The sequence below is a fragment of the Spermophilus citellus genome, assembly GCF_964194105.1.
Source record: "Spermophilus citellus genome assembly, chromosome: 7".
Taxonomy (NCBI): domain Eukaryota; kingdom Metazoa; phylum Chordata; class Mammalia; order Rodentia; family Sciuridae; genus Spermophilus; species Spermophilus citellus.
In genome coordinates, this window is record NC_138188.1 from 49,233,132 (window position 1) to 49,521,489 (window position 288,358).

Below are 288,358 nucleotides of genomic sequence, written 5' to 3' on the forward strand. Positions count from 1 at the left end.
ATGCCAAGCCATCATAGCCTTGGAACACAAAGTGAGGGGCCAGCCCAGGTAAGGGGGGCTCAGGTCTCTTCTCTTCATGCCTTTTTGGTAGTGAAGAAAAATCCCTGCAGTGAAACCCTGCTTTCAGCTTGGGTCGGCTTAGGGAGTACCATGGTCTACATTTACACACACTTAGGTAGGTAGGACAGCTGAGGCTAAATTATCTCCCCAGGAGTGCCACGACTAAAGCTAGAGATGGTGAAGAAAACTGCTGAGATGATATCCTCACCATGTTTCCAGGCAAACTCAAAACATGCATGAGAAGATGTGCATGCTAAACCCCACAGTATTAAACAAGGTTATATTATATCTTTTTTGGGGGTACTGGGGATTGAACTCAGGAGCACTCAATTACTGAGCCACATCCCCACACCCTCATGATCCTCCTGCTTGTCCCCTGAGCCACTGGGATTACAGGCATGTGCCACTGGGCCCAGCTTATATTATACCTTTAATGACCGAGTTTTAATAGTGTATAAACATACTGTTCTCCCCATTAGAAGTTTAGCAGCTTTCATACTAATGAGGTCAGAAGCAGAATAAATAATAAAATAAAACAAGCAATTCATAAAGATTTTGTAGTTGGCTGGTTGAGGTGGCTCATGCCTATCATCCCAGCAGCTTGGGAGGCTGAAGCAGGAGGATCTTGAGTTCAAAGCCAGCCTCAGCAATTTAGGAAGGCTCTAAGCAACTCAGTGAGACCCTGTCTCTAATAAAATACAAAATAGGGCTGGGGATGTGGCTCAGTGGTTGAGTGCCCCTGATTTCAATCCCCAGTTCCAATAAATAAAATAAAATAGAATAAAATAAAGATTTTGTGGTTGAAATGCAATCAGGTTCCTGTACTCAGCCAAAATGGATGCCCTCAGACCCAGCTGACACCCTATCTTGTGCCTGAGTCCCCAGGAGGGATGGGCATGGCTGTACCATGAGTAGAGTGTGCCTATGAAGCTGCCATTAGAAACATCTAAAACATCAGTAACAGTAGCAGCAATACTCTCTGCCCACATGCTACCAAGAGGCACCAAGTCCAGTTTAAAGCAGCAAGTTGTAGGTGTTTCCATGGACATTTCCAAGGCTCTCAATATATGAGCAGAACAAGCTCTGACAGCCGTGGGGCTGTATCTGAACCATTAGTCATAACATTAAAATATGGAAAACTTTTTTCCCAGCAAATAAGGCCATCTGTCCTACCAATGTACTATGTCCGGGGCTAAAATGGTAAAAACAAGCATAAGCTCTTTTCTCTCAAGTCAATGAGTTGTGTAAATTTGGGGATTTTTTCCCCCAGTACTGGGAATTGAATGCAATCTCGCTGCATTACCGAGGTTAGCCTGGAGCTTGCGATCTTCCTCCCTTAGCCTCTGAGCAGCAACCATTATAGAAATATCAATAACTTGATGAATAATTTTTGACTCAGAATAACTATGTTAGCTACACAAAATTTACAGCTCCCTGAACCCAACTCAGTCTTCATGGCTCTGCACTACTTTTACTGCTGCCTGGGGCTGGAAATTGGAAACTTTCATCTTAGTGATTCTTGATCTGCCTTAGACTCCATAAGGTGGATGGGCTTGGTCAGATGGGGAAAATTACAACTGTAGAACTCACTGACTTACGAAGACAGGAGACAGAGGGCATCTCTTTAGATTTATGTGTCAGAACACGTCGAGCCCGCTTGGGAGAAAGAGTGGTTTATCTGGCCATGGTGCAAACCCAAAGCCAGGTGTTCATTATCATCCAGCAAACAAATGCCTTTCCAGTGTTAAGTCCTTTCACACAAACGTCTTATGAAAGTATCTATTTAAAGATACTTTCATATTTAAAATGCTTTAATTTCTAATTACATATTAATTATTGATTTGAATGAACTCTAAGAATAACTAATAGTAATAAATAATCATACAAGCTATATATAGTACTAAGAATGTTAATAAAGGGTATTCACTAAATTTTTAATGGTGAATGGAATGAAGCTCTTTCATTATTTTCTTGATTCAAGATATGTAAAGAAGGTGGCATCATGAGATGATCTGGATGATGCTTACGAGCAGATTAGCACAAGGCCTTGTTTACACGCAGATTTGAAGTGGAGAATTGGAACTGAATTCCCAAACAGCCACTGTTTGTTCTGCCTTTAAAATAAATTGCTCTAGATGTAATTCTGCAAGTTGTAGTATTACATTCAAGTGTTTTAGAACTACTTTCAGGAGAATAATGGTACTATGCTATTTTCTTCATAATTCTAATGTTATCTAAGCACTCTGTTTCACAAGTCTTAAAACACAGATATCCAAACATATGCTGTTGTTGATACCGGTGATGAGAATCAGAGTAGAGTCCCATTTCTCTGATGTGAAGATTGAACACCCGAGAAACACGGAGGCAAGTGTAGAAAGCAAGTTTTATTTAAAGGATACAATAGAGATAGACTTCTCTAAAGAGCTGAGTGTCTGAGGAAGTGGGGGTGTCCTGCCCCTTTTATACCTTTTAGATTTCTTTTGTTCTCATGTTTTTCCTCCCTCATCCCGACTATGTGACTAGTGACCATAGGGTGGGCCAAAAGGTAGAATGATCCAAGGGCAGGAACAAAACCACCCAGGGGTATCTGGTATTGGCAGGAAGGAAGTGGACCAGAGAACATTAATTAATAACCCCTTGCAGGGATGAACAATTCCCTGGAGGCAGGCTACCTTGGCAACAGGTGGAAGAGGGTTAAGGCCTCTGGAGGTATTAGCATTTTACTCCCTTTCCTTTTGAACCTGCCCCTGTCTTCCCCATGACCCTACCATTCATTGCCTACACTGACTGTCCTTTTGTCCCCCTCTTGGCCTCAACATAACATTGAAGTTTAAGATTATTCAGTGAGTTGCCAGTGATAGAAACAAAAGCGTTTATACTGGTTTAAACAACTAACATCAAATCTCTAGCTCTGTTCAGGGCCAGAGTCTTGGGTGCTGATGGAAGATATTCTAGGTTCTTCTGAATGGAAATGGACTTCCTTTTGCCACCAGATTTCTGGGAGATTTACCGATTCACAATGACAGGGTAGAAAGGCAGAATGTGAGTACCCACATGTTAGATGTCAAGCAAGGTTAAAGTAAATTAAAATACTGTTTTGTTGAGCCATGGAATCACTTCGCTGATACAGAAGTGGAACATAACAACCTTATTGCAGATCATGATTCTGTTCTCAGAGTGCTCGGTTACAGAATCACTCACTGTAAAGCAAGAGCCTGACAACAAACTGCGGCAGGCTTTGCATCGCTAGTCTGCACCTCGCTGTAGAAAAGCTACGTGTAAGTCTACTAATCCAAATATGGCCACCATTGAGGGAAGAAACCCATTGTAGCCCCACAGTTCCTGAAAGGGGTGCTGTAGCTGCGAGACTGAAGCCTCAAGACCCCTGGTCACAAAGCCACCACCCCAGGCATTCCTCAGTGCTGTCACCAGCTTCTGCCTCTGCCTTATGTCACTAGCACTTGTGATTGAAATAAGCAAACGACAGGTCGGAGACAAGGAGGTATGGAGCATGGTCCTGGCATTTCACAAGGTGGTATCAGAGATGCACCAACATCTCTTAAGAAATACAAAATTTATTTTAAAGTTCCTTAGAAAAAAAAAATCTAACTAGCAAATCAAACCCAAACTCGTTACTGTGGTTATTCTTCCTTATTAAATTTCCTTCTGATGCAAATTTAAGTTTAAAAAAGTAAGCACCCTTAAAGAAAAACACTATACATGCACAGGTGCTACTAATAACTCACAGTGAAAGCTTGGAAAGCTCTTGTGAGGTGGAGAGACTGAGCTCAGTGACAGGCGGTTCTGTCACCAAGTGGCTGCACTCCCTTAGGCAGTGCCAAGCTCTTTGGGCATCCACCCCTTATGTTAAAGAGATGGTGAGGGTGACCTGTTGGTCCATCCAGGGCCCCCATCCTGTGAGCCGTGCTCACTTGTCAAATGCCATTACCAAGAGCAACAATCTCAAGTTAGTATCAAACTCTAACAGGAACGCTGTCCTTGAACAAGTGGGGATATTAGTGGATCTCATGTGGATTTTTTTTTGAGGGGGGGGGAGTTTAAAATACTCTATTGGTAGGTCAGACTAATTCTTTGAAAGACTGAAGATAAACATGATTTTGCTTGGTGACTCTACCCTTTATACACATGGGAGAGATCCCAAATACCTTTGTATTCTCTCATCAATGGAGTAGCCAACTAGGAGACATTTTATACTATATTTCATATTACTATTATTCTAATATGTGAGAAGGAGGTTTGGATGTCCATGGAGGACTGTAGTCAGAGGAAAATAAGTTAATTTAAAAAAAAATATGGGAAAAAAGATAGATGAATATTAGTCGAAGGTAAAGAATTATGTTTTAAGACCAGGAGGAGCCTGAAGCCTTAAAATAACTTAAAACAGCTCATCTGGTTTCTGGTTTTACTTTTTCACTCTGAAAACAGAAAGTGTGTTACCAGTTCCCATTTTCATGGGTAATAGAATTTGAATCCCAAGTGCGCTCTGTTTCCTTTACTAAGCCACCTCCACAATGTTCTCCACGGCTGGAGGATAAGCATTTGATCAAAACCTGACTCTGCGTGCCAACAGCATTACATGCAGAAAATTTCTACCCAGGATTATTTTCATGGCCCAGGCTTCTTAAAGTAAAGAAAACTCCCTGTCCTGGAGTTGAGATGCCATCGCTGGCCCTGGATGGTCCCACCACTTAGGGAAGACTCTCCTGGAATTTTTCCATCATTACTTCTGACCCAGCTGGAACAGAACCCACTAACTAGTGGGCTGCAGGGTAAAGGACAGGTTCTGCAGCTGAACTAAATATTTTGGAAATCATCTAATTAAGGACTAAAATACTGTCTTTCTCTATTCTGAGTACTTCTATATATATTTAACCTATTTAGCTCAACAAACACACACTAATAAAACCAATGTCATCTATTTTTGGGGAAAATGTCTACTTGTAATAGTGTTAAAAAAAAAGGAAGAAAGAAAAGATGCTGTGGGTGACAATGTGTTCCCTGTGACCTCCGAAGTAGAGCACATTTAAACATAAATACACGGGCTTCTCTGTTGGCCTTCTGCAGTATCAACAATTTCATTATTGGTTGTGATTTCAAAGACCTCTTGGGAAATGTGACTTCACAGCGTTCTGTCCTCCGACAGCCTACTGTTAGCTGTTCCTGTAGACATGCTTGATCTTGGCCTCCGTGGGTGCAGAGCCTGGCCCCCTGGAGGGGTGCCTGTGCCCTGTGCAGAGCTCCTGTTTTGGGACCAGTCACTGCCGACTCAGCCTCCTCCAAAGAGTGGCAGCCAGCCTCTGTGAGGACGCTCGGGCCCTGGGCAGCTGCTGCTGGGTGAGCGCAGGCACACTGGAGCTGATGGCCCTGCTGGGCTTACCTGCGGGTGGGGAGATGGAGTGTCTGGACGCTCCGGGCGCACTGGGGGTTCTGAGTCCCCGTCCAGCGCGCAGTACTGCACGGCTGCTGTCCCTTTGGTCGCCAGAGGCTGGGGCAGGGAGGTTCGGGCTGCCTCTGCTGAGGGAGCACAGTGGCCGTGGCAGGCTTCCGCTGAGTTTCCTCAGCGCCAGGAGCTGTTCCCGGGCTTGGCTCAGGGCCTGTGTCAGCTCAGAGCGCTCTTCACACTCTCTGCGCACGGTTTCCTGAAGAAAGGTATTCTGAAAAGAGAAGGGAGAGCAGCCCTGGCTTCAGACCATGCACAGACTTGTGATGCTCACAGTCAGAGGTCTGTGCTCACATCGGGCACAGCCACAAAGTGCCCTAGGAGAGCACCTGGTCCAACCCTTGCCATCTGCAGAGGAGCAACCAAGAGTCAGGGACCAAGAGTCTGAGTGGCCCTTGGATGGCAGTGGTGGGTCTGGGGACAGAGCCTAGGCCTTCTAACACCCACGGTAGTGGATTTTCAACTTCTGTGTCTTTGATTTCAGAGAGTATGTTCTGCAGTGTGATGTCTAAGAGTTAAATCCATATGATCATTAGAGACATTCAGTGAAGGTATGCTGCAGCACGTAAGACAAATAGATAAAATTGCTTGGATTTTAAGTCAAAAGAATAAAATCTATCAGCTATAGTATTTAAACAATAAAATTAGTTATTTATATGATACTTTCTTAATGAATTTTAAATTTAGATCATTTGCCATTCTATAAGATAGTATCCCAAAATAAAGAACACTATCTTCTGTTTTTAACTCCAGTCAGCAATCATTTATCAAGCTACTAGAAGTTGTAATGGGTACAGTCTATATCAGTCAGTTTCATGTTACTGTAACAAAACACTCAAGATAATTAACTTATAAAGAGAAAAGGGTTATTTTGGCTCATGGTTCTGATGGTTTCAATCCAAGATCAGCCTATTGCTTTGGATCTCTAGCAAGGGTGGTACATCACTGTAGCAGTACATAGAGGAGTAAACAGCTGAAGTCATTAGCCAGGAAATAGAAAGGGAGGACCAGTTGAGTCCCACACACCTTCTGAGAGCATCGTCCAATGACCTAAAGACCTTCCACAATGTCCTATCTCCCAAAGGTCCTACCTCCTCCCAATAGTACCAACCCTGGGGAACCAAGCCTTTAATACATAGGCCCTAGGAGATATCACCACCCAAACTATAGTACGGTCCTTGCCCTCAAGAAGTTTGCTGCCCGATAAGTTTTTTTGTCCCTTTTTATGTCCCTAAGAGAGTTGGGACACAAGGGTATAAGTTTGGAGCTTAAATAAGGAGACATTTTAATAGAAAGTTAGAGCTGTCTGGATGACATCTGGAAAGTTGATTTCACTTGGCCAGGATGCACCCAGCCACATTCAAGCTTGAAATGTGTAGCTGCACTAGACAACAGCAAGTCTCCCTCAAATCCTGAGATTCTACATGTCGAGTTGAGTAGTTACTCATCTTTCACCTCTGGAGTTCATCAAAATTCCTTCAAAGCCCTGGTAAAGATAGGTCTTGTGTCTCCCCAGTATCCCTACATTCACATCTGCAGGATGTTAAAACAGAGGTGGGAAAATAAGCAATTCAACGTAGTCCTAATAAATGCACAATTAAAATGACTGCACTATAGAATTTATTGACTCAGATGAATTTCCAGGAGGTGAGCTTGTTTGTGAATGCAGTCCAGGCATTTCCAAGTCAGACTCTGGGTGAAAAAGATCCTCCCTAGGGGTTGGCTAACTCCCCTGCTGTTAGGGGGACTCACACAAGAGCAGCAGGGAGAGCAGCAGCTTCCTGGATCAGAGTTTCTGTGATTATGGACAGAAGTCTACTCAACTCCAAATTTGGTAATCAGAATAGAAGAACATGGAGCAATTCCAGATGAGCACAGCAGTTTTCTATAAAATTAGTGGCATGTCTCTGCACTTGCATATAGAATTTACAAATAAATGTGATTCATGTCTTCATGTACTTTTTCAAAATCATGGGCTTAAAAAAATCATGGGCTAATCATTTGTTTCCAGTTATTGCTCTTTTGTATTTTTGGAAGAACCAGAGACCACTGCATGTGGCTTTACTGCCTGGCTTTCACTCACTGTACCTGAAATACTGTTGAAAGGCAGGGAAGGGGTGGACAAGATGAATATGCTGCTGTCAGCTGTCATTTTATTTATTGCTCCCAACACTTACATTTGCCAAAGAAAGGCAATGCAGCTCAGACTGGCTTTGCAACCCCCTGAGAGCACCCCAGATATGAAGTGGTGGAGCCCTGCCTGGCCCCAGAGCGCTGCTTCACACTGCCTGCAGGGGCCCAAATTAGTTGTCTGATTCATTTTGTATCAAGCAGGCAGGGTCCACTTTGTTCCCTTGAAGGAATAAATGTAAGACATTTCTTTTTCTTTTGTCCAAGTGTTTGAAACTATGTTGATCTAATTTTTTTTAAAGTTAAGAGAAACACTCCAGGTGCCTCATGCTTCTTATCTTCTACTGGAACAAGCTGGTAAAACGTGTCCAAGTGTTTACACCATTGGTAGGACTGAAAATTAGTACAGCTTCTATAGAAACCAGTGTGGAAGTTCCCTGAAAGACTAGAATTGGAACTACCATATGGCCAGCTATGCCGCTCCTTGGTATCCATCCTGAATGACTAAAGTCAGCATTCTGCAGGGATACCTACATTCCCAGGTTTACAGCAGCACAAATCACAACAGCCAAACTGGTCAATGGATGAATAGATAAGGAAAATGTGGTATATATACACCAAGGAGTTTTATTCAGCCACATTGAAAAATGAAATTATGTTATTTGCAGGAAAATGGATGGAACTTGAGAACACTATGTTAAGCAAAATAAGCCAAACTCAGAAACTCAAGGGTCATATGTTTTCTCTGAAATAGAAAAAGGAAAGAAAGGTGAGGCAGGAATCTCAGGTAAAATGGAGGGAGATCGAAGAGTGGAGGAAAAGGACAGGGGAGGGAGGAGGGACAGAGGGATGTTGGGGAGGGATATTGGCCCAATTATATTGTTACATAGCGTGCATGTATGAGTATGTAACAGCAAATGCCACTGTTATGTGCAACTATAATGCACTGACAAAAAGAAAATGGAAAAAATGTGTTGAAGTGATCAGAGTTATGGCTTTTAGTGAGTTAGGATAAAGAAAACCACAAGAAAGAATATATTTTATTAGAATAATTAAAAGAATACTATGGGTAGCAGCAAACGACGAGGTCAGAGAATCGTTGACATGAATGACAGGTGCAATTACATAAGAGAACCGAGGTGGAGGAAGTGATGACAAGAGCTTTACTTCAAGAAGAGCGAAATTCAGCCAATTTGCTAAAATTAAAGTCTGAAAGGGGAAGGGAACATCCGACTGTGAGGCCCATAAAGCTGTCCTAGGCAAGTGACAAGGAGAAAACAGAGAGGTGGAGTGGATGGGCATGTCCCCAGGGGCTGGCACCGCAGGCTGCATGCAGGCCCAGCCAGACCACCCTGTAGCTCCTGCCAGCCCCGGGGGGCCGTCCAGAGGAGCACAGGGTGTGGCTGGGGCAGGGGAGGGCTACCCAGCTCCATGTGGAGCCTCTGCCCTGGAACTCATCCTTCTTCGAGGCTACTATTCTTGAGAACGAAGGATTAATTCTCTTTCCTCTAGTATTTTCCAAACCAGGAAGACCTTGGAACTGAAAACACCATGAAATCTTACGTGGATCTCATAATACCTTCATATCCTATGCTGCTGCCAACACCTCCTCTAAAATTGAGATCACAACTCAGTAGTGTCCAAGAGGCAGTTCAGAGGTTATAATTTGTTCAATCACAGGGCAAATAAAATGGAAATAGAGCACTTGCAAGTTTAGGAGATTGCTGTTTCAGGAGTGGAGTGATAGGGTGGGACAACAGGACATGTGGATATGGCCAGAGTCAGTGACACATCAGTGGAAAATTCCATCATCCAGGAAAAGAATCATCACCGTGGTTAGATTTTTTTTTTTTCTGCAATTTAGGCAGGAGGAAGGCTGGTGCAGCATTTTAATTCGTGTTTTCACCAACAACGTCGGAAACCATGTTCGATAGAATATGTTCCATAAAACTGAAAGCTGGCTGGATGCAGTAGCGCCCACCTGTAATCCCAGCAGCTCAAGAGGCCGAGGCAGGAGGATCATGAGATGAGTTCAAAGCCAGCCTCAGAACTCAGCAAGACCCTATCTCTAAATAAAATATAAAAAAGGCTGAGGGTTAAGTGTCCCGGGTTCAATCTCAGTACCAAAAACAAAACAAAAGAACCTTGAGAGCTGCAGGCCCCGTGAGAACCACAGGGCGGCTGCCACACTCTGTGTGTTCTCAAGAAAGCTGTCTGGTCATGTTTTACCACAGCAAGGCCAAAGCATATGGCTGGAGTGCAGCTGAATCCCGAAGCGGAAGTGAGAGGGGGGGCTTAGGCCAGGTACAGGCCAGCGGTCCCCAGGCAGAGTGGGTAGCAGGTGCCAATGCTGGGTGAGAGGCACACATTGCGGTGAAGCATGGCTCAGTGTGACTTGGGCAAGCACACAGCAAGGCCAGGCCAGGCCAGAGGCAGGGAGCAGCCAGCAGGCCAGGTCCTGAAGGGACTCGGCAAACAACCCTAGAGCCGTGACTTTGTCCCGAGGGTCACGTGCAGTCAGGGAGAGGCTGACATCAAGCAGGGTGGATGCTTGGAAGGAAGACCCCTTCCAGCTCTGTGGGAATCGGCCTGAGAGGCGCAGGGTGGGAGGCAGGGACGCAGGAGCTGCAGGTTCTCGTGCAGAGGTTCCTTCCTAAGAGACCCTGGATTAGGGTGGTCTAGGGGAGAGCGAAATTCCTGGGTCCTTAGACTCTGCTGATCGGTGGCCAGCATAATTGATAGATACCGTGGTAACATTTCCAGATAAAGGCTATGATGAGCTTAAAAAATGGCTTAATTGCACTCCCACTGAGTAGGTAAATGTCAAGATGAAAATATAAATTAGCTCACCATCTGTTTTAAATTTCTAATATTAAAAAATGGCCAATCTCCTCCACTCTTGGCAGTGAAAGAGTAGTTTATTTTTATGTTTGTTTTCATTTTTATCCTTAGAGACAGCTGGGTTTCTTTCTATTCCAAACACAGTGGAAGAGGCACGAGAAGGCTTAGTGGGGTAACTCGATCATCCTGAAGGTGAGACTCCTATTTGTGGTGTTCCAGAATCAGCTGTGCTGGGCAAGATCTGGGGGGAGCGGGCCAGGAAAGCAAGTCCTGGGAGAAGAATAAGCACAGGCGCTGGCAACGTTCACGCTTTACCCAGCGAAGTTCAGGTCCGTCATGGAACCAACCATCAGGGCATGCAGTGTCCACCCACTCTAACTAGACAGGCCTCAGGGCAGTGGGTGGCTGGCCCACTGGGCAGGGGCTGAGGTGAAGGAAAATGTGTGGAAAGGCGTGGAAACCAGAAAGACAAGTGGGAGTTGGCAAAGCCGTGCCCTAATCCCATTCAGAGGCTTCTGTTCAACCACTGTGGTCAGCCCAAGAAGAAGAAAGGCTGCGGAAGTGGCCTTCTGGTGAGGCAGGAATAAGAATCTGAAGAAACTCCCAGGAAAGAAGCAAGATGAATGTCAAGCAGGTGGTTGTTGGAATTATATTTCCATGCTGCGAACAACAAAACCAACCATAGCCAACACACACGCTTCAACACTGTAGAAACTGGGGACAAGAATCCCTCAGCTGATGCATCTCAGCAGAGCTTCAGGACTGGGAGGAAAAGCCCATGAAGATAAGAGTATTCAGGATTTACTTTTCTAAGTCAACAATACAACTTTAATCAGGATTTAATTAGTATTGTTGGGCACAGTTCTACACACCTGTAATCCCAGGGATATGGGAGGTTAAGGAAGGAGGATCACAAGTTCCTGGCCAACCTCAACAAATTAGTGAGGCTCTCAGCAACTTAGTGAGACCCTATTTAAAAATTAAAAATAGGGCTGGGGATGTGGCTCAAGCGGTAGCGCGCTCGCCTGGCATGCGTGCGGCCCGGGTTTGATCCTCAGCACCACATACCAACAAAGATGTTGTGTCCACCGAGAACGAAAAAAAAAATATTAAAAATTCTCTCTCTCTCTCTAAAAAAAAATAAAAATAAAAATAAAAAAATAAAAAAGGAAGGGGATGTAGCTCAGTGGTAAAGTGCCTCTGGTTCAATCTCCTATGTGTGTGTGTAAATAGATTGATTTAATTAGTATTAATTAAGCAAGACAAACACAACTCATCCACATTTCTTCTCATCTGTCAGTGTCCAGACATATCCCTCTTCACAGGTGGTGACTCTGTCTGGGCCCCTTGTGCCTGTGCCCCAAGGCTAAGGCTTCCAGATTCCCAGCTCACTATCCTCCCTTCTGCCTGCCAGGCTGATCCTGTTCCTGCTCCTACGGGGCCAGAGGCTAGAGAATGTCCTTATTCTCTCACACTTTGAGGGAGCACTGGTGACTGGCTATTTTTATTATGTCCAGAAGTTGAGAACATTTGATTGGTGATTTACTAACTGGTATAGTCTCTGTCTCATAGACAGAACCACCAGAGAAACATGCACCATTTTCTCCATTCTGGTTAAACATGCAAGTACAGTAAATGCATGCCCTAAAAACCAAGAAGGCCTCTCTTGAAAATTAAGCCTTTTGTGTTTTGCAAATGCCACAAATTCTTAAGTGTTAATCTTTTATGGTTTATAGGAATCTATCCTTGCCAGGTTTATTCATAAACTTTTCTAAACAAAAGAGGTTTCTTAAAAAGAAAAAAACAAAACGGATTTTCCATTTAGAAAATAAGTAAAAACACCAAAAAGTTTAAAATCATCCACGATTCCAACATTTTAAAAAACGTCTATAAGAAGTGAAAGCCCTACCCATTCCGCCCTATCCCCCAGAGGGAACTGCTGTGACAGTGTGCAGACAGAGCCTTCCTGTCTTCTCTCTCTGTGTCTGTAACACCACAGAGATAACTTACACTCCACTTATTTGTTTTGTAAACAAAAAGCCAGATCCAGAATGCCAAGAGTTGGTCAGGCAAACAGCATAAAGAACAAATAAAAACCGCAGCCGTGATGAGCACAAATGCAGGGCTACACTCCTTGAGCCACAGTTCTGACATCCAGAAACTCTGCAAAGAAAAATTTTGTAACTCATTATTCTCATTGGTACAATCTGAGTGGATGAACAGGAAGCTAGCTAGTTCTTCTTGATGACATTAAGTGTGAACCCTCGGATGTCTCACTGTGGAAATGCTGATATCACTGCAGGGGAGGGCTGCTCCAGATCTCTGGGGGCGTCTGCACTCTGCTAACTTTTTGAGACTCAGAATCCTTTTAATTCCTTACCTGTCTGAACCTTAGACTTTCAGATAAGAGTGGGACTGGCATAAGCTGGGGGCTCCCTTCTTTAGATACTTTCTTTCCTAGGAGGTCCTTAGCGTCTTTCCCTGGTTGTCCACCTGCCTCTGTCGCCATTGCTGACTCTCCTCTTAATAGCCTTTAAAAGGTGGAACGTCTGTTCCCAACCCTCTCTCCATTACCTCATTCCCTGGGTGATCTCACTCATTCCCAAGCATCAGCTACTGAATCGGTATCTTCTGTGGATGTGGAGCCTCTGGGACGCCTCCATGGCTGATGCAGCAGGAACTCGAACGCCAGCATGTCCCCATGCTGGATGACATCATGAGACAGCTATCTCATGGCTGCTCGGCTGTGAACGTGATCTGAAGATGAGGGTTTGGCTTCTCATTCCAATCCTAGCCTCACACAACCTCCTCTCCATCCTCACATCGTATTTCCACCACAGCCGCTGCCTTCCATGTTGGTTCATGTGGTCCTGGTGTCTGATATCATGCACACCTGAGCCAGAGGGGGTGCATCTGCCTGCACCCCCTTTCCAGCACTCTCCTCCCAGGGCTACTGTCTCACTGTTTATCTACATGTTTTCTAGGTGTTTAGTACTATTTTTTTTTTTTTTTTTTACCAAACTCACATAGATACAAACATCCTCCCCAAATATTCAAGTATTCCATACCAGCTTTGCTCTGCTCTTGGAGATATTTCTAAGACTCTCCCCCTACCCTCGCCCCCCCACTCCTGCTCTGCATAGCCGGGTTGTGCTAGAAATCCACTGTGCAGCTGTACCCTCCTCCTAGGATCCCTTCTACCTCCCAGCTTGACCCTGATATCCTGATCCCTACATTTCTCCTTTCTTAGTGACTACCTCACTGTAGTGTCACTTTTCCTCTAGCAGCTTCCTGAAAAGGCTGCAAGGGAAGATCATTCATGAAGACCCCACTGTCTGGAAATACCCTTCTTTGACACTTAGGCTTGCTTGATAGTTTGGCAGGATAAGGAATTCTAGGCTGCAAGTTCTTTCCTTCAGAATTTGGAAGGCATTTTCTTTTATTTTCTACTGTGGTTGTTAAGGATTCTTATGCCATTTTGACCCTTGATCCCTTTAAAGTGACCTGCTCCCCATCTCTGAAGATTCTAAGTACTTGTGTTTCTTAACATAGCTTAGGGTACTGACATTTCATAACAAATGTCCTTGGGAGGCTGTGGTATGCACTCTCTGTTCTTGGATATGTTCTTGAACTTAACTCCTGGGTAGTTTCCTTCTCTCCACTTCCTCTGTGCTCTCTTTCTGAATTCCTACGAGTGGGCGATTAGATGTTCTGGCTCAGTTTCCTAATTTTATTTTCTTCTATCTCTGCTTTTTCTTCCTGCTACTTTCTGGGAGACTTTTTAAAAAATCTTCATTATTTAGCCCAAATATTGATTTTATTTCTTTTTTCTTTTTTTTTACTTTGACTTTTGTATTTTAATAATCATTCTTGTTCTTTTTTCATAGCTTCTTGTTCATGTTTAATGATACAACAGTATCCCTTTTCTGAGGACATTTGCTATGGTTTGTATGTGGTTTGAGTGTGTCCCCCAAGGCTTCATGCATTGAAATTTAATTTCCATTGTAAGATATAAAGGGGTGAAATTTAATTCAACTCTGGTATTTAGAGGCAGGGCCTTTGGGAGTAATAATGTTTGATATGGAAAATGACAAACTCCAAAATAGTGTGGCTCAGGTAGAGGGAGTGAGGAAGAAGGCAGCACACTGACAACACTGATCCTGTCCTAAGACATTTTTTCCCAGTGACAAGACAAGCCCTGGGGAGGGCATATCCACTAAGGCCTAGACTGGCAGTCTCTGGGAAGAAGCCCAAGTGTTGATTCTTCCCAAAATAACTCCTTTCCCAGTGACAGTGCAATGAGACCCTGGAGGGAAAGAGATAAATATTGAACATTGAACCTAGACCCTCCATCTGGTCCACTGACTGCTGACCCCAGATCTTCCATTAGACACGCTCTGTCAATGATTAAGTTACCTCTCAGTATAACCTACATAAGCACAAACTGCCCTTTGGCCAGAGGCTCATTTTCCACAAGGAAAGTGGGTCCATCAGAGGTGTGACTCCATTCCTGAATAAAAGCTGTGCTGATCCATGAAGTTTGTGTGTGGCCCATCCTTTAGTGCTAACATTTGGTTCCCTGTCTGGAAAATGAAAGAAAGGTAATATTTTATCCTTCCCTGTAAACCCACTCCCTCTCCACAGTCAGTTAATGACTGATGAGGCCTGGAAAGTGACTGTGGAGCATCCGACACTTCTGCTCCTATGAGCTATAGCTAAGTCCCCTTCTGATGGTGCCCCTTTACCTTGTAGAACATAGGCCCTTCAAGCCCTCTGCAGTCTACCTTAGCTGAGCAACTGCCAGCTTTTTGTGTGGAAGAAATTTGGTGCAAAGGACAGAGGAGGACTTAAGGCAACCAAAGGCAACTGGCTAGGGCCACTCCCTGGTGTTGCACGGAGGCCTCTTATCTCAAATCTGGCCCCGACTGCCTTTAGGGGTACCAAATATCAACCTCCTGCTAGATTCTTACGGTTTGATGCCATGTGGACAATGCAGGATCCATTCCAAGTCCTTTACTGGCATTGAAGGTGTCCCGTTTCCACTTCCTTCCCACCCCACCCCCCAATCTTCCCTTCCCTTATACACCCAGAAAACCTCACGGATCAGAGACTCCTTTGCCATTTTGTTCCTGTAGCCAACACCGGCTTCTAATTCTCCAGAGTGGTAAGACCCTGTCTGGTCTCCAGCAGATAGGTACCCTGCCCGAGACCCAACCTTTTGGCCTGCTGAGACCCTGGGCGTCCCCCCACCATTGAAACTGGGGTGAAGACATTCCCCCATTTTCTGGTAGGACCGTCCAGCTTGGTGTCAGAAAGAATACAGGAGATGCTTTGGTTTCAATCTGACATCCTGGTCATGCCTCCCCAACTTGGGAATCAGTCAGCCATTTCCATGGAACTCCCCTTTGGGTTATCTCATTAGTAATTTCAAGATCCTTTACTCTCAAATTGACCTCAAAATCAAATGCTTCATTAAGCTCAGCACTCAAATTTGGCCATAATATAAATTAGATAATCTGCACCAATGGCCCAAGTATGGGACCTTGGATCAAGAAATTCTCCAAAATTCAAAAATAACCTGTTTTATTGGGGCTGAGGTTGTGGCTCAGTGGTTGAGTGAGGTCCTGGGTTCGATCCTCAGCACTACATATCAGCAAATAAATAAATAAAGGTCCATCAATAACTAATAAAATTTTTTTAAAAAATTATCTATTATATATAGATTGGCAAAATTTACGGAATGTCAAAGTTGTTTGAGGCTCCCTACCTTCAAGCTTTCTTTTTTTCTTCACTCAATTACCAAATACACCTCCTAGACTCTCAAATTCCTGCTGATACTCTCTTTCTACCTGTCAATTTATCAGCAGGTCTGCACTGATGCCCATAAGAAGCTTAAGCAGTTAGAGAAGGGTGCCAGAGCTTCCCAGCAGCAACGTCTAGATACTGCCTTCCAAACCTTTAACAACAGGGAAGACGAGGCCAAACAAGAGAAAGAAAAGAATCTTAAAACTAAACATCAGCTCCTAGCCTCAGCCATCCACAGTCCTAGAAAGGCCACTGCTGCTCATGGCCCCACCAGACCCTCTAATACATCTCCTGGGCCCTGTTTCCAATGTGGGTGAACTGGACATTGGGCAAAAGTCTGCCCAAACCCAAGGCCCCCCCACCAAGCCCTGACCTAACTGTAGGCAATGGGGACACTGGAAGGTGGACTGTCCCCAAGGAAAAATACCCCTCCCCTCAGTGGAGCTAGCTTCCTAAGTCTCATACACTGAGTTGTTGGAACAAGAAGACCCAAATTCCACTGCCTGTCACCTCAGAAAATACATTAGAGGAGCCCCAAGTTATAGGGATGGTGAACGGCTAAGCAGCAGGCAAATATTCCCCTTCTGAAGAGATTTTAAGAGCATAACTAGCTGGTAAGTGTCCTCCCTTAATTTAAAATAATTATCAAAAGGTTCATTAGTATCCCACCCAAAGTCATGTAAGTGGAGCCTTATTTCAAGCCCCTACCCTCAACTTACCTACGGAGCAAATATTTAACCTGTTTGCCACTGAGGAAAAATACACAGCAGCCTCATCCTCAAAAGTAATGGGAGATAATGTTTCATAATTTTCTACATCCAACCTGCCTGATTACCAACTGGAGAAAAAAGGGGTTAAGCCAGCCTCAGCAATTTAGCGAGGCACTAGGCAACTCAGTGAAACCCTGTCTCTAATAAAATACAAAATAGGGCTAGGGAGTGTCCCTGGGTTTAATCCCTGGTACACGCCCCCCCCCCCAAAAAAAAAACACCAAAATTAAAAAGCCCTAGGCAGCAATTTCCCTGGCAAGACTGTGCCGAAGCTTGTATGGGAATGTAAACAGCAAACTAAGTAGAGATTGATTCGGGACTGAAGAACAAAAAGTATCCCTTTAACCTCTCTGGCTGCACAGAAAAAAACGATTTTAGGGCTCCCCTCTCTCTCTTCCTCTCTCCTCTCTCTTTCTCACTCTCTCATGCTACTTTACTAAAATAATTAATGGTGATATCAATCCTCCCCAACAAGAACTTTTTTTAAAATTCTATATTTTTTTGACCTCATGATTTTGATCCTACATGTGAGGTTATGTGTGTTTTTTTTTTAATCAAATATTTTATCCAACTTATAAGGTTTTTTTTTACACTCTGCTTTGTTCAGAGCCAATTTGCAAAGGTTAGCTTTCAATCTAATAGGTTTTACAAAGCTATAAGGGCCTTTACTTGTTTGTTCCATGTTTGTCCCGTCTGTGTGTGTGTATTTGCGTATCGAAACTGTCATATAGATGAATGAGCTCACAAGTTAAAATTTAACAAATGGATACAAATACCTTTGGTTCTTGTGGTTTAAAAGGTTCAGTTGATATTAGGTATACAAATGAGTATGTAAATGTGTAAATCCATTATTTTTAGGATTTTTCTTCAACAAGGAAGAGGTGAATGTTGTTCAACACACCTGTTTGATATCTTGATTTTATAATCAATAAGTAAATTAGATTTGACATATATGGGATTAATCTTCATAAATGTGTGTTAGAAGCATCTAACTAATTTGCAAAGTTAAAATGTTAACTGTTAAATATAACATCAAATATTCTTAACTTCTTTAATTCCATGGGGTGATAAATGTGAACATTGTGTTTTCATGATTTGTAAGCAAAGAGATGTGATTCTATGTACAAGAGGTCTAAAAGTTTCAACTGTGTTTCAATTAGAGTGCTGTAAATGACATATAGTATTTCTTCTGAATAATATAAATTCAGAAATTTCATAAGGGTTGTTTCATATTGTAAGCAAAAAGAAGGGTCAACAGATATGAAAGATAAATTAGAAGGTTCTAGATATGGAAATATATTTAGTAGAAGGAAAAAGAAAATGTTTCTGGGTAAGAAAGTCTTTGTGTGATGAAATAAACAACATGAAGGTCTAAGTAAGTGATAAGAAGGTTTGTGTAAGTAAAGGGCAAATTTCATCAAGCTTATGTATAACTAAGTTGGAGGTATGGGTTGGCCATGGTTAATGCAAAAACACCCACTTTTAATAATGAAGAGATTTGGGGCAGTTTAGCTTAAGGAGTTTCTTCCCTTAACCCTGTTAAGTACTTTTACACACACATACCTGGGTTCCTAGCTATAACAATACTGTTAATAAAACAATCAGTTAAAGCTATTTAAGGTTTTTCCCTAAGGTCAAATACTAATGTACTGATATAAAACCAAGGTTTTAATCTATATGTTAAACTGACAAGAATTTCTCAAAACATTAATTTACTCTTAATATGTATTAAGTTTTATTCTTTGAAGCAAGTGGTCTTAAAGGAATTAAGATCTATGCAACACAGGTTACACAGCAACAACCATTATTTTCAAGTATTACACTACATTACAGAATCTAAATTTTCCTCTAAAAGCTAAACTTAGTTAATATAAAAATGTCATTATAGCATATTAAATATGTTCATGTCTTCCAGATATACTAGTCTTTAAAACAAAAGGTTTCAAAGAACATTTTTATCAAGTTGGTGTTCTCCAAACTAAAGTTGTCTGTAGTGGTAATTTTAGATTAATAAGAATAGTAAATCTTATTGGGGATTTATTTATATCATTTAATATTCTGTAACTGGACCTGAACCTTATGTTACTTTTTGCACTGGGGTAAAACTGTAAATGTATTTCTAAAAGATAACCAGAGCCTGAACTATTTAAAGGTTAATTTTGTGAAACATGAAAGCATTTTGCCACTTTCCCACATAAAAGGAAAGTTAAAAGCTCTTTAGCTTTCTTTGATACATGTTTTAAATGTAATGTTATATTGTGTTAACTAACATTCGTATAGTCTCAGGAAACAATATATGCAAACTTTGTAAAATGGCACTTAAGAAAAAGGCAAAGATTAGCTTCAGAACTAGAACACTTTACCTAAGGTTTGCCAAGAGCACCTCCTTACCTGAGATAAGGCTCGATCTCCCACCTTACTGTATGTTACAATGCCTCCAAAATAGGCTGGACTTCAGCTCCATTTCAAGTTGTGTTCAAAAGACTGATGTTTGTTGTAAAGATTACTGTGACCTCAAACAGGGATACAATGTATAATTCAGATAAAATTCAAGATAGCTATTACGCAAACTAAATATGTTTTTACTCTTGTTAATTTCATTTTATGTTTTCCTTGTGAAGTTTGTAACTGTTGTCTGTTAATGTTTTGCAGAGGTGCTGCTTCAAGAGCACACAATCTGGGTTAATTTGAGGTAATAAGCCATTACCTTTTACAGAATAGACAAGATATAAGGCTAACTTCTAGTACTAATACAGACTCCAATTAATAGAAGAGGTAAATGACTGTAAGGTTATAGACATTGAAGTTAAAGCCCAGTACTCTTACTTTAAGATTGGTGAGACTGGCTTGCTGGATGTTTAGGACCATGGCTGAAAGACCAAGGCTAAAACAAAAGGGCCAAGAAAACTAATATTTGGTTCCTGCCCTCTGAGTCAGCCTGAACCCAGGGAACGAGAGAACTTCTCTAAGGAATTTTGCAACTCTGGGCCACATGATCTCCCCATCAGGAGAACAGAAAGCCAATCAGTGGAGAACAGAAAAGCCAATCAGTGCACTGGAGAACAGAAAGCCAATCAGTGCACCTGCTGCAAAGAGGAGGGTCCCTGGAGAAGGGAGACATCCCTGATGCTTCCAAGGGAAGCCACTTCATCAAGAACACCCTACCTAGCAGATGGCACTAAAAGAGCTAAGAAGCTGCTCTCAAGTTCCCCAAGAGTGACCCCTGGGGAAACTCAGCTGATTCTTAACAGCAGATAGGAACAAGGTCAATTTGACCAGCTTGATCTTGAACACCTAGCAAAAAGTTATAACCAAAATGCAGCCATAGACAAGAGTTCTTTTGATGGAACTTAAGACCTACACCTATGTCAGTTCCACAATCCTGATGCTTCCCAAGTTCTGAGTTTTTTCCGTTTGTGGGGCTCATATTTATCCCTGCCTACCAAAATTAGACTGGCCTCTCTACCTTAATCTTCTTACTCCTCAAACTGACATTTTATCTCACAACCAAATCCTAACCATTCCAATAACAGCACACACCAGACACAGGAAAGCTCCCAAATTATTCCCCTATTCATAGGGCTAAAAATGTCCACTGGGATTAATACAAGAGCAGCAGGATTAGGAACCTCCATTCACTATAAAAATAGTCAGCATAGGTTACTGCAGATATCCAACAGGTCATCAATTTGGTAAAGACTTTACAAACTCAATTGGACTCCCTGGCATCTGTTGTCCCATAAAACCGGTCAGGGAAGACTAGTAAGAGACAAGGTTAAATGTATCCAGGACCACCTGGAATACGGTGGAGGTTTTCGAATCTGAAATGCTTATTTTCAATATAGTAAGTTTAACAATGTTACCCATCTTAATATTTCCTTTCATAAGGAGTTCTATCTCACAGCATGTGTATTAAATCCCTATGTTTACTGTTTGGACCTATTCAAGTACAATATAATGCCTCACAAAACATATATTATGCTAAATGTGAGAAGTGTGTGCTAAAACAATGTGTCAATCAGAGTATATGGCAGAGTCCAGGACAAACTGCTATGATTCCCAAAAAGGTCAGTAGTCACATGGCTCCCTGTAAAAGTGCTAAATGTTTTTATCTGATGGCTAATAGCTGGTATTGTTATCTTGGCTGAGATAATTGCCTCTGCATCTACTGCAGCAGTGGTACTGTACCAGCAGACACAGAAAACTCATTTTATTCAACAATTTCAAAGAACTTTACTGAGACTTGGTGATATGTGCTTAATAGAAGAAAAAAGAAAATATTCAGGCACATATTAATCAGGGACTTGATCCTTTTCATAATGCATCTTTGGATGTGTTAAAATTACGATACCAAGTTTTGGCCATGGTTAATGCAAAAACACCCACTTTTAATGATGAAGAGATTTGGGGCAGTTTAGCTGAAGGAATTTCTTCCCTTAACTATTTTAAGTACTTTTACACACACATATCTGGGTTCCTAGCTATAACAATACTGTTAATTGTGTCCCTGTTCTTGTTTTATATAATTTGTCAAGCAGGGTGGAAACGATTAAACCATGAGGAGAATATGGTTCCAAGGTTAATCATGCTTGCAATGCTCCAAAGGAATTGGACCCCTGAAATCATGGGAAGAACACCCTAAATATGAGTGGGCCTTAATTAAGAATAACAGAATCCTCAGGTATGTCACATGCCAAAATCACTTTACTAGCACTAACAAATTAGTCTTCACCTTTCACATTACATAATTCTCCTATCACTAGGTAAGCTAATTAGTCTTCATTTTATATATTACAATTGTTTCCCTAACCTAGCAAACCAGTTAATCTTCACGTATTGTATATTTGTTCTCCCTAGTTTTAGTTTTACAGTTTCTTAATAAATTCATCAGCTCAGCCACAACTGCCAGGAGACGTCTCTCCTCCCGCTACCCACTGTCTGATGTTCTGGAGCTTCATAAAGAGAATTGACATGGTTTGTGATGACCTCAGAACTTCCCCCACACCTCCCCCTCTGCATGTCCCCCATGTTCACTTAAAGGACTGTGAAAGGAAGGCCCCTGTATGTTATCCCTTCTCAGCAAGAAGTAGCTAGAGACCTTGCCATTCTGGTTCATGTATCTCTGTCAGAGTTTGGAATGTTGGATATGGAAAATGACAAACTCCAAAACAGTGTGGCTCAGGCAGAGGGAGTGAGGAAGAAGGCAGCACACTGACAACACTGATCCTGTCCCAAGACATTCTTCTGCCAGTGACAAGACAAACTGTGGGGAGGGCATATCCACTAAAGCCTAGACTGGCAGTCTCTGGGAAGAAGCCCAAGCGTTGATTTTTCCCAAAATAAGTCCTTTCCCAGTGACAGTGCAATGAGACCCTGGAGGGAAAAAGAGAAATACTGAACACTGATCCTAGACCCTCCATCTGGTCCACTGATTGCTGACCTCAGATCTTCCATTAGACACGCTCTGTCAATGATTAAGTTACCTCTCAGTATAACCTATATAAGCACAAACTGCCTTTTGGCCAGTGGCTCATTTTCCACAAGGAAAGTGGGTCCTTCAGAGGTGTGACTCCATTCCTGAATAAAAGCTGTGCTGATCCATGAAGTTTGTGTGTGGCCCATCCTTTAGTTCTAACAAATAAGATTAGATAAGGTCATTAGGGTAAAGCCCTTGTGATTGAATCCTGGTGGCTTTATATGAAGAGGAAGAGCGAGCAGAACACATATACATACATACATACACACACACGTGTGCAATCCCACACATGTTCTCTGTTTCTTCCCATGTGAAGTCCTGTGCTATCTCAGGACTCTGCCAGAAAAAATGCCATCAATAGATATGACATTTTGGCCTTAAGCAACCAGATCATGAGCCAAAATAGACTTTTTTAAAAATGATTTACCCAGTTTGTGGTGTTGTTATAACACCACATTATATCTTTTTCCCGAAGCACTCTTCTGACCCATGTGTGGTTTTGTATTTGTTACTTCTAAGTTCTTCTTCATTTTTCCCCCTTATTTGTTCATTTCTGGTTTCTGTCCTTCATAGTAGATATATTTCTCAAACACTTGGAGATCTTTAGCTGTTCATGCTGAAAATTGGGTTCCCAGATGTTACTTGGAGCTCCATGTGTATGGATAGGGCTTACTGGCTGGTACACCCGAGAGTAGGTAGATTGCACATGGACCTGGACATTTCATGGGCCCCCTCATGGTCAGAATACACAGATATCTTCTTTTGAGGCAGCTCATTTCCCTGGAGAGGGCTCTTCCAACTTCTTGCCTACTGATGAATAAACCTGCTGGCCAGTGTTCTGGGAGTTGAGTGTATGGTGGGAATGGGAGCTCTCCCATTTAACAAGCAGATTCTCTCTGGCTCCTGTTTCACCCCACACTCTGCTGTCTTGTATGCTCAGATCCAGTGCTTCTCCCATCCAATTTTACTAGAGAATGAACCTCTAGTATCCTGCAGGCTGCATGGAGACTGGGGAAGCCACCTCAAGATCTACTTGCTCCCTTTACAGTCTTGCAAGCTTTCCTGCTTTCAGCTTCTCTCCTGTCCCTCTTTCAGAGGTATCTGGTGTCTCCAATTCCTGAGCCTCCAGTGTTATCACTTACTTAGGTCTGCTCCATTGGATCCCCTGGTCTTATCACCATAGACATTAGGGTCTCTATAGTCTATAGACTCCTAAGTCAATGGTCTGTAGCCACCTCTTAGCCATTTGCTTTCCATTTTCCAAAATTTTGTCAACATCTTTTTTTTTCCTTTTTTTTTTTTTTTTTTTTTTTTTACCTCTGATTGAATCCAGAGAACTTTACCACTGAGCTGCATCCCTAGCCCTTTTTGCTTTTTATTTTGAGACAGGGTCTCATTAAGTTGGTGAGGCTGGCCTCGGATTCTCAATCTCCCTGCTGCAGCTTCCAGAGTTGCTGTGACCACAGGTGTGTGCCCCCAGGTCCAGCGGCATCTTTTCCACCTGGCATCTACTCCTCTTTTTCTCTTCGCCCTTGTGGATTAATCACTTTTTATTATTTCCACCCATTTCTGTGGCAGCAAAATGGAAGTAGAGATTCAATTCTCCATGTTTAACCAAGAGGATTATTTTCTGAATATCTTTCATCATGGATGGGCTATAGGAATTGCAGAATTTAAAATTCCTGCTCCTTTCTGCGCCTTATCTACAGTCTTAAAACAACAAAAATGTTGAGCCCTCTGCACTGGTTTTCCTTTGGTTCTCTTATGTGAGCTTTTTTAGATTTTTTTTTTCTTAATTTGCCATGTTCTTTCCCTGGCTCACAATAAGGCCATAACCACGAGACCATATTCTCTTGATAAAATTTACATGGAACTAGCATGAAGGCAGACTGACCCCTGGAAGCTTGTGCCCATGTTTAACTTGGCTTTGATGACAACTTGCTATTCTTTAACATATTGACTTTCTCTTCTCAACTTCCTTTTATTTTTTGTTTTTGAAGTTCCAAAGTTTTAATGTATGTGTCTATTCCCCAGCAAGAATTTTGAGGGGCTCTTGTTCACAGTTACATTTCCAGTACAGTTTTACTTTCCATTTTCTCTCTGCTTATGGCCTGTACCCTTTCTCTTGCTATACCCTATGCTGCTATTTTGGCTTCAATAATCCCTGCTCTACTTAGGGAGGCTTGTCTTGCCCTTCAGAGGCTAGCCTGGAGAACTTGTCTTCATACAATTAAAAGCAAAGTCTGCCCCTTCTTTGTCCACTTGGAAGAGAATAGCGCTTTCTTCCTTTTATTCGAGCCTCCTATTAGACCATTAATTCTTCATTCTAATGGGAATTTATTCTTCACTTAAATGCAGCTTCATTTCTCTAGAATCCAAGAAATTTAAGTGTCTGGAATGTATGATCAAAAAAGAAAATAGTACTTTTCACTTTAATGCTTCTATTCACAGCTTCTATGCTTTCTGGCTCATAAATCCTGTTACTTTTATTGGCCCATTCCCTATTTTCATAAGCATATTCTGGATTTTGGTATGCTTAGCTACAGAATAGCCTTATTTATTTACACTTCAGTTTTAATTATTTACTTTAGGGGTGACACTTTGGTAGCTTCCAATGGAAGATCTAGTGTATCCTCTCCTCCCATAGCTGCTCCATGCTCATCTTTAATTAGCTTTCTTTATTCTAGGGATGATCCTTTTCTCCTCTCTAGTGATGATCAATGACCATTTATATACCAATCCACTATGTTCTTTTAACAGTCAGTATGTATTTTAAATGAAACCTCATATTTCTAAGTGGCTTTCTTTTGTAACTAAAGAACAAGACAGGTCCAGATGTAGCTTCTTTTGTGTGAGAGCAAAATCTCTTTGTTTTCAATCTGATTTCTTTTGCTAAAATCACTTCCAGAGGGCCTTTGGTTGGAAGCCATTAAAATGGCCCCAGTGGTTTCTGCAGTCTTGATGGTCAAATTTGTGCGCTTGCTTCACCTTGAGTGTGGGCTGGGCTCATTGCCTCATAGTGGGGGCAGTGGGATAGCACTTTGGAGACTTCGTCATACAAGGACTGTGGCTCTTGTCTTGGCACCCTTCTCTCCTCTGCCTCCTCACCCCAAGGGAGCCAGTACTGGTCTAAGGAGCCACCTGTGGCAAGGGCTTACGGGGGCTTCTGGCCAACAGCTAGAGGTTCTCAGGTCAATAGCCTGTGAGGAAGAAAATCCTGTGCATAATCATCCACGTGGGCTGGAGGCCATGGCTCTGCCCACCCACTACCACCCTAGCTGGAGGCCAGGCCTCCCCCAGCTAGGTCTTCAGGTAAAACTGCTCACCTCTGGGTTCATTGATACCATGTGGTCTGGTGAGACCCTCAGAAATGATAATTTTATAGTTTGAAACTTCTGAATTGGAGATAATTTGTCACATAGCAATACATAATAAATACAGGCTCTTAAGGCAAATTACCTAGCTTTTTGCCTGTTTTTCATAGCTAAATTTGTTTAGATCGTTCTCTCCTCTAGAGAGAATTTAATTACTCATGAAAGTTTTTCTTTTTTTTTTTAGTTCATCTTTTTTTTTAATTGTTGGTCGTTCAAAACATTACATAGTTCTTAATATATCATATTACACAGTTTAGTTCAAGTGGGTTATGAACTCCCATTTTTACCCCGTATACAGATTGCTGTATCACATCAGTTACACTTCCATTGATTTACATATTGCCATTCTAGTGTCTGATGTATTCTGCTATCTATCCTATTCTCTACTATCCCCCCTCCCCTCCCCTCCCCTCCCCTCCCCATTTCTCTCTCTACCCCCTCTACTGTAAATCATTTCCTCCACTTGTATTATTCTTCTCTTACCCCTCATTTCCTCTTATATGTAATTTTGTAAAACCCTGAGGTTCACCTTCCATTTCCATGCGATTTCCCTTCTCACTCCCTTTCCCTCCCACCTCTCATCCCTGTTTAATGTTAATCTTCTTCTCAAGCTCTTCATCCCTACCCTGTCCTTGGTTACTCCCCTTATATCAAAGCAGTCATTTGGCATTTGTTTTTTAAGGATTGGCTAGCTTCACTTAGCATAATCTGCTCTAATGCCATCCATTTCCCTCCAAATTCTATGATTTTGTCATTTTTTAATGCAGAGTAATACTCCATTGTGTATAAATGCCACATTTTTTTTATCCATTCATCTATTGAAGGGCATCTAGGTTGGTTCCACAATCTTGCTATCGTGAATTGTGCTGCTATGAACATCGATGTAGCAAAGTCCCTGTAGCATGCTCTTATTAGGTCTTTAGGGAATAGACCGAGAAGGGGAATAGCTGGGTCAAATGGTGGTTCCATTCCCAGCTTTCCAAGAAATCTCCATACTGCTTTCAAAATTGGCTGCACCATTTTGCAGTCCCACCAACAATGAACAAGTGTACCCTTTTCCCCGCATCCTCTCCAGCACTTGTTGTTGTTGGACTTCATAATGGCTGCCAATCTTACTGGAGTGAGATGGTATCTTAGGGTAGTTTTGATTTGCATTTCTCTGACTGCTAGAGATGGTGAGCATTTTTTCATGTACTTATTAATTGATTGTATGTCCTCCTCTGAGAAGTGTCTGTTGAGGTCCTTGGCCCATTTGTTGATTGGGTTATTTGTTATTTTATTGTCTAATTTTTTGAGTTCTTTGTATACTCTGGATATTAGGGCTCTATCTGAAGTGTGTGGAGTAAAGATTTGTTCCCAGGATGTAGGCTCCCTGTTTACCTCTCTTATTGTTTCTTTTGCTGAGAAAAAACTTTTTAGTTTGAGTAAGTCCCATTTGTTGATTCTAGTTGTTAACTCTTGTGCTATGGGTGTCCTATTGAGGAATTTGGAGCCCGACCCCACAGTATGTAGATCATAGCCAACTTTTTCTTCTATCAGACGCCGTGTCTCTGATTTAATATCAAGCTCCTTGATCCATTTTGAGTTAACTTTTGTGCATGGCGAGAGAAAGGGATTCAGTTTCATTTTGATGCAAATGGATTTCCAGTTTTCCCAGCACCATTTGTTGAAGATGCTATCCTTCCTCCATTGCATGCTATTAGCCCCTTTATCAAATATAAGATAGTTGTAGTTTTGTGGATTGGTTACTGTGTCCTCTATTCTGTACCATTGGTCCACCCGCCTGTTTTGGTACCAGTACCATGCTGTTTTTGTTACTACTGCTCTGTAGTATAGTTTGAAGTCTGGTATCGCTATACCGCCTGATTCACACTTCCTGCTTAGCATTGTTTTTGCTATTCTGGGTCTTTTATTATTCCATATGAATTTCATGATTGTTTTATCTATTTCTACAAGAAATGCTGTTGGGATTTTGATTGGCATTGCATTGAACTTATAGAGAACTTTTGGTAATATCGCCATTTTGATGATGTTAGTTCTGCCTATCCATGAATAGGGTATATTTTTCCATTTTCTAAGGTCTTCTTCTATATCTCTCTTTAGGGTTCTGTAGTTTTCATTGTATAAGTCTTTCACCTCTTTTGTTAGGTTGATTCCCAAGTATTTTATTTTTTGGGGGGATATTGTGAATGGAGTAGTTGTCCTCATTTCCGTTTCAGAGGATTTGTCGCTGATATACAGGAATGCATTTGATTTATGCGTGTTGATTTTATATCCTGCCACTTTGCTGAATTCATTTATTAGCTTTAATAATTTCTTTGTAGACCCTTTTGGGTCTGCTAGGTATAGAATCATGTCATCTGCAAATAGTGATAATTTAAGTTCTTCTTTTCCTATTTTTATGCCTTTAATTTCTTTCGTCTGTCTAATTGCTCTGGCCAGTGTTTTGAGGACTATGTTGAACAGAAGTGGTGAGAGAGGGCATCCCTGTCTTGTACCAGGTCTTAGAGGGAATGCCTTCAATTTTTCTCCATTCAGAATGAGGCTGGCCTGTGGCTTATCATAGATTGCTTTTACAATGTTGAGGTATGATCCTGTTATCCCTAATTTTTCTAGAGTTTTGAACATAAAGGGATGCTGTACTTTGTCGAATGCTTTTTCTGCATCTATCGAGATGATCATATGGTTCTTATTTTTAAGTCTATTGATGTGGTGAATAACATTTATTGATTTCCATATATTGAACCATCCTTGCATCCCAGGGATGAATCCTACTTGATCATGATGCACAATTTTTTTGATATGTTTTTGAATCCAATTCGCCAGAATTTTATTGAGGATTTTTGCATCTAGGTTCATTAGAGATATTGGTCTGTAGTTTTCTTTCTTTGAAGTGTCTTTGTCTGGTTTAGGAATCAGGGTGATGTTGGCCTCGTAGAATGTATTTGGAAGTTCTCCCTCTTTTTCAATTTCCTGAAATAGCTTGAAAAGTATTGGTGTTAGTTCTTCTTTAAAGGTTTTGTAAAACTCTGCTGTATACCCATCCGGTCCTGGGCTTTTCTTAGTTGGTAGTCTTTTGATGGTTTCTTCTATTTCCTCTATTGTTATTGGTCTGTTTAGGCTGTCTATATCCTCCTGACTCAATCTGGGCAGATCATATGACTTAAGAAATTTATCGATGCCTTCACTATCTTCTATTTTATTGGAGTATAAGGATTCAAAATAATTTCTGATTATCTTCTGTATTTCTGAAGTGTCTGTTGTGATATTGCCTTTTTCATCCCGTATGCTAGTAATTTGAGTTCTCTCTCTTCTTCTCTTCATTAGTATGGCTAAGGGTCTGTCGATTTTATTTATTTTTTCAAAGAACCAACTTTTAGTTTTGTCAATTTTTTCAATTGTTTCTTTTGTTTCAATTTCATTAATTTCAGCTCTGATTTTAATTATTTCTTGCCTTCTACTTCTTTTGCTGTTGTTTTGCTCTTCTTTTTCTAGGATTTTGAGATGAAGTATGAGATCATTTATTTGTTGGTTTTTTCTTTTTTTAAGGAATGAACTCCAAGCAATGAATTTTCCTCTTAGAACTGCTTTCAATGTGTCCCATAGATTCCGATATGTTGTGTCTGTGTTTTCATTTAACTCTAAGAAGTTTTTAATTTCCTCCTTGATGTCTTCTAAAACCCATTGATCATTCAGTAACCTATTGTTCATTCTCCAAGTGATGCATGATTTTTCCTTCCTTCTTTTATCGTTGATTTTCAGTTTCATTCCATTATGATCAGATAGGATGCATGGTATTATCTCTACTCCTTTATATTGTCTAAGAGTTGCCCTGTGACATAATATATGATCTATTTTTGAGAAGGATCCATGTGCTGCTGAGAAAAAAGTGTAACTGCTTGATGTTGGGTGGTATATTCTATATATGTCAATTAAGTCTAGGTTGTTAATTGTGTTATTGAGTTCTACAGTTTCCTTATTTAACTTTTGTTTGGAAGATCTGTCCAGTGGTGAGAGAGGTGTGTTGAAGTCTCCCATGATTATTGTATGGTGGTCTATTAGACTCTTGAACTTGAGAAGAGTTTGCTTGACAAACATAGCTGCACCATTGTTTGGGGCATATATATTTATGATTGTTATGTCTTGTTGGTGTATGGTTCCCCTGAGCAGTATGCAGTGTCCCTCTTTATCCCTTTTGATTAACTTTGGCTTGAAATCTATTTTATTAGATATGAGTATGGACACTCCTGCTTGTTTCCGCAGTCCATATGAGTGGTATGATTTTTCCCAACCTTTCACCTTCAGTCTATGTATATCTTTTCCTATCAAATGCGTCTCCTGTAGGCAGCATATTGTTGGGTCTTGTTTTGTGATCCATTCAACTAGCCTGTGTCTCTTAATTGGTGAGTTTAAGCCATTAACATTTAGGGTTATTATTGAGATATGGTTTGTTCTTCCAGCCATATTTGTTTATTAATGTTACTAAACCTGATTAGTTTTCCTCTTTGATTACTTTCCCCCCTTTACTGTCCTACCTCCCACTGTTGGTTTTCATTGTTATTTTCCATTTCCTCTTCCTGTAATGTTTTGCCAAGGATTTTTTGAAGAGATGGTTTTCTAGCTGCGAATTCTTTTAACTTTTGTTTATCGTGCAAGGTTTTAATTTCATCTTCCATCCTGAAGCTTAATTTTGCCGGATACACGATTCTTGGTTGGAACCCATTTTCTTTCAGTGTTTGAAATATGTTATTCCAGGATCTTCTAGCTTTCAGAGTCTGTGTTGAGAGATCAGCTGTTATCCTGATTGGTTTACCCCTAATTGTAATCTGCTTCCTTTCTCTTGTAGCTTTTAAAATTCTCTCCTTATTCTGTATGTTGGGCATCTTCATTATAATGTGTCTAGGTGTGGATCTCTTATGATTTTGCACATTCGGCGTCCTGTAGGCTTCTAGGATTTGGGATTCTGTCTCATTCTTCAAGTCTGGGAAGTTTTCTCGTATTATTTCATTGAATAGATTGTTTATTCCTTTGGTTTGGAGCTCTGTGCCTTCCTGTATCCCAATGACTCTTAAGTTTGGTCTTTTAATGTTATCCCATATGTCTTGGATGTTCTGCTCATGGTTTCTTAGCAGTCTTGCTGAGCTGTCTATGTTCTTTTCAAGTTGAAATACTTTGTCTTCATTGTCTGATGTTCTATCTTCTAAGTGATCTACTCTGCTGGTAGTATTCTCAATTGAGTTTTTAAGTTGGTTTATTGCTTCCTGCATTTCTAGGATTTCTATTTGTTTGTTTTTTATTACCTCTATCTCCCTGTGTAATTGATCTTTTACTTCCTGGATTTGTTTATGTAGTTCCTTGTCAAAGTGATCTTTCATTGTCTGATTTTGCTGTCTCATGTCTTCCTTGAGACTCCAGATCATCTGAAGCATGTATATCCTGAACTCTTTATCTGACATTCCATCTGTTGCAGCTATTACCTCTTCTAAAGTTGAGTTGACCTGCATTGCTTGTGGTCCTTTCTTTCCTTGTCTTTTCATACTGCTCGCATTTCTTTCTGCTTGGTGAAACTATTGTGTTTTTGAAATTTTCCCCCTATTTATTTATATTGCTCTTGTATAGTTGGAAAATCTCCCTTGCAGGGCGGGTAGTGGCTGTGCTCCTCCTCTAATTAGGGTGATCTGTCTACCACACTGGTCGGTCGCAGGTCTGCCCACCCTGCGGGTGCGGGTGGTGGATCTGCTCTGCCCGCACTCCAATTGTGGTGACGTAACTACCACGCCCTCGGGTCGTTGGTCCTGATCCGGATGTGGGCGGCGGCTCTGCTCGGCCCCTACTCCAATTGGTGTGACGTGTCTACCACGCTGGTAGGCCTTTAGGCCTGTTCCGCCGGTGGGTCGCAGGTCTGCCTACCTTGCGGGCTCGGGCGGCAGTTCTGCTCAGCCCCCACTTCCAATGGGGGCACCTGACTGCCTCTCCAACGGGTCGCTGGGCGCTGGTCCTTTTCCGGACACGGGCGGCGGCCCTGCTCCACCCCTGCTCCAACCAGTGTGATGTGACTGCCTCGGTGCTACGTGTCCACCACGCTGGCAGGCTACCGGGCCTGTCCTGCCAGTGAGACGCAGGTCTGCCTACCTTGCAGGCTCAGACGGCAGCTCTGCACAGCCCCTACTCCAAACGGGGTGACTTGGCTACCACGCCATCGGGTTGCTGGTCCTGTTCTAGGCGTGGGCGGCTACTCTCTTCGGCCCCAGCTGCAGTTGGGGTGTCGTGATACCACGCCGGCGGGTCACTTGGCTTGCTCTGGGTGCAGGCGGCAGCTCCACTCTGCCCCCCTGGCCCCCACAGCACCCAGCAGGACCCGGACCAAGAAGCAGTCACCGCAGGTTCCCCTGCCCCAGGCCAAAGCAACTCCGGGAGCCAGAGCCCGGCCGCTCCAAGCTCTCCGAGCTCGGTGCACGCTCCGCTGGGAGCAGGCTCAAAGACGCAGTCCCCGCAGGCTCCCCAGCCCCGGGCCAAAACTGTTCTGGGAGTCAGAACCCAGCCGCCCTGAGCTCAGCGCACGCTCCACTTGGAGCTGGCCTCAACACGCAGTCTCCGCAGGTTCCCCAGCCCTGGGCCTAAGCAGTCCCGAGAACCAGATTCCGGCCGCTCAGAGCCCAGCGCACGCCTTGCCAGGAGCGAGCCCCTAGGAGTATTCTCCACTGGTTCTCCAGCCCTGAGCCTGAGCGATCTGTCTGCGAGAAGCAGGCATATACCAGCCTGAAATCTCCAAGCCAGAACTCAGCACTAAGCACGGCCATTGCACCACTGGCAGGAGCCCCCAGAATCCGCATCGCTGTACCTTCGCTCCAGCACCTCGCCGCTTCCCAGTACGCGTCGCAGACTCCAGCTGTGGGGTGCGACCCTCCGTGCGGAGAATCGCCCTCGTCCGAGCCCCCACAGCCGAACCTTGCATGATGGAAATCCGTCCACTAGATTCTGGAGCACCTCAATTTCACTGGAAATTCCCAACAAGATAGCCTTCAGCTGTTTCACCTCTTCTTTCTCCCGCACAGTGACGCGGTGCACTGGGGTGATGCACTCCCTTCGCCGCCATCTTCCCTCTAAAGTAGTTCATCGTAGTGCCGGGCGTACTTCACGAACGCCGGCCTCCCTGCCACAGGCCCATCTCCCAACAAACCGAGGAGAACTAGCCTTCGCTATCCCAACGGAAACCAGCCCAGCTCATCCCCTTTTCCCGATTTGAAAGCTTTTCTTTAAATTCTTAGAAGGCCGGAAATGCAGACATCAGTTTTATTCCGAATTATGTCACCAGTGCTCACTTAGCATGATGCCTTGCACCCAGAGGAAGATTCATATTTTCTGAATTTGACACTTTCATCTCTTTCTACCTGTCCTGATTAAGTTACTCCTCCTTCCTGTATCACAGTTTCTCTTGGGACTCAGACCCCTAACTCATTGCCTCCACTTCTTGCCCCTCTGACTTGCTGCCTGGCCTCTGGAACTACCACACTGCTGTCTGGCATGTCAGTTCCCTGGTGGCACTCAGTCCACTCTGCTGTCCTCCTCTTCTCCCTGGCTTGGGAGAGGCTCCCTTGCTAGGGAGGTGAGACAATCCCCTGATCCCCTCACCATCCAGAGGAGTAAGAGCATGCAAATTGGTTTTGGTTTGTTTTTCCATTTAAAAGTAGTAAGTAGGTAGATAGTTGAGGCCAGGAGATAGCATGTGGCCACCTTGAAATTTAGAAGCAGATTGACTAGAACTTAGGTTTCCCGAAAGAAGAAACATCATACCAAGAGATTCAACTTTGAATCTGGGCTCCACAAAATTTAATGACCTTGAGGGAATTATTCAAGCTTTTCAATCAGTTCCCCATCCAGAACAGGTAAGTAATTTCTATTTTATAAAGTCGTCTTGGGCATTATTCTTGAACCTGTATTTTGTCCATTCCATATTTTAGCTTATATTTCTTTGGGATAGGTTTACTTTGTAGTTACAATGATGTCATAAACTTTCTATTTTAGTTGATAACTTAAATATAGCAAGACTATGGCATATTTGTTGTTAATAATTGATATTACTATTCCTTTATTACTTTTATTCCTTAATTAAGGAAAAACCAGCAAAAATATTATTTCTCACTGACATTCAGAATTTACCTCCACTTGTCTTTATTTGCTCTACTATCGTAAGTGGGATCAAATATTATAATGTAACAGATGTTGGTGATTAGAGAACAAATTAGTTGTTCCCCTATTTCTAAACTGCTTATCAGTTTAGAAATAAGACTTTGGTAGAAAAAAGTTTTCCAAGCTGTTCAAATAAAAACATGGCTGAAATGATTAAGCATATGTAAGGAAGAAGACTAAAGCATGTAAATTACCTTATGAGTTTAGGTTGACAGAAATGTAAAACACTAAATTAAATTTATATTTATATTATTCAATATCTTTTTAACTTAAGCAATGAGTCAATGTTAAAACAAATAAGACGTAAATACATAAAAATTCCTAGGCTTAGAGATTTTAGTCATTTGCAACACTGAACTGGGCACTAAGGGAACTTCAGAGATTATATAGTTCCGTGTATTCATCTTACACCAAAGGAAGCCAGGCCCAGAGGTTAAGTGACTGCTCTGTTAAGGACAGAGCCAGACACTTGCCATGACTACCCTTTGTGTTCATGTATTACGCTAATTGCAAAGGTACCAGGATCTGCATCCTACCTCTTCCTGGGACCGGCTAAGTTGTTGTATCAGTTGTGTTTGTGCCAGCAATACTCTTTCCAGTTCATCTGACTTGTGTTTCATTTCCTTCCTCAAGTCTTCTGAAACGGAGTGATTACTGTCAATTTCCTTCTTCAAACGAGATTCAAATTCTGCAACCAAATTTTTTAGGTTTTCAATTTCTTTTTTCTTTGACTCAGATTCTTCTGTGTATTGGATGTGGGATTTGTGGAGTTTTTCTTTAAGAGTGGTCACTTCCAGCCTTAGGTCTCTAGTAGCGCCTGCGATTAAGTCAGAAATCTGTAAGATAAACATCATATTAGTTTGTAGGCAATAGTTTCTAGATAACTACAGAGATCCAGGTTTTTAAGAGGGTTACTCTAGTATGTTCTTCTAACTAGAGGAAAACAAACCCCATGACATCCACAGGCCTTCAATATTTTCTTTTAAAAGTTCTTCAGTTGATGAATGGATAAAAAATGTGGCATTTATACACAATGGAATATTACTCAGCAATAAAAGAGAATAAAAATCATAGCATTTGCAGGTAAATGGATGGAGTTAGAGAAGATAATGAATGCTAAATGAAGTTAGCCAATCCCAAAAAACCAAATGCCAAATGTTTTCTCTGATATAAGGAGTCCGATTCCTAGTGGGGAAGGGAAGGGGAGCATGGGTGGAACAGATGAACTCTATATAGGGCAGAGGGGTAGGAGGGGAAGGAGGGAGTCATGGGGTTAGAAATGATGGTGGAATGTGATGGTCATCATTATCCAAAGTACATGTATGAAGACATGAATTGGTGTGAATATACTTTGTATATAACCAGAGATATGAAAATCTGTGCTCTATGTATGTCATATGAATTGTAATGCATTCTGCTGTCATATATAAATTAAAAAAATAATAAAAAAGTTAGTGTGATTCATTTTTCCACCTAAAATGGTATCACATTGATCAGTTGGGTAGCCTTGGAAATACATAATATTTGTGACTACATTGAGCTGCCAAGGATAGCTCAGGTCCTGACAAAGTAGATTAAGGGCCTGGCTGGACCTAGCTAGGTTGGCTTCAGGACCTCAAAATGCCTGATATTTGGAGATGCAGGAAGGGGGGCACCACAGTTATACTCTACTAATATCATACAATTAAGTTTCCCTTGACATAATTTTTCTTTTCTTCCTTTCTGTCTGTCTTCACCTTTTAGAGCAACACTGCCCAACAAAATTTCTGATGGAAATATTCTGCATTATCCAATATGGAGGCCACTAGCCACTTATTTATTTATTTATTTTGGTACAGGGGATTGAACCCAGGGGAACTCAACCACTGAGCCACATCCCCCTAGTCCTTTTTATATTATTTTGAGGCGGGGTCTGGCTGAGTTGCTTAGGGCCTTGCTAAATTGCTAAAGCTGGCTTTGGACTTACAATCCTCCAGCTTCAGCCTCCTGAGCTGCTGGGATTATAGGCATACACCACTTGCCTGGCTACATATGGTTTTTGAAGAAGTGTGCTGGTAAATGTTTAAAATTGACTCCCCACACACAAAAAAAGTCAAATATGAATCTAATTGAATACTCTCAACATAGCTACCACTGTAATGCCATTGATAGGACTGAGCTGGAAGGGGATGACCAGGATAGGCTCTTGAAAGCCAGTATAGGCTACTGAGCCCTTTCAATGTGACTGATGTAACTGAGAACTGAATATTAAATTTTATTTAATTTTAACTAATTTAATTGAATTATTAGTAGCCACATATGACCACCATAATGGACAGTGAAATTCTAGAGAATATCCAGATACTGTGAAAAAGTACTGCTTCTTGAGGCTTCTAGATGAATATGAGACAATAACCTGGGGAAGCTTTTCCTTGTAGCATGAAATCTTTAGAAGGGAAAAGACTGTTTTCTTTCTCCTTTAAAAAAAAAAACTAAACAAAGAACAGAAAAACAAGGAAGAACAGAGATACTTCTGATGAAACATATCCTTATTACTTCTGCTACAGATATTGTCGTATTATAAATATTAACAAAACAAGAAACTAGCCCACAAAGAGTCTGGAAGGCATTTATAGACCAAAGTTCCAAGGGCTTTGTGAACTATTACTTAAAAGAGTTATATATCCAAATTTGTTTCAAATGTTAAATTTACATAAGGAGTAATTCTTGAGAGAAATCTATTCACCACAATTGGTCATTTTATAAATTAATATTCTATTTTCTGCAGTTAGTCCAGAAGGAAAGAGGGTCACTGTAGGTCTGAACAGTGGATTTCTTCACCCAGAGGAGAGGTGACCTTGAGACTGAGCAGGATAGGAGGTTCACCTGGCCATATGTTTTGATATTTTTTTAAAAGGCAGTTAACATTTAAAAATCAGGAGACTTCACTTACAAAAATTTGGACTTATGACTTCTTGTGAGAAACCAAACCATCTGGCAAGTTTAGGCCTGCTTTCCAGTGTTCCTCTGCCAATGGGATCCTAAACAGCCCAGTCCTGCAACTGAAGTTGCAAGGTGAGGGGAGGATGGGCAGGGGAACTCAGCGTGGCCCTTGGCACAAGGGGTGGGAGACCAGAATTGAGGTGAGCCGAGGCTCCAAGCTGGTGGCACATGCTCCACTATCTCCATAGGATTTTACTTATGAAATCTCAAAGATAAGGCATCAAGAATTTCAAGGTAGCATATGCAGAACATTAAATCCATAGCACAAAGCATTTCTGAGTGTGGGGTCCTGTGCTACACAGTCACACACTCATGCAGCCTGACCAACCTGTGGTTCAGAGTGGACCACTGAACAACAGCTCCTTGGTTGCTCCTTCACACCCATGCAGAGTTGTCAGGCTCATTTGATGCTTCATCAGTGTGGACTCTAATGAGTTAATCAAAATATTTTTTCCCCACTGGGCCTTGATTAACACACACATACACACACACACACACACACACACACACACACACACACCCTATACTTAGGTCCTATAAAAATGGAAATCTTAACAAAACCTTAAGTTTAGGGCACACTGTTTAAGAAATTAGAAAGGTGTGTTATGTTTTGAAAACATTTTCTTTCAACAATGTTTGGAACTGGAAATTTCTACATTTAAAAAGGATGTATTTTAGTTGGGAAATTTTTAATTACATAAAACACTTCAATTTTGATGATGGATACTGAGCTGTTTGGAATATCCAGCCAGGCTAATTATTAGTCATAAAGTGTATGCTGTTTTAAAGGTAAGTTTATCTTAGTAGGAAATCCCACGCATCTGGATTATATGCTTACACAACTTATCTAGTTATCCACCTGGAGAAGAGCCAGACTATTTTACCTGTGTGGCTACAACCAAGCACAGTAGCCACAGGACAGCCATGGGAGTTAAGAATACTGCAGTGTCCCTAGGTGGAAGTACTGGCCCCTTAAATAGTGATGAAGTAACAATCGCTGACCTTCATTTGTAGTTCTTTCTGTTCCTTCTTATACTTTTGGATTATTTCTTGGTGTTTTTCTTTTTCAATATCAAGTTCCAATTTTGCTTCTTCTTTAAAGAGAAGAGCCTTCTCCTCGAATTCAGCTAAGTGTCGGGCTCTTTCCTTGGCAAGTTCAGTCTCAATCTAGAAAACAGTGTTAACCCATATATAAAACCACTTTATCTAGAAATAGGTACATTAAGCTTATTTTCAGACTTGATTTTTTAAAAAAATTCTAGCATCAAGTTTTAATTAAACTATTTAAAAATTTCAGGTACTTAAAATTCAAACTTAGAATCTGGGCCAGAAAAAATGATCTTGGGTCAAGTATTATAAGACCTGGGGAGACCTAAAATCTAAAATATTACTAGAGAAGTTAGCATTAGAGTCTTTAAAAATACTAAAAACTGAGTCATTTATATGTCATGACTAAAAGCTTCGTCATTTACACTGAAAATTCAGTCTTTGCCAGCAACCCATAAGTAGAAAAAAAATTTTTTTCTTGTGGTCCTTAGACTGAGGTCAGCTGAAATTCAGAGGAGCTACAGGGGCAGGTGTTGATTTTGCAAATGGCCTTTTCTTGATGGAGGTCACAGATTGTCATCCTGAGGTTATGAAGGCTAGAAGGATGACTAAAGGAAAACACTACAAGCTGACTTAGAATCACAGTGCCAGTGGGGATTCAGAAATCCCTTGGTTCAGTCTCTGAAGCTGCTGTGAACTGTAGGGAGAATAAACAAGGAATTGGTTTTACAATGGAATTGAGTTTGATCTTGGTTCTAAATCCTGGCCCTGCCACTGGCTAGCTTGTGATCTGAAGCTGGAGCCAGAACCTCTCCTGGAGGGTCACAACTAGCTCCCTCGCGGGCGTTGGAGGATTAAATGAGGCAAAGCCTGTGTGTAAGCTCAGCCTGAGCAGGGACTCAGCCGTCAGGGGAGATGACTTCCACTGCTGACTCTCTGGTCCCTGCTGTGGCATCTATTCCAGAGACTGGTCTGCTGAGTGCCTTTCATATCCAGAAGTGGCAACTCTCTCCAGCAGCAGGAGTTCCTACTTCGCACAGCATCAGGCACTAGGTAGTTTCCTAGTTCAGCCCACATCCTCCATGAGGTTTTGTTTGTTTGTTTGTTTTCTAAAAACAAGGAGATATTTTTTTGTAGAAATATAGTACAATTATAAAAAGCAGTAAAGTGAACATTGATATAATACTATTCAAATTGCATCAGTTGTCCCCCCATCAGTCTGGGATCTAATCCAAGAATTGCATTGCTGGGGGTGGGTCCCCGTGTGAGCAACCATTCATACCCTGTGGAGGAGACCATGTCTGCTGTACTTGGTTCTACTCTACTTTTAAATTTTATTTATTTATTTATTCTAATTTGTTATATAGGGCAGCAGAATGCATTTCAACTCATAATATACATATACAGCACAATTTTTCATGTCTGGTTGTACACAAAGTAGAGTTCCACCATTCGTGTTTTCATACATGTACTTAGGATAACGACGTCCATCTCTTTCCACTGTCTTCCTACCACTGGTTTCAGCTCTGCCTACTAGAGCAAGAGAGAGGTCAAATCTGAGGGTTGGAGTCATCCATGCCTTGGAGTTCATCTGAGATGATCAGAGAAATCCTGCTAATAGGCTGGCTTGAGGCCTGCATGGTACTGTGCTGTGATTATGAACTCTAATTGGAGGTAAATGCCTGGTAAGTTAGGATAACTGTGTGGTTCTGGCCTGATATCTCAAGGGAGGTTTGCCAAGAAACAAGGTTTGCTAAGAAAGTCCACAGGAAGCCCTTTAAATTAAATGAAATAAAACAGAAGACCATCCCCAGTTGGAAGGTCAGTTGGGGCTAGAACTGGGCATGTGCCCCAAATGCACAGGAATTGGTCTGACAGTGATGTGAGGAGCTATTCTGGCTTTCTCAATAACCTTCTGGATTGTTTGGGTAAAAGTCTACTGATGATCTGTTATAGGATTGTCCACATGGGCTGTTCTCAGAATGCTAAAGAAGAGGAAGGCCTAGGGGGCATTCAGAATGGATTCTAGTGTGAAGATCAGGGACTCACGTCCACTTGCCTCCTGTAGCCATTTAGACAGCTCACAGTGTCTCCAATAAGCAGCATGGCCTTAGACAGAACACCTTCCCCCAAACCTGTTCCTCCCCAGGCCCTCCCAGTGTCAGGACACAGCACCACCATCCATTGGTTATTTAAATCGGTAACCATAGCACAATCTCTCATATTCTCTCCCTCTCTGCCACACCTAACAAAAATGCCTTGACTCCCTTTCTTCTCACCTCTCCCTCCACTACCCTAATTTTGGCCACCATCAGTTCCTGACCAGCTTCCTTATTGCCATCCTGGCCTCTCTCCAATCGTGCTCTACATAGCAGTCCTTTTTACAAAATACAAATTAGATTTTTTTAATTCCCTTTTAGTGGTTTCTCAGTGCATTAGTATAAAATCAAAACTCCTTATATGACCTTTTATGGGGCCACCACAAGCCCACCTGACACCTTTGTGTGAATTGACAAAGCACCACTTTCCTTAGATGGAAAAAGTCTCATGCCAGGTGCAGGACTTAGAGAGCAGAGCATGGGCTGGATTCCAGCTCCTGCTGCCCCTTTGGCCAGAGCTCTCGGACAGGGTACAGCTGTGTGGCAGCCCTGGGCAACTCCGGCTGGATTTATACTCCTTCCCCCATTTGATCACTGTGCTTCAGCCACACTGGGATAGATAAATCAAGATAGGAACGGAGGAAAATTCAGAAGGCATAACTTCCCGAGTTAGAGATCACAAGATGTTTTGACACTATTTTTTTTTAAAGCAACATTGTTTGAGATGCTCAAGAAAAATGTATGTCAAGGTACTAAAATATGAAGTATTTTAAAAATAATCTCTTATGTGGTTAATTGGTAGAGCCCAATAGTTTTTTTTAGGACAAAATCTATCTTTCCACATATGATGGATTGCTCAAAATAAGTGAGTGGGAATGTACATAAAGTAGGTGGAACAGGACGCGGTATAAATTAGATGACAGAAAAAAATTTGGAAGAACCTTTTAAAAAAGAAGTTCTTCAATTTTATTTAAGGAGAAGAGGTCCTTTGATGTGGAGGAAACAAAGGAAGCACTCAGGAAGAAGTGGGAAGGGCAAAGGTTTGAGTGGCAGAATGTTCTGTTATTGATCTGTGTACACCTTGCTCCTGAACGACTCCTTGAACTTTTGTGGGTTGAGAGAAAAGAACGGCGCATACGGATTGTGGGAAAGAAAAGGCACCATGGGCAGAAGGGGAAAGAGTGATTGACTATTACTGGCTTGGTTTTTAATTTGCCCAACCTGAGAAGGAAAAGCAAAGCAATGAGCTTCCGATGGAATTTCCAGAACTACATAGGATGACAAGAGTCACCTGAATGTGACAATCCCATGGCATGAGCCTGCTGGTCCCTTCATGACCTATCGAGTTTGAACAGTGAAGAGCTCACACAGTGGTTTGCTTGCAGAATACACTATGTATCATTAGGAGGTTGAATGAATGCCCAGCTGCGTGTTTGTATTTTATATAAACTGCTGGACTTATGATTTATGCAAACACACGATGTTGATGCTACACATATAATGCATAAGCTACTGCATACAGTAACTAACAGTAATTTTGATAATTGTGGAAAAATATTGACTTTTTAAAAAAACATAAATAATATGTGAGCTTAGGAGTCACACAAAGTAAAAATCAATGATCTGTGTACACATTCCAGTATTTAGGCTTTTTATTTTTGTTTTTTATTATCTATAACCTCCACTAGTTCAAACTCCATCTCCTCAGTGAAGATCTCCCAATGAGTCCACAGCATTCTGAACACAGCTCATTCCTTTTGTATTTGTTATTAAAATGCATAATTAGTATTTAAAACATCTCTATCTAGTATTGATATGCAAAATACTGTCTTTTCACTGATTATTTTCCAACAGAGAACTTTGTGGCTGATTTTGTTATTTTCTAACTGTCCATGGAGCCTTCACCACATTAGAACATAATCACCTGTCACTCCCTTCGAAGCCCAAGGGAACTTCAGATACCAAAATGGGGATCAGATCGACTGTTCACATTTGATATGCACATATCGTTTTTGAAAATATATCTCCTAAAATAAATTATTGTACTATTTTCCAAAAGTTAAAAACAAATACCAGTTGGAAGCTTTTATTCCCAGTGTCTAGATTAAGAAATAGGCTCAGAGAGGTAAAGTAACTTTATCAAGATCAAGAGTTCCCTGAGGCGGGGAGGTTGGCATCCTCAGATGTTTCTGGTGGATTCTGTGGGGTACCGTGCTTGGTTTCCCCCCATAACCTGCCTTCTTCCTCCTTTTACAGCAGAGTGGCTAATGAGGTGGGTGTGGTATTCATGTAGTTTCAAAATATTGGGGGATTTTGCCAGATACCATTTGGTTAATGATTTCTAATTTAATTCCACTGTAGTAAGAGAAAAAAACTTTGTATGATTTAAAGTCTTCTGAATTGATTGAGAATTCTATATAACACAAGATAGTTTATTTTGGTAAATGCTTTACACTACATAGGAAGAATGTGTATTCTACTGTGGAGGATATCTATAAATGTCAATTGGGTCAGTTTGTTAATGATATTATTCAATATTTCTTAAAAATACATTATTATATCATTTTCCACAGTACAGATTCCTTCTGGTTTTCTGGCTATTTTTCTGCTAGTCATTCAAAGAAAGATTACATTTCAGACTCTGGTTGTACATTTGTCTCTTTCTCCTTGCAGTTTCATCAATTTTTGCTATTAGGTGAATAAATGTTTAGGATTGTCATGCCCTACTTTATCATATGGAATTACCTTCTTTTTCCCTGTCAATATTCTAAATTTTCTCACATCTTTGCTCTGAAATCTGCTGGGTCTAACAATAATAAAGCTATTCCAGGGAGATTCCAACATGGCGGCGGGCGGGCATAGGGAGTCGTAAACAATCTAAATTCTGTTCGCTCAGGATCACTAGGCAATGCTGAACTGACGTGGATCTGGGGCGAACAGTCTGGGCCTCTCAGAACACACAATGAGCCCGGATCGGCTGAATTCAAGCTCCCGTTCGCCTGCTTCCCGCAGACAAACAGCTGTGACTCAGCACTAATCCATCCAGCAGAAACAACTGGTTGGCCCTTCTGTTCCTACGGAGGTAAATGCCAACGGAGCCTTCATAGGTAGTGGCCACAGGTTTGAAACGGGGCTTGGGAGAGACAGTAAGGACCCACCCGCTGCATTGGTCACCCGGCAAAGGGAAACGAACTGTCGCCATTTGCAAGAGATACCACCATGGCAGAGAACTGACGTCACCAGACTGCGGCGGAGGAGATAACTTCATTGAAACTTGCGGCTACAGGTGTGTAATTCCCTAGCCTTCCCTCTCTACACATCGGGGAAACCTTAAGGGCACCTCCCAGCTCTCCCGTAAGGGCTCCTCCCAGCTCTCCCGTGAGCACAATAGCCAGACCGAGGGAATCAGAGGTGGCGCGGGACCCGTGGCGCGGAACTACCGCTCCCACCAGTGCTGACAGCTGAGGTCTCTTGCACCAGCTACCGGGGGTGTGGCTACCAGAGGGCAAGTAAAATTCGCTGAGGATTCTCAGGCCCAAGCTCTACAAACTTAGAGTCTGAGGGAATGGCAAACTGGAAGAGTGTGCCCAGTCGTTCATGAAAACAGGGCTCCCGGGAGCAGCAGACCTGGCGTGTAGCCAGTATTGTGGTGAGCAGCACCCGAGAGAGGGGCCTGGCTAGAGGAAAAGTGGGGAAGTGACTAGACACAAGAGGAGGCCCTAGACACTCCGGATTGGAGACTCGCCCAGTCTGGGAGGAGGATCTGCTGCACAGTCATTAGTTCCCGCGTATTGACAGGAGAAACTTGGCCTGGTGGGCACAGTGCCACCTACTGGAAGAGAAGTTAATCAAACTCTAAGACTGCATTTATTAGTTTTTTTTTCGATTTGGGTTTTTTCTTTCATTTTCATTTTTCTTTCTTGTTGTTTTTTAATTTTTTTTTACAAAATATTTTTAAAATTTTTTTTCTACTAATTTTAATTTTAATTTTTTAATTATTATTATTATTTTTTTTAATTTCTTTTCTTTTTTTAGTTCCTATTTTTTTCTTCTTTTGTCTTTTCATTTCTTTTCAATTTTCTTATTCCGCCTTCCTTGAATTCTACCTGCTTACTCTCATTCTCTTTAGTGACTTCTTCCCTTCCCTTCTAATACCTTTCCTCCCAAGCACCTAATAAATTTATAGGAGTAAACAGTAATTCATCAGTCAAACAGAACAAGAAGTAACATGAGCAACTTGAAAAAGCAAGGAAGAAAAGGAGTACAAACAATGCAGGACAGCCTAAATATTCAGGAGGACCTAGAGTCATCAGAAAAATGGTCATATAAAGAACTCAAGGAACACTTTAGACAGATGGAATTGAACCTTAAAGAGGATATGAGACAGCAAATTCAAGCAGCGAAAGAACACATTGAGAATGAATTACATAAACAGATAAAAGAAGAAGTTAAGCATCTTTATCAGGAGATAGAGATTATAAAAAATAATCAAACAATAATTCTAGAAATGAAGGAAACGATAAACCAAATTAAAAACTCAATTGAGAGTATCACTAACAGAGTGGAGCAAGTAGAAGCCAGAACGTCAGATAATGAAGACAAAATATATCACCTTGAAAAGAGTCTAGCCAACTCAGAAAGGCTGGTAAAAAATCACGAGAAAAACATCCAAGAGTTATGGGATAACATAAAAAAACCAAACTTACGAGTCATCGGGATAGAAGAAGGTACAGAGATTCAAACCAAGGGAATGAGTAACCTGCTGAATGAAATAATTACAGAAAACTTTCCAGAAATAAAAAAGGAAACAGATATACAAATTGAAGATGCATACAGGACACCGAGCACACAAATTGTTATGAAGATATCCAATATACAGAACAAAGAGAAAATATTAAAAGCTACAAGAGAAAGGAGACAGATTACATTCAGGGGTAAACCAATAAGGTTAACAATGGATTTTTCATCAAAGAGGCTGAAAGCAAGAAGGTCATGGAACAATGTATTTCAAACACTGAAAGACAATGGATGCCAACCAAGAATTCTGTATCCAGCAAAATTAAGCTTCAGGTATGACAACAAAATAAAAATCTTTCATGATAAACAAAAGTTAAAAGAATTTGCAGACAGAAAACCAGCATTGCAAAGCATTTTGAGCAAAACATTACACGAGGAAGAAATGAAAAACAATAACCAAAACCATCAGTGGGAAGTGCCTCGGTAAAGACAGAGGGTGAGGGGAAAGATAATCATGGAGAAACAAACTAAATTTTTTTTAAAAAGGATAAATAATCAAACATGGATGGAAGTACAAACCATATATCAATAGTAACTCTGAATGTTAATGGCTTAAACTCTCCAATAAAGCGACATAGGCTGGTATCATGGATTAAAAAAACAAATCCAACAATATGCTGCCTCCAGGAGACACATCTGATTGGAAAAGACATACACAGACTGAAGGTGAAAGGATGGGAAAAAATATACCACGCACACGGTCCTCGTATGCAAGCAGGGGTGGCCATCCTCATATCGAATAAAATCGACTTCAAGACTAAGTTAATCAAAAGGGATAAGGAAGGACATTATATACTGTTAAAAGGAACCATTCACCAACAAGACATAACAATTATCAATATTTATGCACCAAATAATGGTGCTGCGACATTCATAAAACAAATTCTCCTCAAGTTCAAGAATCAAATAGACCACAACACAATAATTATAGGTGACTTCAACACACCTCTCTCACCATTGGACAGATCCTCCAAACAAAAGTTGAATAAAGAAACTATAGAACTCAATATCACAATCAATAACCTAGACTTAACTGACATATATAGAATATATCAACCATCATCAAATGGATATACTTTTTTCTCAGCAGCACATGGATCCTTCTCAAAAATAGACCATATATTATGCCATAGGGCAACCCTCAGTAAATATAAAGGGGTGGAGATAATACCAGGCATTTTATCTGATCATAATGGAATGAAACTGGAAATCAATGATATAAGAAGGAAGGAAAAATCCTACATCGCATGGAAAATGAACAATATGTTACTGAATGATCAATGGGTTACAGAAGACATAAAGGAGGAAATCAAAAAATTCTTAGAGATAAATGAAAATACAGACACAACATATCAGAATCTATGAGACACAATGAAAGCAGTTTTAAGAGGGAAATTCATCGCCTGGTGGTCATTCCTCAAAAAAAGAAAAAACCAACAAATAAATGAGCTCACACTTCATCTCAAAGCCCTAGAAAAGGAAGAGCAAAACAACAGCAAATGTAGCAGAAGGCAAGAAATAATTAAAATCAGAGCGGAAATCAATGAAATTGAAACAAAAGAAACTATTGAAAAAATTAACAAAACTAAAAGTTGGTTCTTCGAAAAAATAAATAAGATCGACAGACCTTTAGCCATGCTAACGAAGAGAAGAAGAGAGAGAACTCAAATTACTAACATACGGGATGAAAAAGGCAACAGATGCTACAGAAATACAGAAGACAATTAGAAATTATTTTGAAAACCTATATTCCAATAAAATAGAAGATAGTGAAGACATCGATAAATTTCTTAAGTCATATGATTTGCTCAGACTGAGTCAGGAGGATACACACAATTTCAACAGACCAATATCAATGGATGAAATTGAAGAAACCATCAAAAGACTACCAACCAAGAAAAGCCCAGGACCGGATGGGTATACAGCGGAGTTTTACAAAACCTTTAAAGAAGAATTAATACCAATACTTTTCAAGTTATTTCAGAAATAGAAAAAGAGGGAGCTCTTCCAAATTCATTCTATGAGGCCAACATCACCCTGATTCCGAAACCAGACAAAGACACCTCAAAGAAAGAAAACTACAGACCAATATCTCTAATGAACCTAGATGCAAAAATCCTCAATAAAATTCTGGCGAATCGAATACAAAAACACATCAAAAAAATTGTGCACCATGATCAAGTAGGATTCATCCCTGGGATGCAAGGATGGTTCAATATATGGAAATCAATAAATGTTATTCACCACATCAATAGACTTAAAGATAAGAACCATATGATCATCTCGATAGACGCAGAGAAAGCATTTGACAAAGTACAGCATCCCTTTATGTTCAAAACATTAGAAAAACTAGGGATAACAGGAACTTACCTTGACATTGTAAAAGCTATCTATGCTAAGCCTCAGGCTAGCATCATTCTGAATGGACAAAAGTTGAAGGCATTCCCTCTAAAATCTGGAACAAGACAGGGATGCCCTCTCTCACCACTTCTATTTAATTTATTCCTTGAAATACTAGCCAGAGCAATTAGACAGACAAAAGAAATTAAAGGCATAAAAATAGGAAAAGAAGAACTTAAATTATCACTATTTGTGGACGACATGATTCTATACCTAGAAGACCCAAAAGGATCTACAAAGAAACTACTAGAACTAATAAATGAATTCAGCAAAGTGGCAGGATATAAAATCAACATGCATAAATCAAAGGTATTTCTGTATATCAGTGACAAAACTTCTGAAATGGAAATGAGGAAAAACACTCCATTCACAATATCCTCAAAAAAAAAATAAGATACTTGGGAATCAACCTAACAAAAGAGGTGAAAGATTTATACAATGCAAACTACAGAACCCTAAAGAGAGAAGTAGAAGAAGATCTTAGAAGATGGAAAAATATACCCTGTTCATGGATAGGCAGAACTAACATTATCAAAATGGCGATATTACCAAAAGTTCTCTATAGGTTTAATGCAATGCCAATCAAAATCCCAATGGCATTTCTTGTAGAAATAGATAAAGCAATCATGAAATTCATATGGAAAAATAAAAGACCCAGAATAGCAAAAGCAATTCTAAGCAGGAAGTGTGAATCAGGCAGTACAGCGATACCAGATTTCAAACTATATTACAGAGCAATAGTGACAAAAACAGCATGGTACTGGTACCAAAACAGGCGGGTGGACCAATGGTATAGAATAGAGGACACAGAGACTAATCCACAAAGTTACAACTATCTTATATTTGATAAAGGGGCTAAAAGCATGCAATGGAGGAAGGATAGCATCTTCAACAAATGGTGTTGGGAAAACTGGAAATCCATATGCAACAAAATGAAACTGAATCCCTTTCTCTCGCCATGCACAAAAGTTAACTCAAAATGGATCAAGGAGCTTGATATCAAATCAGAGACTCTGTGTCTGATAGAAGAAAAAGTTGGCTCCGATCTACATATTGTGGGGTCGGGCCCCAAATTCCTTAATAGGACACCCATAGCATAAGAGTTAATAACAAGAATCAACAAATGGGACTTACTTAAACTAAAAAGTTTTTTCTCAGCAAGAGAAACAATAAGAGAGGTAAACAGGGAGCCTACATCCTGGGAACAAATTTTTACTCCTCACACTTCAGATAGAGCCCTAATATCCAGAGTATACAAAGAACTCAAAATCTTAGACAATAAGATAACAAATATCCCAATCAACAAATGGGCCAAGGACCTGAACAGACACTTCTCAGAGGAGGATATACAATCAATCAACAAGTACATGAAAAAATGCTCACCATCTCTAGCAGTCAGAGAAATGCAAATCAAAACCACCCTAAGATACCATCTCACTCCAGTAAGATTGGCAGCCACTATGAAGTCAAACAACAACAAGTGCTGGCGAGGATGTGGAGAAAAGGGTACACTTGTACATTGCTGTGGGACTGGAAATTGGTGCGGCCAATTTGGAAAGCAGTTTGGAGATTCCTGGGAAAGCTGGGAATGGAACCACCATTTGACCCTGCTATTGCCCTTCTCAGACTATTCCCTGAAGACCTTAAAAGAGCATGCTACAGGGATACTGCCACATCGATGTTCATAGCAGCACAATTCACAATAGCTAGACTGTGGAACTAACCCAGATGCCCTTCAATAGATGAATGGATAAAAAAAATGTGGCATTTATACACCATGGAATATTACGCAGCACTAAAAAATGACAAAATCATGGAATTTGCAGGGAAATGGATGGCACTAGAGCAGATTATGCTTAGTGAAGCTAGCCAATCCCTAAAAAACAAATACCAAATGTCTTCTTTGATATAATGAGAGCAACTATGAACAGAGTAGGGAGGAAGAGCAGGAAGAAACGATTAACTTTAAACAGAGACATGAGATGGGAGGGAAAGAGAGAGAAAAGGGAAATTGCATGGAAATGAAGGGAGACCCTCATTGCTATACAAAATTATATATAAGAGGTTGTGAGGGGAATGGGAAAACAAACAAGGAGAGAAATGAATTACAATAGATGTGGTAGAGAGAGAAGATGTGAGGGAAGGGGACGGGGGATAGTAGGGGATAGGAAAGGTAGCAGAATACAACAATTACTATTAGGGCATTATGTGAAATTGTGGATGTGTAACCGACGTGATTCTGCAATCTGCATTTGGGGTAAAATTGGGAGTTCATAACCCACTTCAATCTAATGTATGAAATATGATATGTCAAGAGCTTTGTAATGTTGTGAACAACCAATAAAAAAAATAAAAACATAAAAAAAATAAAAAAATAAAGCTATTCCAACTTCCTCTAGCTTTGTGTTAGAATAGTATATCTTTTTCATCTTTTCCTTTTAACCTGCTTGTGTCTTCATATTAAAGTGCATTTCTTCTGGTCAACAGATGGTAGGGTCTTGCATTTTTACCCAAAATGAAAAACTGTGTTCTTTAAATGGAGATATTTAGACCAAGATCAGTAAACTCTGGCCAGTCATTACCCATTCATTCTGGCTGCTTACACTATGAGCAATGGCAAAGTTGACTGGTGTTGTGTCCATAAAACCAAGACTTGCCAGAACTTTACAAAAAGTTTTCTGATGCCTGATTTAGACCATTTATATTTATTGTAATTGTTGGTAAGAACACCTTTAATAAATCCACTGTCCTATGTTGTGTTTTCTATTTGGCCCACCTTATCTTTTCTCTCTTTTTCTATCTTCTTTTTGGATTGAATATGTTTTAAATTTAACTTATCTCCTTTACTGGCTTGTCAGCTGTCAGTCTTTTTCTTTAAGGCTTCTAGAACACATCTGTAATGCAGTCTACCTTCTAGTGACACACCATCCACGTACAAGAAAAACAGCATACAGGTGGCCTCAACCTAGGATCTTTCACCTGGACAGTGATGTTGAAAGTGATGTATTCAGCAGAAACTATACTTTGAACTTTGATTTGAGATGTTCGATACTTTATTATAAAATAGGCTTTCTGCTAGACAGTTTTGCCAAATTATAGGCTAATACCTGTAGCTCTGAGCACATATGAAGTAGGATGGGCTAAGCTATGCTAGACATGTTAAATGTATCTTGATGATGGCAGTTCCAACTTGTGGTAGGTTTACTGGGACATAACCCACTGTTATGAAGCATGATTCCCATTTCTTCCCTCAAGATATTGTGCTACTGTCATAGATTTTGCTTCTATGTGTTAACAATTTCATATTATGAATTCAATTATTAAAGTTACATAGCATAATTTAATAATACTGTGCCTTCCGATTCTTTTTAGCCATATATTTATTAGGTATAAATGTTAACAAATATTATATAAATAATTTCATCTCTATCAAAGTTTGTATTATACCTGCTATTCTTTTTTATTTCATTAATAGTCCATTACAACACATTGGGAATTATTAGACATTTGGCTCTTCCATTTGAAAAAAATTCAGACTTTTTTCTCTCTTCAAGAAAAATTTAATATTTCTTAAAGTAAACTTTTCTCCTTTGCATTTTCACTATCAATTCAGAGACTTCAGCCAGAAGTAAGACTTTGTTTTCAAAAGTTTTATGTAGTTCTTAAAAAGGGGTCAATAGTGCAGTTCTAAAATGTTTCTAAATGTAATGTCTTGATGATGATCTAAGGAAGGAATATTTGGGATTTGCTTGTTGTATTAACAAGTCAATAAGTGACGTGAACTGGTTATGTAAGCAATTTGGTTATGGGAGATTTTTTTAATTACTAAGTGTTCACTGAATAATAACAACAGTGTGCATTTGAGACCAGGTTTAAAGATTCAGCATGCACATTAATTTGCTTTCTTTGGATCAAAGCAATACTTCAAATAAACAAAAAGCCATTACAATTAGTAAATACTGTTTTTTAAAAATGTGCCATCCTTGTTGCATAGCAACTATTGCTCCTATTATGAGCTTTTTACATACTCTGAAATAATTAAGCACAGGCAAAATTGCAGTCTACTGTTTTTGAACGTTAAAGGCATTTAAACTATGAAGTTTACTCTAATACATGTATTATATATTTATAAAGGGAACATTTCATTCCTACGCAAAGGCACAGTGACCCAAGAAAGAGATGACAATGTCATATTAGTGATTCTTCTTTATCATAAGAAGACTTTTAGGGAAGTTTTATTCGTAATCTCAATAGCTAACACAGCCAAGACCTAATTATCATTCCCTGGCTTTGCTGGCCTGGAGCTTGATTTACTGCAAGTTAAATGATGTTTATTAACAAGAAGTCAAACTATAGAAAAGTACACATGCCTAAAGACGTCTGAGACAGATATCATGGTCTTAATAAGAACTTTGAGACTATTACCTACAAGTATTTTCCCCATCACATTAACTTAGCATAAAGCAAGAGCTTAAAGTTCTACAGGGTCAGCTGCTGAATCTACTCAGTGTTAGTGCCTCACAACCAGAGCACAGCAAGCAGGAGACTAGGGTGGGTCAGAAGCAGAGATGCCCTCTCCAGTGAAATGGATCTGAAAATCCTACGTGGGGGTGACTGTGCAGGTGGGGCACATATACTCCAGCAGGTTCCCCCAAATAGTCTAAGATAGGGAGCTCAGAAGTCTGAGGAAAGGGAAGGATTGCTGATCTCCATCCATGTTAATTCCATCAGATAAATTTCCAAGTCAGAGAAGGGACATTTACAGTATCTCTTGATATATACGAACGAACAAGTCTTAAGAAGGTTGCTTTAATTTCCAGTGTCTTAGAGAAAGTGTGAGACACCATTTCGCTAGCTCTTCAGTGTGGTGCCAAAGCAAGTCTATCAGTTGAATGAATTAAAAACTATCTGTCATTTTACTTTGCATATTTTGGATTGTTAAGTTGATCATCTTCTTTTTGAATTTTAAAACATGGATTTGGTAAAGATGGGAGAAATGAATAAAAGCAGAGTAGATAATCAAGTACAATGAGGCTTGTAAACATTAAGAAGAATTGAAGTGTGGGCCTTGGAAGAAAGGAAAGGAAGGGCTGTGCTACGAGGGACACTTCCAGCAACTTTAGTCCATACTCTCGAATTTTGCTTTCACCAATATGGAACTGTAGTCATAGCAATCATTACTGCCTGACTCTGTAGGCTAAGGAACAGGGGAGCAGGTGAGGATTTAGGGAGGGCTCTTATCAGCTCATACATTTGAAGACTGGAAACAGAAAAGACTAGAGTTGGCCTGAGCCAGCCACAGCACCTAAAGGGTTTTAATTTGCTGATGGCAGAGTGGGGATTCATGGTGGAGATGTTAGTTTGAAAGTGGTCACCGCTTATTGATAGAGGTTACAAGTTAGTTATAGGATCTAGTCCCTGAGGAGAAGAGTCCAATAACAACTAGACAAATTGTTAGGACTTCAGTCAAACAATCTTGAGTTTCAGGGGCCACCTCCCATTCAAGGGAAAAATTTAAGAGTTTACAAAAAAACCCAGACTGGGAGTGTAGCTCCATGGTGGAGACTTCGGGGTGCAGGGTAGAGCCCAGTGATCAATCAAGGAGTACTGAAAATCTATGTTAGGAGATGATGTTGTCATCTCAGTGACTAGAGCTATTCATGAAGAAGGTGGGAATTATCAATTTTAAAAACATTACTCATGCTATGTAAAATTACAAAAGTAATACATTTTCACTGCTACAACTTTGGAAAATAAACAAAAGTCTAAAAATTAGAATCAGTGCATTTTTTTTCATACTCTAAAAGCAAACATTTGTTTATAATGGCAGGCTAAATGGTAACTCATTTTATTTTGCCAGGGCAAATATTTTGAAAGTTCGTAACTGACTTTAAGTCATTTTCCATTCTTTTATATTATCTTCTTATAAGAGAAGAAGAGAAGTTATAAGAACATTTTCCTTTTTTAAAGAACGTGTTCAGCTAGGTGCAGTGGTGTACTCCTGATAATCCTGATAGCTCGGGAGGCTGAGGCAGGAGGATTTGAGTTTAAACCCAGCCTCAGCAATTTATCGAGCAACTCAGTGAGACTCTGTCTCTAAATAAAATACAAAAAAGGACTGGGGATGTGGCTTAAGTGCCCTTGAGTTCAATCCCAGGTACCAAAAAACCAAAACAAACCAAACCAAAACAAACAAACAAAAATCCAACTGATCAAATGTAGATTCTAACACTTATGTGAAAAAAGTAAACATTCAGAAAAAATCATGCTTCTGCATGAGAAACAAGGGCTATCTTAATCTTACAAGATTTCAAAATCTGCTCTTACTTTTTAAATTTCCTATTATGTAGGGTAATATTTTAGAAAATACACACATCATAAACACACTTAGTGTTGGAAATACCAGAAGGGATCAAAAGTGTACCTAGAAGCAAAAAAAAAAAATCTATCTGGAACAGTATTCTAGCAAATGGGCATAATTTTAAAAAGCAAATATGACACAGGCTGGTGAAAGCCACACTATTACCTTCTCCTTCCAGCTATCGTCGCTAAGCATCTTCTGTCTAATGGTCTCCTGCAGCTGCTCGATGCTTTTCTGATGCGACATCAGCATTAATTCCCTGAAAACCATAAACCCAGAGATGAGTCAAAATGTACCTCACACTCTTCGTAGGTGACAGTTCCTGGCTTACAGACTATCCTCTCACAGCTTAGTGTTTATCCTCTTTACAATACAAGCGCATACACACATACACACACACCCACACACACCCACCCACACACACACCCCGTGTACCATTTTAATTGTTAACAGAAGTTCATAAGCACTGCATATAAGGCTAAGTATCTTCTCAGGCATTATTTTTTTCTTAATTCATAATAAGTTGTTATTTTTTGCATGAAATAGTAACAACTTATATGGAGTCACAAATATAATAAAATCTTGTAAGTTATGGTTTAAAAAGTTTGAACTAAATTCTAGAACCAAAGAAAAACACCTTGGAATATGCCTTAAAGTCAATAAATGTTTTGTCAATATTATTGACAAGTCTCAAGAAATTTTAAGAAATTGAAATTGTATTGCGTATCTTTTCCAACTGTAATGCAATAAATGTAGCAAACAATTACAAGAAAAAACTCAAAACATTTACATGGATTAAACAACTTACTCTTCAACAACCAGTGGGTCAAAGAAGAAATTAAGAAAGAAATTTAAGAATTTATTGAAATAAATGAATATGGAGACACAATATATAGAATAGTCTATGGCGTACAGCAAATATCACATTAAGAAAGAAATTCATAGCAATTAATGTTTACATCACAAAAACAGAAAGATCTCAAATAAACAACCTATTGCTGTAACTCAAGACACCAGAAAATCAGGAAGATACCAAACCCCAAATAAATAAAACAAAAGGAATAATGAAGATCTGAGCAGAAATAAATGAAATAGATATAAAAATACAAAAGATCAGTAAAAAGATCTAATTCTTCAAAAAAGTAAACAAACTGACAAAACCTTAGCTAAGATGAACTGAGAAAAAAAGAGAGAAGACTTAAATGAGAGATGAAAAGGGAGACATCATAACTGACACCACAGAAATAACAGTGATCCTAATGGGTTAGTATGAACAACACAACACCAATACATCTGATAAGCTAGGAGAAATGGATAAATTCCAGGACACATAGCCCTTACCAAGACTGAACCATGAAAAAACAGAAAACTTGAACAGAAAAACAAGTAACAAGTTTGGACCAGTAATAAAAAGCTTCTTATCAAATAAAAGTCCTGGATCAGATAGCTTCACTGCTGAGTTCTATCAAACCTTTAAAGGAGAACCAATACCAATTATTAAATTATTCCAAAAAATTAAAGAGGAGGGATTTCTTCCAATCACATTCTACAAGGCCAACATTATCCTGATAACCAATTCAGACAAAGACACAACAAAAAAGGAAACGCCAGCGGCCAATATCCTTTAAGTAGGTATGCAAAAAACAAACAAACAAACAAAAAACCCTCAAAAAAATACAAGCAAGCTGAGTTCAACATTAAAAAGATTATTCACCATGATCAAGTGGGATGCAGGATGGTTCAAACATGAATCAATATATATGATATGCTACATCATCAGAATGAAGGACAAAAACTATATCAACAGATGCAGAAAAAGCATTTGATAAAATTCAACATCTCTTCATGATAAAAACATGGAACAATTAAATACAGAAAGAACACAGCTCAACATAATTAAGATCATATGTCATAAGTTAAAAGCTAACATTATACTGAATGAGGAAAATGTGAAATCTTTCTAAGATCTGAAAAAAGACAAGAAAGCCCACTTTTAACATTTTATTCAACAAAGTTCTGGAACTCCTAGCCACAGCAATCAGGCAAGAGAAAGAAATAAAGGGCATTCAAACTGGAAAAGAGGAAGTAATATTGTCACTGTTTGCAGATGAAATGATCCTGTATATAAGAAACCCCAAAGATGCCACTAAAAAGTATCAGAACTAATGAACAAATTTATCAAAGTTGCTGGATATATCTGAAATATAAATGTAGAAAGCAATCTGATTTATACTGTCTATAAAAAATAGGAGTTTATTTAACCAACAAGGGGAAAGATCTCTACAATGAAAACTATAAAACAATGAAGAAAGAAGTTAAAGAGGATAAGAAAAATGGAAAGACATCCTGTGTTCCTGAATTGGAAGAATGAAATTGTTAAAATGCCCATAATGCCCCAAGTCAGAGTCAGAGTCAAGGCAATCTCTATCAAAATATTAATGACATTCTTCAGAGAACTGGAAAAAACAAAACTATAATTTGCATGGTGAATAAAAAAACACAAATTATGAATATACAAAATAATCCTGAACAAAAAGAACAAAGCAGAAAGCAGAAGGCTGACCTCAAAATATACGACAAAGCTGTAGTGATCGTATGGCATTGGCTTCACAACAGACACAGACTGTACATCAGGACAGACAGCCCAGGAGTAAGCCTGAGCACACACAGTAGCCAACTGGCTTTCAGCTAAGATACCAGGAACACACAGTGCAGAGAGGACAGTCTCTCAATAATGGTGCCGGGAAAATTGGTGTCCACGTGCTGAAGGATCAAACTAGGCCTGGCTCTCTTGCCAGTTACAAAATCGACTCAAAACAAATTAAAGATGTAAATGTAAGACCTAAAACAATGAAAACTGCTAGAAAAGACCCCAAACCACAGGAAATAAAAGCAAAAACAAACAGTGAAATTATGTCAAGCCAGAAAGCTCTGCACAGAAAAGGAAACAATCCTAGGGAAGAAGCAGTCCACAGAGTAGGGGAAACTATACATCTGATAAGGGATTCATATTCAATGTTTTTTAATGGGGGAATTATTGTTTTCTTTGCTGTGTTTTTTAGCTTGGTATCCTACTTGCCTATTTTTCTTTCATTTCCTGTGCTTTTGGGATCTTGTCCAAAAAAATCCTTGCCCATTCCACTTCCTGAAGTGCTTTCCCCATGTTTTCCTCTAGTAGTTTCACTGTTTCAGGTCTTATATTCATGTCTTTAATTTGTGTTGAATTTCAAAAAAAACTTGGGGAGGCCCTGAATTCAATTCCAAGCACTGCAAAAAATAAACTAAACTAAAACCCCAAGATAAAAATCTGATTTAAAAATTGGCATTAGAACCAAATAGACATTTCTTGAAAGAAGACATACAAATGCTCCTAAGGTATATAAGAAAATGTTCAACATCAACATCACTAATTATCAGGGAAATGCAAATCAAAATCACAATGAGATGTAATCTCACTCCAATAAAATTGTGATTGTCAAAAAGATAAAAGATGACAAATGCCAGTGATATGGAGAAAAAGGAACTCTTGCACACTGCTGGTGGGAATGTAAATTAGTAAAGCTGTACGGAAGTGCCTCAAAAAACTAAAAATTGAACTGCCATCTGATTCAGAAATCCCACTACAGAGTATATATATCCCAAAGAAATGAAGTTGGGATGTTGAAGAGACACCTGCATTCCCAAGTTCATTGCAAAAAAGTCAAGAAATGGAAACAGCCTAAGCCTCTATCATCTGAGGACTTGATAAAGAAAATGTGGCACATATACAGAATGGAATACTATTCAGACACAAAAATGAAATCCTGTCATTTGCAACAACATGGATGAAACTGGAGATCATGATGGTAAGTGAAATAACCCAGGCACAGAAATACAAGTACCCTGTGATTTCATTCATATATGGACATAAAAAGAGATAACTTCATGGAAGTTACTGAAGGCTGGTGAGAATGGGGGACGCTGGGAAAAGGCTGGTCAGTGGGCACTAAATTGCTGTGAGGAGCAAGTTCTGGGTGCTGTTGCTAAGTACCTACTGAACTTTTCAAGAAGCTAGGAGAAAGATCTTGAATGTTTTTACCATAAAGAAATGATAAGTGTTTTAGGAAGTATATGTGTTTAACCTGACTCAAACACTACACAATGTTTGTATATCTATAAATTTTTTTAAAATGCAGATTATATAGCAAGTTCTATAGGTTCTGCTTCATTATGTTCCTCTAACCATTTCGTCCTTTCCTTTCCAACTGCCCCAAAGCCTCCTTAAGTTCCTGGACTCTTATCTCCTATCAAGAGTGCCTGATCTCTTCATCTCTAGCCTACTCTCATGTTATTCAACATCTTTACCATTGTAAAAATAGTGCCTATATTTCTAGGTTAGGAAATTTTAATGACACAAACACAAGACACATTTGATTTGGTAATTCAGATAAGAACATCATTTGAGGGAAACTGATTTTAAAAACCTCAAACTCCAAGACCTCATTTCCAGAATCAAGTCAGACTAGGTACCTTAATAACTCTCCAACTGAAAATAAATTCTAGTTAAAATGCCGGAAATTTTTCAGTGAATTGGTCAAAAAGTGAGAAAGATGCAGAGAGCAAAACTCAAATGAAAGGCCAGAGAAAAGTTCTCAGTGGAAAAATGGTAAAATCTGAATCAAGTCTGTAGTTAAGTTAATATATCAATGATGATTTCTTAGTTTTGACAGATATACTATTGTTGTAAGAGATGGGCCAAAGGAAACAAACTCTCTGTACTGTCTTTGTAACTTTTCTATATCTCTAAAATATTCCAAGCCAAGAGATTAAAAAGGTGAAGTGAAAGGAAGAACCCCATGAGGAGGGCACAGCAGCCTATCCTTCCTAGAAGGCACCTTTGAAACCTGAGGACCAGTCCACAACCAGGATGGGCAAAGGTCTGCAAGGAACTGTGCTCACGCAGCATGTGTGAAATGCATACTCTGAGTATTTATAGTGTAGTCATCCTTCAGGACAAAACGGAAATTACCTGCTTTGAAGTTGTGGTAGGTGGAGAATTTCTAAATACAAACCAGCCTTGGTGCAGGTTTGTATCTTGAATTCCTACTACCTGAATGGTCCAAAAACCTTCATGCTGAGAATGCATTTTAATGTGGTGCTGGGTTAATCTTGCCTCACAGGAAAAACATTAAGATATTTGGAAGAAATCTATCTATAATACAGGACTCCTAAAGATAAGGCTTTAAGAACTCTTAATTTATAATACAAAAGAAAATGTTAAGAAATGGCAGTGAGAGGAAGAATGAGCAGATACAAATGGCAGCATAATCCAACCTATGATTCCAAGATACTAAATTTTCAGACAGAGATATAAAATAAGGATAATTGGCATGTTAGAAGAAATAGAAGAGTGACTTAAATGACTAAGAACAAACTGAACTTGGGGCTGAAATGAGAACCCAGCAGAGGGTTCTGCAGCACATTAATCACAGCTGGAAAAAAGAAGTAAGAAGGGCTGGGCTGGGGCTCAGTGGCAGAGCACTTGCCTCACATGTGTGAGGCACTGGGTTCAAGTCTCAGCACCACATACAAATAAGTGAATAAAATAAAGGTCCATCAATAGCCAAAAAAAAAAAAAAAAAATTCAAAACAAAAAAAACCCCCCACAACAACAAAAAAATAAAACATGACTCAAAAAATTATCCAGTGCAGTGTTGGGAGTAAAATGTATGGAGAATATAAAAGAGGTGCTGAGAGGTGGAGGACACGTCTATTCAGCCCTTCAGAAGCAAAGGAGGGGGGCTGGGGTTGGGGATCAGTGGTGCAGTGCTTACCTGGTTCGATCCTCAGCACCACATAAAAATAAATAAAAATAAAACAAAGGTTTTGTGTACATCAACTAAAAAAATAAAATAAATAAATAAATCAATATATAAGAAGCAAAGGAGGGAAAGTAGGAGGGAGCAACGTTTGAGGGAAGAGTCCAGTCTGTTGAAACCCACATGCAAGTCCAGGGAGCTCACTGGAGTCCAAGCACGACAAACAAAAATAAACCTCACACCTGACACCTCAGAGTGAAAATGAAGAACAGCAAAGTTCAAGATCTTAGAACTTGGAGAGGAAATACGGAAAGGAACATAAATATCTGAGAGCTAGCTCTTGACAGCAACAGAGGATGACAGAAAACAGCACAGGCATGTGCTCTGAGACCTGTTAGAAAATGAACACCGACCTGAAGTTGGGACCCCAAGGCCATCTTGCAGAAAGAGGCTGAGATATGGATGTCCATAAAACCTGAGCACTTACCGCCACGCCAGTTCAAGGAACTTCCAAAGAATGTGCTCTGCAGGAAGGAAGGTGGTCTCAGAAGGAAGGTCAGAAAGCAAGAAAGGGTCTGCAAAGAAACTGGCCCCCACGCAGGCAGAGGCTCCTCATCTGTGTCAGGGGCAGCTGCGCCAGGCTTCAGGGTTCATGTGGTGCAGCTAGCACCCTGGAGCCCTACTGTTTTTATCTTTGGATTTGTGTTTGTAAGTGGAGTCTGACAGATGAATCAAGCAGGCACTAAGGTCTCAGTGTTCCAGCTCTGACCCAATTACGCCTCTTGCCACTGTCCTGCCTCCCCCAGACAGTTCTCAGTCACTGTTCCCCTGGCTTCTCCCAGGGACTGACACTTCTGCCCCAGATGGGAGCAGGGCCAGGGCCTGGGGAGGTTGGTTCCTGTAGAAGTCTGAACTTAAAGGACATTAAATAGCAAACAAAAGACCACGTGGCAGCATGAGAGACAAAGGGGGAAGGAGGGAGAGGGAGGGGGAGAGGGAGGGGGAGAAGGAGGGGGAGAGGGAGAGACACTGTCAAAGAAAGAAAAATGCTGCTTTCCCACTGTTTTAACAAGGAACCTTATATTTCCGTTTTGCAACAGGCTCTGAAAATTATGTAGTTAGCTCTGCATGTAGGTAAGTGTAAACTAATACAGTCTGATTAAAATATTAATTCTGATTATGTGCAGTTAGAGGAGCTAACACAAAGAACTAGAAAACTGGACCACGAGGTAGAATGTATGTTAGAGGGCAGCTATTGGAGCTCCAGTGTTCTCCATCCTGTTCATTATTCAAGAGGAGTTTAGATACAAATTTTGGAGGTAAAATTTCAAAAATAACTACTAAAATAATAGAAATAAAAATATACTATTAGTGGAAAAATGCACTAATACACAAAACCAAAAAATCCTTCTAACGATAGGCCTAAAATGAGAAAATAGTACAGAAAGGAAAAAAAAGGGGGGCAGGGGAGAAAGAAAAGGCTTAACACAATGATCACAATAGAGGTAAAAGAGAAGAAACAGACTTGATACAAAGCTTAGTTCTATGCTCTGTATAGGAGACATTCCTAAATATAAGACATTCCTAAAATATAAGACTGAAAGGAAGAAACTGGAAAAGATCTAACAGGGATATATTACAGGGAGGAAAGAATATAACTATATTATTATCAGGGAAATAGACTTTAAGACAAGTCATTATTGGGGGCTGAAAATGATAATAGGTTTGACTTACTATGAATATTCCTAAACTTATACACATCAAATAAAGTAGTCTCAAGATAGATGGTGCAAAACTTGCTAAAACTGTAAAGAGAAACAGGCAAACCCTCACCATGTGGTAGAATTCGGCATAGCTCCCTTGGTTACAACTAAGCCGACCCAGGATCACACAGATGGCCCTGGAAGCACAACTGCACACTCTGGCCATGCAAGGTTGCAACCAAGGGCCAAGCAGAGAAAAATTCAGTAAAGATACAGGAGATGTATGGAAAGCACTAAGATCAATTTTATATACAGAGCCACATGTTGCAGAAAAATACATAATTATTTTCCAGCTCATATGAAATTGACCACATTCGAGGCCAGAAAGTTTCAGCAAATTTCAAATAATTTTAGGCTATACACCTGCTTTGCCAAACTTGATAGCCACTACCCTCAAATAGTTATAGAGCTCTTAAAATATGACTATTCCAAATTGAGATGTGCTCTAAGTGTAAATAAAATACCAGGTCTGAAAATTTAATATAAATTTTCAGACCTGGTATTTTATTTACACTTTATTTACACTTTGGAGCTACATCTCCAAAATTCAGCTTTGGAGATGTAGCTCAATGGTAAAGCACTTGCTTTGCACACATGAGGACCTGGGTTCTATCCTCAGCAAAGTGCACACATGTACACATTCACAATCTAAACTACCCCTAATAACTTTTAAAGATGATCCTGTATTTAAATAACATTTTGCTATGTTGGGTTAAGTAAAATATATTTTTAAATTTGATTTTTATTTATTTTTAATTTTTTAATGTAGCAAGAATTTGTTAAGAATTTTTAAATTACATATGCACTTTATATCTTACTTCTTATGATCTATAATCAATATTCTCTGAAATTAAAGAAATGTCAGTAACAAAAATAAAATATCTCAATGCATCTTAAAAATTTAAAAAATGTATTTTGAATAACTCATGGGTCAAATAAAAATCACAGGTGGTACTTAAATATACTTAGAATAATAATGAAATTGCTACATATCAAAACTTATGAAATAAAGCTAAGGCAGACAGGATGGATAAACATGGGATACCAGAGAACACAAATTCAGATGAAGAATGAATGATCCTCAGCTACACACACACCAGGAATAAATTCCAGGAACATACTGTCGAGTGCCAATCACACATACAACATGATTTTATTTCTGTGTATATTAAATACACACAAATCTTACATTACACTTTTCAGGAAGAGAAACATACTTGGTAAAATTAGAGCGATGCAAGCGCACAAGGGACCCTAGCTGTGGCTTTTGTAGATGTGCTTGATCAGCTGGAGGAAGTTCCCTTCCATCTACCTGCTGTGTTACCTCTGAGGAAGGAGAATCTGGGACCAGGGAGGAACATTAAGGGACTTCAGAGCTAATGGTGGGGTTCTTTGTCCTAATGGAGTACACAGATCTTGTATTTCTTTATACTTTATACCTATATCAACCTTCTCCATGTGTACTCGGTGTTTCTAAAACAATTATTGATAAAGCCTGAGCACAGAGAATGGGGAGGTGGAGGAGAGAATTCAAGGCAAAGATGAAGGTGAAGGAATGGGAAAGGGAGTGGTAAGTGGGACTATCTTCTGAGTATGGGATTCACTGACAGCCGGCGCTGAACACACAGGGTCCCTATTCAAATGGTGCTCAAAATCCAGCAAATTTGAAAGTGTGCTCCAATCCACACTGTAAAGGTCTGTCCTTTATAAGATGAGCCATACCCAGCAGGTTCTGATAACCTGCCCCATGCCTGGAGAAAAGGCAGTGAAGCAAAAGGAACGAGGGATGAGGACAGCAAATGGGGTCTCACTAAAACTTCACTTCGGCTCTCCCAAATGTCTCTAGACATTTCTGTCTCCTTCACATCTCATCTTCCTCTAACGCAAGCCAGTTGCCAACAGCTCCCAAATTCCCTGTAGTCATATCTGTTTTGACGTCTGACACTGGTGCATCCAACTTCCCAACTGGCTGCTCTCCTTTATTTTAGAAACATCTGAAAGACAGTGTTAACATTCACTTTGGCTCATGTCACATGTCGTCTGCTTCTCATGTGGGTTGTTCTAGGATGTAGCCCAAAGGGCAGGTTTACCCTGGAATGTTGTCTTTGTAGCAGACAGTAAAGAAAAAACATCAAAACACAGGATCTCTTAAAACTTCTGTTTAGAATGGAGCACGTCCCTTTTCTTGCATTTCAGAGGTAAGAACAGTGAAATGGCCAAGTCTGGTAACCGGTGTGGCTGGTGCTGTCCTCAGCTGTACTGAGGGGCGGGTGCACTGTATCACCTGGCACCCAGAGTCTGTGGCATCTCTGGAGACCCAGAACCCTGCTGTGTAAGTAGGGGACATTTCTTGCTATGGTCCTTTCTCCTGGTGATAATTTCTCAGCCCAGTTTTCTCCATAGTTCCTGGCTTTTCCTTCCTAAGATGTACTACTTTTTCATTATCCAGTTTGGCCACATCAGAAGAGGGCATTAGGGGTTTTGCTCATTGGGAAAAAAATTAGCTCTCTCAACTTTCTTTGGGTTCAAAGATGTTAGGGATAGGGTGTGCTCCTTCATAATCCCCAAGTCCTGCCCCTCTTATCTCCAGTCAACCCATGGTTTGCTTTCTGTCACTAGGTCAGTTTGTATTTTCAGAACACATATACATATCTATACATGAAATCCTATAGTAGATTCTTTCTGATTTGGCATCTTTTACTTGGCATAACTATTTTGAATTTCATCCATACTGAATTATGTATTAATAGTTCATTTGTTTTTATGCCAAGTGGTATCTGGCTGTACAAATACAGCACAAATCATCCATGCACCTGTTGTTGATTGTTAGGGGGTTGTAAAGATATGGCTACTACAGATATAGCTACTATCAATATCTGTGCATATGTTTTTGTGTGGGCATATGCTTCTTTCGTATCTCTTGGGTAAATATATAGGAGTACAATGTCTTTCAAACAAAATAGGCACCTATTTAACTCATAAAGAAACTTCCAAACCATCACTCAATAAAGCTCTACCGTTTTACATTCCCACAAGCAGGGTATGAGAGTTTCAGTTCCTCTACATCCTCTCCAACACTTGAAGGGCTTTTAAATCTTAGATATTCTAAAAGTATGTAGTAGTATCTCATTGTGGTTTTAATTTGCATTTTATGAATGACTAATGACAATGAGCATTTTTATATACTGATTAGTCGTCTATATATATTCTTTGGTGAAGTGTCTACACAAATCTTTTGCTCATTTTTTATTAGGTTGTGTACATTCAAATAATAAATGAGTTTCTAAAGTTCTTTATGTATTCTGGAAACAGTTTTTTTTTTAATATATTCTGGAGACAGGTATTTATGGCTTTTCATTTTCTTACCAGTGTCTTTTAAAGAACAGTTGTTTTTCTTTTTTTGTGGTGCAGAGAATTGAACCCAGGAGGTAAGCATTGTACCACTGAGCTACATCCCAAGTCCTTTCAGAAACTTTTAATTATTAAAATAGGGTCTCAATAAGTTACTCAGGCTGACTTCAAACTTGGGATCCTTGTGCCTCAGTCACCTGAGAAGCTGTGATTGCTGCTGTATGCCACCACACCTGAATTAAAGAACAACTTTTTAATTGTGCTCCTGACCTCCAGGACTATAAGATAATACCTTTATGTTGCCTTAAGCCACTAAGTTTATGATCAATTGTTTTAACAGCAAGAGGAAACTCGGACAATGGTTTACCTTCAAGGGATATTACACAACTAGGTATATTATTAGAATCTTATAATAGTATACTTGATCAAGAAAAAGAGCAGCACTCAATGTGGTGCAGAGAATTGAACCCAGGAGGTAAGCATTGTACCACTGAGCTACATCCCAAGTCCTTTCAGAAACTTTTAATTATTAAAATAGGGTCTCAATAAGATTAGAAAATTCCAATGAGTATTTCCAGATGGTGCCTGCAAATATCTTCAAAGTTACCTTTACTACAAAATAGATGGTATTGAATATATGAGATGCTTGACTCTTTAGTCTCCCTGAAGATAGTTACAGTTTTTATATCATGAAATGCAGAATCCATTCCATATGCATTCCTTTGATGGACTCATAATAAAGCATAATTGCTGTATCTATCCCTTTAGAACAAAACCTATACAAGTATTGCAGATCATTGCAGCTAAAATATAATAGGTCATTCCATGTTCTTGGATAGGTTGAATTAATATTATCAAAATGGCCACACTGCCAAAAGCACTACACAGATGTGGTGCAATCCCCATCAAAATACCCATGACATTTTTCACAGAACTAGGAAAAACTGTTCTAAAACTCATTTGGAAGAATAAGAGGCCCAGAACAGCAAAAGCAATAATGAACAAGAAGAGCAATGATGGACCTCAAATTATACCACAGAGCATGGTATTGGCATCAAAACAGACATGAAGGCAATGGAACAGAAGACACCCAGACCAACCCTCACAGATACAGTTGTATGATTCTCAACAAAGGTGCTAAGTACATACATAGGTTGGAGAAAAGATAGCCTTTTAAGCAAATGGTGCTGGGAAAACTGGATATCCATATATAGAAGAATGAAACTAGATCCCCATCTCTCACTCTACATAAAAGTCAACTGAAAGTGGAACAAGGACCTAGGAATGAGATCAGAAACTCTGCAACTTCTAGAAAAAAATATAGACTCAACACTCAACATATGGTACAGGCACTGACTCCCTTAACAAGACTTCTAAAGTGCAAGAAATAAAATGAAAAATTGGTAAGTGGGATGGCATCAAATTAAAAAGATTCTGCCCAGCAAAGAAACAAGTGAGAAGAGAGAGCCCACCGAGTGGGAGAAGATCTTTGCTAGCTGCTGCTCAGAAAGAGAATCAATATCTAGAATATATAAAGAAATCAGAAAACTTAACACCAAAAAAGAAAAACAAATAACCCAATTCATAAATGAGAAAAGAATCAAATAGACATTTCTCAAAAGAAGAAATACAAATAGCCAATAAATAAATGAAAAATGTTCAACATCTTTAGCAATCAGGGAAATGCAAACCTAACTCCTTTGATATTTTATCTCACTCCAATTGGAAGGGCAATATCAAGAAAATAATAATAAGTGTTGGCAAGGATGAGGGGGAAAAGGTTCACTCACATGGTTGCTGGAACTGAAAACTAGTATAACTGCTCTGGAAAGCAGTTGGAGATGCCTCATAAAATGAGGAATAGAACCACCATATGACCCCACTGTCCCACTCCTTGGAATATATCTGAAAGATCTAAAATCAGCATACTGTAGGGATACAGTCACATTTTTATTGCAGAGAAATTCACCATAGCCAAGCTTTTAAACCAACCCAGGTGCCTGTCAACAGACAAATGGTGAAATGTGATATATATATATAATATAATATAATATACAGTTTTACTCAGCCATTTAAAAAAACACAATGAAATGACAGCATTGATGGTACGTGGATGGAACTGGAGAACATCAACGTGAAGTGAAATAAGCCAGAACTAGAGTCAGGGGTTGAATGTCTTCTCTAGATCAAAACAAGAGGTGGGGGTGGGGGGAGGAAAGAAAAAGGCAGGGACTGGACTCCCATGGAAATAGAAGAGAAATCAGTACAATAGAGGAAGGGGACTGAAGGGGAGGGAGGTGAGACAGGCAAAGAGGGAACAGTAGAATGAACCTGACCAAACTTTCCTATGTACATATATGAATTTCACCATTATATACATCTATAATGCAGTAATTAAAAAAACAACAAATAAATAAAAGAAAAATTAGTAGAGTAAAAGAAAGAGAATAAGGAAAGAGAAGAGGGGAGGGAAAGGGCAAGTACTAGGGACTACAACTGAGTAAATTATATTCCATGTTTATGTAATTATGTCAAAATGAACTAATAAAACTAATAAAAAATATAGTAGGTCAGGGTTCAAATGCTAGAAATTAAGTGATCATTATTCACAGAATTTTCAGAATTATGAAGTCTGTTTTGACACTTCCACAAAGTATAAGGTGTTTTAAGTGAATTGCTATAAAAATGTGAGCTTCCATCTGTGGTGGTAACTTGCTTGACCTTATGGTTACAGAAATGACACACTGTTACACCCCTTTCATTTCCTGCTGAGCCTGTTTCTGACTCTAAGGGCTCACAGTGAGTGTTGAATGGAACAAGCAGGGAGAATAAATATGTCATTTATAAGCACTGGTAGTCCTGGACTAGAATGGCACAGGCAACAAGCAGTATACAGCAGTGACTTGTGTGTGAAAAAGATAACATGGACTCCAAAGAGAAAACCCACACACTAAAAACCCATCTTAAGACTTTGATAAGAGATAGTGATCTTATATAGAAAAAAATTAGATGGACCAACTTGGTTGTCAGGAGGAGTTTCTGTTAGGAATCTAGAGGAATTATGAGAACTAGAACATTAATTTTAGAGGCCTGGTCATATTTTTCATGTTATAAAAATTGCAGCTGTTAAGGCAGCAGAGTTTCTCTTCAGAGCCAGTTCTAGCAATGTGGATGCTCTAGAATTATAGAAGACAACACAGATTTAAAATAAGGATGATTGTCACTAGAATCCACAGTCTGCACTTCACTCTTGGCTCAGATGCTGCAAATCAGAAGATCTCTGGGCCTGGAGAGAAGCTGGGGGCCTCCCAGCTTTACAATGGTACCAGCTGTTTGATTAGAATTAAATCCATTTTCACCCATATACACAGCAAATATTTATTGAGTGTTTGCTGGGTGTCAGGCACTGTTTCTGTCTCTGGGGACACAGCGGTTCTTTCTTGTTGCTCCTTAGGACTATGTTTATACATTCTCACAGTTTTAGAAGAAATGAAGCCTGAGTAGTAAATGAGTCACAGGGGCAGACCAGCCCAGGGTGCTCGGCAGCTGGCTGCCGATGTTCTGCATAGATTGCGGAGGAAGTGTGGCTATTCCTCACCTTCTAACCTGCAATGTCATCAGATTGGTTTTTGTTGAGGCAGGGGGTTTGGTACTTGGGATTGAACCTGGGGTGCTTTACCACTGAGCTACATCCCCAGTGCAATAGTTGTTTGTTTGTTTGTTTTTAAATAGAATTGTTGAAGTTGACACAATAGGAAAATTGGGGAAATACTTGTAGTTAAGAGTATTTTTTTAAAAAAATAGTTTTCAATTCTGAGACGAACGAGAATTTCATTTCTTACAGACATTTAGGAATCTAGATTCCCTTAATTATAGAAAAAATGTAACTGCAAACAAATGTCAAAGCATACTGCCAAAACAACAGCTTTACATTCTATTTCACAAGTGAAGACATCTTCACACTGTCAATCAAAGAGATCATCTTGATTTTGTCACAATTCCTATCTCCACTAAAGGCTGAGATGAGAAGTTTGGCAAACCAGTTGTTTTGAAGCTACTGATGAATAGGGTATCAGAGAAAGAGCTGCATCTTGGAGGAAAAAACCTGCTAAGATTTATTATTTTAGAATATCACTTAGAATGCTTCATTTCATAATGCTTTAAACTAATGGGATAACATCCAAATTGAATTACTCTGAGGATTAATTTTTACAACAGTATGAGCAAAGCAGATAATACTGAATTCAACAGATATTTACTGAATATCTGCATGGATAGTGCAGGGTATAAATTAACACAATATGATGCTTGAAGGGAATTACAACTTCAAGAAAGATGAAAAAGAGGAAATTGATACCTACTGAGCACCTATAATCTGATGGCCACGATTCTGGATGCTTTAATATTCACAAAAGATAGCTGCTGTTAATATGACCATTTTTCATGTAAAGAAAAGAAGCCTCACAGGGGTTAAGCTGCCTGCTCTCATGCTGGTCAAACTGGGATTTAAATCAGTGCTTGCCTGCATTCGACAACCATACTTCTTACATGAAGCCACACTGCCACAACGTCCTAGAACCCTCGTATCACCGAAGCCATTCTGATATCTAATACTAGGTATAGTATCCACTGCTCATTGTGTCCACCTCACTGAAGTAGCTCAACGTCAAGTGCTCTCATCTCTTCTGATTCGTCAAGGTGCTGGAGGACACCCTCTCACACTCACTTAGTGGATGGGGTGTACGTGAAGTAGAATCGGAAGGGACACAGAGGGGAACATGAGGTTTTCTGCCTTCTGCAGGTCAGTGAGTCCCCTGGAGACTTAGTGTTACAACCTGGCTGAGAACCAGCAGTCACATGGAGAGTAACTGAGAAAACAGCTCTTCAAGAAAAGTTGTGCAAACCAGAGAGAAGAGAACTTGAGTTATAAGGTCACACACAACAGAGCTTGTTCCTGTCTTTGCCAAATATGGGACCCTGAGTCAGAGCGTAGCCTCAGTTGACCTTAGTGTCCTCATCTATAACATGTACACAATGACTCCTGTGTCAGAGGTCAGGGTCACAGCTCTGCTAGCCAGTGCCTTTGTGCAAATATGAAAGTGGCTTCTCTTCTGGGTTGGTGAATTAGAAAAAGTGCTCCCTCTGTCTGGGGGTACACCTGTGGACACAGGGGTTGGCAAGGAAAGATGGCATGCTTTTCCAAGGAAATAAGTCCCTTCCTCTGTGGCAAGCTGCCGGAAGCGCAGAGTCCAGGCTGATGTTCAGGCCCCTTAGCCCTGCTGCTGGCCCCACACAACGGTGTAGGGCAACTCACCTGGGCAGTGTGTGGACAAGATAAGATAATGTCCCGAAGGCTGCTGAATGTGTTGACTATATGTGAGACAGCTGGGGAGGAATGAAGGTGAGGGAGAAAGAAAGAAAACAGGAGGGATGGAAGAAAGGAGTGGGGCAGGGAAGGAGGGAAAAGAAGGAGGAAGCAGGTATGTTCAGTCATAGGGTCATGCCACATGAAGGGAAAGAGCATCCTGAAAAAATCTGCTGGATTTTATATGTATTTTTCTGGGGAGAGGGTTTATAGTTTTCTATTAAAAAAATGACAGAAGACAAAAACACATATCCTTATGACACGTCCTTATATATGTAAGTCTGTTATAGAGAACTGAGAACACACTTGAGCCTCAAAGACCTTTGTCCCCCACACAAGAGCTGCCACACTTCTACAGCACTACGCTGAACCTTTCTGACATCCTCCCCATCTAAAACGAGGTTCTCAGCAGCCCCGAGGTGTCCATGACCATCACTACCTGTAGACTTGCATGTCCCTCAGAGACCCAATCCTTTGTGCGTAGGAGAAAGCCGCGCATAGTTCAACAGGCCTGTATGAATGGATTAACTGCTTCCTGGTCCGTTTCCCTTCCTCTTTCAAGTCAGAACTTTTATTAGTTTTTTTTTTACCCCCCCTAGGTTTAGTTCTGGCTTTTTATGTTTGTTTCTCTCTTCTTCTGAAGCTACCTAGCTTCTAAATTGCACATTTTGTGACCTCAGTAAGGGCTCCCTTGTCCTGAGGAGTGGCACCTATCTGAGACCATCTGGATTTATAAAAACACACGCTGTTGCTGGGAGCAAGCTGGGCTCGGGCCTTCGGTGAGCAAGTATGCCCCACAGCCTGGGGGGATGTGGTGCTTCTAGAGTAGCACAGCAGGTTCTCAGACAGCCCTGGACCTAGTCCATCTTCTTAGATGTCGCCAAGTCTCAGTGTGTCCAAAGTGTTTCCTGAGTCCAGCTTCTTCTCTTGGAGGGACCATCTCTCCTTTAACTTCTTAAGGACAGCTCTATTTAGAGGTCCTACTGGTGCTTCAAATCAAAGCTTAACTGACTCAGCTGAGAAACAGGGTGGATTTACTGAAGGAAGGAAAAGTGAAGAGAAGAAAGTCAGGTTCGTTCGAGAACCTTGAGGAATGTCTGTGATTGTTCCTCTTATTCAGTCAAAGGGCAGTAGATGCAAAGTCATCTCTAGAAGAACCAAAGCCAAGTCAGTTTGGCCTGTGAACTACAAAGGCCTCATGCTACTCTGCCTATGGCTGCACTGGTGAGAAGAGTTCTGAGACAAGAAACCTGATTACCTGGGGCTGGGGTTGGGGCTCAGTGGCAGAGTACTTGCCTAGCATGTGTGAGGCCCTAGGTTTGATCCTCAGCACTTCGTAAAAATAAATAAATAAAATATAGGTATTGTGTCCATTTACAACTGAAAAGAAAAGAAATGAAACCTGATTACCTAATTATAAGCTGCCTGCTACCCACTTCCCTAGCCCTATCCCCAGATGCTTCCTCAGAAAATATCTGCCATTTTAAAGAAGAATTAAATAACTATAAGTCTTCTAAATTATACCCATAAATAGAATAAAATGAAGATAAAAGATAAAAATGATAGGAACAATGAAAAACAAATGGCTTATCATGTACTTTCTGCTACAGAGAATAATACAAAACAAAAATTCCTGCCCTTATAGAATTTGGGTTCTTCTGGAATATAATAATTATTAATAAATGTGAATGGGATAAACTCTTAACATTAAAGATTCCCAGATTAAAAAAAAAAGATTCCCAGATTTTAAAACCACCACAACTAACAGCAACAAAAAGCCTTTGCAGATATGCATTTAAACCAAAAAGATTCAGAAAGAATGAATGAAGACACACAAGGTAAAACAAGGAAGGAAGAAAGCAGAGTTTTAATAATCTAAAGCAAATTAACTGGACAAAAATATCTTGAAAGGCTGGACCAATATGCTTCTTGGTATCCTCAGTATCACTAAGGAGGTACATTTGCTTGTGGTATGCTCTCGGAAAAAAAAAATGGTGACAGATAAGGAGGGAAGAAGGGTGGGCAGAGAAGTGACATGAAGCTCTTGCCCAGAATGCTGAGGCCCTGGGTCCAGTATCAGCACTTCAGAAACCAAGACAAATAATGTGATTAAAAAGATATATTTTTTTCTGTTGAAAATGATAGAATTTAGCAATCATTGGCCCAGGTGAAATTTAGTGGAATGTGATTTTTTTTTCTTTTAATCTGACACCAAATGAGACTTGAATTCCATCCCTACTTTTACTAAACTATGAGGCCTTTAACCACGTCATTAACTGACTTGGGATTCAGTGTAATCACTTGTAAAATGAGATAGTGAAATGCAGTGACCTTGCAGAAAAATGTGTCTTTAGTCCTGTGACTTCACTGTTACAAGTATGTAGGATAATGGTGTTTCAAATATATATGGACACTGATTTAAAGATAAAAGAGCTTTGTAAGAAACTGCACCTTTCATTTTTCAGCATTGTGACCTCTTGTCTTGTCTGATTCAGAAGAACTTTGGTTATCTCTAGCTCACTTTCTGAGAGGTTAATTATTCTCTTTGTGTCTTCTTCTTGCCTTTCTTTTGCAGTAAGCTCTTCCTGTAAAGCTTTATATATTTGTTGACAAGTCATTAAAGAGTCTTCTTTTTCTTTAAGCAGCCTAGTGTGCCTAAAAAGGAACCGAAAAAATTTTAAAAATCTCACCAGCATGTATTAGATAGTGTTTTGTTTTCCTTATCATAACATTTTTCTTTTCTTTATTTTTATGTGGTGCTGAGGGTCAAACCCCATGCCTCTTACTTGCTAGGCAAGCACTCTACTACTGAGCCATAACCCCAGCTCCATAGATAGTATGTTTTTATATTTATCAAAGGTATATGTAAAGCTCATGTGAAATTAGAGACTGTAACTGTAACCTTAAAAAGTAAAGATATTTAGAACATGATAGCTTTGTGATCTTGAGCTTTCCCCTCTATGTAGAGGCAAAGTCAAGGAACAATCATAGGACATGATAACACTGGGTTAGGTATGACACATGTAAACAACTAAGAAGAAAAGATAAGTCCATTTTAAATAATGTTTTCAAATTTAATTATAAAAATATCAATTAAAAGTTTGCAGTGTGTACCGTGATTCAGAAATAATGGATTCAAACTTCAGTTTCCTTAGCTCTCTTTGACATTCATCAGCTTCATTAGATTTATTCCTAAAGTAATAAAATATTTAAAAATAGTTAAAATGTAGTATGTTACAAATAAAGTGTAAGCATTTTTCGCTATCATTATTTTTACTCATCCACAAAAAGAATTTCTTAAGATCTTCATATTATTATGTCTTTAAAGAAATAAGCATTTAATCCACTTTTCTAATGGCTAAATTAGCTTCTATCAGACAAGTCTATATTTCAATAAAAATAATGAACTCTGGACAAAACTAATCAAAACAGAATCTGAATAAAGAACCCCTAGGTAAAGGGACTGGAAAGGACTGGTTCTATTAAGAACAGACTCTGGAGGAGTGCTGGCACTGGGATGAGGGGACAGTATAGGCTCAGGCTGTGTCCCAGGGCAGGGCCTAGGATGCACCAGGTGGAATTAAAACCCTGGTAGAAAATGCCAGTCTTTCTGACCTCAAGAACCAGAGCACAGTGTTTGAAGTAACCACAGCTGCTGGAAAATGAAGGGGGCTCCAGAGAGGGAGAATTTACTATATGTAAATTCTGCTGAGCTCTGCACAGAGCAGATTCCAAGCAGCCCAGTTAAAACAGCTGACATGAGATGGGGCTGCTGCCCAGAGACAGAGCTGTAGTTTGAAACCAAGGGAACAGGCTACTGAAAGCACCACCCGACCACTAACCATTTTTTGAGGGAGGAATATAACAGAATCCAGAATCACTATAATATTCACAATGTCCAGACTATAGTAAAAAATTACTTAACATATAAAGAAACAGAAAAGTGTGACTCATTCTAAAGAGAAAAATAGTTAATAGACTGACTCTGTGATGACTCAGATATTGAAATTAACAGACAAAGACTTTAAAGGAGCAATTATAACTCTGCTCAAAGACATAAAGGAAAATCTGTAACTAATGAAAAGATGAGAAATTTCAGCAGAGAAATAAAAACTATTAAAAAGAACAAAATGGAAATTTTAAATCTTAAATAAACACTTGTTTTTAACTTATATGATTGGGTTTTATAGCAACAATCAAAACATTAAGAAAGACTAGCATTTCGGTTTAAATTTATTTAGACTGCTCATTAACTATGCCGAATCATTTTCTGAATTTTCAAAATAGCTAATAAACTGTGTCATAAAATCTATTAGATTATAAATGGGTCTACCCTACTTGAAATATGATTTTAATTTCTAGAAAATTATATAAAAATCATCATGAACATATATAGCATTCATTTGTTTTTAAACGTTTTATTATAAAATACATTAAGCTGTAAGAAAATTGCATAAAACAAATATATAATATGGTGAATTATTATAAGGAGACACTCTGGTATCTGTTATCCATGCCAAAAAATAAAACCTTACCTACTACTCTAGCACCGCTTCATGATAATGGGCCCAATCATAGGCAGCCACCTCTTCCCTAAAAGTAACCATTCTCATGAACTTTGTGGTAATTACTCTGATTGTTTTTGATGTTATATGCCCCCCAAACTATATTTTAATTTTTATTTTATTTTAATGCCTTAAAATATTCTATTTCCTCCACTGTACCCTTTTTGTAAGATGGTTCTATTAAGGTGCTACTTTTACATAAAACAAACTGCATATCTTTAAAACATACAATTTGATAGAAATGATGTGTGTATACACTCAGGACACCATCACCATAGCCAGGTAGCACAGGAACACACTCAAGAGCCAGGACTACTCAGTAAAATGGAAAATTGTAGGGGTGGGACAGGGAAGGTACATTCAAACATCTTGTTATCGCGCGACTGGGCGGCTAGAGATCGCCCGCCTGCCAGCGACCGATTGCCCGCCGGCTGCCCGCGTGACTGGGCGGCTGGAGTCCACCCCGCCACCGGCGACCGGGAGCTGAAACCAACCAGAGACAGTCCAGTCCCATCCCCCCATTCGGACACCCCGGCAAGGAGCCTGGGGCCCGCCATAGCAGAGAGGTGACATCACTGGAGCTCCGCCGTCGGAATTCCTTCCCAGTGGAATCCACTTTAGCAGGCATAGTCTACCAACACAAAGGAGAGACAACAGAGATATACAAAACCAAAACAAATCTATAGAAGAGAGCAGAAACACAGCAATCCAATAGAGCTGGAAAGTAACGTGAACATCATGAAAAAACAAGGGAAAAAGGGAGTACAAACAATGCAGGACAACTTAAATCTACAGGAGGACCTAGAAGCATCAGAAACATGGATAGGGAAAGAACTCAAGGCATACCTAACTCAGATGGAAAGGAATATTAGAGAAGACATGAGACAGCAAGTCCAAGCAATAAAAGTATATTTTGAAAATGAATTAAACAAACAAATTCAAATGGCAAAGAATGAGCTTTACCAGGAGATAGAGATCTTAAAAAACAATCAAACAGTAATCCTAGAAATGCAGGAAACTATAAACCAAATTAAAAACTCAAACGAGAATATTACAAATAGACTAGATCAAGTAGAAGCCAGAACATCAGATAATGAAGACAAAGTTTATCAACTTGAAAAGAATATAGTCAACACAGAAAAGATGCTTAAATCCCACGAGCAATCTATTCAAGAGATATGGGATGTCATAAAAAAACCAAATTTGAGAGTCATCAGGATAGAAGAAGGCATAGAGAATCAAACCAAAGGAATGGACAACCTATTAAATGAAATAATTCCAGAAAACTTTCCAGAGATGAAAGATGGAATGGATTGCCAAATCCTGAAAGCCTACAGGACCCCAAACATTCAAAACCGTAATAGACCAACTCCAAGACATATAATTATGAAGATAGCCAACATACAGAACAAGGAGAGAATATTAAAAGCTACGAGAGAAAGGAGGCAGATTACATTCAGGGGTAAACCAATTAGGTTAACGACTGATTTTTTATCACAGACTTTGCAAGCGAGAAGATCCTGGAACAATGTATTTCAAACACTGAAAAATAATGGATTCCAACCAAGAATACTGTATCCAGCAAAATTAAGCTTCAGATTTGACAATGAAATTAAAATCTTCCACGATAAACAAAAGCTAAAAGAATTCGAAGCCAGAAAACCAGCACTGCAAAGCATTTTGAGCAAAATACTATAAGAAGAGGAATTGAAAAATAGTGCCCAAAACTAATAACGGGAGGTATCTCAGTAAAGGGGGAGGAAAATAACCAAAAAGTAAAAACTAGCCAAACTAAAATAAATAAATAAATAAACATGACTGGAAGTACAAATCATATTTCAATTGTAACCTTAAATGTTAATGGCCTAAACTCACCAATCAAGAGACATAGGCTAGTAAACTGGATCAAAAAACAAATCCAACAATATGCTGCCTTCAGGAGACTCATATGATAGGAAAAGACTTACACAGGCTAAAGGTAAAAGGTTGGGAAAAATCATACCACTCACATGGCCCTCGGAAGCAAGCAGGAGTGGCCATACTCATATCGAATAAAATCAACTTCAAACCTAAGTTAATCAAAAGGGATAAAGAAGGACACTATATACTGTTAAAAGGAACCATCCACCAACAAGACATAACAATTATCAATTTGTATGCACCAAACAATGGAGCTGCAACGTTCATAAAACAAACTCTCCTCAAGTTCAAGAGTCAAATAGACTACAACACAATAATTATGGGTGACTTCAACACACCGCTCTTGCAATTAGACAGATCCTCTAGACAAAAGCTGAATAAAGAAACTATAGAACTCAATAGCACAATCAATAACCTAGACTTAACCGACATATATAGAATATATCAACCATCATCAAGTGGATACACGTTCTTCTCAGCAGCACATGGATCCTACTCAAAGATAGACCATATATTATGCCATAGGGCAACTCTTAGTAAATATAAAGGCATGGAGATAATACCATGCACCATATCTGATCATACTGGAATGAAACTGGAAATCAATGATAAAAGAAGGAAGGAAAAATCCTACATTACATGGAAAATGAACAATATGTTACTGAATGATCAATGGGTTACAGAAGACATAAAGGAGGAGATAAAATTCTTAGAGACAAATGACAATACAGACACAACATACTAGAATCTATGGGACACAATGAAAGCAGTTTTAAGAGGGAAATTCATTTCTTGGAGTTCTTTCCTCAAAAAAAGAAAAAACCAACAAATAAATGAACTTACACTATACCTCAAAAAGGAAGAGCAAAACAACAGCAAATGTAGTAGAAGACAAGAAATAATTAAAATTAGAGCAGAAATCAACGAAATTGAAACCAAAAAAACCATTGAAAAAATTGAAAAAATTGAAAAAGCTAAAAGTTGGCTCTTTGAAAAAATAAATAAGGTCGAGAGGCCCTTAGCCATGCTAACGAAGAGAAGAAGAGAGAGAACTCAAATTACTAACATACAGGATGAAAAAGGCAATATCACAACAGAAACTACAGAAATACAGAAGATAATTAGAAAGTATTTTGAAACCCTATATTGCAATAAAATAGAAGATAATGAAGATATCAATAAATATTCTTAAGTCATACGATCTGCCCAGATTGAGTCAGGAAGACACACACAATTTAAACAGACAAATAACAAAGGAAGAAATAGAAGAAGCCATCAAAAGACTACCAACCAAGAAAAGCCCTGGACCAGATGGGTATACAGCGGAGTTCTACAAAACCTTCAAAGAAGAATTAATACCAATACTTTTCAAGCTATTTCAGGGAATAGAAAAAGAAGGAGTTCTTCCAAATTCATTCTATGAGGCCAACATCACCCTGATCCCAAAACCAGACAAAGACACTTCAAAGAAAGAAAACTACAGACCAATATCTCTAATGAACTTGGATGCAAAAATGCTCAATAAAATCCTGGCGAATCGAATATAAAAGCATATCAAAAAAATTGTGCATCATGATCAAGTAGGATTCATCCCTGGGATGCAAGGCTGGTTCAATATACGGAAATCAATAAATGTAATCCACCACATCAATAGACTTAAAGACAAGAACCATATGATCATCTCGATAGACGCAGAAAAAGCATTCGACAAACTACAGCATCCCTTTATGTTCAAAACACTAGAAAAACTAGGGATAACAGGAACTTACCTCAACATGGTAAAAGCTATATATGCTAAACCTCAGGCTAGCGTCATCCTAAATGGAGAAAAACTGAAGGCATTCCCTCTAAAATCTGGAACAAGACAGGGATGCCCTCTATCACCACTTCTATTCAATTTAGTTCTTGAAATACTAGCCAGAGCAATTAGACAGACAAAAGAAATTAAAGGCATAAAAATAGGAAAAGAAGAACTTAAATTATCGCTATTTGTGGATGACATGATAATATATTTAGCAGACCCAAAAGGGTCTACAAAGAAACTGCTAGAGTTAATAAATGAATTCAGCAAAGTGGCAGGATATAAAATCAACACGCATAAATCAATGGCATTCCTGTATATCAGCGACAAAACTTCTGAAACGGAAATGAGGAAAACCACTCCATTCACAATATCCTCAAAGAAAATAAGATACTTGGGAATCAACCTAACAAAAGAGGTGAAAGATTTATACAATGAAAACTACAGAACCCTAAAGAGAGAGATAGAAGAAGATCTTAGAAGATGGAAAAATGTACCCTGTTCATGGATAGGCAGAACTAACATCATCAAAATGGCGATATTACCAAAAGTTCTTTATAAGTTCAATGCTATCCCAATCAAAATCCCAACAGCATTTCTTGTAGAAATAGATAAAGCAATCATGAAATTCATATGGAAAAATAAAAGACCCAGAATAGCAAAAGCAATTCTAAGCAGGAAGTGTGAATCTGGAGGTATAGCGATACCAGATTTCAAACTGTACTACAAAGCAATAGTAACAAAAACAGCATGGTACTGGTACCAAAACAGGCAGGTGGACCAATGGTACAGAATAGAGGACACAGAAACCAATCCACAAAAGTACAACTTTCTTATATTTGATAAAGGGGCTAAAAGCATGCAATGGAGGAAGGATAGCATCTTCAACAAATGGTGCTGGGAAAATTGGAAATCCATATGCAACAAAATGAAACTGAATCCCTTTCTCTGGACATGCACAAAAGTTAACTCAAAATGGATCAAGGAGCTTGAAATCAAATCAGAGACACTGCATCTGATAGAAGAAAAAGTTGGCTACAATCTACATACTGTGGGGTCGGGCTCCAAATTCCTTAATAGGACGCCCATAGCACAAGAGTTAATAACAAGAATCAATAAATGGGACTTACTCAAACTAAAAAGTTTTTTCTCAGTAAGAGAAACAATAAGAGAGGTAAATAGAGAGCCTACATCCTGGGAACAAATTTTTACCCCTCACACTTCAGATAGAGCCCTAATATCCAGAATATACAAAGAACTCAAAAAATTAAACAATAAGATAACAAATAACCCAATCAACAAATGGGCCAAGGACCTGAACAGACACTTCACAGAGGATGACATACAATCAATCAACAAGTACATGAAAAAATGCTCACCATCTCTAGCAGTCAGAGAAATGCAAATCAAAACCACCCTAAGATACCATCTCACTCCAGTAAGACTGGCAGCCATTATGAAGTCAAACAACAATAAGTGCTGGCGAGGATGTGGGGAAAAGGGTACACTTGTACACTGCTGGTGGGACTGCAAATTGGTGAGGCCAATTTGGAAAGCAGTATGGAGATTCCTGGGAAAGCTGGGAATGGATCCACCATTTGACCCAGCTATCGCCCTTCTCGGACTATTCCCTGAGGATCTTAAAAGAGCGTACTATAGGGATACTGCCACATCAATGATCATAGCGGCACAATTCACAATAGCTAGACTGTGGAACCAACCTAGATGCCCTTCAATAGATGAATGGATAAAAAAAATGTGGCATCTATACACAATGGAGTATTACGCAGCACTAAAAAATGACAAAATCATAGAATTTGCAGGGAAATGGATGGCATTAGAACAGATTATGCTAAGCGAAGCTAGCCAATCCTTAAAAAACAAATGCCAAATGTCTTCTTTGATATAAAGAGAGCAACTAAGAACAGAACAGGGAGGAAGAGCATGAGGAAAAGATTAACACTAAACAGAGACGAGTGGGGGGAGAGAAAAGGAGAGAGAAGGGAAAGCATATGGAAATGGTAGGAGACCCTCAATGTTACACAAAATTACATATAAGAGGTTGTGAGGGGAAAGGGGGGGAAACAAGGCAGAGAATTGAACAACAGCAGATGAGGTAGAGAGGGAAGATGGGAGGGGAGGGGAGGGGGGATAGTAGGGGATAGGAAAGGTAGCAGAATACAACAGTCACTAATATGCCATTATGTAAAAACGTGAATGTGTAACCGATGTGATACTACAATTTGTATTTGGGGTAAAAATGGGAGTTCATAACCCAATTGAGTCAAATGTATGAAAGATGATATATCATGAGCTTTGTAATGTTTTGAACAACCAATAAAAAAAAAATCTTGTTATGCCAGAAAGTAAAAAAATACTTTAAAAAGATATGGGACCATGTTCCAATACCAGAGAAGCTAGCTTGAAGAAATTCCCACTAGCTATTCCTAGGATAATCTCAGTACTAAAGCCACATAGCAAGGAACTGAATTATCAACCCTTAAAAACAGGATTGCTAGAGATGATGAACGTTTTTTCATATATTGTTGATTGATTATATATCCTCTTCTGAGAAGTGTCTGTTCAGGTCCTTGGTCCATTTGTTGACTAGGTTAACATACTTTATATACAACCAGAGATATGAAAAGTTGTGTTGGAAACATATAATAAGAATTGTAATGCATTCCGCTTTTTTTTTAAATTTTTTTTTAGAGAGAGAGAGAGAGAATTTATATATATATATATATATATATATATATATATATATATATATATATATTTATATTTATATTTTAGTTTTTGGCGGACACAACATCTTTGTTTGTATGTGGTGCTGAGGATCGAACCCGGGCCGCACGCATGCCAGGCGAGCACGCTACCGCTTGAGCCACATCACCAGCCCTCGTTTTTTTTTTTTAATAAAAAAACAGGATTTAATAAGTCTACAAAACAAGTGGACACATGAATGGAAGAAGGAGGCACCTGCTTGGAGCAAAATACTGAGAGCTAACACGAGGCATATGGTTAGAAACTGGAAAATCACCATTCAGCAATCACTGGCTATAGTAAGGACTGATCAGGCAAAAAGCATTAATAGATCTTATATCTAGAAATAAATTTTGATGAATAGAGTGTTTTCATGCATTTAAAATGTTTCTTCTAGAATTGTTATTCACTGAAGGGGAAGAACTATCTTCTCCCACATCATTAATTACATACTAGAAAAGCTGAGCGATACTTGGACCAAAGATCTAAATTACCAGTGGGGAAGATGATTATTAGGCCTTCAGATGTGATGCACTGAGAAAGACACATTACCACTGTTGGGGCTCAGAAAATAATACCACCAAAAAATGGCACCCCTGTATGCTGGTTATTTTAAATTCAATACCCTTGGAGAGCAGCAGGTGCTGGAAGAGGCTTTATTCTGAGGTGGCCTTTTCCACTTAAAGACTGGACCTGCCAAAGAAGAAAAGAATCACCTCTGATCCTTTCCTTGAGTTTTCATTAACTAAACGTGCATCTTCAGGAAGGAAACCATACCTGGACAGATTCTGTCACAAGCTATTTCCCATTTCCCAGACCCATTCAATTTCCCCCAAATCATGTTCTATACTGTCTGAGCACTGGACCCATTCATTCACCTAAAATCACTGATGACCCCTCAAACTTCCTCACCCCAAGTCCTCTCCCCTGTAGGAAGGGCATATATGCACCTGACTGCACTGGGTTGGGGGTAATCACACTCCTGTCCCCATGCATGTTAGTGACTCCTCTGTCCAGTGAAGAACCAGATGGCTAAGGAGCCAAAACCACCTATTTGGTTTTCTAGTTGAGAAACACGGATCCAATCACGGGAAACAGACCAATAAAAAAATGAGGAAAACTTTTATTTTAAAAAAGCATGAGGAGTTCTGCATTCTTCAAAAATGTCAAGGTCATAAAAAGACAAACACAGTCTGTGGGAAGACAGTTTGATAAAGAAGGTTGAAGAGAGATACAAGAGATCCTACACTGGATCACGCACTGAAAGAGAAAATGCTACAGAGGACATCATTGGTTCAACTGATGAAACTGAAATATTTTTGGCAGATTAAAGAACTACATGTTGATTTATGACACTGAAGACTCCATGGTGGTTATGTAAAATTCCACTTTCCTGAGGAAAGGCATGCTGAAATGTGCAGAGGTAAGGGCCATGTTGTGTGGGATGTACCTTCAAATAGCTCGGGAAGAAAATATGCATATATTATAAAATACAAGACAAGAAGGCAAAGGCCATGTTCAGTGAGTCACAAAGGAAAGAAGCCATAAATGTGAGGGTACAATTTCTTATCAAAAAGTTTTAAAGTTATAAATTCAATATTGGTTAGAGAGTGGAAAAATGGGTCTTTACAAACATTGCTGATATAAATAAATCAGTATAATCTTATTGGGGGGCAATAATCAAATATTCCTGTTTGATTTTAGCAAAAATTGTCCCAAGGAAATAACAGTGAATAAAAAGTTTTGTCTATATGAATTTTCTAAGTACTAACTTATGAAAGAGAAGTACTTGCACATTCTAAGATAAGGAATTAGTGAATAAATTATTATTCATCCAGGTTAAGAATACTATGTATTTAATGATCATCCACAAATATATAATGACATAGAAAAACATCCAGGATATATCACTGAGTAGAAAAGTTTGCAAAACAGGACATAAAGTATGAGACCAATTACCTTAAAAGTATTAAACACTTAGAAAAATGGACTAGAAGGATATGTCAAAATATAAGCGATCATCTGCATTTCTTGGCTCCTAGTCTCTTCCTGAGTCTTCAGATCACATGATTGCAATCTCTCCTTCCGCCCTCACAACTACTTTCATGACTCTGAGCCCCTGCCCTGCTTCCCATTTGCAAGGACTCCTGTGATTACTCGGGATGTGCCTGCATAATCCAAGTTAATCTTCCCTTCTCAAAAATCCTAAATTTAATCACATTAGCAAAGTTCCTTCTGCCATGTAAGGAACACAAAGATTCTAGGGATTAGGACATTAAAATCTTCAGGAGCCACTGTTCTATCATAATTGGGCTTCTTCATGTTCCTTGAGCTCATAAAAGTCCTGGATCTCCTGATCTCAGATGCTGGCATGTTAGAATGGCTAGCTCCATTTTGTTCTCCAAAGCTTAACTCAAAAGGCCTTCTGCTCAGGGCTTCTGTCTTGGTCCTTCCAGCATCACCCCTTCCCTTAACTCGCATTCTGACTATTTTATTTATATTTTCTGCAGCACTTAGCATTACCTGAAATTACCTAAGTGGCTCTCTGGGATCCTGCCAATCCAGTGTATAGTACTGCACACAACCATTCTGGCACATAGTCAGCCATCAATAACATTCTGTATTGAATGAATGAATGAATGAAGTGAAATGAGCCTGTTAAAGTTAGGGCAGGTGGAAAGTAGATCTATACACTGCCACTGGAATGTCACCAGGCCACTTTAGGCTTACCAGACAAAAATTGCTCACAAGTGAGCAGAGATAAGAAGAAAATCAGAACTTGATACTTAATCTCAAAAACAAAGAATGGTCCAAGAACAGATTGGCCAAGTCAGATGTCGCTGAGAGGTCAAGTAAGAGCTTTACAAATTAATAATGTTTGTGTTTGTAAGCTTGTTATTGCTCAAATTATTAGTTAAGCAAGAATTAACTAGTTCATTAATTAATTAGTGGCTGTTAATGAAAGTCAAGTGTAAGTAGGTTATGAAGGTTCCTGAGTTAGAAAATCATCCAGTACACCACTTTAGACACTCTTTCTTTGTGGTTTTGCTTTCTGCAATTTCCATTACCCAACACAGTCTGAAAATATTAAAATGAATACTACTGAAATGAACATTCATGACTTTTAAGTCGTGTACAGTTCTGAGTAGTATGATGAGATGTCATTATCATCTCATCCTGCCCTAGGGCAAACCACCTGCTTCTCTGCACATCCACGCTGTGTGTGCTGCCCACTTCCAGCCCCAGGTTGACTGTCCTGGCACCTCAGTGCCAGTGACTAAGTGACCCTTCTGTATTGGTCTACAGCTCCATGTCCCCACACCTACATGTCCCCATGCCTATACCTCATTTGCGGTACTCCATCTTAGCATGCAGCACCAAGGCATCTCGCCAGAAGGGAGCATATGATAAGATGCTCCAAGATCAAGAGACCACATTCCCATACGTCCCGTTATAGTATGTCACTATGATTGTTGTTCTATTTTATAATTTGTTATTTTTGTTAATTTCTCACTGTGTCTATTTTATAAATTAAACTTCATCACAGTATGTGTATATAGGAAACATGTACATACACATATATTATACGAGAAGTCAGGTACTACCCATGGTTTGAGGCATCCACAGGTTTTGGAATATATCCCCTTAAAGATCAGGGGTGGGGACCACCATATTCATTAGTACTTGACAAAATCCAAAACCTTAAGTGAATTTGTTCTTTTGATGACATACATGAGAACAAACATATCTATACTATAAACTACACAATGTGTAGGTGTACAGGGTGAAGTAAGAATCTGCACACACACCCCATGCTCACTCCTGCTCACTCCCGGAGGTGCTGCTACAGTCCTTCCAAACGTCCACTCTGGGGACTTAAGCCCTCATGTGTGTTATCATTCATATACACTTTTAACAAAAGGGGATCGTCATTTTTATGATCTTTTTTAATGTCTCAAATTCCTAATAGCTTCTTTTTCCTAATAGTTTTTCTTTTAGGCTACAATTCTGGACATACTCTGGAGGATATCAGTTATCCCTGTGTTGCTATTTACCAATTTCCTAAGGTATTAAAATTTCCCTGTGCAACCCCTAACCAATTTGGGGGTGTGTGGGGAGTATGTTTTTCCTTACACACCAACTTTTCATCGTGTGTTCACCCCAGCTTTAAGAGCCTCTGTCTGCTTTCCTGTTCATTTCACCCTCGGCTGTTCTGGAGGTTGTACAAAGGAGCAGGTTATGCTATCTGAGGTGGGCACTGAGTTTCATCTTGAGCTGCGGGGACCCCAGCTCCCTGGCTCCAGCTTCTGCACTCACTGCTTTAGCCTGAGGTTATAGATGCCTCTGTGAATGCTGCTCATACTAGCTGGCTGGAGGGGTTTGCTGTAGACCACTGGCCTACATGTTCAGAGGAGCTGTCAGTGGACCTCCTACATCAGAACACATGGGAATTCACCAAAGTGTGATTGCTTGGAGATGCTCTAGGCCCAAATGTGAAATCGGAGCATCTCTGGAAATGAAATCTGACTCTGGGCTTGAGTGGACGAGGTCACACTGTAGTACAGGGTTTTAACAAGCTCCCCAGGATTTGTCCACAGATGGGAGTCAGACAACCACTGCCCATGATTCACCAGGTTCCACTTTCTGGTCTTAAACTGATTCCGAGAAAGGTCCTGCCTGTCACATGTCCACTGACACCAGCTCACAAGTGGCTTTCCTCTCCATTACTCCTCCACAGAGTCAACCCTTCCTATGCATCATCTCCCAGGAACTCCTGAAAATCTCTTACCATCTAGGACAGTCCTTCTTCAATATCTACATGAAAATAATAAAGACACACTTCATATATACCTATACTTAAAAGCTATAAAAATGAATTTCAGTCTTTACATTTTTCATTATTTCAGGGAGGTCTCCCCTTAATTGATTAAATATTATGATTCCTAGAAATAAAACTTGTAGAAAGCCTCGCCATCAACGTGGCAGAGCCCTGTTCATGCTCTGCCTCAGAGCTGACACGCGGCGGCTTGGCCCTCACTGCGGCTTTCTCCCTGGCCCTCAGGATCAATCCTGTTTTTTCTCTCAGGACAAGCCTGCCAGACGTGAGCTCACTTTGGTTGTCCTGCTCCCCTTACCAGTGACTCGTTTAGGAGAGGGTGCGTAAAGGGTTTTAGCCAAGGGGGTGTAGGGAGAGGTCTAATTGGTGGCTTCTGGGTAATTTTTCTCCTTGCTTCTAAGGACATACCAGAAAAGAAGGCCCGTCCTGCCTCTGGTGGCCTTGTATGTACATGGCACCTGGAATTGCAGTCACCTGCAGATCACAAGGGAGCTAGCTTTGGGTAGAAGCCAATGCTGAAGGCAGCAGGATGGAGACAAGAGAGAAAATCAAGATCCTTGGAGACACTGCTGAGCCTCTGGATCAACTAACTACTTGGAGCCCAAAGCATCCTAATTGATAAGAATCTCTGATTCCAAATACACAACAATGTTTTTATAACCTATAGAAAATATTTTCTTAAAAATATCAAAGGGAAAAATAAAAACCAATTTCATCCATGTGTAAACTGCTTCTTTGTCTTATATCAAAATCTATAAAATGTATATCCAAATATTTAAACAAGAGAATTATCTAAGTTGAATAGGTAAAAATCATTCCTACTTCCAGTCCTCTATAAAAGATGAGGATAAAAATTAAAGGAAACAGATGCCACAGCATTTTCTAATTTCTAGAAGTCCAAAGAGGTATGAGTATGCACAGTAACTTTCCAACTTATTAGCAAGCTCTACCAATTTTGAGTGAATTATTTTTTACTTAAAATCAATCATTTAAAAAATGGTCAAGCCACAAATTTGCCTCCAACCTGTAAATAAAAGAGCACTAGTTGACTATGGGGAACCCCCTGGCTTCTGAACACCCCGAGACTTGAGCAGTCCCAGGCACTGCTCCCAATTGCCCACCCTCCCCAACTGAATCCTCGTAGTGAAAGTGAATAGTGTAGATGGATGAGCTGGAGGCAGGTGGCACTGAAAAGGTCTCTAGGACAGGAGGCATTTTAAGTTGCCGTTCATAGTTCACATTTTCTGAACATGGGGGCTCTGTCTAATTTCCCATTGCAAGAAGGCCTGTTTTGAGTAGGAATCACTGGTTTTATAACCAACACAGTTCAGCAGTTTTGCAACTGTACGGGATCGGGATCATCTGCAGGTAATTAGCCTGCTGGGCTTGGTGAGGGTGTGTACTTCTCCCACAACTTCAGTCTACCTTGACCCCCATCATTTCTCAGTACTCATGTCACAAATTATGCTTACAATATAATTAACAAAACTACCACAGAAATGTGTTAATTGTAAATGGGATGGCTCCTTGTATATAAAAAGAAATCTGTGCAAACTTCCTCTCCATGCAACAACCGTAAGCTGTAACCCTTCTCATTGGCAGGCTTCTCTCTGTTTAGCTTCTCTCCTAACTTCCAAGACTCTACCAGCTGAGTCTTGGGGTGCCCACGGATTCCCTTTTAGCTTAGGCCAGTGCTAGTACCACCTCCCTGCTTCTGAACTGGGCTCTTTTCACATCTTGAGCTCCAGAAAGCAAATGTCACACGGTAGCTGTGGCCTGATGAAGCTGCTTTCCCAGAGCCACGGCTTGGCCAAAGCCCTCCCTTCTGCTTTCAGAGGGAGGGAAACAAGGATTTTTCTTTTCTTTTTTCTTTTACAACCACCATCTAGTTTGTCATGTTTCTTATCTCCCAGAAGCTGACTACCTGGGCCCAGGGTAGGGTGTCCCCAAAGACTCCTGTCCATCACGGCTTCACCCCAGCCACCCTACACAGACAGCCAGCTGAACTGCTGGGCTTACTGGACTATTAACCTCCATGTTATACAGCATGAATATTTATTTTTCTTGGCTTTCAAAAACCACACTATTTTTGTTGAGAGCCACAGTTTAGTCAGAATGACGCCTGGCATTTTTGCCAGAGGGAATGGTTAAAGGTGACCCTGGAATAGGGCGGCTCCTGCTGGGATTAAGGCGGATTCCTGCTGCCTCGAGTGCCCACTACTTTGGAGTTCCCTTTGAGTTCTCATGGGGTTCTGAGAGAATTGCCACAGAGCCCAGTGGAGGCAGTGTGTTCCCGGGAAGTGTGTGTAGAGGGCTGGTGAGAGTTCGGGAATAAAGGTTGCTGTTTGAACCTACAAGGCTTTGTGGCAGCTCGGTTATTTGTGCCCAGCCAGACTGCGGCATATTTTGCTACAAATAATCCAGGTATGCATTAATTTGATGGAGCATTTTGGGGATTTGTTCCTCCTTACAGTGTCCAGTACTTTGTTAAACACATTGTTCTTAGGAGTAGCCCATGGTCAACACAAACATTTGGTTGCTAAGCATTCTAAATATTTGTATTTCTTATGAGGTTCATCCCTCTAAATTATAGGAACTGAAAACCAGAGCTAGCAGATTATATATAACAAAGTAAAAGAATTTACTTACATTTCAAAGATTACTTACATTCTATTTTAGTTTTATAATTATAGATATGCTATGTTTAGACAACAAAGTAACTTTCAAAATTTCTTAAAAGAATTAATTGTTAAAAGCAGTAGTGCTCTGGATATCTTACAAGGTCATTTTTATCATTTGTTGTCTAATATTTTATTTTGCATTTATATAAATACATCAGCATTTCCAAGCTGCTCGGCTTTCTTTTTGAAGCTACCATGTTACAAAACAACTCCAGTACTACTTCTTATAGATAGACAGTATAAAAATAAAGAAAAAAGTTCAGCGACTATTTCACATTGTTTGCCTCTGAACAACCAGGGAAAACATTAATATATTGCTAGGTAAATTTCAATACTTGATCTTAGCCAAAAGGTCACGAAACAGCTGATAACTTTCTTAGTGAAGGAAAGAAACCCTTTCTGTTTTAAAAAATACTTACAGGTCCTTCAATACGTACAATCTAGACCAGAAGGACAGCAAAGGAAAGCAGCAACGTACTATTACCCACACAGCTGAGGGGCTGCCCAGGGAGCAGAGCATACCCGGGGTCTTTCTAAATTCTTCATTTTGTGGCACATGTACAGAGCACTGGAGTCTTGCACTCTGTTTAATAGTTAACAGCTTACGTGAGCATTTCTTTACAGTTGTCCAGCTCCGTCACTGTCCTCTGAAGTCTTAACCCAAGGGCCTCTACTTGACACTGTAAATCTGAAATGATACAATGTATTTCTCTCATTAGCACATAGAAAGTGTCCAAAAAATTTTTAAACTATTTTTAGACATTGATGGACCTTTATTTTACTCATTTATTTATACATGGTGCTAAGAATCGAACTCAGTGCCTCACACATGCCAGGCAAGTGCTCTACCACTGAGCCACAGCCCTAGTCCATGCTCAGATATTTTTGTAGAGTAAATCATATTCCTTAAAAGTTGACTCTCAGTTCCAAAAGGATAACACAGTGTTTAGTTCACTTAGCCTGTGTGACCGCTGACAGTCTGGCTGTCCCCACTAATACCCACAGAAATAACAGATCTTGGTGGAAGCTGATTTGTTGGCCTATTCTGCCCCCATCGGCAAGCTGATCTGAAAACAGCCAATGGGGTGAACTTTGCTAATGTCCCTAAAGGTCACATATGTAGCTGACACATGGATTTCTGCCTGTGGCTTGTTTCTGATACACTTGATGGCTTTAGCGCTCTTGTGATTCAGAACCAAGAGGCACTGCTGAGTTCTCCTGGCAGGGCTCAAGCAGACAAGTTGTGCACCAGACTCACGGTCAAGAATTTGTTAGGTCAGGGTAACATCTAACAGGCATTTTTTGTGACTTTCAAAGCTGAGAGAATACAGCAGGAAATTGGCTTCCTGAGTCGTAGAATGGGGAATTTAAGCAGTATTTGAAGATTATTGAAGAATCTTGTGTCTAATGCATGTAGATGCAGAACTAAAACCAAAGCAGAAAGAACTGGCTTGACATGTCTAAGTCCTGTCATCAGATCATGTGTGACAACTGTGATCTGAACCCAGCCTGTGACAGTCCTTTTTGGGAATAAAGTAGAAAACAAACATACATAGCTGGACCAACTGGTTTCTACAGAAAAAAAGTAATTCAAAACACTGGAATTATAAATTTATGTTTCATTTGCTCAACTAATATATTGTTTAATAACTTTTTTTTGTACTTGTGATTGAACTCAGGGAGTTCTACCACTGAGCTATTCCCAGTCCTTTTTATTTTTTGAGATAGGGTCTTGTTAAGTTGCTAAGGTTGGTCTTGAACTTAAGATCCTCCTTCCTTGGCCTCCTAAGTCATTGGGATTACAGGTGTGCATCACTGCACCCTTAATATTTTACATATATATATATATATATATATATATATATATATACACACACATACACATACACACACACACACACACAATTAAATATTTTTTAACATTTTTTTTAGTCATTGATAGACATTTTATTTATTTATTTTTATGTGGTGCTGAGAATTGAACCCAGTGCCTCACACTACTTAGTTACAACCCTAGCCCTTAATATTTTTAATGGTAAACTTTAAAATCTTTGTGTAGTCATAAAAATATATAAAACTTCTATCTATATAAATCTTCAACCTGCCTTTTAATCTTTGTTTTAAGGAAGAAAGAGCCAGTTCCTTAAATCAGAAAACAAATTCATCCTAAACAACAAATGTCTTACTTGGAATTTCCCAGACATTTGTATAAATCTTAAGTTTCATCCGGTACTTTCACATTTTTATTTTTAACTAATTACTTAGTTGAAAAATAAAAATAATTTGCATTTATCATGTAGAAAATGATGTTTTGAAATATGTACACATTGTGATTAAACTGAATCAATTAATGTATGCATTACCCCAATACTTATCATTTCTCTTGTGGTGAGAACACTTCTTAAGATTTCCAAGAATTCAACATATTGTTATTCACCATTGGTACCACAATAGAGCTCTTGAATTTATTCCACCTAACTGAAATTCTGTATCCTTTGGTCAACATTTTCTCATAAACATTATTGTATCCCTTATACTGCCCTGTAGGTGCTAATATCCCCATCCTGAGTCCCATGCCTCAGGGACTCAGGATTCATGTGGATGAATGAGCAGCATCAACGGACTGAAGATGTTCAGCTCTGCTGCAGGATCCTGGCAGGACAGCCCCTCAAAATGAGACGCAATTATGGGCTTGAGTGAGATCTATCTGTAGGGCACACATATCATCATTTACCAAGTGATATCTTTATATGGGAGAAAAAAGTAACATACAGAAAACTTATTTTTGAGTTAAACCTTTCAAAAACGGCATTTCGTGAATGTGCTATTAGGTGCTGACTTGCTCTTCAGCTCATGCAGGGCTTGGAGAGATTCAGATTTCGACCAACCATACTCTTGAGGAAAGCGGGGAGAAGTGGGTGTTTACCCCCATGTGCTGGTCCCCTTACTGAGCATGGTGCTCTCCCCTGAATGATTTTCATGCATGGTCACAACTACCGTGAAGAACAAGTGCACATTTTGGTTTTACAGATGAGGATTCTAAGGATCAAATTAATCAGCTTATTAAAGTCCACGTGGCTTGTCAGAATGTCAGCCTGTGATTCACACTTCGGTCTACTGGATCCCAAGTCCGTATCTCTGTAATGATTCAACCACTCCTGGCTATAAAACCTGCAGGGGGCTAGCATATAATTGTCCATGAAAGTGAGATTAGCGTGGCTACAGATCTGTTATCAAATTCCCAGAATATTTAAAATGGTATCCATAAGACAAATGAGAAGTATTATCTCACATAAAATATGTAGTAAACTGGTAGAATTTCCCACTTCAAGGGTTAGTTTTGAAAGTTTAGAAATTAATGTTGTCTGAATAATAAAACTATTAAAACAAAGGCGGTGTCACCGTGATTTACGGCACTGACATCAGAGAACACAACTATGCCATCTTATAAATGTCAGGACACATCCTAAACCAGATGAAGCAGGGCTCAGAGCCCATATGATATTATTTCTAAAGGTAGCTATAGTTAAAAGAAAAAAAAGAAACCACAAGGAAATGGTGTTTGGCATGTGAATTTTCTGCAACTAATTCTCAACTACCTGAAAATTGTTGGACGGTAAGAATGGTAGCTAGATGGTAAGAATGGCAGCTAACTGAAGCTCATTTTTACAGCACTGAGAAGTATCCTGAGGCTCACATTTGAAAAGGACTGTGCATCACCATTACAGAACTGACTACACCACCCTGGCTCAAGAGGAAGAGAACAGCTACTGCACTTCCAGTATAATTCTGCCTGCCTACCTGCCCAAGCTCCCTTTCTCCCCTCCAGTTCTACACAAACACAGATGCTTAGTCTTTAATTTATAGAACCCAATGAGTAGAGAGCCAATTCCTTCAAGATTATTTGGCATATATTTTACAGCAACTTTGAGTAAAAATTGGAAAAGTAAAATACATGTTTTATTTTTTAAAAACAAGAACCTCTGAAGGCTGTCAAGTGAAGTCGACAAAAACAGAAAACAGAAGTAATATCAACAAAGAAAACATTTTATATAAGCAGAGACCATGACAAACATTCATACAAATAGTACATAATATAAATAGGTACCCAGTGTATAATTAGGAGTTAATATATTTTCATGGCTCTTTTTTAAACTTTTACATATATTTTTTGTAATCAAGAAATGCTAAGAGTTATTTTTTAAAAAGATAGGACATATCTTTCCTGTTCTGAATGGAACACAAGAATCCTGTGGGTTTACCATAGGTTCTGGCAGACTTGCAGGGTCCTCTCGTTTTCAGAAGCAGAGTGCCCCACTCCTGTCCTTAATAATGAAGGAATACAGTTAGGATACACAGCAAAAGAATGGAAGCATCAGCTCAGAACAACTCTGTTCCTGAGGAAGAGGCTGCAGTCCTCTGTGGTGAGACAGTTCACCTGCAGTTTTCTGTTATTCAGCATGACTTGGATTGCAAAGGCCCTAATGCCCACAGAAAGGAAGGAAGCACTGGCTTCCAACACCCTGCAGCCATAAGGCGGAGCCCAGAGAGACAACCCAAAATTCACAGCAGTGTGTCTGCCAGGATGCGACTGGGTTCTTCACAGATAGTAAAGAAGCAGCAAATGGCTTTAAATGAACAAAGCAAAAAAAGAGCTCTTGGGCTCTATTCACACAAAGCCAGCTGCCTGCCGGATGGCATTCCACAAGCATCTGATTTGAGGTAATTAATCATTTAAGAGAACCCTGGTATTCCAAAAGGTTTCTAGAACCTACAAATATAAAAGGTACTCATAGTTAACTATTTTATAGGATGATATAAAACCTTGTCATGTGGAGGGCATATTAAGTTGATATAATGTTTGAGAAGACAATAAATAAAACCTTTATAGCAGAAAGCTATTCAAGCTTAAAACTTCCTTATAAACACTGAAAATTCAAAACTGGTGCAAAGTGCTGTTTGGAGGAAAATGATTCAAGACTCAAGCAGCAAAATGGAAAAGCAACCAGCACCCAGAGGTCCAGGGGAAACTCTTTTAAGTAAGAAACTGAAGCTGCTTTTCTTTTAAGTACACTATAGCACACCGGAACAGGACAATTCAGAGGGCTGTGCACAGGCTCTAAAGCCAGATTGCCTCATGTCCAATCCTGGCTCCTCTTCCTGCCACTTGTGTGATTTCAGCATTTCAGTTCCCCTGCCTGGAAGGCAGTTACTGGTGCCCAGGACTCTCCAGTGGACTAAGTGGCCTCACATACAAGAGGAGGGCAGCAGCCACAGCATGCTGGGAGCTCAAGGTGCCTGCAGCTACCTTGGCTGGTATAAAGCCTCTTTCCCTTCCCTGGGGCACATCACTTCTCACCTTGTGGACCCTGTTCTTGCACACAGCCGTGGGGTCAACAGCTGTCATCTTTGTTTGGGGAAGAGTAAAAATGGGCATTTTACCTATATTTTCCTGTAACAATCTATAAAGTCACTGTGTTAGTTATCTTTTCATCCCTGCCACCAAAATACCTGACAAGAACAACTTAGAGGAGAAGTTTATTTTGGCTCATGGTTTCAGAGGTCTCAGTCCAGATCAGGCACATTCTGGAAGTGACATGGCTAAGGAAAGCTGCTCAGCTCATAGTAGCCAGGATGCAGAGAGAAGAGGCCAGAGAAAGTCAGATTCCCAAGGGCATGCCCCCAGTGACCTGCTCCCTCCAGCCATGCCCCACTGCCTACAGTTTTCACCCAGTAATTCACTCAAGTGATGAGGTCACAGCTCTCATGATCTAATCATTTAACCTCTGAACAGTCCTGCATTGGAGATCATGTTTCCAACACCTGAGCTTTTCAGGGGATACTTGATACCCAAAGCATAACAGTAACTATGGCAAAATGTTGAAAGCTGTCAATATGGGTGATGAGTTCACATACTTTTTTAAAAATTTTATTTTCTGTATTTTTATGTGTTTGAACATTTTGTAGACATGCACTGGCAAAAGAGGAGCTTTGCTGTAAGGGTCAAAAGTGACAGCATGTTCTGCACTAAGGGCCTCATCAACTCTGTTCTGTGTGTCCTTGGTACAAAAGAAAACAAACCAAAAGGGGCAAGAAAATGAGCTGAGGGACGGGCAAGATGAGACTGAAACACAATTAAGGGACCCACGTGAGCCTCTGAATAGGGAGCAGACATGTTTCAGCTGGGGGTGGTATCTCAACAGGGAGGTTGCTGGTTTTGCTGTTTTGAAGAGATGCTGCTGAGATGCTCACTGGCCTTGGGAATGCCGTGTTCCCGAGGGTATCCATGCCTGGGAATTTAACATACACCTTCTAATTTGCAAACTAAGTGCAAAAGGGCTGCACTTTTTGCAGGTGTTTGAAAAATTACACAAATTGTCCTAAGCTACAGATCTCATTCATATTCTTACTTTTTTTCACTCTTCTTAATTTTTTCACTCAAAAATTCTTACTTTTTTGAGACATATGCATGAGCTACATAGATATGACTCATTCCTCTTTGCTATATTTCATGCACGCACCACAATTAACTTATCCAGGCCTATATTAATGGAACCTAGGTTACCTGACACTTTGTCACCACAAATAACCTGCATTCCAGGATTTCCCCATCCTCTTGCATACCCTCAAGAGGTTTTCAGTCTGTCCCTGGAGATATGTTAGGGCCACAGGAGTTTTAACATTTTTAAGCACTGCCTAACAGTTCCCAGAATGGCACTAACACACTTCCAGCTCTCTGGATGAAGGTCCCTGCTTTCCTAATTCTCATTGGAAAGAGTTATTTTAAACATTTTTGCAAATCCAAAGCTTATAAAGTGGTGTCTCACTGCTGGCCTAACTGCAGCTCTCTGCTTACTGTGGATGCTGAGCATCCCTCTCACACTTGGCCACTTTACCATTTGCTTTCCCCAAGTCTCTTTGATAGCTACTCCAATCAAGCTTTCTTCTTCACTCCTCCACAGAAACAGTGCTTGTCAGGGTCATGAATGACCTTTTGTGTTAATGACTATAAAAGTCAACCTCCTTCTTTGAACGCAAATGTTAAGCAGCACTTGTGCACTTGTTCTCTCTCTCTTGGCAACTTAGCCACTTAGCAGGCTGCTGCTGCTTGTTCTCTATGGATGGTTCTCGTTCTCAAGCCACTCTACCTGTGAGAAGCACCCAGCACTCAGGTCTGAGCCTCCTCACTACTGCATCATCTGCCAAAGGGCTCTCACCGGGGTCATGGCTGTGGATGGTGTCTGAGTGAGGGAATCTCCCTCACTACCACCATAGCTACTGACACAGAGCACTCACCACACGTCAGGCCCCAGGGCCCAGGGTTTTATATACTGCGTCCTCCTCTCATAGTGCAAACTTATTAAAATGTGCATTTATGAAAGCAGGAACCTCATCTGTTATAGTCATAGGACTTGGGACATGGAAGTTGTTTACAAAATAACCTTTGAATCAAGCAAATGAAATACCATTAAATATATTTACATTTAGCAGGAATACCATTAAATATATTTAAATTTAGCACCCACGATTACAATACATGGAACATAAATAGTTGCAGTTTTCATTGATATTATATGACATATATTTTGATGTTGAAATACAACTTTCCTATAAATATGTTACTTTACTTTAATAGACATTTATTGAGTATCATCTCTCATTTGTAGGTAGGTTCTATGGTAGTTAGACTCAGTGTACAAATAACAATAAGATATATTTCTTACCCTGAGATAAATCACAATCAAGTGTTTTATTTGGTGTTGAAGAATTCATGTTTCAAATAACATCAATAACTCCTTTAAACTAAAGTGTGCTCTATTTTTCACCATTTTACATTATTTTATTAGTTAAATGTCAGTAATATGGTTGAAATTGTGAGATTTCTGATCAGATATAACTAATCTGAATAAATAAAATCAAGTTTGCTATGTTAGATAAATACGTATATGTTATATGACAAACTTTTATATGACAAGCTTTTAGCCCTTTTCAAAAGCAATATCTCATTTAAAATTGTATAATATATATTCACAGAAGAAACTTTTGCACATGTAAAAATATATACCAATAGAAGAGAGTTATTTAATGAGTATTCAACTATGTCAATTCCAAATTAACATATTTTAACTTTAGCAAACACTTTACAAAGCTCAGATGGTGGTATAGCCACTTAGAATATTCATTTCATTTGCCGTTTATATTTCAGAGGTTTGATTCATATCTATTTTGAACAAGTATTCTTGAGATATATTTAACATTTTCTACATTATGTCAGAAGGAAATGAAATAGCATTTAGAGATTATTATGAATCACATACTAGAACAGGTGTGAATATAGGGATAAAAAGTGGCAATTCAGTACAATGTGGTTATATTAAAACTGGAAAATTATTTGTGTGTATACACGCAATGTGTGGTGGTGGTGGAAGATGGGGTGTATTAAATTGAGCTAAGGAGAAAATCAGAATATTTATAAAATTTATAAGTGAATTATAATAGATTAAGAATGAAAACTTTCTCTTCAGTATTGTTTATGTAAAAATGCATCTAATTTTTCACTGCATTTTTATTCTGAACGTTAAAGTGACCCAATATAACAAGAAGATAATTATCATCTATAGGGGCTTATAAAATAGGACAAATGTAGGTATGAGTAAGAGAGAAATCTTAAATTGTAGTTGTGGTTGTACCATGGTTGAATTCATTGGCAACATGAATAGAGCTGTCTGTCTATCTCACAAGGAACAAGTCCTGATAGATTTAGAAACTTTGTATTATGCTTAGAACAGTCTTTTGCTTTCTGGTGAATCTATACAAAGAAATAATTTAAGCAATCACATGGATACGTATGTCATGGTGATAATTTTCAAGGCTGAGAAATCCTAGTAAAGGAAATGTGCAGCCCTCAGTGGACGAGAAAGGTACGGGCCTGCAGCGAAACACCAGATCACTAGCTGAGAACATTTATGACTTAAAAAAAAAAAGACTTAGGTTAATAATAAATTCATGTAATCAATGGAGGACAGAAGTTGAGACCTATGATTTATGGCATTTTCCAAGAGGGTCACATAATCATATGGACATGAGCTCCCCTGAGTGAACCGTGTGCAGGTCCCTGTGAGCAGGACTAATTCCGTGTAAGACTGAGGAGGAAGGGGACACATCCTTGGCCATGGAGTGCTGGCTCTTGTCCTGCTCCTCTCTGCCAGTGCACTCATGGCAGTAAAGCAGGCCAAGGATAAGACACAGGACCTTCCTCAAGAGTGGTTGCATGTCACCCAACTACTTTGAGCTAACTGCATCCTAAAATAAACTCAGCTTTTTTACATTATGTAATCATGTACCAAAGATATGTTTCATAATTTTAAGAGTGAAGAAAGATCCTTAGGAAATACTGATGGATACAGTAAAATATAGAAGGCAGATGCTTAATGTAATATCACTCTGACAGAAAACAATAAGAACAACTGTCTAATTAATTAATAAGGATAGATTATAAGTAGATTATGATTCTCCAAACAACATAATGCTATGAATATTTTTACAAGAAAAGATTCCACAACAATGAAAAGGGAGTAGAGATTATACAACTTTGTTATTTTATTAAAAATATATAATATTCAGGGCTGGGGTTGTGGCTTAAAGGTAGAGCACTTGCCTAGGAGGGATGAGGCACTGTGTTCAATCTCCAGCACCACATAAAAAAACTAAACAATCAAAATAAACGTATTATGTCCATCTACTACTAAAACTATTTTAAAAGTATATATGTATATATACAATATTCAAAAAATAAATTCTAGAAGGACACATTTCAAAACTTCATAACTATTTGAATGTTGGAATGTCCCAATCAATAAGTGAACATACCAGGAAACAAAAAGCTCGTATTAAAGTAGGGTAACAAGGAACCCTAGAACATCTCATGTTGCCACTGTGGATGCTTCTTATGACACTGTTGGGTGTCATGTGCCTGCCCTAGGTAGACAATTCACATTACCAGCAGCCCTGCTCAAGTGGCTGGTCCAACAGCACTCTGAGGGGCTCACAGGCCATGAGACACAGATCAAGAGCCCTGGATCAGGTTCCAGCTCCGCCTGTCAGTAGCTGCAGGGTCATGGGCAAATGACTTCATTCCTCTGGGCTCCAGAAATTTCACTTGTAAACTATAGATAATAATAGTGCTTAACGCAGGAGGGTGACAGGAAGGGGCATGGTGGCTGAGCTGTGCCTGACAAGGGCAACTGCTCTGTGACTGCTAGCGCTATTCACACAGTAGAACTAAAGCTAAACTCACAGGGATACTTGTTAATGATGTAAGGACAGCATTGTTATCAGAAGTGGGGGGGGGTGGAATGCTGGAGATGCTGGCAAGGGGTGGGTGCTGTTGAGCAAGGGTCACTGATTTCCCACTCAGACAATGTCACTATCACTCACGCTAGTAGCACAAATGTGGACATCTGCAAATGTCTATGAGCTCAGGTACCTTCTGTAAAATCATGTGTGAAAAGTGTCTGTGTGTGCTGGCAGGGGGATCCTGTGGGTGTCAGACAAAAGCTCCTCCAGCTCCCCTCCCTGCTCCCTTGGAGTAGCCCTGAGGAAATAGAAGCTGTGTGTGACAGAGAAGACCGGCAGCCATCAGTGGTTCCTGATACAGCCTGGTATCCCTCATACAATACACATCTGGTTAGGACTGCTGAACCACCAGATGAATGGGGGACTGGCATCCAAATGAGCAGAAGAAAAGGACTTACCTGGTAACAATCACATTAGGTCACAGCATAAATGGGGGGGAGAATCTGTCTGAGAGAGGTGGGTGTAGGAAGCAAAGCAAAGGACAGAGTCCATAGAATTTAAAAGAACAATATCTAAAATTTGCCCCCAAGGGGTCCTGAGAGGTAGGATGTGGTTAAAGAAAAGGCAGAGAAAGTGGTAGGCCAGGTGTTGCCTTGGAAAGGGATGATGACGTTGGAGGTAAAGGAGGAGGAGAGAAGCCTGCAGGTGGAAAATACCAGAGAGTAAGCCAGAATCATATCGATCTCAGAGGAGAGAAAGGAGTCCAACAGAAAGACATCTGAAGAAGTCGGGTGACCATGACAGAATTTCCTCTAAGAGCTGAAAATTCATCAAATGGAGAGAATATATTAAACAGAGACACTGTTTCCCTGTATGGGAAGCTTAGTGTGGGGAGCAAACGACTAAGCAAAGCAACAAAGAGAACCTTAGAAGACGCGGGTGGTCAAAGACCACATGGCTTCTGAAGGAAGTTCCTTAAGAATTCACATTTCAATGGTGTCCTGGTTCTAACAAAGGATTTTCAGGTTCTAGTTAGTACTATCTGCCTTGCAACTTATCTAGAGACCTGGGGAATCTAGTTTTTGAGATTCCCTTCTTTTGAGCATAGAAGCAGTCTACAGTGTCCCAATTTCAAGATAGTCTCTTTTAAGGGCTGTTGGATCTAGCATAAATAAGGGTCACTGCCAATCTCCCTGGCTTTCTGTGAGATTTGCACTTTTCCTCTTTTATGAGAAATCAAGGTTACATTGTTCCAGATGGAGACTGAGGATTCCAAAGGAATGAGAGACTGGTAGAGTTAGCACCATGCGCTCTCTGAAAGTTACACTAGCAGGTAAGGTCAAGGTGGAGTTCTGTAGGTAGCTTCCTTCCCTGCCATGCAACAGGTGACCCCTGAATCAAGTGAGCCAAGGCTGACTAGAAGACACCCTGGTGGAGCCAAAGGACCTTTTAAGAGGAGAAATCAAAATTTATAAAACCCCTCTGTGACTAGAGTAGCACTTAAGGGAATTCTAATACTTTTATCCTACATACAATCATCTGGTTTGCTGTCACACCGGGAAAACCACTTTAAAATGCCGTTTAATTTTCTGGATCTGCACGGCTGTTCTTCAGGCATCGCTACATCCCCTCTTGTCTGTACTCCTGTAGCTCTAAGGTAGGTGAGGAAAGCCACCAAACTCCCATTTTATAAATACAACAACTGAGTCAAAGAAATCAGTAACTTGTCCAAAGGGCCTGTAAGAAGCAAATACGGGTCCAGAAAACAGAAGCGTTTGGCCCCTGGGTCAGTCTCCCTTTCAAATGCACACCATTAATTTTAACTTTTCTCTACTTCATTAGTGAAGCTACTAATTAAGGGACATGCTACCTACACGTGTTACAGCACAGAGGAGACCTGCACACACCAGGCAGCATGCACAGGACCACGTACTGCATGTTCCACGGGTGTGAAACCCCAGGGCAGCCACCTACAGAGGCTGAGAGGAGAGGAGCAACTGTGACCCCCAGAGAGACTCTTCACAGATGTGAGGCTTCTCCCAAGGGTGAAAGAAATGCTCAAAAATTTGATTGTGGCAATGGTCACACACCTTGTCAATCTCCTAAACACCATTAAACTATACAGTTAAAAGGGGTAAATTTTATGTAAATTATATCTTGATAATTCTGTGTTTGAAAAATTAGGATGTTGAAATATTACATGCAGAATAATTTCATTATACTTAATAGCTTATTGAAAGAAAAAGTTTTTTCACTTGGGATAAATTTGAAAGTTGGTGAAATAGATTTAGGGAAAGATATTAGTGCTGGAATGATTTATCTGAACTCTGTCTTCCAATATTTGTGACTGCTGACAAAAAGCAAAGGACACATCATTCCACCAGGTGGAAGGAAAATCACTTAAGTGCACTGATTTGTAGGTCACAGTGACCTCTGAGAGGAATATTATCAATTGAGATAAATTGTGCATTCTGGAAGTAATATTAGCATGAGCCAAACATCAAATTACAAAACTTAGGCAAATCTTTAAAAAGGGAGCTAATAATTTAGTCTTCCAATTTTTATTTTACATGTTTACTTTTCTATAAAAAAATTAAATTTTGTCATTAAGGACTGGGCTGCTATTGACAGTGCATAATTTACTTTTTTTCAACCACTGAGCCACATTCCCAGACCTATTTTGTATTTTATTTAGAGACAGGGTCTCACTGAGTTGCTTAGTGCTTCACCATTGCTGAGGCTGGCTTTGAACTTGTGATCCTCCTGCCTTAGCCTCCCGAGCCACTGGGAGGATTAAAGGTGTATGCCACTGTAGCCAGCGCATTAATTTACTCTTATACCACTATTAATATGAGCCAGAATTAACACATGCATTTTAATTTTGAGCCTCAATTGTTTTTAATGAAAAGAAAAGTAATGACCATAAAGGTTATATATTGAATTGAAATTGAGATTGGCCGGGCATGGTGGCACACGCCTATAATCTCAGAGGCTTGGGAGGCTGAGGCAGGAGGATCACAAGTTCAAAGCCAGCCTCAGCATTTTATCGAGTAAAGACCCTGTCTCTAAGTAACTCGGCAAGACCTTGTCTCTAAGTAAAATATAAAAAAGGGCTAGGGATGTGGTTCAATGGTTAAGTACTCCTGAGTTCAATCCCCAGTACCCAACAAACAAATGAATAAATAAAAATAAAGTTGAAATTTTTTGATGGTGTTTTCAAAAACAGTAACAAAACGTGAAACTGTGAATATATATTCAACTTTGGAAACAAACAAATGGCATCAGAATTAGAAGTTGGTCATAGCAGATGGGAGCTGAAAGGGTCTGCAGGTCTGAGCCCAGCCCACTGCTGCCTGGGTGTGGATACAGTCCCTGGGGACAGACAGTGTGTCAGTCACCTGGCTAATGTGTGGCGGGTCAGTGTCTTCTGTCAGCCTAGAATGCTTTCAACTAATATCACATTTGTAGGGGATTAGGGGGGTGGCTGTAAGATACAGTAGAGAGAACACTCATAGCTCAAGATGGAGAAAGATTATTCTCAAATAAGAGATATAGAAATATAAAATGAAGAACAACTTTTAAAATATTTGTAAGGAAACACAATAATGATATAATACTCAGTACAAGTTTAAAAGTTTAGAGTGCAATGAAATATAGTTCATGTTAGTCAAAAGAATGTGACATTTCATATTAGTCAAAAAGAGTATAACATGATGAGTCACTTCTTGAGAGAATAAGGAACAAGCAGGAGTGTGAAGAACAGGCTGTAAAGGAAATTCAAGTGAACTAGTCCAGAAAGGAAGTTGACTATGATACCTAACAGGCAAAATTGGTTCTAAACCTGTGGAACTGGTAAATGGTTTATAGAAAGAAGCATAAACATGCAAACATTTAGTTTCCTTTTCTTTCTTTCTTTCTTTCTTTTTTGTACCATGGATTGAACCCATGGGCACTTAACCACTGAACCACATCCCCAGCCCATTTTTGTTGTTGTTGTTTTTTATTTTGAGAAAGTGTCTCCCTTATTGCTTAGGGCCATGCTAAATTGCTGAGGCTGGCTTTGAACTTGCAATCCTCCTGCCTCAGCCACCAGAGATGCAGGGATTACAGGCATGCAACACTGTGCCCAGCTAGAATTGTTTTTAAGATTTTTAATTATAATAACCATATATAGAATCCATGTTAAAAGTGAATTTTAAGTACTTTGTATTGTATTTTTTAAACAAATTTTATTTCTTCAAAACAAAAAAAGGGGAGAGAATTGAACAACAGCAGAGGAGACAGAGAGGGAAGATGGGAGGGGAGGGGAGGGGGGATAGTAGGGGATAGGAAAGGTAGCAGAATACAACAGTCACTAATATGCCATTATGTAATAATGTGAGTATGTAACAGTTGTGATTCTGCAATCTGTATTTGGGGTAAAAATGGGAGTTCAAAACCCAATTGAGTCTAATGTATGAAAGATGATATATCATGAGCTCTATAATGTTTTGAACAATCAATTAAAAAAAAGTAAGTAAAAAAAAAAAAACAAGACACAAAAAGAGACGACTGTGTAACAGTCTACTCTTATTTTGATTTGCCCAAAGAACCTAAAATGTCATGCCCATTATATTACTCTAGTGATATATCTGGGGAGAAGATATTCACTGTAACACATTGGATTTTCCTTTTCTCAAAGGGTAACATGATTTCTGAAAAAGACATAAATAAATTAGAAAAGGCATAAATGACAATATCATAATAATAAAAATCTTAAATACCATACTCATCTAGTAACAGAAAAATTTGGCATGCTTTAAAAAGAAAGCAGATTAAGAAGTAAGACATTTAAGTTCATGAAAATTGTGAAGCAAATGCCATCATATGGTAGAGAAAGTATAACTGGACAAAATAATTTGAATGGCAATGTCCTTGGAGCTGGAGAAATTCACTGAGTATTCTCAGTACAGAGGACGTAAGCCCCTGTTGAGAACTGATAAGGTTAACAGCATCTGCATATAGACCTAGTGTAACACCAGAAGGCTGGGAGCCCCATGAGGACCCTATAAGAGCCACGACTCTGCACACCTGCGGGCCAAGGGAAGACAAGGCCTGTGGCTGGCATGCAGAAGACGCCCAGAAAACAGTTGCTGAAAAAGTGAAAGGAATTGCAGGCCAGCGTCAGCCAGGGAGGACAGTGGGAAGAGGCGAGCTGCGGTGAGAGGCGGTGTACAGGTTCACGGATGGTGGGCAAATGCTATGTCAGATCACAACCAGCAGAAAACAGGGGTGGAGAGGAGGGGAGCAAAGGGGCAGGCAGGGAACCTGGGAGAGTCTCCAAGGGATCCTAAGAGGGAAGCTCACCTAATTTGATAGACAACACTTGACAGACAAAAACTGAGATGGTAACTCTGCTGTCCTTCCTGAACCTGTGGTTCCACAGCCTTCTGTGTTAGCTCTTCATATAACCTAGGATAATGAACTTAAATGAAGGAATGATTTATTGTGGTTTATGGTTTCAGAGGATTCAGTCCAAGGTCACCTGGTCCTCTTGCTCAGGGCCTATGACAGCACAGTATATCATGGCAGGAGCATGAGGCAGGGGAAGCCAAGAGACAGAGGGGCAAGGGCCTCAAAGGCATGTCCCTATACCCCAACTTTCACCTACTAGGCTCCACCCCTTAAAAGTCTACCACCTCCCAACAGCACCATGGGCAGGAGACCAAGCCTTCAACACAGGGGCCTCTGGGGGACATTTGAAATTGAAGCTATAGTACCTTCCTAAACCACTGTCACCACTTCTGAAAAATGAATTGGAAAGAAATAATATGTTGGTACAATCCAGTCAGTTCACCAGAAAGGTATTTGTGGATAAAGCAAGAGATTTGTTTATGAACTTTTTAAAAAATATTTTGGCAACTTTCACACTGAGACCCTGACATGGGAATGAGTAAGATTCTATGGATTCAAACAACCTGGTGCCCTTGGGAAAGAAACATCGGGAGTACTATTGGTCGTTCCTGAGAGTAGCTCTAGTAGGCCTGTCCACTCTGACTTACCAATTCAAAAATGGCTTCCACGAAGAGAAATGTAAAGGACTTTTAAATTTTTCCTTTGTTTCTGTAGTGTGTTACCTGTGGAGAGAACCTATTCAATAACAGCAACACAAACGAACCTCTAACTCAGTATTGAAGTAATATGACTCTTTACTCTGGAATTATACTGCCCTTGAGAACAGACCCTTACATCTCTCAGCCGCCCAGCCTCGCAAGAAGACCGAAGAGATCAGAGCCTCCACCTGCACTTCGAACCCGAACATGCACTGTACTTAATGAAAGTGAGGCCTTGATGAGTATCAAAGTGTGGCTAATTAGTGCTGCTATGTTTTTGTTTTTACTATAGGAAGTAGAACATGAGCTAGATCTTGAAAGATGTATAGTTTGGGTAATTCTTTTAAAGAAAGTTTATTTGTTGGCAGCAGATGACTGTGACTCTGGCCAGCCCACCGGCGGAACCCACGTGGTAGGAGCAGAGCAACTCCGCACACACAAGTGAAAAAGAAGCTGCGCCCCATCTACCAGCGTGGGGTGGCTTTCCCCACAGGCTTCCATCTAGGACCTAAAAGACCATCATCCAGGTTCCTGCAGGCAAGGTATTGGTAACCTGCAGGGACACTACAAGAGTATAAGGTAGAAACTGTAATACCTGAAATCCACTCTGCTAGAGAGAGAGACACACAGACACAATGAAGAAACAAGGGAAGAAAATGCCCAAAACAAACCAAGCTGATACAATAATAGATTCCACTGACAGCACAGTAGATGAAATGTCAGAGACGGAGTTCGGAATGTATATGAACATGATATGCAGGGGCTGGAGCTGGGGCTCAGTGGTATTGCACTTGCCTGGCACGTGTGAGGCACTGGGTTTGATTCTCTGCACCACATATAAGCAAATAAAAAATAAATAAATAAAGGCCTATTAACAACTTAAAATTTTTTTAAAAAAATAAAGTGATATGCAAAGCAAATAATGAATTAAGAGAGCAAATACAGGCCACAATTGAATGCTCCAATAAAGAGATAAGAGAGGAAATACAGGTAGCAAAAGATTACTTCAAGAAAGACTCAAAAAAAAAAAAAACAGAAATCCTTGAAATGAAGAAAACAATAAACCAAGTAAAAAATTCAATAGAAAGTATCAACAACAGACTAGATCACTTGGAAAATAGAACCTCAGGCAATGAAGACAAAATATATAATCTTGAAAATAAAGTTGACCACCCAGTGAAGATGACCACACAGTGAAGATGGTGAGAAAATATAAAAAGAACCTCCAAGAATTATGGGAAACATGAAAAGACCAAATATAAGAATTATCAGGATAGCAGAAGGCACAGAGATACAAACCAAAAGAATGAACAATCTCTTTGATGAAATAATATCAGAAAATTTCCCAAAAATGAAGAATAAATTGGAAAATCAAATATAGGAGGCTTACACGATACCAAATGTACAAAATTACAACAGATCCACACCAAGGCACATTATAATGAAAATGCCTAGCATACAGAATAAGGATAGAATTTTAAAAGCCACAAGAGAAAGGAATCAGATTACATATGGGGGAAACCAATTAGGATCTCAGCAGATTTCTCAACCCATACCATCAAAGCTAGGAGATACTAGAACAATGTATACCAAGCTTTGAAAGAAACTACAGAACTCAATAATACAATCAGTTATTTTTTTAATATTTATTTTTTAGTTGTAGTTGGACACAATACCTTTATTTCACTTATTTTTTTAATGTGGTGCTGAAGATCAAACCCATGGTCTTGCTTGTACGAGGTGAATGCTCTACCACTGAGCCAAAACCCCAGCCCAATACAATTAATGATTTAGACTTAACAAATAGAGTTTTTATCCACCATGGAGTGAATATACCTTCTTCTCAGCAGCACATGAATCTTTCTCTAAGACAGACCTTATACTATGCCACAATGCAACTCTCGGGAAATAAAAAAAAAATAGAGATACTACCCTGTATTCTATTAGATCATAATGGAATAAAACTAGAAATCAACAATAAAATAAAAAGTAGAAGCTACTCCAACACCTGAAGACTAAATAATATGTTTATTGAATGAGCAATGGATAGCAGAAGACATCAGGGAGAAGATAAAAAAAACTCTTAGAGGTAAACAAGAAAGAACACTGATACAACATATCAAAATCTCTGGGACTCTATGAAGACAGCTTTAAGAGAAAAATTTATTTCATTGAGCTCATTCATTAAAAGAAGAAAAAGCCAACAAATAAATGACCTAACATTACATCTCAAAACCCTAAAAAAAAGAAAAACAAATCAACACCAAAAGTAGTAGAAGACAGGAAATTAAAGGAATACACATGAAAAGAAGAACTCAAACTACCACTATTTGCTGGCAACATGATTCTATATTTAGAATAATTCTAATTTTAGGATAATTAAAATCAGAGCTGAAATTCAAAAAAATTGAGAAAATGAAAAGTTGGTTCTTTGAGAAAATAAATAAAATTGATAAACCCTTAGCCACACTAACAAAGAGAAGGAGAAAGAAAACTCAAATTACTAAAATTCATGATGGAAAAGGAAATATCACAACAGACACTACTGAAATACAGAAGATAATTAGAAACTATTTTGAAAATTTATACTCTAATAAAATAGAAAATCTCAATGACAATGACAAATTTCTAAAAACATATGATTTTACCAAACTGAATCAGGAAGACATACACTATTTAAGCAGATCAACTTCAAGCACAGAAATAGAAGATGTCATCAAAAGCCTACCAACCAAGAAAAGCCAGGGACCAGATTCTCAGCCAACTTCTACAAGATCTTCTAAGAAGAACTAATACTAATAACTCCTCAAAGTATACCATGAAATAGAAAAGGAGGGAACCCTTCCAAACTCATTCTATGAGGCCAATATCACCCTGATTCCAAAACCAGACAAAGACACACCAAGGAAAGAAAACTTAAAGACCTATATCCCTGATGAACATAAATGCAAAAACACTAAATAAAATCCTAGCCAATCGCATACAAAAACATATTAAAAAGATAGTGTACCATGATCAAGTGGGGTTCCTCCCAGGGATGTAAGGTTAGTTCAACATACAGAAATTAATAAATGTAATACATCACATCAATAGACTTAAAGATAATCATATGATTATTTCAATAGATACTCAAAAAGCATTTGATGAAATACAGCACCTTTGCATGTTCAAAACACTAGAAAAACTAGGAATAGTGGGACCATACCTCAACATTGTAAAAGCCATCTGTGCTAAGACCAAGACCAACATCATTCTAAATGGAGAAAAATTAGAAGCATTCCTTCTAAAAACTGGAACAAGACAGGGATGCCCTCTTTCACCACTTCTATTCAACACAGTCCCTGAAATTCTAGCCAGACAATCAGACAGACAAAAGAAATTAAAGGAATACACATGAAAAGAAGAACTCAAACTACCACTATTTGCCGGCAACATGATTCTATATTTAAAAGATCCAAAAAATTCCACAGGAAAACTTCTAGAACTAATAAATGAATTCAGCAAAGTAGCCGGATATAAAATCTACCCATGAATCAAAAGTATTTCTATACATAATTGATGAATCCACTGAAAGAGAAATTAGGAAAACTACCCCATTTACAATAGCCTCAAAAAAAAAAATACTTGGGAATCAATTTAACAAGAGGTGAAAGACCTCTACAATGAAAACTGCACAACTCTAAAGAAGAGAACTGAAGAAGACCTTAGAAGATGGAAGGATCTCCATGCTCTTGGATAGGCAGAGTTAATATTGTCAATGGCCATTTTACCAACACTGTTATACAGATTTAATGCAAATCCTATTAAAATCCCAATGACATAGAACTAGAAACTAGAAAAAACAATTATGAAATTCATTTGGAAAAATAAAAAACCCCAAATAGCCAAAGCAATCCTTAGCAAAAAAAGATGAAGAAAGAGGTATCACAATACCAGACCTTAAACTATACTACAGAGCTATTATAACAAAACGGTATGGTATTGGCACCAAAATAGACTTGTAAACCAATGGTACAGAATATAAGAAATAGAGATCAACCCACATGAATACAGTTATCTCATATTAGACAAAGGTGCCAAAAACATACACTGGAGAAAGGATAGCCTTGTCAAAAAATTGTGCTTGGAAAACTAGAAATCCATATGCAGCAAAATTAAATTAAATCTCTTGTCTCTCACCATGCACAAAACTCAACTCAAAGTGGATCAAGGACCTAGGAATTAGACCAGAGACCCTGTACCAAATAAAAGAAAACCTACACCCAAATTTTCATCATGTTGGATTAGGCCTTGACTTCCTTAATAAGACTCCTAAAGCACAAAAAATAAAATCAATAATCAATAAATGGAATGGATTCAAACTAAAAAGCTTCTTCTCAGCAAAGGACACAATAAGTGAAATGAAGAGAGAGCCCACAGTATGGGAGCAAATTTTTACCACACGCACATCAGATAGAGCACTAATCTCCAGTATATATAAAGAATTCAAAAGACTTAATACCACAAAACCAAACAACCCAATCAACAAATGGGCTAAGGAACTGAACAGAGATTTCTCAGAAGATGATATACAAGCAATGAACAAATATATGAAAAAGTGTTCAACATCTTTAGTAATTAGAGAAATGCAAACGAAAACTAGTGTTAAGATTTCATCTCACCCCAGTCAAAATGGCAGTTATTAAGAATATAAGCAATAATAATTGTTGGAGAGGACGTGGGGGGAAAGGTACACTCATACATTACTAGTCATTAGAAACTGAACCTTTTGTGTTTGTTTATCATGTGAATTTCCTGTGTTAATGGTCTATTTCTATTTTTCAACCATATGCTTGGTTAGGCATTTGGAATTTCCTGTTACAGTTAAATAAATATTTTATATGGAGTGGTTTTAACCTCTGCATTTCATATATAATACAAATGGGTTTTTTGGTATGCTATTTTTAGGTTTGGGGTAGGTTTTGAACTCAGCTTCCACTTTTTAAAAAAAATATTTATTTTTTAGTTGTAGTTGAACACAATATATTTTATTTATTTATTTTATGTGGTGCTGAGGATCGAACCCAGGGCCCTGCATGTGCTAGGAGAGCGCTCTACCACTGAGCCACAATCCCAGCCCCTCCACTTTTTTTTAATAGGCAAATTTTTTCTCTTCATAGTGTTTAACATGCTGCTCCATCCCAACCATTAAGATATTCTGTATCTTTTTGTGTGACAGTTTTCATTAACTTTGTTTGGTGTATTTGGCTTATTTATGTCTACAAAACTTTTGATATAATTTTGCTTTTTCCCATGGTTAATGACCCTAATGTTAAAATCTGATTCTACTTTGGATTTGCTGCACTGTTCTAAAGATATATATGCCATTTTTATAGCAGCAACACATCCCTCTGATAACAGTCTAAATATGCTGGGGCTAGGTGGCCAAACATAGTTCTTCATTTCCAGACTGTTTTTCAAGTATTTTTCTCAAGAGCTGCTCTAATAATAGTTGATGCCAAGATCCGAAGCAGGGGAGCAGTCATTTCAGGCTAAGAAGTTGTCAGGAGCAGGTTGGGGTCCAGGGTCTTAAGTACAGGGCAGCTGTGCCCTCACCAGACAGGTCTCATGGCATGATTCTGGTTTTGAAGTTGGCAGCCTCCCTAACCACCTTCACACATGCTGAACACCTACATATTCATTCAATAAATTCCCTTGTTCTGTTACATTCAGTTGAGGGCTTTTTTTTTTTTTTTTTTTTTTTGTACAATTTCAATAGAAGTTGAAAAAAAGGCAGCTCCCTTAGTGCTAGCAGCTCTGAGCTCTGATCACCAGCAGCTCTCAGCTCTTAGTGTGACCCTGCCCTCTGAGTGCCAGCAGCTTTCATCACTGTTGTTAACAGCTCTCCCCAGCTTTCTACAGTCTGGTTAAACTGGCAGCTCTGCGCAGTTCTCAGAGCTCTCTAGCAGCTCTTCAGCTGATAGGTATTCTCAGGGCTAGCAGCCCTTGGAACCAACAGCTCAGTCTACTCCACTGGAGAGAAAAATCACATAGACGCAATAAAATCATCCCAGCGAGGCTCCAATGAAACCTATGCTGTAGCACAGCAGGGCTGTGCACAGGACAGAGGTCCCAGACTGGCCAGATGGGAGTAAAAGGAGTGCAGCGGATACAGCCAAAAAGGACAGCACTTGCCATGTGGCCTGCCAGCACTGTGTACAGTGGCCTGCCCGTCTGCAAAGGAATACTGGCCCACTTGGCCTGGCTCCATGGGTGAGAAGGGGCTCCTTGGGACTGCAAGGAGACATCTAAGTGGTTGCAGGGTTGCTGAAGGAGTGGGGTAGTTGTGCACAGCCTGGGTGGGTCTCAGGAGCATGGCAGTGTTGCTCACATCCTAGGGGGCTTTGGGGTCATGTCAGAGTTGTGGCCTTAATGTTAAACCCAAGTGGGCTACAATAGGAACATCTTTTTTTCTATATTTCTTACTATTTTTTTTAAGCTGGTGCCAAACTTTTCTAGTCATAAATTGTACCTGGAGCACTTACTAAAAATAAAGAGTATTAGAATCTTGGAGTTTCTAACTCAGTATGCCTGGCAGATGTGCAAGTATGTGCATTTTTAATAGGTCCTCTTGTCTTGCCTAACCCTTCTCCCTTCTCTTCCCTTCCCTACAAGCCACTGATGTTCTTGTGGTCATGTAATTTTGAAAAACAGCTTAAATTCTTAGAAGACTTGCCTAGTCAATGGTTTATTTCTATAAGGAGAGAAAAAAACTCATTTGTTATTTTTTTTATTATTAAGGAAAAGGAGTTCAGTATTCTCAGGTGTCTTTTTGGAATTCACTGAATAGTGCATGAGCCACCACAGGCTCTGACCTGACACAGCTTGGGTCTCAGTCTCAGCTGTGTCACCATGGACTGTTTCTCTACCTAAAAGGGACTATAAAAGTCCTCACATAGACTAATGTGACAATCAGATGAGAGAATGGGCAGTGCTGATTCTTGGGTCAAGTGCTTAGTGCTAGTCAAATGTCTGGCACAGAGGGGCTGGGGTGGAGTCCCCAGAAGGGAAAGTGTCCTCCTTTCTTCTCTTATCATTACCCATTATGCCACGAACCCCATATACTATCACTTATTTTGTCAAACATGAAAAGGTTACTACTGAACCTAAACTCCCTGTTGGTGCAGTATAAGATACCCTGTGCTCTGGTGTGTTTTTCTAGGAAACTAAAATATTCAAGAACACTGCTCATTAATAGAAGAGAGACAAGAACAATATGCATTGATTTGGGGACAGGATGTGCACTTTGATAAAACTATTTTTAAAAACATTTTATTTTATATTAATGGCTTTGTTACCAAAGGAAACTGAGATGTAACTTCATGTATCATTCACTTACAAAGTTTTATACCAAACCAAGTCGAACCCAAGACTAAAAATCTCCACTATTCATAGTCCTCTTAGGGTAGTTCACCTTGTTCTCTTTTTCTACTCTCAGTGTTTTTCAGAAAACTATTTTTAAGAAGTAGGATGTATATTTCAGCGAATCTACCCTAATTTGTCCTTTTAATATCTAAAACAAATAGCATGACCTTTTCAGAGTCTTATTTATAAATTTATTTAATTTTATAAATAGGTGATATATTTAAGCAACTTAAAATAGTTTTCAAAAACAGCATGGTATTGGCACCAAAACAGGCCGGTAGACCAATGGTACAGAATAGAGGACACAGAGACTAACCCACAAAATTACAATTTTCTTATATTAGACAAAGGTGCCAAAAACATGCACTGGAGAAAAGATAGCATCTTCAACAAATGGTGCTGGGAAAACTGGAAATCCATATGCAACAAAATAACATTGAACCCCCGTCTCTCACCATGCACAAAACTTAACTCAAAATGGATCAAGGACCTAGGAATTAAATCAGAGACTCTGCGTCTAATAGAAGAAAAAGTAGGCCCTGATCTTCATCATGTGGGATTAAGCCTCAACTTCCTTAATAAGACTCCTATAGCACAAGAATTAAAAACAAGAATCAATAAATAAGATGGATTCAAACTAAAAAGTTTTTTCTCAGCAAAGAAAGAAACTGTGAGGTGAATAGAAAGCCTACATCCTGGGAGCAAATTTTTACCCCTCACACATCAGATAGAGCACTAATCTCTAGGGTATATAAAGAACTCAAGAAGCTAAGCACCAAAACAAACAAACAACAACAAAACAGATAACCCAATCAATAAATGGGCCAAGGACCTGAACAGACACTTCTTAGAAGACGATATAAAATCAGTCAACAAATATATGAAAAAATGCTCATCATCTCTAGTAATCAGAGAAGTGCAAATCAAAACTACTCTAAGATATCATCCCACTCCAGTCAGAATGGCAGCTATTATGAAGACAAACAACAAGTGTTGGCGAGGATGTGGGGAAAAATGTACACTTATACATTGCTGGTAGGACTGCAAATTGGTACAGCCAATTTGGAAAGCAGTATGGAGATTCCTTGGAAATCTGGGAATGGAACTACCATTTGACCCAGCTATTCCTCTTCTTGGACTATACCCAAAGGACTTAAAAACAGCATTCTACAGGGACACAGCCATGTCAATATTTATGGCAGCACAATTCACAATAGCTAAACTGTGGAGCCAACCTAGATGTCCTTCAGTGGATTAATGGATGAAAAAAAAATGTGGCATATATATACAATGGAATATTACTCAGCATTAAAAGAGAACAAAATCATGGCATTTGCAGGTAAATGGATGGCGTTGGAGAAGATAATATTAAGTGAAGTCAGCCAATCCCCAAAAAACAAATGCTGAATGTTTTCTCTGATATAAGCGGGGTGAATCATAGTGGGGTAGGGAGGGAGAGCATGGAAGGATTAGATTAATTCTAGATAGGGAAGAGGGGTGCTCAGCAAGAATGCCATTTTCCAATAACAGGAATTAGAGCTCTTTAGAGAAGTCACTGATTCTGAGATGAGGTTTCCTCCTGCTGCCACAGACATAATGGTTACAAACAATAGCCCAAAGGGTCTGGAATGTATCAACAGGATACAGGAGCTGACTGAAAGAACCCAAGTGGCCAAAGCCAGAAAATGTGAGGAGAAAAGTAAGCAAAGCAATACTGGATTATAATCAAGGTATAAAATAAAAGTTCATGAGCTGGGTACAGTGGCACATGCCTCTAATCCCAGTGGTTCAGGAGGCTGAGACAGAAGGATTGCTAGTTCAAAGCCAGCCTCAACAAAAGCAAGGCACTAGGCAACTCAGTGAGACCCTGTCTCTAAATAAAATACAAAAAAGGGCTGGGGATGTAGATCAGTGGTTGAGTGCCCCTGAGTTCAATCCCTGGTAGCCCCAAATAAAAAATTTAAAAAATTAAAATCCATTTGTAAAATCCCCATGTAAATGATACATTAAAAATGTGGAGAAAAGATAAATCTTCCACGCAGAAGAATTCCAAGTACGGCATTCTGACTGCTTCCCTGAAGGTGAGGGGCAGACTTCCAGTTCAAGTCTTAGTGTACATAGAGAACTCCTTCCAGAGAATACAGGGGAGAGAAGGAGAAAGGAAATCATAGTCATGAGGCCAGGTCATGAAAGTTGACATGGATGGCCGCCACACATTATGTTGATACTTACTTGTGAAAAGATTAATGCCATAGTGACAACAGCACTCTGTCTTTTCCTTCCCCAAGCTAATGACTCCAGTGATCATGAGGAAAAAACTCAGATAATTCTAACAGAGGGGCATCCTATAATATACCTGACCAGGTGTTACAGTCTGGAGTTTACATGTCCCCTTAAAGCTTATGTGCCGAAGGCTTGGTCTCCAGCTGATGGCACTCTTGGGAGGTGGTAGAAACTTCAGGAGGCAGGCCTAGCTAGAGAAAGTGGGTTCTTTGGGGGTGTGCCCTTGAAGACTATGTTGGGGCCAGGTCCCCTTCCTCTCTGGGCTTACAACGTCTTCGGTACACACCCATAAGTCTTACCATTCTCAATGACACGGCTGAAGGGATACAAGGAAGCCGGAATCCCAGACATGGTTACCCTTACAGTTACAGATAAGTATATTTGCAGGATAAATTGATTAAAGCAAGGTTTTGTTGTGATTATAAGAAAAAAAATTCTAGAAAATTCCTCATTATGGTTAATTGCTAACAACAGAAAAAAAATGCTCTTTACCTAGTACTTCTTTCTGCAAATCATGGCATCTGACTTGTAAGTTTTCTTCCTGCTGCTTGGACATATGAATCTGCTGGGACCTCAAGATGGCTGTATCTGACAAGAGTTTGAGATTTTTCATTTCCTCTTCAAGGCATACCTTAGTTCTCTGTGACGCTGTCAAAGTTTTATTTAATGTCTCTATCTCTGTAAAGAAAATTCAAAATTTATAAATAAGTAACCCTGAAGCATAAAATATTTCTCCAAAAACTGGTTTTCTTTTAGAAAATGAACAGTTGGAAGCCAACACTATCTTTTCTGGGAGGATAACGAGACCTAACCAAAAGGTTAAACTTAAATTCAGTAGTGATTCTGAAAAAGAAATGAGAAAGGGGTTGTATTGCTAAATGATGCATGAAAGAATTCAGTAGTTGTTTCTTAGACCTTAAAATTATACCAAATGGCAATGTAGACAACTTCTTAAGTACTCACAAATGAATCATATAATATCTGTATAATGGTCTGGGTTTTACTGAAACCATACTATTTTCTTGGCAATGTGATTCAGAAAAGTAAGCTTAAATGTGCTAGCAGGATAAATTTTTTTTCTTATAATGTGCTGGCTGGTAGCATTTCTAAAAGAATGACTAGTGTGCATTCTATACAAATTATAAAGAAAGGTGATAGGGGAGAAAAGGGCAAGAAGGATAAAGTAGCTAAAGCTGATAAACTTCTGGGTAACATTTATTAGTTAATAAATATGTTTTAATGATTATAATGGTATCCTGTTTCCCCACCCCCAAAATGAGACCAGAATCCATCATAGCAATGATCAGTCATTATTCTATCTCTTTAATAAAAGTTTAATAAAAATATATCTTTGAAGTTCTTAGATTGAAATGTGCTAATTTTATAGAATTTGTTGAGAAATATGTGAAGCATACTGTTGGTCAGAATAATCATCAGAGGCTGGGGTTGTGGCTCAGTGGTGGAGTGCTCGCCTAGCATGCATGAGGCACTGGGTTCGAGCCTTAGCACCACATACATCATAAATGTAAAATAAGGATACTGTGGCCATCTAAAACTTAAGAATAAATATTAAAAGAGAATAATAATCAAACTCCTCTTCTTTAATGTTTTCAGTATTGCACCATAAACCACCATTAAAATATATGTATGCACACACAGTATTAATACTATAGAATTTGTACAATCACAATTAGTTGAACTAACGAGGATACGATCTACATGAAAATCCAGATGGTGTGCTTTTCCAGAGGGCTCAACTGGCGTCCCTTCTTGGCTAGCCTCTCCTGATGTGGGACCATATCAGGTGTGACTGGTGTTCTGGGGAGACTGGCTTATTTTATTGCTTTTCAGACTACCAGCAGACATGGCAGCCACATGGTCAAGGACGGCCAGAAGACAGACATACAGGAGAGGCAACATGGCCTGCAAATGGTCACAGGAGCTGTAAAGCAGTGACCAGAACAGAGAAGACACATGCCTTATGGGAAGGTGAGGAAAAGGAGGACCTGGAACATAGCCCAGGGAAAGGAGTAAAAGGGAGTCTGGAAGGGAGGGGCACCCACCGCCGACCTGGGCTGGAAATGAGGGTCAGGTACATTTTTCACTCTAAGTTTCTGCTCAAAATGACTGGAGAAATAAATTGGCAGAGACCAAATAAGTACATCTCTACTATGGTGCAATGGTTACTTTATGTGGAAATTTCTGCCCCAAGATTAGCTAACCTGCTTCTTAAAACTTAGAATAATGCATCCATTTCTGTGAGGATAACTATCAATACACAAGTACATAAAATTTTTTAAAGACTGAAGTTTAAGAAAATAAGGTTACAGTTTTCTCTCATACCTAACAAGTCTCTCTGTGTTTCTGTAGTCATCAAGGTAGCTTCTAATGTCTGAATAAACTACCGTAGCACAACTGTACCTATGTTTAAGTCAGAATGACACGTACAGTAGCACACACATGTTGTCACCTATTTATCATTTGCCAAAATGACACTGCTTGGGTTAAGCAGGCTGACTCTGTTAGTGAACACCACAGTCTCTAAAATAACTACTCGTGTCAATGTGACTTTCTGACATTAAAAGAATAAGAATCTGCAATACAAATTTATTTGTAAAATGTAGTTTAAAAATGTGGAAAGGTACAGCAAGATTTCAAAATTGACAGAAGTGGCAATATTCCTATCATGGCATTAAGAAAGTCAGTGGATATGAACTGTGTGGCAAACTATTTACACTCCTGTACCTAGGGCAGCCCTGGGGTCAAGTCTGAATCCTGCCTTCTCCCATTATACAACCTCATACTTGTCAGTCTTGGGTCCTAGACTGGAGTTCAGGAATTATAATCCCTACCAGGTCAACCCACATTGGTCACTGTACCTGCCTTGGGCCTCCCCTGGTCAGCACCACCCCTTGAAGAAGATCCTCCTATCCCCAAACATCTGGTCTTCCTCTGTGGAAATCTTTTCAGACCTGATCCAGCTGTGTCCTAATCTTCATACAACCAACTTACACATTTGCACTGCACTGATCATAAAGAAATGTGATCCACCACTGGACTACAAGTCCTTTTAGGCCAGGGATAATATCGTCCTCATATATATTTCCTTCATAGTTCCTATGAAACATCCAGAATTAACTGAGAGACTCAGTGGACACCTACACTATGAGAAAGGCATAGCTGAGCACAGCTTCTAAGAGAGTCTACTAAAGCCTGGGGGAACACACTGAGCACCCATCTGCCTCAGCCTTCGTTTCAGAGGCAGGCAGTTCATGCCTCATGTTTCTTAATATCAGACTGGTAGTCAGACTTCCAAAGGGAAGAAACATTTTTAACAGGATAGATAAGGAAAAAGGCCTGTTTTATCCTTAGATTTCATTGGTCTTATTATATTTCTAAGTCCAGTTCTAAACTTGAATTTTAAAAGTTCAAAAGCTATTCAGGGGCTGAGGGTATAGCTCAGTGGTTGAATGCTTGCCTGGCATGTATGAGGCCTTGGGTTCAATTCCCAGCACTGCTTAAAAGAAAAAAGAAAAAAGAAAAAAAGGAAGAAAGAAAAAGACAAGCTACTCAGACAATGCTTGTTTTGAGAGTGGAAGCAAAACGTCTTTTACTAGGTAATACGGGTACAATTATTAGCATTGATCTCATGCAATCAATTTCTTCAACTTGTTAAGATTTTTATAGGGTTGAGGGTGTAGCTCAGTGATAAAACCCTTGCCTAGCATGTGTGAGGACCTGGGCTCAATCTCCAGCACTGTAAAAAAAAATTTTCCTATCTTTTTAGTCTTATATATCAAATGAACTTAAAATTATAGGTCATTATGTGATTAATGAACCTCTAGAACCTTATTATCAAGGAATTCTAATATTACAGACACAGTGTAAGCATTAATTCTCATGACCTTACTTAGTTTTATTATAATGGGACAAGATCCTCATAACCTAGAGCTGTTAAATGAAGAAATCAGAAAATAGTATGGAGACTTTTGAATGTTTTAAATATTTAAATATTAAATATGATTTTGAAATAATTATAGATTCAAAGAAACTTGATGATAAGCACATAAGGAGGTCCTGTTCCCTAGCTCCACTACTCCCCATGTGGGGCCCTTGGTATAACCATAGTACACAATGAAACTAGAAAATCTACACAGATAAAATCAGAGTTTATTTAGATTTTACCAGCTGTAAACATCCCAGTGTGTGTCTTCTACGTGATTTTTATCACAGTGCAGCTTCATATAAGGACACCATGACCCAAACACAGACGTGCTAACCGAGCATTCCTAACCTCTAGAAACTGCATTGGTTGTTTCAGAATGCTTTAGGAATGGAAGCATATGCTATAGGTGAGCTTTTGGAACTGGCTTTTTTCACTTACCAAATTTTCCTTGAGGCTTATTCAAGTTGTGTGGGTTAACAATTATTTTCTTTTGGTTGCTGGGAAGTAGTATATGGAATGGATATAGATGGTTGTCTTTCATCCCTGAAGGGTATTTGGACTGCTTCCAGTTTGGGGCTATGAATGGAATGCTAGGAACATTTACATACAGGTATTTCTTGTGAACACAGACTCCATTTCTCTGGGGTAAATGCCCAGGAGCACAATTGCTGGGTTATGTGAGAAGTGCATTTTTAGTGTTAAAGGAAATTGCAAGATTATCTTCTAGAATGACTATAATCTTTTACATCCCTACTGGAGATGCTGAGTGATCTAGTTTCTCTAATCCTCATCAATACTTAGTGAGGTAAGTCTTTTCAATTTTAGATATTCCAACAGATGCTTTTATATTGCATTTGTCTAGTCGCTAAGATATTGAGTATTTATTTTTCCAAGCACTTATTTTCTACCAGTCTACTCCCTTTGGTGAAATTCCTGCTCAGATCCTTTACCTGTTTTCTAACTGGATTTTTCAAAATGCAGAGTTTTGAGAGTTCTTTCTTCTGCATACAACGCCTGTCCTGGTATATGGCAAGCTAAAGTATCTCCTGGTCTCTGGCTTCTGTAGTGCCTTTTCATCCTATTAACAGGGTCTTCCACAGAGCCCAAGTTCTTAAGTGCTAAGATCCAATTTATTGATTTTTTTTCCTTGTAAGTATCATATTCTTAGCCTATGCCTAAGAACTCTGGAGTAATCATGGGCTGTACCATTTTTTTCCCAAAAAAGTTTTACAGTTTTTCATTTGATATTTATTTCTGTGATTTATTTGGAGGTGTAAGGTGTGAGTCTTAGGTTAAGGAATTTTATTTGTTTATTATTTATTCTGCTTAAGGATATAAAGTTGCCCAGCATCATTTATTGAAAAGGTTGTCCTTCTGCTACTGAAGTGTGTGTACAACCTTCCCCAAAATAAACTGAGCCAGGCACCATGGTGCACACTTATTATACCAGCAATTTGGGAGGCTGAGACAGCAGGATTGCAAGTTCAAGGTCAGCCTTGGCAAATTAGCGAGGACCTGTCTCAAAGTAAAAGAATAAATAAATAAATAGATAGATAGATAAATAGTATGACTAATAAGAATACCATTCTGAAACACAAGAGGAGATAAATATGACAGAGGGAGCATGGGGTTTAGAATAAAAGAGAAGAGGAGCAGTGACCACATCCCGATTCCTTGTTATGCCAGGTTTCTTCAGTGTTTCCTTCCTTACAAATGTGGACACTGAGGCTCCAGATCTCAGTGTGCTGCTGAGCCAGGGTATGGACTCTGGCCCTCTGCACCTGGGTCCCTTCTCTTAGGACACTTCACACCGTTGGGTGCCAAGAGCTGAAGCCATAACACAGGCCAGCACAGGCTAGGCCCAGCAGACACAGTGGCTCTAGTAGCCTTTCTCCAGATGTGGCAGCCAGGCAAAGCTACCCGGGATCCCACATTCCCTGCAGATTCCTCCTGGCTCTGACTCAAGTTCTAACATCACTGTCTATGAGAAAAGTTTGATAAATTTAATTAAAATCTGAATTAAATAATCAGAACAGAATAAGAGGAGTAAGAGACACTGGAATAAGAGATATTGACAAGTTAAGATTGAGAGTGACAAGTGTATATTCTTCGGCTAAAAAAATCACATTTTCCTTATCATTTTTTATAAATACCAATTACAATATTTTTAAAGTTTTTAAAAGTGTGGAAATGTTTATTTATTTATACCTGCAACATCCACAAACATTAACATAAGACAAGCCACAGGATTTTAAATTTCCAGTAGCCACATTAAAAATGTAAAGAGAAACAAGTAAAATTAATTCTAAAGTGTGAACTTCAACTCCACATATCCCAGTTATCATTTCAGCAAGAGTCTATCGGCCACATCTCAGGTGCACAATGGCCAGGGGTGGCTGTTGGCTGTCATGCTGTACAGGGCAGGTCTATATGCTTCTCAGGCCCTTGTTCATTTTTCATGTAGGTGTGACAGATTCTCAAGCTTTGCCAGAATTTATCTTTAAAAATATTGTGCTCCATTTATCTTCTATATAGATTTAAGATACTGATTATTAAAAAAAATGAATTTATTTTACATTTACATGGAACTTCTGTTAAATTTCAAGTATACTCAAATTGATCAAAGAAACTGTAAAAAGCAAGCATAGGCACCTTTGGAGTTTGGCACACACTCCGTACCTGTTTGTACACCCATGTCCAGGGGTTAGAACTCTGTTGATGGCCCTACGGCCCTACGGAGGGAAATCTCAACCAATAATAAAATGTCAGTTCTGCACACCCCATGGTGCTGTCCACTAGCTCCTGCTTGAGGATTGAATACACTGTCCATGTGTGTGAGTTTCTATCTTGAAGCTTCTGTGATCATCACTGTGAACTTCTAAATAAAACATTCCAGCTTCTCAAGCAATCATGGGTAATGATGAATGTAAAAGTCAAGGGTTGAAAATCAACTCTCATCTCTCCATGTCAGATAAAATGTAACAAGATTTAACGTTCCTTCTAGATGAAAAGCATTTAATTAATTGCTTTGGCTCCACTTTTAGTAATTAAATATGAAGGAAAAAATGGGATAAGACCACAAAGATGCATGTGTGAAATGTTCACCCAAAATTAACTTATAATAGCAAAAATTATGATCAACCTAAATGTCCATGAATAGAAAACTTGATAAATAAGACACATTTCTACAGTGAAATATTATGTAACATCATTAATTGGCATGACCATATGTCCATAATATATAGATATATAGAAAGAAAAAAATTCAGAAAGTTGTATACCAAAATGTTAACAGGGATGGTACCTCTCTAAATGAGATGAGATTACAGTTACAGATGTTGTTGGCTTTCTTCTTTTTTTTTTTTTTTTTGACCATTTTCTTCATTTTCTATTTTTACATTGATGCTATTTTATGGTTATGGTCCAGAAAACTCTTGAAGGATTTTTAATTTGTGCTGGGGGGGTGTTATTAAATTTTTATATGTGCTTCCTTAGAAGTTCGATAAACAAGATTCAGACTGTTTTTCTTTTGTTGTTGTTCTTTTTAGATATACAAGACGTAGAGTATATTTTAATATGCATACATGGAGTATGACTTATTCTAATTAGAATCCCATTCTTGTGGTTGTACATGGTGTGGAGTGCCGCAGTCTGGCTGGGCACAATTCAGGAGCCACTTGTCAAACGAAACGAACTTTATTTTTAGAACACACACACCACACCACACAGCTCTTCAGGAAAACCCTCAGAGCCCAACTGCCACCACAGCTTCCCACAAGCCACTCAACCTCCCCCACCCCTCCTGCTCTGGAGGCCGATTGCCTGGGTCGTGTGGGCAGAGCCAAAAAAAGTCCCCCAATGAGCAACTCCGTGGTGGCAGGGAAACAGCCCAATGATCATCACCGCAGAGGAGCCAATCAGTTGGCAGCTAGAAGTTTGCTGGGGCCCCTTTGGCTGTGGCTCTCAACAGTGGAGTTGCATTGGTTGATGTTCATATATGAACATAGGAAAGTTATGTCTGATTCATTCCACTGTCATTTCTATTCCCATCCTTCCTCCCTTCCCTTCATCCCCTCTGTTTAATCCAATGAACTTCTATTCTTCCACACCCACCACTTACTGTGTGTTAGCATCCACATTATTGGAGATCATTTGGCCCTTGTTTTCTGGGGGGACTGGCTTATTTCACCTAGCATGATAGTCTCCAGTTCCATTTACTAGCAAATGCCATAATTTCATTCTTCTTTATGCCAGAGTAATATTCCATTGCGTCTATATACCACATTTTCTTTATCCATTCATCTGTTGAAGGGCACCTAGGTTGGTTCCACAGTTTTGCTATTGAGAATTGAGCTGCTATAAGCATTGATGTGTGACTGCATCACTGTAGTATGCTGATTTAAAGATCTTTGAGTATTTACTAAGGAGAGGGATAACTGGGTCAAATGGTGGTTCTAATCTAAGTTTTCTGAGGAATCTCCATACTGCTTTCCAGAGTGGTTGTACCAATTTTCAGTCCCACCAGCAATGTATGAGTGTCCATTTTCCCCCACATCTTTGCCAACATTTATCATTACTTGTATTCTTGAATTGCCATTCTGACTGAAGTGAGATGGAATCTCATTGTAGTTTTAATTTGCATTTCTCTAATTGATACAGATGTTGAACATTTTTTCATATACTTGTTGACCATTCGTATTTCTTTATCTGTGAAGTGCTTGTTCAGTTCCTTTGCCCATTTATTATTTACTTATTGGTGTTAAGAAGTTCTTTGAGTTCTTTGTATATCCTGGAGATACGTGGATCGATTACCTCCTCTGTCCTTTATACTCCAGCTCTCACGGTACATCAACATGCTACATAAACAACTCAATACAATTTTCACTTTAAGTACGCATTGAATTTTAAAGAAATGCAAAGGAAAAGGAGTCTCATATTTACCCATATTTATTATTTATGGTGCATTTATTCCTTCCTGAGGACACTGGGGCTCTGTCTATAATTTTCAATATTCATTTTATTTCTAGTCTTCAAATTGAATAATTTATATTGATAAATCTTACAGTTCACTGATTCTTTTTTCTATAAGTGCAAAATTCTACACAAGTCCATCCAGTGAATTTTTGATATTGTATTTTTTAGTTCTAGAGATTCCAATTTTAATTGTTCCTCACTGAGGTTTTCTATTTTTATTCATTACTAGTGTGTTTTCCTTTGGGGAAGGGCTAGAGCAGCTGATCTGAAGTCCTGGTCAGCTTACAGCTGTTCCTCTAACAAAATGCAGTCTGCTGCTAACCACTGCACTCAGAGAGCATCACCATAAAGCAAGTTATGCAGATCTTGTTTTTCAATGTGTATAAAAGTTGTATTTATACTATACTGTATTCTATGAAGTCTGCAAAAACATTGTGTCTAGAAGTACACAAACCTTGATTTTAATATGCTTTATGGATAAAACAAGCTAACAGCCACTTGAGTCTTCAGCGGGCTGTGACCTTTTTGCTGGTGGAAGGTTTCGTCTCTGTAGCTGGCTACTGACTGGTCAGGGCAGTGGCCACTGTAGGTTGGGCTGGCTCTAGGGATTTCTTAAAATAAGACAGTAATAAAGTCTGCCCTGTTGATTGACTCTTCCTTTCCTGAAAGATTCCCCTGTGGCGAGTGATGCTATTTAACAGCATTCTACCCACAGTAAAACTTCTTTCAGAACCGGAGTTGAGCTCTCAAATCCTGCCCCAGCTGCGTCAGCTAGGTTTATGTAACATTCTAAATCCTTTATTGTCATCTCAACAATGTTCACAGTATCTTTGTACTAGTAGATTTCATCTTCAGAAACCTCTCTGCTCACCCATAAGCAGCAATCCCACATCTGTGAAAATTTTACCATAATCACATGCTCAGGCTCCAGGGCTAATTCTGGTTCTCTAGCTATTCACTCTACCACATCTACAGCTACATCCTCCACTGAAGTCTTGAGCCCCTCAGAGCCAGACAGGAATGTTAGAACCAACTTATTCCAAACTCCTATTATCTTGATATTTTGCCCTGTGCCCATGAACAATGAATGTTCTTAGTGCCATCTTTCCAGAAGGTTTTCAATCTACTTTGCCCAGATCCATCAGAGAAACTGCAGTCATTGGCAGCGATAGCCATTTGAACTGTATTAGCTATAAAACTTGAAATTACAATTACTCCTTGATCCATGGGTGAGTGCTATGTTAGGGCATGAAGACATGTTAACCTCATTAATGTCCATTAGAGCTTAGGTGACCAGGTGTGTGGTCAGTGAGCAGTATATTTTTGAAATGAATCTTTATTTTTTCCCTGACCATTAAGCATCAGTGGGTTTAAAAGATTCAGTAAACAATGTTGTAAATAGACATGTTGTCATCCAGGCTTTGTTGCTCCATTTACAGAGGGCACAGGCAGGGGACAGTCAGTATAATTCTTAAGGGCCCTTGGATTTTCGAATGGCAAATGAGCATTGGCTTTAGTGCCAAGCCACCAGCTGGGTCAGCCCCTAACAAGTGAATTAGTCTGTCCTCTGAAGCTTTAGAGCCAGGCATTGACTTTTTTCCACCTGTAAAATGTCCTAGATGGTACCTACATTGTTTCACTTAAGTCCACTGCTTGGCACAGCCACTACCGTGGGCCATGGAGAGACAGGAGAGGAGGTGGGATGGGGGGCAGGGACAGGGAAATGGCCGATTGGTAGAGCAGTGTGAACACATATAAGTGTTATTGTTTATAGAAGTTGGGCTTAGAGCTCAGTGGTAGAGCACCTGTCCAGCAGGCACAAAGCCCTGGGCTTAGTCCTCAGCACCACACAAAAAAAGATGTATTGATAAGTTCACCATCTTATATGGGCATGGGTCATGATGCCCCAAAACAATTACAACAGTAACATCAAACATCACTGATCACAGATCACCATAAAGTGTGAAATATTGTGAAATTTACCAAAATGTGACAGGGAGCATATGTTTACTGGAGCACGTGCTGTTGGGAAATGCCCAGGCAGACTTGCTGATTTGTTGCCACACACTTTCAATTTGTAAAAAAGAAAGAAAAAAAAAAAAACTCAAGGAAGCAAAGAGCAATGGAAGGAGGCAGTCTGTCCACATAACTGGGGCAGTTCCAGATGGGTCTCTGCTGACTGTCTCTTCAGGGCTGGGCGATCCTTTTCTATTTCTTACCAGGTAAAGTAATTTTGGATTATACACTGAACACTGCAGATATCATCTTATGGAGCCAGTTCTGTTATGTTCCTTCAATAGAGTACTGAGCTTTTTTGTCTTGATTTGTAATAAGTAGTTAATCTAGCTGAATTCAAACTGTAAGATATTTCTCCATTGTAGGGATTAGCTAAAATATCAATTATTTTAGTCATAGGTGAGTTTCTTAGGCTTCCTTGTTGCACATGTATTTCAAGGATAAGCCAGAAATTTGGAAAGAATTTATACACAAATTCTGAGCTCTCCCACCCTGGGCTCTCTTCTCTGGGGCATCCCCTCACTTCTCGGAGGCAGAGGCTGCCCGATTTGAGTTCTCTCATCTTAAGGCCAAAGCCATTACATATTTCTACCAGATCCGCAACTCTCTACATGGAGCAAAGTGTACCCTGCCCTTATTTCAACATCCTTTTTTGAGTAAAAAATTAAAAAGAAAAAGGAATTCACCATGCCCTTCTTTCAACGTTAAAAAAACAGACTATTTCTTAGATCAGTTTTAGGTTCATAGCAAAACTGGCAGAAAATGGAGAATTTCCACAAACCTCCTGTGCTGATACCCAATCTCCTCCACCTACACCAGAATGGTGCATTTGCTACAATCGATGGGCCAAGACTGGCATATTATTATTACCCAGAATCCATAGTTGACATTAGGGTTCACTCTTGGCGTTGTTCCTCTCACGAGTTCTGACAAATGCATGATAACAATGTGGCCTTCACTGTAGTATCACACAGAATAGTCTGTCCTAAACATCTCTGTGCTCCACCTATCCCCTCCCTGCACCTAATCCCTGGAAACACTGTCACTTGCACTGCTGAAGAGTGTGCCTTTCCAGAATGATGAGCAGTTGTAATAACACAACAGGGATCTTCTCGGATTGGCATCTTTCACTTAGTGACATGCCTTCTTTCCACATCTGACACTCCCTCCCCAATGAACTGGGTTTGATCACTTTCCAATGTTTTTAGAGAATCATTTTGCCCAGAATTTATAGCTACTATCTGTGGGAAAGCTGATCTAATGTGAGTGATTCAACCATTAAGAGAAGAAAATTTAAATATAAATTGGCACCATTAACAGGAGTAAACAGACTTCTGATCACAGCCCAAGTCAGAGTGTATCTCAGATCAACCTGTACTTGGTGAATTTTAGGACTGGAGGTAGATCTTAATGGTCTTACTGTACCAACCAATAACAGATTCAACAGTGGATCCTAAGTCCATTAACATATAATGAAATATCATTATTTCATTACTTAAAATGTACCATTAAAAAAAAGATTCTGTTCTAAATATACATAACAAACCTGTCAAGGCTGTTTCACTTATAGATGTAATTTGCAGAAAAACTTCTCTTTTCAGTGAAGTCCAGTCTTGAAAATTATCATATATTTCATTTTTAATACTGGTTAGCTCCCTTTTAGTAAAAGTAAGTAATGAAAGAGTCTTATTCCAGAAATATTTGTACTCCGACAATCTTTGACTGCAAAGTAGTAAAATAAAAATTAGAGTTTTTTAAAAAGTAAGAATAATAACAAATATTTCTTCAAAAAGTGGTTTTAGAGTGATCTTATAATTGTCTAAATAGAGACAATTTTGAAAGTGAAAGGAGGTGTGATTCATGTCATACTGAGACAGATAAAAACTGGGAGTATCTCATGTAGACAGAAGTATATGGCCACGCCAACTCATTTCCACTTTGCTATAATTTTAACTACAAAGAATGGTAATGACCTTCATGCATATTTATTCTATTAATTTTTTACTCAACAGCAAACATTTAGAAAAGAAAATGTGGTCAGGGCCATTTGGTCACAGAGCCTGAAGGAGAACCCGGGACTCTGTGTGACAGTATTCTTCCCAGATTCATAGTCCCACAGGCAGGGGCGGGGGAGGAGGGGTGTCATCCCTGAGGCTCTGGTCAGCTGGATGGAGCACACTATCCTCCTTCAGCCTCCGTTCTGTCTGTCCTTCCTTGGAGTGATTCCCCTTTGCTGGGCTTTAGCCTGTGTGCCTGCACCACACTGACTCTCCTCGTCCTGAGGGCATAAGGGAACTTTTCAAGCTGACTGGCCCCAGGCTTGGCTTCATCAATTGCCACAACTCAAAATAATCACATGCTTTTGTCATCTCAGTAGCTTCCGCTACTTCAGATACCCTGGCTAGGGTTCCTAACGAATCAAGCAAGGTGATGACTGAAGCCCCAAAGTGAAGTCACCGGCCAGTGTCCATGGTCCTGAGTAGACACAAAGGTCTGAGTGTAGAACCATCACCTGTCTTTCTTATTGATGGCGTAGCATCCAGAACAGTGCCTGACCACAGTCTGTGCCCAACAATATGACAGAATGGAGGAGGGAGAAGTGCCAGGGACACACACTGGACAGCATGAACTGGTAAGCAACTGAAACAGAAGATCTGCCAGAGGAGACTCGGGACCAACCAGTGAGTCAGAAGGCAGACCCAAGGAATGGGGCAGAAGAGGCAGCATACTTCTAGAAGAAAGTAGGGGCCAGCCCTACGGCCTCCGACAGAGGCTGGGCAGTTCACTGTGTCGAATATTAAGGAGACAGCTGATGACCTCAGAGAGGCATGAGGCAGGCAGGGCTGAGCCATAAGCAGAAGCAGGAAAACAGCCTGTGGCACCAGCTATCAAGATCTTGACCAGGAGGAAGGAGGGCAAGAAGGAACTGCATATCACAGAATGGTGTGTCAGGACGAGGAGAGTCAGTGTGGTGCAGGCACACAGGCTAAAGCCCAGCAAAGGGGGATCACTCCAAGGAAGGACAGACAGAACGGAGGCTGAAGGAGGATAGTGTGCTCCATCCAGCTGACCAGAGCCTCAGGGATGACACCCCTCCTCCCCCGCCAAGTTCAGCATGGTCAAGACAGATACTGGCTTCAAAGGGCAGAGAAAGCATCAAAACAGGGAGCCAAAGGGAAGGGGAGCAGCCTGGATTCGGCAAGACGAATGCCGAGGCGGGGGAAGAAGACAGGGGGAACAAGGGCAGAGCCAAGTGGAGGCCACGTGCACACAAGGGCATCAGGGCCAAGGGCAAATGAAGAGAAGGGAAGACTGGTGTGGGTGGGGGTGCCTCTGCAACGGGAGGTGAGAACAAGGCTCAGCTCCTCAACCAAGAGGTCCAACTGTGAAGGGCCTGAGCCCACATGGTTTTCCTGGGGAAAAGGCACTAAAACGATAACTACAAAATTAGGTTTCAAAGCATGTAATTATTTATACAATGAGAAAAATCACTACAAATAAAAATTTTAAAGTTGATAAATCTCACTAACGTTATAAAATACAAGAAAAGAATGTACCTTTTAAAATGTCCTACAACACTTTTTGCTTATGTTTTTAGCCATAAGCTCCATAAATGGCTCAAAAAATGAATTCTTTTTGAATGCTACTGTAAGTGGTGAGGACAGAGACCACACAGCCTTGCCACTGGCCTGGCCATGGGATGGCTCGTGGTTTTAGTAATAGTAGTTTAGAAAGATCTTTCGGCTTCAAAGATTATTAGTAATAAGTATTTAGTGTTGTCAAATTTGGGGAAATAAAAAAAAATTTGGGGAAATCCTCATCAATTTTTTATATACAATTATAAGCCTTTTGTCGTTTCAAGTTTCTTCAAAAGTGACTAATCTTAAATTTTCTTTAAAATAACAAAATTCATGAGCCACTTTATCTTGATGTCACCTTGGAAATAGTACACTATGATTTTTGCATTCAGTATGTTAGAAACTGTTGTCAAATTAGCAGGAGACAAACCTTTCTCCAATGAATTTGAATAATTAACTTCTCTTCACTGGATTATCAAATAATCTAAGAACTTTTATTGAAAATTTATCACTTTGATATAATCTGAAAAATTATTACGATTTGGTTTATGCCAGAAATTTTTCTATTGTTTAAATTGCTCTACATTGCTTTTACTTCATTAATTTTAAAAAATTCGTATGTATCCAAATTTTTTGTCTACAATTTTTTGCTTGTTTTATTGAAGCTATTCTAAAATATCTTTCCAAATGGCAATTATAATGGTGTGCTCCCAAGTCACCTCTCCCTTACTGAAACCCCTATGCCTGTCACTACTGAAGTCAGAAGTAGGACAGAAGGGAGAGCAGGGTGGAGGCAGAATATTTAAATGACTGGAATCTAACCATCGTAGTTCATCCTGGACTCCCAGGACCTTAGAAGGAAGACTTGAGTGAGAGTTTTGAAACTGAAGCATCATCTGATTCATCAATCTGTCTCAGTCGGCAACCTTCTCTATGTAATAACAGGCAGACACACACATCTAAACGGGGCTGATGAGCCTCAGGGAAACAGTGAGGATTCTTCACTGAGGACCGGGGGCTTACCTGCAGGCAGGTGTCAAGACTGAGGATTTTAAGGATAAGGACAATTGAATAAGTAGAGGTAAAAGGGCTTGGAGAACTAGGAGCCTCCTTTATATAGAAAAACCTAATTCCCGCACCAACCAAATACACACTAGAACCAGAAAACAACCTCATCAAGGTTGCAAGGCGCAAGCTGCACATGCAGAAAAAAGCAATTTTATTTCTATATGTTAGCAATAACAAATCCCCAAATAAAATTAGAAAATAGGGAAACAGTTGCATTTATAGTAACACAAGAATAAACATTAAAAATAAATGTAGGGGGGCTGGGGCTGTAGCTCAGTAGTAGAGCACTTGCCTTGCATGTGTGAGGCCCTGGGTTCAATCCCCAGCACCACATAAAAATAAACAAAGATATTGTGTTCAACTACTACTAAAAAAAAATTTAATTAAAAAAATAATTGTAGGGGCTGGGGCTAAGGCTGAGCAGTAGAGCACTCGTGTCTCATGTGTGAGGCCCTGGGTTCGATCCACAGCACCATATAAATAAAATAAAAAGATACTGTATCCATCTACAACTAAAAAATATTTTTAAAAAGTTAGAAATATGCTAATGATGAAAATAAGAGAGTTAGAAAAGAAAAAAATAAGTGTAATAAGAGAAATATTAAAAAATAGAACATTTCAGAGAGAAATAAAGACCTCCACTGCAATAGATAACATCTATTCAGTACTTTAAAGATGGCAATTCTGCACAATTGAATTGATCACCAAACTTACTGAAGAGACTGCCAGGCTGACCCTATGTGCAGATGAAGTGCAAGGGAGAGGGCAATGCACCCCTGAAAACAAGAAAGCTACAGGACTTACAGCTCCTGTTTCCTGGTGCACTGAGGCTAGCGTTCAGAGAGGGAGCGCTGACACAGAAACAACACAGTGCAAGGAGGTGTCCTCTCCGTTCACAGTGAGCTGATTTTGGCTAAAGATGTCCATGCAGCCCAACAGTTCAAGAAGAGTCTATTGACAGTGGTGCTGGAAAGACTGAATATCCACATAAGAAAAGATGAGTTCAGATTCTTGCCTCATATACAAAGTTAATTCAAATGGATCCTAGACCTGAATGTAAGAGCTGAAACAATAGAACTTTAGAAGAACTTTAGAAGAATGATGTTTGTGACTTTTGCTTAGGCAGTTCAATGTATCACCAAGGTGCAGTACACAAAAGAAAAGAGAAGTTATATTTCATCAAAAATAAAACTTTTGCTCTTCAAAAGCACCACTAAGAAAGTGAAAAGATAAGTCACAGATGGGGAGAAACTAACTGCAAATCATGTTTCACAGAGAGGACTTTTACCCAGAACACACCAAGAACTCGTCCAGAACCATCACCAGGAAACAAGCAAATTAAAAAATGGACAAAATATTTAAGTAAATATTTCATCAACTAAGATACACCAATGGTTAATAAGCGTATCAAACAATGCTCAGCATCACCAGTCAAGAAGAAAACAAATGGAATCCCCATGAGATGCTATTTCTCATTGTAATTGCATTGTAATCCACAAGACAGACAACAGCAAGTGTTGCTGAGAACCCTCATTCCTGGTGGGACTATAACTGTGTAGCCACTTCTGAAACAGTCTGGCAGTTTCTTAAAAAGCTAAATATAAGTTAACCATAAGACTCAGTAATTCTGTACTTAGACATCTACCCCAAAGAAATGAAAACTTACATCCACACAGAGATTTGTAGGTGAATTTTTATTTCAGCATTATTCATAAGCATCAGCATGTGGACACAATCCAAATGCCTGCTCATGTAAAATGGTAGATAAATGTGGCATATCCATACAATGGAATACTATTTAGCAATAAAAAGGGAAATCACTGATAAATGCCACAACATAGATAAATCTCAAAAAAAAAAATTACTAGTGAAAGAAGCCGAATGTAAAAGACCACATATCATATGATTCTATACATCTTAAATGTCCAGAAAAATACAATTCTATAGGAACAGGAAAGTTAGTGATTACCTAGGACAGGGGCGGGGGGGGGGGAGGGTTGGGGGGACTAAGAACAGAGATTTACTATAAATGGCAGGAGTCTTTCTTTGGGGTGATTCAAATGTTCTAATATTGGTAACAGCTGTTCAACTCTTGGACTTAGTAAACATTATTAAATTGTCCACTTAAAATGGGTCGATTTTGTGGTATATAAATTATATCTCAATGAAGGTGTTTTTTAAAAGATGCGGGGTGGGCTGGGATTGTGGCTCCATGGTAGAGTGTTTGCCTTGAACATGTGAGGTACTGGGTTTCATCCTCAGCACCACATAAAAATAAATACAAATAAAGATATTGTGTCCATCTACAACTAAAACAATATTTTTTTTTAAAAGATGCAGGGTAATAAACTATGGGATCAAGGTTAGAAAATAAACCAAAAAAGCTACAACATGGTTGGGAAAATGAGAAAAAATACATGAAGTCTTAACAAGACTGAAGAATTGAAGGAAAAGCGAGAGAGCTTGGAGTTGGCATTGAACATTCAAGAGATGACAGAGCCCAGATTTCAAATCAAAAAATTAAAGACTATTTTATGTTTCAATTAACTTATGAAAGATTTTCAACAAGAGTCTCTAAAAGTATGCACTGCCGGAAAGTTTCAACTGTGGAGGTGCGGGGTACCTGATATCCATGGTTTAGTATCTAGCTGCAGGCCTTCTCAAGCTGCTTGTCATTCTCAAAAGCAAGTCTATGTGGACAGTGGACGCACGGAGCCCACAGGGCCTACTCTCTCTGCTCCTGCTCACTGCTGCAAGAGCAGGGCTGTGAACCAGGACAGCCTGGAGAACACTTTGCTGGAGGCGATTAATGAATGAGAGAAGCCTCTAAAGAGAGCACTGTGACCCCAACACAGATGACTGATCTGTTCCAAGTTCCTTGAGAATTCATAAAAGAGGTGATCACCACTGAGGGAAGAGCTCAGCATTCTTTCCCTTGCCTGTTTCAGAAAGATTACAATTATAGCTCCTTTTTTTTTTATCAGAACAATCACCAAGTTTCATGTTCTAACAGATATTTTTAAATGATCATAAACTAATTTAAAATCAGCTTTTAATGTGCAATAAAAGTCACTGAAATTTACCACCTTTGGTTAGTTTTATTTTTACAGTATGCCTTTTCCTATGCATGCATCTACCAATGAAAATATAAATAAAACCACTAATTATCTGCATTCTTTAACACAAACTTTTATTTGTTCTAAATGTCTAGCTGGATGATTATTCCAAAGTTGTTTTTAGCATGTACTATTTTTTTATATATCAGATCCCAGACTCCCAATATGTGACAACTTTTTGGCTAAAAATAAACAAAAATCACAGATCTATAGAAAACATGTGAATGAACTAAGCAGTTAAAAGTATAACTCTGCTGGGGACAGAGCAAGGCCCAGGGTTCAATCCCCAGTACTGTTAAAAAATAAAATAAAATATAAAATGAAATAACTTTGAAGTATGTTATGTCTAACTTTCAAGAACTATACAAATGTGAATAATGAGGATCACTTATACCTGTTCTACAGTATCTTGAAGCCACAGTGATAATGTCATGTACTCCTGGTCCAACCTTCAAACGCAGGGGGTCCCACCATCCATGATGGCACTAGTGGTTAAAACAACCACTTTATCCATGACAGACCTAGGTGGCCCAGAGTTCATGTAGGAGCCAAGAATGGATACCAATGGTCCTGAATAAAATAGAAGTGTGGCCACCTGGACAGTACTATCCTGCTGGCTCACTACCAGATTTCTATAAAAGGCTAAAGGGATTTTATTCTTTCTTTCTTTTTTGTTTTGGTTGTGGTACTAGGGATTGAGCCCAGGGATGCTTAACCACTGAGCCCTATTCTCATCCCTTTTTATATTTTATTTAGAGACAGTATCTCACTGAGTTCCTTAGGGCCTAATTAAGTTGCTGAGGCTGGCTTTGAACTTGCAATACTCATGCTTCAGCCTCCTGAGCTGTTGGGATTACAGGCATGAACCACCACCCCCAGTGGCTAAAGGGATTTTTGATGACAAAAATGGGCATCTGTGTTCTTAGTAGATTTCACTCATTCATCCATTCCTTCAAAAATTACTTACTGTGCAAAGCATTTATGAAAGGTAGATGGCCAGGAGTTTATCACCAAATAATGCATTAAAAAAACACTAGCCCAGTGAATTTTATTAACAGAATGTTTCTGGTAATAATTAATAGATTAAGAACAAAAACCTAATATTCAAAATATCCAGCATGATTTTAGTTATCCTGAATCTATATCACTTGCCATGTTAATTTAATGTGTTTTGAGCTAAAAGTTACTCAAAATGCAAAAGGAATCATTCTTTCTCATAAATGTTCTCAATATAGTCAATGCTACTTTCACTTATTTATTGTTTCTATTTACACTGGGGGATGGAACTAATGGGTACTCTCCCCTGAGCTACATCCCCACCCCTTCTTATTTTGTTTTTGAGACAGGGTCTCACTAAGTCGCTCAGACCAGCCTCAAATTTGCAATCCTCCTGTCTCACACTCCTAAATTGTAGGGATTAGAGGCAGGTGCCAGCATGCCCAGCTTCGGTCTAATTTTTAAGATAAAAATGTACTCAGTAGTTTGTTTAGATCATTGTATTTTATCTAAACAGCATATAAATCTGGGAGTGGTGGCACATGCCTGAAATTCCAGCAGCTCAGAAGGGTGAGGTAGGAGGATCTTGAGTTCATAGCCAGCCTCGGCAACTTAGGGAGGTCCTAAGCAACTCTGCAAAAGTATTTCTCTAAATAAAATATAAAAAGAGAACTAAGATGTGGCTCAGTGGTTAAGCACCCCTGGATTCAATGCTCAGTACAAAAAAAAAAAAAAAAGGACTATGTGTGTGTTATACTCCTGTAACTGCCCTAACCCTTTCCCTCTTCTCATCTTCCAGATAGATAGATGGATAGATAGATAGATAGATAGATAGATAGATAGATAGATAGATAGAAAGAAAGATAGTTAGATAGATCTGCAGAAAGAACAACATTTATGTTAGAGACTCCTAACTTTGGGAGGTTTAGTATTAATATTTAGCTAGTTATCCTCTTCTGTCACATTTTATCCGGAGATCAAATACACCAGGGAACACTGATCCGAAGAAACAAAGTAGCTACTGTGTTTTTATTTTATATATCACTACAAAATAAGAAAAACAAGGTGTTTGCCCAATTTAAATTTTATTAGTGAAACTATTCAGTTGCTATATGGTTCCAAAAAAAAAGCAAAGCTATTTGCATTTTTCTAAATCATACCAGATACACAAATCATAATACTAAAATATATTTAAATTTTAATAATAAAGTTAGTATTAAATGTATCTTTTAAATTTTTATAATTTTTAACTCTTTAAGTATGATCTTACCTGAAGACTTGTGAGAGTTTATGTTTGATTTTTAATTCATGTTGCAAATGACTCAGTTCTTTATGTACTCTCTGATATTCAGTTTGTTGACTTTTTAGCTGTATGCTTGCATCCCAAATTCTAAAAATATAAACAAATAACATCTGTTACAACCTTAAATAGCCCCAAGTGAAAACTATTTTAAATTAAAATATAAATATACTTTTAATAAAAATAAGTAGAAGAAAAAGATGCATCTTTATACATACTCTATAAATGTATAGAAAAAAAATATGGAGAGAAACATGCCAACCAGCCAAGATTCCTGGACGGAAAGTGGAACTTATAGGTGGACAAAAAGAAAAAGAATGAGTGGGCTGAGGTTGTGGCTCAGTGGTAGAACACTTGCCTAGCACGTGTGAGGCACTGGGTTCGATCCTCAGCACCACATGTAAATAAAAAAAATAAAGGTCCATCAACAACTAATAAAAATATTTTTTAAAAAAAGAGAAAGAATGAGGAAGAAAAGTAGAACTTTTACTCTATGTGCTTTTGTACTATTCAAATTTTCAGAGATCATGTTTTCATAAATATTAATTAAAACATAAAGTATCAAGTATTTTGTTAAAGTAATTTAAATTTAAAATGTCATAATGGGGGCTGGGATTGTGGCTCAGTGGTGGAGCACTGGCCTAGCATGGGCAGGACCCTGGTTCGATCCTCAGTACCACATAAAAAATAAAGGCATTGTGTTGTGTCCATCTACACCTAAAAAAATAAATATTAAAAAATAAAGTAAAATAAAATAAAAAATAAAATGTCACAATGATTTTAAATGTCAAATATTACTAAAAAGGTCATAAGAAAAAATAGCAATTATTTGCCAGTGGCAACCACTTTCAATTTTCTTCCTGTTTTTTTTCCTACTATTTATCTCCACATTATTAAATAATAAATTTATACTGCTGTTGTCTAATATTCATTTTAATATTACCTAGTAAATTCAAAGTCAGTTAAGATCCAGTTCTGCTATATATAACTAAGACTGGAATTTTATTGCACACACACACACACAATCTCACAAAGGACAAGTCCCTTGGCAGCCAGTGTGATGCTGACGTGATAGCTTACATTTACAATGTACCAAGTCTCTGCTCCACCCTCTTTATTCCCATGGACCTCCATGGAGGAAGAAGCTCCAGCGCTTTCATTCCCATTCCAGATGATCAGCAGGAAAATAATGGCTTACTCCATACACCATAAGATCCTCAGCATCACATATACTGAATACTGCTGCAGAATTTAGTCATGTGGCCTCACCTAGACTTGGGTGAAATAAAGCTGGGACACAGTGTTCACTACAGGAAGATGAGCCCCCCAAGTGTATTCACAGTCCTGTTACTAAAATGGGATGGAAAACAAATGTTGGGGTTGGTGGCTAATAAAAACTGACCCCCCTACTCTCAACTACACACCTGTACCTGCCCCTGACCATTCCCCTCCTCTCATCTTCCCAAGATTCAATCCATCATTTTTATTAAAGAACTTATTAAAACACTGTTCTTCATTGGTTAACCAACATTATGTCATGATTATATTTATATTCTTATACAACTTTTTGCAATTAAAAATGGCATTTGCTGGTAAATGGATGAAACTGGAGATTATCATGTTAAGTGAAATAAGCCAATCCCAAAAAAACCAAAGGCTGAATGTTCTCTCTAATATGCAGATGCTGACTCACAATAGGCAGCAGGGAAGAGGGGTGGAGGTTCACTGGATTGAACAGAGGGGAAAGCGGGGAAGAAAGTGGGGATGGGAATGGAAAAGACAGTGAATGAACAGGACTTAACTTTCCTATGTTCACATAGAATACATAACCAGTGTAACTCCACAAGAATAGGAAGCTATACTCCATGTATGTGTGATATGTCAAATGCATTCTACTGTCATGTATAATTAAAAAGAACAAAAAAAAATTTAACAGTCTTTTCTTCTTTCTTAGTGTTGTGTATCTATCAAGGCTTCTTAACATGCTAAACTGGGAGAAGCTGTTTTTGCAACTCTGTGTAAGTCTAAAATTATTATAAAATAAAAAATTATAAAAAGGATGATTCCTACATATACAATGAGTGATTTGTGTAAGTATAACATATCCATTATTTTAAATATAGAAGTTATCAATATTGGGAGCTGGGGTTACGGCTCAGAGGTAGGGCGCTCACCTAGCATGCGTGAGGCACTGGGTTCAATCCTCAGCACCACATAAAAATAAAATAAAGATATTGTGTCCACCTGTAACTAAAAATAAATGTTAAAAAATTATTAATATTGTTTTAACAGAAAAAATAAAAGGAAATAACCTTCTGGCCAATCTTAGATGTAACAACAATAAAAAATTATAGTCCTGTGGAATATTATATACAAAACATTATATACAAAAGAGGAATGAAGCAGATCCCTATGTCCTGGCCTGGGAAGCATGGCAAGACTTCTCATTAAGGAGAGAAAAAAGCAAACTGCAACGTACTATAACTTATAGATCAATAAGCACAACATGAAACCAAGTTCTATATATTCATTAATACATTTAAAATTTTAGAAAACAGGAACAACCTTAGCAATGTTAAGTCAGAGTTACCCCTAGGACATCATACCAATCGGGTGGGAAGGAGGTTCAAAGGGCCTATAGTATTTGCCACAATATTTGAAATACTTTACAATGAAGATATATTTATGTGTTGCTTGAAAATCTAAAATCAGAATTTTTTTAAAAACCTACATGGAGTCAGGCACAGTGCCATATACCTGTAATCCCAGCAGCACAGGAGGCTGAGGATGGGGGGATCACAAATTTGAGGCCAGTCTCAGCAACTTTAGCAAAGCCCTAAGAAACTTAGTAAGACACGGTCTCAAAATAAAAAATAAAAAGGGCTGGGGATGTGGCTCCGTGGTTGAACACCCTTGGGTTCAATCCCATAACAAAACAAACAAAAAAACAAACAACCCTATCTGGTCTTATTGTTTGTGTATAAGCATGTCTCAGGTTTATAAATGGGAAAATATCTAGAAATATTAGAAAGAAACAAGTTTATATAGCACATTGGTGAATAATAAGCTGTTTTAAGGTAAGTATTAAACTTTCCTTGATACTGCCCTACTCCAGGGCTGGGGTACAGCTCAGTGGTGGAGCACCTGCTTAGCAGGTTCCAGGCCCTGTTAGCTGGGTGTGATGGCACATGTCTGCAGACCCAGCCACTCAGGATTGAAGCCAAACTTGAGACCTTGTCTCAAAAAACAAAACATCTAAATAAAAGCCTATTCCAACTATTATGAGTTTTCAGTTTGTATTTTTACAAAACACTTTTTTTTTTATTAGAAAAATGCACACTAAGACACTTTCCAAGGTCCATCTTTGAAGACATTTTCGGAATGAAAGTCAGGCCTGAGTAACACCCCAGCCCTCTGACTACAGTCCTGAGAAGCTTGATCACCTGGCCTCTGCGTTCGCTATGGTAGCATACTTGCTTTCGTCATATCGAATACTAGCATGGTTACAAACTACGCGAGCAGAGAAGCAGCAATGTCCACCTGGACAGTATGTATCAGGTTGGCTTTATGAAGTAAACAGTTCACAGAATGCTGCAATACGGTATGTGCTGTGCAAGCCACAGCTTTTTCTGAGCAGTCATGATTTTGCACAGAGTTTGAACGCTTTGTTGACGTGAGGACATGATGTTGTCTAGTCAGGCACTGTTCCTGAAAACTGTGAGACTAACAGCATGTTCCAGTGGAGAGTCCTGTACTGGAGTGAGATGACCTGTACTGTAAGCCTCTTGCCAATGCAGCTATGAGAACAGCACATTTATTACCCTTATCTATTTCCCAGTTTTTCTTAGTCAACTTGATTAAAATAGATTGTGAGAATTTCTGAGTTGTAAAACAAAGGAGGGGAATATATTATCAAGCCTTTTAAATCATTTTCATTTTGATTATCTATTAATATTACTCATAATGAAATTATTCTAAAGAAAAACATTTTAACATCAAATATTAGGGGGAAAAAGATGATCCCATCATTAGGCATCTTAATCTATTAGGCACCTGTAATCTATGCTCTTTTTTTGTCAATCTTGGGGGTATAAATATTAATTTGTTTTTAGTCTTTCCTTCAGACTGGCTTTGCAGCAATCAAAGATGAGAGATGGAAGTTCAAAGTCTGGAAAAATGATGTGGGAGACATTCAGGCTTGCATTCTACCAAGGTCTCACAGGCGCAGGCATCCAAGTATCAAGGGAAAGTTAGGAGCGCAACAAAGAAATCAATCAAAACAAGCAGGCACTTCAGTTGCTGGGAAATAAACTTCAGAAACCCACATACATCTGCCCATGAGGACAAGCCGCTCTCTAACTGCTCCCCTGGAGTTAACCACTGCCTGAGGACAGTGAGAAAAGTGAATTCTGAGTCAAGAGAATAGGGGATGGGGTGGAGAGTCCAAGTCCTACAGAGAGAGAAATCACTTAGGGTTCAATAAAACTGGAAGGAACTCTTATTCAGCAGAGAAGACATGAGTGGAAACCAGGCTGCTTTAACTGTTTTCATAAAAGCTACTGCAGCTTCAGAAATACCAGCAGGAGCAAGCACTGGACCAAGAATGTCACTGACATATGAGCCTATGGGACATCAACAATTTTTAAAACAAAATTATCTGTAAATATAAATACTCAATTTCCTTAGGAGTGGTATTACCTTGCTTTTATTTAGAAAATTGGTGTGACATTCAAAATTCCTACAAAATTCTTAGTTACTAAACTATATCCTTTTGTTAGGACAGTCTTAATTTTATACCAGTCATTCTCCTTTATGTACATTATTAATGCACTGAAAGTACCCAAAAAGGTAGGAGAAAGGTATCTTGCACTAGACAAAATCAACACTGCTTTTTAAATTAACCTCATGTAATTAATTTCACTGGAGCTTTATTTGGTCTTTGATTATTCACTTACTTTCCTCTGGTCTCTTTAATATGCAGATATTCAATTAAAATAACAGATCTTTCTTTGATTAAATATAGTATTCCTCAGTTTCATTAACACAGAAGCAGAAGGTAAAAATATTAACTCTAGGGCTGGGGCTAGGGTTAAGTGGTACAGCGCTTGCCTGGCATGTGTGAAGCACTGAGTTTGATTCTCAGCACTGCATATAAATAAAGGTTCATTAACAACTAATTAAAATATATTGAAAAAGAAAAAAATATTAACTCTAGCTTCATAAAACACTAAACACCTAATTCTGTATTGCAGGGGCAGGGTTGAAATATGATTTCACAAAAAGAAAGGCAAAATATTTTACTGTATTTTTTTAATTTATTTTAAATTTTTTTATTATATGTTGTTTTTAGATATACATGACAGTAAAGTATATTTTGACATATAATACATACATGGAGTATAACTTATTCTAATTAAGATCTCATGGTTGTAAAAGATGTAAATTTTTTTTTATTTATTTTTTTAAATTTTTTTAAATTTTTTTTATTGTTGGTTGTTCAAAACATTACATAGTTCTTGATATATCATATTTCACATTTTGATTCAAGTGGGTTATGAACTGCCATTTTTACCCCGTATACAGATTGCAGAATCACATCAGTTACACTTCCATTGATTTACATATTGCCATACTAGTGTCTGTTCTATTCTGCTGCCTTTCCTATCCTCTAGGATCCCCCCTCCCCTCCCCTCCCCTCCCCTCTTCTCTCTCTACCCCCTATACTGTAATTCATTTCTCCCCCTTGTATTATTTTTCCCTTTCCCCTCACTTCCTCTTGTATGTAATTTTGTATAACCATGAGGGTCTCCTTCCATTTCCATGCAATTTCCCTTCCCTCTCGCTTTCCCTCCCACTTCTTATCCCTGTTTAATGTTAATCTTCTTCTCATGCTCTTCGTCCCTACTCTGTTCTTAGTTACTCTCCTTATATCAAAGACGACATTTGGCATTTGTTTTTTAGGGATTGGCTGGATTCACTTAGCATAATCTGCTCTAATGCCATCCATTTCCCTCCAAATTCTATGATTTTGTCATTTTTTAATGCAGAGTAATACTCCATTGTGTATAGATGCCACATTTTTTTTATCCATTCATCTATTGAAGGGCATCTAGGTTGGTTCCACAGTCTTGCTATCGTGAATTGTGCTGCTATGAACATAGATGTAGCAGTGTCCCTGTAGCATGCTCTTTTTAGGTCTTCAGGGAATAGACCGAGAAGGGGAATAGCTGGGTCAAATGGTGGTTCCATTCCCAGCTTTCCAAGAAATCTCCATACTGCTTTCCAAATTGGCTGCACCAATTTGCAGTCCCACCAACAATGAGCAAGTGTACTCTTTTCCCCACATCCTCGCCAGCACTTGTTGTTGTTTGACTTCCTAATGGCTGCCAATATTACTAGAGTGAGATGGTACCTTAGGGTGGTTTTGATTTGCATTTCTCTGACCGCTAGCAATGCTGAGCATTTTTTCATGTGCTTGTTGATTGATTGTATGTCCTCCTCTGAGAATTGTCTGTTCAGGTCCTTGGCCCATCTGTTGATTGGGTTATTTGTTATCTTATTGTCTAATTTTTTGAGTTCTTTGTATACTCTGGATATTAGGGCTCTATCTGAAGTGTGAGGAGTAAAGATTTGTTCCCAGAACGTAGGCTCCCTATTTACCTCTCTTATTGTTTCTCTTACTGAGAAAAAACTTTTTAGTTTGAGTAAGTCCCATTTGTTGATTCTAGTTATTAACTCTTGTGCTATGGGTGTCCTATTGAGGAATTTGGGGCCCGACCCCACAGTATGTAGATCGTAGCCAACTTTTTCTTCTATAAGACGCTGTGTCTCTGATTTGATATCAAGCTCCTTGATCCATTTTGAGTTAACTTTTGTGCATGGCGAGAGAAAGGGATTCAGTTTCATTTTGATGCAAGTGGATTTCCAGTTTTCCCAGCATCATTTGTTGAAGATGCTATCCTTCCTCCATTGCATGCTTTTAGCCCCTTTATCAAATATAAGATAGTTGTAACTTTGTGGATTAGTCTCTGTGTCCTCTATTCTATACCATTGGTCCACCCGCCTGTTTTGGTACCAGTACCATGCTGTTTTTGTTACTTCTGCTCTGTAGTATAGTTTGAAGTCTGGTATTGCTATACCGCCTGATTCACACTTCCTGCTTAGCATTGTTTTTGCTATAATGGGTCTTTTGTTTTTCCATATGAATTTCATGATTGCTTTATCTATTTCTACAAGAAATGCCATTGGGATTTTGATTGGCATTGCGTTAAACCTATAGAGAACTTTTGGTAATATCGCCATTTTGATGATGTTAGTTCTGCCTATCCATTAACAGGGTATATTTTTCCATCTTCTAAGATCTTCTTCTACTTCTCTCTTTAGGGTTCTGTAGTTTTCATTGTATAAGTCTTTCACCTCTTTTGTTAGGTTGATTCCCAAGTATTTTATTTTTTCTTTTGAGGATATTGCGAATGGAGTGTTTTTCCTCATTTCCATTTCAGAGGATTTGTCGCTGATATACAGGAATGCCTTTGATTTATGCGTGTTGATTTTATATCCTGCCACTTTGCTAAATTCATTTATTAGCTCTAATAGTTTCTTTGTAGACCCTTTTGGGTCTGCTAGATATAGAATTATGTCATCTGCAAATAGTGATAATTTAAGTTCTTCTTTTCCTATTCTTATGCCTTTAATTTCTTTCGTCTAATTGCTCTGGCCAGTGTTTCGAGAACTATGTTGAACAGAAGTGGTGAGAGAGGGCATCCCTGTCTTGTTCCAGATTTTAGAGGGAATGCCTTCAATTTTTCTCCATTCAGAATGATGCTAGCCTGAGGGTTAGCATAGATTGCTTTTACAATGTTGAGGTATGTTCCTGTTATCCCTATTTTTTCGAGAGCTTTGAACATAAAGGGATGCTGTACTTTGTCGAATGCTTTTTCTGCATCTATCGAGATGATCATATGGTTCTTAATTTTAAGTCTATTGATGTGGTGAATAACATTTATTGATTTCCGTATATTGAACCAGCCTTGCATCCCAGGGATGAATCCTACTTGATCATGATGCACAATTTTTTTGATATGTTTTTGAATCCGATTCGCCAGAATTTTATTGAGGATTTTTGCATCTAGGTTCATTAGAGATATAGGTCTGTAGTTTTCTTTCTTTGAAGTATCTTTGTCTGGTTTAGGAATCAGGGTGATGTTGGCCTCGTAGAATGAATTTGGAAGTTCTCCCTCTTTTTCTATTTCCTGAAATAGCTTGAAAAGTATTGGTATTAGTTCCTCTTTAAAGGTTTTGTAAAACTCTGCTGTATACCCTTCCGGTCCTGGGCTTTTCTTAGTTGGTAGTCTTTTGATGGTTTCTTCCATTTCTTCAGTTGATATTGGTCTGTTTAGGTTGTCTATATCCTCCTGACTCAATCTGGGCAGATCATATGACTTAAGAAATTTATCGATGCCTTCACTATCTTCTATTTTATTGGAGTATAAGGATTCAAAATAATTCCTGATTATCTTCTGTATTTCTGAAGTGTCTGTTGTGATGTTGCCTTTTTCATCCCGTATGCTAGTAATTTGAGTTCTGTCTCTTCTTCTCTTCGTTAGCATGGCTAAGGGTCTCTTTATTTATTTTTTCAAAGAACAAACTTTTAGTTTTGTCAATTTTTTCAGTTGTTTCTTTTGTTTCAATTTCATTAATTTCAGCTCTGATTTTAATTATTTCTTGCCTTCTACTTTTTTTTTATTGGTTGTTCACAACATTTCAAAGCTCTTGACATATTATATTTCATACATTAGATTGAAGTGGGTTATGAACCCCCAATTTTACCCCAAATGCGGATTGCAGAATCACGTCGGTTACACATCCACAATTTTACATAATGCCCTATTAGTAATTGTTGTATTCTGCTACCTTTCCTATCCCCTACCATCCCTCCTCCCCTCCCCTCCCATCTTCTCTCTCTACCCCATCTACTATAATTCATTTCTCTCCTTGTTTATCTTCCCATTCCCCTCACAACCTCTTATATGTAAGTTTGTATAGCAATGAGGGTCTCCCTTCATTTCCATGCAATTTCCCTTTTCTCTCCCTTTCCCTCCCATCTCATGTCTCTGTTTAATGTTAATCTTTCTTCCTGCTCTTCCTCCCTGCTCTGTTCATAGTTGCTCTCATTATATCAAAGAAGACATTTGGTATTTGTTTTTTAGGGATTGGCTAGCTTCACTAAGCATAATCTGCTCTAGTGCCATCCATTTCCCTGCAAATTCTATGATTTTGTCATTTTTTATTGCTGCATAGTACTCCATTGTGTATAGATGCCACATTTTTTTTTATCCATTCATCTATTGAAGGGCATCTGGGTTGGTTCCACAGTCTAGCTATTGTGAACTGTGCTGCTATGAACATTGATGTGGCAGTATCCCTGTACCATGCTCTTTTAAGGTCTTCATGGAATAGTCTGAGAAGGGCAATAGCAGGGTCAAATGGTGGTTCCATTCCCATCTTTCCCAGGAATCTCCAAACTGCTTTCCTGCCTTCTACTTCTTTTGCTGTTGTTTTGCTCTTCTTTTTCTAGGATTTTGAGATGAAGTATGAGATCATTTATTTATTGGTTTTTTCTTTTTTTTAAGGAATGAACTCCAAGCAATGAATTTTCCTCTTAGAACTGCTTTCAATGTGTCCCATAGATTCCAATATGTTGTGTCTGTGTTTTCATTTATCTGTAAGAATTTTTTAATTTCCTCCTGATGTCTTCTATAACCCATTGATCATTCAGTAACCTATTGTTCATTCTCCAAGTGATGCATGATTTTTCCTTCCTTCTTTTATCGTTCATTTTCAGTTTCATTCCATTATGATCAGATAAGATGCATGGTATTATCTCTATTCCTTAATATTGTCTAAGAGTTGCCCTGTGACATAATATATGGTCTATTTTTGAGAAGGATCCATGTGCTGCTGAGAAAAAAGTGTAACTGCTTGATGTTGGGTGGTATATTCTATATATGTCAATTAAGTCTAGGTTATTAATTGTGTTATTGAGTTCTATAGTTTCCGTATTCAACTTTTGTTTGGAAGATCTGTCCAGTGGTGAGAGAGGTGTGTTGAAGTCTCCCATGATCATTGTATGGTGGTCTATTAGACTCTTGAACTTGAGAAGAGTTTGCTTGATGAACATAGCTGCACCATTGTTTGGGGCATATATATTTATGATTGTTATGTCTTGTTGGTGTATGGTTCCCTTGAGCAGTATGTAGTGTCCCTCTTTATCCCTTTTGATTAACTTTGGCTTGAAATCTATTTTATTTGATATGAGTATGGACACTCCTGCTTGTTTCCGAAGTCCATATGAGTGATATGATTTTTCCCAACCTTTCACCTTCAGTCTATGTATATCTTTTCCTATCAAATGCGTCTCCTATAGGCAGCATATTGTTGGGTCTTGTTTTGTGATCCATTCTACTAGCCTGTGTCTCTTAATTGGTGAGTTTAAGCCATTAACATTTAGGGTTATTATTGAGATATGGTTTGTTCTTCCAGCCATATTTGTTTATTTATGTTACTAAACATGGTTTGTTTTCCTCTTTGATTATTTTCCCCCCTTTACTGTCCTACCTCCCACTGTTGGTTTTCATTGTTGTTTTCCATTTCCTTTTCCAGAAATGTTTTGCCAAGGATGTTTTGAAGAGATGGTTTTCTAGCTGCAAATTCTTTTAACTTTTGTTTATTGTGGAAGGTTTTAAATTCATCTTCCATCCTGAAGCTTAATTTCGCTGGATACACGATTCTTGGTTGGAACCCATTTTCTTTCAGAGTTTGAAATATGTTATTCCAGGATCTTCTAGCTTTCAGAGTCTGTGTTGAAAGATCAGCTGTTATCCTGATTGGTTTACCCCTAAATGTAATCTGCTTCCTTTCTCTTGTAGCTTTTAAAATTCTCTCCTTATTCTGTATGTTGGGCATCTTCATTATAATGTGTCTAGGTGTGGATCTCTTATGATTTTGCACATTCGGCGTCCTGTAGGCTTCTAGGATTTGGGATTCTGTCTCATTCTTCAAGTCTGGGACGTTTTCTCGTATTATTTCATTGAATAGATTGCTCATTCCTTTGGTTTGGACCTCTATACCTTCCTGTTTCCCAATGACTCTTAAGTTTGGTCTTTTAATGTTATCCCATATTTCTTGAATGTTCTGCTCATGGTTCCTTAACAGTCTTGCTGAGCTGTCTATGTTCTTTTCAAGTTGAAATACTTTGTCTTCATTGTCTGATGTTCTATCTTCTAAATGTTCTACTCTGCTGATAGTATTCTCAATTGAGTTTTTAAGTTGGTTTATTGCTTCCTGCATTTCTAGGATTCCTGTTTGTTTGTTTTTTATAATCTCTATCTCCCTGTATAGTTGATCTTTTGCTTCTTGGATTTGTTTATGTAATTCATTGTTGAAGTGATCTTTCATTGACTGATTTTGCTGTCTAATGTCTTCCTTGAGACTCCAGATCATCTGAAGCATGTATATCCTGAACTCTTTTTCTGACATTCCATCTGCTGCAGCTATTACCTCTTCTAAAGTTGAGTTGACCTGCATTGCTTGTGGTCCTTTCTTTCCTTGTCGTTTCATACTGCTCGCGTTTCTTTCTGCTTGGTGAAACTGTTGTGTTTTTGAAATTTTCCCTCTATTTATTTATATTACTCTTGTATAGTTGAAAAGTCTCCCTTGCAGGGCGGGCAGCGGCTGTGCTCCTCCTCCAGTTGGTGTGATGTATCTACCACGCCCGCGGACCCCTGGGGCTGTTCTGCCGGTCGGTCGCAGGTCTGCCTACCTTGCAGGCGCGGGCGGCGGCTCTGCTCTGCCCTTACACCAATTGGGGTGACGTGTCTACCACGCCGGGGGGTCGCTGGGCCTGTTCCAGGCGCGGGAGGCGGCACTGCTCTGCCCCTACTCCAATTGGGGTGACGTAACTACCACGCCAGCGGGCCACTGGGCCTGTTCAGGGTGCGGGCAGCAGCTCTGCTCTGCCCCTACTCCAATTGGGGTGACGTGACTAGCATGCCAGCGGGCCTCTGGGCCTGTCCCGGGCACGGGCGGCGGCTCTCCTTTGCCCCTCCTCCAATTGGTGTGACGTGTCTACCACGCCTGTGGACTGCTGGGCCTGTTGTGCCGGTCGGTCGCAGGTCTGCCTACCTTGCGGGCGCGGGTGGCGGCTCTGCCTGCCCCTTCTCCAATTGGGGTGTCGTGACTACCACGCCCGCGGGTTGTTGGGTCTGTTCCAGATGCGGGCGGTGGCTCTGCTCTGCCCCTACTCCAATTGGTGTGACGTGTCAACCACGCCGGCAGGCCGCTGAGCCTCTCCCGCCGGTCGGTCGCAGGTCTGCCTACCTTGCGGGCTCGGACAGCGGCTCTGCTCGGCCCCTACTGCAGTTGGGGTGAAGTGATACCACGCCAGCGGGTCGCTAGGCCTGTTCCGGGCGCGGGTGGCGGCCCTGCTCTGCCCCTACTCCAATTGGTGTGACGTGTCTACCATGCCAGCAGGCCGCTGGGCCTGTCCTGCTGGTCGGTTGCAGGTTTGCCTAACTTGCGGGCTCGGGCGGCAGCTCTGCTCAGCCCCCACTGCAGTTGGGGTGAAGCGATACCACGCCGGCGGGTCACTAGGCCCACTCCAGGCGCAGGCGGCGGCCCTGCTCTGCCCCTACTCCCATTGGTGTGATGTGTCTACCACGCTGGCAGGCCGCTGGGCCCGTTCCACCGATCAGTCGGTGGTCTGCCTACCTTGCGGGCTCGGGCGGCAGCTCTGCTCAGCCCCCACCGCAGTTGGGGTGTAGTGATACCACGCCGGCAGGTTGCTGGGGCTGTTCCGGACGCGGGCTGCAGCTCTGCTCTGCCTCTCTGGCCTCCACAGCACTCAGCAGGATCCGGACCGAGAAGCAGTCTCCGCGGGTTCCTCAGCCCTGGGTCAGAGCAGCTCCGGGAGCCAGAACTCGGCCGCTCTGGGCTCCGTGCATGCTCTGATAGGAGCAGGCTCCAAGAAGCAGCCTCCGCGGGCTCCTTAGCCCTGGGCCAGAGCAGTTCCGGGAGCCAGAATTCGGCCACCCCGGGCTCCGTGTATGTTCTTATAGGAGCAGGCCCCAAGAAGCAGTTTCCGGGGGTTCTTTAGCACTGTGCCTGAGTAATTTGTCTGCGAGACGCAGGCGAATGGCAGCCTGAAATTACCTGTTCTATGGTTGAATGAGCTGCGATCAGTCGAAAACAGGGATGATGACGTCAACTCTCCAAGATGGTGGCCGCTGGCTTCCTCTGTGGTCTGACTGGTGGAGAACCGAACTGGACCGCTTCCTTCCCCCGTCTCAAACCCAGAATTCAGCACTGTGTACCGTGATTGCACAGCTGGCAGGAGCCCACAGAATCCGCAACGCTGTATCTTTGTGTTGCTATCTCTTGCTTCCCAGTGCGTGCCGCAGATTCTAGCCACGGGGCGATTTGCTGAATAAGCGGCGTGACCCTCCGTGCGGACAAATTGCTCGCATTTGAGCCCCTGTAGCTGATCCTCGTGCGATGAAAATCCTTCCACTAGGTTTTGGAGCACCCCAGTTTTGCTAGAAATTCCTAACAAGATAGTTTTTAGCTGTTCCAACTCATCATTCTTCCGAACAGTGACACAGTACACGGGAGTGATGCACTCCCTTCGCTGCCATCTTCCCCCTCGCAAAGATGTCCTGTATTTTTCTTAAAGGTAAGAAATAGAAGACAACTTGGGAATGAATGAAATCTCTATTGTTTTAAGTGCTCTTAATAAAATCACATTGTTTACATAGGACAGTATTTTAAATATCGCTACCATCACTTTAAAGTATAGTCAGCCCTCCATATCTGGATTCTAATCCATAGATTCAATCAAACTTAGATTTAGAATATTTGAGGAAAATCTGCATCTGAAGTGAACACATTTATACATTTTTCTTGTCATTATTCCATAAACAATACAATGAAAACTCCAAAAAGTCAATACCAGTTATCTTAGGAAGTGATATTAAGGGCAATCTTTTTCATCTATTTTTAAATAGTCTATAATGTGCATAATATACACAGTGAAAATAAGAGACTGAATTTTTGTTAAGACAATAGATAAGCAAATAATTTATAAATTCATGTTTAAAACTTAAGTCTTTTCTGTTGCTATATCTAAATTCCAGACTGAGTAATTTACAAAGAATAAATGTTTATTTGGTTCACATTTCTAAAGACTGGAATGCGGGATATCGTTGAGCTCCCTCTTGCCGGTGGGGACTCTGCATAATCCCAAGGTGGTGCGGGACTTGGAGTGCTGAGGAAGCACCCAGTCCAGGGCCCTCCTCTACTTATAGTGTCGCAGTCCCAGTGGATCAGGGTTGGACCTTCGTATATTACTTACCTCCCAAAGGTGCCACTCCCATCCCACAGCCAATTAGTTTACCTTCTTGCTATCTTAAAATGGGGACTGAACTTTAACATTGGTTTTGGCATGGAAAAACCACATCCAATCCATAGCACTCACCTCTGTCCCCCCAAAACTTGACCTTCTCATAAAAACTACACTCGTTCCTTCCAATATCTTCAATGTTTTCATTTGTGTCAGCATCAGTTCAAAAGTCTAAAGTCTCTGGGACTGCAAATTGGTGCAACCACGATGGAAAGCAGTATGGAGATTCCTCAGAAAACTTGTAATGGAACCACCATTTGACCCAGCTATCCCATTTCTCAGTTTATACCCAGAGGATTTAAAATCAGCATACTACAGTGACACAGCCACATCAATGTTTATAGCAGTTCAATTCACAATAGCTAAACTATGGAAATAACCCAGGTGTCCTTCAACAGATGAATGGATAAAGAAAATATATATGTAGAACATATATTCAATGGAATATTACTTAACTTTAAAGAAGAATGAAATTATGACATTTGCAGGTAAATGGATAGAGTTGAAGACTATCATGCTAAGCTAAATGAGTCAATCCCAAAAAACCAAAGGCCGAATGTTTTCTCTAATATGTGGATGCTAATTCACCTTGGGGGTGGGGCAGGGGCACCAGAGAACAATAGAGTTACCTTAGATTAGGTAGAGGGGAGTGGGGCGGGGAGGAATATGGGGTTAGGAAGGATAGTAGAATGAAACAGGCATTATTACTCTGTGTGTGTGTGTGTGTGTGTGTGTGTGTGTGTGTGTATAACTGTATGACCAGTGGAATTCTACAACATGTACAATCAGAAAAATTAGAAATTATATCCCATCTATATGTATGATATATCAAAGTGCATAAATGTAGTCTATTGTCATGTATAACTAATTAAAATAAATTTTAAAATTTTTTTAAAAGTCCAAAGTCTGATCTGAGATTCCAGCTATGAACCTGTAAAATCAGTTATTTGCTTCCAATATGCAACAGTGGGACAGGAATAGGGTATACACTCACAGCCTTGAAGGAAAAAATAGGTTATAAAAAGGTGCGGGGGGCACATAGAACCAGCCCAAAACAAGTCTGAAACTCAGCAGGGCAGACAATGAACCCTGAAACTTTGTACTTATCCTTCAGTCCAAGGTTGCCTCCTGGACACGCTAGGGTGGGGGCCCAGGCACCCACAGCTTTGCTGGGCTCAGCCCACGGGGCTACTCTCTTGGGTTGCACCTAGTACACAGAGTGTGGCTAGGATGCAGTTTGGGTCTGAAATGTCCCTGAAGGCCCACATATTAAAGGCTTTTTCCCCAGAGTGGCACCACTAAGAGGACGGGAGCCTGTATGTGGTGGGTCTAGTCGGAGTCTTGGGTCACTGGGGGTATACATTTAGAAAGGACGCGATGCCCTTTCTCCTTTTCACTTGCTGGCCTCAAGGAAACAGGTAGCTCCTCACATGATCTCTACCCTGAGGCATTACCCCACCACAGGTCAAAGCCACACAGCCAACTGATTGTAGGCTGGAAACTCCCAAACTGAGAGCCAAGAGAAAGCTTTTCTCTTTACAGTTCAATTATCTCAGGGATTTGCTGCTATACTCAGGTATGTGTTGACTTTCTCAGGTACTCAATTACAGAAAGGTGACTAACAAGCTGCCAGGGCCAAAGGCTTGCATCCTCTGGAGCAGTGGAGGCACAGTCCTGTGGGGCTTGTTGAAGCCATAGTTGGGTGGCCTGCGCTGCACCAAGTCACTGGAAGCAGAGTCCTGCAGGGTCCTGGAGAATACTTAGGGCCTGTTCCCTGAACCATGCTGTTCTCCTAGGTCTCTGGCCCTATGATACGAGGGGTGACCTGGAAGGTCCCTAAGATGGCCTTAGGGCCTCTACCCCATTCTCTTGACCAATGGTGCCGGGCTTCTTTCAGATCATGTTATCTCTTCAGCAACCAGTCCCTGGGCCACGTGAGGGCACTCTGCCCAGCATGCCTTTCATCCTATATACCACCTAGCTAAGGTGCTTCCTGAATTTTATATCCTGCTTCCTTTTTAAGTTATCAACACAAAAACAAATTTATCTTTCAATGATTCATTTCTCTTTCATGTTAGCATCACAGTTAGCAGTAACTTCACAGCAGCCTAAAGCATTGCTCTCTAGAAATCTCTTCCACCAGTTTGCCATCACTCTTAAATGCAGCCTTCCACCACCTCCTGGCATCTGTAGTGTTCGCTGTCACTGTGCAGCAAGGGTAGCCTTTTCTCTGATTCCCAAGGAGATGCTCCCTGTTTGCATACGCAGCCTCCTGAGCATGGCGACTCCTGCCCATCTTTCCATCACACACACATGCGACCACTCAGCCAGTCTCGAAGAACTCCCAACTTTGCCTAGTTTTCTTCTCTTCTACTTAAGGTCTTTCTCAACCTTAACACTCTGTTCATGGAGATATAGTCTTTTAAAAAACTGCTCCTCCAAATTCTTCCAGGCTCTGCCCATAACCCAATCCCAAAGTCACCTGTACATTTTCAGGTGTTAGCAACAGCCCTGCCCTTGGCACCAAGTCTCTGTCTTAGTCCATTTTCTGTTATATGTGAATACTATGGACTGGGTCACTTATAAAGGTTTGTTCAGCTCTTGGTTCTAGTGGCCAGGTGTGGTCAAGGGGCCACCCCTCTGGTGAGAACTGCTGGTGGGAACTCTCTGTAGAATCCTGAGCAGGGCAGGGCATCACATGGCAGGTGGGATGCAACAAGAGACAGAGCCAAACTGGCCTATATAACAGACCCGCCCTCCAAATAACTGACTAATCCAGTAATATACTAATGGATAGATCATTCACGAGGGCAGAGCCCCCCATGACCTACTCATTCTTAAAGGTTCTGCCTCTTAACAGCTCACAATGGGGATTAAATTTCAACAAGTGTTTTAGTGGGGACATTTAACCATAGTAGGAATTATGAAAAAAAAATGACTTCACTGAAATGTAATATGGAAGATCATTTATTAATAAACCCCAAAATATCACTAGATTACATGTGTGGTTTTAAACACTAGTATAGTCACATGTTTTTCTGTGAAAAGTTTCAAGAGAATGATATGTGAGCTTTCATAGATAATGCGGAAAAATGTAAGATGTTCAAAGAATCATTAAAATCATTAAAAGAATCATTAATAAGAGGAAAATATTCAATTCAAAAATTTGGGATTTTCTTTCTTTTTTTTCTTTTTTGGATTTGAAACAAAAATAACCAGCTCAATAGAAGAAAAAGAGAATATGCACTATTTTTAACATCAGCTCAAATTGTAATTATCCTAGGGGAAAAAGAAAAGTAAAAATCGTTCACTCAAAGTTACAATCACACACTGCCGTGTGCACGACTCACTGCCATGTGCATGACTCACTGCCGTGTGCACGACTCCATGCCGAGCACAGGTGAGGACTCAGAAGCAATGGAGGGTGCCTGTCCTGTTGAGGTGGGAGAAAGGGTGATAAAGACCTGAAGAGGCAGCCTCTGTGGCAAGGGGTCCACTGCCCCGTGTGTTCCGGAACACAGGAAGAATCTGCTAAAATCTCCGTGAGCATCCTTGAGAAAAAATGTTTAGAGGAGGAAGAGGAGGGGACAGCAAAGGAGGAAGGCACTGTTTAGGAGGAATGGAATGAAGCAAAGCAAGTTTACTATAAAAACTTTTATTTTCTTCTCAAAATATTTATCAATCAGGAAAAAATGTGTTATTATGGTTACTTCCATATCAAAGATCAAATAGTTTCATTAATGCTCTAGAGCCATTTAAAGATACCCAAAGAATCATTCAACAAGATATTATGCATTCTTCTTTTTACAACAATAAGAACACAGACATGCATGATATTAATCAAAATTCAAACTACTGCTTACTATAATGAGAAAAACATTCAATTATAAATTATCAAATCATGTAAAAATATAATGGTCAAAATACTCTGGTGAACATTGAAGAACCTATTTTACTTTTGGACAACTTTTCTGCTCTCAGCACTTCACTAAACATTCTCTGATTCAACCTTAACCTCATACTGAAAGTCTCATGCCTAGTGACAATGCCATTAGAAAATGTAAAGTGGGACTGAGGATGTGGCTCCAGCGGTAGCGCGCTCGCCTGGCATGCGTGCAGCCCGGGTTCGATCCTCAGCACCACATACCAACAAAGATGTTGTGTCCGCCGAAAACTAAAAAATAAATATTTAAAAATTCTCTCTCTCTCTCTCTCTCTCTCTCTCTCTCTCTCTCTAAAAAAAAAATTAAAAAGAAAAAGAAAATGTAAAGTGGGTTTTTTTTGTTTTCAGATTATCAAATAGCATCACTACAGTCTCAGGTTAAATTTAAGCAGATGCATATAGGGTTCTCAAAACTCCTCCAGGTGCAGGGTTGGCTAGGAGCACCGTCACACTAATCATTTTGTAAAATGTTCTGTGATGAATGTCAGCCATCGATGAGCTGTGTCAAGACCACCTGGGGTCTGCAATGGGCAGCCTTATAGTTGCCAAGTTTAGAAAGTTACCAACTGGTCCTTGAGCATGTTTTATTTGACTTCCAGAGTGGATCCTTTTTAAAATGAGCACCAGCATTGTAACTTTGAGTGATTTTTAGTAAAGATCCAGATTCTCTGCTTCTCTTTGACAATCAAGTAATTCAGAAACAATGGGACCACCCACTCTCCCACAAAAAATAAGCCAATCTTTTGGAACAGCTGCCTCCTCTAATGAACATGCATTTTTCAGTTTATTATAGCTCCCACCTACCTCTTTCTCTCACTTATTCTGGATACCCTATAGACATTTGAGTTTGCTATATTGTCTAATTCTAAAATTCACTGGCTGAATTTTAGATGTTTTAAGAATCCACATAAAGCCAATCTGAACAGTGTTTCTGTAAAAAGTATAAAGTGGCTGCCTGCCATTCATTTGAGAAATTCTTTTAAGAATAAATGAATTCTATTTTTATTTTGCATATTGAAAAAACCGGCAGAGAGAGACAGAAAATGATTACAGCCATGGGGAAAATCTGAATTTACACTGATAGTTACCAAGATACTAGAACTTGCAGGCAAGGAGAAGCCACAACTGCTCCAAACTGCAGGTCAGCAACTTCTCTCGTGGACAGAGGTCCACTCTGCCTCTTTCCCTGTTACACAGGAAAATGATGACCGAAGCAGCCCTGCAGCAGCTCTGCAAGGGCATGAGCACTATGCTTTCCAGGTGCTTTTCATTTAAACCTCCTGGGAAATCCCAACTCCAGCTTCTCAGCTTCCTTTTGGTTCTAATCAAGGGATTTTGTTTGGTTTTTAGCAGTATTCTTGCCACAAGAAATGCTTTATTAATGTTTTCTAGTGTTGTCCAAATGTGTTCTGCAGTAAGTGCCCCACAGCAACCCAGAATGGCTTCACAATGAAGAAAAACAGAAACAACACACTCCTTCACAGTAAGGCTCCCAGAACTCCAACTACACATACCACCTGCCTGGGCTGCTACAATACGCTATAGACTGGGTGGCTCATAAACAGAAATTCACTTTTCATAGCTCCAGGAGTTGAGAAGTCCAAGGTCCAGGGGCCCTCAGGCTCAGTGTCGAACAAGGGCCACTTCCTGGGTCCCAAGGCCACTCTCACTGGAACCTCACTTAGAGGAGAGCAAGGGAGTGCTCCAGGGGATCTTCCCTAAGTGCCCAATGGTCACACCTCTGTGGGTCAGGTTTTCAACACATGAAGTCAGGGAGGATGTAAATAGTCAGATCAAACAGCTGTGCTAATATCTAGAGTGAATCACCAAGCAAAGATAGAAGTATTTTCCAAATAAAGTGGGATCACAGAACACTTTCTCAATACTTCTTAGAAACCTTACTTTGAGAAGCAAGGCTTTATTTTTAGCATTAATTTTATGATCATTGTATGTGACTAATTTTATTTAAAATGCCTAGTGAGTCCTGAAGGGTTTTTCTGCCTACATGAGCTGTCCACAGTGACAGGGACTCCAGCCCAGCGCAGAGCCCATACACTGTTTTCAAGCACTCCTTTCGCAGACTGCATGGGCAAGCCAATGTGCTCACCCAGTTCCCAAGTAGGAAGGGACAGTAGGGGTGTTTTTTACACCCCAAAACACAATTACCACTTCTTTGACAGTCCCACGTCTATAAATGCTGTTTCTGTCATCCTGGTGAAGCTGAATGCTAATATTTTTCTTGTAAAAGATCAGTAAGGTCAATCTGAAAGATACACCAAGAGAGCTGATTTTTCTCATGCCCCCAGACTGTCACGTTGTCAAATCCAGAGTCCGCCTTATCTGATCTTCAAATATCTGGCAAGTAGCCCATATCATGCACTTAAGAGCTGTGAATAAAAGCCACACCCAGGACAGTCTCCCAGGTGCCTTCATCCAAGAAGGCTGAAGACAGAGACTCTGGGATTTCCTTTTCCTTTCTCCACTCTCAGAGAACTGAAGCCTCCCTGGACAGCAAAGGCATAGGCAAAATTCCAGAGCCCTTCAAGGGCAAAGTGTCCCACATACTCTGACCTATAGACTCTGGCATTCCACAAGAAGCACTACAAAATACAGAGGCCAGCTGAGGAGGATCTCTCGCGTCTCTGGATGGTTCCTTCACTCCACAGGAACCTCTGCTAAGCAGGCCTGAGGCACCACATCCTTGCAGCCAGACCGCACTACATCTCAGCCATGATTCTCCCACTCAGAGTCCCAACTGAGTCATGTATTTATTCGTTCATCAAAAAACTTCAGTTAGCCTGCTAGCCCTGAGTAATCCTTGCTGCCCTGCTGGGCGGTTAGAGGAGGGAACCAGAGAGGGGAGCCATTTAGGACCTGGCAATATAAATAAGTTCCATAGGGCTGGACTCCAAGTCTGGTTTTGCCTGCCATTTTATCTTCAGCACTGAGGGGCCTGGTGCATATAAGGAACTAAAAATATTATTTTTCAATCAGATGAATGAGGAAATGGATGGAGTTGGAGAATATTATGCTAAGAGAAGCGAGCCAATCCCCCCAAACCAAAGGCCGAATGTTCTTTCTGATAAGTGGATGCTGATCCATAATGGAGGGAGGATGACCTAGTGGTGAGACAGAGCATGAAACAACATCTGAATAGCCCTTCACCTGAGAGTGACTCCCAGATTGTAGGCTAGGGGTTCTAGAAGATGGCGGCGAAGGGAGTGCAGCACCCCAGTGCGCTGCGCCACTGTGCGGGAGAAACACGAGGTGAAACGGCTGAAGGCTATCTTGGTGGGAATCCCCAGTGAAATTGAGGTGCTCCAGAATCTAGAGGACAGATTTCCAGCGCGCGGGATTCGGCTGCAGGGGCTTGGTCGCGGGCGATTTCTCCGCACGGAGGGAAGCAGTACCTGGTCGGCGGACCGCCCCGTGGATGGAGTCTGGGACGCGCCCTAGTTAATTAGCCTCGAGGTACCAGAGCGGGATTACAGCGAAGGGGATTCTGGAGGCTCCTGCCAGTGGCGCACTGGCCGCGCTGAGTGCTGAGTTCCAGCTTTGAAACAGAGGAGAGAACCGGTCCAGTTCGATTCCCGACACCGGTCGGAACACGGAGGAGGACAGCAGCCGCCATCATGGAGAGCTGATGCAATCATCCCTGTTTTCTACTGATCTCAGCTCATTCAACTACAGAACAGGTGATTCCAGGCTGGTATTTGCCTGCGTCGCGCAGACAGATCGCTCAGGCTCGGGACTGGAAAATCTGAGGAGAATACTCTTCGGGCTTCACCCCTGGCAAGGCGGGCGCCGGACTTTGAGCGGCCAGATTCTAGTTCCCCGGGTTGCTTTGGCCCAGGGCGGGAGATCCTTCGGGGACTCCGGGCGGAGGCCAGTTACAAGTGGATTGTGCGCTGAGGGGCGGCGTGGCTCTAACTCCCGGAACAGTTTTGGCCCGGGACTAGGGAACCCGCGGCAACTGCGTCTTTGACCCTGCCCCTGGCTGAGCGTACACTGAGCTGGGAGAGGTTGGAGCTGCCAGGCTCGGGCTCCCGGGGCTGCTTGGGCCTGAGGCTGGGGTACCTCTGTGGAGCCTGCTCCTAGCAGAGTGTGGCAGGGATCGGAGAGGCTGGGTTCTGGCTCTCGTGGCTGCTTGAGCCCAGGGCCGCGGAGCCTGCGGGGACCACGAGCTGAGGCCAGCCACAAGTGAAACTTGCGACGAGGGGCAGCAGGACTCTGTCTCCTGGAACAGTTTTGGCCCGGAGCTGGGGAGCCCTCGGGAAGTGCGTCTTAGGCTCTGCTCCCAGCGGAGCGTGCACCGAGCAGGGAGAGTCTGGTGCGGCCAGGCTTGGGCACCGAGCAGGGAGAGTCTGGTGCGGCCAGGCTTGGGCTCCCGGGGCTGCTTTGGCCTGGGATTGGGGAACCCGCGGCGGTTGCTCTGAGGAGCCTGCTCCTAGCAGAACGTGGCGGGGATCGGAGAGACCGGCTCCTGGCTCCCGAAGCGGCTCTGGCTCAGGGTTGGGGATCCTACAGGGACTGCTTCTTGGTCCGGGTCCTGCTGGGTGCTGCGGGGCCTGGGGGGCAGAGTGGAGCTGCCTCCTGCGCCCAGAGCAGGCTAAGGGTCCCGCTGGTGTGGTATCGCAACACCCCAACTGCAGCTGGGGCCGAGGAGAGTAGCCGCCCACGCCTGGAACAGGACCAGCGATCCGACGGCAGGGTAGCCAAGTCAACCCACTTGGAGTGGAGGCCGTGAAGAGCTGCCATTTGATCCTGCAAGGTAGGCAGTCCTGCGTCCCACTGGCAGGACAGGCTCGGCAGCCTGCCAGTGTGGTGGACGAGTAGCATTGAGGCAGTCACGTCACACTGGTTGGAGTGGGGGTTGAACAGAGCCGCCGCCAGCGTCTGGAAGGAGCCCAGAGACCCGTTGGAGAGGCAGTTAGGTACCCCCACTGGGAGTGGGGGTTGAGCAGAACTGCCGCCCAGGCCCGCAGGGTGGGCAGATCTGAGACCCACCGGCGGAACAGGCTTGGAGGCCGACCAGCGTGGTAGACACGTCACATCAATTGGAGTAGGGGTGGAGAAGAGCTGCCGCCCACATCCGGATCAGGACCAACGATCCGAGGACGTGGTAGGAACGTCACCGCAATTGGAGTGGGGGCAGAGTAGAGCAGCCACCCGTGCCCACAGGGCGGGCAGACCTACGACCAACCAGCGTAGTGGATAGATCACCCTGATTAGAGGAGGATCACAGCCACTACCCGCCCTACAAGAGAGATATCCCAACTACACAAGAGCAACATAAATAAACAGGGGGAAAAATTTCAAAAACACAACAGTTTCACCAAGCAGAAAGAAACGCAAGCAACATGAAAAGACAAGGAAAGAAAGGACCACAAGCAATGCAGGTCAACTCAACTCCAGAAGAGGTAATAGCTGCAACAGATGGAATGTCAGATAAAGAGTTCAGGATATACATGCTTCAGATGATCTGGACTCTCAAGGAAGACATGAGACAGCAAAATCAGACAATGAAAGATCACTTTGACAAGGAACTACAGAAACAAATCCAGGAAGTAAAAGATCAATTTCACAGGGAGTTAGAAGTAATAAAAAACAAACAAATAGAAATCCTAGAAATGCAGGAAGCAATAAATCAACTTAAAACCTCAATTGACAATACTACCAGCAGAATAGATCACTTAGAAGATAGAACATCAGACAATGAAGACAAAGTATTTCAACTTGAGAAGAACATAGACAGTTCAGCAAGACTGCTAAGAAACCATGAGCAGAACATTCAAGAAATATGGGATAACATTAAAAGACCAAACTTAAGAGTCACTGGGATACAGGAGGGCACAGAGCTCCAAACCAGAGGAATGAACAATCTATTCAATGAAATAATACGAGAAAACTTCCCAGACTTGAAGAATGAAACAGAATCCCATATCCTAGAAGCCTACAGGACGTCAAAAGTGCAAAATCATAAGAGATCCACACCTAGACACATTATAATGAAGATGCCCAACATACAGAATAAGGAGAGAATTTTAAAAGCTACAAGAGAAAGAAAGCAGATTACATTTAGGGGCAAACCAATCAGGATAACAGCTGATCTCTCAACACAGACTCTGAAAGCTAGAAGATCCTGGAATAACATTTTTCAAACACTGAAAGAAAATGGGCTCCAACCAAGAATCGTGTATCCGGCAAAATTAAGCTTCAGGATGGAAGATCAAATTAAAACCTTTCACGATAAACAAAAGTTAAAAGAATTCGCAGCTAGAAAACCATCTCTTCAAAAAATCCTTGGCAAAACATTACAGGAAGAGGAAACTGAAAATAACATTGAAAACCATCAGTGGGAGGTAGGACAGTAAAGGGGGGAAAGTAATCAAAGAGGAAAACTAATCAGGTTTAGTAACATAAATAAACAAATATGACTGGAGGAACAAACCAAATCTCAATAATAACCCTAAATGTTAATGGCTTAAACTCACCAATTAAGAGACACAGGCTAGTCGAATGGATCACAAAACAAGATCCAACAATATGTTGCCTACAGGAGACGCATTTGATAGGAAAAGATATACATAGACTGAAGGTGAAAGGCTGGGAAAAATCATTCCACTCATATGGACTGCGGAAACAAGCAGGAGTGTCCATACTCATATCAAATAAAATAGATTTCAAGCCAAAGTTAATCAAAAGGGATAAAGAGGGACACTGCATACTGCACAAGGGAACCATACACCAACAAGACATAACAATCATAAATATATATGCCCCAAACAATGGTGCAGCTACGTTCATCAAGCAAACACTTCTCAAGTACAAGAGTCTAATAGACCACCATACAATGATCATGGGAGACTTCAACACACCTCTCTCACCACTGGACAGATCTTCCAAACAAAAGTTGAATACGGAAACTATAGAACTCAACAACACAATTAACAACCTAGACTTAATTCACATATATAGAATATACCACCCAACATCAAGTAGTTACACTTTTTTCTCAGCAGCACATGGATCCTTCACAAAAATAGATCATATATTATGTCACAGGGCAACTCTTAGACAATATAAAGGAATAGAGATAATACCATGCATCTTATCTGATCATAATGGAATGAAACTGAAAATGAACGATAAAAGAAGGAAGGAAAAATCATGCATCACTTGGAGAATGAACAATAGGTTACTGAATGATCAATGGGTTTTAGAAGACATCAAGGAGGAAATTAAAAACTTCTTAGAGTTAAATGAAATCACAGACACAACATATCGGAATCTATGGGACACATTGAAAGCAGTTTTAAGAGGAAAATTCATTGCTTGGAGTTCATTCCTTAAAAAAAGAAAAAACCAACAAATAAATGATCTCATATATCATCTCAAAATCCTAGAAAAAGAAGAGCAAAATAACAGCAAAAGAAGTAGAAGGCAAGAAATAATTAAAATCAGAGCTGAAATTAATGAAATCGAAACAAAAGAAACAATTGAAAAAATTGACAAAACCAAAAGTTGGTTCTTTGAAAAAATAAATAAAATCGACAGACCCTTAGCCATGCTAACGAAGAGAAGAAGAGAGAGAACCCAAATTACTAGCATACGGGATGAAAAAGGCAATATCACAACAGACACTTCAGAAATACAGAAGATAATCAGAAATTACTTTGAATCCTTATACTCCAATAAAATAGAAGATAGTGAAGGCATCGATAAATTTCTTAAGTCATATGATCTGCCCAGACTGAGTCAGGAAGATATAGACAGCCTAAACAGACCAATAACAATAGAGGAAATAGAAGAAACCATCAAAAGACTACCAACTAAGAAAAGCCCAGGACCGGAAGGGTATACAGCAGAGTTTTACAAAACCTTTAAAGAGGAACTAACACCAATACTTTTCAAGCTATTTCAGGAAATAGAAAAAGAGGGAGAACTTCCAAAGACATTCTACGAGGCCAACATCACCCTGATACCTAAACCAGAGACACTTCAAAGAAAGAAAACTACAGACCAATATCTCTAATGAACCTAGATGCAAAAATCCTCAATAAAATCCTGGCGAATCGGATTCAAAATCGTATCAAAAAAATTATACACCATGATCAAGTAGGATTCATCCCTGGGATGCAAGGCTGGTTCAATATACGGAAATCAATAAATGTTATTCACCACATCAATAGACTTAAAAATAAGAACCATACGATCATCTCGATAGATGCAGAAAAAGCATTCGACAAAGTACACCATCCCTTTATGTTCAAAACTCTAGAAAAATTAGGGATAACAGGATCATACCTCAACATTGTTAAAGCAATCTATGATAAGCCACAGGCCAGCATCATTCTGAATGGAGAAAAATTGAAGGCATTCCCTCTAAGATCTGGTACAAGACAGGGATGCCCTCTCTCACCACTTCTGTTCAACATAGTCCTCGAAACACTGGCCAGAGCAATTAGACAGACGAAAGAAATTAAAGGCATAAAAATAGGAAAAGAAGAACTTAAATTATCACTATTTGCAGACGATATGATTCTATACCTAACAGACCCAAAAGGGTCTACAAGGAAACTATTAGAGTTAATAAATGAATTCAGCAAAGTGGCGGGATATAAAATCAACACGCATAAATCAAATGCATTCCTGTATATCAGCGACAAATCCTCTGAAACGGAAATGAGGACAACTACTCCATTCATAATATCCCCCCAAAAAATAAAATACCTGGGAATCAACCTAACAAAAGAGGTGAAAGACCTATACAATGAAAACTACAGAACCCTAAAAAGAGACATAGAAGAAGACCTCAGAAGATGGAAAAATATACCCTGTTCATGGATAGGCAGAACTAACATCATCAAAATGGCGATATTACCAAAAGTTCTCTATAAGTTCAATGCTATCCCAATCAAAATCCCAACAGCATTTCTTGTAGAAATAGATAAAACAATCAGGAAATTCATATGGAATAATAAAAGACCCAGAATAGCAAAAACAATGCTAAGCAGGAAGTGTGAATCAGGCGGTATAGCAATACCAGACTTCAAACTATACTACAGAGCAATAGTAACAAAAACAGCATGGTACTGGTACCAAAACAGGCGGGTGGACCAATGGTACAGAATAGAAGACACAGTAACCAATCCGCAAAACTACAACTATCTTATATTTGATAAAGGGGCTAAAAGCATACAATGGAGGAAGGATAGCATCTTCAACAAATGGTGCTGGGAAAACTGGAAATCCACTTGCATCAAAATGAAACTGAATCCCTTTCTCTCGCCATGCACAAAAGTTAACTCAAAATGGATCAAGGAGCTCGATATTAAATCAGAGACACGGCGTCTGATAGAAGAAAAAGTCGGCTGTGATCTACATACTGTGGGGTCAGGCTCCAAATTCCTCAATAGGACACCCATAGCGCAAGAGTTAACAACCAGAATCAACAAATGGGACTTACTCAAACTAAAAAGTTTTCTCTCAACAAAAGAAACAATAAGAGAGATAAGCAGGGAGCCTACATCCTGGGAACAAATCTTTACCCCACACACTTCAGATAGAGCCCTAATATCCAGAGTATACAAAGAACTCAAAAAATTAGATAATAAGATAACAAATAACCCAATCAACAAATGGGCCAAGGACCTGAACAGACACTTCTCAGAGGAGGACATACAATCAATCAACAAGTACATGAAAAAATGCTCAACATCGCTAGCAGTCAGAGAAATGCAAATCAAAACCACCCTAAGATACCATCTCACTCCAGTAAGATTGGCAGCCATTAAGAAGTCCAACAACAACAAGTGCTGGCGTGGATGCGGGGAAATGGGTACACTTGTTCATTGTTGGTGGGACTGCAAAATGGTGCAGCCAATTTGGAAAGCAGTATGGAGATTTCTTGGAAAGCTGGGAATGGAACCACCATTTGACCCAGCTATTCCCCTTCTCGGTCTATTCCCTAAAGACCTAACAAGAGCATGCTACAGGGACACTGCTACATCGATGTTCATAGCAGCACAATTCACGATAGCAAGATTGTGGAACCAACCTAGAAGCCCTTCAATAGATGAATGGATTAAAAAATGTGGCATTTATACACAATGGAGTATTACTCTGCATTAAGAAATGACAAAATCATAGAATTTGGAGGGAAATGGATGGCATTAGAGCAGATTATGCTAAGTGAAGCTAGCCAATCCTTAAAAAACAAATGCCAAATGTCTTCTTTGATATAAGGGGAGTAACCAAGGACAGGGTAGAGACGAAGAGCTGGAGAAGAAGATTAACATTAAACAGGGATTATAGGCGGGAGGGAAAGGGAGAGTTAAGGGAAATTGCATGGAATTGGAAGGTGAGCCTCAGGGTTATACACAATTACATATAAGAGGAAAGGAGGAGTAGGAGAAAAATTATATAAGTGGAAGAAACGATTTATAGTAGAGGGGATGGAGAGAGAGAAGGGGAGGGGAGGGGAGGGGAGGGGAGGGGGGACAGTGGAGAATGGGATAGACAGCAGAATACATCAGTCACTAGAAAGGCAATTTGTAAATCAATGGAAATGTAACTGATGTGACACAGCAATCTGTATACGGGGTAAAAATGGGAGTTCATAACCCACTTGAATCAATCTGTGAAATATGGTATATTAAGAACTATGTAATGTTTTGAACAACCAACAATAAAATAATTAAAAAAAAAAAACTTCAGTTAGTGCAGAAGATGGTCAGCGGGTTGGCCCATTGAGGGTTGCACTCACAGGGAGCACACACAGAAGTCTACATGAGCACAGCGGAGGAGATGGGGGACTCGGCCCAGGAAACTGAGTGGTAAAGGACAAGTTAGGGCCCTTTACCATTAGGAAAGTATAGAATAAGCAAGGAACTCCAGAGGGGCACTAACCAAAGCACAGAAGCTTGAGAGAAGTACACATGATCAGTTCTTAGTGGACAGCCTATAGTGACAAGAATCGAAGGTAAATGGAGAGTATTATGTGGTGACCTCTCAAGACTAGATCCCTAAGATTCTCTTTTCAAGCCAGAACCGTAGCCTTACAATTCAGTTTTTCTGCCTGTCACTGACTAGATAATTAGACTCTCTATTCCCCAGTGTGAGAACACAATTTCAAGAATGAAAACAGTGACAACAAAGTAAAGCCCTGTTGAGATCTGCCAAGTGCCACTGTGCTCAACAGTCTACGTGACCACTTTATTTAAACATCATGTTATGCCTACCAGGTGGACCCATCACCAGCCCCACCTGACACATGAGGGGATGGGGCAGGAGAGAGGAAAGTGAGTAGGTGCAGGGACGCAGCCACACAACCACCGAGTGACCAGCTGGGATCCAAACCTAGAGAGCAGGACTCTTACCCTGGTATAGATGGGTGGTTGGAATAAACTGTGCTCTGATTTTGTAACTTGGTATTATTTCTTTGCACATCATTTTCAAAATGGATTTTGATTTATACACTGTATGCTGACACTACTTCAAGCTGATGCTTAGCAGGAGTGCCCAAGCCAATGAGCAGCACAGCATTACCTGTAGAAGAGGTGAGCAGCAGTGGACCCTGGAGTGCTAGGCAGGGAGGAAGGAGAAGCAGATAGTAACTTAAATGAATCCCCAAGTATCTGTTTTTTAAAGTCACTTCTTGCAAAACCCAGGGGCTCACAGAGGGAGAGAGTCCAGTAGTATTCTAAGGAACATTTGTGTTCATGGGCATAAGATGTTTTCAGAACCAGCCCTCATTAGTCTGTCTCTCAGCAGGGAAAGGATTTGGCAAGTTCCTCCCTTCCTCCCTCACCAGGCCACTTAGCCTTCCAGCTTCTACAGCAAATTATTGTCATCTCCTTCTGCCTCCAAACCAACTTCAGATTTGGGCAAGAGAGAAGGCGTTAAGGGAAAAAGGAAACAGGAGGTTGTTGCTGTTGTCATCTTTTTTAACTCCAACAAACAAAACATTCTTATAGTTATGTGAAACGTAAGTGTTTAGTAATGGGAAGAGTGTGTCTCTTGCTCACCTCTGCTTTCTGTCAGCACTCCATGTATGATACAAGGAACATTATGATATGCATCTGTGCACATATCATTGGACATATCAGTTGACATAATTCTTGCTATAAACCCTGAAAGCTTTCTAATTGCAGTCTTCGTTCTCACAATAGCATAAAACTCTACCATGACATGCATGAGGTGCTGAAGGACTATCTTCTAATTAAATGAAAATTCTGAGTTTTAATTCAGTGGCCAACTTTTCCCTTTAAAAGAGAATAGGAAATGGAAACAATCGTAACCCATTCTACTAGATAAAAGCAAATACATGAGGGGCTGTGGCTCAGAGGTAGAGCATTCAACTAGCATGCATGAGGCACTGGGTTTGGTCCTCAGCACCACATAAAAATAAAATAAAGATATTGTGTCCATCTATAACTAAAAAATAAATGTTTAAAAAATACATGAGTAAAATATCTTGCCAGAGAAAATAAGATATTTAATATAGCAATCTATAACTTTGCATTTGCAAGAAAATAAATTTTCCTTTTTAGGAAATAAAAGCAATCAAATAGGTTATCTAGAGTTAACTTCTCAAAGAAATACATGATACATTTTGGTTTTTGGCTCAGACTCTAATACAGGTTTGTGTCTGGAATCTAATGTTCATGAGAAAGATCTGAGAACCCTGGATGAGCAAGACTCAGAGGAACAATGATGGCAAAAAGAAAAAGCTGCTTCTCCACAGACAACTTAAAAAATAAGGACTGGGAAAAGAGAAAACAAACTTAAGTGGGGTTGGGGGGTGAGCACAATAGAACAAGGCACATTTAAGTAGCCATCTTTCCCATATTAGCAGCCCTCCAATCTGCTAGCTGATTCTAACAGGTACTTTCAATCCTTTTATTTCTGTTTCTCCTTCTGTGCTTCTTAAAAATCTTCAGCTTAATGGCTGAAGAAAGCCCCTAACTTCATAAAATCATTTATTTCATGAAAATAAATTTAAAAAGGAACAATCACAAACCTATGTGTGGCTCAGTGACACAATCTTGTGGACATAGCACCAGTTCTTTCAGTGGGCCATGTTATCTACTCCAGGGTAAGCCTGAGCGTGAGCACGTTCTGTTGATAAGACTGGTCATAACACATCCATGTCTCCAACTGCACGTTCTCTTCTTAAAAGGAATGTTACCCAACTTCCTTTTCCCCATTCTCAAACCTTCTTTGGCCACCTCCTGTGCAATCACCTTTGACTGGACAGTTTCCACACAGTGGAAAGCTACAGTAACTGAGAATATAGTGGACAGCATTACACACTGGAAAACAAGACAACCTCTCCGCGCACGGATGCATATCACAATGTTCCTTGTATCATACATGGAGTGCTGACAGAAAGCAGAGGTGAGCAAGAGACACGCTCTTCACATTTCTCTTTTCTTGACATGGAAGTCATTTAAAATACAGAATAAAGCACAAGCCTGAGCACATTCCAAGAGGTGCATGACATTCCTGTGATATACGGGGTAAAGTCAAAAGGAAATCCAACATGAACATTATGGCTTCATGATTCGTTTCAGAGGTTTCAGTCATTCAGCAAATGGAGAAATGCCCACCTGTGCCCACCACTATACTAGGTCATGCAGGGACATAGAGAAGGTGAAGACACAGTTCTGTTCTAAAAGAGTCTAACATATTAAGAACGCAACACTTAACACCAATAAAAAGACAACGAGACTCCACACACTCAACTGCTAGGGTATTTTAAAGCCTGAGTTCTAAATGGGATCAAAAAAGGCACTAAGGGAAGAACTAGAGGTAACATCATCAAAGAGAAGGCTCTCAAAGGATAAAAATAACCACAAAGAAACAAATAGTAGCTTATTTTGGTGAGTGAAAAAAAATATGTGCAAAACACTGAATGAGAATGGTTTCAGAGTTTTTCATAGTAACTAAAATCTATATCAAAATTGTAGTTTTTGACATATTGAAATTAGTTATTTCCTTAAAATTAATTGTAAATCCTAGGACAGTTCCAGATTGAACTTACTGCTCAAGAATCATTATTGATAGCACCTCCTTTTTCTCTCAAAAATTTCCCAAATTGGACCATAAATTTTGTGGTCATCTTATAATGCGCTATCTCAGCATAGAATACTTGACATTCTTTCATTTTAAAAAGATTATTTTGTTTAAACATCATGGGGAAGGACGTTTGCCAAGATTTGTCCTTGATTCCTTTATGAAGATTACTGGTTTTCTAAATTATCAAGGATACACCACAATCATCAGGGATGCAAGTGTTTATGAGTCTCTCTACATCATAAGGGTCCAAATGAAATCAGGGGAATTCATTTTTAGAATCCAAATTAAAGCTAGAACTCAGAGTCCTCCTGATGAAATATCTTCTTCAGCCTCAATTAACACTATCATTAAAAAACATTCTGGGGGCATATACAGGATGGTGCTAGGGTGGATAAAGCCAGGTATGGGGAAAGGGGTACAAAAATGTCCCAAATACAGCCTCCACTCTCTAGCTGTTTATGATAGCCTGATTGTTCTACATCTACCCATCTGTCCATCACCTACCCATCCGCCATTACAGAATAGCACACACTAGGTACAAACAAGAAATGTAGGCAATGGATGTATGCAACAGGGATTGCATCTAGCTACATATAACAGAAACTAGCCTACAGGACATTGATTATTTTCATATAACAAAAAATCTAGAGAGAGGCTTTTCAGAGCCAGTAGAAGGATGCCAAGATGTCACCAAGGACTTGGCTCTTTCCCTTCTCAGAACTCCATGCTCATCCTTGCAGTACGTTCGTTTACCACTGCGAAGGCTGGGCTCCCTCAGCCTGTTCTCTGGATTTCAAGTAGGAAGGAGACGAGAGCAACAAAGGAGAAAGGGGGTGCAAATTTTTCCAGAAACCCCTAGAAGATTTTCACTTACATCTCATTTGACATAATCTTCAAGAAAGTCACCCTTAATTGCAAAGGAGGGAAGTGTCTGGCCTTTTCCTCATCCCCAGAGAAAGTTCAGCTCTATTGCTCAGAGACTCAGACAATGGAGAATTACTCAAACGTAGGAGCCATCATATTCGTTTCCTATCTTCTCATAAATGAATCAATTCAACAAATACTGGTAGAACATTACCATGTGCTAGACAACTATGATAGGTGCTAGGGATAGACAAAGTAAAGAAATGAGACTGGTTTTCATGAAACTTAGAACCAGGAATGCGAAATGACTGTAATTAAAGACATCGATGAAAGGGAAACCAAAGGACCCCATGGGCACCTGCCAGCCTTGACAAATGCCTGTTGGAGCATCTGTCACCTCATCCAAGCCGGAACAAAGCAGATGGTGAAAGGATGGTGAGAGGGGGAAGAGTCCCAGAGGAAGATACAATGCATTCAAAAGACCAAAGTATGTTACCTCTTACGAGCTGAAAAGGAAGCTAAGGTGACTGAAACCAAGAGTGAGGCTGTGGCAAGCAGGAAGACAGGGATTCCTTACCTCATTCAAAGGACGACGTGAACCCCAGTAGGAGAAGCAGCAGAACGCAATGGTCAGGTATGCATTCTGACACAATCGTCTGGACAGAGATAAGGATGGGTTAGAGATAGGCAACAGGTAGGGCAGGCCCAAGATGGCTATAATTACACTCCCTCACTGAGGCTTCTGGTGAGGCGTGTTTTTAGTATGTAGCCAAGGTCATGAATGCCCTGATTCTGCATATGTATTCAAGGTTATGAACATCTGCTTGCCAGCATGTGCTCACTGTATAACCTGTTGGCAATGTGCCTTCTTTGTTTAGCCTGGATATAAAAAATGCCTGGGGAAGGACTGGGGGCTGCTGCTACCTGAATACCAACATGGCTCCTAGCCCAACTGCACCTTAAAACTTCTTTCGCCTGTCAGGAGCCCAAGTACGTTTCCTAGGGTCTGAGTCCATGCAAAAAAAATTGGCACAGTTGCCAGGATCCCACAAAGGTGAAAGGTGCCTCAGCCCCAGTGGGCAGGAGAGGGGGAGGAGGGCTCACCCTCTGACCACCAAGCAGCATGATGTTCGGTCCTATTAGCATGGACTCCTGTGGTGAGCTGGGATACAATGGATGGGTGCCCTGCAAACACAGAGAAGACTTCACCAGCAGTTGGCTCTGCCTATGATATGATGTGCCTTGGACAGTAGTGGGACAAGTGGGGTGGATTATTTCTCACTGCCCTGCAGGCAAACATGGATCCAGTGGGACAGCTGTGAACAGAGCAGCAGAGCCCAGGCAATAGCCCACAGCCAAGGAGGACGTGACAGTGGAGGTGCAGATGGAATAGAGAAAAGGCCTGAGGAGGCACACACAGCCACTGGGGCTGAGGGGTGGGTGTTCCTTATAGCTCTGAGTGCAGAACCCGAAAGACTGCCAAGATGAAGGAGGTGCAAGACAAAGAAGAGGCTGTGGAAGCCAGGTAGGGTCACTGGAGGAAGATCTCTGCACCTTAAAAACACCCCCAGCCCCCTTGCTGGTGCGATGGAGTCAGAAGAGGAGGAGGAGAATGAAGACTGACACCTGCAAGCCCAGCCAGTAGAAATGCAAAAAATGAAACAATCAAATCCACCATGTTCCTCCTGTCAAGCATAGTTGGTGAACTTGGGAAAATAATTTAGACAGAAGTCGGGAGAGCCCCTGGCTGCTTTGTTGTCATGCCTGTGAGATTTAGGGGTGGATGGCATTATGTATAGTGCCCTAAAAATGGAGGGGCTAGCACCCCTCCTTACAGCAGAATTATGTCCACTGAGACATTTAGAGGGGCCAAGAGAGCACAAGTGTGCTAGGCGCTGGCAGGTACAAGAGACTTCAGGAGGTGCTAGGGCCTGTTACCTATAAGGGTGCCGGAAATAAGCCCATACCTTGGAGAAAGGAACTGTACCATCCAGTGCTTGCTACGTTGATGGCTCTAGCCACGGACAACCATGGGATGTATGTAAGGACAGTAGTGTCTGTGAGGTCAGAGACAGACACTGTCTGGTTCGATACTGACAGGACAAAGTAGCCAGTGAGCTGAGCTCCATCTGGATGACAGAAATGAAGCATCCCCCACAGTGACATGTACTGACAGCTATGCTGGGTATTAGGGGCAACTTCTCTGGCAAGAGCTCTGGGAGCTAGGCCACCAGAACAGGTAGCTATAGGGTATGTTACTGGGCATGCCCCCAACTAATCCAGGAATGAAGCAGCAGGTGGTGTTCAATCAGGTGGCACTGCAAAGTCGCATTGCACTTGATTTGTTAGCAGCAGCACAGAGAGGGGCATGCTTAGTACTGAGTGTTATGTGTACACATAGTCCAGATCACCGAAAGAACATTAGTATGGCTTTAGCACATATGACTTCTGAAGTTTCAGGCATACAACAACCAACTGGTGATTCTTTGCAGGAACGATGGGTAGTCTAGGCATCACCTGGTGATGGCTTTTAATAATTCTAAGCAATGGAGCTTGTCTTCTGCCTATGCTGTTGCATCTTGTACTGCTCTTGTGGCCTGTGGATACAGAGCAATGCCCTACTTGCTAAGAAATCACTGCAGAAGACCTCAACTACATAGACTATGATGAAGAACACTAAAGGGATGGATTGTAGGGCAGGCCCAAGATGGCCACAGATAGGCTCCCTCGCTGAGGCTTCTGGTGAGCTCAGTACTTAGCCAAAAGTTACAAACACCCTGATTCTGTATATGTACTCATGGTCATGAACATCTGCTTGCAAGCATGCATTTACTATGTAACCTGTTAGCACTGTGTCTTCTTCTTTGTCTGGCCTACATATAAAAGAAAGGCTTATGGAGCCAGGTATGGTGGCACATTTCTATAATTCCAGTGACTCAAGAAGCTAAGGCAGGAGGATTACAAGTTCAAGAACAGCTTCAGCAACTTAGTGAGACCCTGTCTCAAAAATAAAGAGAAGTGGGAATGTAGCTCAGTGACAAAGCATCCCTGAGTTCAATCCCCAGTATCAAAAATAAAATAAATTTTCAAAGGCCTCTGGGATTTCTTGGGAACTGCTGCCACCTGGAATAAGCATGTCTATTATCCCAACCATGCCTGCCATCTTCCACCTGCCAGGATCACAAACTTGTTCCCCAGGGTCTAAGCCTCTGCAGGACAGGCCAAGGTCATACTGTAGATGTCCAAACACAAGGATTAGGGATGGCACTGTATGGCTTGAGAGACACATGATATTCAGGAGGAAGAGGATGAAACAGGAAAAGAATCAAGGATGATACACAGGATGGATGCTAAACACAATCAGTTTGTTACATGTGATTCACACATTTTACTAAATTTACATAGACATCAACCTCACACAACCCCATATTTTACTCTAAAAAACTCTGTAACATAGGTAATAGTATTACTTCCATTTTATAGAGTGGGAAGCTGAGGCAGAGTATTAAAGTAATTTGCCAAAGTCCACAATATAAACATCTGGTGGAGCCAGGATTTAAACCCAGAATCCTAACACTACCTTGAGGCTACATAGTGACCACAGAGCAACACTTCCTGGTATTAGCACAAGAGAAGCAGGTGTGCCAAGGGAAGACAGGGTCATCTGGGTTGTGATACAGCCAGGTAGAGTTATTGAACAGCAAGTTGAAGGGATTAGTCTAGAGCCCAGAAGAGAAAGCCAAAATGGGAGTGGAGATTCAGATGCCTACAACACAAAGAGGGCAAGCTGAATCCTCGAGGTGGAAAAGCTCAAGTGGACACTGAAAAAAGAATACAGAAAGAAATGAGAAACAGCACTGGACAAGGCCTGATGGCTCCAGCACTCACACAAGAGGAAGAAGTGGAGAGGCCAGGAGAGGGGAACAGAAGCAATGGCATCAGAGGAGGTCACACAAAAAACACAATATGACTTCCTGGGAGAAAAACGAATAATGGAGTAAAATACTATATCTAGTGCTGCTAAGGAGTCAGGAAAGATGAAGATATTTTTTATTTAATACCATTTAAATCATTGGTGACCTGAATTAGAATCTTTCCTTTAAAATGTTGAGTAGAGCAAAATCACAGTGGGCTGAGAAATGGAGGGAGAAAGTGCAGACCAGGCTGGTGCAAGAAGGAAGAGAACATGAAGCTGTCCTGGACTGAGTCCAGGTCTCATTAGTTTGTCTGCAAAGTCCTGAAGAAATGCTGTTGGTAAGGAAGAGGTTCACAGCAAAAGATGAAAATACTGTAGAAAGAGGAAATAATAGCTGATGCCAGGTTCCTAGCAACCAGGTACCAGTACAAAGAGTAGGTTTAGCTGAAGTCACCCACCTGAGGGGTTCTCCAGGCTGACATGATGAAATAATAATGCAAAGGGGAACTTTAAGACACTGTCATGAGGGGCTGACACAACAAAACATCACATCTGTGATGGACAGAAAAGAATGAAGACACAGAGGTGTCGGTGGACTTCGGGACTCAATGAACTAAATTGGACCGGGGGCACTACAAAGACAAACAGGATGTCAAAATTAGCCATTTCAGATGTGAAGCCTTTTTGGCTGATGAAAAGAATTTCACATTTGCACTAAGCTTTCACTTTATTTTTAATGTAAGGCCAATAATATATGAACTTTCCTGTTGAGTTCTTCAGATTGCTTCCAGAGACAGCTTCCCCGAGAGTTCTGCCAACTCAACCATCCCTTTTCTCTTGTTAAATACCACCTTTTATTTTTCTTTCTTCCTCTAGTACTGAAGATTGAAAGCCCTTCTTATTTTTATTTTGACACAGTTGTCGAGGTTGGCCTTGAACTTGCTATCCTCCTGCTTCAGGTTCCTGAGTCACTGAGATTGGATGCATGTGCCATTATGCCTGTCTTAAACACTGGCTTTTTAAACAACTGGGTTTCTTCAGTCCAACAAGACCAGGTTTAACATCTGGTGTGCCTTTCCCTTGCAGACTAGGCTTCCTATGACAGCATGTTTACTCTGCCATAGTTTGCCTGAGCCATATTTATTGGTTTCTTCAATTAATCCAAATGGTAATATTATAGAAAAGAGACAGACTTTGGTTGTATGAGCATCATTATTTAATCTCCTTGTGTTTGCATAACCATCTATAGCAGGAGTTGCTGCTCATCAATGAACTGATACATTTGTCTCCAATTTGAAAACTGTTCCCATTTAGAAATAAGTAAATAAGATGTAAAGAATTCAAGAAGAAACCAAGTTGCACACCTTTTTAAAAATGTATTAATTTAAATCTGCAACAAATAAAAATCATCTGACTTGTTATTTCAAGTTGGGTGCACATGAAGCAAGTGAGGGGAGGTAGAGAGATGAGGACAGCAGGAAACTGGGGCTGTGGGCTTTAGAATAGTTTTGCTGCCCCCTCCAAGAACAGCCACCTCAGTGTAGCATCATGGGTCTGGCTGTTTGTCAGAGGGAAGTCCTCCCCAGGGCCTACTGCTCTCCTCTGCGGATTTCCTCTAGTGTTTAGTCAGCCTTGCTTAAACAAATTAACTAAAGCCCACCTCCCCAGCCCCCACCCCCACCCCGCACACTCTACTACCAGGCCTGCAAAAAGCTGGCAGCATGGCGACCCCTGGAGCTCAGACAGAAAGAAGGACCAGCAGGAAAGCTGAATTTAACCATTGACCACTGGGGGTGACAGATTTAGTTTTTCAGGTTTTGTCTGATCCCTCCCTCCTATTTTAATTTCATCTTGTCCTTTTAAACCACTTCATATCTTTTTTGTAAAGAAGAGGGATCTAATAAATAAAATAATCACATTATAAAGTTGTACTTTCCATATAATCCTCTACTCCTTTGAGCAAAAACACAGGCTGTGGGCCTAGTCAAAGTCAGGTCAGGCACTTTACAATGCCAATTAAACTAGAACTCATTTCTAGAGCTGAGGTGCAGTACTTCCCGGACCCAAGGATTTCCTTGTGGTGTTAGTCAGTGTTTAGAGGCTGGAGGTAGGTTAGAATGTTGTGGTGTTTACAAAGGCACCAGCATACCACTGACCTTAGTTGATGAGCATGGAAAGAGGGAAAAAGGAAGGTGAGGGAGCATTCCTCCAGGCACTGGGTATGTGCACAGAATCCTGGGGAAATGGCTGATTCTCTGATGGTTTTTCAGGTGAAGAAACCAAGGTCCAGAAAGTGAAAAGGTGAGGTGAGGGACTCAGCAATGGCAGAGCCCACACTGGTCACCCTACGTCACTCATTGTTGCGTGGATTAGACACAGCCTGATGAAAACTGTAGGATTCAACTCATAAAAATGCATTTTATCTAATATAACAATAACTAACGCTAAGTAAGGAAAACTCAAGGTGGGACAATAAATACAATAAATGACGGCTTCAAACTATCAGGATTAAAAAGCTTGAGGGAAAAGAATGCCTTTAAAAAGACAGCAGAAAAAAAAATGTCTTATTTTGGTAACCATGTTGCTATAGCAACATTACAATGCTACATGGAAGGGCTTTCAAATCTATACAGGTAATAGAGATAAACAAGTACACATAGGGCTATCGATATCATTGAACAAATACCAATCCCCACGCCTTGCCAAATCTAGTAACAAGGAGACTCACATAAACATCATTTATACCAATCATAAAACATCTGCCAGCTTCTGTTTACTGTGCGCATGCACCACGGAGACAAGGAGGGAGGAAACAGTGTGCTCCGTACCTGAGGACTTTGGTCTGCAGCTGATGTGGGAGAAACACCAACACAACAAGCACAGGAAGACTCTGAAAGGTGGGAAAAGTGTGACAGAAGGACTGGGAATTTGGGGACTTAAGAAACACCAAGGCTACAAAGTTCCTGAGTTTCCTTATTGTCTCTCATACATGCCAGACAAGGCGCTGTAGAAGTCTCTGACCCAGAACCACCAATCACCACAGACCAAAAAAAGTTCCAAGAAATCTCTGATCCACTGGCTGTCCAAGTGAAGACAGGAGCGTTCTTGGCAACATCTGCCATCCTCTAAGCTAATGCAACTAAAACACTGCCCCTTGATCCAGGGTTGGAGGACCCCCAGGGAGACCCAGTGAGTACGGGACTTGCCTTCTGTGCCACCCCATCCCTGGTGCATGGGAGCAAATGGTGCACTCCAAGTCTCCCGAATGGTATGGGGGTGGTGGGGCTCGGCCAGAGCTGAGCTCATTCCCTCCTGCAGAAGCAGAAGATGCTCCAACTACCCCACCAGTTCTGTGTCAGCAGGACCATGGGGAAGCTGAGGCTCCACCCCAACCTGCTCTGAGATGAAGGAGTATGGTACACATGGTAGTGGTGAGTTCTCCAATTTCCTTCCTTTCCTGGGTCAGTGAGCCAGTGGGACTAAACCTCCATACTCAACTGGAAGCAGAGTCTGAACAAAGCACTAAGAACAGGCCTGGCCAGCACTGCTGTTCCACCTCCACTCCCAAGCCCACGTCAGCAGGTCTCCCTGGGGAGTCTCCAGCCCTGTATAGTGTCAGCAAGTTGGAATTAGATGGTGATACAGACTTTCAATACTCTGCTTCGGCATCCCTAGTGTCAGTGGGACCTGCCCGAAGTGGCTGGGAGCAGGGGTAGGGGGCACTCTAGCTCCACCTCTCCCATCCCTCAATGCCAGCAGGATGCAGAGAGCCAAGTTCCTATCCCTAAGCCACAGCAACAAAACAGTATAGGTCGGCCCTCCTGACAACAGTAGGTTTAGCAGCAGGGAGTTGATCTTGCGTCCCCCACAGAGAGACAGGCAGTGCAAGCTGGTGACCTACTTTTGCCAGAAAGGTATAAGTGAGACTGAGGGGGCAGAGGAAGTTCCACTCCACCAATCTTATATGAGGCAGTGAGTCAGGGCCCCACCTTTCCTGAAGCAGTGTCAGGGGGCCCAGTGGGAAACTGGACATACACATGTGCTGCATTAGTCAGGGTTCTCCAGAGAAACAGGAACAAGACGACAGATGGGGAGAGATATACAGAAAGAGATTTATTATGAGGGACTAGCACACATGATTATGAAAGCTAAAAAGTCCCATGATCTGCCATCTGCAAGCTGGTAGCACAGGAAAGCAGCCAGTGTGCTTCTAGTCTAAGACTGAAGGCCTGCAAACCAGGGAGCCAGGAGTGGAAACTTTTGTCCAAGTCCAAAGGCCTGAACACCAGAAGCACTGATGTCTGGGGGCAGGAGAGGGTGGATGCCCCCCAGCTCAAGAAGGAAGATCGAATTCACCATTCTTAAGCCTCTTCACACTACTCAAGTCCTCAACATTCTGGAAGATGTCCACCCATATTGATGAGAACAATCTTCTTTTCAGTTTACCAACTCAAACACTAATCTCTTCCAGAAACATGCTTACAGGAACAACCACAAAAAACTGCCTTACCAGTTAAGTGGATCAAGAGTCTCATAGTGTAACCTCCACAATAACCAGGATACAACTGAAAAACATTTATCAAGTCAGTATCAGGAAATCACAAAGTTAATGAGGAAAGAAAATTAATAGACCTAACACTGAGATGAATCAGATGATGGGAATCAAGGATTATAAAGCAGCCATCACAAAAATGCTTTAAGATTCAATTACAGCCAGGCATGGTGGCACAAGCCTATAATCCCAGCAGCTCAGAAGGCTGAGGCAGGAGGATCGCAAGTTGGAGGCTACCTCATCACCCTAAGCAACTTAGTGAGATCCTGTCTCAAAAAGAAAAAAGAAAAAAAAATTACAAACTCTCTTGAGAAAAAAGAAAATATAGAAATCAAAAAGAGAACAAATAGAAAGTTAAAAACTAAAAAATACAATAACTGAAATAAATTCACTGGATGAAAAAGAACAGTGAATGACAGAGAACAGAAACTTTAAAAGAAATCAACAGAATTTGTTCAATATGAACAGAAAGAAAATACACAGGAAAACAAACAAATTAATAACAAAGCCTTCTGGAACTATGGGATGATAACAAAAAAGCTAACAGTCATATGACCGGAGTTTCAAAAGGAAACTTCAGTGATACAAGATGTCACCATTAGATGAAGGGAACACAGGCCCTCCAGGCTTACTTATAAATATGTCTGAACTACAATTATCTCAAAATAAAAGTTAAAATTTAAAACCAATTAAATTCTAAACAGAACTATCTCAGACACTAACCTGACATATTATGGCCCGTCAGCTCTCTGAAACGAGCATCCGCCTGCCATGAGTGTGCCACTCTGATGATGTGAAAGGTCTACTTCACCACACAGGGCGTCCCAGCTGCTGGTGAGAGTGCATGGTACGCACACTCCAAAAGACTCAACAATCTGGACTTCATTAAAATTAAAAACCTCGACTCTGTAAAAGTCAATGTCCAACAAATGAGAAGGCAAGCCACAAACCAGCATAAAATATTTGCAAAAACACTTCTGACAAAGGACTGCTATCCAAAATGAACAAAGAACTATAAAAAATCAAAAATAAAAACACAAACTATCTGATTCAAAAATGGGCAAAAATAAACACTTCACCAAAGAAGATATACAGATGGTGAGCATGTAAAACGATGTTCAATGTCATGTCATTAGGGAATTGAAAAAACAACAAGACACCACATGTCCATGAAACAGCAAAAGTAAGGTCTATAGAATCTGAATAGCACAATTTGCCAGTGAAATTTGATGGATTTACTAAAAAGCTATGCCATAATGTACCGTTTTCAAGTATCTATGAAATATTTCCAAAAATTTACTGTATATTAAGTTCTTAAGTTCTCCAAAATTGGCTATATTCTCTGTCCACACTTGAAGAAAACAGATGTAAATAAAAGGGTAGCCACAAAAATCTACCCATTGAGAAATATAAAAGCATTCTTCCAAATATTTTTTTAATTAAAAAATAAAAACTAAATTTTTATCTAATTTAGAAGTAAATGAAAATAGAGTACTATTATCAAAAGATTTGTGGTTCTCTTGTTACCTCAGGAAAACTTGATAACTTTATAAGAGACTGAATATAAATTAACCAAGACTTCACTCCCATAACTACCAAGAGAACTAGAAATTAAAAGTTTCCAAATGAATACAAATAAGAGCATAAATCAATGAAATAGAAAACACAGCTGCTGATCTAGCTCAATGGTTGAGCATTTGCCTAAACATGCAAAACCCCAGGTTCAATTCCCAGCCCTGGGGTGGGGAGCCGGGAAGAGAGAGAGGAGAAGGAAGGAAAAAAGGGGGAATCCAATTCACAGAAATAGAAAACAAACAGAAAATAAACCAGTTTGACTGATGAAACCAAATTTGCTCCTTTGAAAAGGACAATAAAAGGGACAATCTGTTTACTTTCCTTGGAAAGTTTCCCTCCCCAGCCCCCTTTGGTTCTTTTTCAACCAAACACAAATAACCAACTCAAGGAAGAAAGAAAGGGAGAACATAAGAAACATAGAGAATGACCTTTTAAATAAGAAAATACTACATATTACTAAATTCCAAGATGCATGAAATGCCAAGTGAAATTCTTGATTGTCTAAAAAATGTGAATTTCCAAAACTGACTCAAGAGGAGGTAAAAATCCACAAGTAAAACAATAATTACAGAGGAAACACAAAGGGTTATCAAAGTTTGACCACCCAAAAAAGACACAAGACTTTTTTACCTCAGAGGTCTACCAAACCTGCATGAACAGGCAATGCTATGTTATTCAAAATGTCTAGTGTACAAAAGATGAAAGGCTCTTAACTTATTTCAAATTAAACTGGTATAAGCCAGTCTTGGCACCATAAAAAATAAAACTACAGACACTTCACATGTGAACACAGTTCAAAACTTTTTGTAATATATTAGCATATTAATCCAACACTATGAGAAGAACAAAGCTCTTCAGAAACTATTTCACACATCACAGTAGTATGGACATTACTTTAGTGTTTACAGAGACACCAAAAACTATTTTAATAATTACATATTTATTTTTGACCTTCTATCTATGGCAAATGATAAAGTTTTTCTGCTTATTATAATCACAGAAATTACATATATTTAAAAGAATGTTTACAGAAAATAGTACAGAGTACTTTCATCTGTGGCAATAATCATGAAGGAAGTAAACACATGCATAAATATCAGGGAATCCCAAAGAATATACTGTGACCAGAATGGTTTTATACCAAAAATGTGAGTATACCTTCATATTAGAAAACCCATTAGTACTATTTATTATATAAACAGATTAAGGAGAGAAATCATATGATCATCACAACAGAAGACAGAAAAGCACTTATTAAAATCCAGTTACAATTTCTGAGTTTTTGAAAAACTGGAAGAGCTGGGAATAAAAAGAGAAATTCTTAAATTGATAACAGGACATTTTCTAAAGACTTAGAGCAAACATCCTATTTAACACAAAAATACATTGTACAAATTCACATCAAATCAGAGATAATGACAAAGATGAACTTCCAGGTTTATTATTTAATACTGTTCTACATGTCCAATCCAGAGTAATAAGAAGAAGGGCAAGGGGAGATATAACAATTGGAAATAAAAAGATAAGTCTATCTGCATGATATTATCAATTTTAATGTGCATGCTTCTGTGTGTTATGAATATATATAACATACATATTCATCAAAATCAATTGGAAAACATACAACTAATAAAAAATTCAGCAAGGGAGTTAGATACAAAATCAAAATATATAAAAATAAATAGCATTAACAAAATTAGAAAATGTAATGAAAAATGTTTGATTCCCAATACCAACAGAAATTATGTGTCCAGGGGCTAAACCAATGCAGAACATGCAAGAAAATAAAGACTTTTATGGAGAGGTTCAAAGAACTTCTGAATAAATAGTCAGGAGGGGAATACTACATTACAGGATAAGAAGACTCAAGATTATAAAAATATCAATTCTCAAGATATATAATTGCTCTAGAAAATAAATTTAACCCCAGCCTAAATCACAACACGAAATGTTTTATGAAATCTGGTTAGCATTGGCTCTAGAATTTATCCAGAAGAGAAAATACACTAGAAAAGCCAGGACAACTTGAAAAGCAAAACAAAGATTTGCTCAGCAAAAGTATGGTACGGGCCCACTGACAGACAGTAAGTCAACAGTACAAAATGCAGGGTCCACAAAGAGACAAGAAGAGAAATGAATAGATGGCACAGAAAATCAAAGGAGAAAAGAGAAAGAATTTAATGAATGATATTAGGATAACAAACCAGACATCTGGAAAGCAACAACAAACATGAAATAATAACCTACCCCACATTATATGAAAATTAATTCCAAAGATATTATAAAGCTAATTCCAAGATAATACTATTAAGTTTTTAAACATATGTTGTTTTTACTTGCCTGAATCTACTCCCTCTTCTTCTGATAATAAGAGTCTAATTTCTCTTTAGTGAAAATCTTTTCCTTCCTTGTATAAAGTCTTCACATAACTGTCAATCAAGGTCAAGGTTTCCCCTTCCTCCAGCTCAAAGGGGTTGGGGATGGTCAGGTAATCCTCGTGAAGCCAACAAAACTCTTTACTGGGATTCCAATCTTGATGAAATAATGCAAGGAAGAAAAATGGGAGTTCATTCACTCCAAAGAGACCTCCAGATCCCCAAGCAAGTTCTCTTACTGTCTGTTTTCAAAACCAGTGTACTTGAGTGCTTCCTTTCTACCAATGAGCTACCATCTCATGCTTCTCCAATAAATCCCTTTTTGTTTCTAGGTTAGTGTTAAAAAGAGTAAGTTTCTGTTATTTGCAACCAAAAGAACTTGGCACAGAACTCTAATGGACCAGAATTTGGCACAGGATATTATTTTCTACAAATGAAAACAAAGTACAGCCAAAAGTAAACAAGAAAAAAAGACAAACAACTCTGAGAAAATATTAGCAACATATATTAAGTCACAATATATTTAAAACTTGTAAAAATAAACAATCCAATAGAAATTGGGCAATTTACATACATAGGCAAGCAACAGAGGAAGAAATATAAATACCTATTAAATATGAAAAGTGATCACCCTCCTTAGCAACAGCAAAAGACAACCATGAGGTAATATTTTTTCACTCAAAATACTGAGAAAAATTAAGAAACCAATATCAATAAGATGGGGGGAAATGGATGCTTGACGAGCTACTGGTTGCATGTAGTTAATGCTGCCTTCTCCAAGGCAATCTGGCACAGCCTGCACCAGAACTTGAAAGCAGCACTGGCTTTCTTTCAGCAATCTCACTTTTAAGAATTTATCCCGGGCTGGGTGCAGTAATAAAAACCAGAAATAACATACAGGTTGAAAAGAGAAATGGCTAAGTCATCTCAGGCCTGTTGTGCTAGAGAAAGCATCACTACAGGGAAGGGCAGCAGGTTGTAGCTGAGTGGCCAGGTCACAGAACCACACGCTGACTACGCACTTACCTTACAGTCCAGGCTGCTCAAAGCTGTGATGCCAAATCAAAGAAATGTACCCACAGCACAGTTAAAGGCACCATGAAGATCAAGAAAGGCATGTACCAAACCAATCAAAGTGCTTTGACTCATGTAAGAAGGCAACCACGGGGTAAAAAGGGACTCTCCTGCCTGTTGTTTTCTTTGTGTTTTTACTTCACGTGTTTATATCCAACATGCATAATACAACATTTCACTAAAGAAAGTAAAGTGCAAACAACACCAAGAAAAAGAATCCCTGACAGGAAGAAACCCTTCAAATTTAAACTTTTAAACTGAATATTTCAAATCTTTAATTTTGTTTAATTTTCCCACTCAAATACTATAAAATATTTTATGACCCAGATTTGAAACTGAAGAAACTATAACAAAATTTTCTTGGTAAAGGACTAAAAAATATCTGATTCCTTTGGCAATTAATGAAGTTATATACTTTTATATGAAATTTTATAATAAAATACAACTACTTTTACATGGACATGATATTCTCCAAATTCATTAACTGAGGGTTTCCTAAGCATCAATTGTTAATATTTTAAACCAAAAAAAATTGTCCTTCATAGGAAAAAGGAAAGACCATAAAACACCAACAAAAAACCTTGTGGAGAAGCATCTATATAAGTTCATTACCAATGGGTCTTTAGACAGAATAAATTGCTGATTCCATTCTATACTATTAGCATCTTGTTTTTCAATTTTATTCCAATTTCAATAACTTAAAATCATGTACTAGTTTTAATGTCTTGGTATTCTTTTCAAAACACAAAGTCCTTATTCTATTAAGCTTTAAAAGCCAAAGCCATTTCAATACAAATGTTGGGTATCAAAAGTTGAATTTTAATAAATAAATCTTCCTAGAAAAATAAGATGTGTATATGTATGGGAAAAAAAATTGATCCATCAACTTAAGAGTTACCAAAGTAATTGGTTTCTAATTATTCAGATAGTAAATACATTCCTCAGAACAAAGCTTCAAACTAATAATTATATTTAGTAACTATTAATATAATTAATGACCACTCAACTATATTCAAGTGTAAATTATACTTGGTAAGGAAATTCTAAAAAAACATCAAAATCTGTTTTCCGTACTTTCTTTGAAACTAAAAAATGATAGAGAAGAAAAACATTCCAACCTTTCTGTTTTGGATTCACTGTCAATTTTGTACTGTTCAAAATCTCGGCTAAGCGACTGCAGCTTTTCTTGAAGTCTCCTTTCACGTTCTACACTTTCTTGGTAAAATTTCATCTCTTTTTCCATTGCTTTCATTTTTTCTTCCATAGCCTTAAATTCATGAAGAATTAGATAGCTGACTCCACAGTATTTGCAAACCTTTTCTTCAGGAGACATCTAGAAAATAGAACACACGTTTACAGAAATGATATTGTTTTAGCCCTGAAAAATAAAGTTCAACTGAAGATGTTACATTGCAACCATACTGGTCAGAGAAAAGTAAATACAGACTGTCCTATACCATGGAGTAATAATACCGCCCACATCTGGATAAAGTTTTAAAACCTAGCATATTGACTCTAAAGAGACAAAAGTCGTGGAACTACAGAAGAGTCTCTGTGATATCTCTAGGAAAGATTTTCTCTTGAAATATTTTCCATAAAATAAAACTAAAAATGGTGAAAACATCTCTACAATCCTTGTTTTAAGATGAGTTTTCCATAAAGTTGGAAGAAATCACTGCCCTTTCACCACCAATCATCTCTTTGATCCTGGAGAAGCCTCCTAGCTTTTTCAGATATTATTTTCCTCATTTGCAAAATTATGGCATTGAACCAAATGAAATTCTTATTCACTCTAGATTCTTATTCACTTTCAACATTTTATGATTTTTACAGAATTTAACAGTCTGTCACAAAACTATAAATAGAAAAACATTTTGAATTTAACTACTTCTCCCTTGACTAGTTCTTGTCCCCTTAACAGATATGCTTATACCCATTTTCAGATTAAAAACGGAGACTAGTGACATTAAATAACCAGATGATATGTGGAGAAGTTGAGATTAAAATTCTTAAAACCAGTACTATTTATGTATCCAGCCATTTGTGTTATATTATCTACCCTCTGTGTCAGCTAAATCCCCTTACTTCCCTCAGATGAATTGTGCCTGGGGTTCTGACGGCACAGGGCCAGTGAAAAATGGCATTTCAGTAAAGTCAGGAAAGAGTCAGTTTTTAGTCTCAAGTATGAAGATTCCTCGAGCAGCCTCTGCTTGTTTTACTTTTCATGAGGGTTAAGAGATAGATTCATAAAATATTTGCTCTAGGGCAGTAAGGTGAAACAAACTCTTGGATGATTTCAGAAGTACTTATATTCTTCATGCAACCTCCCTTGAGACAACAGAAGCTGCTCCTTTAACTAAGCGGTACCACCTAGCAACGCCACTAAACAAATGTCAGCAGAAAGAGAGTAATAACAAATTTTTAATAAGTAAAAGTAGACTAATTTAAATATTAATAATAAAAACTTCAAATTAAAATCATAATACAAAATGTGAGTGCCTACATCACTCCTCTGTCACTGATTTATGAAACATCGGGGTTTGAAAGAAATCATGAGAAATATGGTTCAGTCTCTGAACAGGTTCACTGAGGTGGGTTCATCCAGCCTGGATGTTGTCCAGCTCACGTTTCAACATTCCAAAGGATGGGAAACTACTTTCCAAAGCAGGCTGTCCTATTTCTGCCACTTCTGTTTCTCAGGAAACCTTTTCTCATGTTTGCCCCAAATCTGCCACCCCAGAGCATACACTAATCCTTGTACCCCCTAGTAACCATGCAGAACGTCCCCAAACACCAACAGCCTTTCACACCAAGGTCTCTGTAATATTTGAAGACAGCTAATTGGAATATGTCATGCTTTTGCTTCTCCAGATCAACACCTCCAATCCCTTTAACTGCTTCCCATATACAATGTTTCTGAAGTTCTTTCTCATTCCAGATAATTTTCTGAGTGTGTTTAAAGGTTCTATGCATTTCAAAGTATGTTGTTCAGAATTGAATATTTCAGAATTGAATATTTTGGTCTTACAACACAATAAGAGAGGACTCAAACATCCCTTATTCTAAAGTCTCAGTAGTAATATCATTACTAATATCTTCAAATACTACCCTAGAATACATTGCTCATTTTACTTTTAGCAATTTTATGTTGCTATTATATACTGCAACTAGCTTTTATGATAAACAATTCCCTGTTTAAAAAAAAAAAAAAACTACAGTGCAAACCCCATGTCTCATTATACTGAATATGCCAATCATTTCCTTCTCACTGATACCACTTTCCACAGCCTTGGCTGTTCTGGGTGGGAATGAGACTAAGACTCTGTCTACCCATCCAGCATAGCCATGGTTGATTCATGAACCAGAATTAGACACTGGACCCAAAGGAACCAAGCTCTAGACTGGGATAAGCCACTATGTCTGTAAGTGTTGACGAGTCAAGCATTTGGGTTACCTCTGCAGTAACCATAAGGGAGAGGGTCATGTGCAAGACCTAGAGTAAGCCACAGTACTTGAATGAGACGGAAGAATGAGCACACGAATGCACAGAGAAGCCAAGGCAACACTGTGGCTCCAGAGAGAGAAAGCAAAAATGGAACCAGTCACTGTCTTATGCCTAGTGACTTTTCAGTTCCCTGCTTAGTCCTTCTTAAGACCTGGCTGTCTTGGGATCCATGTCCAATCTTCTTCCACTATTCTCTTTTCCACATTAAGCTACATCTTCCTTGAAATTAATACTTCCCATTCTATGATGTGAGCATTCAGCTTTTCAGATCCAAGTACAGAACTATAAATGTAAATATCTCTCTTATATAATCTTAAACATATAGAGAGATCATAGATCATGAGATATATATCTAGATTCAACCTTTATTTGTTAAGTTTGGTATCCAGAAAATTCTCAGCTTTGTCTCTTTTGCAAGTTTGATCCTTATAAGTCATTTTATCCACCTATTGCTTTGATTTAGAAAAACTGATATGAAAACACTGAGGCTAGAATTTCATAGCATGTCATATCACCCTGGCAAACACTGATCCATTACTCAGTCCATTCCAGGTACAACTCTTCATCTGATTGTTAAACTACCCAGTTATCTTCATAAACAGCCTAAAATTCTTCACACTTTCTTCAAGAATATTACAAACTTTATCAAGTATCTTCACAAAGTCCATGTATTCTATGTATAATACAGTTACTGGGTCTCAAAAAATGAAATGGCAAGATCTACATGCTGCCTGTTAATATAAAATTGGTCCAAGAGTTACCATTTTGGGTAATATAGCCTCACAAACCACCTTTTAACAATCTATTCTAAAATCTTGTCTGGAATTGAAATTAAGCTCACTGATTATAATTTATAGGCATTTCATACATGGAAAAGGGTTTATGTACTATTCTCTTTTTACGAGTCCTCAAAGATAATAAAGAGTGGTTCTGTGATCCCATTCAAAGCCACTATCATCTCCCAGGAAAATAATTCACCCGGGTAAAGAGATCTCAATTAATTCAGAGCAGATGGGTATTTTTATCATAATTCCTTTGCCCATCTAGAGTTTTGGTTCCTCCTCATCAATTTGAAAATTATATCACTTACTCCAAAACACTTTCCTCCTTAACCTTTGCTTACTAATCACAGTTCTTGCCCTGCATCTAAAAAAAAGGGCCTTATCCTTAATCTAAAGAAAACCCTTAAAGGACAGAATATATTTGCAGTTTGATGCACAAAACAGAAATAGTTTAAACTTCACGTTGTGAAAGCTATTAGAATAAATAACATTAATCATAGCTATCAAAAGACGAAAAGTTGAAATAAGTGAGGCAATCATTTCAGAGAAGAGGTTTTCTAGAAGTTCAGCAAAAAAGAAAAAAATGATATTCATTATGATCTAGAAATCAAAACAATAAAACTATAATAATAGTTCCACAAGAATGGCTCCAGACTTCAGCTGGGGCAACCAGAACCCCCAGATGAACTATGGTAAGGGCACTGCATGCAACGCCATTAAATTGAAAATAATTTTCTATAAGCAAAATTGCAAACAAAAAATGTAATAACCTTTTAAAATTTTTAGTGTCTATACGGGCTAATTACTTAGGACATTTTTGTGAGACTTGAGAAGATATGAAATATTGTAATTATGTTTCCAAATGAAGAAAGTAAAAGCTGTTTTTTTTGTGAAATATAATTTGTGCTTCATTCTTATAACGTGGTGTTATATCATCTCCTAGTTTTGAAAGTAAAATAATGATACGCTGTCATTCTTGACAAAAGGGCTATCATTAGCAGACTGCTTATGCTGCTACAATGTGCACTTTGGAGGCAGCATTAACAAATGAAGAGTCATTGGGAAACAAATTACAAAACAAACCTCCCAAATGCACTTTGTACTTTTCAAATTATAGTTATTTAATATAAAAAAATCATGTCAACTTTTTAAAAGGTTAAGCTTCAGGTCCTTTTTGAGAGTCCTGTCTGTACTTCAGCTAGAAAAGGCACTTAGCACCCCCCTGGTGCCCAGCTGAGGCACTGTTTGTTCCAAAATCTGTGCCTCCTTTCTTCTCCCACCCATCCCATGCCTTCTATGCTTGGATAAGGAGAAAAGAAACAAACTATGCACAAAGGTAAGAGTGACAGCACTAGAAAACCTTAGGCCTTTTAAGAGATTTTTTTAATTTTTTTAAAATGCCTTTATTCAAAACAATAAGGGTTTGACTACTAAATTTCATTCAGAGTGGCAGAAAAATTTTGAGAGAGGACAATAAACCCTTGGAGCCATTAGTCACACAAACCACCTGACCATTTTCTAGGCCATCAGGACTGCTCCTCTTTATTAAGTTAACTTGCTGCACCAATTTAAAAATCAAACCAGCAAAAAGCTGGTATCCAAAAGAACCTACAGCTACCTTCTATTAATACTGAGTCTGAGGTGCTTTTCCCCTAAGATTGGGAAAAAGGCAAAGATGTCTACTCTCACTGCCCTTGTTCAACAGGCTATTGGAAGTTGTAGCTAAAGCAAGAAGGAAGGGGAAATAAAGGGCATACATATTGGAAGGAAGAAATAAAACTGTCCCTATTTGAGATGACATGATTATCTACATAAAAAATTCCACGGAATCTATAACAAAACTTAGAATTAGTAGTTTAGCAAGGCTGCATGACTCAGGTACATGTAGAAAAATTAGTTATTCTTATATATATTTCCAATGAGCACAAAAACACTGAAATTAAAATACAGACCTCAGGGCTGGGGATGTAGCTCGGCAGTGCAGTGCTCATCTAGCAACGCTAAAGGCCCAAGGTTTGAGGCCAGCACAGCATAAATAAATAACAAAATAACAACTACAACTGCTCAAAAAAAATTTAATACTTAGGTGTAGAACTAACAAAATATGCACAGGATTTACATGCTGAAAACAACAAAATGCTAATGAAATAAACTGAAGATCCAAATAAATGGAAAGACATGCTCTGTTTATGGGTTGGAAAACTCAAAATATTACATAGGTATTATTCAATTCCTACAAGAATCCCAGCAAGATGCTTTGTAGATACAGTTATAATTATTCTCAAATTTATATGGAAGCAGGTATAGTGCCACATGCCTATAATCCCAGCAACTGAGAGGTTGAGGCAGGAGGACTGCAGGTTCCAGGCCAGCCTGGGCAACTTAGCAAGACTCTGTCTCAAAATTAAAAACAAAAAAGACTGGGAAAGTAGCTCAGTGATAGAACATCCCAGGTTCAATCCCCAGCACAAAATAATAATAATAATAATAATAATAATAATAATAATAATAGGAGGAGGAGATAGAACGTCAGTCAAAGGAACTAGAAGAGCCAAAACAATCCTGAAAAAAAAAAAAAGAATAATAAAATGAGAGGGATCACTCTATCTGATTTTAAGATATACTGTATAGCCACAGTAATCTAGACTGTGTGGTTCTGACAGAAGGAAAAGAACATACATTGATGGACCAGAATACAAAACCTAGAAATGAAGCTATATAAATATGCCAAACTGATTTTTTAAAGGTACAAAAGAAATTTAATGAAGGAAAGATAGCCTTTTCAACAAATGTGCTTGTACAATTGGCTAGTCATAGGTTAAAAAAAATAAATAAAAGAACCTATACCTCATGCCTAGTTGCAAGAGTACATTCAAAATGAACCATGTAAAACATAAAAGTAAGATTTTAGAAAAGGAACAGGAGAAATACTTTGGATCTAAACTAGTCAAAAAGTTCTTACAGGGCTGGGAATGTGGCTCAAGTGGTAGCACCCTCGCCTGGCATGCGTGGGGCGCTGGGTTCGATCCTCAGCACCACATAAAAATAATAAAATAAAATTTAAAAAAAGATGTTGTGTCCACTGAAAACTGAAAAATATTAAAAAAAGTTCTTACACTTCTAAAAATTTATGTATTGAAATGTGTTAATTTGGTGCAATAACATTCCATTTATACTTATAAAAAAAAACTTCTTATACTTGATACCAAAAGCATGACCCATAAATGGAAAATTTAATAACCTGGACTTCATCAAAATGAAACACTTTTGCTTTGCAAAAAAAATATTAAAAACTGTGAAAATGACAAAAAAAGCTATAGACCATGAGAAAATATTATCAAACCATATTCTGATCAGTACCTACATTATGTAAAAAATTCTCAAAACTCAACAGTTTAAAAAAGTCCAATTAAAAAATGAGCAAAAGATTCATGAGAAGACACTTCACAGAGGAGAATATACAATGCCAAATAAACACAAGATAAGAGAATCAACATTACTAGCCACAGGAAAATGCAAATTAAACCACAACATCTATCACTGCACACTAGTGACAGCTTCAAATGCCAGCAAAAACATGGAGAAGCTGGATCACTCACCTACCAGGTAAGAGTGTAAAATGGTATAGCCACTTTGCAATGACTTAGCAGTATCTTAAAAAACCCGACATGTAACTACCATACAACCTATCAATTAATCTCTTAGGCATTTATCCTAGGAGAATGAAAACATACAGCCCCATAAACAAATGTTCATAGCAGCTTCATATGTGACAGACAAAACCCAGAAGAAACACGGATACTCTTCAGCAGGTGAATGAAAAAACTGGTGTGCTCCCAACATGGAATACCACCTAGCAATAAAAATAAATAAACTAATAATATAAACAATAACCCACATGAAGCTCCAGAGTAAAAAGAAGTCAATCCCAAAAGGTTACAAAATGCAGAACTGCATTTAAATAACATTATTGAAAGAACAAAATGACTTAACCTCAGATCAGTGTTCCAAGGTAGTGCCCTGGGCTGGAGGGAGGGAAGAGGACTGAGGAAGCTACCGGGAATGCGGTAGGGAATGCAGATAGAGAAGGAAGGGCACATGAGGAACCACTGTGCTGTAGCCATCGTCAGTATCCTGGATGTGACACTATTCTTTAGTTTTGCCAAGTGTTACCCCAGGGAAAGCCGAGGAAAGGATACAAGGTATGATTTCATACAACTGCAAATGAACCTACAATTATCTTAAAATAAGCTTAATATTCAAATAATAAAAATAAAAATAAATCAATCTGGGATTAAAATACCATAAATTAATTTAAAAAGACATTTTGATGAGCACTACAGGCTTCATAATCTATAATTACACATGACACATTTACATCTACATAAATATGCTTCCAAAGTATATTTCCCCCAATGCCTGCTTTTCTGTTAGGAAACCTTAGTAAACTTCATGCTCTTCTATGGCCAGTTGGCAAAAGTAGTTTTGACTACAAACTGACAAAATTTTCACGACTCATAATAATATTGTGGAAACAAACTGTTTTTCCTACTGAACTATTTTGGATCAAAACATTAGGTGAACAATCTCTCCAAATTCATAACTACATTTTTGTCATTAAGTTTTAAAACTACAGTTGCTTAAAAATATACCACACAGAGAAATACACATATATCTCCACTTTCCAGGATGTATGGTCTAACATTTCCATGACCATTTTCTGTTTTCCACTACTCTAATTTAACACAAAATCTGAACTTAGCCACTATGGCCCAAAATGACCTGGAAAATCAAGTTTATTTTTTCTGGCAATGACAATCTGTGCTTGGAAATATAAAACTGTTGTTCTGAATAAATTTTAAAGTTCCAAAGTACTAAAATTACTGAAACAGGACAGAATGAGCTGTTTGTGCTGGGGAAAGGGATTGCTACCCAGAAGGAACAGTGTGCTCTGCAGTCCCGCACCGCCACTTCTATTGTGCAAAATAAACAATTCTGGTCTCTTTATTTCACTGTGTCATGTGGTAAGAAAGATCTCCTAAAACTAAAATCCTAACAAGCCTTCATTTTGTCACCATTTTAAAAATAAGAAATCAATTTTGCTTGTGCAAATGAACTGAATTTTCTACTAGTTTGCTACTGTTGTGTTGGCTGCTCCTGTGAACCCCAGCAAAAATAGCCAAAGGAAAATTGTTCACTGGTTTTTTCTAAAAAGAGGACTTCACAAGTCTCTAAACTGAACTGATATTCATGAAGGGGAGAGATAATGAATCATTACTTGGCTGACCTATATTACTTTAGTTTTAAATTATGAATTGTTTAAACTTAGAATGGTACTGTACTCTGCTTTCAGAATGAGGGACGAATACTCCAGCATCACTGCTGATCACCTGAGGTCAGAGAGATAGGAATCTGCACAGACCACAGAAGAGCAGATCTGGAGATATGGTCTTAGTACAGACAGAACAGAAATGTACAATCCAGCAGTAGACAAAGGGGACAAGAGTGGCCTTCCTGTCTAGTCAATGGCCTCTTACATCTTCAGCCAGGCAAGAGGATAGAAGTTCTAGAAGTTCTGTGTTTGGTCAGACATCATGATAAAAAGCAAAAAGACCCAGGAAATGAAGTCAAAGGTTATCTCATGTCTTCTTTCCTAAGGTTCCCTTGATATATGTGACCAGGGGAGGGTGATTTAACAATCTGCCTCCTAGGCAGGTGGCGGATTCTCCAACTGAAGCTTATCATCATTCTTCACATTTTCTTGCAATTCTCCTTTCCCCACTACTTATTTTGCTAAAAAACAGTATAATGTAATACAGCCATTTTTGCATTCTAAAGCATCAACCATCCATATTTCCATGTCACATAACAAAAGTAGAAAAAATAAATAAGAAAGGCCCCTCACCTCCTCCTCTCTGCCCCTACACAACACTTCCTTGCCTCTACCAGAAAGAAAGCACAAGGAGGGGTTTCTCTAGAAAGAGAAGTCAACATACAGTGACACAAAAAGTTTAACACAAGAACAGGAAAGAATGGGGGAACAGCTTTAATAGACCCATCACCACACAGATACACCCAACTCGATTTTTTTTCTCCAATAAGGAAATAAAGCACATTTTCTAAGCCATTATGGAAAATATTATTTTTCTTCATCTTAAAAATGCATTGGTTCTAATCTGAAATGTCCCTGATACCACTATAACCTACACAGGCCAATTATCCCTTATGTAAAATGCTTGGGACCAGAAGTATTTCAGATTTCATCTTTTTCAGACGTGGGTATAAGTACACACAAATAATGAGATCGTTAGCTTTTCATTGTTGTGAACAAAAATACTTGACACAAATAACTTAAAGGAGGAAAAATTTATTTTGGCTCAGAGTGTCACAGGTTTTAATCAATAGCTGGCTGGGTCCATTGCGCTGGGCTTGAAGTGAGGAAGAACATCATGGTGGAAGAAAAATGCTGGGGGGGAGGGGAGAGGGACAAGACACAGACCCAAAGGGTATACCCCCAGTGACCTACTTCCTCTAACCATGCCCGATGACCTACAGTTTCCACCTCCTCCCAGTAATCCATTTAAATTGTTAATCCACTAAATAGATTAATCCACTGATTAGGTTACAGTACTCATGATCCAATCATCTCCCAAAAGTCCTACCCCTGGACACTGCTGCTTTGGGACTAAATCTTCAACACATGAGATTCTGGGAGATATTCCAGATCCAAACCATAACAGTGATCTTGGAACTAAAGTCTAAATAAATAATTCATTTAGATTTCATATTTACCTTTTATGACGTCATAATTTTTATTCAATATATTTAATGTGCTTGAAACAAAGTTTTGTGGTACAGAATTTTCAATTATAACATCATATTGGCCTTCAAAAAGTTTTGAATTTTGCAGGATCTTGGATTTCAAATTAGGGATGCTCAACCTGTATATCCATATATTTTACATGGTTCTGTATAAAGTAATATATGCAAGCTGACTAAATAGATATATTGCCCAATAACTAGGCAATTAAACTAATTAAATTATGGACAATGTAGACAAATCAAACATAAGTAAGAAGTTATGAAAAACAAATGTTTATTTTTAAAAACTATTTTTATAAGCTTTGGGAAGCATGAACACATTTCGGCTGATTTATAATCAAGCATCCAGAATATATAACAAGCATAACAAATACTTTTTGTATAAATGTATCTAACTTAGGCCTGAAGATTTCAAGTTCTAAAGACTGGGTAGGATGAAAGCTACAACTACCACACTTGTCCAGGGAAGTGGGCAGCTGAGCCCCTCCAGGTGTCCCTATTTCTCTGCACTGCCTCAACAACTTCCGGCCATTCCTGCTTTAGAGTCTAACTACAGATTCATAAAATGCTTGGTTTTGGCATTTTTAAAACAATTTAAAGTGCCCAAGAGAACATATACTCTTCAACTCATTAAAATAAATGTTTTATGCATTCAAAGCACTAAAGTTGTTACACATTGTCTAACCTGGCTATGTTTTCCTCACCAGAAAGTTTCTGTGCCTTTGGCCTACAGATATATCCTCCAAGGACCAGTAACACAGTTCCATGTCCTATATAAAGCTGCCCTTTGACTACCTGAATATTCAGGATTATTCTTTCCACCTTCTCCATTCTCTTAACAGGGATTAGTAATATGGAACTTAAATCACATACTGTCTAACAGAGGGTTAATTTTTAAATTTTGTTGTTGATGTTGTTGTAGTACATGGACACAATACCTTTATTTATTTATTTATTTATTTATTTATTTATTTATTAATTATGTGATGGTGAGGATGGAACCTGGAGCCTGTCACATGCGAGGAAGCACTCTACCACTGAGCTACAACTCCAGCTCCAGTTTATATCCACTTTATATCTTCTTTTTGACAGGTGATTAGGATCTGAAGTGATTATGACCTTTGTAGATTTTGTTTTGCTTTGCTTTTTAAACCTCCAAGTATTCTACAATTGGAGGGAACTCAGTTCAGGCAAGGACATTCCATGTCTGCAAACACATGTAAGCACCATTTCTCAGATGAGCAGAAGCCCAGCTAAGTGCTCCCCATGCTCACCACTTTATACTTAACTTCAAAAACTAGGTGCGATAATTTATATGATTTTTTTTATAACTGGACTTTCCTTAGAATTTCTGCTAATTTGCAGTTTATACAAATCTGAAGGACATGCAGTAAGAATAAAAACAGGCAGCTCAAAGCAACATGCACAATGGACCAAAGCATATCTGACAGCTGACGGTAATTTCCATTTAAAAGGTAATAAATCAATTATTTAAGAGTTGCCTGTATTTTATTGAAAAACCTATATGATTAATCATAGCTAAGGTCTGAAGTTTAAACTCACAATGTCGATAATTTTCCAAAAATATTTTGAAAATTATTCTACTAATGATGTATGGATTGCCAAACTAAATACGGAAGAAATGCTTTTGCCTAAGGACAGATGTGACCTAACAGGGATGATAATAGCATAGCAACAGTGAAGATTGGACTGCTATCCAGATTAAATGTGTGATACACATCAAAGGGCTTAATACAGTGTCTGGCACACAGTACATGTCAAAAATCAATGTAAGCACCAGTGCAGTGGCCTGTGCCTGTAATCCTAGCATCCTGGGAGGCTAAGGCAGGAGGATCCCGAGTTCAAAGCCAGCCTCAGCAACTTATCAAGGCCCTAAGCAACTTAGCAAGACCCTAGCTATACATAAAATATAAAAAGGGATGGGTATTTGGCTCAGAGGTTAAGCGTCCCTGGGTTCAATCCGTAGAACAACAACAACAAAAAAGTAAGGGCACTACACAGAGACAAACTTAGCATCATAAGAAGTTATGAACATGGGCATTTCTAGGTTCTTATTTTCACTAGGGATCCACAACCACCTGGTTAAGTATTGCACTGGAATTATTTGTCTTCTTTTAGAGGAACATATATTATTTGCACTGAATTGAATTCTACAGTTCTGTCCACTGTGCTTATTTCCTCTCCCATTCCACCAACTCACTGAAGATTCTGTAAGCAAAATTAAAAACCTCTAAGGTCACTCCCCTGTGTTTTAGAATTATTTAATTGGTAAAATGTTTCTAATGTTGTTGTAATAACAAAATATAACATCATACCTTTTGGATTTCTTCAGGTAAAGCATGCATGGGAATGTGACGATCCATAATTTCCCAAAATTCAGAGTTCTGAAGCAAAATAGTCTAAAGACATTGATGGCAATAGTCAGAAATAAAATAATGTGAAAATTGCAAATTAAGATGATTTATAAATTCTTAAGAAGTTTTGGGAGATGGATAACTGTTTCAACAGATGTTTGTTTCATCAATTAAGTGTTGAAGGTACAACTTGGGTTTTCTCCATTAGCATTTAAACTGATGAAGTACAGAAACAATATTTAATTACCAGATTAAATCGGCACATAAGCACTCAAAAGTCATCAAAGTATCAGAAGCCAAGTGCCAATTTTACTTAAGATGGACATTTCTATAATTTCATAAAGATATTTTACTTGTAACAGATTTTTATTTTCTAATAAAAAAAATTCTAGGGCTGGGAATTGTGGCTCAGTGGTAGAGAAAACTTGCCTAGCACATTTGAGGCACTGAATACAATCCTCAGTACCACATAAAAAAATAAATAAAATAAAAGGTATTGTGCCTACCTACAACTAAATTAAAAAAAAAAACACAATTCAATATGAATCTTTATCACTACTTTTCATAAAACCACAGAGGATGATTGGAGTATTTCACATTCTTTTTATTTCTTTAATCCTTCCCAAATAATGGAGAAAGGGCGCTAGTCCAATTTGAGTGACAGGTGTTCATATATATCTAAGCAGTTAAGGAGGGAAAAATGTGGAAAGTCAGATGACACCAGCAAAGGATTCCACAGCACAGAAGGTGTCCTGAGTTAGGGACAAGAGCAATCTAAGAGTTCAGGGGGAAAAATATGTCCTGTGAGGTAGGGCAGGAATTTAGTGGATACTTATTGAGGTTTTCTGCCTCTGGTCAGGGAAGGATTTTGACAAAAGAGACCAGAGACACACAGAGCGCTATCAGAGAGAACAACTCCAACCACAATAAGGATAGCAGGAAAATTGTAGTTGACAAATCAATCAATAAATAAAATCCTGCTGCGGCATTATTTTTGTAAAGCATGCAACCACTGGTTGAAAAGAGGATTCTTCATCCCCAGTTAGCACAAACATTTCTCTTTTCAGTGAGTTGCTATGTAAAACAAATAACTAATAAACAGTCTTCTCATATAAAACATAACACTATATGTGGTTCGTAAAGTTAACCGAGGTCAAGCATAACAGTACACTTAATGGCCAACTACCTAACCTGAAGTCTGGCAGACCGTCAGTCATTTGGCCGAAGACTGTAAGGTTCATTATTTTCATTTCTGCTATTTTATAGTGGACTCATTATTAGTAAAATAAAATGGTAACATCTTCAATTTCATTGGAAGTGACTTTCTTCCTAAAATGACCTACTAAATCTTTTAAAATATTACTCATAAAAGTATCTGAGATCCCGGATCTGAGCGATAGTGCAAACAGGAGGCACTGGCAGAGGTTACCTTCATCACTTATGAATCTATCCCAATTTAGGGCCTTACTATACCAATAGGAGGAATGGGCAGGTTCTGATTACTGAGGAAATTTTTAAAAATAAGATATTCTGTCAAGCCAGAAAACTACACAATGCAGAAAGAAAAGTTTTATTACTGAAGAAGCATTTAGCTAGATTTCAATGCTCCTCACAGCCAATCTGGTGAAGAGACTACAAAGAATCCCATTCTTTTTATACAGCCAAGAAAACACATGCACGTGTTCGTTACATACATGTCGCAAGAAAATTGGTCACTTGTCCTCACGTAAGAGGACTTAATGCTATATATTGTTTTATAGTTTTAATTATTGTTTTATAGTTTTAATTATTGTTAATAATTACCACCAGGTAATTGGTGCTAGCTAATTGTCGTCACGCTAAGGAGCATAGGCAGGTAGTTACAACCAAGAGTTGGGCGTCCTGGCTAAATAAGCTTCTAAGGCGTCAAGCAGAAGGGGCTCTGTTTTCCTTGATGTTTGCTTTTTTTTTTTTTTTTTTCCTTTCTTTTCTTTTTTATGTTTGCATTTGAAAGAAATGGCTTCCAGGTTCTCAGAAAAGCATTCCTGGGTCTTTACAAAGATTTGCTTGCATTCTGAGAGGAAGAGAGAAGGCGTTCACAAACCCTTCGTTTCTCCAGAAAGTCAGGGCTCGCCTTCCCGCGCTCCGGGCAACCTGGAAAGCGGTCACCGGGCGCGCTGACTGGGGTGCTCGGGCACCTGCTCTCCTTGTGGGCCCACTTCCAGCTTCCGCGGGGCCCCTGCTCCCGCCCGGCACGACGCCCACAGTGCGGCCAGAGCGGCGGCCAGGTCTCGGACCTCCCGGAACTGGGGCAGCCCCCAGGGCACGATGGGGAGTCGCCTTCCGCTCCGCCGCGGCCGGAAGGCTCCCGGTGGCGAGGGCGGAGGGCGCGTCCCCCGCCCCCGCCCCGGAAGCGTGTCCCGGCCCCGGCTGGGCCGCCGCGGGACGCCGCCGTCTCTCACCTAGACCGCCATCCGCCGGGAACGCGGCGCTCAATCTCCCGGGCGACCAGCGGCGCGCAGGCCTGACGTCAGAGAGCGGCGACGTCAGACCCCCGCCTCCGCCGCCCCGAAGCGGAAGCGCAGCGCTGCGTCAGCGGGCGTTGCGAGAGAGCGGCCGAGCGCTGCGGCAGACCGCGCTCGTTTCGGCCCCGCCACGCGGCACACGAGGCAGCGCGCCGGGCTCTGTGCCCAGCCGGGCCGCGGAGGCCACGGGGTCACGGCAAGCTGGCCGCCGTGCTGCTGCGAGGACGTGGGCGTGGCGTTCGCCCTGGACTCGACCTCGCGCTCAGTGCGGCTATCGTGCAGAGACGCCCGGTCCCCGCCTCTGTACAGAAGGCTGCCCCCGCGGCACGTGACCAGCGTCCCTTCTTCACACCTGCGTTCGTAAAACAGGTACTTGCTGACCACCTGCTAGGCGCCCCGCACTGCGGACCCACGGCCAGCTGACGGTCGTAACTAACCTCGGCTGCCCCTGCCAGTGACATGGTTAACTGGTGACGTATTCCCAGTCCAGGTCTCCTTGAGGAGTCCCTGGAGTCCAAAGGGCAGTTCTTCCGGAAGCCCAGGCAAAGTCACGTTAGCTAGTAGAGAAAAGACACTGTTGAAGAAAATAAGACTGAGTCGTTATGAATAAAGTGAGTGACACCTGTAGAGAGCGACGTGCTCCAGTGACGCAGAGAAGTGCTAGTACAGGGGTCAAACTGCTGGTTGATAACTGTTTATTAGTACAAATGACAGCGTGGAGAACTGAATACTTCCTGAAAGCCTTGTTCCTCCAGGCACTGAAAGTCTAGGAGATCGACACTTAACCTGACTTTTGCCCCACTGCCTGACATTGACTTTTGTTTCCACTCCTTAAAGAGTATTCCTTATCTGGGCAAGATAGGCAGTAATTAAAGGATGGAAGAAAGAACGGATGCAGAGAACTGCCAGCCAAGTGAACAAGCACAGCACAAAGAACTTCCAGAGCTATCCGTACACCTCATGCTTCTTTGAGGGATAGTGAGGGTGGGACTGTTCTCATTTTATAACAGTGGGAATTTTAGCTGTAGGGCACAAAAAATCATTCATCCAGTTAGTTCTTTGCACACCTAAAACAAGATCTCTGTGTTCTGAGCTAGCTTCACATTGTTTAATGACCAGATTTTGTTCTTAAGATATCACAGAGTGTGTTTATGTCAACCTAGAGTAGGTAGCCTATTACATGCCTAGACTATCTGGTGTATATATGTTCATGTGGCACGATCTATTATTCCTAGGGCCACAATGACAAAACATCAGGCGATTTATGTCAAGCAGAAGAAAAAAAAAATGATGTGATTTAGAGGCTTGGTAAATACAAGATGCATGAAGTGAGCCCAAGTAACATCTATGCTGTGTTACATTTTTTAGTGAGTAGCAATAATTCTAAATGATAACCTAAGTATGGAATAACAATACATAAACCATCACAACGTCATTTGTTGCCTTTTTCAAGTAACTGGTGTTGTGTCCTGTACATGTGTGCACTACATGTTAGGAGACTAGAAGCACAGCAGGTGTGCTGACACTCAGCATCATCACCAACCCAAACAATGAGCTGCATTAAAACATCACCATGGCTTGTGACACCACTAGGTGATAGTAGTCTCTCAATGCCTTCATAATCTCTCAGGAACCACTGGGGTCTAGCATTGACCAGAACCACCTTGGTACAGCATGTGCAGCAGAATGATTAGCAGTATAATGTTTGTTGAGTGCTTTGTGTACATGACACTTGAATGGGAAGATATCTGGATGAAAGGCTATAATTCACTCTAGTTTAATTCCATCTGTGCTTATTCATTTGCACATATTCTTGACACCATTTTTCTTTCCATTGTTAATGTCCCTTAGACTGCACATTCCAATCATCCACATGTGACTTTTAGATAAAATGAAGTAGATTTTAAAATCCTATTGCTGGATTGCACTAGCCACATTTCAGGTGCTCAGTAGTCAGGTGTGGCTACTGTATAAGACTGAATAGACACAGGACATTTTCATCACTGTAGAAGATTCACTTGGACCATGATAGACCCAGTAAGAATTTCAAAGGAAAAAAGAATTGGTAAGTTATAAAGAGTAGCCTTTTTTAAAGGATAGCAAAAAAAAAAAAAAAAAAAAAAAAAAAAAAAAAAAAAAAAAAAAAAAACCACAAATGTGACAAGTGCTACACAATCAATTTTTAAAAATAAAGCCACCAAGTGTGTCCTTTGTTATTTTTTTCCCGGTTCTCTGTTTACCTCAATTTTTCTCCATCTCTTCCAAGTTTCTCTCTCATCTTCCCCACCTCTCTTTTTCTGCTCCATGATTGGCCATTCTAGAACTGAAGTACAATTTAAAATATTTCCATCCTTGGGCATACTGGATAAAGTTGAGTATCATCCTGTTCTTAAATTATTTGTTTCTGCACTGGCCATCCAATCTGGGCCCCCTTGTGTGGAAGAACTCTACCAAGGAGCTGAACTCCTAGCCTATGTTCTTAATTTTTAAGTCAGCACAGTTTCACTTTTACTGTGACTTACAAAATTAGTCCAGTAATAACCAAATTGAGCTCCTTTTAACTTCTCTTGTGGCCCTTTATTGTTTCTCCTCTGTAGGTCAGTGACCCCTACAAGAAAAAAATGCTCTCTAGTTTTTGGAGGAGATAGTACAGGAAGTACCCTAGAATAACTGCATGACCTACAGACCTTTGTGTTGGTTTATGAGAACACAATGACTGGCATTTTTTTTTTCCCCTGCAGGGAATTTATCTGAGATATTTTTCCTATAGGGCCTTGTCAGTGACACACTCATTACATTAGGTTGTCTTATGCTCCTTCCTCTCCTTCCCCTCCACCTGTGAAAAGCAAGTATGAGGATAGGCACTTTGTTTACAACTCTGATAAAAATATCAGGAAGTCTACCCAAGAGAGCTAATTTTAAAGTAAGCCCCAGGACTGTACAGAGGGGGCATGAGAAATTACAATTAACCCCAACTTTATTTTCATCCTATGAACCACTACACAGTAAAACTCTGTGCCCTTGAAAGTTTGAATGAAATGATTGCAAACAGGCCTCCCAAGTTGGAAACTACCACAGCTTTCACTGGTATTTCTGGGTTCTATCCAATGCAAATGCAAAATTTAAAAAAACTTATTGGTCTCTTTGTATTTGCCAGGCTGTTCATAGACAACGTCTCATTTAATTTCGAATCCTTCCAAACATCACTCAGTCAAATGGTACTTATTGTTTACTTTGACCTAGACGATGGAAGTGGCCAAGGGCATGGCTCAACATGTGAGCACAGAAGTGCACTTGGACTCCATGTGGGCCTAAGTGGAAGCACCTGGGCCTCACATAGCGTGTTAGTTGACTCTGCCAGCACACCAGTCCCCGTGAGGCATCAGCCTACCATGGATTAGAAGCAGATGTATGTACCCACAAAGCATCTAATCTGCAAACACCTTTGTCCTAGACTTTCCTCATTTTCCCATTCAACTTCCGGTTTTCAGGAAAGGTAAGCCACATGAGACCACTTGCTTTGTTTTGCTTACCCCTGTATATTTTCTTGCCACCAAGATGTAGGTCGGATTTTTTTTTCCTGAGATATAACTGCTGTCAAATTTCAAGTTTTAGACAGCTTTATAAATTGCACATTTGAGCCCCCCAAACTGTCGTGGAGATGAATTTGATCGCAAACGATTATTTATAAGTTTAAGTTAAGTGTAAACCTGAGCACATAATGAAATACAGGAACAGTGTTTCAATGGCATTTCTCATAGGGGTTCAAATGCCTTGTCACCCATGTGGGAATAAACTGTGCCCAACCCAAAATCTATGAGCCTTGAGAATATGGTCATTGAACAAAATCTCCAGTGACATGAGTTAGTCCTTAATGAATGTTAACTCTTGAACTTTAAACTCATACACTACAACAAAACATTTGATGGTTGTAAATTAATTCCTTGTGGCCTATTTTCTATCAATAAGAGCTTTATCCAAAAATGTACTATGTGACAAATATCTGTTACATGAATATGTTTTCAAACAAAAGAAATAAAGCTCTAATGGCGCAAACTTAATACTCTTATAGTGAGGCCCTGAGGGCTGGGACTGTAGCTCAGTGGTAAAGCGCTTGTCTTGCATGTGTAAGGCACTGGGTTCAATCCTCAGCACCACATAAAAATAAAGTTACTGTGTGTTTACAACTAAAAATATTTTTTTAAAAAAATATGGCCCTGATAACTCTTTAAGAGATTAATCTGTAATGTAAATTACCCAAATTCCTCATTAAATGTAGTATCCAAAATCTGACCTATGACTAGTTCTTAATGAATGTTAGTTCATTCGAAGACTGAGAATAACTGCCTTATGCATTTAAAAAACTTTTGTAGAATTTAGTGTTTGTGTGTTTAACAAAATTACTGCTTATTTCTGAGATTTTTTTCATAGAACTCTAGTGAAGAATCTTAAGACTAACTCAATGCTTGTTTTGGTAAGTGATTGGCAAAATTTCATCTCCTTTGTTGAGATGAAGTTCATATTTCTGTGCCTGTAATTTTAAGTGGCTAATGAATTTCTAGGAAACAAAGTAGAGCAGTTTTCTTGTCATTTTATTATGTCTCTTTAGAAAGTTTTAATGCCATTGAGGAGTTGGGAATCATCATAAAGATGTTACTAACTACTAATATGAAATATCAAGCATTATTATCAGATCTATCATATAGATGAGATTATAATAACTATAATAGTCTGGTTCTCAAGGGTGTAGAGCAACTAGCATTCTTAAACATCACTCTTAGGGGAAAAATGGTACACTTATTACATTTTAAACCTCTTAAAAGTTTCAAAATTATTGTAGTGAACAGTTGATCCCCCCCCCTTTTTTTGGCAGGAATCCTAATTTCTTTACGATGATCCTCTACCCTGTCCCCAAACACATGTGAATCAACCCAAGTTCAGGAGTGAGTTCAGATTAAGTCACTTCAACTAGCCCTTCCCCCTTGCCAGAGATTAAATCAGGAAGGAGCCTGTGACCCAATTCTGACTAAAAAGGCTCCAAGAGAAAGGTCCTTGGAAGCTTTTGGAAAGTTCTTATTAGCATATGTACATACTGTCCATCAATCTTATTTATAATGTTTAAAAACTGGAAATACTAAAATGTGAAATGATTTGTGCAAACAAGATTGCACAGCTATTAGGACAGTGCTGTCCTTCAGTGAGACTGTTGCAATATGTAGCTCTAGAGAGGAAAAAGCAAGTTAAATTAATACTTAAAATGGTTCTAACGGACATTCTGAATATACAGGTTATTATTTCTAAAGTGTATGTTTTATTGGAATATGAAGGGACCTAACAGCCAAGGGAAGAGGTAGACAGTTTGAGCAAAGTGGAAACCAGGGCTGCTTTGAAACTCAACTACTGATTCAGAACTCCTAGAAGGCCATAGAGAGGCTTAGTCCTTCAAATCTGCCATGAGTGAAAGCTGGCTCTCCGTTCTCTTATAGCTGGCAGCCACTGCACATAGCAGGGCAGCTTTGCCACCAAGAGGAAGACAGCCTGCTTCTGTTCCCAACCTCCAGTTAGGAGAATGCCAGGAAATAACTTTCTTTGGCACACCTTGAGTTACATGCCAATCCCTTGACCAACTCACTAAGGCCAGCGTGAACCACCCCTAGGGGGCCAGGCAGGCAAGGCCAGACTATGACATCTCCCTTTCTAAATCACACCACCTGAGGAGGAGAATCCAGGGAGGGACAGTCCTGTTCCAGAAGAAAGGAAATGTGCTGGGCAGTCAAAATAAACATTTCGTACATACATTTAAGTGAGAATCAGAATGAGCTAGGAGAAGATTTAAAATTAAGCAGTGACTCTTGCTCTCCTCCCACAAATGGTAATGAGAGGAGAATACACCTTTTCTCCTAAGGAGAAAAGCTTCTTAGGAGTTTATGGTAAGTAAGTGTCCTAACCCTGAGAATTACCCCCTCCTGCAATGGATGTTTTTGAATAACAAAAATAACTGTTTAACTGGGCATCACAGGCCAAATGGTAATAAAAGGGAAATAGATGAGAGATCACAGATTCACCAAAGCAAAGTTTAAATTAATAAAAAATAAACTCGTGTAATCTGAGTTTTCTGTGAAGGGGGTGGCTCTGTTGAACTGTGTCGGTGTCATTTGTCTTGCCCTCCTAACGTGATGTATCTGCAAATCTACAAACATTCAAATCATGTAGAGGTAACTGCAAAATCACTTTTAGCTGACATGATCTTGAGAACAAACTTAAAAGAGTCTGGGGTCTTACAACGGTCACTGTTCTTTCTTAATGCCCTTGGGGCTTGTAGAAGAGGTTTCTTCAGTTAGTGTGCTGAGGTGACCAGTCAGTACACCTACGCTTCTGGGACCAAGGGCAGCAAGTGCAGTCACACTCTGTTCCTGTATTACCAGCCTGGTGCAGAGTGGATAAGCCTGCGTCCCGAGGCTGCCCTCCTCGCCCGGTTCCTTTCTCTGTAAGCCTGTCACGCGAACCGCGCTGGCGCGCCTCCTAACCCGGCTTTCCCGGAAAGCTGCCTGGGCTCCCGACGCCTTTCGCACATCTGTCGGGGCGGGCCCGAGGGCCGGCGTCACCCTCGCGCTGACGGCCGGGGGCCGCGGGGACCCGCGCGGGCCTGAGCCATCGCGTGACAGCTCCGCGGGCGCCGCCCTGCACCTGCCACCGCGGGCGGGGCCCCGGGGCCAGTGCGTGCGGCCGCGCGCAGGCGGGTCACGCAACCCGGCGCCCGCCGGCTGCTCGCGTGCGCTGCCCGGGCGGCCCGCCGGAGCCGGCGTCGCGTGCAGGCCAGCTTGACCCCGCGGGGACGCGGCCCGGTCAGTTCCGGCCCCGCGCGGCGCGCAGACACCCGGGCGGGGGTCGCGGGCACCGCTGACGTCGGCGCCGCCCGGGAGCAGGGGACGGGCCGTCACTGCCGCAGCGCCCCCGCCCCCACGCGCGTGCGGGCGAGGGGAAGCGCTGTCGTGACGGCGGCGATGAGATCAGCCTGAGTAACCGCAGCGCCGGGCCGCGAAGTGCAGGCAGTCACGCAGCCGCCGCGCCCCGGAGCTGTGCCACCCGGCGGCGGCGAGGGAGCCCGCGGAGAGAGCCCTGAAAGGGTGCGGCTGGCACGGCCGGGCTGTGCTCCGCTTGCAGACCCAGACCGCCCAGAACCGCTGCGGTCACTCGGTGCAGTGCAGCACCTATTACCGCTGTGACACGGAACTCGGAGGCCGTTAAAATGTGCCTTTAATTTGTTTATATTGCTTCCTTTAGTAGGCAGTACACACGGCCTGCATATGCGTGCATGAAATTTAATTTATGCACACGAGTCTAGAGGCATGGTTTGACAAGAGAGGTAATTAAGAATTCGGTAAGAGAGTCAGGCCACAGTGAGATTATGTAAAAAGACAAATGAACTGGGGGAGGGGGGAATCCAGTCTGGACATGAAAAAGTCATTACATTCATTTTTTCATGGTCCTGAACATCCCGTACCAACTGGATAAAAATATATGGCGGAAAGTTAGATGTAGAAAAAGAAAACACTAGCGTTCTGCTGTCCCAGGCAAACATCAGAAGAGCCTTCTGTTGTAGACAAGAGTAACATCCCTACCATAAGACAGTAGTGTGTCTGTAATGTGTTCATAGTTCAGTCACTTAGTATACATGTGATTCACTGGTGGGTGGGTCACTGTGAAACAGGATTGATCACTGTGCACAGAAAGATCTGCTTTGATTTTTATGAGAATTTTTTTATAGGTTATAATGTTTATAGGATAGGCACTCAGTAAGGACTTGAGCCTAAGTCCTTACTAGCAGATTACATCAAATTGATATTTTTTGAATAAAGGAGTGAATGAATGACTATGTAGGCAGTACTCTCTAATGGTTAGAGCTGTGACCTAAGGTGTCATGAATGATTACTGCTACCCAGCCACTGCCCCACGAGTGATCCTGGTATGGTGGAAATGCCAGACTTGCAGGGAGCTGGGCTTACTCAGCTCAGGTGCTGGGATATGTCAATTCCTGTCTTGTTTGAAGTTTTTGGTAGAGGACTCTTAAGACAGGAAAAAAAAAAAAAGTTACCGCTGAGGGGCTTTCTGGAACATCAGCTCAGGACAGGACATATAGGATGTTTTAGCTGAAATCAGAAGGTGGATGTTAGTCCCTCATCAATCCCTTCTATTTAGAAAACTGTAAAACAAAAGCACACAGGGCCCTGCTTTCCATTATTCTCCCTATCACAGCACCCTTACCATTCTTCATCCCCAACCCACCAGGCAACCATCTTAAGGCTGCCTCTGCCCTTTCACCAGGGTCCTGCACAGTTGTTCATGTTGTTGGTGGCACAATGGTGCCTGGTAGAGGAGGTGGACAGGCAGTGAACTCCAGCCCTGGCTTCACCTGTCAGATAGGAAGAGAGGTCTCTTTTTAATTTGATCAAAGGTAGCTTGGGGCTAACTCTTTGTTTTACAGTTCTTAGGCCTCTACCTCCCCTGTGCCACTCACTCAACAGGTACTTTCCTGTTGTATTTAGTAGCATTGCTCTGCTGAGTCTCAAGATAGTGGCACTGGGGTATGGGGAGGAGCCAAGACTGAAGGAGAGACCACCCTTGTCAACTTCCAAAGTGTCTATTCTTGTAGAGGTAGATGAAGACCAGCCAAGACACGATGATGTTGTGTGAGGTTTTCCGCAGCAGAAAGAAAGCAATGACAGCAACAGCCTGCCTTTTCAATTCTAGCAAACTGGGAGAACCCTCAGCTCACAGCAGGTTGCTAGGGAATGTGATAAGTGATGGGTGTCTCAACCTTTTGGCTGAGTTCATTAGTAGGTTTTGATATCCGGTGATTCGTATAGAACATATATCCTGCTGAACCCTGGGGATGGCTGTGGGATTAGAGCACATTCCTTTTGCCGTTGCTATCTTCTCTGTAGTTTGTTGACATTACATCATGGTACAAATAATGAGTAGTAGCATCTGCAGAGTCAGGAGGTAGTGACCTGATTAGTCCAAACTTCTTCAGGGGAGACGTGCAAAGAGATGAGCCCTAACAGGACCCAAAGAGCTGTGTGGTTTTGAAATCCTGGGTGGATGGGCCACACCCCATATACACCTCAAATCTCCTAGTGCTTTGAAGGTATAATTATTGCTTAACAACTCCAGGGAGAGAATTAATTAGATCTTTGTATGATTTGATTATCATAAAAATGAGAGTTTAAAGGTGACTTATTAAAATATGAAAATGTGTGAATAAGATAAGCATATAAAACAAATTTGGAATTAATGTCATATAAGAGCTTAAAAATGATCCAGCTGGATTAATACCTTTTAAAATATGGTTTCTAACAATAATTAAGCAGTCCATCTTATAATTGAGCATATAGGCCTAAAGCAAATAAAACATAGGAAGGAATCTTATTAATATGAACAACACAATTTATCATTTCACTTAGTAAATATTCTTATGTTATTTTTTAATTCATTAATGATTATTTACAAAAAGCCTTTAGGGTTCCCTACTTAGAGACAAAGGTGGCATGTCACAGATTGTTCAGTCCAAGACAGACACTGCTGCTTGTTGATATTTGCACTAGAATTACCACCCAGTACATGATGCTGGTTTGAATGAAGCAATTAATGAAGGAAAAAAAAAAAAAAAACCTTCAGAACTCACCTCCAAGGACCCTACTCCCCAGGCCCTCCCTACTTCTCTCTTGATGAGCACCTTCCTAGATTATTGCTGCTTTCTGTGAGCAATGAGGAAAAAGGAAGCAGTGCAGATGGGAGCCTGGCCCTGGTCAGATGTCTTTGAACGGAACAAAGTATTTGCAGATGTTTCAACAAGTGGAGGGGCTGGGCTGCGAGGAGGCCACAGGAAACAACTTCCACACCTTGGGGCTACTACTATAAAGGTATCATCACTCATCAGCCCAGGATTCCCTCCGAAACTTGAAAAGGCACTCCAGGCTGGAATGCCGCATGGATCCAGACTTGCTCAGGAATGCCCCAAGTGATCTGATCTAAACAGAGAAATTAATGTGATTTGTAAAAATAGCAATCAGGATCTTGGTTATCTGAGAATCAAATCCTTTAATCACTTTAGACAGAACTAATGAAACTGGAAGAAACCATCATTGATTTTGAGAGTCTCCTTCTAAATTAGTTGGCCTTTGGCTTCTAGAGAGCAAAGTTCAAATTCCAGTTCCTGTCTGACAGGAAAATAAGTCAGACACAAAGTAGGTAGTCTTTTAGACTCCACACTGAAACAGAGCATAAAGGGCATTTGGGTCTTGAAGAAACTTTCTTTCCAGGGTTGTTGAATACATTCACCCAATGTAGTATTTTTCATTGTGCTTTCTGAGGTTTTTTGTTTGTTTGTTTGTTTGTTTTGATTTAGGACATTTGTCTTTGCTGGCAAAAGAGTAAGTGAAGTTTTATGTTTTCTAGTGCAATGGTCTAAATTCTACCAGCTTTGTGCATGACCTCTTCTGGAACATGTTAACATGCGGGCTGTGTGGACAGTGGTGCTTATGATCATAGGAAGCACCCTTAATGATCCTGAACGGCGCTCCAGGGCTAAGCAAGGCAAGCTACTGGCTTTGTATTCTGGCATGTTCCCATCCAAGTTCTCATCCCTGATATGATTACAATTGAAGAATTCTTTTTGCTTTTGGCTCAGTGGGCAAGAGTTTTATTTTATCAAACTATTATCTGAATGCATGGCGATTCTGAATTTGTTTCCCCTAAATCCTAAACTTTCTAAGTGAAAAGACCTTATAGAAACAGAGTTGTGGACACTTGTTATGGAAACAAGATTTTTATCACTCCAAAATGAATTTTTTTCTTAAACTATAAGGAAAAGAAGAAAATACTAACACTATTACTGAAACTGACCAGCATATGTAGAGAGTAGAGATCAATGAATTAACTCCAATATTATTTAAGAATTATTATGTACATGTTGCTATTCTAATTGATTATCCTCCATGAAGGATACAAAACACAAAGATCATGGCTAATGATGGCTACACGTCCTTCTGTCTTTTTTAAAAAAATTTTTTTTAGTTGTAGATGGATACAATACCTTTATTTTATTTATTTTTATGTGGTGCTGGGGATCAAACCCAGTGCCTCACATGTGCGAGGCAAGCACTCTGCCACTGAGCCCAAATCCCAGCCCCTTTTGTCCTCTTTAAACCAGAAAAGGCACAGAGGTGTATCAGACTTGCTGTGCCTCCCTGACACAGGTCCTAGAACAGAGAAGAAACTCCTACCCATCGAGGTCCACTTCCATATTTAATGGATGAAGAAACAAATCCAGAGGATGATTAATTGATTCAACAAGCTATTATTATTATCATTTTGCAGGTGCTACAAACAGCACCAGTTTTGGTCTGAAGGCTCAGCAGTGAACAAGACAGATGTGGTGTCTTGCCCTGGATCACATGGTTAATGGAGGAGCTGGAACCAGAAAGGAATCTGTGGCTTTCTAATTACAAGGGCCTCCATTAATCAAACACTGCCTTGGTCTCAGCCCCTAAGTGCCTCCTACATATACTCTCTGCGGCCTCCTCTTCTCTGCCCAAGGGGAAAGTGGCTTATCTGTGTTTGGAAGGAGTAACAGCCTAAGTAATCCAGCCTTGTCCCTTCTCTCTCTCTGTGGTAGGGGCGGGGGTGCTGGGCTGGCTGCGGGAAGATTGCTTCACTGTGCTCCTCCAGGCCTACAGAGAAGGGGCAGGAGCTGCCCTCCACAGGCCTGGTTGTGGAGGCACGAGCCTCCTACTGGGGCTTAAAATTAGGAAGCCCAGTTTCTGACAGATACCAGCTTTCTCATCAGTCATATCTCTCTCTGTGTGTGTGTGTGTGTGTGTGTGTGTGTGTAAGAGAGAAGCATTTCATAAAAATCAAAGTGAAGACACAACCATGCACTGTCATATTTGAACCATCCTGCCCAGCAAGTGCCTCACATTCTGAGCCAATGCACCTAGGAAAGAGTATCTTCACCTAATACCAACATAACCTTCTTAAAAGCTCTGCCCTGATTTCTACAATTTCTATAACTGCCACATTCAGTTCTGAGGCTTTTTGGAGACAATGTGGTAAAATCAAAAGTATGTGGAATTTACAGAATTGGAAAAGCTGGATTTGAGTCTACTGTGAATAAGTGTCTGTAATTTTGAACCTCTGTTTTTTTTCCTCTAAACAATAGCACAGATTGCCTTACTGAGCTCATGTGGTTAAGACCCAACGAGGATAATAGATGTGCAAGTGCTTCGTAAACTATAAAAGACTATAAAAAAAAATGAGTTGTTTTAACAGGTTTAAAGTGCAAGCCTGCAATACTTGTTCTCAGTTTTAGTGTAAATTTTAAGCTTGACTTTATGCATATGTGGCTGAAGAGTTAGGTGGGTGCTGATAGGCTAGGTGGTTATTATGGAAAGTCTAAGATTCCCTCTACCAGCTAAGTTCTCCCCTGGCCCACCTGACATTACTTATTTTTTAAAAAACCTTTCTTCCATTGCTATTAGTCTTTTACATTAAGCAATCCCTCTCCCAATGACCTCATTTGAATTTTTAGCAGGTTTTATAAAAGGCTTTCCCACTATGAAGAAGCATCAGGACCACTAAAAGTGGATTTGGGAAAGGCTAAAGAAAGGTTGAAGTCAGGTAATAATCGCAGGAAAGTCTAGGCTGCAAGTTTCAACCTAATGTGCTTATAAGGAGACTGAGGCAGGTACTGGGCCTGAGATCTCAGATCTCTGTGACTCAGGAAGCTAAGGCAGGAGGACTGCAAATTCCAGGTCAGCTACAGCAATTTAATAAAACCTTGTCTCAAAAACCAAAAAGGGCTGGGGGTGTAGCTCATGTGTAGAATGCCCCTGGGTTCAATCCCCATTTCAGGAAAGAAAACAACAACAAAAAAAAAACTGAGAAGGGAGCTAGGAGGACAGGAACATTTTTCAAAGTGGCACCTTCTCCATAAATACATTTTTTTCCATAATTATTTTAAGGTGTACTCCCTCTGATGAATTAGCCATGTCTTAGTCTGTGAAGCAGGAGAGATGAACTCCAGTCCTGCCTTTTGACCATTTAGCGGGGTGGCCTTGCTGATGCAACTCCATCTCTGTGGGGTTCAGTTTCCTTCTCCATAAAATGAAATGTCTGGGCAAATGTTCTCTGAAGCCTGTTCCACAACATGCAAGACAATACATATGGGTGAAGAACAGACTCTGTTTTCCTGCAAGGAGATAATTCTGTTCATTGTGTAGGTAGGTTTAAGCAAATGGGATCAAAGAAAGAGGCCAACCTCAGGACCTGGGGCATTAAGAACAGAGAAGTTTGAAGAGAGCATCAGCTGATACAGTACTAATCATCATGAGAATCCATCAGAATGCAAAGCATACCAGGTCTTTCATGTGATTTCAGAAGTGATCAAATAGCTTTGGTGTCTATTAAATAAAATTCCACTCCAAGGACCAACAATAGCAATATTATTGTCAGTTTCCCTCATATACATGGGTGGCCTATTCCAATCATTCTTTTCTAATATGACTATGGCAACCAGACAAAAGGCAACCATTACTAAAGACAGACAACCAGGGAAAATCATGGGTCTTTGGGAAGGAAGATAATATACTGGTAAGACTTTGGCCTTTGAAATCAGACATGGGATCAAATATTGGTTCTACTACATCTTGGTACTTAACTCCTCTTAAATCCAGGCTGATACCTGCCTTGCAACTATGAGAAATCACAGTACTACATAAGAAGTACTTGATGATCTCCACTGTCAATGTTATCACTACTTCTTTGTAATGTGTGATTTATTTTTATATATGGTATAAGGATCCAGCTTTTTGTAACACTGGGGATTGAACCCAGAGCCTCACCCAGGTCAGGCAAGCTCTCTACCACTGAGTTACAGCCCCAACCCTATTTCTTTGTGAAGGATGTCAGAGGAGCAAACAACTCTTCTCCCTGTTTTAAATTTGAAATCATGTTCCTCCCAGCTCTTAACTCCCATGGAACTGAGCTCAAACTCAACAAACTTTATTTTTCTTTATATATGACAACAGAATGCATTACAATTCATATTACACTTATAGAACACATTTTTCATACCTCTAGTTGTATATAAAGTATATTCACACCAATTCGGGTCTTCATACATGTACTTTGGATAATGATGTCCATCACATTCCATCATCATTTCTAACCCCATGCCCCCACCCTTCCCCTCCCATCCCTCTGCCCTACCTAGAATTTGTGTATTCCTCCCATGCTCCCCTTCTCTACCCAACTATGAATCAGATTCCTTATATCAGAGAAAACATTCGGCATTTGTTTTTTGGGGATTGACTAACTTCACTTAATGTTATTGTCTCTAACTCTATCCATTTACTTGCAAATGCCATGATTTTATTTTATTTTATTGCTGAATAATATTCCATTGTGTATAAATGCCACATTTTTAATCCATTCATCTACTGAAGGGCATCTAGGTTGGCTCCACAGTTTAGCTATTGTGAATTGTGCTGCTATAAACATTAAAGTGGCTGTGTCCCCGTGGTATGCTGTTTTGAAGTCCTTTGGGTATAGACCGAGGAAAGGGATAGCTGGGTCAAATGATGGTTCCATTCCCAATTTTCTAAGGAACCTCCATACTGCTCAGCAAACTTCTTTTCCTAATTTATGTACTTACATTCCTAAGACCACCTCAGAAAATAATGATAGTCCTCACTCAGAATCAATCTATCTCTCTCTCTCTCTCTCTCTTCATCACTGGAGATTGAACCCAGTAGTGCTTAACCACTGAGCCTCATCCCCAGCCCTTTTTCTTTTTTATTTGGAGACAGGGTCTCCATAAGTTGCTTTGGGCTAAGTTGCTAAGGCTGCTTTGAACTTGTAATCCAATCCTCCTGTCTCAGCTTCTGGATCCCCTGGGATTACAGATGTGTGCCATCACACCTGGATAGAATTTTTCAACATTAAAAAAAATAGCTAAGGGGCTGGGGATGTGGCTCAAGCGGTAGCGCGCTCGCCTGGCATGCGTGCGGCCCGGGTTCGATCCTCAGCACCACATACAAACAAAGATGTTGTGTCCGCCGAAAACTAAAAAATAAATATTAAAAAAAAAAATTAAAAAAAAAAATAGCTAGGGATGTAGCTCAGTGGTAGAGCAATTTCCTAGAATATTTAAAGCCCTAAGTTTGATTCCCAGCATCAATACACACACACACACACACACACACACACACACACACTGTGGTAAAAAAACAAGAATTATAAAATTTACAATCTTAAGTGTTCAGTTCAGTAGTGTTTATTATATCCACATTCTTGTGCAATAGTAAATTATTTTACTAATGTCTGGAATCCCTCAGTGCCTAACATATTTGCTGAATGGTCTAGAGTTTTCCACCTGCCTTACTCCACTGGGTAGCTCTAACAAAATACCTCAAACTGGCTAGCTTATAAACAACAGAAGTTTATTTTGAGTTTGTTTCTCCTGCCTCTGGAGATTAGGAAGTCCACGAGCAAAGTGCCAGGTGGCACCTTCTTGCTGCATTCTTGCTGGAGGAAGGCTTAAAGCAACTCTTCTGTGGGACACTAATGCCATCCGGAGGCTCCGCCCTCCTGACCCCATCACCTCCTGAAATGCCTCATGTCCAAATACCATCACCTTGGGGTTAGCATTTCAACACAGGAATTTTGCCAGGACACAAACATTAAGGCCATATCACCAACCCAATCACAAAATTGCCTCTAGCCTGAGCCCATCATGCCCCAAAGGATCTTGGTGGCCCTGTCAGGAAGGATAGAATCATTATTTCTAAATCAAATTATTTTAAGTATTTCCTAATAGCTAGCATATGCCTTCAATTTTGTTTCTTTATGTTGAAAATAGGTCATAAATTCCCATGGTTCAAAATTCAACACTTGTAAACAGGTGTGTGGTGGAGATTCTAATCCAGTCCCCTGGACATCTAGGTTCCCTCCCTGCAGTTGACATGGATCTTCCCAGAGTGTTTATACAGATGGAAGCAGGAACACACAGCAACATAGGTCCTCTTCCCCACCTTTTATACAAATCCTCACGCCCTGCACACTGTGGGCACGGTGCTTTCTTCACCTACGGTATCTCGAGGATCACATAATTTACTACACTCATATTTACGTCTCATGGATGTCCCATGGGCTACTTAATCATCCCTGTTAACCAACATGTAAGGATCATCTTTCTTTTTTTCTTTTTGCCAGTCTTGTTAGCCAAACACTACTGCGGTAAAGAACCTCTTGGTACATAACTTGACATGGGTGTAAGCACAGGCTAACTGTCTAGAGCTGGAATCACTGGGCCCACGCATGTGTATTTGTAGTTTGGGTAGTCACTGCTGGAGAGTCCCTTCCCCACCCTCTACAGTGGAGAATCATTGCAGTGTAATGACAGTTGTCACTGACAATGGAAGTGTGTGTTCCACATGTGAAAAGAGTGGAGGCAGAAAAAAATAGAATGGTTACCCCCGCCCCTGGCTTCTTTTGTTCAGTATTTTCAATTCATCAGAGAGACAATCTGCTTGGCCAGGCTCATCATGTCAAGCCCCACCTCCTCCGGGTCTCCTGGAGTCACTAGCCCTGGGTTATGACCAGCTGTGGGGTCACATGCTCAACTAAAGTCCAGCCTGGTGGCCCAGGGTCAGCTCGAAGAGCCTGAGGCTGCCTCTCTTGCAGGGGCTCTGGACAGTACAGGCAGGGTCCCTTCAAAGGAGCCTTGAACAGGCAAATACTTGCATTAGCATATCTACAAAGGCAACTATCCTGCATTTCCCAGGGCAAGCCCTACTATGTGGGTGGCATAATTACTAATACTGCTCTCAACACTCAAAATGTCTTGAACTGAATTATGACTTTTAACTTTGCATAAGCTCGAGCAATTCATACTGTGTCACAAGGAATCCTAGGGGCTTGTAAAGGTGCCTGGGGAGGGATTCAGTAGGAAGGAGACAAACCACATGTTTGGGTTCCCAGACCACTGCATAACATGACTAAGAGGAGTTTAAGCTTATAATAAATGAACACACTTGTACCCAATAGGAGTTAGATGGTTCTTAAAACTTTTAAATCAGAAGTGCTTGTCCCCTCTTTACTGATACTATTGGGCATTTTCTCCACCAAAATAGATAATTCAAAACCTACTGAGGCAGTGCTCCCTTGGCCTCCACAGATACAATACCCTCACTCACACTCATGGACTGCTCGGAGGGGCCAGGCTTTGACCTGATGGGCCACTCAGTGCTGTAAACAAGTGCTTCCCTGCAGCAGGTTCTCACCATTCAGGTAGTCCCTGGAGTCTGGTCCAGGTGAGCAAATGGGCAAGAAGGACCTTCTGAGCACAGTTCAAAGATGCTTTGCTTTGATTTACTTGCAAAGCCACCTGTGAGCAGAACGAAGCATGGCTGGGGAGTAAGGCAGCTGCAGCTGCCCGTAGCCATCTTTGTTTCCTGGTAAACTTGGTGGTCTTGGAAGCCTGAAAAGAGGGAGATGTCTGGGATGAGGGGAACTCAGAGTGTGGGCTTCTGCTGTCCATGCCTCCAGCCACATGAGCAGCCAGAACAACTTCTGCTGCCATGGAAGGCAAACACCTAGTGGCTCAGCCTGCAGCCTCATTCAGGCCGATATCTGCAGTCCCAGCCTTGGGGTGCTGGCAATGCCCAGCCTGGGGCAGCCTCCCCTCATCTACACCTGGGCAGGAGTGTGCAGTTCAGCCTTGGACTACCACAAATATATTTAGTTTTCAAGTTCACAAAGGTGCTCCTGGGCTCCTCTTGAATTATCATGGGCTAAAGGACATCTGTGTTGATTCGGCTCTAACTCCCTGGGCTGGGCTTCCCGTGTGGCTAATCACTTTGCCTCATCTCTTGATGATTACTCTTGATTGCAAAAGCCTGCTCTTCAATTGCTGCCTGATTCTCTTTGTCTCTCGGAACTATTTCTTCTGAAAAACAATTCATCCCTTACACACATGTGACTCTCATCATTTCCTCTTCATTTCAAATGTTTATTCTCTCTACTTTTGTTTCCATAGCAGTCATGTGTGTCCTCTTAGCCTGACAACAGTCTTGCAGCCTTTGTACTCTCTTGACACAAAGGAGAGGAGGTTCTTCACCGAGGGCCTCCCCAGCTATACACCATCACAGCAGACACAGCCAGTGTGAGCATGACCACCCATGGTTGGGGATGTCATTAGTCTGTGCCAAGCAGGACAGATGGGCTTTCCTCTGAAGCACAGTTCTATTGCCTTCTGTGGAGCTATGTTGGTTTAAGATTCTTAGCAAGAGAGGAACCTCTTTTCTTCCTCCTCCCTATCTCACTTCTTTTCCCCTTCCTCAGTCTCAGTGAAAGATGGCTTTGGATCCTTTGTAGAATCCAAAGAAACCAATAATGGCTTGGATTACAAGGGGGAAAATGGGTCCAGTGGAACAGATTTGAGGCCATCCTGCTATAAACATGAATGAGAAATTAACATGAAAGGGAAACATCTTCATTGTAAGTGACTAAAATATCAGGGTCAATTGTTATTGCAGCATAACTCAGCCTGACCTGAGTTCTACAGCCACAAATTCCAGAAAGCAGAGGAGAAACAATAGGGGTATTGGGGGAGTGGGGGAGATTGTGACATGATGAGACAGAAGATTTGGGTGTTGATCAGACATCATTAAGCTTCCAAGGGAACAATTCAGGTTCTGAAAGGACTTAGGACCAGAGGACACAGATGGAGCAATTTCACACTGACTCTCTTTCAGGAAGCAGGAGGGCAGGGCTACTAATATTGGTGCCTCCCCAGAATTTATGCCTGGAGACTCTGTCAGGGTGATGGTATCAGGAGGTGAGGTCTTTGGGCAGTACTAGGGTGGGATGAGAGCAGAAGGGCAGAGCCCTCCTGGACAGGATCAGTGCCCCTGAGAGGGCCTCGAGCAAGCCTGCTGTCCTCTGCTCCTGCTACATGAGGACATGACAAGAAGGCGTCTTTCTGCAACCCTGAGGCAGCCCTAGCAGAACCATCATGCTGACACACCACCTTGGCTTCCCATCCCAGATCTGTGAGAACTTAGTCCGCGGCCCATTAGCCACCAGTATGTGGTATCTTTGTCAACAACAGCCTAAACAGTCCAAGGGAGAAAAGGAGCATAATTCGGAACAAATCAAAGAACAAAAGTGCCTTTTCCTTAGCTGTCTGTGAAATGGGGATGAAATAGCCCTTGGAGGCTAAGACTAAGAGAAACTAAGATTTTTCTCTCCCATGATCACAGCTGGCTCCCAAGGTGAGCTGGCAAGCCTGGATGCGAAGTTTACAGTTCCCCACTCACATCCCCACAGGAGGTGCCATATTGGATGCAGCAGAGAAGTGGAAGTCTTCAGCTCTGGCCCGCTGCCGGGACCAGTCCCTGTGTTAGAAGTAATCTGTGGAGGATGCAGAGGTGCCGGAGGGGAGGCCATGCCCAGAACTAGTGCACCATGTAAGGAGAGGTGCTTTTTACGACTGTGTTCTGCTTCTTTCTGTTTTTCGTGTTAATTGGTGATACAATTGGTGTTGAGAGCCAGGATTCAATTCTCTCTCTCATGCTGAAAGACATGAATTTAGAAGCTGGTTTTCCCGATGGTGTGAGGATGTCGGGTTCACTGTTAACACTCTCTTCTACGTGGATGACTCCTGCCTGGGACAGGTACAGACTATGAGGTCACTCACACCTGTTTCCAAGTCTCAACGATGCCTGAGGGCAGTGATTCTGCAAGCATGGTCCTCAGAGCATCAGCATCTCCTGAAAGCCTGTGGGAATGAGATTCTTGGGACTTTCCCAACACCTTCTTTATTTGAACTTCTGGGATAGGGCCCAGCCACCCACACTGGAACAAGCTCACAGGGATTCTGATGCACACTTAAGATTGAAGACTGCTGCCTGGGCACTTTGTTCTGAACAACGAGTAAGTGTCTCTCTCAGAAAGATCTTAATGGCCAAGGCTAAGGCTCAGAGCAGCCCCACACCCTCCTCTGAGCTCAATGAACAGTCCCCCAGGTTGCCAGCCACCCCCATCTTCATTGTACGTGTCCCAGTAGAGGATACTGTGAAAAGCATCCCTCCACAGCACTGAACTGAGCACCGGAGCAGCCCCTGCTGGACCAGTCCATCCCAGGCCCAGGGCAGCTTCAGGAGCCACAGACAAGGTCCCTTTCCTGCTCTCCCGTCTCCCTCTCCATGATTTCCACTCAGCACTTCAGGGGTCCCTGATGAAATCTACTTGTAATATCAATACCCTCTCTTTTTTACACACAAGGACACCAAGATGTGGAGAATCAAATAAACTACCACAGAGTTATTAAGGGATGGAATTGGGCCAATCCATCCAGTCTAACTCCCAAATCCACTGGGAAATTGGGGCATTCCTGGGATGCACACTTTGAAAATGCTGCTCTGAGAATCACTGTCTACATAAGTTGATAGCAAGTGTCGGAGTGCTCTGGAGTACTAACTGCCATCCATCTGTCCCTGTGTTTTCCCAAAGGAGGAGATGGATCTAGACAAGAATAAATGCAGACACAACTCTCATTTCAAGGTGAGTACATTTCGATTTCTCTTAATCTATTTTCTCTTTAAAATTTTCTCCAAACTAAAGGCTCCACGCTCTACTCTGCACACCTCCCTGGGATATCTAGCGGGCATCTCCCCAGGAGTGCATTCACAGATCCCCTCATTGCTCACCCCAGCCTGCTCTTCCCTGTTCTTCCCTGTCCCTGTAAATATGCCACAGCAGTGAAGCCAAACCCTGATGGTCACTCTTTACTTCTTGCTTTCTCCTATCTCCCATTTCTACTTCATCAGCAAGTCATGGTGGTTCTACTTCCAGAATATATTCTATATCTGTCCACTTTGTCCCCATCTCTACTGTAATCACCTAGTCAAGCCACATCCACCCCGCAATTAGCCTTCCCATATTTATCATCTGTTTTAGTCAGCTCTTTTGCTGCTGAGACTAAAAAACCTGACAAGAACAATTTTAGAGGAGAAAAGGTTATTTGGTTTCAGACGTCTCAGTCCATAGACAGCAGACTTCGTTCTTTGGGGCAAGTAAGACAGAACATCATGGTGGAAGAGTGTGGTAAAGGGAAGCAGCTCACATGATGATCAGAAAGCAAAGAGAGAGAGACCCCACTCTCCAGATACAAAATATAAACCCCAAAGGCACACCCCCAGGGACCCACCTCCTCCAGCCACACCCTACCCACCTTCAGTTACCACTCAGTTAATCCCTATCAGTGGATTAATTCACTGGTCAGGTTAAGGATTTCATGACAATCATTTCTCCTCTAAACTTTCTTGCACTGTTTCACACATGAGCTTTTGGGGGACACCTCACATCCAAACCATAACATCATCCCACCTCCTAAAATCCTTCCCACATATAGACTGAGTAAACTTTTGAAAATACACATTGGCAGGGCTGGGGGTATATAGCTCAGTGGTAGTGTGCTTGCTTAGTATGCACCAGGCCCTGGGCTATTCCCCAGCACCACCAAAATAAGTAAGTAAATAAATAAATACTTATTTTAAAATAACAAAAATGCACGTTGGTCTATATCACTCTTGTTATCGTCTTGGAACTCCCTTGGCCCATTTGAAATAAAAACCAAATTCCTCCTATAGGCTTACAGAGACCTCAGCAATCAGCCCTCAGTCGTTCCCTTCCTCACTTTCTCTACATCCATTCCTTGTGCACCCTCTTCAGCCACTCTGGCCTCCTGCTCTTCAAGCAGAACTTATATTCCTTATTCTTTCTACTTATTTGTTCACTTTTTTTTAATGTCCTTTCCACTAAAATGTCAGCTTAATGAAGATGACCTCATCTCCAGGCCTTGCACATAGTAGGTGATCAACAGGTATCTGTTGAGTGATTGATGGGTTGTTTCCAGTCCCAACATGGTTGTTGCACATACCGTGTTACCTGGCTGGTGCAATTGATCTTCTAAATGAAGGGATCTGGCTTAAAAAAGAGGAAGACAACTGTGAAGATCTGAAGGAAGGCCAAGGGCAGAAAGGGAATTGTGAATTGCACACAGCAAGAAGTCTAAAGAACAAAGGCCTCGTTCTCACACACAGGCTTTTATAACACAGAATCCTTGGGATACAAGAGGAAAGGGGAGACAGAGATTGAGAAACTGGAAGCAGAGAGAAACAGAAAGACACACTTCTGTTCAACAGTGGACTCAAGTCTTCCACCAAACAGCATATATATGTATATTTTATGGGGAGAAGAGTAATCAAAAGCCCATTTTATTATGTACAAAGAAAAGGAGAACAAGCAAGAGGAGCAGCTTTGCCAAGCTGGGTGTGACGAGAGCTCTCCACAGTCGCAGGTCTGCCAGCTGGTTCCATGACATCCACCGGGGCCCAGTTGGCTCTTGAATCCTCACGTGCAATAGGGCATGTCTCCCAGGAAGCCTTCTGTGGTCCATGTGAGGTGCTGCTGCTTAAGCAGGAAGTGAAAGTGAGCAGAAGCACGCAGGGCTTGCGAGCTGCAGCAACACCTCTCCCTGCAGCCCTCGCATCATCCAGAACGACCTAGAGCTCCTGGGGGGGACACCAACGCAGAACAAGTGGTTTTCTTTTAACCTGAACTTGTTTTAAAGTGTAAGCAGTGTTGTGCACACATAGCCCTAGTTTATAGAACAGAAGAACTTCATAAAGTGGCCCATGAATAGAGGTTGTTCTAAATAGTCATCATGTGATTGATGGCTGTTTCTATTTAAAGCTATCATTATAGGAAATACATTTTGTGTATTTTTAAAAAGGCTTTTAAAAAGAAATATCTTAAAAGAAATTATAACTGGAATAATTTCAAAAATAAATTTGGCAAGGAATATTCCTCCGTGATTTAAAAAAAGAAGAAGAAAAGAAAAAGAATGAATTGGAAGAGATCATTTACTCATATCATCTTTCCCTGTAACCCATTTCTACATCACACGATGGCCCTGCTGCCAGCTTATCATCAGGGTAATGGCCCAGACACAGAAAGACAGCCCTGATTTAACTTCCAGCTCCAACCTGCCCATTCTGGGTGAGGCACTTAATCTCTGAGCCAAGCTTTTCTCATCTGTAATATGGGGGCCATAGAATTATCATAAGGATTAAATGAGAAAATGAATGTAAAACATCTGGCACAGAGTAATGTGCAATGCACAGTCATAATAATTTTTATTTAAATCATCCATGATGTGCCTCTGCCGTGGCAGGCATTGTTCAAGGGGCTAGGGATTGTACCAGGCTGCCCTGAGCTGGCACAGGTTGTACAAAGGCAGACCCCCCACCACTGGCTTCCTCCTCCACAGGAACAGCATACCTGGAGCTGGCAGGGAACAATCTGGGGCCATATTTTGTAACCCTAACTGTGAAAAATAAAATGGGAAAAACTTACTCTCTAATGAAACAAATAGTATTTATTATTATGACTTCACACTTTACTAATACCCGGTCCTTCACCATAAGAAAAAGTGATTAAGAAGTCAACTAAGTACTTAGCAAATGTTCAGTGCTATGCCAGGTGGAGTGGGCAATGTAGAAGGTCTTATTCCTGCAAGTAAGTAGCTTAAAATCTAACGAGGGAGTCAAGATACAAGATATGGGGACAAAAATATATATTCGTGCTAATCTGCACGATACATGAAGTCCAGGCCGAGCTGTCTTTGCACAGCAGATGAGGACTGTGGAAACCACCCGCCCGCAGGGCCGTGGGAAGCAGTTTCAATATCAGCATGAATGATCATTCCAGAACTTGAAAAAGGCTTGTGAGAACATAAAAATCTCTCCCATAGTTGATTGTGAATGTACAGGAAAATGAAAACAACAAAACTGACGTGTCCTCAGTGCACCTTAATGAAAACCTTAGAGACACCGCGGACTCCAGCACCCTGCTTCTTCCAGAACTCACCCAGGGCAGCCCACAGCACTGGTCTTTCCTCTACACAGCTCACCATCTCTTTCCTACACGTGGCACCTTATCATGTTCCTTTCTACGTTTAGATTCCTTCCCCACAGTGTAGTGTCTGCCCTTTTACCATCAAGACATTTCTCCGAGGGTTTCTTTAATGTGAAGTGTTTTCCTGCATCCTGCCCAGCTGCAGACCCAGAGGCTCTGCAAACCCAGCAGTGTCCCAGTGGCCCCATCAGCTCTGTCCTCGGTGGCGCCATCCACCCTGAACTCAAGTGGCACCTCCAGCACCGTCACTTTTCATTTCCTCCTGCACTTTCATCTCTGTTTCAATTCACTCCTTTGATAGCCCCTTGCAGAAATGTCACCAGGGAGAATCACTGGGAGATAAGCAGGAAACATAGCTGCTCGCCTTGCTCTCTAAGGGTGACAACCACAGACACACAGGGGCCCATCCCTGTCTCTAGGAAGTGACTTGTTGTCCAGGGATCCTGATGTGCATTCGCTATTTACGTAGTGATTTGTGTGTAGCGGAGTTTGTACTTTATACAGTTAATGATGAATAGACCTTGGTAACTGAAACTTGAATTCTTAGTGGAGAACAGGCATTATTTAATGAAAATGTGGTAGATGAAGTTCATGCATATTCTGGATCATGCAAAGAGAGAACTTCCTGGATCATTTTATCTCTCCCAGCTTTTAGCCTATATCAATGGAAAGTATGTTCCCACAAAAGACGTTCCCATACACTATAACTGAATTGGTTTAAACATGAAGGTTAATGAGGGTAATATATCAAAATGAAGTGTTCAACATGTACCTTAACGTAATGCACATAAACCTGATCAATGTCTATTAAATCACAAAATTAGCACACCTCGTACAGGGTCACGGAGGCCAAAGAGCAAGGGCCTCTCAGGGTTCCCAATATTTATTCTCCTTTTTTTCAACTTATTTTTGCCTTTTCTTTTTCTTTTTACTGTATTGAAATCCAGGTCAAATTACATGTAATACATTGTACAAAGCACCACAGAATCCAACTTTTATAAAAGCCATTCTCCAGGCTAGGGGTAGAGCTCAGTGGTAGGGCACTGCCTCACGCATGTGCGTTCCCGGTTCCATCGAAGCACCAAAAACATAAGATAAAGCAATTCTCTATCTCCCTACTCCTCTTTTGGTACCGGGGATTGAACTCAGGGACTCTCCACCACTGAGCCACATCCCCAGCCCTATTTTGTATTTTATTTAGAGACAGGGTCTCACTGAGTTGCTGAGCACCTCACTCTTGCTGAGGCTGGCTTTGAACTTGTGATCCTCCTGCCTCAGCTTCCAAATCCCTACTACATTTTTACCTACCCATCCTCCCACCTGGAAAATATTTTTCTACTCTTAAAAATGATAATGTCATGGGGTGGAAATTGAGATGATTTTCCCCACATTCAGATTTATGCTGTTTTAATTCTTAATAATGAACATTGGCAAACATGTAATGTTTACAAAACAATAGTAGTTTTCCCAAACACAAATAAAAAAATAATAAAAGAAAAATTTTTAAAAATAGTTTAAAAATTCCTTTAAAATTTTCTTGAGTGGTCTCGTTAATTTTCTTTGAATTTCTTTGAGAAAGACACACAGTGGCAACACGAATGGCAATGCTAGTCATTGCTTTTTCCCACCTTAATCAATTGATGGTGCTGATTCCTCTTTTTTTTTTTAAAGAGAGAGTGAGAGAGGAGAGAGAGAGAGAGAGAATTTTTTAATATTTATTATTTTTTAGTTCTCGGCGGACACAACATCTTTGTTGGTATGTGGTGCTGAGGATCGAACCCGGGCCGCACGCATGCCAGGCGAGCGCGCTACCGCTTGAGCCACATCCCCAGCCCTGATACCTCTTTTTAAGAGGAATTGACTGACAGTAGTCATGGGTCCAACACTCAAATCCTGGTTCTTTACATTATCTCCTGCTCTGTGCTAGACTAAAACAATTACTCTCCTACTAGTAAAGACCTTGTCAAATTTAACTTTTGTTGAAAGATAAAATTAATATTTTTTTTCATGGTTAAAGAGCTGGTTTAAAAGGCTGCCTGAGAAATTGATCCAGGACTTTGGTCTGGGCAGATTCTTTGAATATGACCCCAAAAGTATGGTGACAAAAGCAAAGGTGATGGGGTTTCACCTAACCATAGTCTTCTGCAGAATGGAGGAAGCACTGGACAGAGAAAGGACAGCTCCTGTGGATCAGAAGGAGATAACTGCAGATTCTCCATCTAGCAAGGGATTAATTAATTCACAGAACATATAAGAAACTCAAACAATTCAACAGCGAAAAAAAAAAAACCCAAAACAAACCATCTGATTTAAAAATGGGCAAGGGACCTAAATAGACATTTCTCAAAAGAGGGTATACAAATGGCCAACAGGTGTAGGAAAGGTGCCCAACATCAGCAATCAGGGAAATGCAAATCAAAACCACAAAGAGATATCGTGGGACTCCAGTTAGAACGGCTGTCATCAAAAAAACAACTAACAAACTCTGGTGAGGGTGTAGAGACAGGGGAACTCTCATGCACTGTTTGTAAGAATGTAAAATAGTGCAGCCATTATGGAAAACTGTGGAGTTTCCTAAAAAAAAAAAAAAAAAAAAAACTAGAAATAGGTCTGGGGTATAGCTCAGCCTGTGGGTAGAGCTGGCATGCACAAGGCCCTGGGTATAATCCCCAGCAACACACACACACACACACACACACACACACACAGAAAACAAAAACCTAGAAATAGAACCACCGTATGATTCAGCAATCATACCAATGGGTATAAATCCAAGAATTGAAAAGAATATGCCTAAGAGACATCTATACTCCCAAGACATGGAATGAACCTTAGTGTCTACTGACAGATGAATGGATAAAGAAAACATGGTATATGGCCCAGTGGAATACTATTCAGCCATAAGAAGAATGAAATTCTGCCATTTGCAGCAACACAGCCAGCACTGGAGGACTTTATGTTAAGTGAAATAGGCCAGGCACACAAAGACAGGTGGGACGTGTTCTCCCTGACAGGTGGCTACAGTTTGGATAAGACTTCCAAAGGCCCACATGTTAAAGGCGTGGGATTGGTGCCCAGCCCATGGTGTCCTTGGAGGTGTGGAACCTTTCAGAGGTTGGGCCCAGTTACAAGTCTTCCAGACATAGGAGGGCATGCCCTTAAAGGGGGCCTTGTGCCCCTGGCCCATCCTCTTCCTCTCGTTTTGGTTCCTAGCTGTCCAGAGTAGGTTGATCTACCATGTGCTGACTCACCACAAGCTGCACGCCACAGGGCTATCTAATCAGGGACTGGTTCCTCTGAAACTGAAAGCCAAAATAAACCTCTTTTTAAGTTGGTTACTCAGGTATTACAGTCATGGAAAACTGACTAACACACATGGAAGCTAAGCAGTTGACCTCAAAAAAGTAGGGAATAGAATAGTGGTTACCAGAGTCTGGGGAGGATCTGGGGGAGGGAGAAGGCAGGAAGGGGAGGTTGTGCTTATAAGGGTTACAGCAGTTGGATGAGAGGAACAACTTCTAATGTCCTATAGCATGGTAGGATAACAATGGTTGTCAACAATTAACTCAATATTTCAAAATAGATAGTAGAGAGGGTTTTTGAATGTTCCCAACACAAAGATAAATGTCTGAGGTAATAGATATGTCAATTACACTGATCTGATCCTTACACATTCCATGCATGTATTAAAATGTTACACTCTACCCCATAAATATATACATTTACTATAATGGCAATTAAAAATAAAAATACATGTTTAAAAAGACTGCCTGAAGTTTTGTTTTGTTTTGTTTGCAAACTGAGAGCTTTTAAGCTCAGGACTTAGACTCCATAGTGAAATTGGAGTTTTCAGGAAAATATTAGAAGCCATCCAACTGAGCCTAAATTGAATGTGTCTTTAAAGTTTGTTCTAGATCATACTTCCTTATCATAAAACATTTGTGTTTATTAAATCAATAAAGAATAGCCTCTGACTTCCAGCAAGCTATTTTTTTCCAAGCCCAAATTCACAAAGGTCTTTGACTTTTTCCCTTAAACCAACAGATCAGTCTAAGAAACAAAACAACAAATGCCTACTTGTGCTGGGATATATTCAGTTTGGTCTCCGACTGGCTTCTCCTCCTTGCATTCCTTCGGGAAGATCCGCTTCTTGTTAGCCTCCATTTCAACTGATACAAAGAGCACTTTCGATTTTTTTCTCCTGCCCTGTCCCATCAGCCCCAAGCCTCTCTACTTGTGTATTTCTGGTTGCCTATAAGACATGTCTCAGGACTCCCTAAAAGGTAAAGTCCAGATGGGATCCTCTCATCTTCATCACCAAGGCCACTTCCAACAGGAACTCCTGCTCTGAGACTCGGCAGCTCCTCTCCGCAGTTCTGCTCTTTTCCTTCGCTGGGACTTGCATGGAGTCCTCCGGCTGAGTGTTCATGATGCTTCCTCTTCTTCACTTTTTCCACCACTTTTGGCTGAAATCCTTCTGCTCTCTGGACAGCAGAGACCCCAGGCCCTGTATTCATCCTTGCTCTGCCCATAAGAATCTATAGCATCTCCTAGAAACCAACTCTCTCCCCAGCTTCAATTCCATCACTATCATGATCTGCCTCTTTTCTTCCTGGATGTCAAGTGATAATTACTTCTAGGCTGGAAACGCTCTATCGACAATCAGCTTATGCTTCCTCCCTGCAGGAAACCTCATTTTATTCCAAACTCCTTACCAAGGCCTGAGAGGTACCTGCCTATCTTTCTGACTCATTTTCAACCAACCCCCCGCCCCCCATCAGCAGTAGCCACACTCGTTCTTTCCATTCCTTCCCACCAGAGGCCCTGGGCACCCATCTCTCCCTCTGCCTCGAGAGCTCCTTGTTCAGTTCATTGCATGACTGGTTCCTAATCACTAGAGACTCTGCACAATGTCATCTCATCAGAGAGGCCTTCCCTGACCATCCCAGTGAATTTGGGACACTCACACCTGCTTTGCTTACGTTTCTTAGTTTTATTTTATTTGTATTATCTTACCCTAGTTCACTTGGTTGTCATCTGTCTACCACTGGAATAAATAACCCACAAGGAGCCTGGAACTTGCTCTCCTGTGCACTTTTGTATCCCTATAGCCTAGAACAGTGCCTGGAACACATTTGAACTTAAAAAAAAATTTTGTTGAATGAATGAGTGGCCTGACTTTTCCTCCCCAGCCAGGCCAGCTGTTCTCTGTGCTGTCTTGCAAAGCCATTTGTAAATCCCTAGCCATGTATTTTCCTCACTTTATTCTCCTCTACCTCTTTGTTGTTCTTTTGTCAATATTTATCAGTCACTTACTTCAAGATCTAGCTTGAAGGTAATTTTGCAAAAACCTCCTTCAATTCTTCCTGCCATGAACTCTCCATTTCTTCTCCTCCCACTGAAACCCTAATTTCGTTTTCCTAAGAGACTTTTAACATGTTGCTTTGTAACTACAGTGTCTTTCTTTGTGAGTCATCTGGTTGTTTTCTTGTTGAGCAAAGGTGTAGTTAGTGACAGAGCTTTGAACTGGGAGTCCTGATAATAGCCCCCATGCTTTGGAAAGCCATTTTCTACATCTACAAAAATAGAAGGGTTACTCTAGATCAGAGGCTGCAAAACGGCAGGCCAGAGGTTGGATAAGGCCCACAGATGTGTTTCATTTAATCTTAGTAAAACTCAAATTAGTTGGCAAGGTTTAAAAATTGGGAAATTTTAGGACACTTGGAATCCTAGCCTCTGAAAAAAGTCAGATTAGGCAACAAGAGACCCACATTCTGCAAGCCAGAAAACTTACCAAGAAAGAAAGAAGCTGTCCCTTAGCACTGGGTACAGACACAGGACATAGTGCCAACCAGTCTCTATGCTTTACTAGTTGTGCAAACTCTGAGTTTGCACACTGACCCCCAAGACGGCATGATCCCCAAGGTCTCTTCCGCTCTGTGTGTTCATGGTTCTAGCTGCACATGACATATCTCTCCAAACAGAAAGTTCACAGGGGACACAGTCTGTTGCTCTTCCATTGCCTATTCAGGTCACACTGCTGATCAGAAAGCAGGCGATTAAAATGTGTTTACTGAACATTGAATTTGGTTGAATCCATATAAATATGCAGTGAAAACTAACTACCACGTCATCAAAAATTTATTACAGATGTTTGGTTGGCTTTTATAAAGAAAGACATCCTGACAAAATGGAGTTAAAATACAAACATAGTTGTTTGTGTGATAGGGAAAATCTTGCTCTGGACAGAGATCAACCAAAGGAATTTTCGTTTGGGCTACAGAAGTGTAGTCCTTGAGTCTCCGTCATATGCAACTCCCACTAAATGTTCGTTGTGGTTATGCAGGCGTATCAAGAGCAGAATGTACTCCAGGGATAGAAAAATATTGCCATTTGTCCTCCCAAGTAAGGATCATGTGCTCCACAGCTGGACGGGCTGCGACCCCGCACTGCAATACCACTGGCTACCTTGCTGTGTTCCCAAAAAATCACAATGATTTGGCACGGTTCAGGACCACCATATTTAATAAATCCCATTTTTCTGTTTGCAATAATTCATTAACTTTAAGGGGGAACACATTTCACGTATTTTCCATGGGTTAACAGCTGACAGATCCCACACCCGAGACATGCCCCAAGCCAGGCCGAATCTGGTCCACCAAAGTGAACGGAAGTACAGGTCTGTGACAGAGCGGACCTACTATCAATGTTGTCAAATCCCAGAGTCAGAACCCTGCCTTCTCCGTCTTTCCATCCTATTATAAAGGATACTCAGGAATGATTAAAAACATGTAACTTGAGAAAATATTGCATTTCTCAAAAATTCTTGCATGTTATAAATTTACATTTATTCAAAACATCATACTCTAGAGAACTAAAAGACAAATAAGTTAATCTATTGAGAAATTTCAACATTTACAATAAAAGCTTTTTGATCTGGACATTTTTAATCTTTCCTTTTTAAAGGAACTGAGCTGAAGTGTATACCCTGTGCTATCTATGAAAAATGGCTTAGTAAGTAAATGAATAGTATAAATAGTATTTGAAAAGAATCATTTACTTACCAAAGAAAATAATTTGTTTTGCAACACTTGAGGTTTCTTTTATTTGTAAAACACTTATTCAAAGTGTAAGCAAGACCAGAATATCTTAGATATGGTAATTGTTTTTATCTGTTGACTAAATCTGGGCCTGAACCACCAGCACTTGTTAGTCATTTTTCTGGTTACTGTATGTACTTGAAAATAATCAAACTGCGTTTCCTTTGAAATGGTCCAGTTGTTCCAGCTTGGTGAGCTTTTCTATATGTATTTCTATTTGGGGTTTGGGCAATTTTCATCTCCCATTGATGTGTAAACGTTTGCAGATCACATGGCTTGCATGTTCAAGAAACCTCGTTGTACAGTAGAAGTCTTCTGAGACCTTCTTGCTGAGCCTTGGTTTCTGCATTTGTCAGATGGAGATGGTGATAATACCTCTTTCCCAGGGAAGCAAAGGGGGTTGAGAGAGATGAGGAAAGCACAGCATCATTCCTGGTAAGTATTGAGGATCCTGTGTGATGAATGATGCATTTCTACCTTAATCTGAATGAGCCCAATTAGCAGAAGACGCTGAAACTCAAATAATTGGGAAACTTGCTCCAGATCTGTCCTCCTCAGATGCTCAAGCTTACACACTGGCCATAATCGGGGCATGGCTCTGCCACAGAAGGAATTAGAAATCAACCACAAATGAGTCAGAGATCTTCCACAGCTGGTGACTGCAATCCTGAGCCTTGTTTTCATATATGCCTGTAGGAACAGCCTCCTTATTCGGGGGTTGTACCCTGTGCAGGGAACATGAGTCATCACCCACCCGTCCGCTCCTCCACATGCTGACTCTCTCCATTATGAATGAAGAATTAAGCATTCTCATCTCCTCATTCCCCATGGGAGTTCAGCCATCTCCGATTGCCTTCTTAGTTCAGGAAGCAATGTCACTTGACGTCATTGAAGAAGATCAAGACATGGCTAGGATTGTGGGTCGGTTTACAAACACTGCACTTTCCAGTTCACACCACCCCACGCCCCTTAACCTGCTAGGAAGATGTGGCCCCATGTGCAGAGGATATTCCCTGTCAGACATTCTTTGCTAGGTTCTTTCCCCCATGGTCTAATGGAAAGAAAGATGTGCTGGCAACAGCGCTAGTGATGGTGGCCATGGTAACAATGACAGTGGTGGCAAGGCTTGTGAGGGTGCTGGTGATGGTGGCAGTAGTAACGGTGGTGATGGCTACACTAGTGATGGTGGCAATGCCATTATTTATGGGGTGTCAGTGCTGGTGATGATGGTGATGGTGGCAGTAACAGTAGAGGTGGGTAATAGTGATGGCAGCGTTTTTCAACACTCATATGGGTGCAGAGTGTCATTCTACTCTCTGAAAGTCTGAGTTTACCTTATCAATGTTTCATAATTTATCAGGATCCTGTGAGGTTGTTACAATTTTTCAAATGAACAGGTTCTCTACTTTCCTCAGTGGCATAGGTATTTTTTTTTCCTTTAAAGTTTACATCTACCATCGGCCAAAAGCAAATGGATAAAATGAAATCATGTCCTATGGATTCAGATAATTCCTTAGTTTGGGGAATTCTAGTATGGCACCCATGCAAATCTAACTGTAACTTTCCAAATGGATTTATGATTCTTATGGAGGAAGACAACATTATGCCCGTCATGTGGAGTCACTGAAAAGTTCAGAATGAGTGTGGTTTCCAGATCACGAGGCTGCTCTGGCTGGTGACAGAGGTGTGGTAAGTGTGCTGAATGCCAGGGCTTCGGAGAGAGCAGGGCCACACCCTGTGCAAAACCCTTGATGACATCAAGAGACAGGAAGGAACTATAAGCAAAGCTGGTCAAGGTCAGAACAAAACTCCAGGCTCTTCTGTGGCCTGGTCTGTCCTCAAACCTCTATCCTCGGGCTCTCTGCAGCCTCCTTCTTTTATCCTCAGGTGGGGAGGGATGCAGCTCTGGGGCCTTTGTCCTGTCCTCTTCCCCCAAGGGGCCAGGACTACCTCCATCCTGTGCCATAAAACACCTGGATCCTCTGTTCCAGGTGAAGAACAAATTATTGTAATTATGGGGTGTAACTTAGTTACCAGGCATCACATCTTCCCCTAGTGTGCGCAGGATCTGTGCATCCGTTTCAAAGGAAAAGACAGCGACTCTGGGAAAAGGAAGACTTCTGCTGAAATGCCGGGGACTGTGCCTCCATAACCACCTGAAAACCTGCAATATTGGCAACGTGAGCAGCGGCCTGACCCAACACCCCTCTACCTGGGATCACCAAAGTGTGCCCCCACAGGCCCAAACCCTTCTCCAGCTTGGTCAGCCTTGCCCCCGCTTTTACCTACCCAAGTCTCCATGTGGCCTTCTTCCTTATGGTGGCCACAAACCCAGGTGACCCTTGAAATGAGGGTAAAATACACATCCAATATGTAAAATTGAGTGTGAAAAAAATAATGTAAAATAACTCAAAGATCTTTGCCATTGCTCGCCCACTGAAATGCTAATATTTGTAGATGTACTCAGTTAAACAAAATGTATTATTAAAATTAGTTTTACCTATTTTTACTTCTTAAAATATGGCTAATACAAAGTTTCAAATTACAAATGTGGTGTGAGTCTGTAGCTCACATGATATCTCTGTTCTAGGTGTGGGTCTACAGAGTTTCCAGATCTTTGCACTGGTGTGCTTTAAGAAAAACCATCCTTGGACAATATTGTCTAAACTTTTTAATCTTTTTATATGAATATCAAATAGTTTCAAATGGCCTGTCAACAAAATCCTGCATTTTTAAACATTTTTTTTTTCAAAGAATGATTGCGTGTATCCAGAAAAAAAGCCATTGCAGAGATGATGGGACAAGTGTAGCCATACCAGGCACAGTGGCTCCCAGACCTTTGTGTCATGAGCCCCTATTATTCACTGGACAGATGTTTATCATGTGCCTACCTTTCCAAGACTCTGCTGGGAGACCTGAAACTATACCTGAAGGAAACAGGGAAAGCTCCAAAACATTGATCAGGGCAGAGATTTCTTGGGTAGGACCCTGAAAACACAAGCAATGACAGCAACAAAGACAGAATCATGGGACACCAGAACTTCTGCCCAGCGAAGGCCACAGTAGTAAAAAGACAGCTCCAGGGATAGAAGGAAACATCTGCACACCATGCATCCGAGGAGGGGCTAGTGTCCAAAACATACCAGGGACTCAGCCTACTCAACAACAAGGAAACAACCCCATTTAAAAATGGGCAAAGGACTGGAATAGGACATTTCTCAAAAGAAGAATCACAAATGGCCAAAAGTGATATGCAAAAATGCTCAACATCTCTAATCATCAGAGAAATGCAAATTAAAACCACAATGAGGTATCAACTCACACCTGTGCCACTGGCAGTTATCAAAAAGATGAAAGATTAACACATGTTGGCCAGGCTGCGGGGCTCAGGGAACCCTGTTCACTGTTGGTGGTGTTGCAAATTAGCACAGCCATTGTGGAAAGCAGTGTAGAGGTTTCTCAAAAAAAAGCAAAAGTAGAATCACCACATACTCCAGTGATCCCACTCCCAGGTGGACCCAAAGGAATGAGATCCATATGCTGAAGGGAGGTGGGCCGCCTCCTTTTAAGACACCATCATTCACAGTAACCAATATTTGGAAACAAAGTGTTCACAGTGAAAAGGGTGTGTTTTAAAAACATGGTATATACACATAACTGAATATTCTTCAGCCACTAACAAATAATTTAAAAACAGGAAAGTGTGACATTTGTGACAACATAGTCAAACCTGGAGGACTTTACGTTAAATGAAATAAACCACACAGAAAGACATGCCTTATGTCATCTCATGTTCAGGTGGAATCTAAGTAAGTTGAGCACACAGAAGTAGAGACCAGAGTGGCAGTTTCCAGGGGCTAAGGTTGGGGGGGCACAGGGAAAGGGGAGGGAAGATGTCTGTGCCAGGCTCCAGAAATACAGCTGATAAATCCCATGAGTGTTAGGCCTTCTGCCCAGAGAAACACATGAACACACACACTTACAGATTTACACAGAACACTAGGCTCTTAAGAATTTTCTGAGGCTCATCTGTGAATGCTAGAGTAACAGTTTCTAAATCTGAGAAGAATGTATAGGCTTCAGGACCAACCAGACCCGCACTGAGTTTAATGCAGGCATCACTAGCCCCTGAGCTGTAGTTAACCTTCTCTAAGTCCCAGTTTCCTCATCTGTAAGAGGAGGAGAGAGGGAGCACAACACAGGGTGTTGTGAGGATGGGTAACAATGTATAGAAAGGCCTTCCGTTCACATTGTAGGTGTGTAACAGGTCATAGGCTTCATTTCTCACCTTGCCTTATTAGGAGGCATCTGAAAATTATATATGAGAGGACAGATTCTTTACATCTAAAGCTTCCTTTGTGGATCAAGGTCTTAACTTCTAGAGTAGCCCTGTAGCTTGGTTGCTGAAACAAAAATAAGAGTTTGGTCCTCCAATCCAGCCATCGCCTTTTATATAAGATGACCTGAAGGCATGTGTGGGGCGTACGAACTGCCCTGGAAGAGGCACTAGGCAGTGTGTGCACACCTTTGCACAAACAGATTTGTGTCTGTCCGTCTTACAGATGGGCTTCTGTTTGCAGGAAACTGTTTTGTTTTTAAAAACCATCTTCTTAATATACATTTCTTATAGGCCATCTCCTATAAGAATATGCAAACTTTGGGATAAAAGTAGCCTTAAGTGAATAAGAACAAGCCAGGTGCGATAGCACACACCTGTAATTGAAGCCACTCCAGGAGAATCACCAGTTCAAGGCCAGCCTCAGCTGCTTAGCAAAGCCCTCTCTCAAAATCTCAAAATAAAATTTTAAAAAGGAAGATGTGGCTCAGTGATTAAGCACCCCTGGGTTCTATCCCTGATACACACACACACACACACACACACACACACACACACACACATATGAATAAGAACATGGTCTAAGAAGCCACGCTATTCCTATGCTGCTTTCCTTCCAGTGCCAAACTCGGATAATCTAGTCCCCAGATCACCAGGTCAAAGGTAGCTGCTCACCAGCTAGCTATCTGGAGGCAAGCAAGCCAGCCCTGTCCCCACTTCACAGACTGCTCCCCCCCTCAGAAACAAGTTATGTATGGTATTTACGTACATCTGTGTAGCTGGGCATTTTCCAAACGATTCTTGGAGAACATTAAACAGGAAATTGATGCCACAGGGCAAATATTCATTCTTCCCATCCTCTCTCACAAAAACAAGTACAGATTTGCTGTGGCTAGACCGACTTCCTGCAGTGTGCCGCTGCTTATTGGATTTTAACACTAGAAGGAAAAAAATACATTCTCTGTTTCAATTTAGAGCATGTTGAAAATGGCTAAAATGCACAAACAAGAAAGCTTCCCTGGCGAGAGCACTGAAGTACAGAACCCAGTGTTTTGTAACATCAGAAAATGCAAAGGTTCAGACTGCTCCTCATGCCTGCTGATGAAAGCCACTTGGTGTCACATCAGATGCCTCGACCTTGGTTTAAACAGTACACACGCTGGTTTTCAAATGGAAAAGTCTTCAAGCATTTGGGCCCTGTGATTCTTCATGGAAGGCAGAATGGTTAGTGGCCTCCTCAGCATCAGAGTCTCCACATTCGCTTCCTTATCAGCCCCGAAATGAGATTCTGAAAAAAAGAAACCTACCTCCATTCCCAGCAATGGGGGATGTCACTTAGGCTAAATTACTCAGTGCATTATTTCCCTAGGCCAGAAACTTGTTCAAAGTGGATATGTAGCCTAAATTTACCAGTCAAAGTCAATCCTGAGGGAACTGGGAAAGTAGCTCAGTGTTCGAGCGCTTGCCTAACATTCACAAGGCCCTGGGTTCCATCCCCAGCACTGCAAGAAAAATACATAAATAAATCTTGAGGGTTTTGCTGGGAAGGGCAAGCACTCTTTCCTGATGGAGGAGAACACTGAAGCAGTTGACAGTCATGGTGATCATCTCAGGACCATGATGGGGAACAGCTTGAAGAAAAGCTAGTATGAGGGAGGACAGAAGAGAGAAACGAAACTGGTCCCAGATGTCATCATTTTGGTTCTGGATCAAGCTTTGCCTGAAGATTTGTCTCTGGGCCATTTAATAACAAACTATTAACTCTCTGATATTATATAAGCTATCTTGATTTAGGATTTCTGAAATTTGCAGCTAAAGCTTTGAAACTGCCATAACTATCTGTTGGAAAAAATTCACTAAGAAAAAAAAGGGAGAGGATGTCATAGACTGCATTTAAGGTCAACTTCATAACTAAATAGAGAAGAGCAACAAAAGACCATAAGCAATAAAAAAAAAAAAAAAAAAGAGTGATTAGTGCTGAGGGAAATCCAAGGAGCCAAAGCCTCAAAGTGATGAGCAACCAGAGGTGGGAGGAGGTCACCCATGCCCGTCTCCATGTGCTGGCAGAGGTAGTGATCTCAGTGGCAGTGAGGGCCCCTCATCCAAGGCCATTCTCACCTGCCGCCCCCTCAACTCTCAGATTGAACTATTTTAGCCACGTGTGCAGCTGCAATTGTCAAAATCATTTGACCTCCATTCTTGCAGATGGTTTTTAGATGCTCTGTCTCAAAATTACACATTAACATCTCCATTTTGTAGATGGGAAAACTAAAGCCCAGAGGCCCCAGGTCATCCATACAAAAAACAATAGCGGACTGAAACCACTTTCCAAAGCCCCTTGTCAGACCACATGTGCCATCCTGGAAGGTTATTCTGTTTGACACATGGTGACTGGGGTCCTCTAGGAGGAGGCCTAGAAGAATCTGACATCTGGATGGTCCCTATCACGTCCTTCCCTCTTCCCTCACTGTGGGGAGCCATTCTGACACGTGATTGGGTGACTCCCGTTAAGGGCCTGAGGCGCTCTGGCTGTGTCGGAGCTTGCCCGACCCTTTCCTGATGAGAGAGCCCATCCGTGTGGGGGTGTGCCTGACCACTGACCCCGGGAACCCAATCACTGACCCTGACCTTGGAGTGCAGCCCCCCTCAACCTTCATTGGATGGAATTCTCCCCTGAATCTCTTGTCCCCCAAATAAAAGGCTACTCCCCGGCGTGTTCGCTCTCTCTCTCTCCTGCTAGCCCAGAGTAATCCTCGCTGCCCTGCTGGGCGGCTGGAGGCGGAACCAGGGAGGTGAGCCGTCTGGGACCTAGCAATATAAATAAGGTAACTGGTTTGTGTGTTTTATTTCGATCTCTTCTAACTAACTTTATGCCTAGAACCTCATTAATGAAACCACTGCGCAGGCCGCGTGGTAGACCTCACCAAGCAACCAGCATTGGCGTTGTGCCAACAGTCCTTCTGACTCCCAGCAGCAGTGCCTCATGCCCTGACCTGGCACCATTGAGACCCCAACGCCCCTGGTCTCTGAGGACAGCGAAGTCCAGGAGTGGGCTTGTTGAGTGTGTCAAGGAGCAGGGCCCTCCTCACCGGTCTGAACACACGTGTTGGGATGTGGGTGCTGGGAGGGCATGCCTTCCACAGGGGCCTTGACCCCCAGTCTGAACTGGAGGCAGTAGAGCAAGCAGTCATGGCTGCCTGGGGTTCTTCCTACACATGAGCCCCTTCTTCCCTCAGCTGCTGCGAGACTCCCTCTGCTTGGGCCTGTACCGGGTACACCTCACTGCGCAGCTGAAGAACTCTTTCACCTGCTCCGCAGCCAGAGTGACCCAGCACGTCTCAGCTTCATCCAGAAAACTGTCCTGAGTGCTTGCCCCATGCTGGCTCACAGGGTGAGCGCTCACCACGCCACACTCAGGCACCTGGAAAACGTGGAGTGTGGAATTGCCAAGTCGTATTATGTAGATTCCTTGTCACATTATGTAGATTCCTCTGCCTGATGAGGTCCGGAGGCCTCAGGTTTCTGCAGGAGAGGAAACTGTTAGAAAAAGGGGTGGTCAACTTTGGGGCTACTAGAAGTGGTTTGTGGCTGGCCCAGTCTCACTGAAAACTAGAGCACAGGACAGTATGTGCTGAATCCCGCCACATGGTCGTCGCCTGGGGCTCATGCATTTATCTTTGCTCTGGTGAGTCCACAGTCATTCCTGGGACTCAGCTGCTCTCTATCTTCATTTGTTTTCCTTCCTTCCTTTTCTAACTTTCCCCCCATTCCTGGTTTTTTTTTTTTTTTTTTTTTTTTTTTTTGCCCTCTTGACTCTGAGCCTTTGCACAGTGTGTTTCTGGGTCTCTGTGCTTCTCTTCTGCCTAAGGCCTACTTTTTGTCCATTCAAGGACTCCAAGAAAGAAGATGTGTGTGAGTCTGTCTGTTCCTGTCCAAGTCTGAGCAAATATCTGGGCCTCTGGACCTCAGGCCCATCCATCTGAAGAAAACTTAGAACCAGTGGGGCCACTGGAGCAGGAACAAACAGCAACCTCTGACCTAACCACAGCTATGGGGCCTACATGTGACAACCCTTGACAGGTCCCCAAGCCTCTCCTCACCCTTGAGAGTTCCTTCTTACTTGTTTCAGCAACAACCCTCTCTCTGACCAAAAACAAAAACAAAAAAGACTAGACTGGCCAGAACAGAATGTCAGGTCGCCATGTATTTGATGGTAATTTGAGAGCACTAGCAGGTTTGGGTACTCAGCACTGGAAGCAACATGTGAAAAAAAATAAGGTAGCCAACATGACTAAGCTCCTAAAACATGGTCTCACACAGTTAAGACCTAAAGATTGCTGTGAGTTCCAGATGTGCCATGAGGATGATTTGACTGGCGGTCACAGGGAGAGTTCCCAGAGGCACAGTGCTGCTGAGGGCCTAGGCCACTTACCCAACCCTCTCTTCACACTGGAGAAGCCTATAAAAGTTCACTGACCAAATAATTAATCACACCAATAGTGACAGAGCCCAGACCTGGAGTGATGATCAGTGAACTGCCCGTGTGTGTTTTTGAGCTTGTGATGGGTTTCCCCGCCTGGAGCTGAAGTAGAAAGCATCCAGTGCTCAGAGGCTCTGCTGATTGTCCCAGCAAAGGTAGACGAGGGCACATAACAAAGCTGGAACACAGAGGCCTAAAGAAAGTCTATTTTACCCATAGGTACAGGGTGCAATGAAGTCTAACAGAAAATAAGCAAAACTAGGTACATTTGGAATTGCAGATTTATTCTCGCTCCTGCCACCAACCAACCAGCCATATACGCTTAGACTGCTTCTGTCAACCTCCTGGACCTCAGGCTTTCATCTGTCAGAAGGTAAATTAGGCCAGAGGGCCACTTAGGTCCCACATCCATGTGACTCCTCCAGCTCTGCCTGCTGGGGATGACAGTGCCTGTTACGGGTAAGCTCAGTGGACCAAGAGTCCAAATCCAGCTGATGTCCATCAGCTGGACTGAGAACTGAATAGAGTGTCCTCAAAATTCTCTGAAAACCATGAACCTGGCCTTCCACAGAATCTTGGCTTAGATTTATTGCCATGTCCTATTGCCATTTTCATTGTTATCAGAGATTTGTCCAAAAGTACCCAGGGAGGCATTTAAAATCATAACCTCTCAGAGAGAAAAAACAAATCTCTATTATGCACCATATACAGAGACATTTAAATATTTAAGCATGTTTTTCTTCTAGTGAACTAAAAATGAGGAAGTGAGATGACAATTATCAAATAGAGAGTAGCGTTTTAATGTACTGTTTAGGCAGCAAACGTCAATGGATGAATCCGGGAAATGGACTGTGTAGACAGAGGGTTCTCATGGCCATGCATCTTCAGGCCACCTCAAGGCCACCACTGAGGGTCAGACCTAGCACCCCTCCAGCAGACCATTCATGCAAGTCTGTGGGCAGGGCCTCTGGAGTCTGCCAAGTTGCACAGTGGTCCCCAGAGGTCTCCATTGCGTGACATCCTGGGGCGTGCCAGGTGTGCTGAGTGGCCTCACAGCAGTCTGCCTGTGGTGCTAGTTCTCATGGTGTTTTAGAAGAAACAACTATTTAAAATAACTACATAAACAAAGTTATTCCAACTGGGCAAAGAAAACATTTCATTTCCTTGATGAGCTTTCAGTCAATATTATATCCAGTTGCTGTGAACAGCTGGGAGCGAGACCCACCTGGATTTAAAGCCTTGTGCACCTCTAACACAAGCAGGGAGCTCAAGAACACTGCTTATCCTCTGTGCCTACTGATTTCCTCATCTGTAAAATAGTTCCCATGTCAAAGAGTTTGGGTGAAAATAGAATGAAATGAATTCATATTTTAAAGAACCTAGAACAACACCTGACCCAGTAAGCACTGAGTATGGATTTGTTAGTAAGTCATAGTATAGGTCATCTTAGTTCAGGGTGCTTAACAAGGGGCTGTAGATGGGTGGCTCACCAACAGCAGACATTTAGTTCTCCTAGTCTGGAGGTTAGAAGTCTGATCAGGAGGCCGTGGTTGGGTTTAGGCAAGGGCCCCTTCTGGGCTGCAGAACGTCTGGCTGTAGCCTAACATAGTAGAAGGAGGGCTCGTGAGCTCTCTGACCTCTTCTAAGGCCATTAACCACTCACGAGGGGTCCCCTATCAGGACCTCATCATCTCTGAAAGGCCTCACCTCCAAATACCACCACTCTGGGGTGGGTTTCAAAATAAATTAGGGGAAATACAAATTCCCGGTATTGCATGAGCACAAATGTATTATCATCTACTGACTATTCCAGTATATTCTATTTGTTATACAGGGTGTTGTATTAGCAATTCTCTATTTTCACCTGTACATCTCACTAAAATGGTCATTAAAGAGAGGATTTTTTAAAAATAATGTATTGAGAATTGTTTAAATCTTTTTCCAAAATAGATTAAACATGAACTGTATGAGTCTACTACATGATTATTGCAGTGGAGATGAATTATTATTTTAGATTTTAAAAATATGTGATCTGGGGGTGTAGTTCAGTGGCACAGTGCATAGTTAGCATGCTTGAGGCCAAGTGTCTATCTCTAGCACTCAAGAAAATTAATTTTACTAATAAAATAAATGTGTAAGTCCTGGAATTCAAGCATAAATTGGATTGTCAAACAAGGTGGAAAAAAAAAAAAACAACCAGTTAAGGTTTCATGTATAGGTTTCATTTCTTCTTTCAAAATCATAAATATAAACTATTTTCATCAGCAAACTATGGCTTATTTCATTATGAGAATATATGAACTCAGAGTTCATTCTCCCCACTGATTTGAGATTCATTGCACAAGTAGTAAACAGCAGTGAGGAAGGAAATGCCACAAGCAATCACACCCCAAAACACCAGCTTGCCTCTCTTTGCTCCTGTCTATACCGAGTCCAAAATGGACTCAGTAAAAAAACCAACAACAACAAAAACAAAATGCTCTGTGAGCCTCAGTCATCTGCCTGCTTCTCTGGTTACACTACATAATCCTCTGGGTGGCCTTCTGTCTGTTTAGGAAATATATGTTGAGTACCTCAAAGGTGCCAGGTGCTACTTCAGGGGCTAGGGACACGGTGGTGACAAGACAGACCAGGTCCCCAACCCTCAGAGAACTTAATTCTGGCCGGGAATAGACACTTAAACCAAGTAAGCAGAATAATCTCAGGCTTTTGGGTGAGAGACACTATGGGGAGATAGGAAGTCCCCTCTGAGGATATCTGAGCTGATGACATGGTGACAAGGAGGTAATAAGGCCTTCAGTGAGCATCAGAAGCAGCACGTGCCAAGGTCCTAGAGTGGGAAAGAGCTCAGCAGGCTGGGGGAAGCATCAGGAGGCCACTGGGGCTGGGGTTAGTAAACAAGGACCTAAGAGGGAGGCAGGGTCAGCTTAGTAGGACCCTGAAGGCCTTAGTATGGAATTTGGATTTTATGCTAATCACAGTGAAAAGCCTTTGGAAGGTTTTAAGCAGAGGCAGCACATGGTCTGTCTCACTCTCAGATGACTCTCATTACCTAATGGAGAGTGAATTACCAAGAGCTGAGAACAGATGCAGAGATACCAACTAGGAGGCAGCTTCAAACTCAGAGCAAAAGAGGATGGTGGTGTAGACTGAGGCAGAGGAGATGGAAAAAAGTAACAGATTCAAATATTTTGGAGGTGGTGCCTACAAACTGCTGAAGAATCGATGCAGCGGGTGAAGGCAAGGGAAGTATCCAGAATGATTCGGAGCCTAGTTTGTTCTTGTCGTCCTTAGTCAACTGGTGTATGATGGTGCTATTTACCTAGGCTGGGACAAGATCATTTAGAATGAACTCAAGGGTGGTTTCTTATATGTGTTCAGTTTGCAGTGTCTATTTGAAGTCCAACTGGAAATGTCAGGTATGCAATTGGATATTTGGGTCAGATCAGTTCATCTATATACAGGGAGTCATTAATGTGTAGCAACACTGAAGGGCATGGACCCAGAAGAGAACAAGGAAGGACAGAATAAAATAGAAGACCAGGTCCTATGGCTTTCTGGCATTCAGAGGTTAGGCAGAGATGAAAGAGCCAGCTATAAAAACTCAGTTTATAAAAACAGTGTGATGTTTCCAAAGCCCAGAGAATAAGGTGAGTTTAAAAAGAGAGTTCTCCACCGTGTTGCATGGTATTAGCAGGTCAAGTAAAATGAGAACAAAGTAAAAGCTGATAGATTTGGCAATATGGAGATTTTGGGTGATTTTTAACAATATCAATTTCAGTGGAGTCGTAGCTATCGAAGCCAGATTGGGGTGGATTGTAAGTCAATGGATTCAATGCATTTCCAGTAGAATTTCAACCAGAGTGCTTCTTTAAAATTGACAACACAATTGTAAAATGCATATAAAAAAATGACAGGCCAGGGGCTGCATTTGTAGCTCAGTGGTAGTGCACTTGTCTAGTATGCGTGACATAAAAATAAATAAATGAAATGAAGGAATTTTGTTTATCTACAACTAAAATTTAAAAAAATTTTAAAGGAACAGACCAAGAATTGACAAAGCACTATTAAAGTATAATGGGGTATTTTTAAAATATCAGATATCAATATATTACAATCTAAGGTAGTTAATGAAACATTAATATGTGGGCAAAGTATGTGGTGCAGCTTTCAATAAATGGCACAATTGTTTATCCACAATGAAAGAGTAAAACTGGATCCCTAACCTCACACCATTCTGAGGTATCAATTGCACATGGGTTGAGAATGTAAAGAACAATTTTTTATAAAAATTTTTAGAAGAAAGCTTTATGACCTCAGGGTAGAGAAGGATTTCTTAAGTAAGTTACATAAATTTCTAACCACTAAAGGTAAGAATGATAAATTTGACTATATGAAAATTAGAAGCAACACAAATAGCCAATGACCAGAAAATGGATTAATAAATCACAGAATATTCTTAGAGCGTATGACATTAAGTATAAATGAATGAGGCACAGCTAATATGCAATGATATGGGATAATCGAGTCCCACACATAGGGTGTAATACCAAATCTGCAAAGATCCAAACCAGGAAAACTACATTACACTGCTTGGGGACACACTTTCCCAGGTCCACCTCAGGGAGCTACTGCGGCTCCCGGTTCACACAGGCTCAGAGGCACAGGCTGTTTGCAGGGGCTGCAGCTGGGGAGTTGAGGAATAAACTTTTTGTTCTGGGACTTCCTGCAAACTGGCTCAGGAAGTCTCACATTCATGCACACTCCCCACCCCAGGTTGGGCCCACAAATGGAACGGAGGAAAAAACACAGCAGCACTCTGGAATCTGCTGTGGTCCTCGGTCCCTCCTCTTTCACTGAAGCCTTTCTTTTATCCCAGGAGACAGGAGCTTGCCTCGTGAGCCCTATGCTTAGAATAAACCATGGCCTCTGTTTCTGCACAGCCGGCTCTTGGACTTTTGAGACAATTTTTTTTTTTTTTTTTTTTTTTTTGTCTCAGAAAGCCAGATTTTGAAAATCAAAAAGACTCTCCCTCAGGCTATTTTGTTTCCCTAGGGACTTAAAAAACTATTTTGAAATTCAGAAATCCAAGCAATGACTTCTTTGTTCTGTGCTGTACCCAACATTACCCCTTCCCTGTAACAATAAGCCTCAGATTCTGTCTGTGTTTAATGTCCATCAGGGTGAAAGCACTCTGGATTACTGAAAGGAAAACTACAAGAGACATTTAAAATTATTATCCTGTTTCCCCTCTAACATGAAATTCTCTCCCCTTGACGAAGAGTCCCCTTGTGTGGACCCAATTGTCCCTATCAATAGTTTCCCAATACATTTTGCACTGTAGCTACAACTTCCTTCTGTACCTATAATTTGAGCTCCAAAGCCACCTCTGTGTACCCTGCTTTGTTGTGTGATGCAGGGTGGGACTGGGCAGACCACCTCTCTAGGCAATAGCATTGCTTTTGATTTCTGTCAATAGGAGGCACTGAACAGACCAGAAGCAGGAGAGGATGGGGGACGTGTCCTTTCTATCTGCTTGCGGTTCCTTTAATGTCACCCAGCAATCACCTTCCCTGCTGACAGCTTCAGCACTGCCAGAACTAGCTTCCTCCCACCTTCCCCGGCTGGCTGAGGCCCCTCCTCTGGGGTCTGAGCTCCACTCTGTGGTGCCTCCTGGAGCCTCCAAGTTCCCACAGCCCCAGGTCCTCCCTCAGATTCCTCAGGCCTGGGGAATGGAGGCTGCTTCCCAGCAGCTGCTTCCTGTCGGGCTCACCCTGTGGTGCCTCTTCAGCTCTCAGGCTGGCAACCAGTTCCCTGCGTTGGACTTTCCCTGCTGAAGTCCATAATTTTTTCTTAGCTGAGTGTCCTACCTGTTGTGAGCATGTTAGAGGGAAGGTTTGTGTTTTATTTCTCTCTGCCACACCTGTGAAAGTCCCAGAGAGTACACATTCAATAGTGATCCTTGAACTAACAATGGAACACACAAATGAATGAACACAGGACCAGGAATGTGTCCGTTGAATGCAGGAAAGCATTAATACAGGCGCTGTCGTGCCTTGTCCTGCTCATCCACAGGTAGGCCAGGCCGCTCCCTCTGGCCCCTGCCTGCCTCTGCGGCCCCTCTCCTTCACCTCTTATCCTGTGGGCTCACTGCTCCTGCTCACACTCTGGCCTCTGTCCCCATTGTGCTCCCTTCCTGGATGAGTATTCATCTACTGACTCCTCTGCTGCACCGTGAGCTGCTGGAGGTACTCCTCCATTTCCACCACCCAGAAGAGCCCCAGAATATGGCAGAGAGTAAGGGCATAATTATTAAATGAGCACTGCGGTACGGCTGCTGTTTTGATCTTTGTGCAATCTTCTATGTAGGTTAAATGTCATCTCCAGCCCCTGTCGAGGGACAGAATGCCCATGACCTTGGGGCAGGTAACTGGAGTTTGAGGAATAGAAACTAAAATTAACTTAAACCATCATCATCAAATCAGACCAAAGCTCTTTTCACTCTTCACTTAGAAACCTCAGAAAACAAAGGAATATCTTGATGTAGAAAACAGAAACACAGTGAAAATTTGCTTAAGTGGAAGTCCCTGGATTGAACTTGGTTTTCCTAATTGGCTTTCACTAGGTGATTGGCGATACTTCCCAACCACACTGGATGTGCCCGTTATTTTTTTTCTGCAGTGTTTCTGCTCACTGTAGTTTCAAATAGGCTTGGAATTTCCAAGTTGAAGGAGGGAGGGGGATAGAGAAGACATTAAGAGGAGAGTGAGTGGTGTGGACATTGAGCTTTGAGAAAGAAACCTCCCTAAACCTGTGTCCTCTTCCATAATTGAGCAGAAAACCCCCACAGCCCTCTCTTACTGAATTTCTATGGCCTTATGTGTTGTAGTCCTGATATGCAGAAACCTTAACTAAACTCAAATTAGCTTCTGGCTTTCCTGGGTCTCAAGGACAAACAGCATGGCCTGACTCCCTCCTAGGTACCCGTCATCTTGCATTACCCTTTACAGACTCAAAAATAATGATAATAACCCAAAGAATGTAGCTGCTTGTGAGTCCTCCCTAAGTTCTTTCTCTCCCTCATTCATTATGAATGGTATGCTCTCCTTCCTCCAAATCTATGTGGAATCTGACTTGAACTCATTTTGCACTCTTTGTTGACACCCAGTCCCGAAATAAATCTCTCACAATCTGCAAAATACAGTTTCCTCTAATCTAGCAGATCCACAGGGCCTCACCAGCTAATGGAAATGAATGAGCTCTCCTTGCAATTTATCAAGACTGCTTCTAATTTTGTATTGTTGCTGTTGTTGATTAACCTAGAGTTAAAGAATATCCACTTCAACTTGGAGAAGTGGCTGTGGGCCACACTGTGTGCCTTGGGCTCAGTTTGCAGATAATAAAAGACCACAGCCTCCCTCGCACCTTCAGGTTACCCACAGCTTATCAGAAAACAGGCCTCCACCCAGCTCCACATTTCTTTTACTTTCAGCCAACCAGCTCCTCCAACTTCCTCTCTCCTAGAACAGACAGCTGTATATAAGATGCGTCTAAGTGGAAGCACTCCTTAGGAGGCAAAGGGAAGCCCCAAGCTTCTGTTGTGTTCTGGGCAACCTGCATCTTTACTTTCCAACAAGGTTTTGTGAGAACAATGATATATTACTGTCCAGAAGGGGAAATAAGGCACATAGTCAGTGCTGCCACTCTCTGCAGAAGTGACCAGAATGGTCAGCATGGGAGGAAAGGTGCCATTCAAGGTGATCAGCCCTCTTTCCCTGGCTCCTTGGCTGGGGGCCAGCACTGCCAGGGTCCAGGGTAACTGGGAGGGATTGTTTGGAAGGGGAGGTGGAGGTCACCCATCAGGGCAGCCCATATTTGGCCATCTCAGCACTTTAGAGGTGGTGTTAGACATTGAAGTGATGAAAATCAGACAGAAATGCTCAGCAAGGGCAGCTGGTCGCCATTAGGAAAGCAGATTCCCCTGGTCTATTCTCTGGGTGAATTCAAGTGGAGAATGTTTCACAATGTCCAACTGATATGAATGCTTTGGAGTGCTTGATCCAGTAAGTCATGACACAATGCAGTGTATATTTTTAATACAAGCCAGAGTTTGTCATTTAATTAGAGTGCTGCTTAAAATGAGTGCAGTGTTCTTTTATCATAACTATGGCCTCAGCTAAGGACGGCATTTGCTTCTCTGTAAACACATTCGACCAGTTGTTCAGCCACAGTCCACAAACTCTTAATGGACCCTACTGTGTGCTACTCTGATTCTGACTCACAGTCCTAATTCTGAATTGGAATCTCAGTAGCTTGTAGTCACAGGTGATATTCCACTAAATCCACCAAGTCACCCTAATTCTGGCCTCTCTTGCCACATTAATTTTTAATGCCAAAATTAAAACTAAAATTTTATACTTTGGGATCATTTCCTCAATCAGTGATCTCATATTCTGTGGGCTGGCAGAGAGAAAATTGCCTGGGTAACCTCTACTACTATTTTAGCAAAATGAGGAGTCTTATCTCTAGAGATTGAGTCTTGGATGGGAGAGATGAAGATCTTTCTACTATGGGGGAAAGGCCAAAAACAGGTGAATAAATATTTGAACTAAATAATTTTAAGTGCTTGGAAGAAACCAAACAGGAAGTTGCAATGGAAGCTGACTGGCTGGGTAAGGGGTAACTACTTCAGGGTGGTCCTGGAAGGACTGTCGAGGAGGTCACAGTTTAGACCTGAATAAAGAGAAAGTTCCCAGCCAGGAAAGTCTGGGGCAGAATCTGAGGAGCAGTGAGGGAGTTCTCAAGGGGAGAAGGCTAGTGTGACGTCAGGGCTGCCAGCTAGAGGAGACCAAGAAGTGTGCTGAGGAATGGCAGAGCTGGACCATCAAGTGCTGCAGGCACAGTAAAGTACAGCTAGAAACACAAATGGCTTCAGCCAAGTGGTCAGTAGGACTCATGCCCCAAATTCTTCATTCTGATAGTTTTCAAGGAGACAAATGAAAGCAAGAAGATATGCCTGGAGGAGTTGAGGCCAGAGATCAGTGGCTCAATGTTGGCAATGATATGTGATCAAGTGGATGGATTTGCAACATTTTGATGTCAGAACCTCCAAACTTGCTGAAGAATTCTATATGGGGGTGAGGAAAACGTCTAGGTTTGAGCAATAGAGTGGACAGTAGTGCTGTTTACTGATGCGTGCAATTGGATTCAAGGCAGAAGAGAGGAGTGGCTTAGAGATGACAGTGGGGTCAAGAATTCTTTGCATTTCTGTTATATCTAAAGCTTCTACTGGACTCAGACTGGAAGTTCAAGGCTGGAGAAGTGAGTATGATTGGTGTATAGAAATTATTAAAGCTGTGGGAGGAGAGAGAAAGGTAGCCCTGATGTGGGCCAGGCGGTAGCCCAGGAGAATATGTCAGGAAACAGACGCAGCATCTAAGGTGCTCATGGGGATCTGAACTCCAGGCATAGAATATATTCAAGAAGGGCTGGAATGTGGCATAAACACTCTGGAAGCTTCAGAACTGGGCACCCTGACTTTCTGCTGTGGTGAAAATAAAGGCAAAACACCATTTCATCGGAGTCAGCAGATATCATGGAAAAGTAAACCAAGAACTTGATTCCATGAGGGTATTTGTGACAAGTGACTGACTCTGGGGGCTGATGACAGTGTAAGCAGTTCTTCAGGAACTGCGCTTCACCTCAGTGAGGGGGCATCTGGATCCTGAAGTGGCCGGAGTAGGTGCATCAATCATGAGGAAATACGATTTCCAGAGTCCTGCTCAGGAATACTGGGTCACTTCCCCATGGCCCACACAGAAGCTGAGGATGGGTGGGAATCTTCTCTATGGGTGTGAAGGTTCAGGGCTAATTCTACAGACAGGTTGGTCTAATCCAGTCAGCTCTGAGTACCAAGGCCTTTGGAGTCTTTGTGGGTGGCTGTCATGCCATATGATAAGTGAGGTGAGCCAGAGCTCCTCTCAGGTCCAGGAGCCTGAGAGTGGGCCTGGGCTTCAGAGCCAGGCCTGTCTGTGTTGGAATCCCTCTTTCTCTTTGCTCTGCCTCTTTCTGGCTGTGGATCCCAAGATGGGTTCTCAAAAGTCTCAAGCCCCAGTTTTATTGTCTGAAGTGATGACGATGCTCCACAGTGTGTGAGATCCTGCCTGTGTTGGGAGACTGAGCCTGCCCTGTGAGCAGCTAGGAGCTGCTGGGCAGACTTTGGCCTCCTTTCTCTCCTATTACCTCAATAGCTTACAGTCATCAGCTACATTCCATGAAAACCCTCCAAGGCTTCCTGATTCTGGCCCCATTTTCTGCATTGTTTTTTTTTTAATGCAAAAAATTAAAACTAAAATGTTTTTGGTGATTTCCCGAGTCTGTTGATACTTTTTTGTGAGCTGGCAGACGGCAGATTTCCCAGACAACTTCGACTGCTATTTCAGCATGAGAAAGAATTCTGTCACAGAGCAGCATTCTTTCTGGGTCTAGTTAACTTCCTCCCCATTGCCGCTGTGCTAGTAATCTCAGAACTTAAATTCTAGAACACTTGAAGACATTCCCTGTCAACAGCTTGCCAGGTTTCCCTGTGGCACATGGTGTAGTAATTTGTCACAGAGTCATTGTCATTTTTTCATATCTTTTATTGATTCAAGTCTGGAGACCCTGATAAGTACCCAACATGGTGCAGACCCTGGAATGACCACAAGCGAGAGGGACCTAGTCCCTGCCCTCACTCCTGCACATACCAAGGTTCACTAACTTCTTCCACTAGCAGAAAAGTGGCTTTCTTTCTGTCCTGCATTCCCAAGAGGTCTTTAATTCAGAGGAAACACAGCTTAAGATTCCTGGAATTGCCTAGAAATATGAACTAAAGGTTATTGCCATCTTTTCCCAGACGGCTTTCTCTTTCATTGTGGAATAAGAGCGGCTTGCTTTGTGTATGCATGTTTTGAGTTACAAAAACAATGTAAGCTTATTTTAAAATGTCTTAATCTTCCCTGAAATGGGAAGCTTTTCCTCCTTACTAGAGGAGAAGCCATTAACTGCTGGAACTTAGTGTCTGTACTTCCAGACTTTTCCCCAGGCAGATACAAGTCCGTGCCTCTGAATGTCCACCCCCATCCCCAGTGCACACATGCTGTTTGGCTTGTTTTGTTTTTGCAAAGACAATACCAGAGCTACACACTGCTCTGTACGTTGATTTTTCACCCAGCAATATGTTACCGTTTGGGTGTATTAATCTGTCTACTAATGGGCTACACAATTGCCACGGCATAAACAAATTATAGTTTATCTGTTTCCTTTTTTTTTTTTTTTTTTTTTAATTTTTTTTTTATTGATTATTTATCGCATTACATAGTTCATGATATATCATCTTTCATACATTAGACTCAAATTGTGCTTTGAACTCCCATTTTCACCCCAAATACAGATTGCAGAATCACATCTGTTACATATTCGCATTTTTACATAATGCCATATTAGTGACTGTTGTATTCTGCTACCTTTCCTATCCCCTACTATCCCCCCTCCCCATCATCCTTTTATTGATAGAATTTTAGGTTGTTTCCAACTTATTGCTGCTATAATTACTTAGTAAATACCCTTTTACACATCTATTTTCAGATTTGTGTGAGCTTCTCTAGGGTAGAATACTGGGGGTGGAATTCGTAAGCCAAAGGGATTGTGCATTTTAAACTTTGATCATGTGAAATTGCCTTCAAGAAAGGTGACATTGAATGTAGGCTCCTAAAAGCACATTCTGAGAACGCTCTTTTCCTCTCTCACTCTAATACTGACTGTTATCATTCTTCATGTTTGTCAATCTGACGGGCAAAAAAAAAAAATGGAGTTTCATTTTCGTTTGTGGACTTCCAGTTTCTACTCTGACATGTATTACACAAAAAATTATTGGAGGCCTTTGTTTTGAACTGAGCTCCAGCAGGCGGCCCCATACAGATCAGATCAAATCAGAATGGAGTTGCTTATGCTAAGTGCTACATAATCACACTGAAATGTCAATAAAGCAGCTAGATCCCCAAAGAGACCAGTTTTTTCCTGAAAACAGGAAATTCTAGTACACCTGATTCAGAATCACAAGGAATACTTCCCCTTTGGTTTGACCATTACAGAAAGAGTAACCTGAGATTAACACATTAGCTGCTTTCCCCATATTATTATATTTCCTTGTCCACATTTTATAAAACCCAGTATTCTGTCATTGCCCAGTGGGAGCTCTGGGTCTGTTTTGTAAAATGACACCACCCCAATTCACAAATTGCAAATTAAAGTTGATTAGATTCATAACAAATTTTGTTGTGATTTTCTCTTTTGACATATGTAGAAAGACTAGAAGTCACCATTCCCATCCTTACAATAAGAAAGAGCTGAACAAACTAAAAACCAATGACCTCCCTTGGATCTGCTGGAGAACTGAAGTTTCAGAACAAGCCCTACCCTGAGATCTGGAGACAGGTGCATGGAGCAAGAGACCCAGAAGCCAGTGAGTGAACGTGGGGCCACTTACTGCCCTGGCCATTGTGATGGGTTTCTGGAGGCCGAGTGGGGAGAGTGAGAGATATCTGGGGCCCCAATCATAAGGGGTTCTCCCCTAATTTTGAGGTCTTGACCTCCAAGAATGCCTGCAACTTGACTGGCTGAGGATCTCTTTGAGGCCTTTGGGGAGTTGAAAAGAGTAGCTACAGATTCTACCAGATTCCTCTCCATAACAAAACAGAGCAACACAACTCTGCAGGAGTAGTGATTTCACCCTCATCCTATCTAGGGGAAGGGAGTTCCACTCAACTCCACCCTTCCTGGCTCACCTAAAACAAAAAAACACAAAATAGTCAGCCATTCGGGGGGATGGGAGTGAGGTGCTGAGGGTGGGGTTTGGGGTGGTGCTCAGGGAGGAAAGGCAGAGACACCTGTGGTGGCCACATACAAGACACAGGCCCATGAAAACCTGACAGTCAGGTTTTAGAACACATCCCCTGCCCTGTATTTGACCACCACATTAACAAACCTTCAGTGGCTTACGGCTAAAAGAACTGCAAGACCACACTCCCCAAGTGACGATACAAAGAGAGGCCAAAGCCAAGACAGGAGACAAAACCAAGGTCACTGGAAGAATTTGAATCCTGTGGAACTTACTACAACGAAGAGTAAATGAAGCCCAACTCCAAATCGGATTAATGTACATCCCCACAGCATGGCCTTTCCCTCAGTGCCTGTCACACGTACATCCTGTCCGCTTTCAACAAAAAGTACAAGGCATACTAAAAGACAAGCGAAAGTAGGCTGAGGGACAAAGGGATCATCAAAACCAGATCGAGGTGTGGCACAGACGCTGGCATGATCAGCCAAGGAATCTGAGACAGCTGGTGAGTTAATGGCTCTGAAGGAAAAGCAGACAGCCTGCAGCACCAGGGAGGGCTATTAGCAGAGAGCTGGAAATCATTAGGATCAGAAGGCAACCCTAGAAATGAGAGACGAATGGGAACCCAGAATGCCTTCCATCGGTTCTTCTCCTGGTCATGGCCTCAGGAGGAGTCCATGAGTCTGAAGACAGTTCCAAACTGAAACACAAAAAGAAAAAAAAAAGGAAAAATCCAGAACATTTGAGAACCGAAGACAGTATCTAAAGGGGTTACATGTATAAATGGAATGCCGAAAGGAGAAAAGAACGGAAAAATATGATTGAATATTTGAAGTCAGTGTTGTCCTGGTGAGATCCTTAAACATACAGGCTACATTTTTAGCATAGTCAATGGAGGCTTAAAAGGACTTTGGTCAATCTACCTATAAAGGTATGTGCTTGAATATGTCGTCCTTAAGTCTCTCAATCCTTTGGTAGGAGGAAGCTAAAGGATTTTCTGCAGTGGGAGAGCTAATGGATTATTTCAACTCAGAGATGAGTAATCTTTTCAGGACATGTGGGGCTGAGAGTAAGAGATACAGAAAACAGGAATAAAATAAGAATAAAACCACCTCCAGAAAGCAGACATATGGTACAGAGTATTTTTTACTATAAGGTTTGTTTTATGCCGTAAATTCCTACATATCCTTTCTGAATGGATATATATTTATCCCAGGGAAAAAAAGGATGTTAATGGAATCATGGCAGCTTAGTCTTAAGTGGTATGAGTCATGGAAAAAAAAAAAAAAAACGAGTACAAAAATCATTCAGAAGGTTCTCATTCACCAAGAGCTGAGCCTTCCGCAAGATTTAGCTTTCACACCCTGAGGTGCTTGTATGATCACTAGGATTGCCACTGGGCCTCCATGCTCTCCTACATGAGGATCTCCACAGTGGCTTGTCAGCCACACGCTGCCACATGACTTACCTGACCCGAGTTACGACATTGAGTCCACAGTGTACTCTGAAAGGCTGTAAGACCATCACCGTCCCTCCCCAGATCCAAAGGGACGTTTTCCAAATGGAATGGAGACAGATTATTCCAAGCACACTCCTGCCTTGTTGTGGCCTTGGAATCTATTCTCTGACCACATTTAGGAAGATTCTGCCTGGACAGTCTTCCCCCAAATACCCAGAGGAGTTGCTGTCTCCTGTAGCTGTTGTGATGGCTGAGCAGCAAGGGCCAGAGTCTAAAGAGAGTCCAGGAGCTCACAGAATCTCTTCTGTGTGCCCCGGCTGGGGATTTTCAGTCCCAAGTAGCTCAGCATGCCATGCATCTGGAATGCGAAGCAGGCCCCAGAATGTTCTCAGCATGCTACAGCTCACTGTTTCCCATCTTCTACAGAAGAAAAGCTGGAGGTTTTTTTTGTGTGTGTTCTCTGATTTTCCAAAACCCATACAACAAATATGACGGGGGTGGGGAGATAGTCAACGGGACCTTCCCTCCTGCAGCCATCCTGGGCATGAGCCACTTTCAGACTGGGCCTGTGCTTGCAAAGCTCTGCTCTGCATCTCACAAGGAGCCTGCAAAAGGGCCTGACATGGAAGGTCGTGATGAGAAAAGGGAGAAAGTAAACCTGAAATCAAATTTTAATTTAGGCCCAGAAACAGCCTGTACTGACCAGACAAGCAGAGAATTCTTGCCCTCTTTTTTTTTTTTTTTTTTTGTCCCGAAAGCCCTGCATCTTTAACAAACCATGAAGAAACACAGCCTACCCAAAGTGAGTCACAGAAAATCTACAGCTCTCCACCTTTATTTTTAAATAACACGTCTAGTCATAGTATGGAGACTCATAAATAGTATATATAACTTTAAAAATCCAGGCATTTAAAAAAAATGTGTGTGGCCTTCGTTCCTGAATACCAAGGAAATGTTGAGAGCTATTTATTTTTGAATACAGCATTATTTGGATAGCAACCTTTGAAGGTTTTCTTTTACTGGTGAGAGACAGTGATTCATCTCAATGAGACAGGCTTGCTGATTCTCTGAGCGGTACAGTCAGGGACACTCGTTAGCCAACACTTTCCCTTCTCAGAAGCCAATTAGTTTTGATGGATGGTTTTGTTTTTTTTTTTTACCATAGCCATGATACTGTTTTTTTTTAATTTTTTTTTATTGGTTGTTCACAACATTACAAAGCTCTTGACATATCATATTTCATACATTAGATTGAAGTGGGTTATGAACCCCCAATTTTACCCCAAATGCAGATTGCAGAATCACATCAGTTACACATCTACAATTTTACATAATGCCCTATTAGTAATTGTATTCTGCTACCTTTCCTATCCCCTACTATCCCCCCTCCCCTCCCCTCCCCTCCCATCTTCTCTTTCTACCCCATCTACTGTAATTCATTTCCCTCCTTGTTTATTTTCCCATTCCCCTCACAACCTCTTATATATAATTTTGTATAGCAATGAGGGTATCCCTTCATTTCCATGCAATTTCCCTTTTCTCTCCCGTTCCCTCCCATCTCATGTCTCTGTTTAATGTTAATCTTTTCTTCCTGCTCTTCCTCCCTGCTCTGTTCATAGTTGCTCTCATTATATCAAAGAAGACATTTGGTATTTGTTTTTTAGGGATTGGCTAGCTTCACTAAGCATAATCTGCTCTAGTGCCATCCATTTCCCTGCAAATTCTATGATTTTGTCATTTTTTATTGCTGCATAGTACTCCATTGTGTATAGATGCCACATTTTTTTTATCCATTCATCTATTGAAGGGCATCTGGGTTGGTTCCACAGTCTAGCTATTGTGAATTGTGCTGCTATGAACATCGATGTGGCAGTATGCCTGTAGCATGCTCTTTTAAGGTCTTCAGGGAATAGTCCAAGAAGGGCAATAGCAGGGTCAAATGGTGGTTGCATTCCCATCTTTCCCAGGAATCTCCAAACTGCTTTCCAAATTGGCCGCACCAATTTGCAGTCCCACCAGCAATGTACAAGTGTACCCTTTTCTCCACATCCTCGCCAGCACTTGTTGTTGTTTGACTTCATAGTGGCTGCCAATCTTACTGGAGTGAGATGGTATCTTAGGGTGGTTTTGATTTGCATTTCTCTGACTGCTAGAGATGGTGAGTATTTTTTCATGTACTTGTTGATTGATTGTATATCCTCCTCTGAGAAGTGTCTGTTCAGGTCCTTGGCCCATTTGTTGATTGGGATATTTGTTATCTTATTGTCTAAGATTTTGAGTTCTTTGTATACTCTGGATATTAGGGCTCTATCTGAAGTGTGAGGAGTAAAAATTGGTTCCCAGGATGTAGGCTCCCTGTTTACCTCTCTTATTGTTTCTCTTGCTGAGAAAAAACTTTTTAGTTTAAGTAAGTCCCATTTGTTGATTCTTGTTATTAACTCTTATGCTATGGGTGTCCTATTAAGGAATTTGGGGCCCGACCCCACAATATGTAGATCGGAGCCAACTTTTTCTTCTATCAGACACAGAGTCTCTGATTTGATATCAAGCTCCTTGATCCATTTTGAGTTAACTTTTGTGCATGGCGAGACAAAGGGATTCAGTTTCATTTTGTTGCATATGGATTTCCAGTTTTCCCAACACCATTTGTTGAAGATGCTATCCTTCCTCCATTGCATGCTTTTAGCCCCTTTATCAAATATAAGATAGTTGTAACTTTGTGGATTAGTCTCTGTGTCCTCTATTCTATACCATTGGTCCACCCGCCTGTTTTGGTACCAGTACCATGCTGTTTTTGTCACTATTGCTCTGTAATATAGTTTGAAATCTGGTATCGCTATACTGCCTGATTCACACTTCCTGTTTAGAATTGCTTTTGCTATTCTGGGTCTTTTATTTTTCCATATGAATTTCATGATTGTTTTATCTATTTCTACAAGAAATGCCGTTGGGATTTTGATTGGCATTGCATTAAACCTATAGAGAACTTTTGGTAATATCGCCATTTTGATGATGTTAGTTCTGCCTATCCATGAACAGGGTATATTTTTCCATCTTCTAAGATCTTCTTCTACTTCTCTCTTTAGGGTTCTGTAGTTTTCATTGTATAAATCTTTCACCTCTTTTGTTAGGTTGATTCCCAAGTATTTTATTTTTTTTTGAGGATATTGTGAATGGAGTGTTTTTCCTCATTTCCGTTTCAGAAGTTTTGTCGCTGATATACAGAAATGCCTTTGATTTATGCGTGTTGATTTTATATCCTGCCACTTTGCTGAATTCATTTATTAGTTCTAGTAGTTTCTTTGTAGACCCTTTTGGGTCTTCTAGGTATAGAATCATGTCATCTGCAAATAGTGATAATTTAAGTTCTTCTTTTCCTATTTTTATGCCTTTAATTTCTTTCGTCTGTCTAATTGCTCTGGCCAGTGTTTCGAGAACTATATTGAATAGAAGTGGTGATAGAGGGCATCCCTGTCTTGTTCCAGATTTTAGAGGGAATGCCTTTAACTTTTGTCCATTCAGGATGATGCTAGCCTGAGGCTTAGCATAGATAGCTTTTACAATGTCAAGGTAAGTTCCTGTTATCCCTAGTTTTTCTAATGTTTTGAACATAAAGGGATGCTGTACTTTGTCGAATGCTTTCTCTGCGTCTGTCGAGATGATCATATGGTTCTTATCTTTAAGTCTATTGATGTGGTGAATAACATTTATTGATTTCCGTATATTGAACCATCCTTGCATCCCAGGGATGAATCCTACTTGATCATGGTGCACAATTTTTTTGATGTGTTTTTGTATTCGATTCGCCAGAATTTTATTGAGGACTTTTGCCTCTAGGTTCATTAGAGATATTGGTCTGTAGTTTTCTTTCTTTGAGGTGTCTTTGTCTGGTTTCGGAATCAGGGTGATGTTGGCCTCATAGAATGAATTTGGAAGAGCTCCCTCTTTTTCTATTTCATGAAATAACTTGAAAAGTATTGGTATTAATTCTTCTTTAAAGGTTTTGTAAAACTCCGCTGTATACCCATCCGGTCCAGGGCTTTTCTTGGTTGGTAGTCTTTTGATGGCTTCTTCTATTTCATCCATTGATATTGGTCTGTTCAAATTGTGTGTATCCTCCTGACTCAGTCTGGGCAAATCATATGACTTAAGAAATTTATCGATGTCTTTACTATCTTCTATTTTATTGGAATATAGGTTTTCAAAATAATTTCTAATTGTCTTCTGTATTTCTGTAGCATCTGTTGTGATATTGCCTTTTTCATCCCGTATGTTAGTAATTTGAGTTCTCTCTCTTCTTCTCTTTGTTAGCATGGCTAAAGGTCTGTCGATCTTATTTATTTTTTCGAAGAACCAACTTTTAGTTTTGTTAATTTTTTCAATAGTTTCTTTTGTTTCAATTTCATTGATTTCTGCTCTGATTTTAATTATTTCTTGCCTTCTGCTACATTTGCTGTTGTTTTGCTCTTCCTTTTCTAGGGCTTTGAGATGAAGTGTGAGCTCATTTATTTGTTGTTTTTTTCTTTTTTTGAGGAATGACCACCAGGCGATGAATTTTCCTCTTAAAACTGCTTTCATTGTGTCCCATAGATTCCGATATGTTGTGTCTGTATTTTCATTTATCTCTAAGAATTTTTTATTTCCTCTTTTATGTCTTCTGTAACCCATTGATCATTCAGTAACATATTGTTCATTTTCCATGTGATGTAGGATTTTTCCTTCCTTCTTTTATCATTTATTTCCAGTTTCATTCCATTATGATCAGATAAAAAGCAAGGTATTATCTCCACCCCTTTATATTTACTGAGGGTTGCCCTATGGCATAATATATGGTCTATTTTTGAGAAGGATCCATGTGCTGCTGAGAAAAAAGTATATCCATTTGATGATGGTTGATATATTCTATATATGTCAGTTAAGTCTAGGTTATTGATTGTGATATTGAGTTCTATAGTTTCTTTATTCAACTTTTGTTTGGAGGATCTGTCCAATGGTGAGAGAGGTGTGTTGAAGTCACTCATAATTATTGTGTTGTGGTCTATTTGATTCTTGAACTTGAGGAGAATTTGTTTTATGAATGTCGCAGCACCATTATTTGGTGCATAAATATTTATAATTGTTATGTCTTGTTGGTGAATGGTTCCTTTTAACAGTATATAATGTCCTTCTTTATCCCTTTTGATTAACTTAGTCTTGAAGTCGATTTTATTCGATATGAGGATGGCCACCCCTGCTTGCTTACGAGGACCGTGTCCGTGGTATATTTTTTCCCATCCTTTCACCTTCAGCCTGTGTATGTCTTTTCCAATCAGATGTGTCTCCTGGAGGCAGCATATTGTTGGATTTGTTTTTTTAATCCATGATACCAGCCTATGTCGCTTTATTGGAGAGTTTAAGCCATTAACATTCAGAGTTACTATTGATATATGGTTTGTACTTCCATCCATGTTTTATTATTTATCCTTTTTTAAAAAAATTTAGTTTGTTTCTCCATGATTATCTTTCCCCTCGCCCTCTGTCTTTACCGAGGCACTTCCTACTGATGGTTTTGGTTATTGTTTTTCATTTCTTCCTCGTGTAGTGTTTTGCTCAAAATCCTTTGCAATGCTGGTTTTCTGGCTGCAAATTCTTTTAACTTTTGTTTATCATGAAAGATTTTTATTTTGTTGTCATACCTGAAGCTTAATTTTGCTGGATACAGAATTCTTGGTTGGCATCCATTGTCTTTCAGTGTTTGAAATACATTGTTCCATGACCTTCTTGCTTTCAGTGTCTGTGATGAAAAATCTGTTGTTAACCCTATTGGTTTACCCCTGAATGTAATCTGTCTCCTTTCTCTTGTAGCTTTTAATATTTTCTCTTTGTTCTGTATATTATATATCTTCATAACACTGTGTCTTGGCGTTGGTCTACTGTGATTTTGTTTGCTCGGTGTCCTGTATGCATCTTCAATTTGTATATCTGTTTCCTTTTTTATTTCTGGAAAGTTTTCTGTAATTATTTCATTCAGCAGATTACTCATTCCCTTGGTTTGAATCTCTGTACCTTCTTCTATCCCGATGACTCATAAGTTTGGTTTTTTTATGTTATCCCATAACTCTTGGATGTTTTTCTCGTGATTTTTTACCAGCCTTTCTGAGTTGGCTAGACTCTTTTCAAGATGATATATTTTGTCTTCATTATCTGATGTTCTGGCTTCTACTTGCTCCACTCTGTTAGTGATACTCTCAATTGAGTTTTTAATTTGGCTTATGGTTTCCTTCATTTCTAGAATTATTGTTTGATTATTTTTATAATCTCTATCTCCTGATAAAGATGCTTAACTTCTTCTTTTATCTGTTTATGTAATTCATTCTCAATGTGTTCTTTCGCTGCTTGAATTTGCTGTCTTGTATCCTCTTTAAGGTTCCATTCCATCTGTCGAAGGTGTTCCTTGAGTTCTTTATATGACCATTTTTCTGATGACTCTAGGTCCTCCTGAATATTTAGGCTGTCCTGCATTGTTTGTACTCCTTTTCTTCCTTGCTTTTTGAAGCTGCTCATGTTACTTCTTGTTCTGTTTGACTGATGAGTTACTGTTTACTCCTATAAATTTATTAGATGCTTGGGAGGAAAGGTATTAGAAGGGAAGGGAAGAAGTCAATGTAGCCGCAGGTTTCAATGAAGTTGTCTCCTCCGCCACAGTCTGATGACGTCAGTTCTCTGCCATGGTGGTATCTCTTGCAAATGGCGACAGTTCGTTTCCCTTTGCTGGGCAACCAATGCAACGGGTGGGTCCTTACTGTCTCTCCCAAGCCCCGTTTCAAACCTGTGGCCACTACCTATGAAGGCTCGGTAGGCATTTACCTCCGTAGGATGAGAAGGGCTGATCAGTTGTTTCAGCCGGATGGATTAGTGCTGAGTCACAGCTGTTTGTCTGCGGGAAGCAGGCGAATGGGAGCTTGAATTCAGCCGATCTGGGCTCAGTGTGTGTTCTGAGAGGCCCAGACTGTTCGCCCCAGATCCACGTCAGCTCAGCATTGCCTAGTGATCCTGAGCAAACAGATTTAGGTTGTTTACGACTCCCTATGCCTGCACAGCTGAAGAGGTCAGAGACTTGATCTCTCTGCGCCCGCCGCCATGTTGGAATCCTTGATGGATGGTTTTTATCAAATGCTTTCTAAAGAAACTGCAATGTCTATCCTGAAATTTTCCCTAGCAGGAATCTATTTCAGACAGCACCCATCTGAGCCCAGGTAATGGCTTCTCATTTGTGTGAGGGCCGCTGTCCTTTTGCATTTGCTTTTCTCTCGATGGCCCAAACCGGGCTTGTCCTGAGAGCACAGGAGCCATCGCTCTGAAGAGCCCCCGGGGAGTGAGGCAGATCTGCACAGAAGTGATGTGGGTTCCCAGCTCTGAAACACATGTAAGCACGGAGCACTCTCTCTGCTCCTCTGTCTCATGATCAGTGGATTTATTGGGAGATTGCTGACATAAAGATATGAAGCGAAACATCTGAATAGAACAGCTGCTCAGAATTTGGACTTGTGTAAACAGGTCTGACATCACACATTCTGCATGTGAGTTCTGTGGAGTCTCCATGTGGTGCTAATACAGTAACACAGCTACAAAGTCTCTGCGGCTCACGGCGGCGTGATGAGCTCCAGAGCTGAGGGAAGGGAGCCAGGAAGGCCGCACCATTGCTGAATGGGCAGGCTCTGGGCGAGATCTCTTCTCACTGAGCTGCTTGGGGGATTGGAAGCCCTGCTGGGCTTTCTACCAGCACTGAGCTTCCCGCGGGGGATGTTGGTGCTCACTACCTCTGAGTGGGTAGGAGAGAGAGCTCTCACAGTATTCTGCCTTACTCCATGGATCAATGGATGTGGGAGGGTGGAGGGGTGAGTGGGCAGGGTGGAAGTCAGCTTGCTCTTTACAGCCAGGAAAATGCAGGTAAAGAGGACACGATGTCAGTACCCAGTGCTGGGAGGCTGGAGTCCTGTCCAGGGCACACGGTAGCTCTGGTCAAATCAGCAACATCACACTGCCCCATGCCTGGAAGCAAGGGCCACACATGTTCTTTCTCTTCTGCAAAAGACATGGGCTACAGGCATTTGCCAGATAGTTCTCTGTCTCTCTGACCTAGAAGAAAATTCCAGTCTTAATTTTTTAAAAAGATTCAAGGCCATACAATATATGTTGGCCAACTGACCACAAAAAGGAAGACCTGGGGAGAAATTTAGAGATCACAGCTTTCCTTATTTGCTCAAAGTGGCTGGGCTTCTTTCCTCACCAACAGTTGCTAGGATCAGAACACACAGAAAAAGTGTGGGGTTGCAAACACAACCATCCGATAGATTTTCAAGGTCGATGAACTTATGAAATGTAAGCCATTTGCTTGAGAGAATCACATGTGATTATGTCAGTGGGGCCCCTCGTATTTTAGAGCGGCACCTGTCAGCTACGGGTGATGTTACATCCCAGCTCCGTTGGACCTAGGATCCATTCCAAAGAAATCTCTTCAGAAGCACTGGATTTCAAGAGTTGTGAATGTGGAGATGGAGGATCTCTGGACACAGATGAGATTCCTAGGGTCTAAGAAGAGCAGCAGGAAATAAAGAAGGGTTAGGAGAGAGCTCAGTTCAGGAGAGGATAAACCTTCTAAAAGTGCCACAAATCACACACAACACACAATCTTACCTAGCTACTTTTTTTCCTCCAGTGGAAGCTATCTTTAATTTTCTTAAATGAACTAATTCAACAGAGATGACTGTCAGAGAAGAGCCATTGGGTTGATGAGGAATTCTAGTCTTCTAATCTTCTGGGGCCCGCAGTGGTGGCTTAGATCCACCGTTGCTGAGATCAGAGCCTATTTTGGAGCTCTATGCAGGTTCTAGATCTTTCTCTAATTGCCCCAACTGGAATTAAACCAACTATACAGCGTTAATGAACTGTACGGCCACATCTGCCTCTGCCAGGACACTGAGCCCAATGCTTGCTGTTTGGGCCACACACTAATCACCTCTCAGGTTTTCTGCACATTCTTTCCCAAACCAGGCAGCCCTGCCAACTCGTCAACAGAACATTTCATCTCTGAAAACCAAGTCACTTTTTTTTTTTTTGCCTGAGAATGCCCACAATCACTCTCTCACAGACCCAGAAATAGAAGCATGGCCATGTTTATTGCCTCTTTAATTTAATGGGGGAGGGTGTTCTGTAAGCTAATATGTAGCTTCCTTGGTGATTATAGTACTTGCAAGCTTCTCTGGTTTAAACTGGAGAACAGAAAATGTCACCATTCTCAGCTGGTAGGGAAGGAAAAAAACATGCAGGTGGATGGTGTGAAATTTTAGCAGACGGGAAAGAATTAATCCCACGTACAGCACTCCTCTGGTCACTTCCTGCTTGGCTTTGCCCACTCCATGTTAATTCTTGAAAGGGCATGCTCCAGCTGAAAGAGCATGCATGGACTTTGGGATCCAGAGTCCCTGCCCTGCCACTTTTAGCTAGGCCATACCTTTATGAGCTTGGGTTTCTGCACCTGACGCTTGGAGCTAATGGTACCTGACTCAAGGAGGTACCCCGAGGGTGAAATGGTGATGGATTCAGACGGGCTTCACCTCACTATGTGTCCCTGCTAGAGCGGTGTGGCCTTGAGCCAGCTACTTAACCCCTGGCCTTGAATTTTTCATCTGTAAAGTGGGGTTAATAGCAGTACTCCCACCCCTTGAGTTATGATGAGTATTGAATAAATTAAATTTTATAAAGTTTCTAAAATACTGCTTAACTTTAAATGTTTTCTGTACTTTTTACTTATTGGATAATACATGTATGATTTATGTTCTCAGGTGAACTTCCCTGCAGGATAATTTAAATACAGCAGAACTGATATTTGTAACTAAATTATCACTGAGCACTTTGTGCCAAGCACTAAGATAGATGCCCTATGGGAATTTAAATTAGCGGGACTATGTTGCAAAAGGCAACGCAAAAGCAGGGCTTCAAGTCAACAGTTCGCTTTGACGGCTCCTGCGGCACAGGCTCCAACACAACGCCAAGTTCAGAAGACACGCAAGACGTCCTTCAAGAGCACCTTAGATACAGTGTCATTCAATTAATCCATGGTCATGGTTGACAATTTTAGAAAGTACTGATAAATGATAACTCTAATAATAAAATATCAAAATAAAAATGACTTAAAATTGTAATCACCACTATTCCCACCCTAAAAGAGAACTATATTTTATGCTTTAGTTGAAATTCTTTTTAAACAAACTAAATTTTTAAAAATTCCACGTGTGCACGCATGCGCAGGTGCACAAAAATCAGAATCCTACTACTCTTTAAAGTTTAATAGATTGAAAACATCTTTGTGTGTCACTGTTTTGCTTTTTATTATTTTTTTTACTTTTTATTTTGAAATACCTTAGGGTTTAATAAAGGACTGTACAAATAGCACAGAGATGCATGGAGACCATGCAAAAATCCCATTTCTACTTAGAGATGCACCTGCTCATGGTGGGCTCTTGCTAGTGCGGTAATAGCTGGTATTGAACGCTGGAGTTTCCCTCAGGGGTTCTGCATTGATTAACCAGGACTCTTCTCTAGAGAAGAACTCATTCTCCCTCTCTTATTTATTTAATCGTGGATATTTACTTTATTATTTGGGTTATAATCTAATAATGTGATTTCATTACATACTTTGTTGTTCAGACTGTTTCAGCTTTGATTACTAGGAGCTTTTGGATTCGTTCATGTGCTTTATTTATGTATTATGGAATTCTGTCCCAGCGGCATTAAGTGGCCTAAAACAGCTATGACTGTTAGCTTAATAGGTATTTTTTTGTGTGCTGAAGGAGAGAGAAGTATTTTAATATATTAATAAATAAAAATATAAATATATTTAAAATTTTTTTCTTTAAGAATTATATTACATTGCAACACCACAAGCTTTCCAGACTCATCTTTATTTCCATTGCCCCAGCCCTGAATCAGACAGTTCTCCAAGGATTCCTGGTTCTTTTTATTGGACAGTGATATTGAGAAACCAACATTACTGGGAATTAGGCACTCTCCTCTTTACTGAAATGTCCTTGTTTCTAGCCTTTCTGAGTGGACAGGGCTAGGAGAGATAGATACAAAAGAATATAGGATGCAGGTGGTAGGTATGTGTGTATGTCAGTACATACAGTAATGCATACATGTACACATCTATAGATGTATCTGTGTCTTTCCCTTTTATGTTGCTGTAATATAAGACTGGGTAATTGGTAATTAACAGAAATTTATTTGGCTTGTGGTTCTGGAGGCCAGGAAGTCCAAGGTCTAGGGGCTGAGTGTGGTGAGGGCCTTCTTGCTTTCTCACAGCATGGTGAAAGGCATCACATGAGAAGAAAGTGGGGGTGCGTGCCCAGAAACCCACTCCTGAGACAACAAACCCAGTCTTGTAGTAATGGTGTTGGTCTACTCATGAGGACAGAAAGCTCAGCTGGATCACACATGTTTTAATATGTTGCAGTTTTATTTTCTTTCAATAAAAAATTCTTATTTCCCTCAAGACTTTCTCTGTGACCACTGGCTTATTAGAAAGTACAGGTTTAATTTCCAAATATTGAAGGTTTTTTTTAGGTATCTTCCTGTTACTGATTTCTAGTTTCATTAAATTGTGGTCAGAGATAGTTTGTATGGTTTTGGTTCTTTTAAATTTGTTGATGTTCATTTTATGACCCTTAGTATGATGTATTTTGATGAATGTCCCATGTGTACTTGAAAAAAGCGTATTTTGGTGTTGAGTGGAGTTTTACATATATATATATATATATCAATTTACCTAGTTGTTGATAGCATTTTTTCAGTCCTCTATATTCAAGTATTCATCTTTCTGCTGCTTCTATCAATTAACAAAAGAGGCATGTTGAAGATTCCAATAAAAATCATCCATTTGGGGGCTGAGGTTGTGGCTCAGTTGTAAAGCACTTGCCTCACATATATGAGGCACTGGGTTCGATTCTCAGCACCACAGAAAAATAGATGAATAAAATAAAGGTCCATCAACAACTGAAAAAAAATTTTAAAAATCGTCTATTTTCTCTTTCTGTTCCTTTTCTTCTTGCCTTATGTCTATTGAAGCCCAATATCATTATGAAATCTCTTTATCCCCTCATAAGATTCCTTGTTCTGAAGTACACTTTGGTATTAGCATAACTATTCTGGCTTGCTTTTTTATTTATTTATTTTTTTTGGTGGACAGTACCAGAGATTGAACCAAGGGGCACTCGACCACTGAGCCACAACCCCAGCCCTATTTTGTATTTTCTTTAGAGACAGGGTCTCACTGAGTTGCTTAGTGCCTTGCTTTTGCTAAGGCTGGCTTTGAACTCACAATCCTCCTGCCTTAGCCTCCTGAGTCACTGGGATGACAGGCGTGTGCCACCGCACCTGGCTTTGGTTTTCTTTTTATTAACTTTTGCTTAGCATAGTTTTCTCTACCCCTTTTTGATTTTGTGTTTGTTTGTACTAATGATTGAACCCACAAGCACTCTACCTCTGCGCTATCTTTTCAGCTCTTCATTTTTTGAGACAGGGTCTTGCTAAATTGACCTGGCCTTCAACTTGCAATCCTCCTGCCTCAACCTCCCAAGTGGCTGAGATTGAAGGTGGTAGCCACCACAACCAGCTCTGTCCCTTTACTTTTAACTAATCTGTCCTAATTAAGGAGAATTGACTTATTCCATCTGTCTTTTGCTTCTTTTTCTGTCTTTTCTTGCATTGTCTGAGTTTTTCTTATAATTCTCCTTTATCTCTTATGAAGTATTTACTTCTCTTTTAAAATACTTGTTGATGCTTTCTCTAGAATTCTCTATGGTGTGTATATATATATATATATATATATATATATATATATATATATATATATCTTTAATTCATCTGAGTCTACCTTCAAATATTATACTGCTTCCCATATTGTATAAGGGCCTAGCAGTAGTAAATTCTTTTTTTCTTTTTCTTTTTTTTAGTTGTAGATGGACACAATACCTTTATTTTATTTGTTTTTATTTTTATGTGGTGCCAGGGGTCAAACCCAGTGCCTCACCCATGCTAGGCAAACGCTCCACTCCTGAGCTACAATGCCAACCCCAGTTAAATTCTTAACTTTTCCATTCCATCATGTTTTCATTCGTTTGAGCTGCTGCCATAAACAGAATACCTCAAGTTGGAAAACGTAAATAATCAATTTATTTCTTACAGTTCTGAAAGCTGAGAAGTTCAAGAGCAAGGGGCCAGCAGGTTTGGGGTGTGGTGAAAGCTTCTCTCTGCTTCCAAGTGGGTGCCCAGACCCCTGCGACTCAACAAGACAAAGTCAGAGGGGAAAGGGCAGAGGGAAGGAGGTGGCTTCCCACAACATTTATGAGGTTGTTAAGTCCCCACTTAACACATGAGGGCGCGTCACCCCAAATCCCTACCTCTTCCTATTGTCCCACGAATGAATCAGTTTCATCCTGTGCGTTTGAGGGACACGTTCAGAGCCCAGCCCTTCATGCTGTCTTCTCTCACGTTTCACTTTACTAGACAAAAACAGAATACATTGCCACTGACTGTTTTTTTTTTTTTTGACAGTCTGTTTTCTTTTAGAACAATTAAAAATAAGAAAGATAAATTTTATTTTAACTTTATTCAGTTATTCCATTTCCAGAGTCCTTTTTTCTTTGTGTGGATTCAGATTTGAGCCTGATGTCGTCATCTTGGTGCTTGAAGAACTTCCTCTGACATTTCTTATTGAGTAGGCCCCATGGCAATAACTCCTCTCAGTTCTTGTAGTCTGAGAAGGTCCTTTCTTTCTTCTTCTTTAAAAGATATTTTGGCTGGATATAGAAATATCAGTTGCTAGTTCTTCTTTTCTTTCAGGACTTTAAAGATGTCTCTACACTGTCTTTCAGTTTGCATTATTTCTGACAATAAGCCTGTTTTGCTCTCAGGATTTAACATTCTTCCCCCCCCCACCCCCGCTGGGCTGCATCCAATCTACCCTCCCTGTTGGTGGCTTTCAGCAGTGTAAGTATTATGATACGCATGGCTGTGTACTATGGTTTCAATGTGTCTCCAAAAGTTCATGAGAGGAAAACATAGTCACCAACTATGTTTCAATCATCTACTTCTAAGACTCAAATTACGCCTATGTTAGAAAGTTTAATATTGTTCTGCAGCTCTGGAAGGTTCGCCTCTATTTTTTTTCTCCCATTCTTTTCTGCATGTTTCAATTTTGGTAAAGTCTATTGATTACCCTCAGAGTCACTGATTTTTGCCATGGCCATGTGAGTCTACTAACAAAATTGTCCAAGTCGTTCTTTTGTTGGCTTTCCACTGCTGTGACAAAATGCCTGAGAAAATCAGCTTAAAGGGGGAAAATTTTACTTTGGCTTGACGTTTCAGTGTATGGTTGCTTGGTCTCATTGTTTTGATCCATGGTGAAGCAGAACATCATGGCAGGAAGCAAGTGGGAGAGCAAGGCAGCTGGCTCATGGTTGCCGAGAGAAAGGAGGACCAAGGTCTCCACAGCAGCTTCAAAGACATACCCCAAGGACCTCAGTTCTGCCCCCTAGGCCCACCTCCTACAGATTTTACCACCTCCAGCAGCACTGTCAGCTGGGGACCATGCTTTAACATGTGAGTTTAGGGACAGTTAAGTTCCAAATCATCACAATTTTTTTTAATATTTATTTTTTAGTTGTAGGTGGACACAATACCTTTATTTTCTTTTTAGGTGGTGCTGAGGATTGAACCCAGGGTCTTATATGTGCTAGGCGAGTGCTTTACCTCTAAGCCACAGCTCCAGCCCCTCATCACTGTTTTTATGTTTGGTTTTGTTTATTTCAAGCATTTCCATTGGATTCTTTCTTAAGGTTTCTGTTTCTTTTCTGAAATTAGCCATCTTATCCTGGATTTTATTTACCATTTTCATTCTGGTCTTTAACGTATTCATTGTGATATTTAAAACACTCTGTTATAGCACAATGGTGTAATGGGTCTTCCTCGTGCTCATCCCCTCACAGAAACAATGCCTGGAGGAGCTCCCACACATGAGAATGCCTTCACTGAGCGGAGAATCCAGGCAAAAGGTGAAGAAACCTGAGTGTGGGACAGAGACAGGCTCACCTGACGCACACCACCCTTTCCCTAATCCCAGGCAATCCCTGCATGGGGAAGGAGACATTGCTGTGGACCCTAGCACCTGTCCCAGCCCCTGCTGTCCCAGCTCCAGGCTCAACACCAGGGCAGTCCCTGCCACCCCAGGCTTTACACCCACCTCACTGCCGGGTCAGCCTCTGTGGACCCCAGCTCCAGGTTGGTACTCAGAGCCCCAGGCACTGAACTGGCACCTCTGGACACGGGCTTCAAGTAGTCAGCCTCAACAATCTAGGCCCTGGGTCAGCACCCAGAGCCCCAGGATCCAGACCTGCCCCACAGCCTCATATCACAGGCTGGCTGTGGTAGATCTAGGCGACAGGCCTGACCTCACTCATGTAGCCAGTGTGCTCCACCCAGCCCAGGAAGGAGCCCCTCCTTCACCCGGCCAACAAGTGGTCAATGTTTGGGTGGAAACAAAGATGTGTTCCAGCTGCCCTGAACAACACAGAAGAGCAGAAGAGGATTTTATTTATTTATTTATCTTTTCCCTTCTTGGGTGAAATAGCCTGACCTTCTGGTAGGAGAGTCTGTCTTGAATCAGAAGGGGTTTAACCAAATCACAACAGGAAGTGGTTCCAGTGCCAGCACCGCCTGCTCCCCCTCCTCCTGGGGAGCAGAGCATCCATCCAGATTGGTTTAACCCTGCGTCTCGTGGCGGCTGCCCTGGGGGCCTTGGCACATGGTGCTGCACTTTGCCTTTGGGATTTCTGCTCTCAGAAAAGCCTAAAGAAGAATGAGCACTTGCCAAAGGAAGAGGCACCAGTCAGGAGCCCTGCCTCCAAATGCAGCTAATTTCTATTTAATTGGCCAGTTACTACATTGAAAATAAAGACCAGTTGGTAATCAAAACCAGGAGGACAAAAGCTGAGCCATTGTGTCAGCAAGATAGAAAGAATGACCAGGCGGAAACAAGGCAGGCCGGGGAAAGTGGAGAGACCAGCTTCAGAGCAGCAGGGTTCTGGGAGAGCTGGCAGCTGTGGGCCTCCCTCGTAAAGATGGATATCAGTTTTATTCAAGTTCCTCCGCCATCCACGGAACTGATGTTAATCGCCAGTTGGTCTTTTGTTAGAAAGCATTTGTTCCTTTATTAAATAAAAATTAAAAACACATGTACAGAGCAATTTTACAACTGCCAAACAAGATGTACTCGGCACCTCTTGGTGCATCCCTGGAGACAGGCAGAGACTGGGCAAGTTTCAGGAGAGCCCTGTGCTACGGGCACTTGCTAACCACCTGGCTGGCAGCACAGGCTTGCAGGAAATGTGGCAAATGTGACTGCTCCCCTCCAGGGAAAGAATGTGGAATCCTCAGCGCTGGGCGAGGCTCGTCCCACGGCCAGACTGTCCCCTGCATCCATAATCCAGGCCTTTCTCACCACCCAAGATGTACGAGTGCGTCTTTCAAAGACTTGTTCTCTTGTCTGTGCTGTTTGGCATGAAAGAATGGGTGGGAAAAGGCAAAAAAGAGAAGAAGAAAGGACACCAAGACACCAACGGCTGGAGTAGGGTCCCGGGCAGTGAGCAGCTTCTTCATGTTGAGTGTTCTTAAGGCTTTTTAGTCCAACTTTAGATCCAAACCTTTGTCCTTTCTATCTCCAAAAGGCAGGCTGTGTCTCTCCCTGCTAATTAGCATGAAATTATTTCTTCTTTCTTGTTAGAAACTCGGCTTGATTTTTTTTTCCAAAGATAAAATTGTCATCCCTGCTTAATGTTTATTGGATTCATTCGGAAGCATGAAGGAGGCCCGGGAGATTCAGTGAAGGCCCGGGAGATTCAGTGAAGAAGGGCCACGCAGGAGGGTCACAGTAAGTAGCACTTCTCATCAAACCAGCTGCCCAGGGATCCTAAAGTGCTGTTTTTAAAAACTGACAACTAATAAGGCCATTCAGCTTTTACTGTTTTTTAAGAGCCTCCGCTAAATTAATCATAGCGCACAATAACCTTGTAAGGTAAAAGAATAATTCCCGGTATTTTGAAAGCAATCAGTAATTCACAAAGAGGGAGGTAATGTCCCCCAGAACCGAGATTAAAACCTGGACGCCCAAGGGAGGCTCCACTCCCTTCCTGTCATCAAAGGCCGGCTTGTTTGTATCCAAGTAGGGCCTTGAGTGAGCAAGCGTGGTCGGAGCATCCCACAGCCGCAGGAATGGGAGGCCACTGTGCCGCAGAGGATGCTGGACAGTCTGTCCTCCAGGGCTGTGGGACGAAGGCTTGGGGTGGGGGCTGTTAAGCTTATTTAATTACATACTCTTCTTACAAGTGGCCAGGGGTCCTGCTCAGGGACTCAGGGCAGCCTGCCTCAGGCCACCCACACACTGGTACACCCAGGCACAAGGAGGGGCAGCTCCCTTTTGGCACTAGCTCTGGCCTGACTTCCCAGACACATCTGCACAGCAGGAGCAAAAGCCCGTCCTTTCCAGAGAACCCAGTTCTTTGAATCAGAACAGCAGAGAAGCATTTGTCTTCTTTTCTTCTCAGGTGATGGCACACCACTTCATCCCTGCGGGAAGGGGTGGGCAGAGTTACTTGGAAAAGCCCATTAAGTGCTGTGAAGAGGTACAATGCCTTTCTCCTCTGGGGCCTCTCCCTGGAAGAGCAAAGGGGACCCCAGAAGTCTTCCTGAAAGACAGTTTGCTTCTGAAAATGAAGTGACAGACACTTCACCTCCTAGGTGTTGTGGGGTGGGGGGGTGGGAGGAGCACTGTAAAACTGGGCACAAAGTTAGTCACCAAGCTACACCAAGCCTGGGGCAGCTGGGGGGCATTCCCAGGAGCCTCCCCGTCTCCACTCCTTGGCCTCTTCCTATAGCAGCCTCCGTTCTCCATTGTCCCTTCTGCAAGAGCTTCCTCCATTCCATTAAAGACACTGAATATTTAATTGACTCAAACCTGGGAAACGGACCAGAGGGCAAACAAAGTTTGGGATGCTGGTTTTTAGCTGCATTTATGTTTTATGCATGGAATCATTTTAACTATTAGCTTTAAAATTTAAAATACCCCTAAAATTCAGCAACTTGAGGGACAACTACAAATGTGCCATAGGAACATTTGGACACCTTAAAGATTATTCCAGGACTTTAGGGGTGTCAAATGAGAGAAGGGCCTTTTTTTTTAACTAGGATGTTTCAGCTGCTGAGTACAGACAGGCGTTTTAGATTCATACCAGGAGCGCCTCCAAAGGACTCTTCTGCACCCCTCACAATGGATTCATCTTTCCTCTCATCAAGTGAAAATACCCCCAGATCCCAAATACATATTAGGTTAGTAAACAAGAAAGGAGCAGGAGATGCACACTCGGCAGGCTCATCTCTTTAGGGATCCCATGGTTCAGGCCAGTGAAGGTGGTGCCTTCTGCCCAGGGCGGGGCTTCCCAGGGTCTACTTTCACCTGTCTGGGCAGGGGACAAAGGGCAGGCCCCATGCAGGGGGTGTTTCTTCCCAGTGCCCCATTGCAGGGTCTCTAGGGCATGAAAGCCATTTAATAATTCTGATTTTGAGTATCAAATGGAAATGAGAAGTGCATTTAAGAAGGGTGGACACTGTCCACCCTAAGAGCGAGCCTTATGCAAATAGGTTGGGCAGGTGTCTGCTCACCAGCCCAGTTCTCAACTCAGCAACCTGCATCACCTGCTCTAAAAGGTGCTCAGGCCTCCTACCTCTTTGCTGCACAGAGCAAGTAGAATTTAGTTGACCTAGGGCGTGGCCCGGGCAGTACAGTTGCCAAAGCTATCCTAGTGACTCCGATGTGGGGTCAAGGTTGAAAATAACTACAGAGTGATTTAATGTGGCCTTCAAGGCCCCTTGCTCCAGCCCCAGATTAACTTGACCTTTTCTTCCTGCACCTTATTTTAGCCTGTCTGTAAGCCGCGGAGGCATACTCGCTGTGTCCTGAATAGATCTGCTCACTCATGGCTCCACATTTCGTATGCACATTGTCTAACTCTGGGCACCTACTCCTCCTCTAAGAAAGCTTCCTTGCCAGCCCCACCTTCCGCGTGAGTCACTCCTGCATCACAGAACTCTCTGTGCCTGTCTCTAGGGGAGCGCTTCTCCATTTCATTATAGATTCCTGCATGTAGTTGCCCCTTGACTCCTGCCCACCAGATCGTGGGCGCTTTGTCATTTCAGTGAGAAGCACAGGGTTTGGCAGGTATAGATTTTCATGAGTGCTTATCGAGTGAAGGAATGCCAGTCTAGTGGACTGTTGATGTTCCACCACGCTGAACCCTGTTCTCAAACCAGGATCATCTGGGAGACCCGAGTTGGCAATTTGGAAGTGGGACATCTACATCTTTGCTACTCAAAGTGTGGTCCACAGACCACCAGCAGCCACATTACGTGGGAGCTTGTTACAAATGTAGAATCTGCACTTTAACAAGATCCCCAGGCAATTTATATGCAAATTACTGTTTGAATTATGTTTTTTAACAAGCTCCCAAGAGACTCCTACTTAGACAGTCTGCCAGTCGTATTTGGGACCCACTGTTCTAGACTCCATTTACTAAACACAGTGGGTCCTGTGGGATTGCCTACTTTGTTCCTTTTATACTCCTTCCTCCCATCCTACCAGAGCCCCATAGTTTGGTTCAGGTACCAGCCATCCCCCACAAGGCCTGGGCCTCCAGGAAGCTTGTCCCCACCTCCAGCTCAGAAGTGGGCCTGACAGATCACAAGGATACCCCTTGGCCCAGGCCAGGAATTGTTTCAGGAATGGACATGTGACCAAATTCAGATCAGTGAAATGTGAAAGTCTGGAAAAATTTCCTCTTTATCCTCAGAGAAAGCTTAGAGAAGAAAAATCTCTCTTTTTCCTCAGCACATTATCCTGCCTCGACATGACCCCTGGGAACTGCTGTTGCTATCTTGCTCTCTGCCTAAAGGGGAAGGCCAGCACTGAGGGACCCAGCAGAGAGACCAAATACGTATTAGGTTAGTAAGAGCACCTGATTCTTAGGATGTCACTCTTCTGTCTCTAGACTTTTGTAATAGAAGGTAGTCACAGGGTGAACTACATGCAGGTACCTTGAAACCATTTCTGTCCCTTGAAACCAAAGGCACCCGCTGATTTTGAACATCATGCTGAGTTTATGCATCAACAGGCACTTAAGCACCTATCACTAAGCCTTATGCTAACTGCATTGTTCAAACTTATTCTAACCCTCAGATGATCTATAAGGTGCATGCTACTATTCTCATTTTACAGATGAAGAAACTGGCTCTTGGAACAATTAAGTTGTTAAGTCAAATAGCTAGAGGTGGCAAAGTCAGAATTTGAACCCAAAGTTAGAATTTGGAGTCTACAGGACTCTCAAACATACGCTCCTATGCTCTGCTAAGCTTCCCATATAGGATGCCCTTATATGTAAGGTTTCAGTAGGTCAGCATTTTTCAAATGTGTGGGCTCAGGACCCCTTTACAGTCTTAAAAATATTGCGAATCCTAAAGGGTTTTTATTTATTTGTATTATACCTATAGATATTTACCACATGAAAAATGGAAACAAATTTAAGATGCTTAAAGATATGTTAGTCCATTTTGTGCTACTGTTAAGTAATATATTTTTATTTTTAAAAGACTAGATTTTCCTAAACAAAACAAAATGGTGAGAAGCATGACGTTGTTTTACATTTTTGCAAATTTCTACCATCTGACTTAATAGAAGACAGCTGGATTCTATCTGTTCCCGCTTTCATTCTGCTGAGATATATTGTTTTAGTTGAAGTATACAAAGAAAATCTGGCATCACACAGACTTGTCATTGGAAAAGAGAGGGATATTTTATGACTCTTTTCAAATAAGTGTGTGAAATGTTTTGATACTACACCAAAACTGCATGAATTTTAGTTTCTCAAAGGGAAATTGCAATGCAGAGTCTAAAGCCACATGAATCATTTTTTCATTTGTATCACATAAAAACTATTGATTTGTCTTGTGCCTTGAATATTTTGCTTATGCATGTTTTTAACATCAGGCATTGGTCATTTGGAAAATTCTGTATCACTGAGTTTTATAGATTTCTTGAACGTTGACACATTATATTATACTGCATTTAAAAATTGTATTTGTAGGGGTTGGAAGTGTAAATCAGTAGTAGAGCATTTGCCTAGCATGCCTGAGCCTGGGTTGAATCCACAACTCTGCAAAAATCAAGCAAAACGTTGAATTTGTTGACATCACCATTGATCTCATCACTAAATGCTTTAAATATTGATAAGCTGTGAAGCTCATGGTGGCTGATACAAGTTTTCCAAAATTTTAATTGTTTCTTAAAAACTCAAATTTTATTTATTTGTATTATACCTATAGATATTTACCACATAAAAAATGGAAACAAATTTAAGATGCTTAAAGATAAGTTAGTCCATTTTGTGCTATTGTTAAGACAAATATTCTCAAGTACTTTCTTTGAAGTGACAGGTTTGGTTGTTTATTTTTGAGAGAATGTCTGCCAAATACTAAAGTAAAAGTGGAATTCCGTGACCAAGATAGATAGTTTAGCTTGTAACTCAATTACACAAGTGTTTTTCCTTGAGACAAATCTCTTACTTCCATATGCAGTAGATGGGCTCCATGCACGTTTCCTATTTCATCACATGGATTATTAAAAGGATGTGTATTTAAGGGTTTTAAGGCAATAAAATTAGTAGTTTGCACAGCTTCATCAAATACTTTTTTTTTCCCTTTGTTTCTGGAGATCAAACTCATGTCCACATGCATGCTAGGGAAGCACCCAACTGCTGAACTACACCCTGAGATCCATCTAAGGGCATTCTTAAATAAATCTAGTGGGACTTTTTCTTTTACTTTTCTTTTAGTATGAATGCGTAACAATATAGAATACAGTGACAGTTACAGCTGCTTAATCATGGTTTGGTGTCACTGCTTTGATTTGTGCTAAGGCATCAGGAGTTTTCTTCACCAGTGCTTTTACACCATCAGTGTAGTATCAATATGGTGAAAAAGGAAAATGACATCTTAGTACAACTGTGGGCTCTGTTTAGATGCACTGGGTAATCTGAAGTGTTCCTGGGCTCCTGGGAATCAGGAGGCCACACCTAGACAACTGCTATAAAAAGTGATTATTTGGTAAATGAAACCTCTTAGAAGACATTATGAATATAAAATGGTTACTACAGAGGCCTCTAAGAGTCTGGCTCCTACATTTGGGTTGATGTCACTATTGTCTCAGTAGCTGCCAGTACATGGACCATGAAGACAGGTCTCTTGGGCATCTTCAGGTGCCAAAGTGCTTGGGAAGCCTCAGGTCAGAGGGCACAAAAACTGGCTCATCAGGTCCACATGCTTCTAGTTACAGATATACCAACAACACTGGGCATCCGCAACTACCTTCTCTGTTTCCCTGTTTGGCCCATTAGGAAATTTAACACGTACTCAGCTTAGATATACACTATTTAATGTGATCTGATTTCTGTTTCTAATTCTTAAAACACTCCTATTGGGGAAGTCATGTAAGTTCAGCCTTTTTCTTGGGCTACATTTTCTCTGATGCTGAATAACTGTTAAAATAATGAAGGCTGGTATCATTCCAAGGAGCATTGAGACTCCGGAGCAGCATTTCTCCCCTCTGACCCACCAGAGGCAGGCATCTTGGCTATAGAATATCAGCTTGAGTTGTCTTGCTGAGCCAGTCCCTTTTCCAGGACAGAAAACCCAAGTCCATGATTCAGCCCCAGTGTGCTGAGCACTGGGATTTTCCTTTCTTTTGCTAGAGGAGGAAGAATAACAACAGCTTGCGTGAATGCCTTCAGCGGGAAAAGCCATCCTGTAATTCCAGCCTGCTGGGCACCTCCAGGCCAGAGGCAGTCCCTTGACTTCATGATTGCTCTGTGGAATTTGCCCTGGCACCATCTGAAGGGTTAAGGAGAACCCTGTTCCTCACTTGCAGACACTTGGTGCTGACTGGAACTGGGGGAAAGGCCAGGCGGCTGCTTGCCTGCTGTATCTACTAAACAAATTCCTTCAAAGCACAGAAGCAAGACAGACAACCCAAAAAATTGACCTGAACTTGATCTGCAGAATGATCGTTTCTGCTTTGCTGTGTTGTTGTGGAAAAAAAATATCAAGATATGAACGTGGCAGACAAAGAAGCTCCCCAGAGCATCAGAGAAACAGCTCTGGGTTCTTGAGAGTTTTTCCTAACACTTGACATAAGATATTCTTTCCTTCAGGGCTTCTTGGGCTTTTTTTTTTTTTTAAAACAAACAAACAAACAACAACAAAAAAAACACAACCGTATCATATGCTCCCACCCTCAGATCTGTGCCGGGAACTCAGTTGTAATGATCTCCTCAGCTCTGGGCCTCTTAATCTTCAGGGCAAACTCACTTGACTGTATCCCAGGCCTTGAGAGGGAAGACGGAAGGAGCAGGGCCAATGGCATCTCTGGAGCAATAATTTTCCAGGTCCAGACCATGTTTTTTGTTATCTGTGTGACATGCCTGGCCTTTGTGTGCTGAATCTGTATTCAGCCTCCACAGTGAGGAATGTGTGTTGGCACCTCAGCAGTACCCTGGTGATCTGCTGCACCCACCGCCCCCTTTTTATTTTTCCACTATTTGCTCAGCATTTGAGTTCTTATCATTATGGCCGCAGAACACTCTTTCCCTCTGAAAGAGCGTTATATCTGTAATTGTACTAGACTGAGAAATGACCAATGAGTTGTTGAAATTTGTATTCTTGTTTCACTACTAAAGGGTCGTAAATATTGGAAAAGTCATGTCCCTATTCTGGGCTTCACCTGTAAAATGGGGATTGGAGAGAGGGCTACGTTCCCAATGGTTCATAAACTTGGAGATCAGAACCACATTTTTTTGCAGGATCCTCTCCTTTCCACCCTCTTCCACCCGTCAGTTAAAGAGAGCAGTGAATCCCTATGCTGAGATAGGCTTTGGGGAACCTCTGCAGTTGATTGCTTCTGGGTCCTCTTCAATCCTAACATTTGTTTTCTCTCTTTCTCTAAATGCCAAGTTGTTCCTCCACCCCCACTAGCTTGTGAACTGCCAAAGCTTCTGTGCCTCCTAGGTGGTCCACAGACTCCCCTCCCTGTCTCTGCAGGCTGAAGTCTGGACCTTCCAGACCTTCCACAGCCCCAAAGAGATGGGAAATTTGGTGCTTTTTAAAGTGCATTCTTTATTTAAAAGAGTGCAATGGAAAATCATAGGGGTCAGATGAGAGCAAGCACCCGGATGGGAGCAAAGGACATCTACAAACAGGCACGCCTCCAGCACCCTGTCCTTGTGGCCACACAGAGGCTTCTGGTGAGGGAAAAGAAGGTCACTGCCAGTTTCTGGGGGAGCAGCCATGCCTAGGAGTGCTGTCTGGAGCTACCCCACCCGCAAGCACTGAGGACCAACTTTGCTTCCTGCTCCGGCGATCAAGTTTGACAAGCTCCCACCTACATTGCTGGCTGGAATGCACTCAGGGAGTACAAACATTTATTCTCTGCAAGTGTGCTGGTACTGCTGCCTCAGGGACAAAGCCAAAAATGTGGTTTCTGAATCCCCTGATCTTGTCAAAGTCACACACTGCAGACTAGAAAAAAGAGAGAGCAAAGCCAGTTGGCTATGCATCTGTAGAAAAAGAAGGCAAATCTGGGTGGTTTGGGGGAAAAAAAAAGATGACAAGCTTGGAAGAGAATTCCCAGAACGAGTGTTAGTAAACACAAACACAGCGGGGAGACCTCTGTCACCCAGAAGTGAACACCCAGCAGAAACCTGTGTGGTGAGGGAGGTAAAGCTGCCACCCACTCTGTCTACTCTGGGGGCCAGTACAGAGTCTCATTTAGAACACACACATTAGAAATAGGATTCACCTACAAGATACATAATTGAAATCATAGACCGACATTGAGATAAAATTCTGACCACATTTATGTATATTTCCTAAAGCCACTATGAAAAAATTTGAGTCATTTCTTGCTAATCAGTTTATCAATCTAAACCTATCATGAGAGAATCAACCAAATATAATGCTGGTCAGAGTTGGCATAAGAACTGCAGGAAAACATCTCAGCCCATGCAAAAGCCAACAGCGGAAGAACTGCTTAGGTATCTGAGAGAACTGATAACAGAAAATTGCAGGCCAACCGATTGGGTATATAACCTTGGAAACTTTCTGGTCTCAGTGTTTCTGTAAATAAAATGGGACAATGCTGTTTCATGGCTCTGTTGTGAGAAAATGAACAATCTCACACACTACCACACTTATTATTAAAATGTAACCTTCAGTGCAATGAGTAAAACGTTATCATCATTAGGAGCCAAAGGAATACACACACAATTTTTTTAAAGACAGTCTCTCAAAAGTTAGTAAGCCAGGTGCAGTGGCAGATGCCTGTAATTCCAGCAGCTCAGGAAGCTGAGACAGGAAGATCATGGGTTCCAAAGCCAGCCTCAGCAATTGTGAGGTGCTAAACAACTCAGTGAGACCCTGTCTCTAAATAAAACACAAAATAGGGCTGGGATGTGGCTCAGTGGTTGAGTGTCCCTGAGTTCAATCCCTGGTACCAAAAAAAAAAAAAAAAAAAAAAGTCAAACCACAAGGAAACAAATAATTCAGTTGAAAGGGGAAATATAGAGCTGACTCGGCTTTCAGCTCTGTGTCTTTCTTGACCAGAGACAACAGGGCTGAGTGCAGCTGGGTGGAAGAGCATTCGTGTAGCATGTCTGAGGTCCTGGGTTCAATCCTCAGTACCGTCAAAAAAATAAAAAATAAAAAGAGAGAGAGAGAGAGAGAGAGAGAAACATGTTTCATAACATTTACTAAGTATTTGTTTTGCATGTATTCCCTAGATATTAAAAATAAACTTTGTAGTCCAGAGAGTTTAAAGAAACATTTCCTTGACACTCACACAAATCTTTCACCTGCTGTGGAAACATGTGGCCTGTTTAAAGGTCACAGGTGTGTGGGAACAGGTGGGACCAAGAACCAGATCACACTCAGGCTGAAAGAAGGTGGCCAATGCTAACACCCTGGGAGTCATGGTGCTGTCCCTTTTTCCTGGTCACCCACAGATTCACATCTGAAGATTTGACATGTGCATTTTTTTCTTTTCTGTCTTGAAAATCAAGGACCCCGGGTGTTGGGCTTCCCTGAGGCCAGTAGCTGTAGCATGAATTCCCTGACCTTCTGGGGTTTAAAACAGAAAGCAAGGAGAAGAAAGGGGAGTGAGAGATGGACAGATGGGCAGAGGAGCCAGCTTTGTGGGTCTGGAAAGGATGGTGGCTCAGGTCAGGGGAGGCGCAGATGCAAGGACCCATCCTGAGCCACTGCTGCCAACCTCTAGGCCCCCCAGGGGTCTGTGTCCACCAACCAGACACACGCATCACTGAGAATGGCAGTAGCCTGGCAGGGCCTGATGCCGAGGGAAGGCCAGAGCCTGCCTGAGGCCAGAGAACCATCCTTGAGGAAGCACCGTGACCCTTTGGCTCTCCGGGAAAGCAGTCTCAGCAAAGTGCCCAGCCTCCCACTCTGCACCCAGGCCCTACCTTCATGCTTGGCTTCTCCAGGGATACTGGACTGCCCCTGGTCCTTGAGCCAGGCTGTGCTGGTCAAGGGCATTTTGAACTCAAGGTGTCAGGCCACTTAGGCTGGAACCGTCCCTACTGACACCTGGGAGTCAGCCGAGAAAGCAGCAGCTCCACCTCTGGGCCTGGGCCAGTGTGCTGGGCCTCCCACTGCCTCACAAGGGGACAGGACACTTCTGCCCACTTGAGAGACCCAGGACAGGGAGCCTGTGCCTGAAAAGCCAAGGAGTGACCACCCACCCTGGGGTCTCTGTTCAGCCTCCAACGGCCCCAGCAAGGCCAGCTGCTGCCTACAGCTCACTGAGACACCAGGCCCAGCAAAATCCATAGCAGCTGCACCTTCTGCCCAAGACAATCAGACCAGAACCAACAGGAGGGGGCTATGGGAATTCCTGCCATTCTGGACTTGCCATCTGGGGTCCCAGCTGAACAGGAAAGGTGCTAATGCACCCATTCAGAGAAGAGCATTCCAAGCAGGGCACACAGCCTTCTGGACTCTCCCCTCAGATTAGGCTTCTTCGCTCCCCTGGCCTCCCCTCCACCCAACTTCTCTGTGGGAGAAGCAGGAAGGGGTGATGTAGGTTGATAGCCTTGGGCAGCAGTCACAGTAAGGAAGTCCCTTCCTGGTCCCCACCACCCCCAATGTCCACTTCTGCCTCGGGCAACAGAAATGTGGAAGGGGCTGCAGAAGGCCCCACTCCCACTCCCCAGAGGGACATCTGCTTAAGCTGTGGCCCTCAGATGTCCCCCTCTGCTCACCTACCCAGGAAAAAGTGACCTGGAGAGAGGGCAGCAGGGCTGTCGGCAGGAGAGGTAGCCTGCTGTGGCTGTCGCTCCAGCGTCGCCTCGGGAGTGCCGTCCATGGCAGAGGGATCCTGGAGCAAGAGGCTATGTAGTTGCCACCAGCGTGCTGCTGAGAGCCGGCAGAAGAGGTCCCACTGAGCTGGACATCCACATCAGGGAACGCTGTGGTCCCTGCTTCCCTGTCCCTCCCACACCAGTGACCTGCAGGACCTGAAGATGAAGTAGACCAGTGTAGAATTCTGACTGAGACCTGAGAATGAGCCTCCAGATTGGACCTGCTGAAGCTGAGCGCCTGAGAGTGATAAGAGGGTCACAGGTCTGCCCGTGACGTGCCAAGGAAAGCTTTTGTTTCCTATTTGTTAGGAGCCACGCAAATGGGAAAGTGGTGACTAGAAACCTTTTATGATGGCACCCCACCGAGGTGGGACTGTGAGCGAACAGTTACATCCTCAGAGGGGCCTGTGGGAGTTTGATGGAAAAGCTTCCAGACCCTTCTGTCCCTGAGATGCCTGACAGGTTGGTAGCATTCCCCTTGGAGAGAGCCATGCAAGGGCTGATTGAGTTGTGTGCGGGGTTGACTGGAGGACAGTGACATTCCAGCCCAGGGCCCCTGTGTGGGTCCCGGGAGGAAGTGGGAGGAAGCACCAGAAGAAGAAAATGGAAGGAACCACTTCCATGAAAATTGAGAAGGACATCGAGGTCGAGCATCGCTCCACAGTCACTCTTAGTGCAAATTCTCTGGTCGAGAGGAAAAGCATTTCGTCTGACCACCACCGAACTAAACCTAAAGTTCTGCTGTCCAGGACAGAAGCCGCTAGTCACACGCACCCATTACATAACCGAAAATTCAAATCTAATGCCACATGAGTCCCATTTCAAGTGCTCAGTGATCATATGAGTAGCAGCAGCTGTGTTGAGTAGTCAGCTATGGAACACTTTCATCGCCACAGAGAAATTCTATTAGATAGCTCTGTCTCAAAGAAAAACCTATTTGTTCCAATGATGAAGAAAAAATGGCCAAGCTGGATTTCTAAGAGATCATATAACATGTACAAAAACACATTCCGAACTTCGAAGGCTAGCCAAGGTCACAGCGATGCCACAGGAAGGAGGGAGGGAGGGAGCGAGGCACCCGTTACTACCAGGGACGTGTGGGCCCGGGAGGCCGGAGCCTCCCTTTAGGGGTGTAGGGTGCCATGGAGGAGGTTTGGGGCCAGGTGCAGTCCATCTGCTGGCAGAGGCTCTGACCCTTGAGGCAGTGACAACTGAACCTGGAGAGGTGATGGTGGTGCTCAAGGAGGTGGTGGCCGGTGGCAGAAGGGACTCCATGATGGTAGTCTGCCTCCCTGCTGGAAACCCCTAGAAACTAAGTGAGGCTGAGACTCAGAGGGACAAGAGCCTGGGAGTGCACCTGCAGGGACCTTATGCACGATCCCCCTTCCCACACAGGCAGGGGAGAGAGGTAGTAAAAGTCATTCATTATCTATCACTGTGTAGCAAATTATTCCAAAACTCAGTAATAATTGTTTATTCTCTCTGAGTCTATCCTAGTGGGTGTCCCAGGGACCAGGTTGGTGGACTGGTCTGGCTCAGGATGCCACCTGAGGTCATAGTCACCTGAAGCATGGATGGGCAGAGGTCCACCTCACAGCCTCCCTCACAGGGCTGACCTGTGAGTGTGGGACTAGTGGGAGGTCTCCGTTCTTTCAAGGTGGGTTCTTTGCATGGGCTTCTAGAGTGTTCTGTTCTCTGAGCTAGGTCCTGAGTGATTCAAGTAGCCAAGGTAGAAACTGCCATTTGTTGTTTGACCCACCCTTGGAAGTCACACACCGGTACTGCAGCCATATTCCTAGGCACACAGACCAGGTGTGGGAGGAAACTACCGGACTATATGAATTCTCATTGGCAAAATGCATTTGGGGCTATCATGGAAGCTGGCCACTGTGAGATCACACAGAGCTGAGACATGAGTATTATCAGAACCAGGGATCAGAAATTTGCCAGTTGCAAGTGACTAAAACTCAACTCCAATTTTCTTAAGAAAAAACTAAGTCAAAAGACAGCTATCATCTATAACTGAATGGTCTTGACATCATTGGATGAATGTGCTTACATGATGCTCGGGGTACAGTCCCATGCTTAGATCAGCTTTCCCCTTTAGCATGGTGGCCACAGTAGCTCCCGGCTGGCATCTGCTATTTAAAAGGAGGTTGTTTCCTGGCAGCCCCAGAAACAACCCACTAGGGCTTTCATTGGTAAGTTATTTATCTCTGAACCAGTGACCATGACCTTTAGGATGTGTTCTCTGAACGGGAGGCTTCCGTCACACGCCCATCCCTGGGCTGGAGTACCGTTACCCAGATCCAGTACGGCTCACTAGCAAAGCTCATCACCTTCGTGGCTTCATGGCCTCTGTGGTCTCCTGGGTGATTAAGGGGTCCATGCCAAGCTCAGGACCCGGAAACACAGGGGCATTTCCATCACCTTCTCACACAGCCAGAAGCAAACACTCCTCGGTGAGCTTTGTTTGACACACCTCTGGTGTCTCCCTGCTGGGAAGGCTTCAGTACTGATGGCATCACCTCCAGTGTTGTGTCTCTGCCAGAGGTGGAAAGAGCAATTCCCCAGCAAGACCTTACAGACACTCCATCAGAAGTGCTGTGTTAGGGCTGGGCTGGGGCTCCGCAGTCAAGCGCTTGCTTGCCTTGCACACATGAGGCACTGGGTTCTAGCCCCAGCACCACATTAAAAAACTAAATAAATAAATTACAGGTATTGTGTCCATCTACAACTAAAAATATTTAAAAAGAAAAAAAAATGTACTATGTTAAAAGAGAATCATGCTATGTGTGCAGGCAGCAGGGAGCACTGTGAGAGCACCTTGTCTAGACTCCACAGGGCTGCCTGAGAAACAGCCCCACACCTGGGTGGATGCTGCAACACAGCAACATCCTTAATGGCCCACTTGGACTTGGACTGATTCTGTTGAGCGCCTACAGACTTGTGCCTCGGGTCATGTTTGACTTTCTCGCTCTCCAGCTCCCAGTAGGTTAGAAATGGCAACCTGAGTGGGGTGCGGCAGGGCACAGTGTCACTGTAGCTCCTGCCTGCCAACATCTCTGGTGGCTTGACCTGCTAGGGCCTCCGTGGCATCCTGGTGGTTGCTGTGTGAATTCAGGGCTGTCATGTCTGATTCCATCTTGACAACCTTTTTGAGGTCGGGGCTGTTGACTTCTCCATTTTATAGATGAGAAAACTGAAGCTTAAGAGTGATACCCTGTTACTAAGAAAGGGTGAATTGTGTTTAGCATCTGTTTACTGGAACAGGTTAGTAGATAGCAGTTTAGAAATGCTTCCTTCAGAACAGGTGGAAAGTTTACTTACAAGACCATCTTATCCTACGACCATGTGCAGCAGTTCGGTGGCTCTGGGTACCTTCCTGGCCGAAGTTGGTCCTGAGAAGGACAAATGGTTCCTGAGAAGGCCCGGAGCCACTGAGATGCCGTGGTCTTCACAGGTGGGGTGTGTGTGTGGTGTGCTTCTCTTTGTAGATTTTCACGATCTGACGCCTGAGATGAGGCTGAGATAGTTCTGCCCTCTTTGGACTCCAGAATCTCCAAAGAGCGCTGGAATTTCATGGTTTTCTGGAACTCAAACCTGGATGAGAAAAGGCTTCAGTTTCTGACCCTTTGGCAATCTCATCAGCTGTTGTTCTTTCTGGCCTGGTCATGACCCCGATTTCCATTCAACCCACCAAGCCAGGTAAGGAAGAGGCAGCGAGGAAGAAAGTACAGATAGAGAAATTGGCCTTTAACACCTAGAATTGATGACGGGATTGAAATCCTCCGCAGGAACCAAGAGCATGATGTTCTCTTTCAAAGAGATTTATTTGATTCTCTGACTTTACAGTGCTCAAAGATCAAATCCACACCCACAGGGAGTGGTGCTGCTGCTCTAGAGGAAACTGTTAGGGGAAGGACGGAGGGCTTCCCGGCCCTCCCTGGCAGCCTTTGCCACCTTTGGTGACTGTCCCACAGCAGATGTTGGGCGCTCTCGGGGCCTCCTCTCCCAACAGTGGCAACGCCCCCGCAGTACACAAATTCGAAGGTAAAGAAGCAGGATTGTGCTGTGACATTTCATATCGCCCAGGAGCAAAAAAACTTCTAAATGACAGCCTCTACAGAGCGGGGCCCTTTGGAGGAGCAAATATGTCCTTCAGCAGGGGTGTGCAAGAGCCAGAAATCCAGACAAATTGGTGAGTTTCCTAAATTTTCCTCCCCATAATAACTGCCTGAGGGTAAGACCCAGCTTTCCCCAGCCTCACCTGGCCCCTTCAAGCAGAGGGACCTCAAGATCTGAGTTCAGGTCACTCTTGTGCCCAGCTGAGCTTGGGACCCCCTGATCTGAGGGATCACCCTCTGTAAGCTGCGGTAGCACAGGGCTGTGGGAAGCTGTGGTTCTTTTGGGTCCCACTCTTAACTTATCTTACTAGACAAATGGCTCCCTGAGCCTCCCTGGGTCACACCTGTCAATGGGGTAATTGTCCTGCTCTTGCTGGGCTGCTGTGCATCTTCACAACCACACGCACAGAGACCTGGTCCCTGGACATCTTCCCAACCCTCAGTTAATGATCATTCTTCATAGTAGCTGAAGAAGGATGGCAATTCTTAATTCTAGTGAAGTTGAATAAAGGAATTGTCTATCATTTCAAATGCATTTTAAAGCTTTTTTAAAGCATTTATTTGAATGCTTTCAAACATACCTGAAGTATAATAATAATGTGACGCCCTCCACGTCCCCATTCCTGGCTTCTGCGGGGATGACTGTCTTGCCTTGCCTTCTTGTAATTCAAGTTTTTTTTTTTTTTAATGAATCCCGTGGTAAGCTGTGCTGATGCTACTTTTGGGGAGCAGAGGGAAATTCACCAGGAAAAGCCAGTGTTAGCACCAACAACGCGACATGGTGGTGACTTCTACCCCTTTCACGCCCTGCCTGCTCATCAGTCACTCAGCTGATGCAGTCCCTTAGGTCTATGTAATAGGTCCACAAATAAACCTGCTGCCTGCACCAGACAGCTCAAGACAGCGGTGACAATGTGCCTTCCACGCCTTGTGCTATCAGCTCCATCTGTAAGACCTGTCTTTAAAGACAGCAGAGGGACAGAGATTGCCAACTCAAAGCCACACGGTGGACTCACGCCCCACCTGGGCCTCATCCCACTGCAGGCTGAGTGCAGAGACGCACGTGAAGGACATGCTGAGGAGGCCACAATCATCAGGCGTGGTGTGCTGGGCGGAAGGCTGCTCCCTCCCTGCAGGCTTTGTGCACCTCGGCCAGCTGGGCATCCTCTGCCATTTCCAAGACTCCTTGTTTTATTTATTTATTTATTTATTTATTTATTTAAAAAATAAATAAGATTGAACCAGGGGTGCTTAACCACTGAGCCACGTCCCCAGCCCTTTTTGTTTTTTATTTTGAGACAGGGTTTTGTTAAGTTGCTGAGGCTGGCTTTGAATTCGAAATCCTCCTGCCTCAGCCTCCCAAGCTGTGGGATTACAGGTGTGTGCCACAGTGCCTGGTGGACTCTTTGTTCTTAAAGTTTCACTTTGAGGTGGGAACAACCCCAGGGGGGACTCATAGCTGCTCCTGTTTATTCATAAATTGAGTGGCGAACAGGTCAGCTTAATGAACAATGTCCTAGCCTGTCCTTTCAGCTCTATGACCACTGGAACAGAAATCAGGATTCATTGTCATCTACTAAGGGTTCTAGGAATCCAGGGCAGACATGGCTCCTGGGGGCATGGGCTGCAGGGATGGCGTGCTGTAGAGGGTCCAGGATCCGGGCAGCCTAGACGGACCCATGAGGAGAAAGCAGCAGTGTGGGTTTGGCTCCTACCCTGCTAACCTGGAACTCCTCAGGAAGCCATCTTGCAGACACCTGATCATAGGAGCTGTGCAGCACCTGACTGCCCAGGCCTCCTGGGTCTTCCAGAGAGCCAGGTTTCCCACAGTGGAGGCTGCTGACTGTGGAACCAGCCCAGAGCGCTGCCTGTCACCTGCATTCCTGCTGGGTCACTTGCCTGCCCACTCCCTCCCTCCCTGGGTGTTGATAATCCCTGAAACAAAGCCCTGTGACTAGGAAGTAGTGAGACTTATCTCCCTGGAGGTCTGTCCATCTCCTTGCCTTCCAGTCACTCGGGCATGTGACACACTTGGAGCACTTCAGAGGTCAGGGAGGTCAAAAGGTGTCCTTTTTTACTTAAACAAACAAAACCTATTAATCATGATCAAAAGCAGGCAGGGAGGGGGGACCAGTGGGCACCGGTCACAAGCAGCAAGAGCCCAGCTCCTGGTTTATCACTTGTGTGACCCAAGCCATTCTCCTGTACGAGGTACATGGCCTTCCTTACAGTAAGCTGTTCATTCGGTCTTTCTTTAGGTCCTGGGAGGCCTGGGAGTATCCCCTCTTGCCCTGGTGGGTGTAGGAAGCTCTTTCGGTCTACCTTGGGTTACATCTACCTTTGCAACTGAATGACAGCATGGCTTGGTTGCACCCTCGGCAGTTTTTTTTTTTAATTTAAAATATATATATTTTAGTTGTCAATGGATCTTTATTTATATACAGTGCTGAGAATCGAACCCAGTGCCTCACATATGGCAGGCAAGTGCTCTACCACTGAGCCACAACCCAGCCCCCACCCCCTTAGTTTTAAAGTTGCTTTACTGTTTATAAATCATCTCATCAGAATATCGAGTCCTTTCCCAAGTGAAGAACAACACTGAGCAAAAGGGGAGATAGAAAAGTAACCACTGAGCTCTGCCTCTCCCCAGTGCCCAGCAGCGCCCCGGGCACAACTCCAGCATCTCCTGTTCCTGCCTGGCGCGACATCCTATCATTTAACTTGATGGGTCACTCAGAATTTCACCCCAGGTCCTGGACCAGTGCCCACAGCTGCTGGCTGCCCACGGCCTCTCAGAAAATAAATGCCTCTCAGGGATGACTTTTTGTTCCCTCCAGTGTGAATGAAACTCACCAGCCCTGGGAACCACTTGCCCACGCTGCTGAGTCATTTGTCCCTGGGAGGGATCTGAACAAGGAGCCAGAGGAAAGGGCTCCCTCTCTCCCAAAGTCTGCCGGTGCCTCCTGGCCACCCGGCTCCAGGGTGTGGGCCCCTGAACAGCTCTGGGGTGTCAGGCTGAGGGCTGTCCTGTTTGTACACCAGCTGCACAGGAGCCACAGGGGCAGGTGGCACATGGTCCCCTCTACCTGTCCTTCCATGCAGCAGGGACTTTCCAAAGGCCAACACTGCCAGCTGATTCACACACCATCCCTGCTTTGTTGGTGTAGGACTGGGCACCGGATGCAGCAAGCCTGCTAGCCACAGGCCCGGACAGCACTCTTGGGGCCTGGTTCATGTTCCTCCGCTCTCAGACTGGGTGGCTTCCCTTCTCTTGGACAGCACTTTCTCCCGGGGTGTCTTGCAAGCTTGACAAAGGAAATAAAACCATCAGTACACAAAATGCAGCACTGATGCAGCCACATCAGTGCTCATAGCAGCTCAGGTCACAACAGCTAAACTACAGAACCAACCTAGGTGCCCTTCAGCAGAGGAATGGATGAAGAAAATGTGGTATACATACACAACGGAACATTACTCAGTCATAAAGAAGAATGGAATTATGGCATTTGCTGGTAAATGGATGGAACTAGAGACTATCATGCTAAATGAAATAAGCCAGTCCCCAAAAAACAAAGGTTGAATGTTCTCTCTGATATTCAGATGCTAACACAATAAGCAGGGGAGTGGAATAGAAGTTCGCTGGATTAGACAAAGGGGAATAAAGGGAAAGGAGGGGGGATAGGAACAGGAAAGACAGTGGAACGAATCAGACATAACTTTCCTATGTTCATATATAATGCACAACCAGTATAACCCTACATCATGTGTGGGAAGTTATACTCCATGTATGTATAATATGTCAAAATACATCCTACTGCCATGTATAACTAAAAAGAATAAA

General features: G+C 41.1%; 1 protein-coding gene and 1 long non-coding RNA gene across 3 annotated transcripts; both read right to left on the reverse strand.

The window, feature by feature from the left end:
• Positions 1 to 2,425: 2,425 nt before the first annotated feature.
• Positions 2,426 to 198,244, reverse strand: LEKR1 (leucine, glutamate and lysine rich 1). 2 transcript variants are annotated; one of them, XM_081302791.1, is made up of 13 exons: positions 198,113 to 198,244; positions 195,991 to 196,074; positions 183,664 to 183,878; positions 135,680 to 135,799; positions 127,198 to 127,373; positions 115,208 to 115,393; positions 89,247 to 89,328; positions 73,185 to 73,262; positions 72,522 to 72,725; positions 53,959 to 54,052; positions 38,092 to 38,256; positions 34,644 to 34,943; positions 2,426 to 5,735 (listed from the first exon to the last, which is right to left on the reverse strand). In XM_081302791.1, exons 2-13 carry the CDS (start codon positions 196,036 to 196,038, stop codon positions 5,337 to 5,339), a joined length of 2,067 nt encoding a protein of 688 aa, XP_081158917.1. In that variant the 5' UTR covers positions 196,039 to 196,074; positions 198,113 to 198,244; the 3' UTR covers positions 2,426 to 5,336. The 2 variants fall into 2 exon arrangements, with proteins under 2 accessions (XP_081158917.1, XP_081158918.1); XM_081302792.1 differs by lacking the exon at positions 115,208 to 115,393.
• A 67,846-nt stretch (positions 198,245 to 266,090) lies between these two features.
• LOC308653440 lies at positions 266,091 to 268,254 on the reverse strand. Its single transcript, XR_014023040.1, has 3 exons — positions 268,108 to 268,254; positions 266,267 to 266,368; positions 266,091 to 266,142 (listed from the first exon to the last, which is right to left on the reverse strand). It is a non-coding gene; the product is annotated as an uncharacterized lncRNA (long non-coding RNA).
• Positions 268,255 to 288,358: the final 20,104 nt, after the last annotated feature.

Excerpts from the sequence above, each read along its gene's own strand:
- LEKR1 (XM_081302791.1), bottom strand. The coding sequence starts at position 196,038 with ATGGATCGTCACATTCCCATGCATGCTTTACCTGAAGAAATCCAAAAG. Across the intron at positions 127,374-135,679 it reads AAACTCTCACAAGTCTTCAG|TCAAAGATTGTCGGAGTACA; the intron begins GTAAGATCATAC and ends ACTACTTTGCAG. Across the intron at positions 34,944-38,091 it reads AGAAAGAACTACAAATGAAG|ATTTCTGACTTAATCGCAGG; the intron begins GTCAGCGATTGT and ends TTTATCTTACAG.